The following is a 212,258-nucleotide window of genomic DNA, read 5'->3' on the forward strand; positions in this document are numbered from 1 at the left end:
ACTTGTCAGGGGAAGAACAGAAGAATCTTGGCAATAAAGGGACCCTCCCCTCTTAGGACTTTTTCTGAAAAGAACTCTGCCAGCTTGAAACTGGTTGAAGTCATGAAGAGCAGCCAGGATGGCTCACCCACATTGCAGGCCTGTGGTGTCCTCAGATTCCATCCTGCTGTGTCCTTTGTCAGGCCTCTAGTACACCCCAGCTCTGGGTAGAAAGAGAATTTGTGGCCCCTCTGAGACTGAAACCCAGGCACAGACCAACCCAAAATGTTTGCCATCGAGTAAGCCCAACCTAAATGGCAGTGGGGGGGCTGGGGGGAGTTGTGGAAACTGCCATGTGACCTTGAATGGTTCACCTCCCCACTCTGGACCTCAAGCAGTTGTGTTACATGATTATGACATTCCAACTTACAGTCTGCACTGATGGACCAGGGCTGGCAGATCTGGATGAGGAGGATGGACGGGCCGCTTAGGGAAAACAAAAAACAGAGTAGACTGGCAGCTGGGCAGTGATTCAGGGAGGGAGCCACAGGAGAGAAGGCACTGGCTCCACCAGCTGGTGCTATAACACAGAGTGAGGCTCATGAGTCCAACCCCCATCCTCCCTTACACAACTCTGGATAGTAGTGTTTGGCAATTTTCCTCTCTCTTCAAAACTGGCCTTAATATTTGCTTTAAAGTAAAGTCAAAATGTCTGAAGTGAATCTAGAGAAGGAAAGACAGCAAAAACACACAGTTATTTTGTCCCAACCTCTTGCACTGTTTAAAGGCAGACTTGCAAGATTAGAAAAAATTAAGGCTGGGCATGGTGGCTCACGCCTGTAATCCTAGCATTCTGGGAGGCTGAGGTGGGTAGATCACTTGAGCTGGAGCTCAGGAGTTTGAGACCAGCCTGGGCAACCAGGTGCCTCTACAAAAAATACAACAATTAGCTAGGTGTGGTGGTGCATGCCTGTAGTCCCAGCTATTTGGGAGGCTGAGGTGGGAGGATGCAGTGAGCTAAGATTGCGCCACTACACTCCAGCTGGGGTGACAGTGATACCCTGTCTCAAAAAAAAAAAAAAAAAAAGAACCAAAAAAGAAAAAAAAAGAACATAAATTAAATCCTAGGAAGAGGGATAGCATAAATACCCCCATTATTACAGTGGAAGAGACTTGGGGAAGGGTTGCCATAGGTCTTCTGAAGCCTAGGGGAAAGCTCTCTGAAGTCTAGTGAGAGCAGAGGCATAGAATTCAGACTTGGGCAAGAGCCTTAAGTATGCAAATCATCATCAATATAAGCTTTTAAAAAATTGGCCCATTTGCGACTTTGAAGTGAGGGAGAACTGAGGTCAAATTCTGGTTTCACCAAAGTTGTTGTAGAGGGGGCATTCCTGCTCTAAAGTAGGATTGGATGTCAGTGGCTCTCAACCCTGGCTGCCATTAGAGTTCCCTGGTCAACTTTTAAAAAATACTGAGTATAAGCCAGGTGCAGTGGCTCACACCTGTAATCCCAGCACTTTGGGAGGCCGAGGTAGGAGGATCACTTGAGGCCAGGAGTTTGAGACCACCCTGGGCAATATAGTGAGACCCTATCCCTACAAAAAATTTAAAAATTAGCCAGTTGTGGTGACATGCACCTGCGGTCCTAGCTACTCAGGAGGCTAAAGTGGGAGGAACACTTGAGACCGGGTATTTGGGCTTACAGTGAGCTATGAATGGGCCACTGCACTTCAGTCTGGGTGACAGAGACCTGTCTCAATAAATTAGTAAAGATAAAAATACTGATGCATAGGTCCCACCCACAATAAATAATGACTTGGAATGTGACCCAGGCATCAGTATTTTTCTAAGCTCCCCAGGTGATTCAATATGCAGTCAAGGTTGAGAAACGTGATCCCTTCCACCCTCAAGTTCTAAACTTCAGGGACTACTATTCCCTGAACATGTGGCCCAAGTTTCTCTCTTGCAGTGTTGTCTGTCCAGAGTGGAGAACCATGCTCTGTGCAAGTAGTGACACTCCACAATAACCTACACTGTGCATAGTTTTCCCTTAGCTGACAAACCTTTCCCTAAACTGTGCTGTTCTGTTCACCCTTCAGCCACCCCCACCTCCCTACCACTTTGCTGCCTGCCCTTCTAACCTGGAACTTCTCTGCTTCAGTTCCTTGGCAGCCTCCCAAGCTAAGCCAGCTTGGACACAGTGCTTGGGGCTTCCTCTTGTTCCAAGGAGGTCAGAACCTTTTGTGCTTCACCAGCCTCCTCCCTGAAGCTCTTCCCCCAATCCCCCTCCTGTGTCTCAACCTCCCCCAACCCCGCCGCCGCCCTCTCACCCCCATATTTTGCTGCTGCTGGTGTAGGTGGGACGGAAGACGTGGGCCACAAGAGATGAAGAAAGAGCTGTTGCTAGGAAAGGAGTGTGGGTGAAGAGAATTGGTGGGCGGGAGAAATAGGACTCCCCAGTTATATGCCTCCCTTTCTCATCATAAATGCCTCAAGAGCTAAAACCAGCTGTTTAAAATCTATTACGAAAAATAATGAGGTCTGACCGTGACAGCAGGGGTAAGAGAATCAGACTCAGAAAGAGCTGAAGTGCTGATACTTGGTATTTATAAGTCTCCTCCTAGAAAAGAAAAGCCTCTGAGTGAAGTTTAAAAGAGTGAATTCTTAAGGAACTATCAAACTGTGCCCGTGAGGGACGGTATCTAGAATGTCTTGGCATATGCTACACCTCTCAGAAACAATAAACTGCAAGATGTCTTAAGAACCAAAATATAGTTGAGGCAGAAGGATGATCTTTAAATGAGAAGTCTGCAACACTCTTTCCTCCTCACCTCACACTCAGGGGCATATTTCTGAAATAGATCTGCCTTAATCCACGGAGTCTCCCATTTATTGGAGTCTTCTCTGTATCAGGCACATTAGACTCACCATGTCTGCTTCTCACAAGTTCCCTGCAATACCAGTGGCATAATCGCTTCTGTTTACAGGTGAAGAAATGGAGACTATGAGCAGCTTAATGCCTTGCTGATGGTTACAGTTTAAGTGGCAGAGCTGGGATCTGAAAATTACTCCAGGCACAGTGGCTCAGACCTACAATCACAGCACTTTGGGAGGCCAAGGTGGAAAGATCACTTGAGGCCAGGAGTTTAAGACCATGGCAACATAGTGAGACTCTGTCTCTCTCTATATATTAATTTTTAAAACACAATAAAAGAAATACTACTCCAGAGCCTGTCTGTGCTTTTTCTACTAAAGCACACTCTTCCTCCTTCCTACTTTTCTTCCCACCTTCCCACCCCTATCCCAACTTCCATTCCCCTCTCCTAAGCAGTTTTGCAGTTTTAAAAATCAACCTTGACTGTGGTAATAGAACCTACTGGGGTGGAAGAGAGTTTCAGAAGTTCTGGAAAATTTTTGTGCTCACAAACTGCAGGCAGTTTCTAAGCTGGGCACCAGATCTTCCCCTAAACCAGAGGTGGCATTCTGCTCACTGTAAATAAATAGCAGACTACCTTTCCCTCTGTCATTTCCCAAAGTACAAACAAACCAGTGCATTATCTATGACTGAGATTTGGTTATTCTATAGAGAAACAGGAATAAAAGAAAATCAATAATAATGAAAAAAAATACCAGGTCACAGAGGATTTTTATTACCAGGTCGAAAAAAAAAGCTCTGCAGGGGGGCGTGCAATGAGCCAAGCATTCACTGGAATGAAGTCACTGGGGTGGGGGAGGAGGGAGCACGGAGGAGACTGGCTACCTCTTGCTGTTAAGGTCACTACCCTTTGACAGAGGTGGCCTCTGACCTCAACAGCCCTACAATTCTGTTTTGACTGACCCTGAAACCCATGAAATTCAGATGTAGGCACTGCCCAAAAGTTGAGATAAAGCTGACTAATATGGGAAAAGCTCCCGGTATGTGCCCCCAGCTGAAAGGAGCTGGCAGTTCTTTGGCGGTAGACGCAATTTATTCTGTCCTCCTCCTTTCAGGGAAATGCTAATCCTTCATAGGCAACTCAAGGGGAAGACTAAAATGTGTTGATGATGAATGACAATAATCCTTTGTCCACCGCCACCTCCTCCTAGGGTTGAACCTTAAGAGTTTAATCAAATGTTGGTAAGTAAATTAATGCCTTACTGCAAAAGGAGGTGGTGGGAAGAAAGGTTGTGAGAATATATTTCCTCTGACATGTGAATCTCAATAAACTTAATTGCAAAGGCATTGATATGGGAAGGGGGTACTGAAAGAGTGTTTTAGATTCCTATTTACACACACATACACATAACAGTCACTACCCGAAAACTGTCTTACAGCATGTCAGTGTTAAAATGTTAACTTTGAAGTCTAAAGACCAAAGCAGCGCAATGGAATCACTTTGCTGTTGTTAAAAACAACAGCAGCAACAACAAAACTCATGCATTTGTGCATCCATAGGAACAGCAAGATGTTTAGCCCTGAATCTTCACATCTTTCTAAGGAAGGTTGCATTTTTCATTCCAGTTCAGCTAACATTTTAGTGGCTACTCCATGCCAGGTCCGCCTTGCTGGCCACTTTGACAGCCATCTCTTTTAACCCTTCCAACTGACTGCAAAGTAGGTATAATTATGCTCATTACAGTTGAGAAAAATCGGTGCTCAAAGACGGCAAGTGATTTATCCCTGTACACCCAGAGTTAAAATTCAAACTAGAGTCTTTCAGCTTCGGGTTTTCCTGTTAGATGCAAAAAATTGGTTGCCAGAAGGGTTTCAAGGAATTTGACAAATGATCAGCTTCTGAGACTCACACAGTGAGTCAGGGCTAAAAACCAGGTTTTCCAATTCTCAGTCCGGGTTCTTTCACCACATTACAACATTGCCACCCAAAGCGCTGGGTTTTCCCAAGAGGTGTTTGGATGGGATTCCAAGTCAGCGAGATGCAAATAGGTCTGACCCACATTCCTGCTCTTGGGTAAATAAAAACTCCTAAAGGGCAGAGCCCATTTTGTGTGCTTAATCTAAGAGTCCCACTGTGGGTAGTCAATCAATATTAAACAACTAGAGGGACATCTGCCTAGGACTAACGGCATGGACTCAATTTAAGCAATCAGAATACAGTGAATATTACTGAGGAAACTCATAAAGGTGCTGAAAGGCTGAATCAAGTAAATTTTTAAGAGTTGGAAAAAAAACCCTTGAAGTCATCTAGTCCGACTCTGATTTTATGAGATAGAGATAAAATAATGTGCATAAAGATCTGAAGACAGTCAGCAACAGACTCTCCCTTCCTGTCTCCCAATTCTATTTAATTTTATGTCCTACAGCATTGTAAGGTAACGTTTTCAGGAATGCAACATGTTGTAAGTCGAAGTTGGACTGGCTGGTTACAGAGTCATCATTGATTATGAAACATCTCTCATACTTAACTTTTCCTTTCCCACTGACCAAACTGACCTCTAAGAAATCGCCATTGCTGGCTTTCAAGTTCAACCAAGTTGGTATCATTTCTCAACAAGAGTCTCATTAATTTTGGCCTCCTGACCTTTTCTCACAGCATTTCCCCGTTTTGGAGCCCTCTATGCTCTCTACACCATCCCTCCTTATAGATCACCTCCTTCAAGAAGGCTACTCTGACTACTGTCCTTCCCATTAATGTTTATCTTGCTTTGATTTACACAGTACTATGTTCAATTTGTTTTTTCCTATCAGTAAAAAAGATTATTGTTTGGTTGTTTCTTATATCCCCAAAGGATATAAGAAAAATTTAAAAAATTTTTATGGTATCTAAGACAATGCTGTGCTCCAGTGAGCACTACATATGTGTTAAAAGATCAAACTATGTTAAGTAACTTTGCTATCAAAGGGAGACTGCATTCTTTTTTTTTTCTTTTCCTTTTTTTTGAGACAGAGTCTCGTTCTGTCACCTTGGCTGAAGAGCAATGGCACAATCTTGGCTCACTGCGACTTCTGCCTTCCGGGTTCAAGAGATTCTCCTGCCTCAGCCTCCCAAGTAGCTGGGGTTACAGGCATGCACCACCACGCCCAGCTAATTTTTGTATTTTTAGTAGAGATGGGGATTCACCATGTTGGCCAGGCTGGTCTCAAACTCCTGACTTCAAGAGATCGGCCTGCCTTGGCCTCCTGAAGTGCTCGGATTACAGGCATGAGCCACCGCACCCGGCTGAGACTGCATTCTTGGTAAAAAATGAAATAAAAATAACTTCCTTTCTGTTTTTTTTTTGAGACAGAGTTTCACTCTTGTTGCCCAGGCTGGAGTGCAATGATACGATCTCGGCTCACTGCAACCTCCGCCTCCCAGGTTCAAGCGATTCTCCTGCCTCAGCCTCCCGAGTAGCTGGGATTATAGGCATGCACCACCAAACTCAGCTAATTTTGTATTTTTTTTTAGTAGAGATGGGGTTTCTCCATGTTGGTCAGGCTGGTCTTGAACTTCTGACCTCAGGTGATCCACCCGCCTTGGCCTTCCAAAGTGCTGGGATTACAGGCATGAGCCACCGCGCCCGGCCAAAAAAATAACTTTCATATTGTCAGGTTATTTCTCAAAGACTAATGAGTTACATGCACATGAGTTTGGGGGTCTATCAAAAAAACCAGTTCAGTGGTAGATACTCTATCAAAATATTGATCCAGTGGTTCTCAATACTAGCTGTTTATTCAAATCAACTGAGAAGCTTTTAAAACTACCAGTATCCAGATTTCACCACAGATCAACTGAATCAGAATCTTTGGAGGTATGCCCAAGGAATGATTTGCATATATCATATTGATATTTGATTTGCACATATTGATTTTCACATCCCCACTCTTCATAATAGATTTTTCTAAAGAATTAGCATATTTAAAGGTGGTTTTGTTTTTTCGAAAATCACAAAATTTTAGAACTGAAAAATTTAGAACTGGAATAATATCTGGATCAATCCCTTAGTTTAACAGCTAAGGACACTGTGGGACAATCCAGCTATTATTTCAGTTCTAAATTTCTAAACCTCAAGAAAGGCTGAGTGGCCTCACATAGTGAGGTGGTGGTTGCTGAGTGACAAGTCATATCTTGAATTAGTGGAATTCTCTGAACTCCAGTTCTGGAGCTGTAGCCAATAGACCAAACTGCCAAGGCTTTAAATTCTGCTTTCTCCTAAAGAAAATGTATTCAAAATATTACAACAGTTGAATTTTAAAAGCTGTTAGCACCAGGTACTCACTAAAGACCTTCGGTTTGGCACATTCCAACTAGCCCATTGTCATGGCAAGAGGAAATGCCACAGCAGGATATATCAAAGTCCAAAATAAATGACTAGTATCTATTTGCAGGCTTTTTCATTGGCCCTAACCTGAAAGTCCATAATATTTTATGTTATCAGAGCCCAGGGTGCTTCTAGCCCTTAACTATACCACTTATTAGCAAACTTCCTTGCTTATGAGCCAGCTAATCAATACTCTGAACTTCCCTTTTCTCTGTAAAAAAGAAAATAGTGCCTCTTATTGACCTTGCAATTTCAGCTATAGTAAGGATTAAATCAAATAATCTACGTGGAGATATTTTAAGAATTTAAAATCTCTATCCATAGATATATCTAGGATTACTATATTACTGTTTCTATGAGCAACGACTTGTGAAAAAATATTTGTTGCTTTGATTACCAAGGCTCTAAATATTAATTCCTTGCTATCATGCCACTCAAGCATCACCAGGAAGTGAAGTCAGAACAGGACTAGAGTCTCTAGTCCCTGAAAGTATCCCGTAACTAATATTCAAGGAGGTAAAGTGATGTAGTGACCTAGGACTCAGCTAGTCTAGGCTCCATTCCCAGAGTCTGCTATTGACCTTGGACAAGCCACTTAATTTTTCTGGAACCAGAGTCTCGTCAGTGGTCAAAAGATGACTTGAATTAGAGTCAAAGATCCCTTTGAGTTATAAAATCAGAATACGAACATTTAATTAAAATTACTAAAGTACAACTTCCCAAGTCATTAATTCATCTGGTTTTACATTTTTAAAATCTCTTTTTAGAAGTACAGAGTTGGAGACTAAAAACATAGCCTATTTCTGGCAAACAGACACTTCAAAGACATGTGTCTGAAATGTCAGAGACCTTCTAAAAGAATTCTAAAGAGAAACATCTCTACGGAAATAAGATACTTTGTGCTCGTTTAATATCGTCTCTGGGAGACCCTTGCTCCAAAAATAAATATATGGATACCCCCAAAGCACTTAATTCTGTACTGGACACAGAGCAGGCACACAAATACTTTGTTAACAGCTCTCAGTTTTTGTCCCAGTTCTTGCTACTTAACTCATCTGACCCTGTTTTCTTATCTATAAAGTGGGAACAATACCTTCCCCAATGATCCATTGAGATTAGAAGTATTAAAAAGTTCTGTAAACTGTTAAAAACAATCGCAAGATGTTACTATTAGCTTAGAAAATTAGCTAACTATTCCATGACCTTACTAAAATGTGCTTTTTGGAGAGATGGATTAAAATCTTTCTGACTTAATTTATTACAGAGCACCTACCCCAATGCCTGACTCAAATATGCTCAATAAATGTTTGCTGCATGGAAAGTATAATATACAGAAAGACCAAAAGCTCCATAAACTCAGGTCCCATGTTCGTTCTTATTTCCGAATTCCCAGTATCTAGCAGAATATCTACCACAGCATAGAAGAAATTCAATCATTAGATAAATAAACTTTTGCCCCCTCTAGTTCCTCTTCAGCACAGCTCAAGAGGGAGAGACTGGTAGGGGAGACATCAAGGATGATTATGGGTAAAGGCTGCTTGGAATGGAAAACTTGAAATTACTTGGAGAATTCATCCACTTTCCATCAAAAAAAAAGCTTGGGAGAGCAGAAAGAGCACAGGCTCTGAGTTCAAATTCAGTTTCCAAAAATCTGCAATTTTGATAAATTAACCAACTAACCTCTCCAAGACTCAGTTTCCTCATCTTAAAATGAGAATAACTCATATGGGTGCTCACTAGAATGGAAGCTCCATGAAGGCAGGGACTTTACTTTGGGCCCACTGTATCCACACTGCATTTAACAGCACCTGGGCACAGCACAGGCTCTCAAATATTTGTTGAATGAATGTGTATGAAATTGATTGAGCTAACACAGGTGAAGTATTAACAGAGTGCCTGACACGTAATTACCACCGGGGCAATGGGAACCTTTGTCATCACCACCACCGCTACTGTATCGGTATTATTACAGTTCCCGGAGGTCGCAGAGCGGCCGCTTCGGGGGGAAAGGCCTGGTTTCAAACCTCGACTTTCCCATTCTCTGGCCGTGTGACTTAGGATAAATTACTGAAACTATTCGGGTTCCTTTTTATTTCCACAAAAATTTGTGTTGGGATAATTAGAGGATATAGGGAAATTACCTAAGAGAGTCTGGAGCCCCGGGGGCACGAGATGCATGCTAGAGATTAGTATTAAGGCAGAAAATCGCCGAGTCCTCTTTTATCCAGATAACTGCCTTCGATTATTTCCCACATTACTGTAGCTGAGTACATAACAAGAACGCAAATAAGGGTGGAAGGAATTCCCGAGACCGAAACCGCTAAATGAGAAAAGGGAATTAAACCGTGCTTGACAGTTCCCACCAAGGGATGGCAGTTTCCGCGACCGTCGGCCAGTCCAGCCAGCCCAGCCAGCCGAGACTGGAGCAGGACAGTCAGCGACATAAGGAACAAAACCGAAGCAGACGCTTAGACCCTCCCTCTAACGGTCTCCCCGCCGCCGGCCTCAGGCGGCCGCCAGACTCCCGTTTCCGGCCCTCGCGGTACCACAGTTCCCAGTATGCCCTTGGCGGGAAGTCTTTCCGGCTGGATGACTACTAATCCCAGCATGCCATTCGGCACGCCAGTAAATTAGATGGAAGAACGGGATAGCCCCATTGCATGCAGGGAATTGCAGTCCATTTAGCGGCTGGTTCATAGATGGGCGGGGAAGAGCCGGGTTGCTCTAGTCCTTTGAGAATGATTCATAGAGGAGGGTCAGGAAAGAAGAACGGTTCAGTCTGTGAAAGCCCCCTTAAAAGACTGGACAGTTCTCCGAGGGAGGGAGAGGCAGGAGAGCAAGCAGGGCCTTGGGCCTGACTCCGCCTCGGTCCGCTAGCCAGGCCTCGACCGAGTCCTGGGCCTTGTCGGGGGCGGCCGTGAGGCGCCGGTTGCTGGGGGAGCGGTGACGTCGCGGGGTGAAAGTTGAGGGGCGGTGACGTCGGGCCGGCCCGGGCGGAGGCTGGCGGGTTGGAGGCAGGACGGAGGGAGGGAAAGAGGGAAGGAAGGAAGCTGGGAAGGAGCGAGCGGGGGCGCGAGGCGTTTACCTGGAGGCAGCGGCTTGGGCGCGCAGAGCGGCCGCGGCTCCCCCGCACCTGCGGCCATGGATGAGGAGCGCGCCCTCTACATCGTCCGGGCCGGCGAAGCAGGGGCTATCGAGCGGGTCCTGAGGGATTACAGCGACAAGGTAAAGAGTCCTGGCCCCGGGCGTGCGGTATCGCACCCCCGGGCCGCCCTCCGTGCTTGCACATCGCATCCTTCCCCACCCCCCTCATTCCGGGGATGCGCATTGCTCTCCCCCGAAAACGTTTCCGGCTTGGGCATGCGTGTTTGTGCCCCCAGCCTTTTCCATCCATGCATCCTGCATCCCACTACCCCCACTGTAGCGCCCACTCCTCTGATTCCTGGCCCAGCAGCTTGACCTCCGGTCCTCCTCTCAAGCGTGCAAGTCACACCCCCGGAATCCGTAGATGTGCATCTGTGCCCCGTGCCCCACTCCTGGATGCATAAATGCATGAGAGGCTTCCTCACCTGTATAGCATAAAAATACGTGCTTCCCTGCATAAACACGGCCCGTGACATGCATCAGATGTATCAGCAACGATGGCAGTTTCTATACCTTTAGCACTGTACGGTTTTCAAGGCATTGATGTCTCATCTATGGTCTCCTTTGATCCTCAGAGTGTTTATAGGGTAGATGGTATCATCCTCCCCATTTTATAGATGAGGAAACCGAGGTGCAAAGAGCTGAAATCACGCCCAAGGTCATGGACATATAATGTTGTAAGTGGGTGGAGAATGTAACTCCTAATGATACCTGTTATTTGTATCGCATTAACAGCTTTCCTATCCATTATCTCATTTAATCTTACAGCAATCCTGTGAGGTATTATCTGCATTTTGCAATTGAGACTCTAGATTGGTTAAGTAACTTGCCCAAGGTCATACTTGGAGCTGGTATTCCAGTTTAGTTATTTCCACTTTACAACTCTGCGTAAAAGAGTATCTTGTTATAAATCCCAGTCACTTCTCAGAACCTCTTTCCAAGAACCGTTAGCTCTTCATTACTTTTCCTTCCAGGAATTTTACATGCTCACTTCAAAAGATAGCCTACCACACCTTTATCCGTTGGTTTAGAAGACTGCTTTATAGGAATGACTGGCGACTCCCTTCTGTGAAAACACACCCAACACCAAGTCACAACCTAGCTGTTAATGTTTTTCTTTCTTTTGCCCCCGTACATCGTCTCCCCTTCAGTGTTTGCTTTGTGTCCACCACTGCATCCATCCACTTTGTATTACTGACAATTTGTGTCTTATTTTTGAATCTTTTCCACCCGGGGCAGAAATGGCATACTGGTGGCTGAATTCCCGTTTAATCTTCCCAACAACCCTGGGAGGAGAGTGATGGTATTCCCCAATTCACAAATGATAAAATTTAGAATGATAATGTGGTCCCAAGTCCACACAGCCACTGAGAGATAGAGCTGAGATTTGAATTTAGGTTGTCCAACTCCAAGTCCAGCGCTCTTTCTGCCGTACTGTGTTGCTTTCCTTGGGAAGATTCATAGGTTCTATCTATTCATATCTTAGCTCCTTCACTTTCTGATACGCTTTATTGTTGAACATGTCTGCCTAATTTAGGAATAACTCATTCAATGCATAGTTGTACATATTGTGGAGATTATGATTTAACCCGATTTATTACTGCTTTCCAGAAAAGATATAAGGCAGCTTCAAACTGATTTTCAGAAGCAAGAAATGCAAAGAGAACTTGGCCATTTGTTGAATCAACTAATGTTTATTTAGCACTTACTATATGCCAGATACCCAGCAATAAATAGGAATTTGTTTCTGTAGGGGAGGAAGGAGGAAAAACCTTCAACTGGATATAATCACGTTCTTTAATATTTCTCCTTCCCTTTATGGCTAAACTAATTAGACTCCAGATTTGCTTCCTCCAATTTATCTCTTCTCATTGGTCTCCCTCCAGATTGGTATCTACTTACCACTCCTGGCCAGGTGCTGTCAGAGCTTAAATCCTGAACATCTCCAGCTCCCCTTTTGTATTGGGAATGTTTTTAAGGTTGTTTTGCATGGTGTGTCTTGCTTAAGGTGGTATCTGAAGTGTTTCAAAAGATTCCCAAACACTTGTAATTTTGGGATCAAGCCTGAGAGTGCTCTGACTAGATGTGAACTGGGTCAGTTAGCTCTTTCAGAAGAAAGCGCTCCCTTCTTCTTTTTTGGAGACAGGGTCTGTATCTGTCACCCAGGCTGGAGTGCACTGGTGCAATCACGGCTCACTGCAGCCTCCATCTCCTCCCCCCGCCGACCCTCCCAAGTAGCTGAGACTACAGGTGCGTGCAACAGCACTGGGCTAACTTTTTAAATTCATTTTTTGTAGAGATGGGGTCTCACTGTGTTGCCCAGGCTGCTCTCAAACTGCTGGGCTCAAGCAGTCCTCTCACCTTGGCCTCCCAAAGTACTGCGATTATAGGTGTAAGGTACTGTGCCTGGCGAGAAAGCTCTCATATTTAATACTGACTGTAGTAGGGCCAGTATAGTAGGGCTGATTATAATACAAAGAAAATGGCTGAACATCATATTGCAGTGAGGTTTTGCCCCTCAAAGGGAGAGATTTTGAGAGCAGATGAATAGGAAGTGAATGTATGATCATAGTGGTTCAGGCAGTAAGAATGGGGAGGTGGAATTAAATTGCCCAGCTCTATGGTATATGGAATTTGGAACCCTGAAAAAAATAGTTGGGTACCATATACTTCAGTTTCCTTATCTGGAAAAGTGGATTTGAGAAATGTTTGGATTATGAGGTGATTATAGGGCATTGAGGAGTCCAACAGAGAGACATGAATGCTGTAGAGAGAGAGAGACCGGTTCGTTATTTGGGAGAGTAGTGGAGAGGTTCTTTATGCTACCTTATACCTCTAATAAAGCTAGTCCTTGAAAGGAGGCAGTCAAGGGTAGTAGAAAGGTGGTGGGATTTGACATCAGATAAACTTGGTTCAAATCCCAACTCTGCCATTTATTAGCTTTATGACTATGGATAAATTATATTAAGCCTGTGAGTCTCAGTTGCCTTACCTGTAAAATAGGGATAATATCACCATTCTCTTAAATTATTGTGAGGATTACATTAAATGAAATATAATGCCAACACTGGGCACAATGCACCTAGGAAGCACTCAGTAAGTTACAGTTATAATGACCAGGGTACCTAAGAGGTGTGGCCGGAGCACAGGTTCTGTAGCCAGCCTGGCTATGATCCTCAACTTAATGGCTTGTGTGACCCTAAACGAGTTACTTAACTTTGCTGTGGCTTAGTTTCCTCATCTGCCAAATGGAGATAATAATAGTAACTATATCATAGGTTTGTTGTCAGGATTAAATGAGTTACATGTGTAAAGCACACAGAACAGTGCCTGCCACTGAGGAGGCACCCCATAACTGTTAGCTTTGAACAAAAAAATTAAACGTGGCATGAGTTGGGATAGCACGATATTAAAATTTGGGAATATGCTCCATTCTTCCCCTTCTTTTTCTAATGGGTAGCAAAATTGTACCTTGTACCGCTTTTAGAGATACCTGTCGGGCTCTGGGAAACATCTAATTTCTACTGTGTTATATAGATTCTCATTTCCAAGCCTTCTTGCTTCATTCACTGACCTTTGTTATCTTGGAGAGAGGAAATATGTATCTATCCCAGAAAGAATGAAACTTGTCTGTTTGTCAAGGGCATGACACAGCATAGGTCTCAGCATAGGCAAGTTTTTTTGTTTGTTTGTTTGTTTAATGGGAGGAGCAGTTGTTTTTCTCTCCTCTCAATTCACCTGTTAACATTTATTGAGTGCCTGCTATGTACTATGTATTATCCCAAGCATTTTCACATTTCGTATGTCATCTTATATTAATTCCTCTTATATTAATCCTCTTATATTAAAACTTATGAGGGAGATGGAAGTATTCTATATACAGGCTCAAGGTCACATAGCTAAGAAATGGCAGACCTGGTCTTCAGATTCCATATCCAGGGATCTTTTTGCAGGGCTATGTTGCCTTTACCCTGTCTCTTCTGTGTTTTTGAGCACAGAAAAAGTTTCTTTTTCAGGAGTGGTATACTACGGTTATTCCTCAATATCCAAAGGGGATTGCTTCCAGGATCTCCTGTGGATACCAGAATCTGTGGATACCAAAATCTTCTAATGCTTTAGTCCCTGATAGAAAACACCGTAGTATTTGCATATAATCTGGGCACACCCTCCATTTTTTTGAGATGGAGTTTTGCTCTTGTTGCCCAGGCTGGAGTGCAATGGCGCGATCTCGGCTTATCATAACCTCTGCCTCCTGGGTTCGAATGATTCTCCTGCTTCAGCCTCCTGAGAAGCTGGGATTACAGGCATGCATCACCATGCGCGGCTAATTTTGTATCTTTAGTAGAGACGGGGTTTCACCATGTTGGTCAGGCTGGTCTCGAATTCCCGACCTCAGGTGATCTGCCCGCCTTGGCCTCCCAAAGTACTGGGATTATAGGCGTGAGCCACTGAGCCTGGCTGGGCATATCCTCCTATATACATTTTTTTTTTTTTTTGAGACAGAGTCTCATTCTGCCGCCCAGGCTGGAGTGCAGTGGCTTGATGTCGGCTAACTGCAGCCTCCGCCTCCCAGGTTCAAGCGATTCTCCTGCCTCAGCTTCCTGAGTAGCTGGGACTACAGATGTGTGCCACCATGCCTGGCTAATTTTTGTATTTTTAGTGGAGACAGGATTTCACCATGTTGGCCGGGCTGGTCATGAACTCCTGACCTCAAGTGATCCACTCACCTGGGCCTCCCAAAGTGCTGGGATTACAGGCATGAGCCACTATGCCTGGCCTCTCCTATATACTTTAAATAATCTCTAGATTACTTATAATACGTAATACAATGTGAATGGTATACAAATAGTTGTACTGTATTATTTAGGGAATAATGCCAAGAAAAAAAAAAAAGCCTGCACTTGTTCAACACAGACACACACAAAAAAATTTTTTTTTTTTTTTTTTTTCCAGATATTTTCAAGCCATTGTTGGTTGAATCCACAGATACAGAATCCTTTGGCTACTGTTGGGTCCTAATCGCCTCAACTTTAGTTATAGAATGAACTGTTAATTTGGGGAATTATGTGTCATTCCAGTCTAGACTGTTCAAGCTCTTGCTCCCCCACGGGCCTGTTCTTTTTTTTTTTTTTTTTTTTGTGTGTGTGTGTGTAGAGTTGGGGGTCTCACCATGTTGCCTAGGCTGGTCTTGAACTTCTGGGCCTCAGCCTCCCAAAGTGCTGAGATTACAGGCATGAGGCACAGTGCCCAGCCCTCAGGACTTCTCTAATAACACATTTAGTAGAGAGATTAGTTGCCATCATTATCATGATTATCAACAGCAAACTGTGACTAAGGGCCCTGAGGTATGGAGTAGTATCATGATTCTTTACATCGCAGGCTATTTATGTTAGAGGAGCCTCAAAGATAATAGGGCCCAACCCCCTCGTTTAATAGATGACTCATCAACTATGATGATAACCAGAGAGGTGGCTTGGTGGCCCTGCAGGCCACCTGGACATATGACTACCCCATACATAGCAAATTCCAGCAGCATTCCAGTTTTGAAGTATGGCAAGTTTTTGGCCAAATGAAAGGTATTTAAGATACAGACAGATAGGTAGGTCTCTAGTAGTAGTCCTCTTAGGAGAAGAAAACAAGACTGCTGGCAGTGAGGTCTTCATTCATGTGCTAGAAGAACCTGATTCATAGAAACCTGATATTGGGACAGTTCTATAAATATAGCCTCTACATTTGAATAGAGTATGTAAATATCCAGGACCATGTTAGAGGACTTTTTGTTTTCTACTTTGGAAGTTGGGCTCTGACTCTTTGAGTTCACTCTGTGGGTTCTTGCAGAGAAGCATGTTTAGTGGGCTGTTCCTTTGTTATACTTTGTTCTTATGTCCAGATTATGTTATATAATTTGTTTCTGATTTTAAGTTGTAGAAGCAATCTGTGTTCATGAAACAGCACAACATACACCACCCAATTAGGTTTATTCCCTTGTAGTAGTGCTGTTTGAGTGTATCTTTAGAAATCTATGAAATTATTCCTAGCTCTCTAATAGGTCAGTATTTGGCCAGATGCCACACCATAGGTTATTCAACAATAACAGTAGTGGCCATTGAACACTACTGTGTGCAAGGTGCCATGCTTATAAAAAATAAGGAAAATTTGATAGGTAGTAAAGTTGAATAACTTGACCAAGTTTACACTTTTAGTAAGCAGTAAGACTGGACTCAAACTCAAGGTTGTCTGACTCCTGATCCTGAGCTTTTTAGAGCTTATTCATGGAGTATGAAACCTGCAGTGAGAGTCCTCATAATAGTCTGGTGTGTCACTGAGCTGTTAGCTTGCTTGATCTCTAAATTGAACAATGGTTTAACTCTTTTTTTTTTAAATGGGGTTTTATCGTGTTGCCCTGGCTGGTCTCAAACTCCTGGTCTCAAGACATCTGTCCACCTCAGCCCCCCAAAGTGTTAGGATTACAGGTGTGAGCCACCATGCCCGGCCAATTTAACTCTTTATATTTGATTTTTTGCTCCTGTTTCTCTGGAAATTAAACATGTAAAGAAGGTGAGATGGCTGACTGTTGGCTAACAGTTCTAGAAATACATGTACAGCTGGAAATGCTTGTTCTCTCTTTCCCCATTTCAGCCTTAGAAAGGGGAGAGAATAAAGATAGGGGTACTGAGTAAGTTAAGTATGATCTAAGTTGGATAAAAGAACCCAGGTTTATAGAAGCCAACATCTATTGGATCCAAACACTCTTAGAGGTTTGAGCTTCTGAATAGATTGGCGCGTTCCAGATTCAATTTGTAGTGCCTCACAGACCATTATATTTTCTAATTAAGAGCAACAGAATAATTAGACCTTGGTACTATTCTGAATTCCCACCTTAAAAGATTAATTCTACAGAGGAACTGTTTAAAAGACACTTATAACTTACTGAGTGTCTTTCCAAAAGACAATTTATTTTTCTTTCCCCTTACCATTAATGCCAAAAAAAAGTTTAGAAGAAACGTTATATTAACAAGTAGGTACATTTATTCCAGATAATTTATGGAATTAGCATTTTACATATAATGGCAAAAAAATAGGCTTTCTTGGTTTCTTAGTGCGATTATTTTCATTTGTATTGAACCTTTATGGAGGTTTAGTTTACAACTTTAACCTGATATCTGGCACTTTTAAGTCTAATGTTAATTTTCACTAAACCTCAGGTCTATACATTTCTAAGTATAGCCCTCAGATTTACAATCTTTCTTTCCTCTCCTCCTTCTTTCTTTTTCTTGTTCTTTATTCATTATCTATTTAAAAAAATTTTTATTATGAAAACAATATACCAACAATGAGTCTTCTTTTTAAAAAATTGCTACATAATATTTTGTCAGGTGAATATACTATCTATAATAGAATACTGTCACATGCATAACATTCCATCAGTCTCCTGTTGGTTATTCCAGTTCTCGCTTTTTTTCTTCCACTATGTTGGATGACACTGCAGTGATACACATATAATTATTCTCTCCTTCTAGATCAGTAGGATAAATTCCTAGGAGTAGGAGTTCTGGGTCAAAGAATATGAATATTTTTATGTCTTCTAATATGTGTTGTTGCCAAATCACTTTCTCTTTTAAGGTTTATGTCAGTTTATACTGCCACCAGGAGTATCATGCCTGGATTATTGATGTCCATTCCTCACAGGGCATTATGTCCTTAGTCTTGCTTTCCTTTAATCTGGCCTGTGAGCTACCGCCCAAAATGTTCTACCAGAATGCTGGTCACACCTCCGTCGTAGTCTTCCCCTGGTTGCCTGTCACCTATTTGCCAATTCAGGTGTAAATTTTAAAATCCATGCCCTTACCACCTGAGTTCATTCCTTTTAATTGTTTTGCATCTATATTCGAGGCAGCCTCCCTCCCTCAAATGGCCACTCTCTCCTACCTCTGAGTCTTCTCTCTGATCATTTCTTACATTCAGAACTTCTTTTCTGCCAACATTTCTCTATCTTCTTTAATTTAAAAAATTGCTGCTTCTACAAAGATGTCAACACAGAACCACCTGTGATGATGATATCTTTAGTACTCAGTGTACTTCACTCCTGGTGGGTTGCCAGTAAATATTTGTCAGTGTGGCTAATGAGAGAAAGAAAAAAGAAAAAGTGGAGAGATTTTTGGTGGAGATTTTTGTTTTTTAATAGAAAGGCTTAGAATTCTTAAGAGTACTTGCTTCTCCTGAATAAAACTTCAGAGGAGAATGAGGAATTCTGTGCTCTATTTTTGGGGTACCATTGTTCTTTCTGTGATCATGGGCAAGCCAACTTACTCTGTCTTCTATTCCCCTCTACTTCAGCTACAGAGTAGAAAATATAGTATTGCCAATCATTGCAGAAGAGTCATGACACTCTCTGCCTTTCCAGTTATTTTTTCCTCATAATCATTGGCATCATCATCATTATATCCCTAATATTTACTGAGTATTGCTACTTGCCAGCACTGAGATTGTGCTTTATATACATGCCTTAGCTTTTTTTTAACTGTCACAGTCTCTCTATGAACTAGGTACACCCTGTTTTCAGATGAGAAACTCAGTTCCAGAGAGTTTACTTGCTCAAGGTCACAGCTAGTAAGTGGTGGAGCCACCATGATTTAAACTCTTATTCTTATTGAATTACTTTTCTGAAATATCAAACCATCAAGTCTTCCCTATCCACAGTTCTCTGATGATTTCTTATTGCATATGAAAAAGAAAGTATAAACTCAGCAGCATCGGAAGGCCCTTCCAAATCACTGTCCAGTCTACTTTTCCATTCTCATCTTCCTCCATGCCCCACCCCAAACGTATGTCCTGTGTTCCAGTCTCACAAAGTTGCTTATTTCACAAATATATCATATAGTTTCACACATTCGAGCCTTTGTTTTTGTTCCTGGAATGCATTCCATTTGCCTCTGGCAAACTCCTGTTTATCCCTCACGATCCAACACAAATGCTCTGTATTCTGTGAAAGCCATTCCGGATTTTCCTGGGCAGTTAGTGGCTTGGTTTGCTGTGCTCCTTTGTATATATATATCTGCTGTAGTCTTTTCACACTGCTTTATAACTATTTGTTTACATGCCTGTCTCCCTTACTTTAATAAGAATATTGAGATACGGGAAGGCAACATTTTTTACAGGGACATTATTTTAGATGCTATTAAACGTAGCCAAAATTAAAAAATACATGTATTTAAAATGACATTGTTTCCCTTTTTTCCCCCTCAGCATAGGGCTACTTTCAAATTTGAATCAACAGATGAAGATAAAAGAAAGGTAAGCCTTGGTGTTGCTCTGTGAATGTTTATGTGTGTGTGTATTGCATTCATGGACTTTCTAAGCAGTGGTCATGTTTTCATCTGATGGTTATTGATTGGTTTCTTGTTTCCCTTCATTTTGTTTTTTAGGAACCCTGAGAAGAAAGGTTAGGTTAGGTTTAGTTTGGGTTACACGTAACTCTTTCCTCCTTTGTCCTCGCAGGACTATTAACACTTGTATAAATCAGGGGAGTGGGAGGGATTCAGAGGAGTCTCTCCCCAGATCTACTCACTCCCAAAGACTGACTGTTTAGTGGCAAGACTCCAGGTTGCCCAAAATCCATTGCTAATATTACAAAACTTAGCTTGAGGCAAGGTCTCGCTCTATCACCCAGGTTGGAGTGCAGTGGCTTACTGTAACCCCAGACTCCTGGGCTCAGGCAGTCCTCCTGCCTCAGCCTCCCAGTAGCTAGAGCTACAGGCACACACCAGCATGCCCATTTTAAAATTTTTTTGTAGAGACAGGGTCTCATCATGTTGCCCATGCTGGTCTGTTGAACTTCTGGCCTTAAGTGATCCCTCCTGCCTTAACCTCCCAAAGTGCTGGGATTACAGGTGTGAACTACCATGCCTGGCCCTGCCTTTGTGTCTTGCTGTACTCCGTACATCTATCCCTGGCTATACAAATGCCAGAACCAAACAAGAGAGTATGACTGAATCAGTGTAAATCTATCACTGCTGCTAGAAAAATAGCTTAAATCCAGTATTTTGCTAGTAGTGGGTTGACAGTGCCTTGAAATCATTCCTCCATTCACCTGTATCCCCATACCTAATATCAGTGTCCTGCTCATTTTACCTTTTCAGATTTCTTCCATCCATTTTCTCCTTAACCTCTGCTCTAATTCAGGCCTACATCTGATTACTGCATCAGTTTCCTGACTGTTCTTTCATTTTCCAGTTACATGCTTTTCTAGTAGATTGGCATCCATAAATCCAAAATAGCAATCTGACCATGTCATCCTTAGCCTTAAAACCCTTCATCTATCCCTTCATTGACTTTCTTTACCTACAGAATAAACTTCAAGCTTCTTAACATGACATGCTGGGTGCTCAGTGATCTGATATATGCCTACTTTCGCAGCTTATTTCTTTTCTCTCCCTTGTATTTTGTGTTTTAGAAATAGAAAATGTTTCCAGTTATGCACACATCCACATCCCTTCTGTTTCTTGCTTACTACTTTTGCAATATATTGTTTTCTACCTAGAGTGCTCTCTCCCTCTTGTACACCTCTTCTTTTTCTCACCTGGTGAATCCCTACTCACCTCAGGGGCACCTCCTTCAGCAAGCCTCCTCTGACATTCCAGTTAAGGTGAAGTACCTCTTCAATATTCTCATAATACTCTATATAAATCTCTAAATTAATATTTATGCCTTGTTTCTTAATTATATATCTGTTGATGTTAGACACTGTTATCTCTATACACTTGACATTTGGAGTGCCCAGCACATAATAGGCACTCAAAAAGTATTTATTGGATGAGTGACCATGGAATATAAATTTTGTAGATTAAAGGTTTAACTCTGACTTTCTTTTGGATTTGAACAATGTAACCAAGACTAGAATACCTTTTTAGAACAAGGATTCTCAACTAGGGATATGCTCTTTGGAGAGCTTTTTCAAAATAGCCCTGCTCAGGCCCAACCTCTTATCTACTGAGTGAGAATTTGGGAGGTGAGCTCCAGGCATGTGTATTCTATGTCTCTCTCTCTCTCTCTCTCTGTGTGTGTGTGTGTGTGTGTGTGTGTATAAAGTATATAAATTATTTAGAAACAGAATCTTGTTTCGTTGCCCATGCTGGAGTGCAGTGGCATGATTATAGTCCCCTGTAACACTCCTGGGCTTAAGTGATCCTCCCGCCCTAGGCTCCTGAGTAGCTAGGAATACAGGTATGTGCCACCATGCCCAGCCAATTTTTAAATTTTTTGTAGAGACGGGCTCTCACTCTGTTGCTCAGGGTGGCCTCAAGGGATCTTCCCACTTTGACCTCCTACAGCCCTAGGATCACAGGTGTGAGCCACCACATTTGGCCCAATGTGTATTTTTTTTTTTTTTTTTTTTTGAGACGGAGTCTTGCTGTTTCGCCCAGGCTGGAGTGCAGTGGCGCCATCTCAGCTCACTGCCAGATCTGCCTCCCAGGTTCATGCCATTCTCCTGCCTCAGCCTCCCAAGTAGCTGGGACTACAGGCGCCCGCAACCACGCCCAGCTAATTTTTAGTATTTTTAGTAGAGATGGGGTTTCACCGTGTTAGCCAGGATGGTCTCAATCTCCTGAGCTCGTGATCTGCCCGTCTCGGCCTCCCAAAGTGTTGTGATTACAGGCGTGAGCCACCGCACCTGGCCCCAATGTGTATTTTTATAGATGGTCTTCAGGAAATAAATACTCATATATCTGATGGGAGTGCAAAATGGCACAATCCCTATGGGGAAGAAACTGGCAGTGTCTACCAAAATTACAGATACGTTTTACTCTTTCACCAAGAAGTGTCTCTTTTAGAAATCTATTCTGCAGATAGATTGAACCCCAAGTAAGCAAAGTTATTCACTGAAACATTGTACATAATAGCAAAAGATTGGAAACAAGTGTCCAGCATTTAAGGAGTGTTTGAAGAAACTATGGCTCATTTACATTATGGAATATTATGATGTAGTAGAAAGAGATTCGCTGTATGTGCTAATGAGAGAGTGAAAAAAAAAAAGCAAGGTGTTAAAAAGAACATGTTGTTTGACAAACTCATGATAAGTATTCAGGCTAGGAAGCCAGCTGCTATTTATTTAATTTCATTGGAAGATCCATACTATATCCATAGATTCATGGTGCCTTAGAAATCTGACATTAGAGTCTTTGGTAGTGCTTTTACTGGTAAAAACAAGCATATTAAGACAGAGTCTCCTACCCCATATAAATTTCAGGTGAAAGGGAGAAATTTCTTTCACAGTTATTAATAAAATGTGTTTATTTCCAATAGGGTAGTAGAAAAAAACTAACATTTTCAACGTACTGTCTTTTTCTGAGTTTTAGATTTCTGAAGAGAGTAACTACTCTATAGTGCTTATTACCAGTTACAGTGTGTAGGTTTCTGCTTCTTGGGAGGTCTGTTATAAACAAATGTCATTAGGGACCTAGCCAGGTAATCTTCATTAATGGGAAAACATCAACAAACAAATTCATTTCTGTGAAGTCTCCAGGGGTTAAAACCATCTGTGACTCTTTCATGCCTAAGGCTCTTTTTAGACTTAGACATCAGAACTATTGGACAGCTCAGAAGGATCTATACCTTAATAAGCTTTTCAAGTTCTTAATGGAGAGACATATAGAATATAGGCATTTCTGTACCTTAAGCCTACTCAGAAAATAAAAGGAAGTCACATTACTGCCCAATTCGTTTGCTCCCTATATTCGTTTTCACACTGCTGATAAAGACATACCTGAGACTGGGAAGAAAAAGAGGTTTAATTGGACTTAGAATTGCACGTGGCTGGGGAGGCCTCAGAATCATGGTGGGAGGTGAAAGGCACTGCTTGCATGGCGGTGGCAAGAGAGAAAAATGAGGAAGATGCAAAAGTGGAAACCCCCGATAAGCCCATCAGATCTTGTGAGACTTATTCACTACCACGAGAACAGTATGGGGGAAACTGCCCCATGATTCAAATTATCTCCCACCATGCTCCTCCCACAGTGCATGGGAATTACAGGAGTACAAGATGAGGTTTGGGTGAGGACACAGAGCCAAACCATATCGTTCTGCCTCTGGCCCCTCCAAATCTCATGTTCTCACATTTCAAAACCAATTATGCCTTTCCAACAGTCCCCCAAAGTCTTAACTCATTTCAGCGTTAACCCAAAAGTCCACAGTCCAAAGTCTCATCTGAGACAAGGCAAGTCCCTTCCGCCTATGAGCCTGTAAAATCAAAAGCAAGCTAGTTACTTCCTAGATACAGTGGGGGTACAGGCATTGGGTAAATACAGCCATTCCAAATGGGAGAAATTGACCAAAACAAAGGGGTTACAGGGCCCATGCAAGTCTGAAATCCAGCAGGGCAGTAAAATTTTAAAGCTCCAGAATGATCTCCTTTGACTTCATGTCTCATATCTAGGTCACGGTGATTCAAGAGGTAGGTTCCCATAGTCTTGGGCAGCTCCATGCCTGTGGCTTTGCAGGGTATAGCTCCACACCTGGCTGTTTTCACAGGCTGGTGTTCAGTGTCTGCGGCTCTTCCAGGTGCAGGGTGCAAGCTGTCAGTGATCTACCATTCTGGGGTTTGGAGGATGGTGGCCCTCTTCTCACAGCTCTACTAGGCGGTGCCCCAGTAGGGACTCTGTGTGGGGGCTCTGAAGCCACATTTCCCTTCTGCACTGCCCTAGCAGAGGTTCTCCATGAGGGCCCCGTCCCTGCAGCAAACTTTTGCCTGGGCATCCAGGCCTTTCTGTACATCTTCTGAAATATAGGTGGAGGTTCCCAAACCTCAATTCTTGACTTCTGTGCACCCACAGGCTCAACACCACATGGAAGCTGCCAAGGTTTAGGGCTTGTACCCCCTGAAACCGTGGGCTGAGCTGTCCCTTGGGCCCTTTTAGCAATGGCTGGAGCATCTGGGACTCAGGGCACCAAGTCCCTAGGCTGCACACAGCCAGGGACACTGGGCCCGCCATTTTTCCCTCCTAGGTTTCCGGGTCTGTAATGGGAGGGGCTGCATTAAGACCTATGACATGCCCTGGAGACGTTTTCCCCATTTTCTTGGGGATTAACATTTGGCTCCTCGTTACTTTCACAATTTCTGCAACCAGCTTGAATTTCTCCTCAGAAAATGGGTTTTTCTTTTCTACTGCATTGTCAAGCTGCAAAGTTTCTGAATTTTTATGCTGTGTTTCCCTTTTAAAGTGGAATGCTTTTAACAGCACCCAAGTCACCTCTTGAATGTGTTGCTGCTTAGAAATTTCTTCTGCCAGATATCCTAAATCATCTCCCTCAAGTTCAAAGTTCCACAGATCTCTAGGGCAGGGGCAAAATGCCACCAATCCCTTTGCTAAAACATGACAAGAGTCACCTTTGCTCCACTTCCAACAAGTTTCCTCATCTCCATCTGAGACCACCTCATCCTGGACCTTATTGTTCTTATCACTATCAGCATTTTTGTCAAAGCCATTCAACAAGTCTCTAGGAGGTTCCAAACTTTCCCACATTGTCCTGTCTTCTGAGCCCTCCAAACTGTTCCAACCTCTGCCTGATACCTAGTTCCAAAGTTGCTTCCACATTTTCGGGTATCTTTTCAGCAACACCCCACTCCACTGGTACCAACTTAACATACTAGTCCATTTTCACACTGCTAATAAAGACATACCCGAGACTGGGAAGAAAAAGCAGTTTAATTGGACTTAAAATTCCACATGGCTGGGGAGGCCTCAAAATTATGGTGGGAGGCGAAAGGTACTTCTTACATGGTGGTGGCAAGAGAGAATGAGATAAACCCATCAGCTTTCATGAGACTAATTCATTACCACAAGAACAGTATGGGGGAAACCGCCCCCATGATTCAAATTATCTCTCAGCAGGTGCCTCCCACAACATGTGGGAATTATAGGAGTACAATTCAAGATGAGATTTGGGTGGGGACACAGCCAAACCATATCGCTCCCCTCGTTCTCTTTCCTAAATGTGTCTTTGGAGCTCTATGCCAGCAACTACTTAGTAACAGCGGGACATTTTTTGGTAAACTACATTGCTATCTCTTTGAAAAACACTAACCCCTCTTATATGAAAAATCTTTGTGACAACTTAGAAGTAAGTGTAAGGGAACAGTGCCCTTCAAAAAAAAAAAACTTGATTATACTGTGCTTTTTAGGAGATAATTATAAATTAATGATCTTTAGACCTAATTCCTGACACTTATATAGTGTTTTGCAGTTTTACAAAGATTTGCTTCTTACCGGTAGTGCTGTAAGTATGGTAAGAATATCACCATTCCTATCTTATGAATAAGGAAACTGAGGCTCATATGAATGACAGCTTGCTAACACTCACACCACTAGTTAGTGGTTCAGCCTCACATAGACAGCAGATTATCTATTATGTGCAGCTCCTTCACTGCTCACTGCTCAATAGCTCCCTCTTATTACCATTGAGGTGTATTTCAGAAGGCTTGAAATTATGATCCAGTACCTTGTTTTCTCTCATACCTTGAGAAACCATTTAGGTAACTAGATTTAAGTTGGAAGATAGCAAAGGAAATTAGCAACTAGAAGTGCTTACATTTTTCTAGAGAAGTAAAGTCAGATACAACGGCTAATGTTTGTGCATATAATGCAAATAGTTCCAGGTGCATGTGGATCATTGTATACTTAGATATAAGCACCTGTGTTTATTGAAGCATTTGCTTTATATTCTGTACCTAAATTGGTAGGCTGTGATTATCTACCAGCACATAAACAAATATGTCATGCAAATATGTAGGATTGGGGGGGAGGATATAATGAATAATCTGAAAATTCACATGTTGAGGAAATGAAAGCTCTTAAACAAAAAGCTTTAAAACAAAACTGACCTCAAAACCAATAAAGAGTACTAATTGCAATAAGTTTTGGAAGAGACATATAAAATGATTAAAAGATTTCCAGCTCTTTCACTTATAAGAATCAGCCTTATCAAATGTGGAAAATTTCAGTTGTCTGAGATAAATCTTTGTGTATATAGTAATTTTCCTCAAAAGAGTAAAGTTAAAAGTAGCCAAATATCAAGCATATTTTATTACCTTCAAATTCACACAGCCCATATTTCTGTGAAGCCGTAAGGTAATTGTCAAGTTGAGATTGCAAGCTCTTTGAGGACAAGAACTCTAGCTTACTTTATATTTTCAGCAAAATAGGCACCTATAATAAATGCTTGTTAACTGAATGAAAAGAACTTGGTGAGTGAGTGGAGGCCAGAATTCCTGTGACTTGTACATATTGTTTGGTTTTGTGTTCTGTATTATTTTAGCTATAAAGTAGAATCCCAAGCACAGCTCATGTTGTTCACTGAAAAAGCAGGATACAGTGCAAAAGTATGCATACAGTATGATCACAGCCATGTAAAACTGATAAAAACCATACAAAGAAAAAATGGTGACAAGGAGATAAATGGCAGCCACCTGAATAGTTATTACTGTGGATATTTTTCTTTTCTGTTTTTTAAACTGTTCTTTTATATTACAATAGATTATAATGATAAAAGCATAGGTTCATTATATAATTATAACGTTACAATATACTGTTACAATAGTGTGATTGGAGTTATAAGCGAAGGACTAATATTTCTTTTTTCAAATCATGTATTTTCTCTAAAATTGGCCTTCTTGATTACGTATTCCTTTTGGGAGAGCATAAAAAACTCTTACTCAGTTTGGGGCAGTATTATCAGCAGAGCCAGTTTATGGAGTGAAATATATATAAACACAAAAGTTCATTCTGCCATTTCAAATACTTTTTTCTTTTTTTCCCCCAGACACAAATGTATTTAGCATATTAGAGATCTCTGTAATCCACAAATGTTTTTTCAGTAAATCCTGTATTCCTGGCCTTGTGTTAGGCCTTGGCTCCTAAGTTGGCTTTTTGTCTATGGTGTTTGGTTTGGCACTTTCTCAATTATAGATGCATGCTGAGGCTTGCCATTGTGGACTATAGAAAATGAATGGGTAAATTTCTATATTAGATTCCCCCAAGGAATATGTGCCAAAATAGAATCATTAATCCTAGACTGTGAATCCATGCTTTGGAATAGCTTGAGGAATGGATGCTTGTTCTAAAAGCCCTTTGTCCTTATTTTGGTCATTTGAAATTGTCACACTCCAGTTTTTACTAAAATAAAATAAGCTTTGTATGCTTTGCAAATTTGACTCAAAATTTATTTGGTGTCTTTGCTTGAGGGAATGTTTTGATACATAGTGCAAGTACAGTTCTCACTTAGAAACCAGTAATTTTCAACATCTTCATCTCTTTAAAATAATTGCACACAATACCAAAAGTACATCTAAACCTTTTACTTTTTAAAGTTCCTGTCCAGCTGGAATCTGACACAAGACTTGACTTAGGTCTGAGTTGTATCATAGGGCAGGATGAATGCTTCACGGTAGGTCAAAAAAACAATTTAAACTTCATTCCAAATTCCACTTTTAGTTTTAGATGTTTTCCATGGCACTGGAGGAGTAAATCTAGAAAGCAAGGACAGGACAGCCCTGACTTAGTAAGCCACAGGTATGGCAGTCTATACATGATCGTTGGATCACTTTTTAAGATTTCTGTCTGGGATAATAAGAATACTATCTCTGATTTGTACTTTAGAGTTTCAGGTGCATTTTCTCATATAGAGATTTCATCAAGAAGTTCCGCTTCCAGCCATGACAGTGTGAAGATCTCTACAGATCTGCTCCCTAATGGAACTGGTAAAAATTATTTTTAAGAACAACCATTTAAAGTCTGGAAATAGTCCCAAAGGCATACAGTCAATGAAGAAACACCTATTCAAAAAAATCTAAAAGTAAGAAAAGTGGGGCGGATGCTGTGTCTCACTCTTGTAATCCCAGCTACTTGGGTGGCTTGAGGAGAGAGGATTGCTTGAGTCTAGGAATCTGACGTTGTGGTGAGCTATGATCACGCCACTGCACTCCAGCATGGGTGACAGAGTGAGACCCTATCTCTAAGGAAAAAAAGCAAGGAAAGTGAAAGTCTGTGTTATTTGAACCAAGACCTGTTCTCCCTCTCTTCTCTTGGCTAAGTGAGATAGAACTCTTCTCCAAACTGGTGCAGGGAAGAATATACGGTTCCCTTTCCCTCTAGTCCCAGTTGGAGTGCTGTCTTCACAGGAGTGATGGAATGTCAGCATTTCTCATCCTGCCCCCAGCTACCTGTTGCTGAAACTAAATTCTGGATAAGTGTAGCTGAGAGGTGGGTCTTACCTCCTTCCATTCTGCCCTTCCTTATGGGATAGCAGCTGTACCTTGGATGTGACACTGCTGAGAATACCGGGGCCACAGTCATCCTGGTGGCGGAACATGGTTCCACCCCAGGAAAAGCAAACCAAGGAGATCAAGGGTTGCTGTACCTTTACTTCAGTTGAGCTGTCAGCCCTAAAGTGAGGGTGTCACACAGAAGCATACCATTGTCTCTGCCCCCAGCATCAGCACCAGGGCTCAGAAATTTTGTCCAGGGGAAGAAGCAAGCCTTATAAAAGAGAGTGCTGAATGTCTCCTCAAAGGAACTGACTTCATTTGCACAGAATATGGAGAAGTTCATGCCTAAGGGTGCAGGTTGTGATGAAAGGCACTTGGGGTGACATTAACACAGTCATTGGAGATATAGGTTAACCCAAAGGCCAGCTACTTTGCTAGGAGGAATGGGATAACTGAGCTAGATTGCTAGAGTGAAAGGAGGAAAGTGGTAGCTGGGAGGAACTATCCCTTCAAAAGATTGGATCTGTTTGTGGAGCAATTTTTGCCCCAGGACATTTTTGAAGACAGTAGATCAGTCAACCAGCAATTAGTGTCACATAAGAGCTGTGTGTGATCAGGAAAAGAGAAAGTCAGAGGGGTCTGCCAAAGCCACTGTCATCCCAGTGCAACTGTGGGCATACCCAATGGTGTGCCCTATAAGGTGCAACATTAGGGCTTCACACTTTAAGGAAGCAGAGAGAGAATAGACTGCTAAGATAATTTAGCCAGTCACTAAACAAATAAGCAAATACAATAGCAACTCCTGGAGAAGGTGAGTGGAAGGGAGTGCAAATACCTAGAGTTGTTACAAGATGTCCAGTTTCCATGGGCGGGGTGGGGGTGGGGGAGGGAAGCAGGCACCAAAAACTGCCTGTACGACCAGATGTTGGATTTAACAAAGACTTCAAAGTAGCCATTTTAAATACATTCAGAGAACTAAAGGAAACCATGATTAAAGAAGTAACAGATGTAATGAAGTCACATAAAATGGAGAAATCAATACAGAGATAGAAGTTATTTTTAAAAAGAGCCCAATAGACATTCTGGAGTTGAACAAGTACAATAACTGAAATAAAAATTCACTAAAGGGGCTCAACAGTAGATTTGAACTGGCAGAAGAAAGAATAAGCAAACCTGAAGACACAGCAATAGAGAATATTCAAGGCAAAGAACAGAAGAAAGAATGAAGAAAAACGAAGAGAGCCTTAGAGAATTGTGGAATAACATTTACATACCAGCCTACACATAATGGGAATACCAGAAGGAGAGGAGAGAGAAAGAAAGGAGAAGAAAAATATATTTGAAGAAATAATGGTTTAAACTTCCCAAATTTATTGGAAACCTACATATCCAGGAAGTTCAGTGAACCCAAAGAGATGCATAAATACATCATAGTAAAAATGCTAAAAGCCAAAGACAAGGAGAAAATCTTGAAAACAGCAAGAGAAAAATGACTCATCATTACAAGGGAAGGTCAATAAGATTCACAGCTGACTTATCAGAAATGTAAGTCAGTGGGATAACATATTGAAAGTGCTTAAAGAAGAAACCTCATCTAAGAATCCTGTATCTAGTAAAGCTATTTTTTAACACTGCAAGGGAGATAAAGACATTTTCAGATAAACAAAAAACTGAAAGAATTTGTTGCTAGCTGACTCACCTTACAAGACTTAATAAAACAACTTCTTTAGACTGAAAGCAAGTAACCCTAAACAGTACTTTGAATCCACGTGAAGATATAAAGAGTACCTGTAAAGCTAATTATGTAATTGTAGAAGTCAGTATGAATACATAATTCTCCCATTTTCTGTTAATTGATTTTAAGAGCATTTGTATAAAACAATATGTATATAATGTATTGTTCAGTCAATAATATAGAGAAATGTAATACACTTGCCAAAAACAGCACAATGGTGAATGGGAGCAAAGCTGTATTGAACTAAGGAAGCAAATCCAGATGGTAACTAGGATCCACAAGAACAAATCAAGAAAACCAGAAATGATAAATAAGGCTAATATATCAAAAGCTATAAATGTATACTTGTTCTCCCAGCTTCTTTAAAAGACAAAATTATAAAGTAATAATTATAATAATGTATTATTGGATTTGTAATGTTTATAGATGTATATAACAATAATACTATAGAAAAAGGGGGAAGGGAATAGTGAAGTAGCTACGTTGTCTGGGGTAAATACCCGTGGTTCGTCTTCTCACGCCAAGACAGTTTAGGACATGGACACACACCAGGAGTTTAGGAGCGGAGGTCTAATAGGCAAAAGAAAGAGAAAAGAAAACAGCGCTCTCTCTAGTGAGAGAGAGGGGACTTCTGAGAGGAAAAAGGAGCCAGCAACGGATGTGCCAGATTTTATAGTCAGATTTGAGGAGGTGATGTCTGATTTACATAGGGCTCACAGACTGGTTCGATCAGGTATGATGTTTACATAGTGTGGGGAGGGCTGGCCGCCCCAACCTCATCTTATTATGCAAATGAACTTTCCCATTGGCCAGCACTGTCTTGTCTGCTCCTTAATGTACATGTGGCTGACAAAGAGAAGGGAAGATGGAGCCACCATCTTGAATATGATTGGCACAACTGCCGGCATGTATGTCTGCAGCTCGATTTTACAGGCTGCTCTTTGTTAGAAAGGAAAATAATTTGGGGCTGCTTTTCATTAAAAGGAAAACCTTACCGAGGACTTCCGTACCCTCACTATCTGCCTAAGTAATTTCTTCTTAACTCCTGTATCGATAATGTTATACAGGAATGTTTCTGTATCTCACTGGAATTAGTATAAATCTGGAGCTGTTTCTAATAAGGTATATATGCTAAGCCCTAGAACAATGACTAAGGACATAACTCATACTTACACTTTGAAAACTGTAAAACATTGTTAAAGGAAATTAGAGAGGCTTAAAATAAATGAAAAAACATCCCATGGTCATGGATTAGAAGACTTACTATTGCTAAAATGTCAGTACTCCTCATATTGATCTACAGATTCAACGCAATACCTTTTAGAAACCCAGGTGGCTTCTTTGTAGACATTGACAAGCTAGTTCTAAAATTCATATGAATTTTTGACACAGAGTAGTCAAAACAACCTTGAAAGGAAGAACAAACTCAGAGGATTCACAATTCCTTATTTTAAAATTTACTACAGGGCCAAGAGCGGTGGCTCACGCCTATAATCCCAGCACGTTAGGAGGCCGAGGTAGGAGGGTCTGTTGAGCTCAGGAGTTCGAGACCAGCCTGGGCAATATAGTGAGACCCCCCCCCACTCCGTCTCTAAAAAGAAAAAAGAAATTGCTACAAAGCAGTAATAACCAAGGCAGCTGGTATTGGTGTGAGGATAAATGTAGATATTAACAAATGGTGCTGTGACACTTAGGTAGCCACATGTAAAAGAATGCAGCTGGATTCTTACCTCTTGCTGTATACAAAAATTAACTCCAACTGAATCAAAGACCCAAATGTAAGCATTAAAGTCATAAAATTCTTAGGAGAAAACATAAAGGTAAATCTTCGTGTCCCTGGATTTGCCGGTGGATTCTTAGAGATAACACCAAAAGCACAAGTAATAAAAGAAAAAAATAACATGAATTGGATTTCATCAAAGTTAAAATACTTTTGTGCTTTGAAGGGATACTATCATGAAAGTAAAAAGACAACCCACAGAATGGGAGAAAATATTTGCAGATCCTATGTCTGATAAAAGACGTGTATCTAGACTATGTAACTCTTACAACTCAAAGGCAACTCAATCTTAAAATGGGCAAATGATCTGACTAGACACTTTTCCAAAGAAGATATACAAATGGTCAGTAAAGATGCTTGATATCATTAGTCATCAGGGAAATGCAAATCAAAACCACCATAAAATATCAATTCATACCCACTAGGATGGCTAAAACAAAAAAGATAACAAGTGTTGACAAGAACTGGAAGAAATCAAAATCCCCATACACTGCTGGTGGGAATGTAGTATGGTGCAGCACTTTGGAAAACAGTCTGGTGGATCCTCAAAAGGTTGAATAATTACCATATGACCCAGCAGTTGCACTCCTGGGTGTCTACCCAAGAGAAGTGGAAATACATATCCACATGAAAACTTGTACACAAATATTCATGGCATTATTCATAATTGCCAAAAGATGTAAACATGCCCATCACCTGGTGAGTGGATAAATAAAATGTGTTATATCTATACAATGAAATATTTGACCATACAAAGGAATAAACTAACTGATGCTGCTACAACATGGATGAACCTTGAAAACATTATGCTACACGAAAGATACCAGACACTTAAAAGGCCACAGATTGTATGATTTTATTAACTTAAAATTTTAGAATAGGCAGATCTATGGTGACAAAGTAGATTCATAGTTGCCAGGGGCTGGAGGAAGAGGGGAATCAGGAGTTACTACTAATAGATATCTTGAGCTTCTTCTGGGGATGATGAGAATGTTCTAAAATTAGATAATAAGGGTGGTTGCACAAGTGTGAATATAGTAAAAACCAATGAATTGCATGCTTTAACAAGTTGAATCTTACAATATGTGAATTATATCTCAAGCTATTTTAAAATAAATACTAGTAGATAATGTATCCTCTACACCCATCATCGTTCCAAGTACTGTTGGGTATTAACATTTAATCCTCACAACAAAGCTATAAAGTAGGTAGAATTTTGCTTATTTTACAGATGAGGAAACAAAGGCACGCAGAGAAATTACTCGCTGAAAATAAAGAAGTTGGAGGCCATGATTCGAGCTTAGACAGCCTGGCTCCAAGACCCGTGTGCTACACCGTACTGCCGCTCATTAATAATTGGATTGACCTGTTGTGTAGTTTATGAATCGATTCTATTTATTTCCTGATTTTAGGCACCCGAAATGTAAGATTTGATGGAGAACATAAAGCTTTGACATTAAACTAGTTATAGCGTTGACAGAAAACAGAAGATCATGCTTGCCAGTGTAAGTGACTGAATAAAATAACTAGTGAAGAAGATAGCTGTGTAGTACTGGCCTTATAACACTTAGGCATATCGTAGATCTTTTTGATGCCTCGGATTCATTTTTTGTTGTCAAAAATGTAAGGTTTCCTTTTCTCGGTAGCTGGCTTTTTTCTTCCTTTCAAATTTTGATCAGATGCTGAGCAAAGTGCAGAAATTTGTACATCTTTGATGTATGGAAAACTCATAGGGACCTGAAAGTTCTTGGCTGACCAGATGTTTCCACGTTCTCAACTCCTCTATTTGTAGATAAAAAAACTAGAGGTTGACTTACCCAAGACCAGAGTTAATGAGCAGAAAAGCTGGAACTCAAACCAGTTCCTCTGCTTCTTTTCTGACTTCAGTGATGATCTTTGCAGGGCCTATCCTCAGATAGCTCACAGTGTAATAAGGGACCCACAGTGTCTTCCAGTGCAGTATGATTCCTTCTAAGGCATCCTACACTGAGGGTCATCACCCTGACTGAATACTTTCGGTAATGGAAAGCTTACAGCAGCCACTGTACTTTTTTTTTTTTAGATAGCTCTAATTGTTAGAAGGCTGTTACTTATATGAACTCTAAATCTGCTTTGCTTGTCCTAGTTTACCCATATTTCTCTCTGCTGCTGTTGTCCGTCATTTGACTTAGCTTTCCACCTCTTTTTTGCCACTTAGTCTTTATCATTTTTTTCCCCCACTTACTGCCCAACACATTTATCAAAAAGCTTTCTCTGGCAAAATTTCTTTTATAGTTCATTCCTTCAGTCTTTTAGCACATAGCTTAAATTGCTGTCTATTGAAATTTAGCATTTCTTATTCATTTTACATATTTCAACCTCCCTAATATTATAAACTACTTGAGTCATGTTCTTTTATATCTCACTAACTCAAAATAGACATCTTGTCACTAAGTTAGAATATATTTCTCTTGAATAATTTGCATGCACTTAAATTTTAAATTGGGAACATTTTCAGATACGTTCCTGTATCAGGGTGGTGTACATAGGTGCTCAGTAATGGACACTGTAGAATCTATAGAATTAATAGAAAAACTGCAGTGTTATTTTTTATAACATCACTACTTCCCTTTCTCAAGTGGCTTTGCCATTTCATTAAAATGCAAACCCTTGTAAACAAAACAAAAATATTCCTAGCAATATTTTTCTTGTATAGAATGTGCTTGTTAGCGTTTCTTGATCTGTTTGTCCATCTGGCCATCTTTATGATGTAATGTGCATCAACCTCCTACTCTATGCCAAGCACTATGCTAAAGGTTTCTAATATATCATCTCATTTCATATTTATAAGCCCTAGTTGTTATCCCTATCTATTTAGAGTTAAGGAAATGTAGCTCAAGTGATTTCAAGAAATTTGCCCAAGATTACCTAGCCACAGGGGCAGAGCACAGCTAGTGTCTGAATCCAGGTGCTTTTTTTACTTCAACTATACTGTTTCAATTAAGTCACGTAAAAGATGCCTTATACTTCATAATAGGGTCTTTCATATGCTGTCTATGTAAATAATTACCATAAGCATGTGAAATAGATACATTTCTATCTTACAAATAAGGAAATTTAGTTTCAGAAAGATCAATTTACTCCAGATCCAAGTTCAGAAAATAGAACTAGGGATTAGGAAGAACCCACATATTTTGTTTCCGTACTTTTTCTGCTATATTATTAATGTGTTCTTATGCCTTTGAAGACCTCTAAAATCACACAGCTGTCTCATTGAGACAACTTAACTTCCCTCTTTCCCCTGTTCTCGGCTATCTTAGTCTGCTTGAGCTGTCAAAATACCGTAGACTGTATGGCTTAAAGGACAGAAATTTATTTCTCCCAGTTCTGAAGGCTGGGAAGTCAAGATCAAGATGCTGTCAAGGTAGATTTCCTTTTGAAGCCTTTTCTCCTAGCTTGTGAGCAGCTGCCATGTCACTGTGTGCTCACATAACCACTTCTTTGTATGCATTTACACAGCAAGAACACAAGCTCTTGGTGTCTCTTATAAGGGAAGTAATCCCAAGAGACCGGGGCCTCACCCTCATGACTTCACCTAACCCCACTTACCTCTGTATTAGTTTGTTCTTACTGTGCTATAAAGAAATATCTGAGACTGGGTAATTTATAAAGAAAAGAGGTTTAATTGGCTCACAGTTCTACAGGCTGTACAGGAAGCAAGGCAGCATCTTTCCGGGGAAGCCTCAGGAAGCTTTTACTCATGGCAGAAGGCAAAGCTGGAGGGAGACACCTTATGTGGCTGAGCAGGAGGAAGAGAGAGAGAAGGGGGAGATGCTACACACTTTTAAACAGCCAGATCTCACGAGAACTCAGGACAGTACCAAGGGGAAAATCCACCCCCATGACCCAGTCACCTCCCACCATGTAATTCTCACCTCCGGCACCAGGTATTGCATTTCAACATGAGATTGAGGGGGGACACAGATCCAAACCATATCACTGCTCGAAAGCCCCATCTCCATATATTAATATTATCACATTGTGGGTTAGAGCTTTAACATATGAATCTGGGGGCATGGGACACAAACATACAGTCCATATGTTAGCTTACCATCAGAGTCCCTGACTATCTTTCATACATGCTTGGGCTATTAGAGCTGAAAACCAGGGATTCAAAGATAGAGGAACTAGTTCAGAGTGGCTAATTGAGTGTTGTGGAGTAGATGGCATTGGAGACAAAGTAAGGAAATTCCAAAGAGATTGTATATAGGAAAGAACTTGATTCACTAAAAAGGCAAAGAAGCAAAGGGGCTGCTATAGGACCAGGATTTATATCAGCCACCAAGATATGAGGTACATGTTATTGTGACAGTGTTCATCTTGCAGCCTTGCCTAGTGTACTGTATAATCAAACTATAGCTTGTGCTAAGAACTCCCTAAAGATTAAATGAGTAATGTTCTCTCATTTGGTAAATTCTAATTTGAAACAAATGAAGATACTTCTGTATTTGCCAACATACTAACTTTAAATACTAAAATACATTTCACATGGGCAGTGGAGAACAGGGCTTTCTGAAAAATAGGCTTAAGTAGTAAAAGAAGCAGAGTTGGCTGGTACTGTGTTTGAAGAGAAATAGAAAGTTTTGACATACCCATTTTTGCCCTCAAAATGGAGGCTTGTAAGTGGAAGCTTATAAAACTTTTCTTGTCAAGAAAGAAAGGGCAGCTGATTGGTTTTATAAGCTTCCATTTACACCTGAGCTCTTTCCTATTAATGAACTCTTGATGATGTAATGTGTCTTTCTCAGGATTGCTAATTAGCAAAAAAGTTTGAGCCAAACTTGTTTAATAATTGTTTCTCAGAAGTTTATTTTCAGTTTCTTTTGACAGATCACCATGATATATAACATAACATTGATTGTGTTACTGAAACATGTACATGTGCAGGAAAGGAAGTTAGAGATGAAATTTAGGAAGTGAGATACAGCCTCGTTCATAGAGACAGTATCCATTAAATAAAAAGTGAGAATTGCCATTGCCTCCCATATTACAAGTAGGAAAAACCCTCAAGTGTATATAATATTAATCTTTTACATGAACTCAGCTGCGTGAGTATTCATTTTAGAAGTTCTCCATGTTAGCTTTTTATAAAGAATTCCAAATTTGACCTCTAGAATCCTCCCAGAACCTTTATTAAAAACATATTTTAAAATTCTGGCAATAAGTCATTAACTAGTATTTTTGTGAAATACAGTTTTTGAATAGGTCCGTCTTGTGGAACTGACAACATTGTCCCAACTACAATTATAGTAAGCTTATTTTAGAATTTAATACCACCCTCATCTTCTGCATGTACACATGTACCTCTTGTTCCCCCTACATACACGTGCTGTATACAGAGGGCAGAAATTAAGGACTATCAGATTTAGGTGGCTGACCTTCAGCTCCAGTTAAGAACTAAAATTAGATCCTTGTGGAATATATATCCAGTGACGTTCATCACAGAAGAGTGTAGACATAACCTTGAGAGGCCAGGGAAACATCATCCATCCAAGGGAGCCTGCCTTAACTACGAAAATTCCTTTGGCATCTCATTTTTTATCTTAAAATTCATGTAAGTTATGTATTGTGATTTGTAATGCATTCATTTATTTTCATGTAGAAATCGCCTACCCCAAATAAATCTTTTAGTAAAATAGTGGTTAAAGAATATGTACCAAAATTACCCTATGACTTTAAGTATCCCTGGCACTGGGCCACATCTCCCAGATGAATGTGCATAACCTATTTTAAGATTAGGGTCTATCCCGTCACTATAGGAGTATACTGGTAGATTCAAGTGAGTATAATTCAAGCATGTGGCTAAAACTGTAGCCATAATGGACAAAAAAGCAGGGAAGGAGGAGTCTATTCTATTATCTATTCTATTTTTTTAAAGAGAAAGTGGCAGACTGTAGGGATAGGTATTTCACTGCCACTACAATATGAGAATTTTTTTTTTCTTTTTTTTTTTAAGTAGAACCATGTTTAAGGATTTAGGTCTGTTTATTTAAGGAAAACAAAAATCTGTTCTTAGAAATTCCCTTCACTGGCCTGGTTTAGCCCAGAATTTCTTTTAATGTTAAGAACACTCATTTTTGTTTTAGTTCTTGTATATCACTAGATACCAGTAAAAGAGAGTAGGACTGAGTCAAATAAGAATTTGAGTCCCCTTTTCCACTGTAGCTTTCTCTGCTACCTTAAGCAAATCATTTAGCCTATCTGGGAGTCAGTTTTCATATCTATAAATCCTCTTGTCCTGAGTATGTTAATAGGTGTTATTTTTTGAAAGGGTTCTATGGTCAAAGTAAGGAAATATCAGTTTGAAAAAAATGAACAGGGCTGGGCACAGTGGCTCAAGCCTGCAATTCCAGCACTTTGGGAGGCAAAGGTGAGGGGATTGCTTAATTAAGGCTTGGAGTTTGAAACCAGCCTGGGCAGCATAGCAAGACCCTGTCTCTAAAAGTAAAAATAATAGCTGAACACAGTTAATTGGACGTCTATTCCTAGCTACTTGGGAGGGTGAGGCAGGAGGATCCTTTGAGCCCCGGAGTTCGAAGTTACAGTGAGCTGTGATCGTGCCATTGCTCTCCAGCCTGGGTGACAAGAGTGATGATACCCTGTCTCAAAAAAAAAAAAAAAAAAAAAAAGCAAGTTTCTTTTCCATAATACATGGGAGAATCTTTGGTAGTTTGATATGCCTTATAAGTTTCCCAAGCTTATTTGCCTACAAAACCCATTTTTATAGAATCTTTTGTACTGCTAGTGTTTGTTAATGGTAAGTGATCATTATAGTGCCTTCTAACTCTTAACATTCTGAAATTGGACACAGTTTGTTTGACTGTGCAGCTCGTTTCTAGACTGTAGTTATCCTAGGTTACTAACAAGTTGAACTCAATGCTTGTAATGTGTGTGTATCCTGCCATTTTTTCCAGCTGGTACTGGAAAGTTATTGCATTTTCCTGTTTCTTGTAAATAAAACAAACATTACTCCCTGTCTTTTGCAGTTTTTCACTTTCTCTGTGCCCCTTTGTTTCAGTGTATTCAATTATTGGCCCGTTTTTATTCTAAATTAATCTATTCATCTTTATCTGAGTTTCACCAACTAATAGTAAAGATTTCTGAAACCCTCAGCCCATTAAATCCTTTTGAGAAACACTAATGTTGGAGAGAAAACTATGTCACTTCTACATGTGGACTTATTTCAATCAGAAAAACAAGCCACCTTTAAAATGTTGCTATTGGTTAAGATCTTTAATTATAGGTCTTGTTCTTAGAAATGCAAAATTTTAGCTCTTACTGTGTACCATCATTTCATTTAATAAAACAACCTTGTCATAGAAGGAGTATTATCCCCGTTTTATAGGTAATGAAACTAAAGCTCAGAGAAACCTAATAACTTGTCCAGATCTCACAAATAATAAATAGCAGTCATATCCAACTTATATTCTCTATTATACCTTGTAGCTTCTTACTAAAACATATGATAATACTGTATGTGGCATGTGTAGTGTAGTTACAATGATAAGTAACATTTATTGACTAATTCTAGGGTAGCACATGCACATCATCTCGTTTAATTCCCTCAACAACCCTATGAAGTAGGTACTTTATTTTCCTTCCTTTCTTTCTTTTTTTTTTTTTTTTTGAGACAGAGTCTCGCTCTGTCGCCCAGGCTGGAGTGCAATGGCGTGATCTCTGCTCACTGCAGTCTCCACCTCCTGGGCCCAAGTGATTCTCCTGCCCCAGCCTCATGAGTGGCTAGGATTACAGGCGCCCACTACCACGCCCATCTAATTTTTGTATTTTTAGTAGAGACGGGGTTTCACCATGTTGGCCAGGCTGGTCTCGGAACTTCTGACCTCAAGTGATCCGCCCGCCTTGGCCTCCCAAAGTGCTGGGCGTGAGCCACCATGCCTAGGCTGAAGTAGGTACTATTATACCAGTTTTACAGGTAAGGAAATAAAGAAATTGGTCAAGTGGCAGCTGGGAATCAAATCCAGAGCTTTAATAACCTATTAAATGTTTGGAAATAATATTCTATAGCACACAGTGCTTTGAAGATGTCATACCTAATATGTATGTTTGTAAATATTCAACATATTTGACAGCATCTTTGTGCATGTGGAAGAAGAGAAATATGTTAAACAGACCCTGCCCCCGCCAAAGCTGATAAAAGAGAGAACTCTCCATAAATATAATTCAAGGTCAGAGGTGTTAAGTGCTATAAAAGTGCTAGAGATTAAGTATTCTGGATTTAGAGGTGGAAGGGATTACTTCCTGCTGGGGGATGGTGAAAAAGATAGCGTTTGATTTGAAGGGAGGAGTGATTTAAGAAGGTCAGGGGTTGGGAAGACGTTTTGAATCCAGGAAGTAACATGAGAAAAGGCACAGAAGTTTGGACAGGCATTAGAGAGTAGATTATTGTGCCTAGATCAAGGATATTGTGACAATAAGTAGTTGAATGTGAGTTTTAGAAAGGTGAGTTATGGGGGATCGGGCCCCTTCCTGGTTAATGTGTTTGGATGTGTTTTATTTCAGGTATCTACTATGGGACAGTTAAAGAGAAATGTCTACCAGGCAGCAACATTTTCTTTTTGCTGCCAGCTTTAGGAAGCAAGTCACCTATCTCAGAAGTAAAAGATACCACCAACAACCAAGTTATACAAGTTAGAAATCTGTGAGGTTCCTTGCCTCCTCTTTCTTCTTCATTCTTGACCAATCATTCCACCAATCATTCAGTCAATTCTGCACCCTTAAAATCTTTCCTCTGCTGGGCGCCATGGCTCACTGCTGTAATCCCAACACTTTGGGAGGTGAGAAGATCACTTGAGTTCGGGAGATCAAGGCTGCAGTAAGTCATAATGGCACCACTGCACTCCAGCCTAGGTGACAGAGTGAGACCCTGTCTCAAACAACAACAACAAAAAAAAAAACCTGTAATTTTCCCAGTTTCATTACCACTGCCTTAGTTCAGACCTCCATCATCTCTCACTAGGATTACTGCAACAACCACTTAACTGCCCTGCTTCTGGTCCTGCTTCCCTTTTCTTATTCATTTTCCACATTAACATCAGAGTAATATTTCCAAAATACAAATCTAATGTCATTATCCTGCTTAATACTCTGCAGTAAGTTCCCCATTTCCCTCTGGATTAATTCCAGACTCTTCATTCTTCTCATATAAACATGGACTAGTATATTTTCTCTTTAAAAAAGAAAGAACAGCCTTTCTTGATCTTACATTCCCTCTTATTGCCAGCCCATTTCTCTGTTTGTCTTACAGCAACATCTTGAAAGGTATCTACTTCTCTCTCTTTTTCACCTCCCAGTTACTCTTCAGAAACTGTTGTTTTGTGTTTGGTTTTTTTCTTTTCTTTTTGAGATGGAGTTTTGCTCTTGTTGCCCAGGCTGGAGTGCAATGGTGCGATCTCGGCTCACGGCAAACTCCACCTCCCGGGTTCAAGCGATTCTTCTGCCTCAGCCTCCCAAGTAACTGGGATTACAGGCATGTGCCTCCATGCCCGGCTAATTGTAATTTTAGTAGAGACGGGGTTTCTCCACGTTGGCCAGGCTGGCCTCGAACTCCCGACCTCAGGTGATCCGCCCACCTCGGCCTCCCAAAGTGCTGGGAGTACAGGCATGAGCCACTGTGTCTGTCCCCAGAAACTGTTTTTATCAAGGCCATTTGTGATCTAGCATTGCCAGGTCTTAATGCTATTTGATCTTTCATCTGCATTTCAAACAGCTGACCATTCCCTACATAAAATATTTTCTGCCATCTTGTGTTCCAGAACACCACACTCCTAAATTTCCTCTTGCTAATACCTCTTTACCTCCTTTATCAGTTTTTCTTCCCCACAGCCACTGAGTGGTGGCATCTTTCATGGCTTTTAGTCCCCCTTTTCTCTATATATTTTTCTCTAGGCAATCTCATCTACTTTTGTAACTTAAGAATGCCCTTACTGCTGGCACGATGGCTCACGCCTGTAATCCCAGCACTTTGGGAGGCTGAGGTGGGTGGATCACGAGGTCAGGAGTTGGAGACCAGCCTGACCAACCTGGTGAAACCCCGTCTCTACTAAAAATACAAAAATTAGCTGGGCCTGGTGGTGCATGCGTGTAATCCCAGCTACTTGAGAGGCTGAGACAGGGGAATTGCTTGAACCCGGGAGGCGGAGATTGCACGAGCCAAGATCATGGCATTGCACTCCATCCTAGGCAAGAGTGAGCCTCCATCTCAAAAATAAATAAATAAATAAAAGAATGCCCTTATTCATATAGAAAGCATAGATAACCCTGATGGCTGCTTAGGGCTCCAGCCGCATACATTCAGCTTCCTATTTGACATCTCTAGTTATCACAAACTTAATGTGACCTTACAGAATTTTCCCCCAAACCTGTTCTTTCCTCAGTCATCCCCTTCTCAATAAATGGTACTATGTTGGCTTAAGCCAGAAACTTCCCTCTCCCCCACAAATAGTAAGTCCTGTCAATTTTCCCTCTAAAATACATACCAAATCCGTTCGCTTGTCTCCCTCTCCACTGCTACCACTCTAGTTGAAACTATGTTTGTTCCAGTCCAACCCATTTTGATTCTGTATGGTACAGATTCTGTATGGTACATCAATGGGATACCATATTTCAAAGCTGTATTATATTTAGGTTAAAGCTAAGTTGTTTTAACAAGGGGACCTCAAGATAGAAGTGGTTTACAAAATATGAGTGTTTATTACCTTTTCAAGTAATAGTTCTGAGATAATCATTCAGGCAGTGAACGGCTCTGCTTTATGAATTTATTCAGGGGCCTGTTTCCTTTCAAGTCGTCAAGTCATGCTTCACCTTCTGAGCATTCTCTTAACCTAGGCTGGACTGCCACTTTCAGGTTTTAGGCTAGGAAAAGACAGTGGAGAAGTCATACCCACTGTCTTGAAGAGCCAGACCTGGAAATGGCATAGATCGTGTCTATACACTTTCATTCTACTGGCAAGAGCTCCATCATATAGCAGTGAAGAACAACTGGGGAATATGGTGTAGCTAGGTAGCCATGGGCCTTGCCACAGTTGTTACTGCATGAGAAAAGGACAGTGAGTTTTGGTGGACAACTATCAGTTTCCATCACAGTGTCTAACAATTAAACTGTTAGATGAGCCTACAGTCAGCCCTCTGTATCCATAGATTCAACCAACAGAATTCAAAAATATTTAGGGGAGGCTGGGCACTGTAGCTCATGCCTGTAATCCCAGCACTTTGGGAGGCCAAGGCTGGCAGATCACCTGAGGTCAGGAGTTCGAGACCAGCCTGGCCAACATGGTTAAACCCCATCTCTACTAAAATACAAAAATTAGTGGGGTGTGGTGGCACGTGTCTGTAATCCCAGCTACTCAGGAGGCTGGGGCAGGAGAATCGCTTGAACCTGGGAGGCGGAGGTTGCAGTGAGCTGAGATCGCACCACTGTACTCCAGCCTGGGCAACAGAGCGAGACTCTGTCTCAAAAAAAAAAAAAAAAATTAGGGGAAAAAACCCCCCAAAACAATGATATAACAGTAAAAAATACAAATAAAAAATACAGTATAACAATTTACGTAGCATTTATGTTGTATTGGGTATTATAAGTAGTCTAGAGGTGATTTAAAGTATATGGGAGGTTGTGCAAAGGTTATATGCAAGTACTATACCACTTTATATTAGGGACTTGAGCATCTGTAGATTTCAGTATCTATGGAGGTCCTGGAACTAGCCTTCTGAGGACACTGAGGGACAACTGTATTTATGAAACTTTATATTATTTATTTATTACTCTGGTATCTCAGTTTTGCTACCTTGTATAGTTGAAGAAAACTTATAATAAAGGATAAGAAATGTGGTCTAGAACAGTGCTTCTCAAATTATTTGAGATGAAGGATCAAGGTCTTTTCTTGTTTGTTTTTCCCTAATTTGCAGTAGGCCAATACTTTTCTAAAATATAATAAAAATTAATCACTAAAAGAAATAATCATCAAATTACTATGAAAGTTTCTAAATGCATACTCTTTTTTTATGCCTGTCTCACCTTATGTACCTATCTCAACATGATCTAGCAACAAGGAGCTGGTGAATTGGCACTAATCAATAGACAATTCTTCTAAGTAGCACTTGCCTCAAAAGTGTTTTCTAATAACCTATTTTGGATTCCCAGAGTCTAGTAGATGAACTGTGGTGTCAATCTTTTAAACAAAGACATTTTCTTTATGTATAAAATATAAAACTTTTAATTTTTTAATAGTTTTAGAAATCACCTCTTAAGATAGTATATAAATCTTGATAGATCGTTTGAATGCCCACATATGCTTCATAGCCTATTTTGTTTCATAGCTAAAGCCAAAGATGATCCTTGTTTTATGGATTCAGAGTGAAAAAAAAGCCTACTATTCTGGAGCTCAAAGAAGGTTGTCTTAGAGGGCATTTAGTTTTAACGCACGGTGTGGAGGGAAAAAAAGGCCTAATGAAGTGACATGCTCAAAATCACAATAAATCGGAGACAGCTATGGTATGATCATAATTTACAGTGGAAATTACATTGGAGTCAGATGATCCGGATTGAGTCCTGATCTTTTATTTCTTAGCCAAGTGGCTCCAGGCAATCATTTAACATTTTAAGAATTGTGTGGTGGGGCCGGGCATGGTGGCTCAGGCCTGTAATCCCAGCACTTTGGGAGGCCAAGGTGGGAGGATCACCTGAGGTCAGGAGTTTGAGACCAGCCTGGCCAACATGGCGAAACCCCATCTCTACTGAAAATACAAAAATTAGCAGGCGTGGTGGTGTGTGTCTGTAATCCCAGCTATTCAGGAGGCTGAGACAGGAGAATCACTTGAACTCCGAAGGTGGAGGTTGCAGTGAGCCGAGATTGTGCCACTGCACTTCAGCCTGGGAGACAGAGAAGACTCTGTCTCAAAAAAAAAAAAAACAAAAAGAATGTGCAGTAAGTGTTCAGTAAGCATTTCTTAGATTGAGAAACATAAAAGTTTTTTGTAAACTGTAAAGCACATAAGCAAAAAATATTACAGGTTACACATCCCAAATCCCCAAACCTGAAATCTTCAAAATTCGAAACAAAAAAAAAATTTATGGATACGTAGTAATTCTACATATTTATGGGGTACATGTGATACTTTGACACAAGTGTACACAATGTATAATGATCAAATCAGGGTAATTGGGGTATCCATCCTCTCAAACTTTTAAAATTTCTTTGTGTTAGGAACATTCCAATTCTGTTCTTCTAGTTCTTTTGAAATATACAATAAATTATTGGTAACTGTAATTGACCTATTGGGCTACTGAACACTAGATCTTATTCCTTCTAATGGTATTTTTGTACCCATTAACCAACCCCTCCATATCCACCTCAAAGCCACTTCTACTACCACTTCTTAGGAAGAAATAAAACATATTTATTATTTATTATTTATTTCTTAGGAAAAAACAAAACATAATAATAGTCACCATTAAAGAGTGCTTATTATGTCCCAGCGTCTATTTTATAACATCCCTCTGAGATATGGATGTTATTTCCTTTTTTTTTTTTTTTTTTTGATCCTCCCACCTCAGCCTCCCAAAGTGCTAGGATTATAGGCATGAGTGACCATGCCCAGCCTCCCATTTTTTAAAAATGGGAAACTGAGGTTAAGAAGTGTCTAAATCATACAGCTGGTAAAAAAAAAAAAAAAAAAAGAAAAAAGAAAAGAAAAGAAAGTCACACAGTGGCAAACCCAGGTATTAAACTCCGGTCTTTGATTTAAAAGCCACTACAATACGTTTTCTTCGTAAAAAAGATGTCCCTTCCGCCTTCAGAGAGCTTTCAGTAGTTGAGGCAAACTCATAAAAAGAAAACTGACAGGACGGATGTGCTAAGCACCAAATGATTGCTACAGATTTGTGGTTTAGGTATCCCTTAGAAAAGAAGAATGTTGAGGGCTGAAGTGGTTAGGGAAAATTTTATGTTGAAAGTGGGTTTTAAGCTTAGCCTTTGAGAATTGCTAAAACTTAAATAGAAAAGGAAAAGGACTGATGTGTAGAGGGAGGCTGTAAAAAAGCAAAGAAGCTCAATATGAGATAATTTGGAAAGAAATATAGCTAAAGAGGAAAATTTGATAAGAATAGTATGAAAGAAGACTCAGAGCAGGTTAGCAGATCTTAAGTGCCAAACTGAGGACTTTGACATTTTACCTTATAATAATGTATAACAGATAACCTGTACTGAACATTTATCACTTGCCAGGCACTGCCCTATGTGTTTGTACATGCACAATCTCATTTAATTCTTGCAGTAAATGAGGTCCAGAGACAAGTAACTTGCCAAGGCCACAGTTGTTCAGAAGAAGAGCCAAGATTTGCATACAAACAATTTAAATTCAGAACTTCTACTCTTAATTACCACACTGATTTGGTTTTAGAGTCTATGGTGGGTCGAACAAATTTCAAGCCCAGGATCACTGACCTTAAACAAGTAATATGCCTCACACCTTTGGCAGTTTTTAACATTTTAGTTAAGAAACGTAATGTGACAATAGAAACTGACATCTCATTCCTGTCCCTGCCACCCTTACACATCTTTAGCACATGGCAGTGAAGGAAAAGTCAAGGTAATGTGCTAATGGTTTTCAAGTCTGCCTGCTTTTCTGTGTTCGTCTGGTCAGGTACTCTCAGTTAACCCTCGACCCTAACGTCCAAATTATGTCACTCTGTTGTTAATCATAGTTCAGTGATTCTCACATTGTGGATTCTGGACCAGCAGTAGCATCAACTAGGAATTTGTTAAAAGTCCCATTTCTGGACCCTCATCCCAGACCTAGTGAGTCAGAAACTCTAGGGATGAGGTGCAACAGTCTGTTTTTTAAAAGTCCTTTAGGTGATTATGATGCATGATGAAGTTTGAGAACCACCTTTAGAGTCCACTCTAGGATTTCAGTTCGGGAGCAAACTACTAAAAAGTTTTTGGCAATCCTTGATGGGTAGATGTAGTGGCGGGGCATACCATGCTGAAGGAACAGTGGAGGAAAGACTCAGGACGTATCATGGTCAGGGTCTGGGGGTCAATTTGGAACACCTGAAGAAGAAACTGTGTGTGTTTGCATTGTGTGTATCAGACAACAGTAGGAAAGGGGAAATTGGGCCCATTTCAGCAGCATTCTGTGGGCAGCAGGAAGGTATGAAAGGTGTTTGAGGAGAGCAGAGCATGTTTTAGGAAGAGTAAAATCAACTTAAATAGTTATAGCACAGAAAAGTACTGACAGGGCAAAATAAAGGGGAAATACAAGAGCACCTTTGAAACATGGAAGCAGTACACAAACTCAACAGATAGAAGAGCTACAAAGAACGCTGCCTTTTCAACCACTTTTATTTGTTTCTGATAATATTCTTTAAATAGAAATTATTGTATTGAGTAAAAAGCATTAAATATGTCGATTAAACATCACTTTTATTTTTACGTGTTTTTGGTTCTAAAAATTGTAATTTAAAAAGAGTTGTTGTCCAAAAAGTGGTATTAATTTTCAAGAGATATGGCAAAAAGCTGTGCAACAGTCATCGTGTGAGGTAGGTCTGTAGTGATAAATGGTATGTTCAAGAACAACTATGATTAAAAACTGTGCAAAAAAATCTTGTCTTTGCTTGCTGGATGATCTTCTACAAGCTTTTAGATGAAGCAGTTTTTAACTATAAATTTTGTAGGCACCTTTAATCTCTTTCATGTCCCAGAGTTTCTCAGTCCATTTGGTTTATGTATAGCCCTGGCTATTCCAATTTGTCTTCAGGCTCTGCTCTTTTTCTTTCTTGAGTCTGAAGTTATTAGGAAGAAAGGTACCATATTGCCTATAGTTTTTTGTTTTTTTTTAAATTTTATTGTCGCTGTTGTTTTTGGTTTAGAATGGAAGAAAGATATTTGTGTGCTTTTAGATATGCAGAACTCTAAGTTCACATATATAATATTTTATAATACCTTATTACATGTTTCTCAACTTAAGGAGGATGGTAGATATTTCCTTCTTGAATAAAATTGTGTGGAAACAAAGGTGATCTGACTCCACCCCCAGGAATATACCACATGTGAAGCAGTATGTAGAATGTATTTTTTTGTCTTGAATATGAAAGATCTAAATATGGAGAAAATTTTCCCTGTTCTGTATACTTTTAATTAATGGGCACATTATACTTTCCACTATCCCCAAACTACATTCAAAAAACGTGCTTTAACAATGATAGTAAAATATTAAGAGAAAGTCCTTTCTAAATATCAGGTATGGCAGGGATAGAATTGACAATGTTATGAAATTTTTTTTTGGCTTATCAGATAAAGTTCTTTTCCACATCTATTTAGAGAACGCAATACAGTCATCCCTCTGTATCGTGCAGTCTGCATCTATGAATTTAATCAATTGTAGGTTGAAAATACTCAAGGAAAAAAAGGATAGTTGTGTAGAACATGTACAAACTTTTCTGTCATTATTCCTTAAATAATACAACGATTTACATAGCATTTACATTGTATTAGATATTATAAATAATCTAGTGATGACTTCAAGTATACAGTAAGAAGTGCATAGGTTATATGCAAATACTATGCCTTTTTTTTTTTTTTTTTTTTTTGAGACAGAGTCTCGCTCTGTTGCCAGCCTGGAGTGCAGTGGCACGATCTTGGCTCACTGCAACCTCCGACTCCCTGGTTCAAGTGATTCTCCTGCCTCAGCCTCCCGAGTAGCTGAGATTACAGGCACGTGCCACCATGCCCAGCTAATTTTTTGTATTTTTAGTAGAGACGGGGTTCCACCACGTTAGCCAGGATGGTCTTGATCTCCTGACCTCATGATCCGCCTTCCTCAGCCTCTTGAAGTGCTGGGATTACAGGCGTGAGCCACTGCGTCCAGCCTTCTATACCATTTTATATAAGAGACTTGAGTATCTGTGGATTTTGTTATCTGCAGAGGGTTCTGGAATCAATCCCACACAGATACCAAGGGATGACTACATTTAAAATAGGCATTTTTGTAGCTGATGACTATGTGCACATAGCCTAGGTTTCCTGACAAGATCACAATGGGACCCACAGGCAGCCTCTTTTTATTGAAGAATTAAGTCTGATGATAGATTAATAGAAATTTTGTAAAATCTTATATTGGTAATAGTAGTTGTTGTTTTTATAAGATGTAAGGGAGTACAGAAATGTTCGGTGATAGAGTAGTTATACCTGCTTGCCTCACATATAAGGGTAAGCTTGAGAGACCCAGACCTGCAGTTTGTAGAGAAGAAAGCTGACATTGAATTTTGAGGGAGTGGTCAGTGATCCTTAAATTTGGCAATGGTATAAAAAAATCCTTTTTAGGAAATATAAGATATTTGGGTTCATTCTAGAATTGTTTTTGAGATATTGATAGCAAGGTTTGGAACCAGAACTACTACATATATTTGTAGTCTGTGCCCTACAGCAAGATAACAAAAGAAAGCTAAAATTCTGTCCACAGTCTGAGCTTTCCAAGCTATGTGTGCTTTTTAATAATTTGCCCACCCAGTGGGAACTTTTTTCTGTAGTTTGTATACCAGGAGGGGTCACCTTTTTGCAATTGGCTCAAGGCATAATAGATGCTAATTCAACTCTATTTGGAACCTAACACTTGAATAATTTTTTATCAGTTTGTCAGCAAAAGTTCTTCTCTGGGGTTGTTTGATGATTAAATATTATTAGATCTTAGCTAAAGGGGGTTCAAGGGTTTCTGAAACATGGGACTGCTGCAAAAGAACTATAAATTCAGAAGCAATAGCACGACTAAAACTCAGCAGAAATGCATACTTCTTTAAGTCTTTTTGCAAGAGCCTGTACTCTGGACAAATATGAACCAATTCTTGAGACGTTAATCTTTATTTCTGGGAAGGGAACAGCTATGATTCAAACTGATTGTCTTCCATCCTGATGGTGACCATATATTTCAGTTTCTAACATTCCGTGATTTAAAAAATAATAAAAACCTTTTCTCTCTGGATTTTTAACTGTTGTTAAATACATTGGCAGAGAAACATTCTGTGTTAAGTCATTTGAGCCAAATAATGATTTTTGCATACTCGTTCTTGTTTTTCAGAAACTCTGTGAAGGCATATTTAAAGTCCTTATAAAGGACATCCCAACAACATGTCAAGTGTCCTGCCTGGAAGTACTCCGCATTCTCTCCAGAGACAAAAAGGTTTTAGTTCCTGTAACAACTAAGGAAAATATGCAGATACTGCTGCGACTAGCCAAGCTAAATGAGTTAGATGATTCTTTGGAGAAAGTATCAGAGTTCCCAGTTATTGTGGAGTCATTAAAATGTCTGTGTAATATAGTGTTCAACAGTCAGATGGCACAGCAGCTCAGCCTGGAACTTAATCTTGCTGCAAAGCTCTGTAACCTCCTGAGAAAGTGCAAGGACCGGAAATTTATCAATGACATTAAGTGCTTTGACTTGCGCTTGCTCTTCCTTCTGTCACTTTTGCACACCGACATCAGGTCACAATTGCGCTATGAGCTCCAGGGACTACCGCTGCTAACGCAGATCTTGGAAAGTGCCTTTAGCATCAAGTGGACCGATGAGTATGAATCGGCCGTAGACCATAATGGACCTCCTCTCTCACCTCAGGAGACAGACTGTGCCATTGAGGCCCTCAAAGCTCTCTTCAATGTGACGGTAGACAGTTGGAAGGTGCATAAAGAGGTAAGGTAGAGAAGGCTATTTTTGTCTACCTGGAATTTAATTGGTCTGGGACATCCCTAGAGTTTCCTGCAAGAGAAGAATACAAGTTGGGAAATGGAAAAAGTTCCCACTTCTCCCATTAAGCAATTGTATTACCCAGGATATACTTCTTAACCATTGTAAGTCTTATTCTTTCCATTTGTGTGATAACACCTATCAGAATAGGTGTAAAAATGGACTACTATTTTGTAAGATGCCAAATATAGTTTTCTGAGTTGCATTATTCTCTCTTTTTAAGAGTGCCTCTTTCAGGAATAAGGTTTAAATTATAAGATTTGAGGGGAAACAAAACAATGTGGTTGATAAAGCTATAGGCATTTTCAGTGGCTGCCATCTTAAAAGTTAAGACAGATCAAGCCAATTGAAGTTGATCGATCAGAATTGGTGTCTGCTCAGGAGAGTAGAAGATGCTCTGTGTATGCCTATCGTCCCAGTCTCTGGGAGGTTTCTCTGTAGTGTTAGATAACTATCAGAGGCATAGGACCACAACTAGATATCTGTGCTCATATGTAAGTTCTAGAAAACAAGCTGATTATACCAGAGTGTGGGAAAGGTTATTTTAAACCACTTGACTTATTTCTAAACAAAGATCTTTCTTCACTGTGGCTTGGACCCTTCAGCAACCCAAAGTGAGGCAGATTTGATAGTTTACATTTGAGTACCCACAAGAACAATATGCTAAATAGGAAACTTAGTTTAAGGAAGTCAACAAATTAAGTGAAGTAGACATAAGCTTTTTTCCCTCCTTCTAGAAGCATAACATGTCACATTTATTCTCTTTTTAGCTTTAAATAACTGTTGAAATTCACCCCCTTCTGTAAAAAGAAAGAGATTTTGGTTCCAGAGCAAATTGTCTTTTTTGACAATTGACTTTAAGATTTAGGCTAACATTTGAAACACTTCTCACCCATGAGTAAAGATCTGTTTTTGCCAGCAGCCTACTTTAAAGGGATTATCTCAGTGCATTGTTATAGGGGGAATATGCAGACATCTGAGTTTTAAAGCGCAAATAGATCTGTATTTTGAAACTAAATATTTGAATATCAGCTCTAACAGCTGTTCTAGATGACTGTGGTATGGTCAGTTTTTCCTGGGACTTGGCAAGAAAAGATGTGGAAAGCCCACATGCTCCATTTATGCATTGAAACCAAATATTTGGAAGTATTTAAAATGTTATGTTTCTATGCTTATTTGGTACCTTCTATGGTTATTTTTCTTACGCTGTTTGTTTTGGGGTTTTTAAGTTCTCCATTTGAGACCTTAAATTCCAGAGACTGTTGGTTTGCCATTGTTAGAGCCCCCTGTTATTTAAATTATACCCAAAATAGTAGCTCACACTGTTCAGATTCCTGACAAAAAAGGGTTTAAAATTCAGTGGCTACACATCAGTATATGTATGAGATGGATGATAGGTAATAAATATCAGTATATTGAGATTATCCCTTATTAGTATACTTCAGTTATAAGTAATATCGGAGCTAGAAGAAGCTTTAGAAAATGTTGAAGTAGCAAATACTCATTCTGTGTTATAGAATATTTATTCTTCAAAAGATACATGAAAAGGATCAGTAATCCTGGAGCAGATATCTCTGACCTAGTACCTGTTGTGAGTCAGTTGATATAGCCATTATAAAATATGCACATTTAATGTGACTCTGGGCTATTATTGAAGTGCTCAGAAATTTAAACACTATTGAAAATAAGATTCTTGCCAACCCAGTTAGATAAGAATGTCTTCATGAGTTTCCAAAGTCAACTTTTAGCAAACATTTAGTCATTCATTCATCCAATCAGTCTGTCAGTCAGTGAATATTTATGGTCAATTGCTAGACATAATGCCCTGCATTATGTAATATTTTGGCAAATAATAGGCATTGTCTTTGCCTTCATGAAACTTCAGTTTTTTTAGGTGAGATAGGTAATAAATCAGTAAACAAATATATAATTCAAATTCCGTTAAGTGCTAGGAGAGAAAGAGTGCACTGATTGAGAATACTTAGTAAGAGAAATTTTCTGAAGGTCTCTCCTGAGATCTGAAAACAGAACGATTCAGCCATTTGAAAAACCGGGGGATAAAAAATTGGGGGATGAACATTTTGTGGAAGTTAAACAGTGTATGAAAGACAGAGACCAAAACATAGAGTACTTTCTAGTGAGGGACCCACAGCATAGCATAAAGAAAATCTCTCGGCCAGGCGCGGTGGCTCACGCCTGTAATCCCAGCACTTTGGGAGGCCGAGGCGGGGAGATCACGAGGTCAGGAGATCAAGACCATCCTGGCTAACACGGTGAAACCCCGTCTCTACTAAAAAAAAAAAAAAATACAAAAAATTAGCTGGGCGTGGTCGCGGGCGCCCGTAGTCCCAGCTATTTGGGAGGCTGAGGCAGGAGAATGGCATGAACCCGGGAGGCGGAGCTTGCAGTAAGCGGAGATCGCGCCACTGCACTCCAGCCTGGGAGACAGAGCGAAACACTGTCTCAAAAAAAAAAAAAAAAAATCTCTCACCAGAGTGCAAAGAAACTTGCTACTAAGAGCCCATTTACCTGGATTTTAATATCTGCTTGATTGTCCGACAAAAGACACAAAAGACAGTTTACTTCAATTGGGCAAGCCCATAAAGAATTGCCAGAATTTTAAAACAGTGACTGAAATAAAAGGATATGGAAAACTTATTGTACAGAAGAATCCAACTTTTAAAATAAACATTTTTTTCCTTTTTATGAAAATAATATATGCTCATTGTATAATATCAAGGAAAAAGGCATATAAGCAATAAGAAAATACAAATTACCTGTAAACTCACCACTCAAAAGATAAACACTTTTTTTTCTTTTTTCTTTTTTTTTTTGAGAGAGTCTTGCTCTGTCGCCCAGGCTGGAATGCAGTGGCGCAATCTTAGCTCACTGCAACCTCTGGCTCCCGAGTTCAAGCAATTCTCCTGCCTCAGCCTCTGGAGTAGCTGGGATGACAGGCGTGCGCCACCATGCCTGGCTAATTTTGTATTTTTGGTAGAGATGGGGTTTTACCATGTTGGCCAGGCTGGTCTTGAACTCCTGACCTCATGATCCACCCGCCTCGGCCTCCCAAAGTGCTAGGATTACAGGCATGAGCCACCGCGCCCGGCCTCTCTTTTTTAACTAAAGAACAGGGTCTTGTCTGTTGCCTAGGCTGGAATGCAGTGGTGTGATCATAGCTCACTGCAGCTTCGAACTCCTGGGCTCAAGCTGTCCTCCTGAGTAGCTGGGACTACGAGTGCAGGCCACCACACTCGGCTAATTGTTTTTTATTCTTTTAAGACGTGGGTCTTGCTATGTTGTTCAGGCTGGTCTTGAACTTGTAGCCTCAAGCAGTCTTCCTACCTCAGCCTCCCAAGTAGTTGAGATTACAGATGTAAGCTACTGCACCAAGCACTATTTGCCTTTTGGTGTGTATCTTTCTTTTTTTTGAGATGGAGTTTCCCTCTTGTTGCCCAGGCTGGAGTGCAATGGCGCAATCTTGGCTCACGGCAACCTCTGCCTCCCGGGTTCAAGTGATTTTCCTGCCTCAGCCTCCAGAGTAGCTGAGATTACAGGCATGTGCCACCACCCATGGCTTATTTTATATTTTTAGTAGAGATGGGGTGTCTCCATGTTGGTCAGGCTGGTCTCGAACTCCTGACCTCAGTGATCCGCCCGCCTTGGCCTCCCAAAGTGCTGGGATTACAAGTGTCAGCCACTGCGCCCAGCTGGAGTATATCTTTTTAACTATTCTTCATTGTATAATATATAAACGAATATATATATACATTTTTACAAAAATGCAGTCATTTAATAATCTTAGTCTTTTTTCTTCACAATAAAAATTCATAAAGAGTAGGTTTTCAGCATGTGTTTCTTTAAGCCACAAGGTTCCTAGCAGTGGCCTCTGGGAGTAATTGGACAGTGCTCCAAGTTCCTCCCTGTCACTTTAAATAAAGAGCACCAATTGTTCTTGCTATTGCTATTGCTTTTCTTTAAATATAGGTTGTAATTAAGATTTAACTTGGGGGATAAAAAGGGTTCTTCAACCCAAAAGAAATTTTTGATGACCACCTTCTAACTTCTTGTGAAATAATACATACTTATAAGTATAAAGAGACCTATGAAAATAAAGAATATGGCTGGGTGCAGTGGTGGCTCACGCCTGTAATGCTAGCACTTTGGGAGGCTGAGGCAGGAGCATGGCTTGAGCCCAGGAGTTTGAGACCAGCCTGGGCAACATAGTGAGACCTGATCTCTACAAAAAATAAAAAAAGATAAAAATTATCCAGGTATTGTGGCATGTGCCTGTAGTCCTAGCTACTTGGGAGGCTGAGGTGGGAGGATCACTTGAGCCCAGAAGGTTAAGGCTGCATTACCGCATTCCCGCCTGGGTAACAGCGTCTCAGGAAAAAAAAAAAAAAAAGAGGAGGAGGAATACTCATAAGTATATAATATATAAGTATATATAAAATATATAAAATACTTATATATTTTATACTTAGAATATTCCTTCATAAGGAAAGATGTATCAACCTTTAACAAATCTCCCTTTTGAAGACACTTAGATTGTTTGCAGTTGCTTGCTGTTTTAAATTCTAATGATTTTTCTTATAAAGTCTTTCTAGGTACATTCCTGAAATTGGTGGGCCAGCGGGTTTCAAAGTTTCAGGTGTTTTTATATATGTTGCCAAATTTACCTTCAGAAAAATATTGTTGGTTTATACCTTTTCAAACCCTGGGCATTTCACTTTTTAAAATCTTTGCCTGTTTCACAGCTTTACAGTTACAGAAAATGCAAACATTTGGTTTTAAACTGTTTTAGTTATTTTTATGACCACTTTCATTTACAGTTCACCAAAAATAGAAAATTAATGACTAGGTTTTTCTTGAGGTTTAGCAAATTAGTGCAATTTGTTCATTTTAGATTCATGCCTCAGTGTTAAATTCGTGCCTGCCTGCTGATGCCATCAGCAGATTAATTTGGAGTTTGCTTTCCATTCAGTGGGAAATGTAGCTAGCCTTATTTCCACATGTGGAATCAGCCTCTGTCTCCCTTTCCTAAAGCTAGTGTGTTTTAAAAAGCCAATTGATTTATTTAGCAGGATATAAAGTCAGTTTTAGAAAAGTTAATTGAAATGGTCTTGTCTTCCTCCTGTTTTAACACTTTTCTAAATATCTCTGTTGATGGAAGAGAGCATGTTATTCTAGGGACTGTAAGGGGTCCCTAGAATGAAGACCACATTCCCTTCTCCCGTGCTTCCAAGGTATCAGTGAAACGTAATAAGAAAGTACAGACCAGCAGACATGTTAGAAACAGACAACCCAGTGCACACAGAGAAGTACAAGTATCTGAGTAGTCAAAGGATACCATTTAAATGAGATAAAACAGTGAGTGTCCATAGAAGTTAATTAGGAATGTCACAAAAGAGATTAGTTCCATGATTATTTTAAAGACTTTGAAGGAAATATGCAGTAGTGGAATCTGTCATTAAGATGTGAAAGCTATATAAAGAGATCCCAAAGAATTTCCTGAGTTTTTTTCTCCATTTTAATGTTACCTCATTTCGATTTTCACTATCACAACCAAGCCTGCTTGCTGTCTTTCTCTTCCTTTGCCCGTCATCCTTAGGGACTTCTTTTCTCTCTCAGCCTTTGAAGGTGGTATCATTTCAGGAGGAGAGAATATTGATGCCCTGAAAATATCAAAACTAAATCAGGAAACAATTAGTAAACAGTTGTGTAAGCTGTGTTTGTATAATGCTATGGAAAAAGCAATTGCATTTCTTTGCTGGCATCTTTGTGAGACAGGAGCATTAACCCAATTTGACAAATGAGGACAGTGAAGATCAGAGAGTTTAAATTACTTAAGGAAAGTCACACAGTAGAATAACCAACAGTAGAAAATAGTGTCTACTTTAAGCTTTGTTAAGACTTCTTAAATGATAGCACTCATCCAACGGATATTTATGGAGACATAGACTAATGGAATACAATAAATAGAGTTGATACAGTCAACTGACTTACAGGTAACATTGAAGTGCAGTAGTGAAAGAATGGGCTTTTTAATAAATGGGGTTTTATCAATTGTATGGCCATATGGAAAAAAAGTGAATTTGAATCCCCATCTTATACCATACACAAAAAATTAATTTGAGATGGATAAGAGACCTAAATATACAAGGTAAATAATAAAGCTCACTGAAGAGTATCTTCATGACTTTATCTCATGCAAGTCAAACATTTTTTATATGAGCAAAGATTTCTAAAACAGGGCAAAATAAGGATAAAATCATTAATTAAAGAAATGACATCGATTTTCATTAAAGTGAATTCATCAAAAGAAGCAAAAAGACAAGACACCAGGAGGAGAAGATATGTGCAATGACTCTCTTCAGAATACACTAAAAAGTCCTACAAACCCATAAAAATAAAAATCAGACACCCCAATAGAAAAATAAGCAAAGGGCGTTCAGGTGCGGTGGCTCACGCCTGTAATCCCAGCACTTTGGGAGCCTGAGGCAGGCAGATCACGAGGTCAGGAGATCGAGACCATCCTGGCTAACACAGTGAAACCCCATCTCTACTAAAAATACAAAAAATTAGCCGGCTGTGGTGGCGGGTGCCTGTAGTCCCAGCTACTCAGGAGGCTGAGGCAGGAGAATGGCGTGAATCCGGGAGGCGGAGCTTGCAGCGAGCCAAGATCGTGCCACTGCACTCCAGCCTGGGCGACAGACCGAGACTCCATCTCAAAAAAAAAAAAAGAGAAAAAAAGAAAAAAAAAGAAAAGAAAAGGGCTTGAACAGGAACTTCACAAAAGAGATATCCAAATGAGTAATAAACATATGAAAAGGTGTTCAACTTCATTAGTCACCATAAACGTGCATACTACAACCAAGAAATCACTACACATCCATGAGAATGACTAAAATGAAAAAGGCTGACTCTAACAAGTATTGGTGTCCCTGTAGAGCAACTGCTGGGGTATAAATTGGTATAAGTACTTTGAAACACTGTTCAGCAGTACCTGGTAAAGATTGACATATGGATATAACCTGTGAGTCAGCATCTCCTCTCTAGGGTGTATACCTGTAGATATCAAATGACATGTAAAAATTGTGTTCACATCAGCACTTTTCAAGATAGCCCCAAGCTGGAAACAATCCAAGTGTCATCAGGACTACAGCAGATAAGTAAATTGTGGCATATTCATACATTGGAATACGATATAGCAGTGCTTTCTTAACCTATCTGTAGGTGAGGAACCAGATTTTTTTCCCTAAAAATCTGTCAGGATGAAACTCTTGTGTAATACAATATTACATACAACGCCAAACTGCTCAAAAGTTTCTAAATGTTCACACATACCTTCTGTACTCATGGTGTTGCAGGCCAGTGATGAACAGGGTGGGGACCAGCAGTGGTACACAAACATACTTCAAATAGCACTGCTCTCAAACGATGACAAAGAACAGACTGCAACTACACAGAGTAGTGTGAATGAATCTCACAAGCCAACACAAGAGTCTGTATTTTATGATTCCATACGTGTAAAGTTCAGTAGCAACCAAAATACTAACCTGTGACATTAACAAGTTAGAATTACCCTTGAGGAGCAGAAGATGGTCATTTGTAGGGGGTATGGAAAGAATTCTGGGATTCTTAATCTTGGCATTGCATGATTTTTATGTTGGCTATATGGGTGTGCTCATTTTGTCAAAATTTAGCTGTGCGCTTATGATTTGTGCACTTTTCTGTATGTACATTATACTTTACATTAAAATTTATTGATGACCTATTAAACACACACCCTCTTTCCTCATTAAGGTAGTAGATTAGTGGAGGAAACAAAGTGTATGCAAGTAAACAAATGTGAAATTACAAATTATGATTTCATGAGAGAAAAAAGAGTCTTCTTGGAGAAGATACTTTAGCTGAAACCTGGAGTATGCAAAGGAACCAGCGATGCAAAGAGCAGAGGCAAACAATCCAGGGATTTTGGTAGTTGTTTTGAGTAGAGAAATAGAGCTAATTTAGTGGATTTAGAGTAAAAGAGGACATTGTAGACATCGGGTACAACTTGGGAGTTGATGTTATCAAAACTGGAAAAGGTAAAAAGTAGAATTTTGGTTTGCAGCTGCAAATAATGGAAAGACCAAATGGATAGATTTCCAAAAGTCTGTCAACATCAGCATGAAAAGAGAAAGATTATTATATCTAAAATAAAGGAAAATATAATTTAAAGGGAAGTGTATTCCCTAGTTAATTTTTAAAACTAAGGGAAATATGATCTTATCAAGAGTTAAGTAATGAATGCATTTCACATGGGTATTTAACATATGAGAGAATTTTTTTTTTTTTTTTTTTTGAGACGGAGTTTAGCTCTTGTAGCCCAGGCTGGAATGCAATGGCATGATCTCGGCTCACTGCAACCTCCGCCTCCTGGGTTCAAGCAATTCTCCTGCCTCAGCCTCCCGAGTAGCTGGGATTAACAGGCTTGCACCACCATGCCCAGCTAATTTTTGTATTTTTAGTAGAGACGGGGTTTCACCATGTTGGCCAGGCTAGCCTCTAACTCCTGACCTCAGGTGATCCACCCGCCTCGGCCTCCCGAAGTGCTGGGATTACAGGCATGAACCACCGCACCCGACTCGTATGAGAGAATTTTTATTCAGGCATTTGAGATGGATAGTGAATGGGACAACATTCATTCCAACCCTTCCAGTCTCAGTGTCTCTGTCATTCCAGTAGTCCTCTTTGTTTTTCCCCTTTCCCCCTACAATGATTTATCATTTGTTTCACCTCTATCAGTCTTGCCTTTTGTTCCCTTCCTCTGTTACCCTTCCCCCAACCTTCAGATGTTATATTGAAAGTATTAAAGCACTTTTATGCATATCATCTTCTTTAATCCTTTGTAACCCTGACAGAACCCTCCAGTATTTGGAGATTCATGTGGGGAAACTGAGGCTCGGAGAAACTATATGACTTGTCTAAAGTGCCGATCTGGAGTCCTGACCCCAAGTGCAGTGCCTTTATTTCAGTTAGGCCACTGAGGCCCTCTTCTCATCCAGCTCTATACATGATGATGTTATATTTAAAATGTTATGGTCCACATTATGAGTTGTGAAAGTGTGCCCTAATTGCTTGCTAGATTTTAGGAGAGACATCTTCCTAGAAGGGTTATGTGAGTTCTATATATGAATATAGGATATATGTGTATAATTTATGAAAATATATCACTTTACATGGACTTGAAATCGATGATATATTAAGAAGTTTTGGCCGGGTGCAGTGGCTGGCACCTGTAATCCCAGCACATTGGGAGGTCAAGGCGGGTGGATCACCTGTGGTCAGGAGTTCAAGACCAGCCTGGCCAACATGGTGAAACCCTGTCTCTACTAAAAATACAAAAAGAAAAAAAAAATTAGCTGGGTGTGGTGGCGGGCACCTGTAATCCCATCTACTCGGGAGGCTGAGGCAGGAGAGTCGCCTGAACCTGGAAGGCGGAGGTTGTGGTGAGCCGAGATCACACCATTGTACTCCAGCCTAGGCGACAAGAGCAAAACTCCATCTCAAAAAAAAAAAAAAAAAAAAAAAGTTTTATAATTTTTTAGTAGTTTTTGAGGTAGTTGGAGTCTTCCTGAAATATGGCATATCCAGGCTCTCTTATCACAATTGTCTCTAATTTCATGTGTCTTCTTAATTATTTAAAATCTGGAAGAAGAAAGATATGACTTTGATGCAGATAATTAAAGCAGGTGTAATGGCCCAAGATCTCACTAAAAATGAAGAAGTAAACCAAATGAGTATTCAGGGCTTAGTTTATTTCCTACTGTTTGCCTTCTTGCCTCTAACTCCCTGTGTCTCTTTAATACCACTGCCAGTGAGTAAACATTGGAGATCACTTGTTTTTCATTACTTGCTGGTAGTTCTGGGGGAATTAGGATATTAAGATTGATTAAAATGAAGTTCGTGGATTTATTGCTTTGAAAGTTAAGAGATGAGACATTTTTATTAAGGGTGTACAACCAGTCTCTGAAATAACCTGGTAACATCACATCTGTTGAAACTTTTATAATGGTTAGTAAACTGCAACAGTGCACCATAGAAAAAACGAATTTAGGCTTTTTGGAAATGAAAAAAAGTCTCTAGCGGAATTGAATCTTAAGAAGGTAAACGAGAGTGGCTAGGTCAGCATTTCTGGAAGTGGTTATGGTTGTTCATAAGAGATAGTGACTATTTACTTAGTATTGCCTCAGGAATTCTTCCTAGGATATTCTGCCATCTAAAATGTATGGTATAAGAATGCTTGTTTGGGGTGGGCAAGAGATGTAGTAAAGTAGCAGACCCCACTGTTCAGGCATTCAACCCCCAATGTTTCCTCTCTTTTTTATTTGCCATAGAGTGATTCTCATCAGTTCCGTGTAATGGCAGCTGTCCTTCGTCATTGTTTACTAATCGTAGGTCCAACTGAAGACAAAACAGAAGAGCTACACAGGTGGGTAAGCTCTGTATTGATATCCCAATGAAGGACATCATCAGTTGTTCTTGGTTTTATGCATCTAATTTCAATTATTATAAGCACAAGAAAGTGAAACTACTACAGTAAATCAGGTAACTGGTAGGTCAGAAATCATTATCATGGAAATCATTACTATGCCCTGATGAGAAATTTTTATTCTGCCCCCTTTCACTTTGTTATATTGAGGCTCAACAGGAGAAGAGAATTTGGCATTTGTTGCAAATGCCACAAATAGTTACTGTTCTTGGTTTTATCCAGAACAACAATAATAGTACACAGTTATTGAACACTTACTCTGTGGCATTGTGCTAAGTGCTTTATAACGATTAACTTCTTTAATCACCATGCCAACATTATAAGGTAGATTCTGCAATTTTTCCCGTTTACTAGTTGAGGAAACTGATGCATAGAAAGATCAAGCAATTTCTCTGAGATTATACAGCCCTAACAAGTGAAAGAGCTGGGATTTAAACCCTGCTTTTAATTACTACACTTAACTAGTACTCTCACTAATTTCATTTGAAGAGTACTTACCAAAAAGTATATATTTTGGCAATGATAGTTTTATTTTTTAAAAAAACTTGTAAGAATTAGGGCATAGTGTCTAGCATTAAAATATATAAAATAGGCCAGGTGTGGTGGCTCATGCCTGTAAACCCAACACTTTGGGAGGCCAAGGCCGGTGGATCACTTGAGGACAGGAGTTTGAGACCAGCCTGGCCAACATGGTGAAACCCCGTCTCCATTAAAAATACAAAAAAAGTAGCTGGGCATGGTGGCATATGCCTGTAATCCTAGCTACTCGGGAAGCCGAGGCAGGAGAAACACTGAACCTGGGAGGTGGAGGTTGCAGTGAGCCAAGGTCGCACCATTGCACTCCTGCCTAGGCAACAGAGTGAGACTCCATCTCAAAAAATTAATTAATTAATTTTAAAAGTAAATAAAATATATAAAATAGTTCAGCTGGGTGCTGTGGCTCATGCCTGTAATACTAGCACTTTGGGAGGCTGAGGCAGGCAGATCACTTGAGTTCAGCCTGGGCAACATGGCAAAACCCTATCTCTACTAAAAATACAAAAATTAGCTGGGTGTGGTGGCGCACGCCTGTAGACCCAGCTACTTGGGAGGCTGAGGTGGGAGAATCTCTTGAACCTCAGGAGGCGAAGGTTGCCATGAGCCGAAATTCCACCACTGCACTCCAGCCTGGGTGACAAAGCGAGACCCTGTCTCAAATAAATAAATAAAATAGTTCAAATTTTGCGACTTGTCCGTTACAACTATTAACGGACTGCTGTAAAAATTTATTGTACTCTGAGAACAACTGAATAAGAATTAATGCATTTTTCCAGTTCTCTTTCCATTCTGGATCAGATTTACAATAACAAGAGTTCTGACTTCATCATGATGCTACTCATGATGCTTTATTCTATATGAATACAAATGGCATTTTAAACAATTCAAATAAACTCATATCTGCAAACAAATTACTTTGGCATTAACTCTACAAAGGATTTAACATAGGGTTGTTCTTAATAGTAGAAATTCCTTTTTGAACACTTAAAATATTCAGTTTTCCAAAATACGGCTTAAATAAAACTATAGAAACACAGCCACAGTATAAAATGAAACATATGCTTAATTGTTATTTTTCAATTAAATCCATATTATTTTAGTTATGATCAGCAACTTATTATTTGATATTGTACTGAATTTGCTGGTAGGTTATCTCAGTGTACTCCCTGCCCTGCAGCCGGTCAAAAGACTGTTTTTCTTGATTAAAAAATGTCATTTTTTTTCTGTAGCTACAAATCAAACATTCCTTTAGTTTTCTTAAGACAGTACCTTTAAAAAAAGTCAGATTAACTGCAATAAATCATATCCTAACAAGATTTTATTAAACATTTTGACCCACTGTAATTTTTTTCGTAATTAAGAGACACTAGAAATTTAGACCCTAAAACTAAAAGAAAATGCTCTTATAAGCCCAAGAGTAAATTGATTTTTTTTAAGAAGTCAGATATCACAAGTTAAATAATCATACAAGGATGTGAAAGGAAGGCACTTTGACCAAAATTGCTATACTAGTCACAAATACATTGCCAAAGATTTCTCCAAATAATGAATTTAATATCTTGACGCAGCACCCAGTATTTGTTGAAAGAGAGCAAAACTATGTAATAGAGGTTTTTAAAATAAAATTTTTTTAAAGAAGTCGTATTTATTTTCCTTAGTGATTCTAGCTTTTTTCCTTAAATTTGCTTTTGTCTTAAAAGTTATTTTGATAAAAACCTATCGGCTTCACTGTAAATAAGGAGCATGCCTAGAGCCACAGACAGGATTTATGAGTATTTCTCAGAGGCTTTCCTGGGAGATTGAGGTTGCTGCTGACTTAACAGTTTATCTGGAATGGCCTTGCATGTTCCTTTAATCAGAATTAGAGTGATTAGTATCATTTTGAGCAGTAATGATTCTAGGCTAATCCATTTAAATACAACGAAAATGGCACTAACCTCAAAGTGCTATTTTAGGAAGCTTCTGTTAGTGATCCTGAAAACAATTTTTCTGTGTGTGTGTGTTTTAAGCATAAAAATTTTTTTAAAGGATTTCAAAGTAACATCTCAAATTCCATTTTTGAAAGTTATTTTCTAAGTTTGTTTTTGCTTTTTTTTGGACACTTTGATTTGCTTTAAAGAAAAGTTTAATGAAATAGGTAACCCTGGGTAGCACAGTGTATGGTTGTGCGTTATCATCAAACCCAAAGAGTTGTGATGGTGATTAAATGAGAGGTTCATAAAGCACCTCTTCCCTGGCAATGAGAAAATACTCAGTAAATGGCACTTGCTGCCGCTGCTGCCACCACTGCCACTGTGCCACTGATGTGCTACTTCTATTAGGATTATGATAAACATACTGGATTTTAGAATATTTAGTTATTTTAAATCTTTTTTTAAAAGTTGTTTGTTGATTTTGATACGCTGTTTAGGAACTTATGCCTATGTTTATCCTGTGATCGTGTGAAGACATCTTTTTTCTTTTAATCCAAGTGTTTCTGAAGCCAGATAAGTTCTATGATATATGCATGTTAGGAGCCTATAAAGGTGCTTTAGGAGAAAAGTAAGTTAAAAAAAATAGCCTGGCAGCTTTTTCTGATACGTTGTCTTTGTAAGACAGTGCAATTTTTTCAGAGAAGTCAAGAGGACATGGACATAGAGATGAAATGAGTTAGCTCGTAAAGACAGCAGACCTTGACCTTCATTTCCACTAATCAACATTTTATATGGCTTTTAAAATCTATTCTTTCATTTCCTTTTGTCTGTACTTAATGGTAACAGGTAGGTTGCTGGTATGATCCACCTTTTTTGCTCCATTGAAGGACATCCTAATTCTGTTCATTTCTATGTGCCTGAAAGTATTTTCAGCACTCCAGTCCATAATCAACAAGCTTATGCATAAATACTTAGCCCAAAAAAGTTGGCATGTGGTTGTGGTTTTATTTTATTTTGGAGAGAAGGGAAGAAATCAGGATGGCCTATATGCTGATGAGAGGAGGGGAGGACCGGATTTGATTTAATTTATTTTAGGCTCTCAATCTCGTTTTCTTTTACTCACTGAGTGCATTGGTATTTATAAAGCTTTTTGTTACTGTTTCTTTGTTTAGACTAATTCATTTTGTCTCACATATTGAAGGGGACAATATAGTACATAATACAGTACCTAGTAACACCTTATTACAGTGCTAAATACAATGCCTTAAACATGGCAGTCTTTTTTTCTTTCAGTTTTTTTTATAGTGGTAAAATACAGTTATAAAATTTGCCATCTTTTAAGTGTACAATTTGGTGGTTCTGTTTATAATGTGCAACCATCACCACCATCCTTCTCCATAACTCTTTTCATTTATTCATTAAGATGGCTCCATCTTCTCCACTGCACACAGAGGTGTTTTTCAAAAAGCAAATGCCTGCTTTAAATCTTGTCATGGCTCCTCTTTGTCTTAAGGAATAAGAGAAAACTTTTTGGCAGCAGGATTGGTGGGGGATCATTGTGCAAGTATTTATGATCTGTAGTCTCATGTGGAAAATCTGTTTCTCCTGATTAGTTCTCTCTTTCATCCTGTATATATGATTCTACCAAACCTTTGAATATATATATGTGAGAGTTTATTTCTGAGCTCTCTATTCTATTTCATTTGTCTGTATGGCTTCAGGCCAGTAACACACTGTTTTGGTTACTGTAGCTTTATAGTAAGTTTTGAAATGAGTAAGTGTGAGTTCTCCAGCTTTGTTCTTTTTCAAGATTATTTTGACTATTCAGAGTCCCTTGAGATTCCATATGAATTTTAAAGTGGGTTTTTCTATTTCTAAAAAAGAGTGTCATGGGGATTTTCATAAGGATTGCATTGAACCTATAGAATGCTTTGGGTTGTATTAACATTTTAACAATACTGTCTTCTAATTACACAAGGCAGACTTTTAATAAATGTTTGAAAATTGATTTCATGTGTTTATTAATTAAGCACTACTATGTGTTAGGCACTATGTTGAGTAACAAAGGTGAATACAGCACAGTCTCTGTTCTCCATGACTCGCTAATCAATAGATAAGACAGATTTGTAAGTAAATAGGTAGAGTTGTTTTGATGAGTGCGGTATTAGACATGAATAAGCTTATATAGTTGTACAGAAAAGGATAATTTACTTTGGAGAGATTGAGAAGGGGTTTGGATTGGTTTTGTTGTAATCATAAAGCTCTTAGCTCTTTAAGCTGACTCTCTGTAAATGACAGTCATCTAGGTGAACAGATGTTTTCTGAACTATAGCTGAACACTGGTCTTAGAGGACTTCACAATGCATACCTGGAGGAACATGGAGACTAAATTCCCAGACTGCCCGATTTAAATTAAGACCCTCCCTCCCCCTCATGCACATATCTTGTCACTGTCTTATCATCTGCTTTATTTTTTTTATAAGGAGAAAAGACATAAATGTTAGGAAAGCTAAATAACAATTTGAGACAGGGATAGAGAGATATCACAGATTTTTTTTAGTAGTTTCCCAGTAAATTAATTATTCAAATAATAATTGCTAATAGAATTCAAAGGGCAACGTCACTATGGTCTGTCATGATGAAGAAAGTCTTCCTTGCTCGAATGATACCTGTCCTGGCCTTTTCCAGACTTCTAGTCCTCTGATGATTCCTTTTTCTCCTATCTCTAAGTCCTCTTATAGATTTCCTTTCTTCCATCTCTATTCTAAAACATTTGTTCATCATTTCAACCTGCTCCACTCCATTACCATGTCCTGCCAGTCTTAAAGCACTCAACCCTAGATCTGTCAGCTCACCTTCTTTCTCCACAGGCTGCTGAGCCCTAAGGGAAAGTTTTACCTAACCTGACAGATGGCTCCATCTTCTCCACTGCACACAGAGGTGTTTTTCAAAAAGCGGATTTCTACTTTAAGTCCTTTCGTGGCTCTTCTCTGTCTTAAGGATTAAGAGAAAAAAAATTTTTTTAATCACTGTGCATGTGTTTATGATATGCAGTCTTATGTAGAAAATCTGTTTCCCCTGGTCAGTTCCCACTTTCATCCCATGTATATGATTCTACCAAACCTTTGCAACTCTCTAAAGGCCTTCTGCACCCCCTTGTCCTCAGAAGATAACATGTTTTTACTTAGTTTTTATTATGGATATTTGGGGTGGCCTGGCAACATGGTGTAGGGGTTGTGAGATTATGAGAGAGCTTAAAGCCTTCAAATACATCTTAGCATGGCCATTGAAGCCTGACATCTGGATTAAATCTAAACCCTTTCAACAAGACTTCAGGGCAGAATATCATGCTAAAGTGTCAGAGTCTCTGCCTAATAAATTGGGCAAAATGCTGTTATCATGGCAATATGCCAGTAACTTCTGAATGAGGGAAACCGTCTCTGGTTGCATTGTATTGGATGAATCCATGGAATTGGATCTGAGGCATTGGCCTTCACCTTGGGAACTCTCTGCCCCGACAGCATTCGTCTTTCTGTTATCAAGCAACACATTTGCATGGCATGGAGCCACTTCCTCCCTTTGCCTCCAGGAGCCTACCATTCCACAATCTGCATGACTTTGTATTCAAGCTACTCTGCTCTTCTTTCTCTTCCTTAGACATAGATGCCTTATTAGGGCCTTTACACTTGCTCTGTCTACTGCGTGGAATCCTTTTCCCAGATCTTTAAGAGGCTGAGTCCTTCTTGACACTGAGAACTCAGCTCAAATGTCACTTCCTCAGTTAGGCCTTCCCTGACTGCCTAATTTAGATTAAGAACTCCCTCCCAGCCCCCTGCCACCACACACACACATATCTTGTCACTATCTTATCATCTGCTTTATTTTTTTCATGGTACTTATCACTAACTGAAATAATCTTCATCTTTTATTTTTCCACTTGTTTATTGTTTCTCTCCTTCATTAAGTTGTATGTAATCCCAGCATTTTGGGAGGCCAAGGCGGGTGGATCGCCTGAGGTCATGAGTTCGAGGCCAGCCTGGCCAACATGGTGAAACCACGTCTCTACCAAAAACACAAAAATTAGATGGGCGGGTGGCAGGCACCTGTAGTCCCAGTTACTCAGGAGGCTGAGGCCAGAGAATCGCTTGAACCTGGGGGGCTGAGATTGCAGTGAGCTGAGATGGGGCCACTGCACTCCAGCCTGGGAGACAGAGCAAGACTCTGTCTGAAAAAAAAAAAAAATTTTATGCTTAAAAAGAGTGAAGATTGTGTCTGTCTTCTCTGCCATTATATACCCAACACCTAGAACAGGTATACTTAGTAAATGCTCAATAAATATTAGTTGGATGAAGGGAAGATAGATGATCTTGCTGACCTCTTAAGAGGCTAATTGGAAACTGTCAAGCAGGATCGTTCTTAAACCCTTAATTCCCCATCCCTACCTATAAGCGTACTGTAAAATGTACCTATTCTTTCCTGTTTTCTGCCAATCTCAGGAAATTAAGTGGCTCTCTCGCTGCCCAAGGTTAATGCCCACACCTTTTTCTTCTGCCTCTCGAGGCCTTATTTCAGCATTGAACTCCTCCTCTAGTTCTTCAGTCTCTTCTTTGGGCTTTATCCCTTCAATATGTGACATGCTGAGATCTATCCCTTTTGTGAGGAAAAGAAAATCTTTTATCGGATCTTTGTCACCTCAGAGATATGACCCTGTTTCTTACCTTCCCTTCACAGCTAAGTTTTTTGACAGTGTTTTGTGTGCCATTAGCCTCTAAATATTTTGATCATATTCCTAATCAATAAAAATTTTTGAATACACCCTCAAGTATATTTATTTACATATACCTTATATATATATGCTGCTAAACTGACATATGAAATAATGAAATTATATACAAATAATAAAAAGGATAACATAGAGATTAATATTTTAAAATAGATTTTTAAAATTAACCTGCCACAAACTTTCAAAATTATCAGCTGGTCGTGGTGGCTCACGCCTGTAATCCCAGCACTTTGGGAGGCTGAGGTGGGCAGATCACTTGAGGTCAGAAGTTCGAGACCAGCCTGACCAACATGGAGAAACCCTGTCTCTATTAAAAATACAAAATTAGCAAGGCATGATGACGCATGCCTGTAATCCCAGCTACTTGGGAGGCTGAGGCAGGAGAATCGTTTGAACCTGGGAGGCAAAAGTTGCGGTGAGCTGAGATCGCGCCACTGCACTCCAGCCTGGGTGACAGAGTGAGACTCTGTCTCAAAAAAAGAAAAAAAAAATTATCAAATAGCAGAAGTTTTTCTTTATGTTCTGCACACTTACTATTTAAGTACCTTGTTAATTGTGGTGGCTTTGAACTATCATTAGCTAATAGCTGTGGGCACATTATATACTTGATATGTTTGGATGTTTTGTCCCCACCAAATCTCATGTTGAAAGGTGACCTCCAATGTTGGAGGTGGGCCTAGTGGGAGGTGTTTGAGTCATGGGGGTGGATCCTCATGAATGCTTGGTGCTGTCCTCCCCATAACAAGTAAGTTCTCACTCTGTGATCACTCGAGATCTAGCTGTTAAAAGAACCTAGCACCTTCTCCCCCTCTTTCTTGCTGCCGCTCTTGCTGTGTGATACTCCTGCTCTCCCTTCGTCTTTCACCATAATTGTAAGCTTCCTGAGACCCTCACCAGAAGCCAGTAAGATACAAGTGCTATGCTTGTACTTCCTGCAGAACTGTGAGCCAAATAAACCTTTCTTTATAAATTACCCAGTCTCAGCTATTCCTTTATGGGACTAATACAGTACTTAAGGCAAGACTCCTTAGTATTGTAGTAGTTGTGAATTTATGTTACAGATAATTTCCAGTTTTTCTAAAACTAGTTTCTTGTCAGATCTGTTTGGATTGTCCTTGTTTTGACTCATGATAATGGCATACAAAAGGCTCTGCCATTTTCTTATCCTTTGCTTATACTAATTATCTTCAATGTTGGTGTCTTTGTATTATAGGAATTATTTAAAACAGTTTGTTCATTTTACAAGAATTGGTTTAGTTAAAACTGGATATAATATATAAACCCAGTTAACTGGGCATATGTAAATTGTAATATGACCAATGAAGAAAGCAAATGAGTGACCAGGAAGGAAGGACATCACTGCTACCCTTCTGTAACATGGAATTTTAACTCTTCTCTCAATTTTAATACTTCTTTCAAAGTATCTCAAGATACTTTGCATTTGTTTGTGACATGGGGAGCATTTGATTTATGGTTCAGGTCTGGGTACCAATGTCAATTCGTTTATAAAATATTAGTAAAGCTTAATTTCTTTTCAACTTTTTAGATAAAAATAATAAAAATAAAACTATTTTGGCCGGGCGTAGTGGCTCACGCCTGTAATCCCAGCACTTTGGGAGGCCGAGGCAGGCAGATCACGAGGTCAGGAGATCAAGACCATCCTGGCTAACACGGTGAAACCCCATCTCTATTAAAAATACAAAAAAAATCAGCCAGGTATGGTGGCGGGTGCCTGTAGTCCCACGTACTTGGGAGGCTGAGGCAGGAGAATGGCGTGAACCTGGGAGGCAGAGCTCGCAGTGAGCTGAGATTGCGCCACTGCACTCCAGCCTGGGCGACAGAGCGAGACTCTGTCTCAAAAAAAAAAAAAGTAGAACTCTTTTCTTCCCACACCCAGTAGATCATCTTATGTACCTCCAGGGTTGTATCTACCTCATTTTGCAGACTACTGGTTTGTACTTACCGTTTCCATGGCTTTACCCTCTATTCATTCTTCAGCCCACTGTAATCAGGCTTCTGCATCTATTCCTCTGCCAGCACAACTCTGGTTTAAGGTCATTAGTAAGTTACCTTATCATAACATACAAGACTTTTTATAATGTCCCCACCCCATTTCATACATACATAAATAGACCTTTCTGGTCTTATTACCTACTAAGACCCCTCCTTTAGAGGCCTTATCATTTGCTTTAGGTTTAGGAACCTGTTTTCAGTTCCCCACAAGTACCATAATCTCTCATTCCTCCAAATTTTTGCTATTCCCTCTTATAGTGGAATATGTCTGCTGTTCAGAAGCTCCTTAATTGTTGACATTTACTATGTGCCAGGCAGAATGCTTTGCATGCCTTTCTTCATTTAATACCCACATCAACCTGGTAAGTTTAAGCTCCTTTATTTTAGAGGTAGGACAAGGCCTAGAAGAGGTTGTATAATTTGCCTAAGGCATACTAGAATTCAAACCCAGTGCTTTACTAATTATGTTATGCTGCCTTCCCTTACGAAAAGGAGTTTATTTTCTTTTTTATACCTGGCACCTAGCACAAGGCATAGCAAATATTATATTTGTTGAATGAATAAAGTGAGGTTTGAGCTAGTCTTAAAGAATGAAAATGTTCTAGGCAGGAGAAAACATGGACAAATACAGAAAAGAGAGTATGTCTACAGCACATTTAGAGAACAATGACCTGGTCACCATGGGTTAAAAGGTATTTCACTGAGGGTAGCATTCAGGGGTCTTTCCATTCAAAGTTTTCTTGAAGCTTCCCCACTTGTTGCTGCTGTAGTCATCTCTTGTTCTTTGTAGCAAAACTCCTTTAAGTGGTGACTATCTGATTCCTCTACTGTTCTTTTGAATCCAGTTCACCGAGGCTTTTAGCCTCACTACTCCACTTAGAATGGCTATTGTTAGGGTCACTAGTGACTTCTGTGTTGCTAAATCCAGTGGACATTTTTCAGTCATCTTACTTGATCTGTCAGCATCATTTGACACAGATCATCACTCCATTCTTAGATACCATGCTGTCTTGGTTTTCCTCTTACCTAACTAATTGTAAATTCTTTGTCTACTCCTCAGCCTCTGAATGATTGATCGAGTGCTCCAGTCTCAGCTTTCATAGTCTTTTAATCCACACTCACTCCTTTACTGATCTAATACAGTCTTCTCTTTAAATACCATCTACATGCTGATGACTTTTCAGTTTATATCCCTCTGTAACCCTGATCTCCCTCCCTGAACTCCAGACTCACCTAGCTAATTTCCTATTAACATCTCCACTTGGATGTCAACTAGACACCCCAAACTTAACATCCAAAATTAAACTCTCTATCATCCCCCTAAAAAGCTTCTTCTCTTGCAGTGTTTCCCATTTTCAGTTTATGGCACCTCCAGCTTTTCACTTGCTAAGGCTAGAACTTTAGATTCTCTCACACTCCACACTAGCCTGTCAGGAAATCCTTCATTATGTATCGAATGAACCACTTCACTGTTAATACCTTGTGCACTCACCTGAATTATTGCAGTAACATTCTAACTATTCTCCCTTACCTTTGATGGCCTACTGACTGTCCTCAATGCAGTAGCCAGAGTGACCTTTTTAACCTAAGTTAAGAGGATCTCATCATGCAAAACCCTGCAATGAATGATTTTCCACTTCCATCAGAATAAGATCTAAAGTTATAATATCCTACAAGACCAATCTGGTCTTCTCTGTTATCTACCTGAAGTCATATCCTACTCCTCTTATGTATGGTGGGTCAGCCACACCACCTTCTTTACTGTTCTTCAGACATGCCACTGCTCCTGCCCCAGAGCCTTTGCTTTTACTCTTCTTCCTCTGATGCTCCTTCCTCAGTCACATTACTCTCTCTCTAATCCCTTCAAGTCATTTAAATAACTCATCTCAGTGAAGCCTTCCCTAACCATCCTATTTAAAAGTATAACCCGGCCGGGCGCAGTGGCGCACGCCTGTAATCCCAGCACTTTGGGAGGCTGAGGCAGGCGGATCACGAGGTCAGGAGTTCGAGACCAGCCTGACCAACATGGCGAAACCCCGTCTCTACTAAAAATACAAAAATTAGCCAGGCATGGTGGCATACATCTGTAATTCCAGCTACTCAGGAGGCTGAGGCAGGAGAATCGCTTGAACCCAGGAGGCGGAGGTTGCAGCGAGCCAAGATGGCACCATTGTACTCCAGCCTGGGCGACAGAGCAAGACTGTTTCTCAAAAAAAAAAAAAAAGTATAACCCATACATACTAGTTTACCCTCATGGGTTCTTCCCCCAGAGCACTTATCACCTTCTAGCATATTATTTAATTAACTTTAAAAAAATTTTATTGACTTTTCTGTCCATGCCAGAGAATAAGTTCTGTGAGGACAGGAATTTTTTCTTTATTTTCTTTGTGATACCTGCCTGAAATAGTGCCTGGCACAAGTAAATAATAAATAATTACTGGATTGAGTTAGATTAAATAAAATTATTTATTTACATCTGAAAATCTTTTGTTTTTTGTTTTTTGTTTTTGTTTTGACAGAGAGTCTCACTGTGTTGCGCAGGCTGGAGTGCAGTAGTGCAGTCTTGGCTCACTGCATCCTCTGCCTCCTGGGTGCAACCAGTTCTCCTGCTTCATCCTCCCAAGTAGCTGGGATTACAGGCACGCGCCAGCATGCCTGGCTAATTTTTGTATTTTTAGTGGAGATGGGGTTTTAGCACGTTGGCCAGGCTGATCTCGAACTCCTGACCTCAGGTGATCCACCCACCTCAGCCTCCTGAAGTGCTGAGATTACAGGCGTGAGCCACCACACCTGGTCGGGGATCGTTCTTTTCATTGCCTGAATCATTTCAGATGGTTTTATTGTGGTTTGGTTGATACACAAAAAGCTGTACATAGTTAATGTATACAACTTGATGAGTTTGGAATTCTAAGTAAACACCTGAGAGGTATTACCATAATCAAGGCCATAAACTTTGTCATCAAAACAGTTTTTGTACTGGCATAAAACAGACATATTGACCAACAGAACAAAAGAAAGAGTCCAGAAATAAACTCATGCATATATAGTTATCTTCAACAAGGGTGCCAAGAATACACAACGGGGAAAAAAATAGTCTCTTCAATAAATGGTTTTGGGAAGACTGGATTTCACTAAAAGAATGAAATTGAATCCTTATCTCACATCATACACAAAAATCAACTCAAAATAGATTAAAGACTTAAATGTAAAACCTAAAACAATAAAACTCTTAGAAGAACACTTAAATTAGCCAGGCATGGTGGCACACCTGTAGTCCCAGCTACTCCGGAGGCTCAGGTGGGAGGATCACTTGAACTTGAGAGGTTGAGGCTGTAATGAGCTGTGATCACACTACTGCATTCTAACCTAAAACCTAAGCAACAGAACAATACCCTGTCAAAAAAAAAAAAAAAAAAAAAAAAAAAGAGGGAGGAGGAGCAGGAGGAGCAGGAAACGTAAGAGAAAAAGCTTACGGACATTGGTCTTGGCAATGATTTCTTGGGTATGACACCAAAAGCACAGGCAACAAAAGCAAATATAGACAAGTAGAATTACATGAAACTAGAAAACTTCTGCACAGCAAAGGAAACAGTCAACAAAATGAAAAGGCAGCTTAAGAAATGGGAGAAAGTATTTTCAATCCATATACCTCAAGAGGTTAATATCTAAAAACCTATTAAAAAACTCTTAATAGCCAAAAAAAAACACCTGATTTTAAAATGGGCAGAGAATCTGAATAGACATTTAACCAACGAAGACATGCAAACAGACAACAGGTACATGAAAAGGTACTTAACATCACTAATGCAAATCAAAACCTCAATATCATCTCATACCTTGTTAGAAGGGTTATTCCAAAAAAAAAAAACCTCAAAAAACAAAAGATAATCATTGGTAAGGTTGTGAAGAAAAGGAAATCTTTTTACACTGTTGGTGGGAATGTAAATTAGTATAGCCATTATGGAAAACAGTGTGGAGTTTTCTCAAAAGATGAAAAATAGAATTATTTGATTCAGCAATCCCGCTTCTGGGAGTATATCCAAAGGAAATAAAATCACTGTTTCAAAGAGATATCTGCATTTTCATCACATGGTCCTTACAGCACTGTTCACAATAGCCAAGATACTGAAACAACCTAAATGTCTATCAGTCAGATGAATGGATAAAATGTGCGTATATATGTATACACACACAGAGCAGAATCAGTAGAGTATTATTCAGCCTTTAAAAAAAGAAGGAAATCCCATCACTTGGAACAACATGGGTGGATCTGGAGGGCATTATGATAAGTGAAATAAACCAGGCACAGGACAAATACTCCATGATCCCACTTTTATGAGGAGTTTAAAATAGTGAAGCTTGTAGAACTAGATAGTAGAATAGTGGTTATCTGGGGCTGGGGAGAGGAGTAAATGGGGAGGTGTCAGTCAAAAGATACAAAGTTTTAGTTATGCAAGATAAGGTCTGGAGATCTCCCGTGTAGCAGAGCCTATAGTTAGCAATACTGTATTGTATACTTAGAATGTTGCTAAGGGAATAGGTCTTACGTTAAGTGCTCTTACCACAAAAGAAAAAAATACTTTTCAAAGATTTTGAGGGGTTTGGGTGCAGTGGCTCACGCCTGTAATTCCAGCACTTTGGGAAGCCATGGCAGGAAGATTGCTTGAGCCCAGGAGTTTGAGACCAGCTTGGGGAGCATAGTGAGACCTTGTCTCTACTAAAAATTAAAAAATTAGCAAGGGGCATGGTGGCGTGTGCGTGTGGTCCCAGCTACTCAGGAGGCTGAGGTGGGAGGATCATTTGAGCCCGGGAAGTCAAGGCTGCAGTGAGCCGTGATCATGCCCACTGTACTCTGGCCTGGGCAAGAGACTCTATCTCAAAAACAATTTTTTTTAATGAATAAAGAGGGCAAAAGGAAAATCTTTTGGAGATTTTAAGATTCGTTTACATAGACTTTACAGCCTTGAAAAAAGATGTGTAAGCCCCAAATATAAAGAAGATACATTTGACCAGCAAGATTTATTAACAACTATGGATCTACGTGTGCCATATCATGTTCTTCAGTGTAATTTCATGTTTTTGTCCAGCGATTCACAGAGGACTAGATTTTAGATTGCCTTTCCTCTCCCACAACTGACAAGGCTTTAATCAGGGCATTAAGGAGTTCTAAATAGGTCTTGCTTTTGAATCTGCATATCAGGAGGGGGCTGGGAGCATGAGCGGGAGGATGTCATGTCTCAGTGATTAATGATCTCTAGGAAGCTGAAAAGGGGAGTGTAATATACACAGTATTTCTACCCCCTGGAGTAGGAATGCAAACACTATTGTGCAGATCTGTGCATAGTCACTGACTTCCTGGTAGCTGGAGAATTTCATACGCTCTTCTACCACAAATAAAACTGTCAGAGAAGTGACAGAGCTCAAAAAGCTGGCCTTCCTTACTTAAAAAGAACAGCTCAAACACAGTGAGCCAGAAAATTAATTTTGTAGTTGTTTGGAAACCAAGTTGTTAAATAAGAAATAAGAAAATGGGAACTTTTCTTGAAAAGCCTAAAACCTCCAAATATTTGTTGAATCAAACTCTACATTTGGTTTCTTAAATTTACTGAATTCCTGGAAACTGCTTACTTTAAACGAATTTAAAGGGGAAACATTCCTTTGTAATGAAATGACCCATCTTAAACTTTTCAATCTGGTCTCTGGTAGGTTCAGAGCATCATACGGTCAGTGTATTTAAGAGCCTATTGCCTGATGTTTAGGGAAAAAAATCATAACATTTCAGAATGGCTTGTATACAGTTTTTGAAAATAATTCTAAGGTAGAGTTATTTCCCCCCTTTTATTCTCAATGAATCTATGGTATTATTTAGTAACAATTTCTAAGTGCTTAAGATAGAAGCAAAACGTTCTGAACTATAGATAAGATAAACTACAGATATTTGCAAAAAAAAGTTTTAAGAGAAAGTTTTGCGGAAAGCTTATATTTCAGCCACCTTTGATTATTTACCAATAACCAAATATAGAGATTTTGTGCATAACACCAGTAGCAGCAGCAGTATTTGGTTTTAGTGAGGGCAACCAAATAACTTGTATTTTACTAGGAACCATTTATTCATATGACTTGTTAAATTATTTTTTGCTCTTGATTCATTTTTTTGATGCCCTATACATTACCACTTTCTGTTCTGCATTGTCTAACTTTTCAACTGACTTGTTACTGGTTTTTATTTTTCCATAATATAAAAAGAAAAGAAATATTCATTCTTGGGGAGGTGGAGCACAATTCAGGGTAGAGGAAAGAAAAATTTTTGTATTTCTATTTCTTTGTTTTTCTGTTAGTTTTGCTTTATTTTTTAGGGTGTCACTATAATCTAAAGTAGAAGGAGCTGCTGGTCTAAATTAAGATAGTATCAGATAGATGAAGCTCTAAATTTGGTTTCCAAGTGGTTGGACTTTTAAATTGCATTTGCAGGAGTTTATTTTTAGTCAGGATGTGGTTATTTTTAGATCTGCTTCTCTGTCACTAGGAAATAAAATGCCTGTCTTTCCATTGTTGATCAGGAAGTTCTAAGGCACAGGCATATAAGAGCCAGTTAGCCAGAACACCACCACTCCTTTTAGATGAAAGAATATGAAATAACTCATGGAAGAAAATATGTTTGTTGAGAACATATCTAATTTTGAAATTCTTAGTGTCATTTTAATCTTTTGTACACTGAACAACAGAACAAGGTTTTTAGGGAATGCCAAAAATATAAGGTTTGGGTTCCCCCTACTGGTGTGCATCCCAGTCTCGTGTATTCATTAATACACAGCTGAAAGGCCTAGGGGCTAGAGATTAGAAATAGCTATATTAACTTCATTTAGAGACCTGATGATAAGAAAGAGAGAAAAAACTCCATTTCCCTTTTTCTGCATATGTCTTACAAAAATTGGGATGATTTTAAAATTGTATTTTCTACATTTAGAAAGAATAAAACTTAATTCTACCATATTTGGTTTACTGTTGTTGCTACTGATAAGCTGCTTATTTTCAGTGCTTCTCAAATGCTTTATGTTGTAATCTAAGGAATAATAAAACACCAGTGGATCCACAAAAGGATTTAAAATCCCAGGGAAGAAATGCAAAGCTAGCATTGTTGCCATAATAAAATTAAGGAGCTGGCATTAAAGCTCACTAATTCCTATTTTAGCATTTCAGAAAGTGACATGACATCATGTGATTGTGTCTGTCTATTCAACATTTGTTTTTTTTCTAATTTGTACAACATATATTTGAAACAGTTTTTTATTTCCTATCTCGTAGTGTCAAGTGTCCATAATGGCTCATTTTTGGAAAAGAAATATTTTAATTGACTCTTAAAAGTCACTTTTGAACTTCTTATTATGTTTGCATTTTAAAGGACTATTCAATCAAGTTAAAATATTGTATTTTTTTAATTGCTTTTCAGCAATGCAGTCAACCTTTTAAGCAATGTTCCGGTCTCTTGTTTGGATGTTCTCATTTGTCCGTTAACCCATGAAGAAACAGCCCAAGAGGCAACGACTCTAGATGAACTGCCCAGTAATAAAACAGCTGAGAAAGAAACAGTTTTGAAAAACAATACCATGGTATACAATGGTATGAATATGGAGGCCATTCATGTTTTACTTAATTTTATGGAGAAGAGAATAGACAAGGTAAGGCTGATAAAATGGAAGCCCTGGGAAGATGCTTCCAAAGAATGTAAATGTGCCATACATACAGACACACATCACAGAGCATGATTTTTAAATCTAAGCTTTTTTTCTGACTGATATGTTGCATAATTGTTTTTACTTTGGAAAGCAGTTTATTACAATATATGATAAATTGCTGAAGCCATGTTAATTTATTTGTTTAATGCTGAAAATTATGTTCATGCAACACCAAAATTATGACTAGTGCTTGAAAACAAAGGAAAAAGTAATTACTGTTCCATTTTGTTACTTTGTGAGTCCTAGAAATAAAAAATATCCCCCCAAAAACTTGCTAAATACTCTTCATAATACCTAAAAGACATCTTCCCAAAAAAAAGAAAAAAGAAGACCTTGTCAATTTCCCATTTGTTGTGAGCTGTTTACATTCTCTGGTCTATCACTCACTTTGTCAGGTATCTGTATTAAAAGGCAGCAAGGTAGCATAGTCCAGTCACCAAAATTTTGCTTCATTCAAGCCCTTTGGCTAAGCCCATGGGAATCCTAGAAAATGTAGGAACATCCAGGAAGGACCAAAAAAGGCAATAGTAAACATGAATATGATAAAATGGAAATGTTTTTAGGAAAAGAATTTTTAAAATAGTTTGTAAGCTTAGGTAACATAAGATGTCCCCACCTCGCGGATCACGAGGTCAGGAGATCGAGACCATCCTGGCTAACACGGTGAAACCCCATCTCTACTAAAAGTACAAAAAATTAGCCAGGTGTGGTGGTGGGCACCTGTAGTCCCAGCTACTCAGGAGGCTGAGGCAGGAGAATGGCGTGAACCCAGGAGGTGGAGCTTGCAGTGAGCCGAGATTGCGCCGCTGCACTCCAGCCTGGGCAACAGAGGGAGACTCCCTCTCCCAAAAAAAAAAAAAAAAAAAAGTCCCCACCTCAAAAACAAATTGGTATCCTCAGTTACATGAAGGAAAGTAATACTGTTAGAAACAAAACTAATGTATTTCAAAAACATATGGTTTTTTTTTTATAGGGAAGCAGCTATAGAGAGGGTCTAACTCCAGTTCTCAGCTTATTAACCGAATGTTCCCGAGCCCATCGAAACATCCGAAAATTTCTCAAAGATCAGGTAACTGCTTAATGCATATTATATTGCAAAGTTAGTCTTTTTATGTGCATTTTAAACATAGAATTAATTGAATTTTCTCACAATGATTTTGTTTCAGATAATCAGAAACTCAGTCTTAATCTTTGAAATCTTCTTAATCAAGAAGTGTGTATTTTTTGAGTCATTCATTCAGCAAATGCTACCGAGATCTGCTGTGTGTGCTGTGTTTTGGGCATTGAACAACAGATGAAGTCTTTCCCCTTGGGAAGTTTATTTTGTAGAGGGGGGTCAAAAAGTAAACAAATTTAAAATATAATGGCAGGTGGTGATAAGCATTCTGAAGAAAGATAAAGCATTTTAAGAGAGAGGAGACACTTTAAGGGAACAAGGGAGGACCTCTCTGAGATGACATTTGAACAGAAAGGTGGAAAAGTAAGAGTATCTCTGAGAATGTTTGGAAAGGAATGTCCCTGAGAGAACAAGTTCACAATCCCTGAGACAAGAGGATGCTTTGGTACACTTAAGGAAAAGCAAGAAGGCCAGTGTGACTAGGCCACAATATGCAAGGGGGAGATTGGTAGATAAAGAGAGGTAACAAGAGCCAGATACAGCAGGCGGTGTAGGACTTTCCATTCTCTTCTAAGTGAGATGAGAAGATATTGGAGTGTTTTAAGAGGGGAAGTGATGTGACCTTATTTATGCTTAAAGATATCCTGGCTACTATTTGTAAGATTGACATAGTGGAGCACAAATGGATGCAAGGAGACAAGTCCAAAAGATAACTGATGTTGCATGTTTGGAGTAGGATGGTAGTGGTTAGAGTTCATACTTGGGGATATGTTTTAAATATTTTAATATGTCTTAAAAGTAGCTCACAGAACTTGCTGATAGATTGGAATATGGGTTGAAAAAGAAAAAATAAGGGTGATTTTTAAACTTTCAGATTATATCTTAGACTACAAGTTTAAGACTTTGATTGTAACAATACCTGAAACTAGCCTCCTCTAAAATCCCAATTTCAAGCACCTTCTCTTATTTAGTACCCTCAATTCAACATTCTTTCTTCCTCGGAGGATTGTCAGTCTGTCATTTTTTCCCACTGTTCTTCACTCACTTGTGCCTTCTCTCCTTACCCAGGCTAGATTCCACCTGAGGTTCATTACTATAATCACTCCTTTCCATACATCTCTAACTAGCACCTTGTGCGCTCCCTCAGTCGTACTCACCTGGCAAAACCTAACAAACTGGCTAACACCAGCTTTCTTCCTACTCTGGGTCTCCACCAAGCACTTGAACATGATAAGAGAAAATGACACAACCATTTTGACGAGTCTACTTTAAATTTAAGACCACCAGCCCCAACCGGTTCCTTAGCAAACTCCAAGATGACTATTTCACAGCTTCTTTTTCTTCACACCTCCAATGCTTACTGCCCTCTCCTCACTCTCATTTCTTGACTTTGTTTCCTGTTTCATCACGAAATTAAGAAAAAACTTTATCTTTCCACCATTGCATCTGCTATCTGTCTGCATCTATACTGCCATATCCCTTGTATTCCCATCTGTCACAATGGATGAATCATTGCTACTTCTGTGGCCAGCATTTGTCCTGGATCTCTTTCTCTCTCATTAAATGCAACTTTGCACCTGCATTTATTTCCCCTCTCTCTCTTCTTATATTAATCATTTAAAAAAATGTATTGGATCATTTATCAGCACCCAAACACATCTTTCATCTTAAAAACAAAAACACCTTCCCTTATCCCACTTCTCAAGCTGCCTTTCTATTTCTATGCTCCTCTTTATGCAGTGTCCTCAGAAGAGTTCTCTGTACTCACTCTCTCTATTCTTTTTACTCGTTTTTGACTCCTAAACCCTCTGTAGGCTACATGCCTTCCGCCCCACTGCAAAGGTGTTTATCACAGTCACCAACTCAACTTTGCCAAAGCTAATAGTTCTCAAGTCTCTTTTTTTAAATTCTCCAATAGAATTTGATGTAAGTATTCCCTCCTCCTTGAAATACTTTCTTCACTTGGTTTCTAGGACACAATAGAGAACCTCTTTGTTGATCTTCCTCGTTTTCCTAACCCTAAATGTTTGAGTGCCCCGAGGCAATACTGTCTTGTCTCTATCTCTGCTGCCATGGTGATCTCATTCAAGAGTCATGGTTTTGAAAATCATCCATATATGCTGATGACTCTCAAATTTATATCTCCAGCCCTGACCTGTCACCTAAGCTCTAGACTTATACAATGAACTGCCGACTCATCTCCTCCTCTTGGATGTATAGTAGGTATCTCAAGTTTAACATACCTCAAACTAATATCTTGATTTTCATCCCTCCAACCTATTTCTTCCCCTTCTTTCCACATTTCAATACGTGGTACCACCATTCACCCAATTGTTCATTTATCACTGCATAGAATCTCCCCTAATAAATGAACCAGATTCATTTTTTCCCTCTGTATTTATGGTCAAGATTTAGTAAGCACCTTACTGTATCTAGAAACACTAATAGGTAGTGCTGATAAGGAGAGATTAGAAAATAGAGACCATCTTTGAGGAATTTACAGTCTGTTGAAAGAAGAGAAATACCCAGAAAGCATGAATAATGATTTAAGCAAGATTAATTAATTAATTAAGGTCATTTCCACATTTGATTATTTTAAGACATTCTCCCTTGACTAGGAGGAGTTGGTGAAGCACAGTAAATGAAAATACTTTTTTTCTGCATTTTCGCTTTTTTCCACAAGGGATCCAGGTACACCTAAACTGTTTAGATTTTGCTATCTCTAAACAGAACAGCCAAAAAAAAAAAAAAAACCTATTAGTTAAATACTTCTTAATATGAAGGCCTTGGGCCACATATTGTGTCATTATAAAAGATTATGTGACCCACTGTCTGTCTTCAAGAAACATTACAGTAGAGGTATGGAGATGAAACATGACAGGTAAAAAGATAACTAAAGATACAAGGCATAATACAGAAATCAACTTTCCTTCTGAAGAGGATGCACTGTAGACTGTTATGATCAAGAAAGGCAGAACTTAAAGTACAGATGATTAACTCTGATAATAATGTAAGTGGAACCTTGATTTATTATTATGCCCTGTAGTAAATACCTGGTTAAATCCAACTCATGCCTATCCAAAGGAAATTGGTCTATATTCTGTGTTTGGGAGGTAGAAAAGAAAGCAAGTGGTAGAAATTACTGACCCAGGTTGTATTATTCTGGAGAGGCTTATAGAAGCAATGAGTATTTGGGGGATTTGAAAAAGAAACTGGACAAGATTTGTCAAAGAAAAAATTTGTTGGAGGTAGTATTCTAGGGGGAAATACATAGGCAGTTTGGGAGTGGTACATAACAATAACAACAAAATTTTGTTAAAAATTTGTTTTAAGGAACCAAAAATGTAGCTAACAAAATTTTTACATGATAACCTTTGTTCATAGATTCTGTACTCGAGGTACTATAGACATATACTACATGAAATCATTTGTTACATGTTTCATTCTTCTAGAAATGGGAGATGTACTAAGTATGGTTCAATAATGGTTCACAGTAGTAAGGATTTATTGTGCAATTACTTTGTGCCTAGCATTTTGTTCTACCCAGCCAGAGACTGAAATATGGATTCCGTAAACACTTTAGATAGGTCACTCAATTTTGTGAGATTTAGTTTCCATTTTTGTTTATAGCTGTGTCTCCCCTGCCTCTGATATCTCCTGATACATGGTGGATACTTGACATAGAAAGAGAGAGAGAGAAGAAAGTCATTTGAGTGGATCAAGTAAAATTATATATACATAAAGGATCTGGGATATAATAGGTGCACAGTAAGTTCTTATTTGACTTCGTGTCTGCCCTCATTTCTTAGCACAGTGCCTAGCTTATATAATAGAAGGCACTTAATAAAAGCTTCTTGAATTAATTCATTTTTCCTTCAACCAGCAAATATTCATTAAACACCTGTAATATGCTAGACACTGGGAAGAAAGCAGTAAACAAAACAAAGAAATCGCTGCCCCAGTGGAACTTGGTCTTGTGGAAGGAGGCAGACAAGTAAACAGATAATTATATACTACGTCCGGTGGTGATAAGTGCTATGAGGAAGGTTCTGGCAGAGTAAGGAGGTGGAGGTGTTGCAAAAAGAGAGGGCTAAAGGTTAGTGATATGGAGTGGTCAGGGAATGTCTCCTGTAAGTGACATTTTGGCAAACACCTGAAGAAAGTAAGGAGAGAGCCATGCAAGTTTCTAGAAAAAGAGTTTCTGGGCAGAAGGAGAAGCAAATTCAAAAGACCTGAGGCAGGAAAGTACTTGGCATGTTTAAGAAGGTCCATGGAGGTCTGTGTGTCTGTAACAGCATAGGCAGGGAGAATAGTAGAAATGAAGTCAGAGAAGTAGCAGGAAGCCAGATTATGTGGAATCCTGTACGGAAGTTGTAAGGACCTTGCCTTTTACTGTGAGATGAGAAGCCATGGGAACTGGAGAACTTTGAGGAGTGACATGATCTGACTTTCAAAGGATCATCCTAGCCACTATGTAGAAAATGAATTAGAGAGTGACCAGCATGGAAGCAGAGACCACTTACAAGGCTTTGGTATTAGTCCAGAGAAATATTGGTACCTTGGACTTGGTAATACTGGAGGAGGTGGGGAGAAGTGGTTGGATTGTGGGTATATTTCAGAGGTGGAGCTGACATAATATGCTGATGGATAGATATTAAAGAGAGGAGTCAAGGATATTTCCAAGGTTTTTGTACTAAGCAATTGGGAGAATGGACCTACCATTTAATGAGATGGAAAACTGATGAGGAACAGGTTTGGTGGGAACTTCAAGAGTCCTGCTTAGGACCCGCTAAATTTAAGAAGTCTATAAAAGCCTGGAGGTCAGAAACACGGAGTAGAATAGTGGTTACCAGGGGCTGTGGAGAAGATGGGGAGTTATTATTCAATAGATATAAAATTTCAATAATGTAAAATTATTAAGTTCAAGAGATCTGCTGTACAACATTGTACCTATAGAATGATGGTTACCAGAGGCTGGGAAGGATAATGGGGGAGTGGCGGGAGAATGAGGAGTGGGGATGGCTAATGGGTACAAAAATGTACTTCAATAGAATGAATAAGATGTAGTATTTGATAGCACAACAGGGTGATGTCAACAATAATTTGTTGTACAGTTTAAAAACAGCTAAAAGAGTGTAATTGGATTGTTTGTAACAGAAAGCATAAATGGTGGATACCCCATTTACCCTGATGTGATTATTATGTATGGTATACCTGTATCAAAATATCTCATATACCCCATAAATATATAACCTACTATGTACCCACAACAATTAAAAATTTTTTTTTCTTTTTAAATAGTTTGTTTATTTATTTATTTATTTATCTATCTATTTTTTGTAGAGACAGGGTCTCGCTATGTTGCCCAGGCTGGTCTCGAGCTCCTGGTTTCAAGCGATCCTCCTGCCTTGGTCTTCCAAAGCGCTGGGATTACAGGTGTGAGCTACCATGCCCGGCCAAAAATTAAAAATTAAAAAAAAAAAACTACAAAACAAAAATACCGTATGGTACACATACAAATTTAAGAAGGTTAGAAAAAACAAACAAGGAATCAGTTATGGGTCCCACCAAGACTTAACTGAATCAGAATCTGCATTTTAACAAGATCCCCAGGTGTTTGGAATGCACATTCCAGTCTAAAATCACTAGCCTGAAAAGCCCTAGTTAACAGGATGACTTCAGGACACTTTAATATGCTCTGTAATCAGTCTGTAAGTGTAAGTAAGGTGGTGGCAGTGTATTTAATATTGTGTTAGATTGAATATCCTCTATATAGATCTATCATAGATATAATTATCTTAAAAAAATGAAAGTGAGTCCATTTTAATATATTTTCTGCCCTTATTTAAATCTATTAGTTTCTGTAGCTCTTTGTAAAATCCTATAATTTCTGTGATTAAAAAAAGAAGTTTGGAGGTCAGGGAAGAAATCAACAATGGAGATATAATTTAGGGCAGGGGTCCCCAACCCCAGGGCCTGGTCCATGGCCTTTTAGGAACTGGGCTGCACAGCAGGAGGGGAGCAGCAGGCGAGCATTACTGCCTGAGCGCCGCCTACTGTCGTATCAGCTGGTGCATTAGATTCTCGTAGGAGCACAAACACTATTGTGAACTGCACATGCAAGGGATCTAGGTTGTGTGCTCCTTATGAGAATCTAATGCCTGATGATCTGAGGTGGAACAGTTTCATCTTGAAACCACCCACCAAGCCCCAGTCTGTGGCAAAATTATCTTCCATGAAACTGGCCAAGTCCCTGGTGCCAAAAGGTTGGGGACTGCTGATTTAGGGAGTCATCAGGATGCAGAGACTATAAAAAGCCATAAAACTGGATGAGATCACAAATTGAGTAAAAATAATGAAGTTGCCTACAAACTCAACCCTTGAATATTCCAACATTAACAAAACAGGAATAGAAAAGACAATTGGCAAAAGAGGCTGAGACAAAGCAACCAATGAGATAGGAGGAGGACCAGGAGAAAGGTATGTGGGTGGATGAATGGGTGAGTGAGTGAGCAAACTAACAGACAAACTAAGCAAGTTTCATAGGCCCTCTGGGGATCAGTCTATTTGCCATTACTTTTAAAAGCAAAAACCACAATTACTTTTGCACCAACCTAATACAAAACAGGGATGAGAGTGATGTTACTATCTCCTTTGCGGGGTTACTGTGAGGATTATAAATAATGTATATATACCATCTAGTGCAGCAACTAATGCATAGAAAGTACTAAAAATTAATAGCCATTTTTATTATAAAATTAAATAGCTAGAAAACATAAGTACAGTTTTTTTAATTAAATAAAGGTTGAGTGTCCCTAATGTAGAAGTCCAGAATGCTCCCAAATCTGCAACTTTTTGAGCACCAACATGATGCTCAAAGGAAATGGTCATTTTGGAGCATTTCTGATTTCAGATTCTAGGATTAAGGATGCTTAATCCAGATGTATGTATAACACGAGATATTTCAAAATCCCCCCAAAATAGAAGTCCAAAGCACTTCTGGTCCCAAGCATTTTGGATAAGGTATACTCAACCTATACTGAAAATGTTGGAGGACTCAAGAGAAGGTAAAAATCAGTATGACTCAGGGTATTAGGGAAGTCTTCATGGAAGAAAGAGAAACTTGACCTAAACTTCAAAATGGATTTTCATAGAGGCAAGTTGAGGCGTTCCAGGTGTTGAGATAAACAAAAACTCGGAAATTCTCTTGAGGATAGTGTGATGATACAGTGAAGAGATGTTTCTGTTCAAATGAAACCTCATCAGAGGCATGAAATCACTTGAGGTCTGGTTTTTGTTGTTTAGTTTTACTTGGAAGCTAACCTTTTTTTTTTTTTTTTTTTTTTTGCTCCTACAATACAAACCCCAGTAGACATTACAAGACTGGCCAGTTGCATTGTACCATCCTCACTCACTCTAGTAGCCTCGATTGATGATGGTTTTTGCATTTGTGCCATCAGGTTTTACCACCGTTGAGGGATGTGACAAATCGACCTGAAGTTGGCTCAACTGTGAGAAATAAGCTGGTGCGCCTCATGACACATGTTGACCTTGGAGTCAAGCAAATTGCTGCTGAATTCCTTTTTGTCCTTTGCAAAGAGAGAGGTAGGTTAAACTCTCTTTGCCTCTGCCTTTTATCTTTCAGAGGGACTTTGAGAAATTTAATTGATAGTGTTAGTACTGGTCGTCTCATTCCATTCTTTCCAAAGCTTACTGTCTGTTCTATTAGAGAGGCTGAGGAGTTAATAAAAATTAATAGCCAAAAACATTTGTATACGCTTCTGAATTCATTGAGACATGCAAAGACAGATACATTACCAAACACACTCACATTTAAACTTTGCCTTCTGTATCCTTAACCCAGCCTTCATCTTAATGGGGCAGGACATAGAGCCATTATGAAAAATTGGTTCAGTAATTCAGCAGCTACTATTTTAATAAGAGGCACAGGTCTGGGTTAATTCCTCTTTTTAATTCCTCTTGGAATTAAAGCTATAGGAGTTTTGGTTTCTTTACTACATTTTCCAATCAGTACTTACTGAATGTGAGCTATATAATATACTGAATAGAAATTTTTAAAATGCATAATACCCTTGAGACAAAGTTAAGATAGTGGTAGAGAGAAATTTTAAAATAACTGTACTACAGTGTAATAAATACTACTCTATAAGTGTATATAAAGTGATTGTCTACTGAGATAGATCCAACAATTAAAGATATTTTCTAAAATTATATGGATTACTCTGCAAAAGGCAAGTTTTCCAAACAAGGAACTTTGATTATTCAGTTATTCCTACTTATTTTTTCTTCTTCTACTTTGTAAGTCTGCTAGTATAAAATCCCATCTAAGCAGATCTATATTCTACTTTTTTAAAGTACCCCAGTTTTATAAGATAGATAATTTGGAGATGGAAAAGTTCACTCCTCCTAAAATCTTAAGTCAATTGTTATTCTTAAACTTCATTTCTGATGTATTGATCCAACCACTTAAGTTGACATTAAGATGGTATGTTAGTAACCTAATTTGATCATTATTATAATGGTGATTATGAATTGAGAGGTATCATGTGCCTGACATTCTATGTATAATCTCATTTAATTCTCATAATGACTCTCTAAGGTAAATATTATATTTTGATTTCATAAATGAAGCAACCTGCCACCTGAGAGCCTTTCAATAACATGTCACACAGTTGCTGAGGGCAGGAGCCCAAATTTGGGTCCTGTCTTTTCTTTCTGCCATATTTCCTCTCATAATAATTATATTAACTATTATCATAGACTGTTTAGCATCTGTTCTTTTAGACAATTTACTTCTTCTTTAATGACTTTGAAAAAAGATTGATTTAGCATCTTGGAATTAAGTGGTTAGCATAGTGCCTTGCACATAGTTATCTGTAAATATTGGCTGAATTGAATTGATTCGAGATCAGAAATGATCTGTTTTTTAAAGTGTAATTATACATGTATATGCATAAATCCAAAATCACACATATGTGTATCTATTCATTTTAAAAAGTTTGTCAAAATATATACCAAAATATTATTTATTGTTACCTCTGAGTAATAAGAGAACTGGTGATGTTTTTAGTTGTCTGTATAATTTTTCTATAATGAACATGTATTTTTTTGTATACCTTTAAAAAGTTTTAAAATGGGGAAAATAAAGTTTATTTCTCCTGTAATTACACATCTAAGTGTATATCTAAATATATAAATCTAAATAAATAATTACATATCTAAATAATTTCTAAATGTAATCACATTACCGATGAGTGAGTATCATAGCAAATATGGTAAATTGCATTTATAAGTGAATTTTGTTAACTTTTTAAATTTAAAATGGTTGGTTTTGCTCCCTCTTGGACCCAGTATTTAGTTTCATAGTCCTGTCTTTGAGCCCAAAGCTAACCTCCATTAGCAGATAATATATTTTTAATTTGACCTCAACAATTCTGCTTTATAGTCTTTTTTTTTTGAGACAGAGTCTCACTCTGTCGCCCAGGCTGGAGTGCAGTGGTGCAATCTTGGCTCACTGCAACCTCCGCCTCCCAGGTTGAAGCGATTCTCCTGCCTCAGCCTTCTGAGTAGCTGGGACTACAGGCACATGCCAACATGCCTGGCTAATTTTTGTATTTTTAGTAGAGATGGGGTTTCACCATATTGGCCAGGATGGTCTCGAACTCCTGTCCTTGTGATCTGCCCACCTCGGCCTCCCAAAGTGCTGGTATTACAGGCATGAGCCACCGCACCTGACCTATAATCATTTTTTTCCTTCCAATTTGATTATAAGTTTAGTAAATGTATTCTTCCGGAATAAACAGACATTTGTTCAACAAATGTTTTTGAACTAGACCCTGGAATTACAGAGGTATATAAGATAAACAGTGTTTCTGCCCATGTATTACTTACTTTTTTATTTAAGGGTCACCGACTCAAATGCCTACAGCAGCCAGGCTGGTAATAAAAGTAAGTCAAGTGGACTAGATGTAAGATGAACAAATGAAAGCTGACACTTGGCTCACTGTTGGGGAGACAATTGGCTGGTGTAGGGAGACGAAGGGACTATAGGAGATTATAAACAGTATGTTGCTACTATTTAGCAGTGACTGATGGTTACCATCAAGGAACATGTGGCCAGGGTTAGCAGATGTTCCATGTTTTCAAGAGAAGCTCTCTGTTTTTAAATGTTGTCAGCTAGTTCAAATTTAAAACCTTCTGGCCAGAAAAAAAGAAAATGTCTGCTGTTTACCTTCAACTTAACAGTAATCAGATTTTGGAATTTGGGTTTGGAGGTAGACTATTAAAATAAAATAAAATAAAATAATTTCAAATAATTTTTCAGAATGTCTGAACTGTCTCTTAAGGATATGCCAAGTAAATTTGAAAGTGAAGGCACCTTGATCAAGGCTCAAAGGTCAGACCACTAAGTAGAGACAGACAGCAAGCAGCAGTTATAATGGGTTAGGAACACAGAGACTGCATTAAGAAAGAGGGGCCAGGCGCGGTGGCTCATGCCTGTAATCCCAGCACTTTGGGAGGCCGAGGCGGGCAGATCATGAGGTCAGGAGATCGAGACCATCCTGGCCAACATGGTGAAACCCCGTCTCTACTAAAAATATAAAAATTAGCTGGACGTGGTGGTGCATGCCCGTAATCCCAGCTGCTCAGGAGGCTGAGGGGAGAATCGCTTGAACCCGGGAGGTGGAGGTTGCAGTGAGCTGAGATCACGCCACTGCATTCCAGCCTGGTGACAGAGCAAGACTCCGTCTCAAAAAAGAAAAAAGAAAGAGGTAAGAGAGAAAGGACAAAATTTTATGGAAGACTAGGCACAGAAAGAACCATCCAAAGGTCTTAAATACCCATCTGTGCCAGGCCCAACGGTATCCCCAGCACATAATGGCCCACAGGTTAACTTGTACTCATGCCATTAACTTGTTCAATTGAGCCTGAACATGACTATTTTTATCTCCCTGCAAATTGTGTACCTTCTACTAGGGGCCTAAAAATAGGCCTTACATTGTTTAATTAAAAGAAGATGATTTGTAAAATAATCTGCCTTGGTAGGGGTTCCCCCCCACCTTTTATCGTATTCATTAAATCTCAGTATGTGGTAGGCATTATGATGTAGGGGCTGAATTGCAAAGAAAAATTAGGCTTGAACTCCCTTAGCACATAGCCCCACACCAATAAATTTACTGTAATACCCACTTCAGTCTCAGAGGAATAGGTTGTCTCTTTAGCTTGAGGTTCACTAGTCTCCCTTTCCTGTTGATCATTTCTCTTCCTGTGTTTGCAGAAGTGTTGCTCCATCACTCATTACCCTTTATTCTTTTGTTCTTTGAACTCGCCCTATGTGCTTTCCCCAATCTCTATGCATACTTATATCACTGTCCTTCACTGCTTAACATCTTGAAAAACTTAGTCCTCAACTTGCTGCAAGTCAGGCTTTCCATAACCATTCACTACCCCCCAAATACCACTGAAAATGCTCTCAATAAGGTCACAAATTACCTGATTTTCAAAAGCAATGGGTATTTTTTAGTCTTTGTCTTATTACGTCTCTCATAACAGTTAATGCTGTTGTCCACTTTCTTTGTTTCTGTACTACCACACACTCCTAGATGTCCTTTGACCTCTCTTCTTTCTTTGCAGTCTGATTTGCTAGCTCCTGTCCTTGTCCACATTTAATTGCTGGTGTTCCCAAAAGTAATCTTTTGGTCCCAATCCTCACTTCACATTGCTCCCTGAGTAATCTTATCCTCTCCCTTGGCTTCTGTTTGCGTAGATTCCCAAATCTATGTATCTTTAGCCCCAACCTTTCTTCTGAACCCAGTCATATTTATCCACTTGCTTACTGGACCTCTCTGCCTGAGTTTCTCACTGGTACCTCAAACTCATAGCTAAAGTTGAATTTATCATCTTCATTCCCATGCCCTTCAACCTTTTCATTATCCTTCTATCACTTTCTCTGCAAACAGCACCACTGTCTGTTTAGTTCCTAAAGCCAGAAACTTAGGAGTTACGCTAGATTCCTTCTTTACCTGTAGAAGTCATAATCACCACATCTGTAGATTTTACCTCCTGTTAAATATCTTTTATTTATTTCCCCCATTCTGTTCCCACACCACCATCTTAGTGCAGACCCTTAAAATTATTTTAACTATTAATAAGCTATTAAAATATCTCATCTGTTTCTAGTCAGATTTTCTTCAGTTTCTCTTCCACATGGTTAACAGAGGGATTGGTGTAAAACACAAATATAATCTTGTCATTCCCCTCATATAAAACTTTCAGTGATTCTCTGTTGCCTGCATGGTAAAAACCAAATTTTACCTCCACAGAGTCTCTGTGTAGTGTATTTTAAATCTATTCCCCTGTTACACTGCATGCTTAATCATACTAAATTCTTTATTCTTGCCTGATTATACTGCACCATTTCTTGGCATATCTCCATGGCTTGGCAGATGCTGTTCCTTTTGTGAGGAATGCTCTTCCTCATCTTTGTTACCATGGCGAGCTTTACTTATCCTTGAAGACCAGCTTAAGCATCATCTCTGTGAAGACCTTCCAGGCAGAGTTCATCATTTTCTCCTTTGTGCCATTTTTCCTTCTCTGTTGTTAATACTTTTGACATTTGCTATGTTGTAACTCTTTATTTGTTGAACTTACATTCTAGACACTGAGTTTCCTTTAGGTCGGAGATCATGTCCTACTCATCTTTGGATCCCCAGTGCTTAACAGATAGCAGGTGCCCCATAAATGTTTAATAAAAGAGCAAATGCTTGTGCTCTCTATAAATTCAGGCTGGTGAATACAGGGTCCCATTTAAAGGAGTAATTTCAGTACACTATGATAAGTGCCCTAAGAAGAAATGTGCCGGTGCTATGGCAACCTGGAAGAGGGAATGCTTGGGCGGTGTGGAGGAGATCAGAGAAAGTCTTCACAGAAGAGGACAGAGAAATAGGAAGTAGCCTTGAATGTATAGAAAAGAGACTAGTTTAATGTGTGAGGAATCTTTAGGAGACAAGTTTGGAAAAGACAGCAGAGGCCAGAAAACGAGCCCTTTAGGCCCTGTTTTGGAATTTGAGCTTAGTTTTTAGGGGAAGACGTTAGAGATTTTATCCAGGAAGGTTGTAAAATCCTATTTTTGCTTTACAAAGATATTTTGGGCAGTTGTGTGGAATAAGAAATGGAGGAGTGTGAGACTGGAAATAAGGACACCAAGACGAAGCCACTAGTTGAGTCTTCTAAAAGTTACAGCATTTGACTAGAAGGAAAAGGATTTTCACAGAGAAGGGGGAATGGTCTCTGGGTAGAATCTGGTTCTTGACATTCTTTGTTCTTGGTAAAAGAGCAAAAACGTATTGCTTTTATTTTAGAGTGTGGTAGAACCCACGTTTGTGTAACTGTCTATGTTATTACCAGTGCAGTTCTGACTTTGCACAGTGCTGCTGTGGTTGGTTTCCTCTGTTCATAGTGCCCTCTAGCATCCTGATAAAATAGTGGTGAAATATTTCTCGCAACTTTTTGACTGAATGCTGAATTGTTTCATTTAGGCAGCATTTTCATATAACTGCATGGATAATTACTATGCAAGGAACAAATATATTTGTGTGTTTCCTTTTTATTTTAGAACCACCCAGAAAATCTTTTGTTTGCACTAGCAGCTCACCTTAACATCCAAGTGCAGTCAGTTTTCTGTTTACTACTTTCCCAGTATCAAATAGGATATTTTATGGTGTATTTGAAAACAGACTTAAAAGTAGCTAGAAACACGCTTCAATGCTTCTCACTGTGAGGATTTCGTATTTCATTTGTCTCACCTTCTCTACCCCTAATTTTTGGGTATTTTATCCTGTTAACAGAAGTTCATGTGATTTTAAAACTCTTGGCTATACCCTTTATCTACTTTGAAGGCAAACTTTGTCTTAAGTCACCTTTGTAACCCACATTGCCTGTCATAGAGTTAGCACATAAGGTTTGTTCCAGTGAAAGAGGAGTTGACATGATTTTCATAAAATTGCCGGGGGCTTTTACTGTTAACTGGCTTCCAGAGAGATTTTCTACATAACAGTTATTTAGTATTCTGTTTACTTCTGTTTGACCTATTTTGGCTTTTCATAACCTTTGCATTTTTAAACTCTTTTAATTTTTCGCCATTTTATGTCTTTTTAAATTATTGTTATTTTGTCTTTAAGTATATTCATTTAAACATTTATTCATATCTCAATTTAGAGTTTCCTAATTGTAATGAGTATTTCTTTTCTGGATCCACTAAACCTCCTTGTTTGTTAAAAATAAGCTTTATCAGTAATGCTTACAATGATAGCATCACCTACTATCTGTAAGTTACTTTGTGTGGGTTTAGATCTGTGATCCTTTGCCTTCAGTGGCTTTGTGTCTGACCATGTCATTAAGAAAATGTTTGACCTTCATGAATATTAAGAATACCTATATACACTGAACACTCATTTCTTCTGCTCGTACTTTTTAAGGATTCCTTCATTTATCTAAAGCACTACATCTTGGGGAGGCACTGATGCCAAGAGAGAGCATATCAGACTTATTCAGAGGGCTTACCCCACCCTCATTCAATAATTCTAATAGGATTCTATCCAGCACCCACTGAGAATTATTACAGAGAGACCACAGTTACCAATAGGTTTTAAGATTGAAAATGACTAGTTTCAACATCATTTAATATACTCATTAGCCCATGTTTCCTTTTGCACAAATTTCACCAGTTTGCTATATTATTTGAAAGCAGGGCTTCCTTTTATTTATCCCCATACCACTTATTTTCGGTGTCATGAGAAGGACCCTCTAGTTCAGGTATTTGAAAATGTAACAGTAAACTCTATCCTAGAATATATTTATCCTGTCCGTATCCTCCATGATTTTATACTCTGATCATATATACCCACTTTTCTTACCTATTTTCCTTTCCACCAACCCTTTCAGTTCCCCAGTCATTTTAATTACCTTTTTCTGAATCTTCTCCAGCTCTATTTTGTCTTTTTTGAGGTAAGTGATCTGAATTACAGATGTAGATTTTACTATGGCTTTATACGTGGATAAGATTGTATGTTATGTTGTGTTTCCTACAGTTGCCTTTCAGATGACATTTTAACAACATTCTGTTAAAGACCTTAAGTAAATTTTCTCAATTCTTATCTTTCGATTAAATATTCTGTTTACCTTGAAATTGTACCTGAAGAAAATGAAATACTGCTAAACAAAGCTGCCAGTTATTGCTTAGTATCTTCCTTAAAGGTGTTTAGAAATCACTAAAAACATTACTGCAGTGCAAGTGTCCCTTGCAAAAGTTGTGTGTGTCTGCTCATCTTAAGAGAGACATCACCTGACCCTGTTGGCAGGATAATACTTTCAGAGAGCCTGAACCAAGCTTTTCATTAGGCTTCCTTTTTTTTTTTAAACTAAGATAATTCTAAAATGATCATTTTACCCACTCTTCTCAAAGAAAAAGAATGATTGTTTACTTCTTGGTAGATACTTTTCATACTTTGCATATATTAACTTGTGAGGTAGATAGTTACTATTCTGTTTCTACAGATTAGAAAACTAGGATAAAGCTGCAAAATACCTTACCCAAGGTCAACCAGTTAGTAATTGGTAGAGCCAGTATTGAAATCCAGCCAGTCTAACTCCTGGGTCTACCTTCTTAATGGGCTTCATGTGCTTATATATGGTTGCCGACTTTTTATTTTAAAAAAGCAGTAAGCTATCACCTATGCTATTTGCTAATATTCTTCCTTAAGTTTTCTTTATTTCTTACTTCCTTTTCCTCCAATTCCAACAAAGAATGAGAGAGAGATTTTACATTATGTGCCATATTGCTAAAGTCCCAATCTGACTTTCACTCTCTCTAGTTTCTTATCATTTCTCCAAAACTGGATTTTTAAATAGTAAGATCTGAGATCAGAAACTTAAAGCGTGACCCTTACCAAAGGCCTGGCAGTCACAGAGGCCCCACTTTTGCCATAAAGTATGTTCAGAACAGCTCTGCTTTAGTTTCTGGTACCTCAAAAAAGGCTCTTAGTCCCCAGAACCTATGGGAAAATTTGTAAGTAGTTCAGTATAACCACTACCACATTTTGAAATTCCCTCAGTTTAAAGGTTTACTGCCATAGTGTGTGTCTTCAATCTTCTTGTGTTGGTGAGTGGTTGATGATGATGGTGAAGACCCAAGGATTCCTATCTAAAACCCTATTCTGTTTTTGCAGTGGATAGTCTGCTGAAATACACTGGCTATGGGAATGCTGCAGGACTGTTGGCGGCCAGGGGCCTCTTGGCTGGAGGAAGAGGAGATAATTGGTACTCAGAGGATGAGGACACAGACACTGAAGAATACAAAAATGCAAAACCAAAGTATAGTATCAAATTTCTTTTCACCTAACTATGGCTGTGCCTTTGAGTTGGTTATTTCCTTTGTCTTTCATTTTCCAAGTGTTTCTTTTCTCTTGTGGATTTGGAAACTTTCCATTTAATGGTGTTTTTAGAGGCAGTTTCATAGCTAGTGCCTTAGAGAGTGACTTCAAGTGATGGAGGAAGGCTAATAATGCAAGAAATGATATTTTCAACATACTTATTATCTTCTCCCAAGTACTAAGAGAGCTGGTGTGTTTAGGTTGTACTGAGAAAGTGTTATTGCTTACTATTTGCTTTCCTTTCCATAGGTTAAGATTTTATAAGGTATAACCAAGACCACATATTTAAGTTGATTATTTGATGCTTCAGTCTTTCTCAGAAATCTAAATGTAGGTTCTGATCCTCCCCCTTGCATAAAAGCCCTTATAATTCAGTAAAATAGGCAACAAGACACATTAATATCAAAAGAAAAGAAGTCTGGCTTCACAGTGAATTTTAATCAAACAAACATATAGAGACTCATCTTTTAACAGATACATTAGTGCAATGAGTAGGCAAACCAGAGACTCTGTGAAGTCTTCTCTGAGTCAGTGCTTAACAAATTAAAGACACTATAATTATTCTCTTTTATCCCAAGATAAACCACCTCTCCTTTCTCCTATTCCCTCTCCATCCTTTCCATCCCACTCGTAACCCTCAACCCATGTAAATTCTTAGTTTCCGCTTATTAGGAGTTATTTGAGCTATGTTTTTTCTGGGTTCCATTTGAAGATTTCCATCTGAAAATTGGAAAAGCATGCCCTTTCCTTGTGACATGGTGACATTGACATGCTGTGTTTTCTGCTGGGCATCTTCTGGAGTGTGATGTGGATCATGCAATAGGTGATCGAGGATAGACTATCTTTATCTGCAAAATTAGATACTTTTAAAAAACATACATTGTGCCTTGTTGACATGCAAGTAATGGGTTGTCAGAAGGTGAAAGAAATGATCAGTTCCCAATTAGACAGGACATATATGGCCTGTTTCTTGGCAAATCAGGTCTGAGTAGGTAGTGTTACTTTTAGCATCCCCAATGCCATCAGCCTTAGTAGGATCTTATAGAGTGTGTCCTAGAAATAAAGACTTTTGGGGGGAAAGCTGGCAATGACTCTAAGCACTATTTTCTTAAGACTGCCACCATTTAGATATTATCAATTGGCTATCTCTGACAAGTATTTGAAGCTAAGATAGAGGAATCCTGCTTCTTTCTTTCCCGAATTATAGAAGTCATCATTCTAAATTAGTCTTACTAGCTTTTTTCATTCTATAAACTATATTTCCTTATCAGTTTAATATTGATATCTCTTGATTTGAGCCATTAAAATACACCACTTGAGAAATTTCATATTTCTAAATTAAAGTAGCAATTACATTAGGCATTTCTTACATCCCAGGGTGTGTGGACACATTCAACTATGATAGAAAACTCATGAGTACTCATACATGGTTGATATCTTTGTATCTCAATATGTATTGTTAATTTTGTTTAGTAGATAACTTCTATAATGGTAATGGTCATATATGTAGCAAGCGCCAGAATGCTACTATAACAATAGGAAAATAGAATTATGTTACATTGTGGAAGTGATGTTAGATTTCAGGAAGTACCTTCTGTTGAAATCAACAGCCATGATTAGTATTGTTACTGTCTTGGCTCTCTGTCATGGAAAGTTTCTGTACTTAAGCCTTACATCCCTAATTATAATATTCAGCCTTTGGACTTTGCTTATAATATTCATAGGAATGGTATGTTTGTGTAGTCAGAATAGTCATCATTGTGAAATTTTGTTGTATTTCTTAAACACTGCTCATTATAAGTATAAATGTGTGTTTTTCAAGTAGCATCACATCTTCCCCCTTCGGATAGATTTGCATCTGTTTTTCTCTTAAATTTTCCTTTTTTAAAGTGAAAAAGTGTGGTGAGATATTTAATGTTACTTTAAAATATTTGTGCAAATGATCTCTATGGAAGTGGTGGTAAATAAAGTACTCTGCAAGCAGGAGTACCCTTTGTACTCTGTGGAGCGATCCATAGAGCTCAAAGAACTTGTTTCCTAAAAACAGTTGTAAAAAATTTTTTACCAATCAAGCTTATAAAGTCAGCATCTGAAAGGATTGCTTACTCCCCTACCCCTGAATACCATTCACCAGTCAGAGTTCCCAAGATCTCAGTCTGCTTTTCTTGTGATGCATTTATTCACAACAGTTGCTACTATTGGCAGAAGCAGAGAACTTACTCTTCATCCAGTTGGCTCTAGTCCCATTGTCAAAACTTTAAGTGGATTCTGATTAATGCACCAAGGTAACCTGTAATCCTTTACTGGAATCTGAAACCAAGAATTGTATGGAGCTTACATTCAGGCTATGGGAGACAGTTAATATCACAACAAAGCTTTTTGTGTCAAAATAAATGTATTTAATGGACTGGAAATGGCTTTCTGCAATTAGCACACTTAGAGAAAATATACTCATAGAATTGAGTTACATGCCACATAAATTTTTGGTGTATGTCTAGCCAGGTTTGTTGAAAGTTTTCAGATAAACTTTAGTCCTGTGTCAAAGGGAAACCAAATTTCTAAATTCTAACCTTTATACCTGTTTCTTTAATGCCTCTGAGAATGGAGGTCCCGTGACTGTAAAGGTGATATAACTGGCTGGTATGGTTTATACATTATTCTAGACATCAACTGAAAGATGTGTGTCTAATGACATTTGGCTCCTTTTAGACGAGTGGCTTTCACAGGGTGCATAGGCATCTAGAGGCCCAAAGAGGTATCTTTAAAAGGCTGCTTTGTGGAGGGATAGGAGGAACAGATGGTCAAAAGTGAGCAGAACCCTAGGGAGCCTCCTTGCACACTTAACACACCACACCAGTTCATAATCAGATCGAAAAGCTTAAAACCATTGTACTAATAAACTCAGGGGTGTTTCCTTCTTGACCATATTTTTCTCAGCTGTAGCTATGCCACCAGCTGTATAAACAGTTTCTTCAGCACAAGGCAAGATACTTTTTCTTTTATTTGTCAAGATTTTGCTATGCTGCTTCAGTCAAGTCTTTTTATAGTTGTCTCATTATATTGGGCTTTATAAATTTATTTATTTTTAATATTAAATATTTATTGAAGTAAGTGACCCAGAAACCAGGACATGAAGATTTTTCTCTTTGCCCAATTTGGGCTGTGATGACGTATTTATGTAAAATAGCATTTCTAGGAACTAGAACCTGTTACTGTAAGCAGTCATAAAACGTATCTAAATTCAGAGTTCTAAAAGACCAGAGGTAAAAGAGGCCAGTATATTAGCTTAACTACAGTACTGAGTTTTGCTCCAGTGTTTATTTGCTATGGATTCACAATCGTCAGTTTTCTATATCCTTTATGTCAAGGTTATTACTCTTAATCAAATGGCCTGACATGGGAAACATTTAAAAAGCACTATAATTTAAAAAGGCATTTTGAGGCCTTTTTTGTTTTATTGCCTAGATGCAATTTGGTATTCCTGTATGTATATATATTCAGTATGTATAAATTTATGTGGCTAATACATGGTAGATACATAGTAAATATCAGATAAGTAAATGAAAGAATGACACCATATTACACTGGTTCTTTCTATTGCAAATGTAATGCGAAAACCTGAATTAGGTTGTGCTTTCATAATTTACCCTATTTCTTTTATGGAGAATCAGTGTATCATTTATATGGTAATTCTTAAATTACTTGAGACATTTTCAGAAACTGGTATCTCTTCAAAATATATCTGAATTTAAAGCACACGCCACAAAACCACCTATTTGTTGCATGGTTTTTTTAGTTAATGAAGATTACACATGCATCTCCATAGTAAGGATTTGACTGAATAGAGTAACTTACCTCCTGGATCATCCGAGGCCTTCTGTGTTGCCTATTTCTCCACAAGTGGCTCCCTAACGCTAGTAACAATAGCTGGTATTTATTGAGTGCTTAATATGTGCCAGGCACTTTTCTAAGAACTAGACAAATATTATATAATCTTCACAACAATCCTTTGAGGTAGAATTAATCTCATTTTATAGATGAGAAAACTAAAGGCAATGAATCGAGTAATTTGTCCAGGGCAAACAGTTCGTTAAGTGGTCAGGCAGCCTGACTCTAGAGCTTGCGGTTTTTGGGAATTTTATTGTTGTTTTTTGAGGTAGGCAAAGCAAGTTTTATTGTGCTCTTCATTCTGCCTTTTTACTTTGGGGATAAAATATGTAACATCAAATTTACCATTTTAATCAGCTTTAAGTGAACAAATTTGTAGCATTAAGTACATTTACACTGTTATGCAACCATCACCACTATCTCTCTTCAGAACTTTTTCCTTGTCCCCAATGAAACTCTGTACACATTCCCCTCCTTCTAGCTCCTGGTAAGCACCATTTTACTTTCTGTCTCTATGGAATCTAAGAATCTCTATAAATGGAATCATACAATATTTCTCCTTTTGTTACTGGCTAGTGTCACTTAGAATAATGTCTTTAAGATTCGTTCATGTTGTGGCACATGTCAAAGTTTCAGCTGAATAATATTCCATGTGTGTATATACATTATATATACACCTTTTGGTTGTTGTGAATAATGCTGGTGAACATGTGTCTACCAATATCTGTCAAGTCCCTGCTTTCTGCTCTCTTGCGTATATACCCAGAAGTGTTGTATCACATGGTAGGTAGTTCTTGTGTTTAATTATGTTGCCAGCCTGCCATATTTTACATAGCAGCTGCACCATTTTATATTCCCACCAGCAGTGTACAAGGGTTCCCTTTTCTCCACATCCTCACAACACTTATTATTTTCTGGGGTTGCTTGTCTTTGGGATTTTTAGTAATAGCCATCCTAATGGGTGTGAAGTCAGAGCTTATTTTAACTTCTACTATATTCTGTTTCAAAGCCAATCAAAGAGAGAAATAAGTTTGCCCTTCAGATAGCTTCCCTGTTCTCAGAGCATCTATTATTTTTCTTTGATATAACCAAAACAGAAAAAAAAGAAAGAAAATGTATCTGTGTATACCCCGATATTCCTGAAAACAGAAAAATCCATTTGATTCATTCTAAATTGGTAAATATTCACATACATCTGTCAGGTAGTTCTGGTCCTATCTTCATAATACATTCTGAATCTAATTACACTTTTTATTTGTCATCACTGCTACCACTCTGGTCCAAGCTAAAATCTCTCTCTCCAGGATCATTCTCAAAGCCTTCTCACTGGCCTTGTTGCTTCTACCTTTGTTCCTCTTCATTTTGTTCTCAAAACAGCTGTTAGTTGGGATCCTTTTAATATGTAAATCAGACTAGTCAACTGTTCAGACGTCCTCGCAGTGGTATACTTGCACCCTTTCTTGCTATACTATTGCCACGCTGACCTCTTTACTATGTGTCAGGCATTGCAGACACACTCCTGCCTGAGGCCTTTCTGTTGACTGCTGTTCCTTCTGCCTGGAATGCCTGTCCTCCAGATAGCTGTCATATCTCTGTCATTCCCTCACCACCTTCAAGTCTTTACTCAGGTATCACCTGTTCTGTGCCCTTGTTAACAGTTGCTGCACTCCTGCCTTTACCACTCCATATCATACTTCTTACATTGCTCTTTTTTTCTCACAGTGCTATTCACCTTCTGACATTCCATATAACTTACTTATTAAGTCTGTTTTCTCCTCCAAAAAGTAAGCTCCAAGAGGGAAGAGGAGTTTTTGTTTTTTTTGTTTTTTGGTCTGTTTTTGTTCATGTAGATGTCCCCAGAATAGTGCCCAGCACACAGTAGGCAGTCAGTAAATTTTTGTTGAATGAATTTTTTGAGTTAGTCAGCCCCTCCTCAGCATTAGGATACCAAGAAAATTGAGTTCCCTTTCCTCGTCAAGCTTCTACATCTAGTTGAGGAATGGGAGCCAGGGAATAGAATTCAAGAAAATTCAGATATGGTAAATTTCCATTTTGTTCTTTATATTGTTTTTTGGGGGAGCAGTGTATTCTGGGTTTTTCCCCCTGGAAAGTTGTTTTAGTTTCATTCACATATAACATCTCCTTTCCCACCCGCCTGTCCCCTTCTTTCCTGGTCTTGGCTTACAAAATGCCCTTTCCTAAAAACCCTGATCCCTTTCGTAGAGGTTGCAAATTGTCTAGATTTAGCCCACAAGTATGTTTTGTTTGGCTTGCTCCATGTCCTATTGGTTATTTGGTTTGTGGTTTTGCTTGTTTTACACAGTGCTTCTTAAAATAATTTAATTACTTAGCAACATTTAGAATTCAGATATTTTAGATGAAAATCTTGATTTCTAACTTCTTTTGAAAAAATGGAAGTTCTGTTAACATATCCCATAGATGAAAATCTTGATTTCTAACTTCTTTTGAAAAACTGGAAGTTCTGGTAACATAGGGCCTGCATTCTACGTGACAACCAGTTGATGGAATTGAGTAGCTGTGGTTTCCTTCCTACGAGGAATAAGCTCCTTTGGTTTGACAGCTTATCCTATTCACTTATCTTACCTGTCCAACTCCTGTAGGTTGACTTTAGAGTTCCTTTTTTAACCAGAATGCTTTGAATGAATTTAAGCCACACATTGTAGATTGAAGTTAATTTTCATATAGCCGAATTAAGTTTTAATGGATCTTTTTTGTTAAATGACCTAGTACTGTTGATGTTGGCCAAAGGTAGCAAAAATTTGAAGAAAGAGCAAAAGACTTGAAATACAGTTCAGGTTTTATACCTGTGTTCATTTGTCCACACCTTTTTAGTGTGTCTTAATCCTTTTGTCTCCAGGCCCATAGCTGTTGTCAGTTCATATAATAGTCTTATACAAAATTTATGATGAAATACCACAGATAAGAATTTAGACACTTCTTGTCACCTAATTGGAAGTCACAGGATTGGAGTGCTACAAAATGGGACAGAGGAGCAGAGACAAGGTGGAGGAGATCATGATAAATATAATTACCCAATAAAATGTCCACCACAATTAGTGTTCTTAAAGCATCTTAAGACTCCAAGTTTTGGAATGAAATAAAACTCCAGAATTTCATAGCGTTAAGATTGAAACCTGGACTGTGGCGTCTCAGACTGTACTGTTTGAGGTTGAAAGGTGTCAGGTATTTGTTCCACCAAAAGTAATCTATTTTATGAAATCTCACGTCGTTGTTGTCACGGTAGCTATTATTTGTTTTCTCTTCCTTTCTGGGTAGGGAAACTACATGAGACTCTGGTTTGAAGTGGGGAGCGGGAGAAGAGACAGTGTTCATCTGCCTTCTGCCACAGCACACTGGCATTTTTCCCATAAGAGAGTGCTACGCTATACTTCAGTGCCCTAACTTGTGTTTTCTGTGGCTTTTGTTTACACTCTTCCGAATATCCAGGGGAAAAATGTCTTTTTAAAGGAAAAAATGAAACCCAAATCCCTAGAGTGACTTTGGAGGGTTGGAATGTTTTACTCTATGGCAAAAAATGAGTTCTTACTCTGTAAGAATGAATTTCTGGCTTCTGCTTTTATACTCAGATAGCAAAGAATTGTGTTACTTTAGTAGCTAATTTCAGAGCAAACCATTATATCATTTTAGCAGCCAGGGGACTTGAGGTTACCTTAGGTAAAACAGACTTAATTTCCACCAAGCTCTTAAGAGAACCAAGAAAACCATCAAACTATGTCCTAATCTGGGAATTCATATAGTGACTTTGTATGCTGTGGTGCCCACAATAAGCCCACAGCTTACCAGTGTGTCCTCCTGATTTCATTTTTTTCCCTGAAGCATGTGATCATGTGTGCAAATGTCATTATATCCTAAAAGTGCCTACAGGCCTGATTTTTCAAATTACAGCTCCATTGAATTTGAGGAGAGAAGCCATCTCTCAAGAGGCAAATAAGCATGATCTACATAGTTAATACATCTACCTTCCCTTATACTTTCTTCTAAGGCCTGATTTTCTTTGCTTGGGAAGTGGTATGTATCTATAATAAGCACCTTTATTCATTTATAAGACTAGTTGTTTTTCTAATTTAACAGGTGGCAGAAGAGAAACCAGTGAAAAGAGATGTCTTGTTATATGCCTGAGCAAATAATGGATGGGTGGTGGAATTGTATTTTCAGTGTGGCATCTGGATACGTCTCCATAGTTCTCAGAAGCCTTGTCTGGGTCTTCTTTGTTCTTGACTTTTAGGAAATACGATGACCCATTCAGCATTTTTGTTGATGGCCTCTAACTGGAGGCCTTTTTCTCTTCTTTTAGGAGCACCTGATAAAGAGGAAATAGCACACAATGAGTGTCTAAAGCAGGTACTCTAGACACACACACGCACACACAGATTTATTAGTTGGTCTAAGGTGAGGCCCAAGCTTTTTTTTTTTTTTTTGAGACGGAGTCTCACTCTGTCACCCAAGCCTTTTTTAAAGTTTCTCAAGTGATTCTAATGTACAGCCAAGACTAGAAATAAATGACAAGGCTATGGGTTTTCAGGTTGCCCCAGAACCTTTGAAAGTACCTTAAGAGAAAACAAGTGGGTAGGGGACAAATAAAGGGACTCTACGCCCCTATCTACTTGGCTATTCCCATCCCCTTCTTGCCTGAGCAGTTCACTTTTGTCTATTTTATATATTGGGTTTCTAATGGGGGAAAAGTTTTAAACATGACTCTAGATGTAGGTCTTATGCAAGAATGGCAAGATAGGTTTTGAATCAGGTTTTCGAGGATGGTGAGCACTGAGTCCTTCCATAAGAATTGGTATGTCATGCAGCCTCTGAGGAAGGTAGAAAAGAAAAGTAAATCTAATAGTAATAGATAACAGTACGTAGTAAGCAAGCCTTTACCCCAAATGAGAAAAGCCCTGGTCAGTAAAGAACTTGCCCAACTGAAAGTCTCAAAGAGGGGTTGCAAGCTGGCTACCAGAAGATTTAATTAATCACTGTGTCTTTGTCTTGGCCAGTATCTTTTTTTTTTTTTTTTAATTTAAACTGGGCACCGTTTTCCAGTTGATCTCAATCTCCCAACACTCGACATTGTGTATATTTGACCCTCTCACTCACTTGCTTATCTTAAAGGCGTGGCTTCTGAAAGCGTTTATGTTCATAGACCCTAGAAAGCAATTTATTAGCAATTGCTATTTGCAGGGATATTTAATTTGATCATTAAAAACAAACTATCTGCTAGGCGCCATGGCTTATGGCTCTAATCCCAGCACTTCAGGAGCTGAGGCAGGAGGAACACTTGAGCTCAGGAGTTTGAGACCAGCCAGGCCAACATGGTGAAACCCCGTCTCTACTAAAAATACAAAAATTAGCCAGGCGTGGTGACACGTGCCTGTAATCCCAGCCACCCTGGAGGTTGAGGCAGGAGAATCACTTGAACCCAGGAAGCAGAGGTTGCAGTGAGCCGAGATTGTGCGACTGCACTCCAACGTGGGTGACAGAGCGAGACTCTGTCAAAACAAACAAACAAAAACAAAAAAACAGTATGTACTTGGCTGGTACAAGATACTGTGATCTCTTGTCTGCTTCTCCAGAAAAATGTTTGTTGTAGATATTTAGGAGCCATTGAAAGAGTTATCTTTTATTTCCTGTCCTCAAAAAAAAAAAAAAAGTATGGCTTTTCTCTAAGAGAATAGTTTGTTTGGTATTATAACCTCATACAAAGTTTTTGCAAAGTATTCATTTTAAGTACTGTATTAAATCTATTTCCAGAAAGCCAGGATGATATACCTGTCTCTTGGTAGGCTAGATTTCATCCCTTTTTTTGTCTAGGCCAGATCAAACCTAATTAAAATTGTTCTTCTGCTTTATCTTTTATTATTTAAACACTCATTGCCCTCTGTGGTCTCACTAATGGACTAATTTCCTGAGATTATAAATTGGCATGCTTTCATTTCCAGATTGTAGCCTCTCTGTCATCATTTTTCCAATTTTTTTTGATGTTTGTTTTATGCTGTATCACAAAATGGATTTCCTCATTTCTTCTTCCCTGAAATCATGTGTCCCCTTAGAATTAATGGATAAGCTGTGCATCCACGGATATCCTAACGGCACTAATCAAATTTTGTATTTTTAAAAAGCAATCATGCCTCTAAAAAAAAAAAAAGTTGGCAAGACAGTTTTCGTTTTTTAAAAAAAGTATAGCCCATTTCCCAAAGCAAATTAGTGGAAAAGTCCAGTTTTAAAAATTCCTATATCAGTTCTATACCATAAAATTGAAATTATTGCCAATTTTTTGGCTATTATACTCTTTCTTATTATCACTTAAAAGTTGGACCAGAAAAGTATAGAAAGAGCATAATTTTAAAACATACAGCATAACTTTTTTTTCTTTTTGTAGCATTAATCTTATCACTGGTCATTTAGAGGAACCAATGCCAAACCCCATAGATGAAATGACAGAAGAACAAAAAGAATATGAAGCCATGAAACTTGTCAACATGCTTGATAAACTTTCCAGGTATTGTATTCCCATCCATTTTTTGCTTGGTTTCTAAAAATGGTCTATTTCTTTGTCTCTCTCACTGAGAGTTACCATAGAACAGCAACTCTGGAAATCCATGTTGATTGGAATAGGGTGGCCCAGGCAGCAGTAGTTCAGATAGCTCTTGGCTACCATGGTTTTTCTACATGTGCCGCTTCTGGATGTGCATTCCTAAACATTTAAACTCTCAAAGCTAAGATAGTAACTACCAGAGCACTGTAATAATTAACCAACTAACCTCCCTGTCTTCAAAAAGATGCTGTGAGTTAGATTCAGTGATTTTGCTGCTGCTTGTATTTTTGTTTTAGCCTGTTTTAGTTTTTGTTTCAAATCATGATGCTTTTATTTTTTCATTTTTGATGTGTAAGTTTGCAATTACGCCTTTTTGGGTTGCTGCTGAAACCAAGAATTCTAAAATGTCATGCACCCAATAAGAAAAAGTGAAAAGAAATAGCTCACATGAAGGATTTTCTGAAAACAGGGACTTGTATTAATTAGGAGTTCTAAAAAAAAAAAAAAAAAAACAACAACAAAAAAACAAAAAACTCCCCTTCCCCTCTTGCTTCTCACCTCCTTCCCCTTCAAAAATAACCAGTTTTGAAATAATTAAATCAAGTATATACTAATCAGCAACTAGTCTTCTTGGAGGAGTTACTAGAAAATAATTCCTTTCATACTTGGCTGAGTCACTCTATTTTCTAGTCATACATTGAGTCACTATCTTCTTTAAGCCATCTTGAATGAATGCTTCTGTGTGTTGGTGGCAGCTGCCACTTAAAGATGAATTTCTTCTGGCCATCTCCTTTTTCACAGTAACTGTGTAAAGGCTAGTATCCCTCAGTCAAAAGAAGGAGCCATTGGAATGGAAAAGCCAGAGAGCCAACCATGAAAGGGAAAGGTGGAACACAGAAACAAGCAGAGATTAAGGGCACAGCAGAGGCTTAGGGGTAGAAATGGACAAGAACAAGAGACTGACATGGGGAGTGTGACAAGTATGGATATTTATCCACACTGCAGAGTATGATGCTGGTAGTGTGGTAGAAGTTGTTTAGGAGTAAATAGCTTAATTATCTACAAAGCTAATAAGACTAGAACTCAGTAACTTCCAGCTAGCCCTTTTAAATTTTCATCCTTTCTCAAGAAGGTTAGAAGTTACAGCTAACTGACTATATTCACAATCTTCAAAAGACATTGTTGCCTCTTTGCAAATTACATTCTCCATACCTTTGTATAGAACAGAAATGTTCCCTCCCAGAAGGGATTAATAGTCACAGAGAAGATACCGATAGGGCAAACCTATAGGAGGCAGAATAAGATCAAAATGAATATATAAAGATAAGATGTGTGCTTGGCCACTTCCAGGAGGAGCTGATGTAGCTAATGAAACACAGGGGTATAAGAACAACAGGATAAGAACCAACAGAGTCAGGCCGGGCACAGTGGCTTATGCCTGTAATCCCAGCACATTGGGAGGCTGAGGCAGGCGGATCACCTGAGGTCGGGAGTTTGAGACCAGCCTGACCAACATGGAGAAACCCTGTCTCTACTGAAAATACAAATTTAGCCGGGTGTGGTGGCACATGCCTGTAATCCCAGCTACTCAGGAGGCTGAGGCAGGAGAATTGCTTGAACCTGGGAGGCGGAGGTTGCGGTGAACCAAGGTCGCACCATTGCACTCCAGCCTGGTCAAGCAAGAGCAAAACTCTGTCTCAAAAAAAAAAAAAAAAAAAAAAAAAAACCGACAGAGTCCATCTGGTAGAAACTGGAGAGGAATGGTTAGCAAGGACCTGAGTAGAACACATTAGTGTGTTAGGACAGTAAACCAGTTGCATAAATTTCATATTCTGACCAACAACATGAGTTTTTAAAGTTTAACACAAATGCCATTTAACTGGGCCATCTACCCTGGATGAATAAACTCCAGGTAGGGAAATGGAAGACAGGGGAAATAACTGCCTAAGACTACACGGTATAATCCAGATACTTGGCTTACTAATAGAGGAACTACCATTTCATAAGGCATCTCTATCACAGGCACAGAAAACAAAGGTGCTAGGTCCTTCTCCTTTTAATCTCAGGGGAATCCACATATTCTAGAAGCTGCCAACAAATAAATATACAAACGTCAAGTCTGAAATACCCCAGCTTCCACCTGATTTAAACTATGCCTCAAAGAAGATGCCTACTTATCCGGAAGTACCCAGCAGATGCCCAACTGAAGGTGACACTGATTTTTGCATGTTTAAAGCAGAGCAAATATGTCTTATGTTGGCTTTGATGGTATCGATTTTGCCATTAAAGTTGAAGCAAAAGGCAACCTTGAGAATAGTTCAAATCATACAGAATTTTTGCATGACGTGTGTTGGGCGTTTTACATTGTCTGCCTTTGTGTGCTTTCTAACATTTGCTCTCACTAAATACAATCAATGACAAAACTGTATAAAGATCAGCAGTGGGCATTCCAAAGCAGTAATGCAAAGAATGAAGTCATTCTTTATGCGTCTTACATGTCTTTTGTGCTGTGTTCCTCATTAGTCTTAAGTTTCTTCTCTCTTTCCACTTTTTTTTGAGGTAAAAAAAAGATGCCATAAAGCCAAAATAGACTAAACTCAGTACAATTCAGGGAACATTTACTAAGCAGCTACTCTGTGCAAGGCATCGTGCTAGGAACCTGAGGAAGATTCAGAGGAGAGTGTGACAGTCTCTGCCTTTGGAAAACTCACATTCTAGTGGAAGAAATGACTGTAATCTAGTCTAGAATACAAGGTAGAAGGAAATAATGACAAAATGAGTTCTATGTTGAAATGTAAGCATGCAGGAAAAGGAGTAGTTCATTCTGTCTGGATGATTCAGGGACTGTTTCACAGGAAAGCTAGCATTTGTGCTGATCCTAGAATTTTGATGTATTTAATAGAAAAATGGAAAAATGACCATTCATTCCAGGTGGAGAGAAATTTAATCTTGTTAATAAGTCTTGGATAGTCACATACTACTTATTTCTTCTAAAGAGCTCAGGTTGTTTTATCATTATTTGATTAGTACGTTATCAGATTTATCACTGGGGGAAGCAAGTACCAAAGAATTGCCCAAAGCATTTCCAAGCTAATGACTGATGATAATTCATTTCCTTTTAACAGTTTATAAAACACTTTCACATACATCCTCTTTCTAGTTTCATTTTAAAAAGTGAGACTAGACCTTCATTTTCCAGAACTCAAGACGTTTGCTCTGTCCACTGTGCTACGGTGTCTGTCTGTTATAGTAAGTGTTTGCCAGAACACTTCCTCATCACCCTGTCAGCATTGTACTATTGGTTAGTTCCCTCCCTTTCACTCTAGGACATTCTGCATTCAACCAAGTCGTTATTGTGCTAAGAGTGTACCATAGCTTTGTCTGATTAACTTTCCTTCTCAAAAATGAAATGGTTTTCTCCTGCACCTGAATTGAAAGGCATGTGAGTAAAGGATAGGGTTGGAGGTGATGTGGCCAATGAATGGACACTAGACACTTCCTTTTTTCCATCCATAGGAGAGCAGATGTGAAGGACCTGCACCAGGATGGTGGTTAGCAACAGTGGCCCGTGCCAAAGCACTTACCAAAGTGATGATGACTAAGGTTGGTCATGCCAAGTACTGTTACTGAGCCTGGTGTAGGGTATAGATGTTATTCACTACCAAAATTGTAAAACCACCAATGTAAAAGTTAAAATTACATTTCTATTTTGCCTCCATGCTGGACATAGCCGCTGCCTCAAGGAGCTCATCACCTTAGCAGCTTTCTCTCAACTAGATTTCCAAAGATATTGGAGAGATTAGTGCTCAGATATTTTCTTCCCATTGAATACCAGCTGACTTAAGAGTATTCCAAGTGATTTTTTTTTTTTTTTTAGTATAAGGATTATATTTGTGATAGATGTAGATAAGGTGATTGGCAGTGCACCTGGAGGTCTAAAGAGTTGGAAAAGAATCTGAACCCTATAAATCCCATCATGTCTAGCTAGTACAGTGCCTTGTACCCTGTGGTTTCCACAGTATGTGATGATGAAATAATGAAAATAGCTGATCCCCAAATTTGAAGGGCAGTTTTTTGCTTTAAAATACCTACATGGCTTAAGACTTTAAAGTATACTCTGTCAGTTCCATTTTTTGGCCAGATGTCATAAAATTCAGGGCCAGAAAGGAATTCCATAAAGTACTTTGAGTCATGACTGGCTTATTTAAATATTGGGGTCCATAATTCCTTTAATATAGAATGATAACTGTAATATTTATCAAATATAAACATTTAAGGCCTGAGGCATGAAATTATAGAAAGCCTCATTTGACATTTTTTAATGTGAGGGCAGAGATGGAAAAGCGGATGAAATTTGCCTGCCTCTTCACCTCCTCTTTCCTTCCCTGAGACTTCGGAAAAAATAAGCCCCTGCAACTCAAGCAGGAGATCTGAATGGGAATTGTGTAGTAAAAGCAAGCCCACTGTGCCTAATACAATTTCATTTGCCTTAGCTATTGCACACAACTTGTATATAATAGTGGTGCCTCCTCTAGAAAAGGGGAGAGAGCATTGACTGGCTTAAGCTTAAACTAACCAAGGGAAATAATATTTCAAGTTACAGTTTTGTTTTGACTTCTCTAATCCCCTTTAGTTTCTAAATTGGAACCAGAGCTAATTAATCCTCTACTCACCCTTACCCCGTCACTGTCTAACAAGATACATTGCCTTTTTACTTATATATTCTGCCATCAAAATCTATGTTTTAAAATTTATATTTATATAAATTAAAGATAATTGTTCTACCATTTCTTCCTTTTCTTACTCCTTAGCCAATAAGTGTTTTGTTTTCTTTTTTGTTGTTGTTGCCAGTCATTGTGTACTATTTGGAACATGACTTTTATAATAAATGCAGGCATCAGATATAGGATTAGTTCCCTTTAATCAAAAGATTAATTTTAAACTGACTAAGGCTGAGATAGGTAGTTTATAACTGAAAAATAACAAATACATAGTTTTTTCTTATAAATAAGTTATTTTACTCTCCTTACAAAAATATCAACGACTGTGATTATACCTACCTTTGTGATAAGTTAGTTAAGGAAATGCTTTTCAGGTACATTTCATAAACATGATCTAATTTTTAGAGCATTGTAAGATCTATTATAGATATGAAAATATAAAGATCTTGTTTTCATCAGAATATTCTTTAGACTACCCTGTCCAGAGTATGGTAACCACAGCTATATATGACTGTTGAGCACTTGAAATGTGGTTAGTCCAAATTGGGATGTCCTATCAGTGTAAAATACTCACTAGATTTCAGAGACTTGGCACAAAAAAAGTAAAATATCTCATTATTTGTTTAATATAGATTACATATGGAAATGATAATATTTTTGATACACTGGGTTAAAATATTAAAATTAATTTTACCTATTCTTTTTCAATGTAGCTACTAGAACATTTAAGAGTACATACATTTGGCTTACATTGTGGCTTACATTATATTTTTATTAGACAGTGCTGTTCTACCTCATTAAAATATACTGTAAGGTTGCTTGGAAATTGAATTAAGAGGACTTGGATCCAGCTAAATTAAACACCTTAAGGTGTCAGGGGAGGATTAACTTGAGAAGCTTGATATTATCTATCCTTAGGTTATATAGGACCTTTCCAGTAGCTAGACACCTTTAAGTAGGACGTCATGCTACCTTTGTATTGCCTATCTGTAGTCATTGTTCTTTAGATCTGTAGTGGGAATAACTACTTTGAGCTCTGGTTAAAGTACTCTCTGAAATGGTTTTTGACTAGTAGAGGAACATCAAATAAGAATCATCTCCACTGGCTGTTTGTTCTCGTAGTTCTCCTCATTCTTTAACTTTTAATCCTTCCTTATTGGGAAGAGCGTTAAGAACTTCTGTTTCTACTACTTTATTCTACAGTGTCAGTTGGCATGCTGACCTATTAATATTTATTTTGTTAATTTGGACAACAGATAAGAAAAATTCTGTAAATAAATTACCAAGAAATAATTTTTAAAACCACTTAAAGATAAAACTGCACTTTATTCTTCTAGTACTATACCTGATCTCTTTTTCTCTATATTTTCTTAACCATGCTGTTTACTGTGGGTAAATTAGGTGGGTAGCAGATTTTTAGAAGCTTTGCATGTGATCTAACAGAAATGTGAACAGTGATTAAAAAAAAACTAATATTTATATAGTGCTTTAAGGTTTAAAAAATGCTTCCATATACGTTATCTCCATTGATTATTAAAACAGCCCTGTGAATTAAATAGCGTCAGGTATTTTTTTAAGGATTAAATGCACCAAAGATTAAGTAACTAACCCAAGTCCAGTTTTCAGTCTTGAGACTCCAGATTGTGTGCTATTGTGAGAAATTACCAACAGCTCTCAAAAGTTGTCTGATTATTTTTAAATAAGACATTCTAAATTTTAAATAAATGAAAAGCACGAAAGACAGATAATAAGCATATTTACTTTAGAAGAGAACTAAGATTTAGAGGACATGCATTACTGCTTTTTCATTCCACAGTTGAGCTCTTCGTAGGTATCAGGTCAAATACTAAATAAATAGCTTATATTTTAAAACACAAAACAAAGCAAAGCTTTTTGAAGGGAACAAGTAAAATTTCTATGATTCTATGTTAATACAAGGTTTTTAAATTGTTTTAAAAAGAGAATGATTATGGCTCTTCTGACAAATTTTCATACATGTGATCACATTAATAAAACCTAACTTAAAAAAGGCTTCCCTATGGGACTATTTACCAAAGTTGCTCAACCCGCAGCCCAGGACGCTTTTGAATGCGGCCCAACACAAGTTGATAAACTTTCTTAAAACATTATGAGATGTTTTTGCAATTTTTTAAAAGCTCACCAGCCATCATTAGTGTTAAGTGTATTTTATGTGACGCAAGACAATTCTTCTTCCAGTGTGGCCCAGGAAAGCCAAACAATTGGACATCCCTGGTTTAGACAATTCCCAATTACCTTTATAAAGTGGAAAGACATGGTGATGTGGGGACTGTACACCATATCAATTTGTCTTGGGTAACAATATTTTTATGTTGCATATTTTACTTTCCCAATTGTACCCAATCCCAAAGCACAATGATGAGGGCTGAGGGAAGGATCTCAGAATCCTTTCAAAGATGTAGCCTAGACCTCAAATTTGCTATGGAAAAGCTACCATACCACTCATTCCTACCAAATTAGTGGCTTAATGAAAGATTGGTGTAACCAGTCAACTCTAGGAAGTCATTAGATGAAAGATGAAGGATCAGGGTTCAAGCCTAAAGGATACTTTCACAGTATCTAACTGAACATGTTTACCAGTCCAAAGGTTATAATATTATTGCTGTGAGAAAAAAAGAGGTGAAAACATTTATAAGAATATCACAAGTTATTGGGAAACCCGTTATACTTCAGTGGATTATGAACTATCCAGTGATACTGAAATCTTGATATAAGATGCACGCCCAGACTTTAAAAGAACTACAGAGCTTCCTTCTCAGGGCTATCACAGGCTCCATCCATTTTAACAGGCATTTTTTGAAAAGCTCTATGTTAATTAAAATGCTTTATTTATATACTAATTTCTCATCCCATCTTTCAAATGTGAAAAGGAATTAAATATGAAATGGCTAATTTAAACTGTCAGGATTCTTTTTTCCAAGTCAACCTTACATTAAGAGCAGGAATCCTGTGCTTAAGAAATGGTTCCCAATTATCCTGTCTTGGGTTTTGTTATACATTGTACAGAAGTCAACAAAACAAGTATGTAACAGAACCTGCCTAAATAGCAGCCGCCCTCATTAAAAACAGAGAATTAATCAGGGGGTGATTGAAGGAAGCAATGCCTCATATGTTTCCCCCCCTTTTCTTCTTTTCTAATCATAGAACAAAATATGTTACATAAAAGGATCGGAACTATTATGCAGTACTCAATTAGAGGGAGGTGAATAGGTCTCTAACATGCTGTTTTATCAAAAGAGCAGACTGGTGTTTGCATGACTGTTGTTTCATTACAGACCCTGTCATTAATTCCATGTGTCAATACTGCCCTGTAGTACACAGAGCAGACAAGAAAGAAGAGCCCTTGAAAACAAGGGAATGATTTTTGAGTCGTTATCAAGCTAAGTGGCAAGCGGGAAGCTGAAACTCGTATAGGTAAATTCGAAGGGACTCTTGGGAGATCTGCAAGTGGGAAACAAGAATGCATTTTACCAACTGCTTAATTATGTCCTGTTTTTCAACAAGTACACTTGAACTGAATGTTTTGTTTGTATTGCACAAAAACATGTGCTGTGGGCAAGAGTATTCTCTTGCTTTCAGGTCAAGTAAAGTGTTTTATACACATACACGTCTGACCTATTCTATATTGTGCGATTGGGTATGTTAGTATCTGAACCCCAATTTTGCACTGTCATTTTTGGGGGAAAGAGTCATATAGGAACCAGAAGCCCTAAAAAGCAGAACCTTCTCTAAGGTTCTGAGAAGTCATATAAGCCCAGGCATCCTAGAGTATACCATACTTACAGGCAAACGGTGGCTCAGGAAAATGTTACAATATATCTGGAAAAAAAAAAACAGACCAGAATATTTTAAATATGGTGTAAATTCCGTATCTCCCATCCCTAGCTCTTTAAGAAATTATTTTTTTGGTTTCCATTAGCAGTCCCAAGGGTTAGGCTGGGGCAAAATAGGGTTTCCTTTCTTGGACGTGCTTTATCTGTGTCCTCTTGCCTGGCCAAGCCCTTGTAGATTATGGTTCCTTATCGTTTAGTAAGATCAAATTTCTAAATGATGTTTCGTTCCAGTTGAACATTCTTGGAGGCTTATCTCTTCCCTGGCCAGATGCCTGATCAGATGAGAAGCCCGCCATGATACTGTCACAGTGCCTAGAATGGGCTCTTTATCCAGTAGACACCACTGTACTTTTTGATACGAGGGCAGTCTTAACTTGTGTTAAGGCCTGTGTGTAGCATTGAAGGTAAGTATGAAGGAGTTGTTGCTATGTGAATATCTTAATCCTGATACACATTTCAATATACAGTATCTCCGTTTTACCATGATATACATGTATCTGACACATAGCCATCCTTTTTAGATAGGACCTTCATAATTTAGGATCAGTAACTCTTTATGAAATGGCCTGTTTATTGAGGGCCATGATTGAATTTGGATCCTTTTTTGTAGCACTTGCCATTGCTTTGGTTTCCCTTTGTAATCATTTTAATCATATGCTGGTAGTCTTGCAGAAAGGGCTTGTGGTCTTGGTGTATGTCTGTGACAATTTGGTAGTATGCTGTGTTTGACTCTTAGGTTTAGAATATCTGCATTAGAAACAAAGGCTTAGTAATAATGAGTTTGAGTATCTTTAAAAACCTAGCAGCTTTTTAAATAGATCAAAATTATTTCATAGCCCAACACTTAGCCTCTTGAAATTAGTATAGAATATTGGGGATCATCTTGTCCAACCACTCACTTTATAGATGAGGAGACTCAAGCCCAGAGAGGCAAGTGACCTGCCCAAGGACACCTAGCAAGTTAGTGGAACATCTGAGACTAGAATCTAGGTCTTCTGATGCCCCATATGGAAGAAGCTCAGTCTATACCAGTTACTTAATGGTTGGGAATTCCAGGCTGTCTGGTGAAAAGGGGGCTTGACTTCTGCTGAACTGTCAGAATGTCTGATGATATTAATTCATCAGGAAAATAATTACAGTTAAAATAACATGAGAATGATTCCTGACAAATGGTCTCCCATTTATGCCACGTTTACTGAGCACCTGCTGTGTGCTGTGTTCTATACTAGATACTGGCAAATCACAGCCTGAGAAGACATGGACTCTGCCCTCAAGTTGCTCACAGTCTAGTACAGAACAAGAAATCTCTGGAAAGCATTATACAGAATTTCCTGTGGAATGTTAATCCTGTTTCTAACCCTGTAAATCTTCGTGATGAAAGTGAATGTGTACCCAGAGATTTAGCTTTTCTCTTCATGGTTTAGTCATTAGGAGTCCCATTAGACACCATACCTTTTCTCTTCAGGAAAATGAAAGATAATATCAAGTACAACTAAATTTAATTCACAAACACTTATTGAGGATCTGCTATCTGCAAGGCACTGTGCTAGACACATAGGGATATGAAAATTGAGTAAAGCATAGACATTCTCTTTTTAAAATATCAGAGCAGTAGTATTTCATAGCTTTCAAACTTTGTAATGACAGTTATTTTTAATATCCTTAGAAGTTGGGGGTGGGAGGATGCTCTTGAAATAGAAAACAAGAATACCTTTGTACTCAAGTCCAGACTTGTCAGCCTAGGATTCAAGGTCTCCATTCAAATCCTCTTTTATACCGCATCTCTTTTGAGTTGTTTTTTTTTTTTTTCCTTTATCTCAGCCGAGCCAGCCTGCTTGCCAGTCCCTGCACACAACTAACTCTTGCTTCTGTGTCTCTGCTTGACTAATTCTTCTGCTTCTGGGATGCCTTTCTCCCTGTGAATCCATGTCCATCACTGCCATTACAGTCTGGCCCCTGAGTCCACCTACTGCAAGGAGCCTGTGGTCAGCATCCCTGTCTCCTCCTGTGTCCCTCTCACATGTGCATAGCCATACGACTGGTGAAGGAATATTTCTGTGGTGTTCATTAAAGCTTCCCATTCTCTGTCCACATCTTGCTGATCTAGATACAACAGATTGCAAATGAAATAGTCCCAGATTATAAATGAGACAGTCCAATATAACCAGGTCATTTACCAAGCCTTTTAGGAGTGAGTCTCTGTACCAAATATTTCATTTTGATATTTGTGGGCCACTAGTTGAAGGATAGAGGAAGAAGATGAGAAAAGTTAGGGTGGGGGTATGAGAAATAAGCCTGGGGTCAATTAGAACAAACAGTCACACATCTGTAAATGATCCTCTCCTTCTACTCCCAGACAGGACAAGAAATCTCCTTTAAACCAACTTCAAATACAGTAAGGGTGTACTGACAAATTTTAAAGCTTAAAGAAAGCAGGGCTCTGCCTGTTAATCATCTCAAGCTTGTTGATCTGCTGTTCTGTAACTCTTTCAATATTGTTTAATGTGTGTGTGTTTTCTGAACTGACTAAAAGCTTCTTGAGGACAGGGACCATGTCTTTTATTTGCCTCTGCATATTCTTCCCCCACTTAATCCCTAACTAGCATGGGAAAACCTTCTGTAAGCACTTAAGGGACAGGAACGACAATTTGTGGGTTCTAACTACATTCCAGCCTAATGTTATACTATACACTTTGTATGTATAGTAGCCTTTTGCCCTCATCACAACTTAGTGTGAGGTATGTGTTCCTGTCCTAATTCTACAGAGAACGAAATTGGAATTCAGTGAGTTCATGTTCTTACAGCTAGTGACTGGTTGATCCAGAATTAGAGCACAGGTCCGTCTGACTCCAAAACCTATATGTGCTTTTCACTATACCACAATAATAACAACGAATATTTGTTCTGTACAATTCACAACTCTTTGGTCTACCTTATTATTATTATTATTATTATTATTACTACCACTACTTACATCTTCACTAGTCAGTAGGTACAGCCAAGATTATCACGACCCCCATTTCACTGGTAGGGAAACTGAGACTCGGAAGCTTGCCCAAGATCACACAGCTGGTAAGTGGAGGAGAACCAGGACTTCAGACAGACCTCCTGACTCCAGATCTTTTTTTTTCTTTCCATGACATCACATTGCTGCCTTAATTCATTTGCACAATGCATGATTGTATGGCCAGTGTTCACTGACGCCTTTCCTACAGAAGTATCAATGAGCCCAGGCATTACGTAGAGCCATGTGGAGAAGAAAATAATTCATACCTTCAGAGGAGCTTCCATTTTAGTGGGGATTGATACAAAGCACCCAGAAAGTAAATGCTTGAGAAGAATAGTTCACAAGTAAGAATGAAAATATAGGCCCGTTGTTCCATAATGAAATCCTATAATTTGGCCATAAAACTAATATTTTTAATTATTTCCATAATTGGATTAGGGAGCAAGGGTAAAGCTGATAGACTTATTTGAAAATATTACTTCTGGGTTTAGATGAGAAAGTGCTAGATACTTCACACAAGTTAGTAGCTAGCCCCAGAATCATCTTTTTATCAAAGAGATGCAGTAGTTTTAGTCTCAGGAGTGATGGTATATCCACCCAGCAGTTTATCACTCAGTCCCATCTGCCAATCCTACTTTTACCTATCCCTACCCTTCAGTCCCCACCCCACACCTGAGTTTACCAACCCCTTCAGACCCTCAGTGTTTCATTCCCAGCAGGTTCTCCCTCTTCTCCTTTTGCTTCAGTTGTTAATATGTAGTGTCCAACATCACAAAGTCCTTTAGCACAATCAGTTAGAACTAGGAATTTATTTAAAATATAGGTATGTAATTTACGTCAGTGCTAGAGAGAAGTTTTAATGGAAACGTTGTTTCTAGCTCTCCACTGAACATTTCTACATGGTTGTCATGTAGGCACCTCAAGCCCTTCAGGTCCTAAAATATATCAGAATCTCCCCACCAAATCTCCATCTCCTATGTCCTGGCCCCATTGAATAGAGTCACCATCCACTTGGTCATCTGAGCTGAAACAACAGGAACTCTCTACTTACTACTCTCATTCTCCAACCCCTTTTCCTCCCAGTGAGTCATGAGATTTACCTCAGAAATGTTGCCTTTTCTTCCCACAACCTCAGACTTAATCCAGCTGTCTGTCTCCTCCCCCACACACTATTATGATGACCCCCCCTAATGACTTGTCTATCTGCCACCAATTCCAATGTGTCTATCATGCTGCTGCCAGAGGTACTTTCTTATAAAACAAACGTAATCAAACACTCTTTACAGGGTAAAATCTAAACTCCTTATTTTGGCATTTAAGACATTTTTGACTATTGCATCCCAAACTACCCTTGCAGCCTTACCTCCTGCCCCTCCTTCATTGAACCTCACCATTCCCCAAACACTGGGCCCTTTCCCGGCTTCATGAGAGCACAGAGATAGAAAAGATGAGCTGACACAATCCAAAAAGGTTTAAAAAGATACAGAATCACACACGTCAGTGGGACCATTCAGAGCTCTTTACAGTCTCTTTTATCTGAAATGCTCTGTGCCCATCTGCCTAGTGCAGGGCCACTCACTGACACCTGACAGTGCCCTCCCCAGGCAGCCTGGTCAGTGCTTCATCTCAGGAGCTGCCTCACTTCTTTGTTCATAATTCTCTTACAGCATTTACCTCATTCTGCTCAAAATGACTTTTGCATATATTTGTTTTCTATGCTCCTCAAAGGCAGCAGCTGTACCCAGTCTTCCTTACCTCCCAGTATATGACATAGTTCCTGTCACATAGTCATTGAACAGATGTTGAAGACATGAACTCAGTGTGCTCCTCCAATGCAGTTAGGGCAATTAATCCAGATGTGGTGGGCTGCAAAGATCACTGGACTAGGATTCAGGAGACCCATGTCCCAGGTCCAGCTCTGCCACTAGATAAGTGACCTTGGATGAGTCATTCAGTCTCCTTTATTAAAGAAGGGGGTTGGACTAAATGATCTCTCAGACCCCTTTCAACTTTAAGTTCTATGATTCTGACCCCATTTCTTGGATTGGGAAACACATTTCCTCCCTCATAGTATTCAGGAGCCTCAATTTAGCCTGTCAGACGTTCACATTTCCCAAGCAAAGCTTTCAAACACTTCGAAGTTGTCTACTGAGCTAGCCAGAGCTCTTCATTAGGCTCCTGTTGGCTTATCCATTGACCACTGAGCTGTTCTCACTCCTCCCCAGGAGGTTTCACTGTGTCTGTAACACCATTACACTACTGTGTGGCTGCCCCTTCCCAGGAGGGAGCCCTTCTTTCTGTTGGCCTAAGGGACAACTGTGAGGAGGGAGTCATTTCCCCTCCATCCAAATCCCACCAACATTATAGCTGCTGCCATGTGGGTTTTTGCTTATGGACATGTTTTTGGGGGGTGATGCCCATTTCTGTGATAAATAAGTTTTAAGCAGTTCATGGGGCTCTTCAAGGCCACTCTTAAGTACACTGCTGACCTTTCTAGGGATGGGAGGACTGGAGTTAGCAACTCAACAGGTACATTCACCATAATCTCCATGTAATAAATAAGAGCCTATGAAAAGATTAAATAAATCTTTCCTAATGCTTTTTGATTGGCTTAATCAATAATTAATCATCTTTAGATGAGGCTGTAACTTGTGGAGTAGATATAATTGGATTAGCTGAAAAGCGGCAGTTGCGGAGCTTTGAAGAGATTAAAATGGCTGTCAATCCCATAATTAATCTGCCACAAACAAAAGCAATGGTGTTTTTTAGAAAGGAGGAGGAGGAGGAAAGAAAGAGTGAAAGAGAGAGAGAGAAGGAAAGAAAAGTCGGGGAGAGAGTTGGGGAAGGCCAACTAATTTGAAATGAATCAACATGTACTTACATATCACTAGAGACTGAGGCAAAATCAAAACCGACAGATTTATTCCATTGAATGAAGTGTATGCATATCAAATCAGCCATTTAATTGTATGCTCCAACCACTGGGGCAGGTGAAATTTTGGCAGCTTCAACTTGTCTAAAACAAAACCAATCCACAAAAAAAAAAAAAGGTTAATTATTCAAAACAGAAGAGACCTGCTCCTTGTCCTGAGCCCATTTAGACCTTGACTTTTCATACTTTTAATTGGCTTAGTAGGTTTGGCCTGTGTGAATGAAGTCTTTTATCTCCCTCTTTTTCTTTCCATGCCCCTTTCATCTTTCCTATTACAAACACACAGAGAAAGCTCAAGGGAAAATACTTTGGTTTTTAAAGACTTTTCTTTTTAAAAGGTTGTGGATTTGGGTGGGGGGGAGGGGTGTGTGTGTGATGCTGGTGAATACTTTTTTTTCTCTCTCTTTTATCTCTTTTTCTAGAGAGGAGTTGCTTAAACCAATGGGACTAAAACCTGATGGGACAATAACGCCTTTGGAGGAAGCACTCAACCAGTACTCTGTCATCGAAGAGACCAGCTCTGACACAGACTAAAAGCATCACCTGCTCAACTCTCAATATTGCTTTATCAGCATCTTTTCTCTGTAGCTCCAGGGGAATCTTTTCTCTAAAACATTTATGCCCTTGCTTTGGCTAGAAACACATTAACTGGTTTACTCATTGAGAATCCAGCATATTTAAGAGGTGACCCTGTGTTTTTTGTGATATTGAGGCATTCATACAGAGCTGCAGTTAGACGGGGTTACGGGGGCTAAAAGCAGAAAAAAATTCCATTTCATCGGGATGGAACTGAAGGATTTTATTCTATAAAGCGGCCCTGGTTGAATCTGGCAATTCTTTTTGCCAAGATTCCTAGCAGACGATTTAGCCATGTCCTTCCCCTCACTTGTGTGAGCGGCCCCTTCTAAATCTCTCCAGCAGCCAGAGGCACGTGAGAAGCAGAAAGAGCTGGTAAATAAAGCCTTGGGCAAGCGACTTCTTAGATCAGAACTCACCAAATGGAAGCCTAGCAGCTGCTCCATAAACCTAGCCCCATTCTTCATATCAATTTTGTATAAATATATAGAAACACACACACAGCCTCAGACTTACAAACTGATTATACTCTAAAAGTTTGTACGTCAGTTAGCTAAAACTTCAGAATACATTTCTCCCTATAAAGAGTTATAAATGATGGTTTAGTTCTCAGGCAGCTACAAATGCCTATTTATTCCCTAATGTACCTGAACACTAGTACCATAGAACTGAACCACCATCTGTATCAGCGCATGGGGAGTGTGCATTCTGAGGTCTAACCCGGGGTGCCAGGAACACACACATCCTCCATCCCAGCATAGAGAATGGGGACTCCCTGAGTAATGGGAGTTCTTTCGTGGCCTCTGCTTGGGGTGGGGGAGTCAGCAGCACCCATTTGTACATATAGGTCATTCATACATCACATTTTAAATTGGGGACTGTGTGTGCTGGTGTGTGTGTGAGTTCTACGTTTCTACCATATGTGATCAGTTTAATAGTAACTTTATTTATTTAAAAAAAAGAAACACAATTAGTTACTGTTAAACTGATAAAGGGTGTTTATTTTTACTTTTAGAATTGGTCCTATGAAGAAGTAGAAAGTGAGTCATGCACTAGACAGTGGGCCTAGCTCATCAGTGGCTAAAGTTGAAAAGGGGTTGGTTTCCTGTATATATATGTATGTATATACACACGTACATACATTCATATATATACATATATACATAATGTGCTTAACCACTGCCTTTTAAAACTTTAAATTAAATAAAACATTGGGGTTGATTCAATTTGGCCATCTGTGTGTGTTTCTTTATAGATACATGGGCTAAACAATACTATTTCACAGTTTATGCTTTTTTAAAGTGCTTTTACATCCATGGTCCCACTTCTAATAGCCTTTTTAAGGACAGGTAGAGTACATGGAGTGTTAGTGAAAAGGTCATTTATCCAGAAGTTACCTCTCTGGCAAAGCAAAAAAATCAGGAATTGCGTCTTAAAGGCCTTTCAGCTGCCAGAGGAGATGTCACAAAGTTTCTTGCAACTTACTTATGGGAGAGATCTTCAAGAATATCACTCTTAGACTCTGAACTGAAATTTGCATACGCTTCCAACATGTTTTATTAGCTGGCTTTGAAGCTCACAAAAGAATGGCAAAGAAAGAGGCTGCTAGATTGAAGGCAGGCATACTGAAAGAAGAAAAAGGCCAACTGAAAACTAGATAGTGAGATGAGAAGAATAAAACTTCAAGACATAGCAAATCTGGGACTGTCTACTTACCAAAGGATACTCTAGTTGACCCAGAAAATGTGTGTACAACAGTATGGCCCATAGACTACTTCCCATAATGGTGACCCTGAGTTTTTTTAAAAGAAGAAATTAAATCCAGAATGCTTTATAAAAGGGTAGGAAGAAGACAATAGATGTTAGAATTTCATCCAAAATATTTGAGGGAGAGGTGAGTGACCCAGGTTTTAACCAACAGCAAAAGAAATGGGCAATTCATAATTTTAGATTAAGTGAAAAGTTTAGAAAAAATTTTAAGTATTTTTGTTATTTCATTCTACAAATGCATTTTTAAAGTATTTTTATAATTTCTATAATCAAATAGCTTTGGCATGCATGTCAGCTTACCTAAATGAAGATGTGTTTAATGAAATGCCATCTTACCAGCTTTCTTTATGCAGAGTAAGTGTTTGAACAGTCCTGTTTCAGTAGCTGTGCTCTTCTGCTTTCAGTAAGTTCTGTTTCATTTTGCATTTCTCTGCACTGGGCACTAAGCTTTGTTTTTGAAAAGAGAGTTTGCGGGGAAGAAGATGAGAGTGTCTTCATCTGGCACACAGAAAGAGAACTAATATCTGTTAAGTGCTTACTACATGCTGGGCTTTTGATGTATGTTATCTCATGTAACCTCACCTTATCGCATATGAAAGATCCTCTCCAGAAAGCTTGTGAAAGTTACCCCACGTCACAGCAAGGAAGAGTCCAACTCTGGTGGCCTGACTCCCAGCACCACTCCTTCCTTTTCCCCACAGCACACCTGGGCCCACACTGTGCCTCCTTAGGGCTCTGAAATGCTGGGAACAGAGTGGTGTGAGGAGGGTGGTCATTCTCAGGCCATTTTAAGCAATAACTATTTCAACAGAACTAGTTTAAAGAGGTTTTTAAGCAGGGAAGTGACCTGAAGTGGAAGTATGAGTGGGAAACTTGCATGGTCAGCACTGGATTTCCAATGAAGACCTGGAATCCGTTAGGATAGGCCAGGGACCAAGGCTGCAGGCTGGCCTCTCTGCCCACAACTCTCCTGACCTTGGAAGCAGGGTACGGAGGCGTGTGTCCTAAAATAAAGCATTTGAGCTGCTGCTACAGAGGAACAATCACCAGATATTGTGACCCTTTCAGATGCCCAGTAGTCCTGGGAGGCAGGCAGGGCAGGTGTTATTATCCCTTCTTTATAAATGAGGACACAGACTGAGGCAGTGCAAGTGACTCTAAACACCCCCTTAGTGCCACATCAGTCTCGCCACCTCCCAGGACTAGGTGTCACCTGTATTGACCTCTTCCCCTCTGATTATAAAAGTAATATATGTTCGTTGTGGAAAGTTTGGAAAATGCAGAAAATAAAATTAATAATTTACCCCAAATCCCACCATCCTGAGATCATCACTGTTAATGTTTTAGTGTATTTCCTTCCTGTATTTTTTCTATGCATATATAATTTATTTTACTACAAGATTGGGATCATGCTGTATTTACAGATTTGTATCCTGCTTTCTTTAACATATTGTGAGCATTTTCCCATGTCAATAAATATTCTTCAAAAAGTAATGGCTATATGATATTCCATTATGTGAATTGTGGCAGACACTGCTAGTTTCCTTCCCAATATTCTTTCTAACAGAAGACATCATGACCACCATGCCCATAAAAAAAAAAAAAATTTAAAAAGGTGGTGCCTGCTGCCTTTCTAGAAGGCAGCATGAGTTGTTAGTGCTGAAGAGCAGCAGGAACTAGGGGTGGCACCAGAAGGAGCAGGCTTGCTCTGCCACACAGCAACAGTCTCACAGAAGCCTCGGCAGCACAAGTCAGAACAGCTAGAGTAAGTGCCCAGATAACTGTAGTTTTTGTCAAGAAGAGTTATTTGAAGGGAGCGAGGGAGCCAGGTGATTTAGAAAAGTGCATTAAAAAAAGAAAAAGACGTCAACCATGTTTAGTGTTTAGTCCAGTTATTCGCATTAATTTTCTTGGAGATATTCACTGCAGTTCCAGAAGTGGAGAACACACAGGGTTGGGGAGTGATGTGTGACTCTCAGTTTTGAAAAGCAAGGTAACACGTGTCAGAATAGGTGTGTGATAAGCACGATATGGAGAACAAACTGTTCAAGGAACAAATTATGGGTGAGGAAGGGAGATATTTGTAGCAACTATGAGAAGGTTTAAGGAAAGGGAGAGGTATTTAGAGAGGACTTTAAGTGGTTTGACTCTGATGCACTGTGTTGAGTCCCTGCACCAGGTCTCCAGGTCTAAGAAACATCAAAGAATATCAGAGCAGCCTTTCTTAAAGCGGAGGGGACTGGAGATCATGAAACCTACATGCCCTGAATTGTAGACAATGAACATACTCTCCCGTGCATCTAGAACAGTGTAAGTTATGTAACATTCTGAGAACTGAGAAAATAGTCACTCCAGTCACTTTCTGTGTTCTGTGGTCCAGATGAAACCTGGTTGAAAAAGGCTGTTCTAAGAGAAGAGATCAAAATATTCTCCAAGGCTTCTGGAGTCAGATTTGCGTTTTCTTTTAGTGCAGCACCATGAAGATCCTAAGCCCTACCCTGCAGCTATATCCAGATCTCAGAGACCTTTACCTTTTCGGCACTGAACTTCACAATAAGAGCTGCAAGTATTTGTTGAGCAATCACTGTGCCAAGCACTTGAAGTTAGACTGTGCACTAACATGCATGGTGTAAGAAGTCCATAACCAAAGTCTGTACTGTGCACTGACATGCACAGTCTAACTTGAAAACAGTCTTGAGAAGTAAGCACTATTATAATAGCTTCCATCCACTTTTCAGATGAGAAAACTAAGACATAAAGGTGTTAAGCACTGTGTGCAAGCACACAGCCCTCTCTATTTGCTTATTAATTGATACACATAGCAAAATTTGAACTCAAGCCTGATGCCAGAGTCCATATAAATACTATGCTTCGAATGTATTGCTTCTGCAATCAGAAAAATGCAATAAAATCTTGCTTATTTGGAAGAAAAGAATGTCAGAAGAGACAAATGGGAAAAACAGAATTGGGAAAACAACACATTTTTCTTACTTCATTTCCATATCACACATTTCTTATCTAGCTCCCATTCAGGAACTAGTCTCAAAGATAAACCTATAGTCCCAAGCACACCAATCCATATCAATTTGTTCAATTAACATTGATTGAGCATTGACTATGTCCCAGGTACTCGTCAATGTGCTTGGGTATACAAACATAACTGAAAGGTCCTATCCCCTAAATACCCACAGTGTAAGAAGTCCATAACCAAAGTCTGTACTGTTACAGGCTGCCAGGATGAGGTATGGCTAATGCTGGCCAGGAGGATTGCGGGGGGTGAATAACAAAGTTTTGTAGGTAACATATGCGTTTTCCATCCACTGGAAAAAGGCTGTTGCTACCAAAAGAACTGGGTCAAACACAAGCTCATGGGCAAAAGGTTTACAGAACACAAGTTGTTGAGTATGATGGAAACAGCTATCCCATGTCTCGTGATTGGACACATGAGCAGCAGCCTTTCAGGCATGAAAAGGACCCCACCAGGAAGAGCACTCTGGCTGCCGTATAGAGAATGGATTGATGCAGGGACAGACAGAAGAGACCAGACAGAAAGCTGTTGCCTCTACCTGGGAGGGGCAAGTAGGGCCTGGATTAGAACACTGGCAGTAGACGTAGAAAAGGGGATGGATCCAAGAAATATTTCAAAGATAAAAGAAACACCCTTTGATCTTGGAGAAAGGCAAGAAAGAGCTCATTTAACTCATGAGAATGAGAATGTTCAGAGAAAAGATCATCTGAACCATTGGCTCCTAACCTGTGAACTAAAGAACTCTGGGTTTGGGAGTAGGAGAGTAGAGTTAAGAGTTAATTCAAGGAGTCTGCAAATGTGTATGGTCACCAAACATTATTTATATACCAAATAATGCCTTGGACATGCAAGTACTCCTATTGTACAAATACTTATATATATACATGTTGACATGATAAAAGCTTATTTATATAAGTTATTACTGCATTCTTAGTATCCTTTTGCCCATCTATTTTCTCAGTTAAAGCATGATAAGCCACTATTACGCGAAAGGAGATCCTGGAAAGTTCAGACTTTAGAAAAAGAAATTCTCATAATTGAAAAAACTTATAACTCTTAGTAAAAAGTATCAGAAACTCAAATTGAACTAGCTTGGTAATGGAAGAACATGTGTCTTTTGTAAAGAAAGGAGGAGATGAACAACCAAGCTGTGGAAAGAATGGAGTGGGGTCTCGGTCACAGCTGAGACCTGAGTCTTATTTACAGGAGGAGATAAAGGGATTTATAAAATCCATGTTCAGTGATGTCATGATGGTAACTTGAAGTCAACTGTGGTGGGAATGTTGACACCACGTGAATCAGCAAACACCACAAATTAGAGCTTTTATTCCCCTGGAGAGCCAATTAAACATTTACCAGCAGTCACTGTAGTATACCCTGCAGAACCCCAGAATGGCTTGGGAATCAGAAATACCAGTAACATCTGCAAATAAGGGTGTGGGTAGGCTTTAAAACAGGCAAATTCCACTCTGCCACCAGCCCCTCCCACACACACACACTTGCAAGCCTGTGCATGCAACCAGGTGACTCCCAATCCACCTCCCCAGCATAAGCCAGGAGTTTCACTGAGGAAGTTAATTCAAAAGGCTCTAGACCCTCGGACTCAGGCATAGAAGAAGAAAGGGAGATTCTTACTGAAAACGAGAATCAGGTAAGAGACCGCACATTGAATCACCGGATCTTCAGCCTCCTTCCCTAGTCAGCTCTAAGAACACTGGCAGCCAGGACTCTTCTAGCTGAGAAAACGGACCCAAAAGAAGAGATATAGAGAATGAATATTAGGAATCCTCCAATGAAATGCCCAGATCCTAGCCTTTTCACAGCCACTCAAGCCACCATTCATTCATTCATTCAACAAATATACACTGAGTGCTAATATCCCAAGCACTGCAGAAGGTGCAAAAGACACAACCGTGAACAAAACAAAGACCCTGACTTCATGGAGCTTTCATTCTTCTGGAGAAAGACAACAAATAAATCTAAACAGCATACTGTGCTGTCACATCAAGTGACGATAAGTCCATTGGAAACAAAAGCAGAGTAAGGCCCAGGTGGAAGTTTTATAAAGGGTCATCAGGGAAAGCCTCTCTGATAAATTGTTTTTTGAGCAGAGACCTGAAAGAAGTGGGAGGAAAAAAGCCGAGTGAACACTTAAGGGATGTTCTCTTCTGGCAGAGGACCCAGCAAGTGCAAAGGCCCTGAGGCAGCAACAATCCGGATATTGCGGGAATGGCAGGGTGGCCAGTGCAGCTGGGACAAAGGAAGAAAGGGGGAGGGAGACAGGAGATGGTCAGAGAGAATGAGACCACATCACGCAGGCCTTAGAGAAGACACCATTGGCTCACACCGAGCTCTCAATCAGGTTTTCTGTGTCTCACTCATCCATATGGAGGGACAGTCCACAGGGTCTAGACCTTTCAGGAAATCCTCTCGCATGAAAAACAGAGGCCAAAACAAACCAAAAAACAGGGAGCCAAAGAAAATGTCTACGAAACCACGATTAATTATCATAGACTTCAGCTCTATTACAAGAAAAGAGCAGAACAATAAGCAAGAACTAAAAATAAATAAACCTAGAGCTGAACAAGGCAATTAAATAAAATAGAATTAACTGATAAGCAGTACGCTGGGTAGTGGTTCACTTCATTATAAAGTGCAGTCATGAACCACATAATGACATTTCAGTCAACAACGGGCAGCGCATATGCCCACGGCCCTATGAGATTATAATGGAGCTGAAAAATTCCTGCAGCCTAGGGACATTATCGCCATCGTATCATCGTGGCTCAACGCATTACTCATGAGCTTGTGATGCTGCTGGTGTAAACAAACCTACTGTGCTGCCAGGCCTATACAAGTATCACGTTTAATTATGTACAGAAGGCTGGGTGCAGTGTCTCATGCCTGTAATCCCAACACTTTGAGAGGCCAAGGCAGGAGGACTGCTTGAGGCCAGGAGTTCAAGACCAACCCTGGCAACATAGCGAGCCCCTGTCTCCACAAAATATTTTTTAAAAATTAGCCAGGCATGGTGGCACACACCTGTGGTCCCAGCTACCCAGGAGGCTGAGGTGGGAGGATTGCTTGAGCCTGGGAGGTTGAAGCTGCCTTGAGCCATGGTCATGCCACTGCACTCCAGCCTGAGTGACACAGTGAGACCTTGTCTCACACACACACCAAAAAAATTATATACCGTACATAATACTCCATCATAATAAATAACTATATTACTGGCTTATTTACTGTATTATGCTTTCTATCATTAGAGTGTACTCCTTCTACTTATTTTTTAAAAGTTAATGATAATGCAGCCTCAGGCAGGTCCTTCAGGGGGTATTCCAGAAGGCATTGCTATCACAGCAGATGACAGCTCCATGCATGCCATTGCCCCGAAGACCTTCCAGTGGGACAGGATGTGGAGGCGGAAGACAGTGATACTGGGGATCTTGACCCTGCGTAGGCCTAAGTGTGTTTGTGTCTTAGTTTTTAACAACAAAGTTTTGTTTTGTTTTGTTTTGTTTGAGACGGAGTCTCACTCTGTTGCCAGTCTGGAGTGCAATGGTGCAATCTCAGCTCACTGCAACCTCCGCCTCCCGGGTTCAAGTGATTCTCCTGCCTCAGCCTCCTGAGTAGCTGGGACTACAGGTGCACACCACCATGCCTGGCTAATTTTTGTATTTTTAGTAGAGACGGGGGTTTCACCGTATTGGCCAGGCTCTTCTTGAACTCCTGACCTCGTGATCCATCTGCCTTGGCCTCTCAAAGTGCTAGGATTACAGGCGTGAGCCACTGCACCCTGCCACAAAAAAGTTTTTAAAAGTAAAAAAAAAAAAAAAAGAAAAAATTTTAAAAATGGGAAAAAGCTTATAGAATAAGAACATAAAGGAAAATATTTTTGTACAGCTGTACAATGCATTTATGTTTTAAGCTAAGTGTTATTACAAGAGTCACAAAGTTAGAAATTTAAGTTTATAAAGTAACTAAGTTACAGTAAGCTAAGGTTAATTTTTCTTGAAGAAAGAAAACATTTTTTAATGAATTTAGTGTAGCCTAAGGGTACAGTGTTTACAAAGCTTACAGGAGTGTGCAGTGATGTCCAAGGCCTTCCCATTCACTTGCCACTCACTCACTGACTCACCCACAGCAACTTCCAGTCTGAAAGCTCAACTCGTAGTAAGTGCCCTATACAGGTGGACCATCTTTTATCTTTTATACTGTACTTTAACTGTACCTTTTCTATGCTGAGACATGTTTAGATATACAAATCCCTCCCATTGTGTTACAGTTGCTTACAGTATTCAGTACAGTCACATGCTGTACAGGTTTGTGTCCTAGGAGGAACAGGCTATGCCATCTAGCCTAGGTGTGTAGTAGGCAAGACCATCCAGGTTTGTGTGAGTACACTCTGTGATGTTCACACAATGACAAAATCACCTAATCACAAGATTCTTAGAACGCTTCCCTCTTGTTAAGGGCTGCCTGACTGTATACTTGAGTCTCTCAGAAAAACCAATAACATACTGAGCTAGACACCGAGCATAAATATCACAAATATTGTGTGAAATTGGACAGTACCTGGGAGCAATCCAGCTCCAGGAGGGTCAGAAAACTGAAGCCAGAGTTTCAGGCTTCTTACACTTCCTGTGTTTCCACTTTGCTTTCCTTTGTTTTTTACTTTTTTTAATTTTGTTTGTAGAGACAAGGCCTCCCTATGTTGCCAGGTTGGTCTCGAACTCCTGGGCTCAAGCAATCCTCCTGCCTCGGCCTCCCAATCCCTTATTTTTTAGTAAGTTTTTGTTTTTTTAAGTTCTCACCAGTTTTGACTGTGTTTAGGAGAGGTGTGGAAGGGGAGTTTTTTTCTAACTGGTACAAAACGGCCTGGAGTTTTTTCTAAGCTCGCACAAAAAGGCTTGCTATCATAACCATCATCGTTATCATCATCATCATCATCAAACAAAGCCATAACAGCAGGAACTGAACTGTGAGAACATGCTGAAGGTAGAACTCAGGAGAACAGAGGGTCTCAGTACTATATTAGCAACTCTATCCTCTGGAGAATCTTCTTTCAGAGTTAAATCTTAGAGATCCTCATTTATATTTTATTTGTAAAGTCCAGCCTTCCTTTTCATTACCCCTGCTACATCTGCAGCCTGTTACAAACCTTACACTTTTTTTAAACTGTAAAAAGTGTTGCTTTCTCCAGTGCAAAGCAGGAGATAGACAGACTCTCAGGAAAGAAGATGTATGTAATTATTACATGCATTATCTCACTTAAGGCTTCCAAGGATAGGTAAGGACCTTGTAACTGATGAGAAATTGAGGTTCAGAGAGATAAAATCACTTGTTCAAAGTAAGTGAGCTAGCGTTTCATTGAACAAGGATTTCATAGTCATCTGTATGACCCTCAAATTATGTTTTTAGTTACTAGATCACACTGTCTTATGAGATGATTTAGAGTCAATTCTTAAGAAACCTGTGCTAAATAATTACTCTCTTTGATTTGGCAGGCTGGCAAGAAGGGAAGGAAGGGAGGGGAGGGAAGGTAGGGGAGGGAGGGGAGGGGAAGGGAGAAAGAAGAGGGGAGGGGAGGTAGGGGAGGGAAGGGGAGGAAGAGGAGGGGAGGGGAGGAAGAGGGGAGGAAGAGGAGGGGAGGGGAGGAAGAGGAGGGGAGGGGAGGGGATGGGAGGAAGGGGAGGGAAGGAAGAGGAGGGGAGGAAGAGGAGGGGAGGAAGAGGAGGGGAGGAAGAGGAGGGGAGGAAGAGGAGGGGAGGAAGAGGAGGGGAGGAAGAGGAGGGGAGGAAGAGGAGGGGAGGGGAGGGGATGGGAGGAAGAGGAGGGAAGAGGAGGGAAGGGGAGGGAAGGAAGAGGAGGGAAGGGGAGGGAAGGAAGAGGAGGGAAGGGGAGGGAAGGAAGAGGAGGGGAGGAGAGGAAGAGGGAGGGGAGGAGAGGAAGGGGGAGGGGAGGAGAGGAAGGGGGAGGGGAGGAGAGGAAGGGGGAGGGGAGGAGAGGAGAGGAGCGGAAGGGAGGAAGAGGAGGGGAGGGGAGGAAGGGGAGGGGAGGGGAGGGGGGAGGGGAGGGGGGGAAGGGAGAGGAGAGGAGGGGAGGGAGGGGAGGGGGGAGGGGAGGGAGGGAGGGAGGGGAGGGGGGGGAGGGGAGGGAGGGAGGGAGGGGAGGGGAGGGAGGGGAGGGAGGGGAGGGGGGAGGGGGGAGGGAGGGGAGGGGGGAGGGGAGGGGGAGAGAAGCCATCATCAACCAGTCTCCATTTCTCACCTGCAAGTTCTCAGAAATAAGAATAACAAAATGTAATAAGTTACTCTGACAGTTGATGCACTAAGGGCTTTGTATGATTAATCTCATTTTAGTTCTCACAACAACCTTGTATCATCCCACTGCTTTTATTCCTAATGTACTGATGGGAAGTGGTGGCTGAGCTTAGGTCACTTAACTACTTAGCAGTAGATTTGGAATCAAAAGCAGATTGGCAGATTCTAAGCCATGCCCTCTACCCACCAAAGGACTCAGCACCCTCATCCAATATGCCTCTTCTTCATGCATCTCTATCTAGGGACACTTTCTAAGCATCCCTTGATACCATTTCTAGTTTCGAATGTGAATGTCTTGGAAAACTGTCCAGCTGTCCATGTAGCCCAAATAGCATATCCTGGGGCTCCACCTCCTGGTTCGGAATCAGTTTCATCAAATATTTTCCTTGACCATTGAACACCTGCCAGATTCACATCCCGCACATGAGCTCATTGACTGCCCATAGTGGAGTTGGGTGGTGCAAGTTTCTCCACTGTCATCCTTATTTCAGACTGGGGTCCTGTGGCTCGGAGAGGTTGTGTTAATGGAGCTAGTGCACTGGAAAGCCAGGACTTGAGTCCAGCTCTTTGGATTCCACGTCTCAATTCTTTGTATCATGTAGACAGCTGGTTCTCAGGAGTGGATAATCCAGCCCACTTCATTCCAGTTGCATTAGAAACTTGGTCCTATTTCCTATGGCTCAAATCCTCTTCTCAAGCCCTACTTCCTTTCCCAGAGGTGGAGCCTGGTTCACACTATAAGAGGCAGTAACCCGGGGGTGGGGGCTGCACAGGAGTGGGTGGCAAGGGGACACCTTTTGACCATCAATCTGAATATGGTATGTTTCTTTCTGCTACCTCTAATCTCTCACCATAGTCCCAACAACCATCATATCCATTTATCTTCAAAATCACTCAGAAAGTGTCCCCTTTGGAAGAGCAACCACTTCTGTTGCCTGCCCTACCAGCATATCTGTTCCAACCAGACCCTCTGCTCCTGGCCAGACCCAGCCATCCCAGACACACACCAGGTAGCTGTCAGGCAGCCTTCCGCATTTGGAAGTTTTTCAGCAAACATAATAAGAGTTTCCTTTCAACCAGGGTTGGGAAAAGCATCCCATCCTGAAAGACCAGAACACAAGCCTCTTAGTCTTAATACTTACTGAAACAGAAGTAAAAAGGGCTTCTTAGTCTGGGGGCACCATTCTTGGCCTGGCAAACTTATTTCCCATGCTCTTCACTGTAGAGAGAGGAGGGAGTTGGAGACGGAGTGTGTGGGTTGGTAGGAGCTACCCTCTCCCTGTTTTTCTTGGTGTCAATTAGCATAATTTAAAAGGCAAGGGGAAAAACCTGATATCTATGTGACTGCTTTCGCTTTAAACTTGTCCGACTTTGGAGGCTGATTATGGCCAAGTGACCCATATTTTAAAAACATTGACAATAAAATGATGCATTTTCTTTTTGTGCCATCAGCTTCCCTGATGAAAAGCAGAAATGCTTTAAAATTGTCCCTTTTTGTTAGCAGTAATGGCTGTGCTATATTTCAGCTCATCCCCCTCGTGGGCATAGAAAGGGAAGGGTAATAAAGGGCACAGCTGTAGACACTTTATGGCCTGCGTGGGGGGTGGGGTGGGGGGAAGGGGAGTGGAGGCAAGAAACAGATTGACTGTGTGTCAACAAATGCAGCTGGGAAAGAGAAAGCTCTTGAAGACCTCTGCAACTTAAAAGTCCTGGATAAATGATGTTCCTATTTGGAAAGGAAAAAAATGGAGGTGAAATTCAATAAAGGATGGCTGAAAAGAGAAGGGTTCCAAAGGCCTTTCTCTGCAGCTAGGCAGCTCCCAAGAGAAATGAGCAAAAGTGGCCGTAGGCGACAGTGAGTGGGAGGGGGGCTGCAGCCCAAAGAGGCAACAAAGGCCCTTCCCGGCCAATGCATTACAACGCCAGGGTTGGCCAAGCCGGGCCCTGATGAGCCCGGCCAAGTTGGGGGTGGAAATGGTCGAGTTGAAAGAAATGCCCCAGGAAACCCTGACACAGTTATATTTCAGGGCGTGCTCATGCCTTGCATTTGAGAAAGAAAAAGGCAGAAAATAGATGACCCCTTAGGGCAGAGGCTGAGTCAGGTTATGATAGAAAAAACATTGCTCTGGGGGTCAGGAGACTTAGATCGAGCCCCACCTCTGGCACTGACCAGCTTTGTGAGGTAAGCATGTCCACGAGCAGTGTCAGTCCTGGATCTGCAGGCCCTTGATTGGTGATGAAAACTTGCCCTTCCAGCGTCTCACTGGAATCTCACCAACACCCTGGAAAGCAAGTTGGGATCCTTGGCCCCGCCATCTGCACATAAGAAAACGAAGTCTCAAGGAGGGAAAGTGCTTGCCGAGGGTCACACAAATAACAAATAGAAGAGACAGTCTTCATCTCCAGGAGAATCCCTTCCTTCCTTTTCCATTCCATTGGCCTCGGTGAATGGGGAGAGAAGCTTTCCTTCATGAAAACCCCATAAGGAAAGCCTCTAGGAGGATGTAGCCGCGTCTTCTGGGGACCAGCACTTCCCACAGAGGTTGCTGGGCACCAACTCTAAACCAAATTATATCTGTTAGAAAGCAAGAAGCGGCCAGGTGCGGTGGCTCATGTCTGTAATCCCAGCACTTTGGGAGGCCGAGGCAGGTGGATCACGAGGTCAGGAGATTGAGACCATCCTGGCCAACATGGTGAAACCCCGTCTCTACTAAAAACACAAAAATTAGCCAGGCATGGTGGCGGGCACCTGTAGTCCCAGCTACTGAGGAGGCTGAGGCAGGAGAATCCCTTTGAACCCGGGAGGTGGAGGTTGCAGTGAGCGGAGATCACACCACTACACTCCAGCCTGGGTGACAGAGCGAGACTCTGTCTCCAGAAAAAAAAAAAAAGCAAGGAGCAGAAACCTCACTCAGTCTGGCTTATATAAGAAGCGAATCTCACAACACCTGGAAGCCCAGAGGGTGGATCTAGCGGCTCCACGCTGGTAAGGAAGCATCGCTCTGCTCCATCACTGCAGAGAGAGCTTCATCCCGAAACCCGTAGCCAAATGGCAGAAGTTCCAAGCATAACATCCAGACATGACAATAGCCAAGAAGATCGCCTTTCCCTGCAACTCCCTCTTAAGAGTAAGAAACCTTCCCAACAGACCTCCTGAAGACTCTTTGGACAGAATTGGGTCATCTGCCCATTCCTGAACCAATTATCAAGGGAAATGGGATCATCCTTAGTTAATAAAAGCCTTTACATGGAACTAGGGCTCAGGTCAGCTCTCCCTGAAGCCCATGGTGAGGAGTGGAGATGTGAGAAAATAGGATTCTGCTGGAAAGAAAGTTGTAGAAACAAATTTTGGATGTACAACCAATAGTGACCACTGAACCAATAGCATCCACTAAAGAGGTTTGAGAACTACATGGCTCTGACTATGTACCTGCTGGAATGGCTAAAATAAAGATGAAATGTGCCCCCAAAATGAGACAATGCATATTAAGTGCTTAGCATAACACCAGGCACATGGTAAGCAATCAATAAATACTATCTGTTATTATTATTACCGAGATGGAGTTTCACTCTTTGTTGCCCAGGCTGGAGTGCAATGGCGTGATCTTGGCTCACCGCAACCTCCACCTCCCAGGTTCAAGTGATTCTTCTGCCTCAGTCTTCCTGAGTAGCTGGGATTACAGGCATGTTCCACCATGTCCGGCTAATTTTATATTTTTAGTAGAGATGGGGGTTTCTCCATGTTGGTCAGGCTAGTCTCAAACCCCCAGCCTCAGGTGATCCGCCTGCCTTAAGCTCCCAAAGTGCTCGGATTACAGGCGTGAGCCACCACGCCCGGCCAAGAGTCTGCATTTCTAACCAATCACAGCTGAAAGCAGTGATACTGGTCTGCAGACCACACCTTGAGAAGCAAGGCTCTAGGTCTCAGGGAAAGCATGAATCAGAGGAATTGGAGAGAAATGGAGGGGAGGGGTTCTCCCACAGGTGGTGGGAACAAATCTAGAGTGTAATGTTCCAAAACTGTTATCAGGTCTGCATTTAAAGTTGGTGTCACTTAAGAAACATAGGTTACAAAATGACTGGTTACCACATATTAACAAGAATTAGACAAGCCTGGACTATACTATTGTGATTAAAACAACAAACAAACAGGTAGGGTGTTTTTAAAACACTCAATTGCTCTGCCGTCTTATTAAACACATGGCCTTATGAGGTAGATTTTAGCATTATCCCCATTTTACAGAGACTTCGATGAATTTGCCCAAAGTCACCCAATCAGCATAAGTGACTAAAACTAGATTAAATTTCTAGCTTGTCTAACTACATTTTTTTTAATCTTACAAGCTTTTATTTAAGTGCAATGATCCAGGATGGAATTTAGATCTTGTTGAAAGCAGCCACATCCATGGGCTATACATAATCCTGAAAAGCAGCGATCTGCTCCTCCAGCATATCTGTTCCAAATTTATCATCTTCAACCACACACTGTATTTGAAGTTTCTTAAATCTGTATCCCACTGGAACTAGTTTAGATGAGCCCCAGACTAAGCCATCTGCTTGAATGCTTCTGACTCACTCCTTTCATTTCGCCATATCTGTCTCATCATCCCAAGGTTTCATGTCTAAGATGGAAGACTTGGCAACAAGTGCAGGTTTTTTTTCTTTTAGGTTTGATGATCCTCTCTAATTTTTGCCCTTATCATGTATTTTTTCTTCTATTGATCTTATTTTACTTTTTTTTTTTATGGAGTCTCTGTCACTCAGGCTGGAGTGCAGTGGCACGATCTTGGTTCACTGCAACCTCTGCCTCCCGGGTTCAAGCGATTCTCCTGCCTCACCCTCCCGAGTAGCTGGGATTACAGGCACCCACCACCATGCCCAGCTAATTTTTGTATTTTTAGTAGGGGGGGGGGTTTCACTAAGTTGGTCAGGCTGGTCTCGAACTCCTGACCTCAAATGACCCACCCACCTTGGCCTCCCAAAGTGCTGGGATTACAGGCATGAGCCACCGTGCCTAGCCTTAAGTGCAAGTTTTTTGGCTTTGATTCATATTGTGCAAGGTGTTTGTTCTTCCCTTAACCTCTTTGCTTCTTCACTTTCCTCCTCATCAGATCCAAGGAGATCAATTTCATCATCATCTTTACTATTTGTAGCTCCACTTCCTGTAGTGTCTTCCACCTTAGCAGGACCATACCTGCCCACAGCTTTCTTCACTCCTGGAAGGCTGGCCTTTTCCTTTTCATAAGACTTGATCTGATTATACCAACATAGGGCATGACACAAGTCAGCAGGCGGTGGGCCGGACACTGCTTCATAGACTGCCACACGTGCTTGTGATGGCACATACCCTTGATGTAGCTCTTGTCCACCAGGTAATCGTTGAGCACCTGGAGGCTAGCTGGGCTTTTCAGATCTCTGAAACCCATGGCGTCATCGGCTGTATCCAAGAGCTGGGAGCAGCAGAAAGAGCGCAAGTTATGGGCACCCTGCGCTGAGAGAGGAAGAAGCTACATTCTTTTTTTTATTCCTCTAACATTTTATCACCCAAGCTTCCACTCTCCAGCAGAAAAATAAGTAACCTTGTTTCATCTGTAGACCTAGAACCCGTCTTTGACTGACTCTTGCTCCCACTTGCTACAGCAGGACCCTAGTTACAACAATCCCCAAAGTGTTTCTGGAAATCCCCATAAAGTATGTTGCATGGATTCACAAAATTAAGATAACCATCTGTAAAGCTTCAGCTATATATATCCAGGTCGGTGTTGTTTCAATATTTCTTCCTCCACATCCTCACGCCCGTACCTAATATCCAGCCATACTTTTCTAATCACCATTCCTAGAACATCTGACGCACCTGTTATACCTGCCCAAGCTCCTCTTCAGTGATGAATCCCAACGTCTCTGCTTGGTGAACTCCGCTTTCAAAATCCATCTCAAAATCCCCTCCTCTGTGAAGTTAAGAGTGCCTAGAAAAAATAAATCAGTGATTTTTTTCCTTCCATTGTGTCTTATTAATGAACACGTTTTATAAAGTGCCTGCCAGGAGCCAGAGTATGAGGATTAAAATGAATTAATAACGTAGAGCTTAGCTCAATGCCCAGCACCCTAAAAGCACTGCATAGGAGTTAGTTATGATGCCGATGATGACGGTGATGATGCTGCCAGTGCGTCTCAGAGAGAGAAAGGACGAACGCACAACCCGGGATCCAAGGGGCCTGGAAGCTGCTGAGAAAGGCCCACAGGAAATCCCAATACCGTGCAAATTGAGCTTTGTAATAAGGCACAGGGCACTTTTGGATAACACGGACGGGATTCTTATCCAGCCTAGGTTCTGCAAGAGATCAAAAAAGTTCCTCCAAGGAGTGGGCATAGAAGGGAGCAGTATAAATAAAAATAAATGCACATTCCAAGAAGCTGCTAAAGCTCTAACCTTTCTGGACTACGCTTTGGAAGTGCCAGTTTACACCAGGCTCGACAGTCGAGCCACTTGGATCCGAGAGCCCATGGTCCAGCTGGACCACCCAGCCTGCTCAGGACACCCGCCTCGCGAGTGGCAGCGCTAGGATTCAGGTCCAGATCTGACTGGGAAGCTTCCGCAGGGAATTCCGCCCCGGACCCCTGGAGACCCACATCGTCCGGTGTGTTTTCCTTTCACAACACTTCCCACAGCCTGTAATTACATGATTATATATTTGGGGGCATGTGTTTACTGTCTGTCTCCCTGACTGGGCTGTCAGCGTTTTGCTCACCACTGGATTCTCAGGGCTCCGCGCTCAGGAAAGGTTCAGCGAGGTTTGTGTTCAGGGAACTGGGGAGGGCGGGGCCGTAGCGAGGAGCAGCTGGGCCCGGCGCGGGGGTGGGCGGGGCCCAGGGAGTAGGCGGGGCCCAGGGAGTAGGCGGGGTCTGAATGAGTGGCTGCTGGGCAAGGAGTCTCGGCAGGTAGCACTCTGCCGAGAGCAACCCTGAGAGTCTAAGACCCTCGGGGGTGAACAGCCCCTGTCGGATGGGTAGCCTGCTCCAGCCAGACCATCCTCCACCATGTCCACATTGAGCTTTCAGAAAATGTACATTCTAACCATTGTAGTGGCCCTTTCCCGCCTTCAGAATAAAATCCAAATCTTAAATGCAAGATTATAAGCATCTTTATTCAGTTACATTTCAAACGCTTATTATTCTGAAGGGGTTTTTTTAAATTAAGCATTAAAAGTTACTTTAATAAAGCAACTCATGGATATGTGATAAAATTGTACAAAACTAAATACACTCACAAGTGTATGTAAAACTGTGACATCTGCATAAATTTGGCGGGTTGTATCAACGTTAATTTCCTGATGGTGATAATGTAATATAACCTTGCACGGTGTTTCATTTGCTTTATTTCTTACAACTGCATATGACTCTAAAATTACCTCCAAGTAGTTTTTTATAAATATACATATATAACAGAAAATAGTTGCCAATAAGCTATTTTTTAATACTTTCTATGTATACCTCGTGTTCCCTGAAAGGTACTTGAAGGGAAAAACCAGGTCTGATTAATTTTCATAACAGCAATAGAAGTTAGTAGCTTCGTACAGAGTACAAATGAATTTCTAAGAATTCTCAGGCCACAGTTCAGTGCCTAACTCAATGATTAAGCTTGTGGGACCTTTTAAGGCCCTGGGAGAGACCCTGGCAAAAGGTTCACATGATCATATATTTTTGCAAAGTTTGAAAAATTAAGACATTTTAGTGGCCATCTATTAAGATCACTGTTTCTTTTCATTCTAACTTTCCTTTATCAAATTTCTCTTCCATCAGGTGACAGTGTCCTGGCTCAGGGCATTTTGGGGTCTTGCTAAGGGGAGATTGAGTTGGAAATGCTCCATTTTAATCACACTTTGGAAAGATGCTTTGGGGACTTTTCAGTAAAACAGGTGAGAAATTTGCAGTCTCCTGATGTGGATATATATGAAGGGCATCTTTTATTTTTTGCGTCTTTAAATATATTTTTGAAATCCTCTAGAAAAATTCATATAGTAAAAAAATGGTACATGAAACAAAAAGAAATAAAGATGAGCAATAAAACCAAAGAAAATTATTCTGACACTGAGGAGCATAACAAAATCAATTTCAGGTAATACTAAAACATAATTAATTGAGAATAAGAGACACATTTTAAATAACAACAATAGTCAGGCTTTTGGATTGCTTGATAATCTTATGATAAGAGTGAATTACAGGGACCCACTAGGAATAGATTTAAACTTGCTCAATGATTTGCTAAGGAATACTAACAACTATGAAGATAATATCAAACACCTGACCCACATTATGGAGAAGACACTGAGGACTTACTGGTTATGGGTGTTATCAATTTAATGAGTCACTGTGCATTAAGCATTCACTGTGCGAGAAAACTTCAACTGCCCTGAAAACTTATAGTTCATTCACGATAGGAATTTGATACTTCCTCAAATTTGACAACAATCTTAAAAAAACTTATATCCCTTACATGTGACATTTGTTACGGAGCTGAAACAAAGAATTCCAAACTCTCCATATAAAAACAAATTATGTTTTTATTTTTATTTATTATTATTATTTGAGACAGAGTCTCTGTTGCTCAGGCTGGAGTGCAGTGGTGTCATCTTGGCTCACTGCAGCCTCTGCCTCCCAGGTTCAAGCGATTCTCCTGCCTCAGCCTCCCAAGTAGCTGAGATTACAGGCATACGCCACCTCACCCAGCTAATTTTTGTATTTTTAGTAGAGATGGGGTTTCGCCATGTTGACAAGGCTCGATTAGAACTCCTGACCTCAGGTGATCCACCCGCCTTGGCCTCCCAAAGTGCTGGGATTACAGGCATGGGCCACTGCACCCGGCCTCCATATAAAAACAAATTATGATCAACCACACTAGGAGAGAGAGGCTGATTATCTTTCTATTTTCTCTATGGAAAATGTAACAAAATCCTTGTTTATACAAAGATGTGTCTTGGTCCATTCGGGTTACTATAACAGAATACCTTAGGCTGGGTATTTTATAAACAATAGAAATGTATTGCACACAGTTTTGGAGGCTGGGAAGTTCAAGATTAAGGTGCCAACCAACTCAGTGTCTGGTGAGGGCTTGCTCTCTGAGTCAAAGATGGCACCCTCTTGCTGAGTTCTTACGTGGCGGCAGGGACAAATGAGCTCCCTCGAGCCACTTTTATAAGGGCGTGAGTCCCATTCCTGTGGGTGGGGTATCGTGATTGAATCACTTCCCAAAAACCCCATCTCTTAATACTATTACATTAGAAATTAGGTTCCAACATAGAAATGTTGTGAGGACACCAACATTTAGACCATAGCAAGGTGATTAAAGATTATGCAGCCAAATATAGTAGGAAAATGATCATAATAGAATATTTCAAATTGTTAATAAAAAATATTAGGTGTTTTTCTGAATCTTGTGATGTTCGTGGTACTGGACAACTTCATAAAATTTGTATGTAAGCATTCACTTTCACGTCTAACTTGGCATTCATAGTTTTGTATTCTTTTCTTAGAGAACCAAGAACTACAGAAGCATCAGGCCTCCCAAACCTGGATCTGCCTCCATCTCTGTAATCCAAGGCTATACCTGCCTCTGCTTACCTTGTCAGCCCCAGCTTCCACCACCACCCACCATCCCCAACCACACAGACACCCAGGAATTCCAAGCACCAGCACTTCACATATGTTACCTCATTTAATCTTCACACAATAGCTAGATTCTATTTTTATTCCTACACTGACGGATTAATGGCAGAGCAGGGGTTCGAACCTAGGTAGCCAGGTTCCAGCGTCCATGCTATTAATGAGAACATTTGACTTCCTCCCATGTTGGTCATATCATCTTTAAAATTTATGAAAAACTACTAACAGTGCTAGAGTTAGAGGCATTATCATTTCATTCTCATAACAACCTCAGGAGATAGACTGAGACTCTTCACTTCCATGCAAGAAATGCTAAGGATGAATCAGTCAGGATAGGCTAGGACATGCTGCAGAAACAACCTCCACAATCTCTGCGCAACAATGAGGTTATTTCTCAACTCCTGTTCTATTTGTTCTATTTCCTTCCAGTCATGTGGCAGAAACACACCAGCGATCCTGCTGTCACAGCCCAGCCTGATTGGGGCTGCTCAGATTAGAGATAAGCATGAGATGCTATGGGGAAAAAGGGACAGATGGCACCTAACCTAGCTTTGGAAGGTGAGAAAAGAGTGACAAGGATGCTTTCCTAGAGGAGCTGATACTTGAATGAGCTTTAGAATAGAGCAAAAACTAGCAAGGTGGGTGATGGGAGGAAGACTTCTTTTTTTTTTTTTGAGATGGAGTTTAGTTCTTATTGCCCAGGTGGAGTACAATGGCGCGATCTTGGCTCACTGCAATCTCCGCTTCCTGGTTCAAGCAATTCTCCAGCCTCAGCCTCCTGAGTAGCTGGGATTACAGGCATGCACCACCACACCCAGCTAATTTTTTTGTATTTTTAGTACAGATGGGGTTTCACCATGTTGGTTAGGCTAGTCTCAAACTCCTGACCTCAGGTGATCCACTGCCTCAACCTCCCAAAGTGCTGGGATTACAGGAGTAAGCCACCGTGCCCAGCCAGGAGGGAGGGTTCGCTAAGAAAAAATTACTGCCACTAATTTACAGAAGAGAAAACTGAGGCTTCTCCAAGATCACATATCTCACCAGCAGAGGGCCAGAGATAGACTCAGTGAATTGTCTGCTCTCCCTACAATGTTGTACGTCTGTCTTGCATGCAAATGTTTCAACATGCCTCTTCTCCTACCTGAATCAGAACCCAGCCCTCCAGCCCCAGTGAGGGGGCACAAAGAGGAAAAGGAGCTGCCGCGGAAGGAAGGCATACGCCAATGAGTTGCTGGAGGTGGGGGTCTGGGGGACGAGCACGTGGGAACCAGCCTGAGCATTTGTGAGCTCTGGAACAGTCACCCTGGGCTTCCAGACCTTCATTTGAATCTTTAACGAGCTGGAATGACGTGAGAAAGAGGACTAGGAATCTACTGGGAAAACCCCAGCTCAGAGGGCCTCTGGGGAAGGAAACCTCCTCAAATCCCAGGCTTTCTGGACTCTTCTTCTAGTGCTCCTCCTTTTCCTAGGTGCGGCAGACACTGTGTTGAGTACCTGCCCAGCCTACACCTGCCTCCCTGAGAGCTGTCCCCTCACACCCACTCTCAGAACCTTCTTGGTAATGTCTGTGCCCATCCACCCCAGCCTCAGCTGATGTGGCCCAGACAGGGATGTAGCACAGACAGAGTGGGACAGGGAGCAAAGACCGTGTGGCTCTGAAGCGAGTAATTGCAGCACTGAACTTTCCAGGACACCCAGCGGTAGTACCATTCTTTTTTTTTTTTTTTTTTTTTTGTCTCCCTTAAGGCAGTTGAATGGGTTCTAGTGATGGTTCTGTTAAATTAAGTTTAGCCTAAAACTGCCTCCTTACATATTTTAAGTTCGGCCTAAAGGTTTCTCCTACCTAGTGAACTGTAACCTAACTGGATGTGTGAACAGACTGTAACCTCCTCTTGTGCCAGTCATTGAGTTTCTGCCAATCACAGGTGGCCAACTGTTCAAATCATGTTTAAATCAGGCGAATGCATGTCGTAACCACGTGGGCTGTTTCTGCACCTCCATTCCACCTTCTGTAGGTCATTTTCCTTTTTCTGTCCATAAATCTTCTTATACCACATGACTAGCTGGACCCTCTCATTGAGGGGCTGCCCAATTCACAAATCCTTCTTTGCTCAGTTAAACTATGTCAATTTTTAAATTTGTCCTTTCTTCCTTTTTCTTTCCCTTTCTTTCTTTCCCCTTCTTTCCCCCCTTTCCTTCTTTCCTTCCGTCCTTCCCCCCCCTCTCTCTCTCTCTGTCTCTCTCTCTCTCTTTCTTTCACCCAGGCTATAGTGCAGTGGCATGATCACAGCTCACTGCAACCTTCCACCTCAGTCTCCCAAGTAGCTGAGACTACAGGCACGTGTCACCACGCCTGACTATTTTTTGTATTTTTTTGTAGGGACAGGGTTTCACTACGTTGTCCAGGCCGGTCTCAAAATCCTGGGCTCCAGCAATCCTCCTGCCTCAGACTCCCAAAGTGCTGGGATTATAGGGATCATCCTGATGCTGCCTGTCAGATTGTGTGCATGTGTGCCTTTTCCTGGGGCATGTTTCCTAGGAATCCTCTTAAGATCCTGGAGTGATCTATGGCCCAGAAAAGGTTAAGAACTATTAAAAGAAAAAAACTGGCCGGGAACCATGGCTCAAGCCTGTAATCCCAACACTGGGAGGCTGAGGTGGGAGGCTTGTTTGAGCCTGGGAGGTCAAAGCTGCAGTGAGCCATGATTCTGTCACTGCACTACACGGGTGCATGCAGGTTCTTATTCCTGTCCCCTCTCCCTCCCTCATCTGTTTTCCAGAGGTCTCCAGTTTTGGTCATTGAGGTATCCAGACCCAATCTCAGGTGGAACAGAAACCAGAGTCTTTGGTGGCAGCTCTTGGGCCAGACCCTAATGCTCCTGATGGCTGCTGTAGTACGCACGGGCAGCAGAGAGCTGTGGAGTTTGACTTCCTGCCTGGAATCAGGTCCTTTCTAAGGCCTGAGAGTGAAAAGGCAGCTGCTTGGAGAGCCCAGGCTGACCCACTCATGGAGGGAACCAGGGAAGGGGGGCAGAATTGGCATGCCGTCTCATTCGTTTTGAAAGAATATTGTCTCTCTGTCTCCCAAGAGATGGGCTCAGCGCAGACTCTGGAAACTGAGCCAGGATTTTAGGACATCTGGATTCCTCTCTCTGCATGGCAATAAATAAGCCCTATTCTTGGGGACACTTTGGGCATCACAAAATGATAGATAAGAAAGTCATCAGAGCCGGGCGCGGTGGCTCATGCCTGTAATCCCAGGACTTTGGGAGGCCGAGGTGGGCGGATCACGAGGTCAGGAGATCGAGACCATCCTGGCTAACACGGTGAAACCCCGTCTCTACTAAAAATACAAACAATTAGCTGGGTGTGGTGGTGGGTGCCTGTAGTCCCAGCTACTCGGGAGGCTGAGGCAGGAGAATTGCTTGAACCCAGAAGGCAGAGGTTGTAGTAAACTGAGATTACGCCACTGCACTCCAGCCTCGGTGACAGAGCGAGACTTCATCTAAAAAAAAAAAAAAAAGAAAAAGCCATCAGAAGATAATAATTTTTTTATTTTTTAGAGACAGAGTCTCACTGTCACCCATGCTGGAGTACTGTGGCATGATCATAGCTCACTGCAGCCTCGAACTCCTAGGCTCAAGCAATCCTCCTGCCTCAGCCTCCCGAAGTAGCTAGGACTACAGATATGCATCAACATACCTGATTAATTTTTTGTGTGTGTGGAGACTGGGGTCTCACTATGTTGCCCAGGCTGGTCTCAAACCCCTGGTCTCAAGCAATCCTCCCACCTTGGCCTCCCAAAGGGCTAAGATTACAGATGTGAGTCACAGTGCCCAACTGAGAAAATGATTTTTAAATGCAGGTCACATTTGTGGTTTGTGTTACTTCCTGATTTTGCTAATTAGAGCAATACACAAATCCACCACTTCCCTTTTTTCCTCCTATAGCTCTATCTATGAAAATTCTATGGTGGGCATTTTCTTCTTAGTTTTCCCCAAAGCCTAGCCAGTGTCTCTGGGACTTCAAGCAGGGGAAGAAAACCATTCTTATGAAGACAAGATTGTACAGATTTCTATTCCGGTCAAGTGTTAATACCCAAAGAGTAGTTAATGCTTCCTTCCTCACTCCCCAGAAATCTTGGCAGCTGATCCTGGTTGGAGGCCATCCCAGACCTAAGGGCAGGAATATGGTGGCCATGAAGAGGATGGACAAAGTTGCTAGACTGAATCAACTGTAGACTCCAGCTCCTTATGAAAAGTGGAAAGTACATGCTGGGTTACAAGCTGACCCTGAAGATGATCAGACAAGGCAAAGCGAAATTCATCATCCTCGCTAACAACTGCCCAGCTTTGAGGAAATCCAAAATAGAGTACTAGGCCCTGTTGGCCAAAACTGGTGTCCGATATTATTGCCACTACAATGGCAAGAATATTGAATTAGGCACAGCATGCAGAAAACACTAGAGTCTGTACATTGTCTATCATTGATCTCGGTGATTCTGAGTTCATTAGAAGCATGGCAGAGAAGACTGGTGAAAAGTAAACCATACAAAATTTTGTTTAATAAAACTTGCCCAGAACTTGTTTTTTGTTTTTTTTTTTGTTTTTTTTTGTTTTTAAAGAGTTCATGTCACCATTGCAAGAGACAGTTGGAATCTTCCCGTTTCCTCTGTTCTCAGTGTCACACACTGAGAACTCCTGGGTGATGATAACCTCAGAGGGGTTCTCTATCAGATGCCACCTCCATCTCAGGAAGTGATGGGGGGGAAGTTACACTGGACACTTACTGAGTACCAGGCTCTATGCTGCTTTGACACATCCAATGCAGGATTTATGATCCTCATTTTTCAATCAGGGAAACTAAGTCTCAGAGCAACAAAGCTTTCCCAGGATAACTTAGCTAGGGGTCTCAGAGTCTGCCTGCAAACCTAAGTCTGATCTGGCTCCAGAAGCTGTGTGCTATCCACTCTGTAGCTCTGTTTCAGAAACATCACTTTCCTTATTGTCGGTTAAGATTCCATACTGCCAGACCAGGGAATCCCATTCTCTCCCAGTAGGAAATTTCACAAACCTCCTAGTCAACAGCGAATTGGAGAGTCACCCCATAAAAGCCTGGGCATCCATCTAGTAAATGCAGGCTGGGGGAGGGGCTCAGGCAGTTGCTGGTTCTGGTTCCTTCTTGAGTTTGACTTCATTTCCTGTCCTTGGAGGCCATGGGACACCCCCATATTCTTCCCATATGTTGACCTTTTTTGATTAAATAGGGTGAATAGGTTTTTGCTTCTTTTTTCCTTTCTTTTTCTTCGAGACAGTGCCTTACTCTGTTGCCAGGCTGGAGTGCAATGGTGTGATCACGGCTCACTGCAGCCTTGTACTCCTGGGCTCAAGTGATCGTCCTGCTCAGCCTCCCGAGTAGCTGGGACTACAGGTGCACACCACCATACCTGGTGAAGTTTTAAATTTTTTGTAGAGACGGGGTCTTGCTATGTTGCCCAGGCTGGTCTTGAACTCCTGGCCTCAAGTGATCCTCCTGCCTCAGCCTCCCAAAGCACTGGGATTACAGGAGCAAGCCACCATGCCTGGCTGGTTTTTGCTTCTTAAAATCACATGAACCCTGATTAACACAGAAATAAATCAATCCAGTTCTTTTTGTTTTGTTTTGAGGTGGAGTCTTGCTGTGTCGCCCAGGCTGGAGGGCAGTGGCGCAATCTTGGCTCACTGCAACCTCTGCCTCTTGGGTTCAAGTGATTCTCCTGCTTCAGTTTTGGAGTAGCTGGGATTACAGGCGTGCGCCACCACATCTGGCTAATTTTTGTATTTTTAGTAAAGATGGGATTTCGCCACGTTGCCCAGGCTGGTTTCAAACTCCTGGCCTCAAGTGATTTGCCTGCCTCGGCCTCCCAAAGTGCTGGGATTACAGGTGTGAGCCACCGTGCCCAGCTTAAATCCAGTTCTTTTATTGCTCACTTTTCAAAACATTCCTGAAAACTTCAATAATGACATTTATGAAGTCTCAGACACCAGGAATGTCTGCATGGCTGGTCATGTGGCAGTGCATCTGGGGTCTTCCCCATTGTCTTCCTTTAATAACAACCTCTGCCATGTGCATGCCACACTTTCTCCCAGCTGCCTCCTGGATTTACAGGAAGCACAGCCTAGTGGGAGACGCTTAGGTTTGGGAATCAGAGCAGAGTTTGAATCCCGGCTCTACCAACTTGAGTAAGCAGCTTCACTTCCCAGAGCTTCAGCATCTTCTCAACTGCCAAATAGGAATAACAGCATCTCCGTCACCTGGTTGTTTTAAAGATCTCAGAAAATGAAGTCTGTAAAACACTGAGCACAGAGAAGACATCAATAAATGACAAATGTTACTTTGATTTTAACCCCAGATTTTCAGGGACTGTCTTTATGACAGTGTTCTCTCCTGTTGTTCACGTAAACCTGGAATGGAATTATCCTGGACTTTCTGATATTTTAGTATCCAAAAGGCATCTCCCAAACCAACACCTTATGCTCTAGAGTCTGGTTTGGAATCTGTGGTCTTTGCACTTAAGACCTGGGCCTCAGAAGGGGTGGGCGGTGGCAAAGCCTGCTCGATTGTCCCTGACAGGGGAATTTCATCACTCCCAGGCTCCTAGTCCTGGTTGACAATGACACCTAAGCAGGCGGCACTGTCCCTGCTGCCCCCACAGAGCCGCAATCAGGCCCCACGCTTGGCCCTGCCAGGCTCCTGGAGAGCTCTGGATCCTGGTCATCAGCCTCCAGTGCCAGCTGTGCAAAAAGAGGCCACTTTACATTTGATACAAAGCATCAGCCAATCTCATTCACAGTGTCTGGAATATGCTAAGCTCCGGACGTAAGGCTGGTAAGTAGTGCTTCCACACGAGCTCCCTTTCTGCCTCCCCACCACCAAGACGCTTATGGACCCAGATGAACATGCAATGCCTTGTCTTTTCCGCTGCTCATCTCCCCAGATGTCAAGAGATGTTGTTCCAGGGAACAGTCTGAGAAAAGCCCCATTCTCCTCGCTGCTTCTCACCTGCCAAGAAGCCCCGGTCCGCAGGTGCCTGGTGGAGGTGGAGGAGCTGCCAGAAGGCATCAGCCCATTCATGCTGGTTGAGAAGTGGTCTTCTCTGTGCCAAGTCCAGCCTTGGCAGCTCCATCGCAGGGCCTGGTTCTCATTCACAGCACCTGTCTGCCCAGGCCTCAAACCCCATCTCCCACCCCTGCTGCTTCGCACAAATGCAGGTGACCCCATGACCAGGGCCTCCCTCGGAGCCCACGGTTCTTCTGACAAAGCCCCGCTTGTTGGAAACGCTGAGTCTCAGAGAGTCGCCAGTCCTAGAAATAAGAGAAGCCAAGAGATGGATGATCCCGCCCTATGTGCTCCTTTCATAGGGAGGAACTCCAGTGGAGGCGGGAGAAGGATCTTGGAAAGCATCACTGGGTCCGGCAGATCTCAGCCCTGGCTGCGCTTAGAATCATCTGGGGGAACTTTAAAAAATGAGATTCTGATTTAAATGGGGGGTGGGGAGTGGGCAGTGGGGTGGGAGGGAGAACCCTCAGGGGAGTCCAAATTGAGAATCCCTAATCATGTACAACCCAGAACCTGTCTTACACATGGAAGAATGGAGGTCCCTAGAAGAGGGCCTTTGAGGTTGTTAATCTCGTCTAACCCACCTGCTTACAGTTGCAGACACTGAGGCCCAGAGAGGTTAAGTAGACTCAAGGCTCATGGCTAGTAAGTGCTACCTTTTAGTATTTTGGGCAGTTTGACTTCTAATTATCTCAAAATGGTTCTGTTTCTATCATCTCTGGTTTTATTGCCTTAAAGATCTGCTTTAAACCTATCGTGATTCCCTAATGGGCCAGGCTGGAGTGCAGAGGTGCGATCTCAGCTCACTGCAAGCTCCACCTCCTGGGTTCACACCATTCTCCTGCCTCAGCCTCCCGAGTAGCTGGGACTACAGGAGCCCACCACCACACCTGGCTAATTTTTTGTATTTTTAGTAGAGACAGGGTTTCACCGTGTTAGCCAGGATGGTCTTGATCTCCTGACCTCGTGATCTGCCTGCCTCGGCCTCCCAAAGTGCTGGGATTACAGGCGTGAGCCACCACACCCGGCCAATTTTAAATATTTAGATATGGGATGTGGGCGTCCATTTGGACACTTGCCTTGGCCCTGAATGTTTTGGGGACATCTGCTTTTCAGCTTTGGCCGCTGTAGGTGGAGGCTTCATGGTCCCTGACTTGTGAAAAGGCCCCTCAGGTCTCCCAGAAAGGAATGGAGGGAACTGGCCTCAGTGTTGACCCCTGTGGATCTCAGAGAAGGCAAGGTGGTAGTCAGCCTTGCTGTGGGAAGGCAAGTGGCCCAGCCCTCCAGTCTGTATAAGAGCAGCACTGGCAGTTGCTAGTGGGAGTCACAGACTATACCTATGGTCAAAAAGAATTCACAAGGTGCTGATGTATTATGGAAACAGGATGTGGCGTCCCCAAGCCCTGGTTGGTAAGTACCTCCTTTCTTTCTTCCTGCAGTACACTTCTTACAAAGTCCTGTTTTTAAATTCCAAGGCTATGGTCTTTTTCATTTTCACAACAGAATTTCCATGGAATACATGAATACTAGGAACAGGACTGCTGGGTCATAGGGTATCTCAGATACTAATTTGCCTAAGTAATTCTAGATTGTTCTTTAGAATGGCTGCACCTGTCTACCGTCACACCAACTGTGCATGAGGGCGCCACCACCCCCACACTTCTGCAAACACCTGTCATGATTTAGTTTTCTAATTTGTGCCAAATCAGCAATAGAAAAGTTATAAATAATTGTTGCTCTAATTTGCAATTTTTAAATTACTAATGACTTTGAGCATCTTATCGTATGCCTGTTAGCTTCAATTATCTCCACATCCTCCTATGTAGTATCAGCCTGCCCATCTTTCTCTAGGGTTCTCTGCAAGGATAGCTGGGAGAGACTAGAACCAGTTTGCTGATATCTAGAGTTGCTATGACAGAATAGTGGAGAGACCATGCTGGTACAGCATTAGTCACTCCTCTTTCTTCTCATCTCTTTAGGACTGCCTCTCCTACCTTCTGGCCCCCCAGCTCCCTGCTCTCCAGTTGTGCTGGCCAGGAACATACAAGGCCATTCCCGCCTCTGGGACTGTTGCTCCCACTCCTCTGTCTGCTGGGACCACTGACATGACAAGGCTCTGCCCACTCTCTCTGGAGTTTCTGCTCAATGACATCTCAGCAGTGACATCTTCTGTGACCTCTGTATCTAGAGTAGCACTTTGACTACTTCTTCCCTTAGTTTTTTTTCTTAGCACTTCCCATGACCTGGCATTCCCATTGCCTGTTATGTGTTTACTGGTTTGTTTACGTATCGTGTCTCTCCTAGGTGCCACAAAAGCAAAGACTGTGACTGTTTGTTCACTTCTATATCTTAAGTGCCTGCAAGGGTGCCTGGCACGTAGTAGGCACTCAATAACTCAATAATCACTTGTTGAATAAATTCCTTTTTAATATGTGATATTTATACATACTAATGGGGTACATGTAGAAGTTTGTGACATGCATAGGGTGTGTAATGATCAACTCAGGGCATTTATCATTTCCATATGTATTTATCATTTCTATATGTTCTACATTTCAAGTCCTTTTTTTTTTTTTTTTGAGACAGGGTCTTGCTCTGTCACACAGGCTAAAATACAGTGGCTCACTGTAACCTCAAGCTCCTGGGCTCAAGCAGTCCTTCTGCCTCAGTCTCCTGAGTAGCTGGGACTACAGGGACCCACGACCATGTCCGGCTAATTTTTAAATTTTTTGTAGATGGGGTCTCACTGTGTTGCCCAGGCTGGTCTTGAACTCCTGGCCTCATGCAATTCTCCCACTTTGGCCTCCTAAAGTGTTGGGATTACAGGCATGAGCCACCGTGCCCAGCCTCTTACAGTTATTTTGAAAAATACAACACGCTGTTGTTAACTATAGTCACCCGACTATACTAGCAAACATAACTTATTCCTTCTATCTAACTGTATGTTTGTACCCATCAATGTACCCAACCTTGCTTCATCTCCCTTCCTCCAACCCATTTAATTGAATACATTTTAATTAGTTCCTCCTACCTAGACATATAGGCATAACGCTTACATGTAAACATTTGGACATTTATCAGTTTTCTCAGGATGGTTTTTAGATCCTTAGAAAAATGGGCTGGGTGTGGTCACTCATACCTGTAATCCCAGCACTTTGGGAGACCGAGACAGAAGGATTGCTTGAGGCCAGGAGTTTGAGAACAGCCAGGTCAACAAAAAATTAAGAAATTATCCAGGCATTGTGGGATGTGCCTGTAGTCCTAGCTACTCAGGAGGCTGAGGTGGGAGGATCGCTCAATCCCAGGAGTTCAAGGCTGCAATGAGCCATGATTGTGCCACCGCACTCCAGCCTGGACAATTTCCTATAGCGATTCAGTTAAATTAGCTCCCCAGGCTTTCTAGTGCTTTCTCTAAACTGTCAGGATCAATGTATTTCCAGATCTGGCTTTGAAAATAAATAGAAATTTCTCCTAAATAGGAGATTATTTCCTAGAGTTCATATAGCACAAATTACTTTGGTTTTCTCGTATTGCTTCTGCTATCTTTGGTCCTAAATGTTAATTATGTTCTTACTTAGAAAAATAGATCTTTCCATAAAAAGTAATGAGTTTTTAGGCTTAAAGTTTTAGTCCAACATAATGACAGTTAGACAAGCATCTTGTCACTGTTGCACAAACACTTTCTAAAAAATTTAACTCCACTTGCTTTCTCTGAAACTTGCAAAAAAAAAAAAAAAAGTTGTTAGGAAACACCAGGACTAGAATTCAGCCGTGTCTTTCTTAAAAAAAAAAAAAAATCAGTTGGAGTGCCAGTTGTATAGGCACTGCCTTTTGTTACCAAAAAAAAAAAAAGTTTTAACTCCACAGTGGAAAAACTAACATTGTCACTAGGATATGAAGAAACCATGGTGAAGAACTAGCAACAGTGGGGCCCCGCAGAATGGCTGGCGGCATCTGTGCTGAGGGCCTTTATCAGTAGCCTTGTATGTTCTATTCAGGACTCTCAGGACGATTGTTGGCATGATGTAGACAAATTGACGCAAATTAGTTTAGCATGGGCTATGCAAAGTTTAAGCTTGTTGAGTAACACACGTGGACCACATAGCAAGAGCTCCCAACACTATGCAAAAGTGTTAGATGCAAAGTACTAACTACCCTAGACTGTGCTATTCCAGATTGGAAGCAGAATTTGCAAATTACTGGGCAGTGCGGAGGAGGAGGGCAGGAAGCTGGCAGTGGAGACCGGATCCCCCATGCTGACCCTAAAGGCCAGTGATGGTTGAGAAAAATAACTCCTGAAAGTGCCGCTTGCTCTGCCTAAAACCTACTGCCTGTTATTTCATGGCCACAAATCCTCAAAGAACTGGCCCCAAAGATTAAGGGGATTCCACCACTTTGCTCTTTACTTTTGGTTCAAATATCTCAAGACAATTCCTTTGGGGTTGGTGTCACACAGACCACCTAGAGGGACCTTCTAATTGTATTTACAGTAATTTAATTATGGCAGGGAGAGCTTCAGAAGGCAGGATTTACCAAGATTGATACTATGGGTGCCACTGGCAGAGTTTTGATCTGTTAAATCAACAGAGAAATGGTAAAAAAAAAAAAAATAATAATAATAATAAAATAAAATAAAGCCACTCCAGAGTTTGGAAACTATTTTATAGACTTTTTCTTCTTCTTTTTTTTTAGTGGAGGCTGGGAAGGTGAAGGAGATATTTTCCTGGGGCCACGGCTTTCATGCTTTTGTTCATATTATTTTGTATTTCATATATGCATTATATCCATCTGATCTCACACACACACACACACACACACACACACAGAGTTTAGATATTATGAATGCACCATAGCCAAGTGTGTGTATGCATATGCAGTTCTGTGTGTGTACTTAATTAAATATATCTCTGAATAGTTATTCAAAAACTTGGTAGCAAGTTCCTCCTCCAGGGAGGAGATCTAAGGTGGGGTGGGAGAGAGATTTACTTTTAACCTCATTTTCCATTCTTTTGTTTGCTTTTTTTCTTTTTGTTTTTTTTGTTTTCCAAAACAATTTTACACAAAAACATTTAAAATAGTTTTTGAGTGTATCCATAAAGAAACTTTTCATGCAAATATTAAATCATAAAAGTCAGCAACCTGTATATAATTCAGCCAATTGTAGGTTGTTTGGCTAACTAGTTACCTTGCCTTAGTTGGTGCCCTTCCCTTTGGGGTCCTCAGCCTTCCCGTCTATGAAAGGGTATAGACCAGCTCCTCCTGAAGGTCCCTTCCTCTCTATGAGATTGACTGACTAGAGTCTAAAAACAGCATGTGCTGCTACTGCCATCTAGCAGTCCAACTAGGGCTGCATGGATTTAGCTTTCCTCAAGTATTTTGAAAGACATCAGGGGGCTATTATTCAAAACACAAAAACTTCATTGAATATGCAAACATCCTACAGCCCCTAAGTGCTTTCTGAGTGGGAGAGAGTATACATATATAAACAAATCTTAGACATTTAAAAAGTTGTTCTGAGCCTGTAATGTTTGACTATTGTAATATTTGACTACTGCAGTCAAACATTATACACCATCATTGCAATTCAGTGGTCTCAAGGGCCTTTGATGATGTGCCCAGACTGCCCAGTACAGCAGATATTTGTTGGGTACCCACTATGCATGCAGAGGACTGTGCAGGTGTGTGTGTGGTAGAAAGAGACAGGAATTTGGTATCATGCAGTTCAGACACCCTAACTCTTTAAGGACAGAGACTGTGACCTTTTGGAGGTGTATTCCCAATAAGCCATGCATCTCCAACAGCTAGCAGAGCACTGGCACACAACAGGAAGTTAATAAATGCATGTTTTCAATGAATGCAGGAAGGAAGGAAGGAAGGAATAATCTGGATTTGAATTCATGTCCCCTGTTTATGAAGGCATTTTCTTCTTCATTTCCTCATCGGCACAATAGCAATGATATCCCTTGCCCCTGATTGTGAGGATCCAGTGCTATGACAAGGGGCAATGCCTCTGTCAGCTGGAAAAAGCTTTAAAAAAGAGGTGGGGTGGGGGAATCTCCGTATTTTGAGGCTCATCAACCACCTACTGTGCATGACAATGAGATATATTCTTTACTCCCCAAACTGATATTTCCATTTGAGAACTAGAAAATGTTTTCTGCCATGTATTCTAAGTTTTCTTGATTAGTTAAAGTGGATATTGCAGAAATACTGCAAATTCAGGCCTGAAGTACACTCAGGGATTTTTCTCCCCACCTCTTCCCGCAACCCTGCCCTTTCCTAGCAGAAGAACAGGACGTGTTCTTTGTTTTTACTGCATCTCCAGGTTTCCATATATGTACGCTGAAGGAGTTGAATTAAATTAACCCTAAGGTCTTTTCCCTTTTAAACTCTAAAGCTTCTTCCCTTTAAAAACAGGTTCTTATAGGGAAAATTGTACAATGACACCGTGGGCTCAACTGTTGTAAAGAAGCTGTGATATGCTGCCACCTGTTGGTGATGCATTGAATTATTTTAAATTCTAAGCAAAACTGAGGTTTAGCATTTATTAATAAATAGTATTCACTATGACTAAATGAATTTACATACATATTTGCAGTAGAAATGTATCACAGTGCCAAGGGCAAGAAATGTTTTCCCCAAAGGCAAAAATAATAGTTGACATTTAAAGACCAGAGTCTTTCAGTACCAAGCCCTATGTGAATTCTCTCACTTAATCCTCACAGCCACCCAGTTCTTTGATTATCCCCACTTTACAGATGAGGAAACTGATAGTCAGTGAGGCAATGACTTGCCCCAGGTCACATGGATGGTAAGTAGCAGAGACATAACCTGGTTCCTTAACAATGATGCGCTTAGCATAGTGTATTCTGTAGTGTTTTCTTGCTTCTGATTTGAAAAGAAATTAACATCATTGTAGAAATTTCTTAAATTACAAAGAAAAAAAAATAAACTGAAATCCCAGCACTAAAATAAAATCAATGTTAACATTCTGTGCATAACTATCCAGTATTTTAGTGCTTATGTCATGTATACATTTGTACTTTTAAATATGATTATAATTGTTGGTTAAAACCCAAGAGTTCCCTTTTTTTTGATTCATTCATTTCTCCACTCATTCATTTCTCCGATTAAATTTAACAAATGCTTAATTTGTACCAGGTAGAGATACAATGGATGGGATTTTTTTTTTTAAGACATTATATAAGCTTGTCCAACCTGCCTTATTTTGTTGTTGTTGCTGTTCTGTTTTGTTTTGCTTTAGGCTTTTAGCAGCCTGAAACCATGGTTTTTTGTTTCTGTCTCTAGTGATAAGCAGAAAAGAGGCAAGAGGAAGGGGCTTTACTGGCCCAACCAGAAGCAAAAACTAAGAACCCATGACTGTATTCTGTCCCTTGGCACTCCTGGATGAGATAAATAAATGTTCTAAAGGAAAAATAGTTCCGGGAGAACAGGTAAGAAGGGAAGTTAGTTTGCACAGGGCGAACACAAGGCTTCCCTGAGGAGGTGATGCTTGGAAAGATTTGGATGGTTCAGGTACCCCTTTCCCTCACCTCACAACTAACTTTCCAAGCAATTCTTTGCTTCAAGGAGGGAAAGGCCTGCCCTCTTCATTCTCTTTCCAGTGCTCAGGTAGGCACAGAGACAGATCAGTTAGCCCTTGCCTAAGCAGACGAAAGAGTGGGAGTAAGACGTTATTCTTCTCGTATTGTGGGCACTCCAATACTTACCAGTGATTCTTTGGGGACCTTCTCTCTCTTGGCCTAAGGGAGAGGAAAACTTCTCACCCCAAACACTGCACCTTCACCTTCAACAGTAGAGGATCTAGGTGTCTAGCCTCAGGTGTTGGTGCTTGCCTCCTGTGGGGGAGAACTAGCTCCTACAGGTTTCAACTGAGATCCCAGTGTCAATTCCTGAGCAACCAAAAAAGGCCCCTCAGCAACTGCACCACAAGTTCTCAGTCCGAACTAATTGATGATAGCCTAATCAGCCTCTCTTCTTCCAGTTTCTCCTCACTTAATCTATCCTATAGTGGGCTACAAAGTCGGTCTTCCCAAGAATAGTTAAAATAATGCTATTAACTCAAAACTTTCAGCATATCCCTAAATAAACTCGTTTCAGTAATATTTTTATCAATAACTTGGATTTGCTGATACTTTTCCTTTGCTTTCTTTCCCAATTCCACCCCCTTCCCCCATGTACACATCACTCAGCTTTTATTTTTCATTCTTGCTTTTTAAATTTTTTGTTGTTGTTGTTGTTCTGAGACGGAGTCTTGCTCTGTCACCCAGGCTGGAGGGCAGTGGCGCAACCTCCACCTCCTGGTTTCAAGCGATTCTCCTGCCTCAGCCTCCCAAATAGCTGGGATTACAGGCGCCTGCCATCACACCTGGCTAATTTCTTTGTATTTTTAGTACAGACAGGGTTTCACCATGTTGGCCAGGCTGGTCTCAAACTCCTGACCTCAAGTGATCCACCTGCCTTGGCCTCCCAAAGTGCTAGGATTACAGTCATGAGTCACCACAACCAGCTAAAATTTTTAAATTTTTGTGGATACATAGTGGTGTATATATTTATAGGGTACATGTGATGTTTTGATAAAGGCATGCAATGTGAAATAATCACATCATAGAGAATGGGGTATCCATCCCTTCCAGCATTTATCCTTTGTGTTACAAACAATCCAATTACACTCTTTTAGCTATTTTTAATGTCCAATTATTATTGACTATAGTCTCCCCATTGTGCTATCAAATAATAGGTATTATTCATTCTATTTGCTTTCTGTACCCATTAACCAACCCCACCTCCCTCACTCCAGCCCCCCACTGCCCTTCCCACCCTCTGATAACATCCTTCTACTCTCTATGTCCATGAGTTCAATTGTTTGATTTTTACATCCCACAAATAAGTGAGAACATGCAATGTTTGTCTTTCTGTGCCTGGCTTATTTCACTTAACATAACGACCTCCAGTTCCACCCATGTTGTTGCAAATGATAAGGTCTCATTCTTTTTTTATGGCAGAATAGTACTCCATTGTGTATATGTACCATATCTTCTTTATCCATTCATCTATTGATGGACACTTGGGTTGCTTCCAAACGCAGCTTTATGATTATCAATTAACAGCCAGTCTTGTATAATTTATGCCCCTACTTTCTCTCTCCCCCACCCATAGATTATTTTTAGGCAAATCCCAGATATAATATTATTTAATTCATCAACATTACAGTAGGTACTAAATTATAGGGACTCTTTAAATCATAGCCACAATATCACTGTCACACTAAAAAAAAATAATTCCTTAGTATCATTAAATATCCAGTGAGTGTTCAAATTTCCCTTAGTGTCTTAAAAAAATTTTTTTAACAGTGATTTGTTCAAAATGGGATGCAAACAGGGTCCATAAATTCATTTGGTTGACGCTTAAATCTCTTTTTTCTAAGTTCCAGAGTACATGTGCAGGATGTACAGATTTGTTAAACAGGTAAATGGAGAAAATTTTTGAAATTTTTGAAATCTCTTTTAATCTATAGATTCCCATTCCATTTCCTTGTTTTCCTTGAAGTTTATTTGTTGGCTAAATGGGTCATTTTCCCCATAGAACTTCCACAGTTTGGACTTGTTGATTGCTTCCTTGTGCTGTTGTTTAACATGTTTCTCTGTCTCTGTAGTCTTACAAGATCCGGAGGTTTGATCAGACCAGTTTGAAATTCTCTTTCATAGGGAGAGGTATGTACTTCCATCGGGAGGCATTTATTAATAATACTTGCTTGTCTTTTTCTGTGATGTTAGTGGCCACTGACGATCATCCATGGTTGGTACACCTATCATTTCATTAATGGTTTGCAGAATGGTGATATTCTAATTTTATCAATCCGTCTTATATTAGCCAGGATACTTCTATAAGGAGAAGCTTTTCTTTCATCAACTATTTGATTGTCCTCAGCTATAGTTCATATAAGAAAAGCAGGTCAAGTGCTTGATTCTTTCTCTTTATTTACTGTATTAGTCTGTTCTCATGCTGCCACTAATGACATACCCAAGACTGGGCAATTTATAAAGAAAAAGAGGTTTAATGGACTCACAGTTCCACATGACTGCGGAGGCCTCAAGGCAGAAGGTGAAGGAGGAGCAAAGGCACATCTTACATGGCGGCAGGCAAGACAGTGTGTGTAGGGGAACTGCCCTTCATAAAACCATCAGATTTCGTGAGACTTCTTCTCTATCATAAGAACAGCATGGGAAAAACCCATCCCCATGATTCAATTACCTCCCACCAGGTCCCTCCCATGACACGTGGGGATTATGGGAGCTACAATTCAAGATGAGATTTGGGTGGGGACACAGCCAAACTACATCATTTACTAATTTCCAGAAAGATTAGTTGGTTCTCTAGAGACCTCCAGAAATGACTATAAGTTTTTGGGTTTGAATAACATTGCAAACTCATTGATTTAATGATATTTGATGTGTTTTACTTCACTGTAGTGGTCATTTTTAATGATGCTCAAATTGTTTTGTTTTTGTTTTTTTTTTTTTTTTGGCCAGTGGAAGACTCTTTGATCTGCCTCCTGAGTCCTTTCACAGGATTCTTACCAACTTTGAAAATTTTTTCACCTCCTTCCTCCCGCAAACAGTAATATATTAAAGTGTACACTTTCGTCTACCTTGCTTTTCCACTTAATGGTATATTCTAGAAATCACTCCATGGTAGTATACAGAGATGTTCCTCATTCCTTTGCATGGGTACCTATGATTCTCTTGTGAGGAAATACCATAGTTTATTCAACTAGTCTCCTACTGAATATCTGGACTGTTTCCAGTCTCTTGCTATTACAAATAGTGCTGCAGTGACCAACCTTGTGTGTATATTTTCTTCATATTTTTGCCAGTGAATCCTTGGGATATCTTCCTGGAAGTTAGGTTTCTGGGTCAAAGAGCATTTGCATATGTCATTTTGCTATGTAGTGCTAAGTTATTCTCCATGAGGCTTGTACTATTTTTGTATTACCATCAGCAATGTGTAAAAGTGCCTGTTAACCGAAGCCTGGTAATGAAGTATATTTGTGAACTTTGGAGTTTTGCCAATCTGATAGGTGGAAAGTGAGAATTTATGATGAGCCAAGTTAAGTATATTTTCCAACGTCTTTGCATTTTTTGTGTGTAAAATATCTTCTCATTTAAAAATATAATTCTTGGTCTTTCTCTTTTCCATTTTTAGAAAAGAAATTTTTTTGAGATAGAGTCTCGCTCTGTTGCCCAAGCTGGAGTGCAGTGGTATGATCTCAGCTCACAGCAATCTCCATCTTCTGGGTTCAAGTGATTCTCCTGCCTCAGCCTCCTGAGTAGCTGGGCCTGGCCCTTACGTCCTCTTATAAGAGAGTAGCATGTGCCACCACACCTGGCTAATTTTTTTATTTTTTATTTTTAGTAGAGATGGGGGTTCACCATGTTGGCCAGGCTGGTCTCCAACTCCTGACCTCAACTGATCCACTCACCTCAGCCTCCCAAAGTATTGGGATTACAGGTGTGAGCCACCACATCCGGCCTAGAAATTATTTATATGTTAAGAACATTAACCTTTTGTGATGTAAGTTGCATGTAAAATGAGGTCTTATTGGTAGGCTCGAACTTTTTTTTTTTTTTTTTTTTTTTTTTTGTGAGGTGGAGTCTCTCTTTCTCCCAGGCTGGAGTGCAGTGGAGAGAACTTGGCTCACTGCAACCTCTGCCTCCTGGTTTCAAACGATTCTCCTGCCTCGGCCTCCCAAGTAGCTGGGATTACAGGTGCCTGCCACCATGCCTGGCTAATTTTTGTATTTTTAGTAGAGACGAGGTTTCACCATGTTGGCCAGGCTGGTCTTGAACTCCTGATCTCAGGTGATCCACCCACCTAGGCTTCCCAAAGTGTTAGGACTGCAGGCGTGAGCCACCGCGCCCGGCCTTATGTCCTCTTATAAGAGATTAGGACACAGACACAGGGGAAAGACCATGAGAAGACAAAGAGAAGGCAGCCATCCACAAACCAAGGAGAAAGGCATCAGAAGAAACCAACCCTGATGATGCCTTGATTTCAAACTTGTAGCCTCCAAAATCACGAGAAAGTGAATTTCTGTTGTTTAACTCAGCAGTCCCCAACCTTTTTGGCACCAAGGACAAGTTTGGAGGACAATTTTTCCATGGACTTGGGCGGGGGATGATTTCAGGATGAAACTCTTCAGTTCAATAGTCATTAGATTCTCTCATAAGGAGCGTGCAACCTACATGCTTCGGATGTGCAGTTCACAATAGGTTTCACACTCCTATGGGAAACTAATGCTGCTGTTGATCTGACAGGAGGCAGAACTTAGGCAGTAATGCTCACTTGCCGCTCACCTCCCACTGTGTGTCCCCATTCCTAACAGGCCATGGACGGGTACCAGTCCATGGCCTGGGGGTTGGGAACCCCTGGTTTAAGCCACCCAGTCTGTGATTGTTATGGTAAACCTAGCAAACTAATACACAACTTTTTGTCCTATCAGATTTATTAATCTTTTTCCCTTATTGCTTCTAGGTTTTTGGTTTACTTGGGTGTTTTGTTTGTTTTCGAGACATGATCTCACTCTGTTGCCCAGGCTGGAGTGCAGTGGCACAATCTCAGCTCACTGTAGCCTCAACCTCCTGGCCTCAAGGGACCCTCCCACCTCAGCCTCCTGGTAGCTGGCACTACAGGCCCACATCACCATACCTGGATAATTTTTGTATTTTTTGTAGAGACAGGGTTTTACCATGTTGTCCAGGCTGGTCTCAAACTCCTGAGCTCAAGCAATCCTCCTGCCTCGGCCTCCCAAAGTGCTGGAATTACAGGTGTGAGCCACTACACCTGGCCACTTTTAGGTTTTGAGGAATAGCGAAGAAATGTCCTCCAATCCCAATAGAGAAATTCACCTTTGCTTTCTTGTAGTATTTGCACCATTTCATTTTTCCCCAAGAAATTTTTAACTTTATAAAAGTTTTAAATTTACAGAAAAGTTGTAAAGATGGTACAGAGCATTTTTGTATACCCCTCACTCAGTTTACCCTATTGTTAACATTTTATATTGCTGTGGTACATTTGTGAAAACCAAGGAACCAACATTGATACCTGGCTACTAACTAAGCTCTGCACTTTATTTGGATTTCACTAGGTTTTCCCTTTTCTCCTTCCTTCCCTTCTTCCTTCCTTCCTCTCTTTCTCTTTCTTTCTTTTTCTTTCTCTTTCTTTTCTTTCCTTTCTTCTTTCCTTCCTTCCTTCCTTTCTTTCTCTCTTTCTCTCTCTCTCTCTTTCTCTCTTTCTTTCTGGGTTTCACTCTGTCCCCCAGGCTGGAGTGCAATGATGCGATCACTGCTCACTGCTGCAGCCTTGATCTCCTGGGCTCAAGTGATCCTCTCACCTTAGCCTCCCTAAGTAGCTAGGACTACAGGCATGCACCACCAAGCCCAGTTAATTAAAAAAAAAATTTCTTGGCTGGGCATGGTGGCTCATGCCTATAATCCTAGCATTTTGGAAGGCCGAGGCAGGTGGATCACCTGAAGTCAGGAGTTTGAGACCAGCGTGGCCAACATGGTGAAACCCCATCTCTACTAAAAATACAAAAATTAGCCGGGCGTGGTGGCGCGTGCCTGTAGTCCCAGGTACCCAGGAGACTGAGGCAGGAGAATGGCTTGAATCCAGGAGGCAGAGGCTGCAGTGAGCCAAGATCACACCACTGCACTCCAGCCTGGATAACAGAGTGAGACTCTGTCTCAAAAAATAAATAAATAAAATAAAATTTTTTTGCAGAGACGGGATTTCACCATGTTCCCCAGGCTGGTTTCAAATTGCTGAGCTCAAGCAATCCCCTCCACCTCAGCATCCCAAAGTGTTGGGATTACAGGCATGAGCCACCATGCCCAGCCTCACTAGGTTTTTTCTGATATCTCATCCAAGATGCCACATCACATTTATTTGTCATGTCTCCTCAGTTGCCTCCAGGTTGTGACAGTTTCTCAGACTTTCCTCATTTTTGATGGCCCTGACAAGTTATAGGAATACTGGCCATGAATTTTGTAGAATACCCCTCCATTGGCATTTGGTGTTTTTCTCACATACAGACTGGGGTTACAGACTACTGAAGGACCACAGAGACAAAGTTTTATTCTCATCACAATCATATCAAGGGCACATGATATCAACATGACTTATCATTGATGATGTTAACTTTGATGATCTGGCTGAGGTAGAGTTTACCAGGTTTCTCCACCATAAAGTTACATTTTTCCTCCCCTTTTCATGCCCTGTGTTTGGAAGCCCAGAACATATTCAAGTGTGGGAAGGGAATTAAGCTCTATCTCCCTGAGGGAGAAGTATCTATTTAAATTATTTGGCATTCTTCTGTATGGCACATTTGTTTCTTCTTCCCTATTTATTTATTTATTCCTTTACTAATTGTAGATAGATGCATGGATATGTATTTTATACTTTGAGGTCTATTGTAATACTATGTTATTTATTTTGTTGCTCAAATTCTTCCAGGTTTGGCTATTGGAAGCTCTTTTGTGTTGGCTCCTATGTCTTTTTGACATGGCTCCATCCTTTTGCTCTGAGCACATCTCAATTTCCTGGGACTAACAGTTGTTTCAGGCTCATTTTGTATGTTCCCTGCCCTAACCCTAAAATCAGCCACTTCTCCAAGCCCTAGATCCTTTTCTTGAAGAATTGACTTAGAAATAAGCACTGGATGCCATTTTTCACATTTTAATATTTGGTCCATTTGGAACTTATCCTGGTATATAGTGCGAAGAATGGGTCTAATTTTATCTTTATTCATATGGCTAACCAATTATTCCAACAGCATTTATTAAGAAGTCCAGGCTGGACACAGTGGCTCATGTCTATAATCCTAGCACTTTGGTAGACTAAGGCAGGAGGCTCACTTGAGCCCAGGAGTTCTATACTAAACTGGGCAACATAGACCCCATCTCTACAAAAAATGTTTTGAAAATTGGGTGTAGTGGTGCACATCTGTAGTCTCAGCTACTCAGGAGGTTGAGGCAGGGAAATCACTTGAGCCCAGGAGTTCAAGGCTGCAGTGAGCTATAATAGCATGACTGCACCCCTGGATGACAGAGCCAGTCACTATCTACCCCAAAAATTAAAAATTAAAAAACCATAAAGTCTATTTTTCTCCCACTGCTTTGAGATGCCATCTTTATCACACACTAGATTTTCATATGCAATTGCCTCTTTTTCTGGCTTTTCCATTCTGTTCCATTGGTTGATCTGTCTGTTAATGCACCATTACCCTACTAGTTTACTTATACATGATTTATAATATTTGTTTTAATATCTGATAAGAATGAACTTGTTACTGCTCTTCTTTTCTGGATTTTCCTATTTGTTCTTATTTGGTCTTTCATATGAACTTTATTATCAACCTGTCTAGTTCCAGCAAAAAGAATCTGATGGTAGTTTTATTGAGATTGTGATTATTTTATGTATTAATTTAAGGAGAAATGATATCTTTATAACATTGAGTCTTCCTATACAAATTCATTGTATGTCTCTCTATTTGTCTTATGTCTTTCAAAAGTGTTTAGTATAGTTTTCTTCATATAGGAACATTCCCTGTTATTTATTCCCTATTAATTCATTTGTTCATCCATTCATTTACACTATGATAAATGGGATATTTGCCATCATACCTTCTATTAATACTAGCTGTTGCTTGTGTATGTGAAGGCTGTTGCTATCTGAAGTCTTACTGAATTCTCTTGTTTATGGTATCTCTTCAGCTGACTCTCTTTGGTTTCCTGGAGTTATAAGTATTCATATTTGCAAATGGTATGAGTCGTACTTCCTCCTTTCCAAGTTTTACATCGCTCATTTTGTCCTCTTGTTTTCTTGCATTCACAAATACCTTTTTTCAGTATGGTGGCATTCTTTGACTTATTTGTGATGATAGGTCATTTTGATGATATCTATTGAGGAAATGCCCTCAATAGATAAAAGGTTTGAGGGTTTTTTTTTTTTTGCAACGTGTGTGTGTGTGCACATGCAAGTGTATTTTGACCAGGTCAAGCATGTATCTCTACTTTAATGGCTTTTAAAATCAACAATAAGTGTCAAATTTTCTCAGATTTCTTTTCAGCATCTTGAAGATGATTATATGATTTTTTTCTCCCTAACCTCTTTATTTTATTATTGATTCTTCAAATGTAAATCCTACTTGCATTCCTAAAATAAGTGCTACTTGGTCATGATGTATTATTTTTTAATAGGCTACCAGATGCTCTTTGATTCTATTTTATTTGAGATTTTTTTCATTGATATTTATAATTAATATTAATCTGTACTTCTCACTTTGCCAGGTTTTGGTATTGTTATATGCACTTCATAAAAGCAGTTTGGTACTACGCAAAGCAAAATACAGATTCAATGCAATCTCTATCAAAATACCAATGATATTGTTTACAGAAACGGAAAAAGAAGTGTAAAATTTATATAGAACAAAAGACCCCAGATAGCCAAAGCAATCCTGAGCAAAAAGAACAAACCCGGAGGCATCACACACTACCAGACTCCAAAATACACTACAAAGCCATGGTTACCAAAACAGCAAAGTACTCACATAAAAACAGACACATAGACCAATAGAAAAGAATAGAGGACAGGTAAATTAATTAAAGTATCTATAGCCAACTTATTTTTGACAAAGGCACTGAGAACACTCATTGGGGAAAGGCCAATGTCTTCAACTAATGGTGCTGGAAAAACTGAATATCCATATACAGAATGAAACTAGACTCCTATCTCTCACCATATACAAAAATCAACTCAAAATGGATCAGACCTAAATATAAGACCTAAAACTATAAAACTACAGGAAGAAAACATAGGGGAGGAACTTCAGGACATTGGTCTAGAAACAGATTTTACTAATAAGACCCCAAAAGCATAGGCAACAAAAGCAAAAACAAACAAATGGGATTATATCAAACTAACAATCTTCTGTACAGCAAAGGAAACAATCAGCAGAGTGAAAAAACAACCTACAGAATGGGAGAAAATATTTGCAAATTATTCATATGACAGGGGTTAATAGCCAGAATAGACAAGGAGTTCAAACATTTCAACAGCAAAAAATAAACAATCTGATTTTAAAATAGGCAAATGATCTGAACAAACATTTCTCAAAAGAAGATACACAAATGGTCAACAAATATATGAAAACATACTCAACATCACTAATCATCAGAGAAATGCAAATCAAAACCACAATGAGGTATCATCTCACCCCAGTTAGGACGGGTATTATCAAAAACACAAAAAATAACAAATACAGGTGAGGATGCAGGGTGACTGTTCAGGGGCATAGATTTCTTTTTGTTGAGAAGAAATGTTCTAAAATTAGATAGTGGTGATGTTTGCACAACTCTGTGAATACAGTATACTAAAAAGCACTGAACTGTACACTTTCAATGGATAGATCTTTTGGTATGTCAATTATATCTCCATAAAGCTGTTATTAAAAAACAAAAGTTGGCTGGGCATGGTGGCTCACACCTGTAATTCTAGCACTTTGGGAGGCTGAGGTGGGAGGACTGCTTGATCCTAGAAGTTCAAGACCAACATGGGCAACATAGCAAGACCCTTATCTCTTAAAAAAAAAAAAATTAGCCAGGCATGGTGATGCAGAGTTGTAGTCCTAGCTACTTGGGAGGCTGAGGCAGGAGGATCGCCTGAGCCCAGGAGTTCAAGGCTGCAGTAAGCTATGACTACACCACTGCACTCCAGCCTGGGCAATAGAGTGAGACTCTGTCTCAGAAAAAAGTTGGATGGAGGAGGCGCCATGTGCTGTTGGTATTAGGGCTGTCAGGCTGCTTTTGATTCTTCAGCACCCAGTTGTCTCAAACCCTTTGCCACTTCTACTGCAGACTAGGATCTTGCCAGGAAAATGTCTGATGAATTTTCTATGGCAAATGCTCTACCTGAACACTTCCCTGACCAGGTCCTGCTGTGATTAATAGAAATCTAGTCAACCTCCTTAAGGCCGGCCAGATTCCAAACCTTGGAAGAACCCATGTGCTGTGCCTTCTATGCCATCTGGACTCCCGCCAAGTGCAACACTCTTCATTGTACCTTTCGGACCTTTGCTAACAGGATTGCATCCCTCTGTGCCTCCCACTGGACTGCCTCTGGGAACCCGAGAACTCTTCCTCTTTCTGGACCATCCTGCTCCCCATCTACTGGTCCTTACCCAACTTCAACTGTGATGCACCTGGACCCCACAGGCCATATCCTATGCCAAAAATGCCCTTTCTAGAGCTTCCCAGACCATATGCTGCTTTCACAGGTCTCACAAGTCGTGCTGCAACTGGTATTTTAGGTCCATGAAAATCCATGTTTCCAAACCATGGGCACCAGAAATGAGAAGGCAGCATCCTACTCTAAACATGCCACATGTACATCTAGAGCCATATCTTACTCATCCTCCTCCCCGGCACCAGGGCAGTGTCATCTTTCCCAGTGGGGCTCTGTCCTATGTAGACCACCAGTACCACAGACTATATCCCACACAAGTCTCTGTCCTATTCATCATAATTCTTTTCAAGTTCCTTTGGGACCTTCTGCCTGGTAGCCTCATTCTTACTCATTCTTACCATTAAGTTAAAAATGGATAAAGGGATAGCATTTTGCTTTTGAAAGCACACATACTGTATATATATATATATATATATATATAGTGTATATACTATAGGCTGTCTTTTCATTTCACAGGCAAACCTTTCATTTGTTAAAAAAAAAAAAGGCAGTATCTGTGAATTGCAATAAAGTGCAATAAAATGAGGTATGCCTGTATATATACTGGATGTATATATACACAGTATATGTAGTATATATATGTAACATATGTATATACTTATATACTACATTTGTATATAGTAGGCCAATTAATAGGCCAAATAAACCAATTAATAACCTTATGATGGCCTCTACATGTTCAAGAGAAAGGAATAGTTGCAAGTCTCTCACTTTTAATCAAAAGCTAGAAATGATGAAGCATAATGAGAAAGGCATGGCAAAAGCTGAGACAGGGCAAAAGCTAGGCCTCTTGTGCCAAACAATTAGCAAAGGTGTGAATGCAAAAGAAAACTCTTGAAGGAAATTAAAAGTGATACTCCAGTGAATACATAAATGATAAGAAAGTGAAATAGCCTTATTGTTGATATGGAGAGAGTTTAAGTGGTCTGGATAGAAGAAAGCCAGATACAGCATTTCCTTAAGCTAAAGCCTAATCCACAGCAAGGCCCTAACTCCCTTCCAATTCTATGAAGGCTGAGAGAAGTGAGGAAGCTGCAGAAGAAAAGCTGGAAGCTAGCAGAAGTTGGTTCATGAGGTTTAAGCAAAGAAGCCGTCTTCATAACATAAAAATACAAGGTGAAGCATCAAGTGCTGGGTGGAGAAGCTGCAGCAAGTTGTCCAGCTAAGATCATGAATGAAGGTGGCTACACTAAACAAAAGATTGTAGACCAAACAGCACTCTATTGGAAGAATACACCATCTAGGCCTTTCATAGCTAGAGAGGAGAAGTCAATGCCTGGCTTCAAAGCTTCAAAGGACAGGCTGACTCTCTTGTAAGGGGCTAAGGTAGCTGATGACTTTAAGTTGAAGCCAATACTCATTGACCATTCTGAAAATCCCAGGGCTCCTAAGAATTATGCTATATCTACTCTGCTTGTGTTCTATACACGAAACAACAAAGCCTGAATGACTGCACATGTGTTTACAATATGGTTAACTAAATATTTTAAGCCCTCCCTTGGGACCTACTGCTCAGAAGAAAAGATTCCTTTCAAAATATTATTGCTCATTGATAATGTACCTGGTCACCCAAGAGCTCTAATGGAAAGGCACAAGGAGATTAATATTTTCATGCCTGCTAACATAAAATCCATTTTGTAGTTCATGGATCAAGGAGTAATTCTGACTTTCAAGTCTTACTATTTAAGAATTATGTTTTGTAAGGCTATTGCTACCATAGACAGTGATTTCTCCAATGGATCTGATCAAAGTAAATGGAAAACCTCTGGCAAGGATCTATCCATTTAGATGCCATTAAAAATATTTGTGAGTCAAGGGAGGAGGTGAAAATATCAACAATAAGTGGTGTTAGGAAGGAGTTGATTCCATCTCTCATGGATGACTTCGAGTTCAAAACTTCAGTGGGGGAAGTAACTGCAGATGTGGTAGAAATGGCAAGATAACTAGAATAACAAGTGGATACTGAAAATATGACCAAATTGCTGCAATCTCATTATAAAACTTGAACAGATGAGGAGACACTTTTTATCGATGAGCAAAGAAAGTGGTTTCTTGAGATGGAGTCTGTCTCTGGTGAAGATGCTATGAACATTACTGAAATGACAACAAAAAATTTAGAATATTACATAAACTTAGTTGATAAAGTAACAGCAGGGTTTGATAGGATTGACTCCCATTTGGAAAGTTATACTGTGGGTAAGCCGCTATTAAACAGCATTGCATACTACAGAGAAATCTTCTGTGAAAGAGTCAACTGATGTGGCAAACTTCATTATTGTCTCATTTTGAGAAATTGCAAAAAAAAAAAAAATTACTGGGCACGGTAGCACACACCTCTATTCCCAGCTACTCAGGAACACTGAAGTGGGAGGATCGCTTGAGCCCGAGAGGTTGAGGCTTCAGTGAGCCATGATTGTGCCACTGCACTCAAGCCTGGGCAACAGAGAGAGACCCTGAAAAAAAAAAGAAAGAAAAAGAAAGGAAGGAAGGAAGGAAAGAAGGAAAAAAAAGAAAAAAAGAAAGAGAAAAAGAAAAGAAATAGCCATAGCCACCCAACCTTCACCAACCACCACCCTGGTCAGTCAGTAGCCATCAACATGGAGGCCTGACACTCCACCAGCAAAAATATTGTGACTTGCTGAAGCCTCAGATGATTGTTAGCATTTTTTGGCAGTATTTTAAAATTGAGGTATGTACATTGTGTTTTTTAGACATAATGCTATTGCACATAACAGACTATATAGTACAGTATATAAACATAACTTTTATATGGACAGGAAAACAAAAAAATGTGTGATTTGCTTTATTATGATACTTGCTTTATCGTGGTGATCTGGAACTGAACCTGCGATATCTTAAAAGGTATGCCTGTGTATAGTGTGTGCGCGTTTGTGTATAGTGTGTGCGCGTGTGTGTGTGTGTGTACCCATGAATGCATATATTAAAATGCTGGTTTTAGTATTCTTAGAAAGCATTTATGAAAACAATTCTTGCACCTCTCAGAGTAGCTATGTGCCTCTTGAACTTGGATATATATTTAGAACATTCAGATAAAAATGCAAATATGATTTTTGTTTGCTTTTTATGGAAAGTTATGGTGAATATTTTAATTATATTGAATAGTTCTTTGATATAATTTATGAAACCACATACTTAAAAATCTAAAATGATGTAGATTATTAGAATCTACAACTTTATTGGCAAATTATTTTTCTATAATAACCATTTCCCTAAATAAACATACTTTTGAAAACAATCATGTGCCATACTTTAAACAAATGATTTCTCTGTTTATAGGATAAACAAACATGGTCCTCTTGAGGTTATATTTTGGAGTATACATTTAAAAACTGTCAGTAAAAACTGTCTGGTGTTCAGCTCATTAGCCAGTGTTCATTTTAATTATTTAAAAATTTATTTTTAAATCTCAATAGCTTTAGGGGTACTGGTAGTTTTTGGTTACATGGATGAACTCTATAGTGGTGAAATCTGGACTTTTTAGTATACCAGTCACCCAAACAGTGTACATTGTACCCAGTAGGTAAATTTTCATTCCTTGCCCCCCTTCCATCCTCCCCCTCATTTTAATTCTTGAGCATTGATTAGTAAAGCTTTTCCTTTTTTTAAGATCTACCTAATTTGTCTTATTTTTAGCTAAGTGGGTCACACAGCTCTAAAACCTATTATTTATGGAAGCTAACATTAAAATAAAAATCCAGGTCAATACACATGTAAATCATGGTTGTCCTACATTGGAATAAGTTGCCAACTCTGCCTTTAGATACATTATCTAATGTAACAGTCAAGTTTACTTAATGGCAACAAATCAGTATGTGCTCTTCAGTGACAAGCAGTGATAGTGCCTTCATCTATCAAAAAAGTGAGAGGAAAACATATCATTACTTTGTACACGTAAATTGTTTCAGTGAGGCCAGGCATGGTGGCTCACACCTGTAATCCCCGCACTTTGGAAGGCCAAGGCAGGTGGATCACCTGAGGTCAGGAGTTCGAGACCAGCCTGGCAAACATGGTGAAACCCCATCTCTACTAAAAATATAAAAATTAGCCAGGCATGGTGGCATACACCTCTAGTCCCAGCTACTCAGAAGGCTGAGGCGTGAGAATCACTTGAACCTGGGAGGCGGAGGTTGCAGTGGGCTGAGATTGCACCACTGCAGTCAGCCTGGGTGACAGAGCAGCACTCTGTCTCAAAAAAAAAAAATTATTTCAGTGAAAAATAATTGAAATTGTGATTTTAATTAACATTTTAATGACAAATTTAATGTATGTAATTATTCATTTTAAGTTAATCTGCTAAAAATCTGACTTGAGACATATATTTTGTTTGCATTGTGAACAGTAAGCAATCTGAGATGTTAGGTTTTCTCACCTGATATTGTATTTGTAAACAAAGATAAATGTTGCTTTAATAATTATAATTGTGAATAGAATATGTATTTGATACTTGATTTTTTTGAGACAGGGTCTCACTCTGTTGCCCAGGCTGGAGTACAGTGGCACAATCATAGCGCACCACATCCCTTTAACTCCTGGGCTCAAGTGATTCTCCAGTCTCAGTCCCCTGAGTGGCTGGGACTACAGGTATGCGCTACCATGCCTGGCTAATTTTTAGAATTTTTTTTTAAGAGATGGTCTCTACAAAAAGTGACCATCAAGGCTGGTCTCAAACTCCTGGCCTTAAGCGATCCTCCCACCTTGGCCTCCCAAAGTGCTGGCATTACAGGCACAAGCTACTGTGCCAAGCCAATACTTGATTTTTTTTTTTTTTTTTTTTTTTTGAGACAGTCTCACTTTCCCGCCCAGGCTGGAGTGCAGTGGTGTGATCTCGGCTCACTGCAACCTCTACCTCCTGGGTTCAAGCGATTCTCGTGCCTCAGCAGGGCGCCACCATGCCCAGCAAATTTTTGTATTTTTAGTAGAGACGGGGTTTCACCATGTCGGCCAGGATGGTCTCGATCTCTTGACCTTGTGATCCACCTGCCTTGGCCTCCCAAAGTGCTGGGATTACAGGTGCGAACCACCGCGCCTGGCCTAAAAAAATTTTTTTATTATTTTCATAGCTTAAAAAAATATGTTCCCTCTTCTTCCTCTTCCCCTTCTCTCTACTGTTTCCCCTTTTCTTCTCTTTGTGGGCAATTCAATCCAAGGCCATTAAAAAGAACTGGCCAGGTGGGCTTCCACGGCAGGGTAGAAAGACAGTTGGAGGAGGATATCCATGTGGGGCGAGGGTGGTATGGAATTTCAGAGCCCAAATGGAATGAAGAGGAAGTCAGTGCAGGAGAGTGGCCTCCTCCTGCAGTACCAAAGCCCAAGGAGGGTACCCATGTGGAAGAAGGAGCTGCAGTAGTGATGAGATTGATTACACAGAGTGGGATTAATCAAATAAGTTAACACTTTACATTAAAGATAATGGGAACCAGGTGTCTGTCAGAGAAGGGGCAGACAAATATGGAAAGGGAGAAAGCAAAAATGAACCCTGTGTTATTAATTTGAAATTAGAGATTCTGGTGTGAATTCATGGTTGTCAACATACAGACATGTAGAAATATGGGGTGTGTGTGTGTGTATAATTTATAGCAATGAGCCTATGCAGCATCAAACCTTGGTTTCTAGATACCATTCTCCACTAAAAGGACTTTTCCTCAGAACTTTCCTTGATGAAATGGATGATTCAAGGCTGGGGCAGGGAAAACGCAAAACAAAACCTCAACGCCTGGTGTTAGAAAGTTAGAAACTGCTCAGAATTATGGGGATATGTCAAAAGGACACAGAAGTCAACTTGAATAAGGCTCTCACTAGCCAAATCTGGGGCAACTTGAGCATCAAAATAATGACAGTAATGAATTATAACCCATTGAATGAAACAGAAATCTGTGGGTCCATATTGACTTAAATAAGTCAATGAATTCATTGAAAGTTTGATGAGTAATGGGAATATTTATGAAGAGGCTAAGTTGACCCTAAAAAGGCTCCTTATGGCCAGGTGGGGTGGCTCACACCTGTAATCCCAGCACTTTGGGAGGCTGAGGTGGGCAGATTGCCTGAGGTCAGGAGTTTGAGACCAGCCTGACCAACATGGTGAAACCCTGTCTCTACTAAAAACACAAAAATTAGCTGGGCGTGGTGGTGGGTACCTGTAATCCAAGCTACTTGGGGGGCTGAGGCAGAAGAATTACTTGAGCCCAGGAGGCGGAGGTTGCAGTGAGCCGAGATCACACCACTGCACTCCAGCCTGGGTGACAGAGTGAGACTGTCTCAAAACAAAAAACAAACAAAAAAATCCAACTCCTTATAGTGGAAGGTTATTGAGTTATGCTTAATAATTGGCAAATTTACGACTTTTCCCTGCCATCAGCAGGAATGGGAGCATCAAGACAAGTTACAGAAAATAAAGAGTGCTGTATGTTTTATACATTTGGGTATAGTGTGCAAAATTTAGATTCTGCTACATGGAGCAACAATTTGATCAAAGACTTTCATGTTCCTGCACCTCCATGAGGCTCTAACAACCCCAGCCAATCCAATCAATTTCCAGGCTAAAAAGCCTAAAGGCAGATGTACCTTCAATTGTCTATCACAATACAAACAGCTATCGGCTACCATGTATTGAGTACTTACTCTGCGAATGAACAGGATAATACATTATGTTACTCAATAAACACAATTTTAGCAGATGGGGACTATTAGTCTACATTTTTGGGGGGGAAAAAGGCCCAGTCAAGTTAAGGTACTTGATCAAAGTAGCAGAGTCCTCATTAAAATCTATTTAGTTATAGCACCTGGACTATGAGTCACCACACCATATTGTCCAGTCATGTCACACTGAAACTCAGGTTTCATCTACTCAAGCTTTCATAAATCTTGAGAGGAGGAGAAGGGGCATGGTTAAGACAATCCACCAGAGACCAACTAAGCCAAGGGAGTTGGAGGTGACATCTTTCATAAGCATAAAGGCACGGACAGATACATTCTTGTTCAAATTTTGTCACTCCTATAATCTGCCCTTCTCAGAAGCAACCAGCAATGGGACTAGTGGTATATTTTGGGACTACTGTCAACAAAAGGAGTCATACTCTGTAAAATATTTGAAGAGATTTATTCTGAGCCGAATGTGAGTGACCAATGGCCCATGATACTGCCCTCAGGTCTTGAAAACATGTGCCCAAGGTGGCTGAGCTACAACTTGGTTTTATACATTTCAGGGAGAGATAAGATGTCAATCAACACATGTAAAATGTACATTGGTTCGTCTGCAAAGGTGGGACAACTAGAAGTGGGGGGATTAGGGGGTGAGAGGACTTCCAGGTCATAGGCAGATTCAAAGATTTTCTGACTGGCAACTGATTATTATCTAAAGACCTGCAATCAATAGAAAGGAATGTCTGGATTATGATAAGGGTTGTGGAGACTAAGGTTTTATCATGTAGATGAAGCTTCCAGGTAGCAGGCTTCACAGAGAATAGATTGTAAATGTTTCTTTTTTTTCCTTTTCTTTCTTTTTTTTTTTTTGAGACAGTCTCGCACTGTCACCCAGGCTGGAGTGCAGTGGCACGATCTGGGCTCACTGCAACCTCCACCTTCTGGATTCAAGCGATTCTCCTGCCTCAGCCTCCTAAGTAGCTAGGACTATAGGTGCCCGCCACCATGCCCTGCTGATTTTTCTATTTTTAGTAGAGAGGGGTTTCACCATGTTGGCCAGGCTGATCTCAAACTCCTGATCTCATGATCCGCCTACCTCGGCCTTCTAAAATGCTGGGATTACAGGTATGAGCCACTGCTACTGGCCTGTAAATGTTTCTTATCAGACTTAGAGAGTCTGTTCTGTCAGTCTTAAGGTCTCTGTGTTGATGTTAATGCTGGTCAGCTGTGAGGCACGTCTGGCCATCCACTTCCCATCATGGCCTGAACTAGTTTTTCAGGTTAACTTTGGAATGGCCTTGGCCAAGAGGAGGGGTCTGTTCATATGGTTAGGGGGCTTAGAATTTTATTTTTGGTTTACATTCTCCCTCTTCTAGCTAAGATTTTCCAGAGGCAACATCAATGGCCACCAAACTTTTATTTTGTCCCACAACAATTGCTGAGGTGGCATGGCTGGCTGCCCTGGGTCCATCCTGTCCCTTGGTGGGACCCCTATGGTCAAGGGACTTAAGAGTCAAAAGACTTACAGCCAATTTAAATGTTCTAGGCCAGATGGGAATGAATGTGAACAGGCATTCACTAACCCTTAGAATTTTTAAGGTAATATAAAAGCCAACAAATGAAAAGCCAGAGGCGAGGTTACAAAATTGACTTCTCTACCTTTAACCTCTATGTATTGAGCTACTGTGATCTTGGTTTTAGTTACAGATGAATTGCAATGAACTATACAAAACAATCATTATTAAAACCTTTTAAGCTAAGAAATTTAGAGACTTTTGTTGTGCTGCCATGCTTTTTGTGGTCTTTTAGTGATTTGTCCTAAGGTGGCCGATAAATTTTTTTAAAAAAATATATCTATCGACATAAGTCTCATAACTGGGAGTATTATACTGAAGAGGCTTTGTCATGAAGTATTTTTATATTCTCTCAGTAATTTTATTTTAATTCTATGGGAAGCAGGAAATTCTTTATGGCTGGGATGGATAAAAAAGGTGCCACACATGTAATAACCCAGGAGGCAAAGTCTCTTATTTTACCAACTATTTAGGTGTCTGTGTACTCTTCCTTAATTGGGAGGATCTGAAATAATGCTTTCCCTCAAAACTGGGCCTTACAATCTGATGTGCCCACCTCTTCCACGATAGTCCCTGGGCCTAGAGGGAGGGTGCTTATATAGTTTTAGCAGCAGGGTATTTACAGTGAAAAACAGATTGGGCCCAGGGGGATTCCAAATGAGGGAGATTCGTAGGATTTGTCAAATCATCTCAGTTTTCAGAGTATCATGATTCCAGTTTTCCCAGAAGAAGTAAAACTATAAGAGATAACATTAATAATTTGACAATAAAAAAATAATGTGTGTGTCAGAATAGAAAAAGGAACATATTCCATCAGGGCACCAACTAAAAACATGAAGCAAATTATAACCTGGTACTCTTTAGAGGATTTTTGCAGCCCAGAAATAATTCATGAGTCAATCTGCACTCAAAAACAAAAATCAGGGCTAGAATCTAGTAACAGATGTTATAGTTTTCCCTTGAAACAATTTCTTTCTCTCTCTAGCCCTCCTTTTCTGCTAAAGAGAAACTATAGTAAGACCAATTTGTGTGCAAAATAAGTTTCAGGCTTATTATATTTGGCCTGATTATTCACATAAAGTCAAGCAAGAATTGACTGGTCATAGAGGCTCTTTTCAAATTGGCTTTCTGGAACTTTACCTAAAAATGTGTTATTCTAGTAAAAGCCTTGGTAAAATAACCAGTGTCTCCAATTGTCCTGTTTTAAAAGATAAGGCTTTTTACTGAATTTTTGCAAATAACTATATTGTCATAAAGTCAGAATACTCATGAACAGTTTCTGAATTTTGGAGAACTCAGAAAGGAAAATATGCTCTCAAAAACATACTTTACCCGATTGCTCTAAACTATAAATAACTCAAAAGATATCCTTGACTCTTATCTAATCAGAGCAGCAGTCTTCCAAACAAGATGTCATTTGTTCATTTTGGAAGTGCCATTGACAACCCAAGCAGCTCTTGTCAGATGAGAGACGTTCATCAGGCACGGCACAATCTAGTAGCTCCTCACCTAGTGAGTCAGTCCTAAGGAAAAAAGAGGCTCCCTGTTCCTAAGTATCTCCTCCGTGTATCCCCAGGTAGCAAGAACCTATATAAATAATTTTTATTTTATCATGGAACTCTTTTGGGCACCATTATTTCAATTAGCATAGGGATAGTTTCAGTTAACATCCCATAGCAAGGCAGCACATGTCTCTCAAGTGGGAACTCTCTAGTCCTAAGTCCCAGTAGTTGTCATTGGGAAATGCTTACCGGCTTTTGCCATAAGCCTCAATAAACATGCCACAAAGAGCTATCAAGTGGAAGATTTGCCCTGACCAGCACTTCAACTTCTACCCTGTATTCTGGGAATCTTACTAGTTCTCATTTAGCATGTCCAGTTAACATTTCTCAAAGGACAGATTTACATGCCTTCAGTTTTGCAGTACTAGATAGGGGAAACATCCCCTAGTCAGACACAATATCCATTTTCATAAGACACTTAGGTAAAGGACTCAGAACTACCTTACATAAGGTAGTTGTTTAAACATCTCAAATTTCATAATCCTGTCAACCTTTACATTTTTATGTTCTGATCCCAGGAACTTCTCTACCCTCCAGACCATTTTGCCTTTTCTGGTGAAAAAGGATTTGGGTTCCCAACAGGGAGCTGGGCCAAGGGACTCAGCCTCTTTTATCAATCTTTATCTTAATTTGCCTCGACATTGCCCTAGGCAATGTCGCTTTCTTATTATAACCTTTGCCTTTTAATTTTCCTTAGATTTCTCCTAAGGAAATGTATGAAATGTAGGACACTAGTATGGGGCCTTTTAATGTTGCGGGGCCAGCAGGGGCTCCCTTTGGTCCACCCAACCAACTTTTGACAGTGTTGTAAAGACCTTTGTTTTAACCTCATCGATTTTCATTTTATTTCATTTCTTAATAACCATCTAAAGATTTCCACCCTTCTGGGATGAGTCCTTTGACTTCCTTTTGCCTTCCCCATTTATTTTTGGTTACATGTCCTAATGTTTTATAAGCATCTGTAAGACCCATGAAGGATAGCAAATTTGATAAGGCTCCTCAAACAGTTGTTCGGTTCTGCAAGAGTAATGTCACCCAGAGTGCCCATGTAGAAGGGATCCTCTTAACCACAGCATTTACCACGATGTGGTTAATAGGCATATTAAGTGGGAGAATATCCTGTTCATCATAAAGCCAGTCTCACATGGCTCACATAAGAAGCATTATCAGCTGTTTTGTCTGGGGCGTCCCACTTAGCATTTAATAGGGAGAGTTGGGCAGTCCCCTTATCAGGGTAATCAGCCTTACAGTGGCTTTTATCTGGTTCACCAGGCTGGATATACCCTCAGGAATAACCTCCTGTGCAACTGGATAACATATACTCATCAGTGAGTGTTTAATAGTGGGCTGTGAGTCCTGTATCAACCCAAACTTGCTCTTTCATTATGTGGCATTTAAAATTAAAGATGCTGTCCTTAAATTAGTTGCTCTTACAAGGTTTTCAGGAAGCTGATGACACCAATTAATAATGGAACAATTCCTTTATGTTATATGCTCTGGTTTTAATAGTTACTTGGTTTTGCCTTACCCCACATTGACTATCTTCTTGGTAACCACAAGTCATAGAGGCACTTTCTGTTGTCCCTGCATAAGTTTGCCCTTTGGGGGGCAGCTTTGAGGCTGGTGGCATAAGTTCAGACTGACTTAAATCAGACCTTGGTCTAGCAGCAAGGTTCAACCCAGACTTCTCCTTTAATTTTTTTCTTTTCTTTTCTTTTTTTTTTTTTTTTGAGACAGAGCTTTGCTCTTGTCTTCCAGGCTGGAGGGCAATGGTACGATCTTGGCTCACTGTAACCTCCGCCTCCCTGGTTCAAGCAATTCTTCTGCCTCAGCCTCCCGAGTAGCTGGGATTACAGGCACCTGCCACCATGCCTGGCTAATTTTTGTATTTTTAGTAGAGACAGGCTTTCGCCATCTTGGCCAGGCTGGTCTCAAACTCCTGACCTCAGGTGATCCACCCGCTTTGGCCTCCCAAATGCTGGGATTACAGGTGTGAGCCACCATGCCTGGCCTTTTAAGTTCATTTTAACCATTACAGATAGCAATAACCAAGGGATTGGATATTTTGTTTTTATTCTTATTAGTTTGCATTTCCTTATGCACTCAGTGAAGTAACTTCCTGGGAGTATGAGTATCATCCATCTCTAAATTCCACTGGTAACTTCTACCTTTAGTAACTAAATGCAGCCCAGCTGCAGCTCCATACCATGGGTGACCACGCGACCACCAAGGAGTCAAAGGTTTTTCCTTACCAGCCTTTTATTTTTCTCTCTATCCATTTAGTTTTATTTATATACTTCTTCTTTATTTTAAAGTGTCCCCTAAATAGCCTCAAAATTAGGAAAAAAATTACATTTCCTTTTTTTTTTTTTTTTTTTTTGAGATGGAGTCTCACTCTGTTACATGATCTCGGCTCACTGCAACCTCTGCCTCCTGGGTTCAGGCAATTCTCCTGCCTCAGCCTCCCGAGTAGCTGGGGTTACAGGCACCTGCCACCACACCCAGTTAAAAATTACATTTTCTTTAGCCAACACCACATCCTTGTGTTTTTATAAACTTCCCCAAAAAAGGTTTTGGTGAAGAGTAACACATTTTACTCTCCTATAATTTTAACTCTTAGTAACCCAAATTCCCAGTGAAAAAATAAGGATTGCTTACTTTAACATAACATGGTTTAAAATTTTTAAATTACTGAAGAGAATTTTATGAGTAAATTTACGAAATTAATCTTACCAAATGTTACTAAAGTCATGTGAATTAAAAGGCATCTGAGCTAGTTTCTATTAGTCTGATAAACACTTGGTTTTCTTTAAGTCAATTGATTAGAGCTCTTTCATATAATTTGGTAGTGAAATTTCACTTCCACATTACACATTCAAACATATAGACATAACAGACATATAAACAAAAGCAAATCCTCTACTTTCTTATCTGCCTGTTTTCAAAAATTCTCTCCCTTTACTAAAAAAATTGCAGGAGCCAACAAAAATTGAAGAAGAGATTTACCATACCAGGCTTCTCAAAAGGAAGAAAGACCTGAAGCAGCAGGGTACAGCAGAAGTTGCACTTCTGAGATATCTGAAGAATTTCAAAAAGAAACAGATTATAGAATTTAAAAATTAAAAACTTCTTGCTTTAAAAGTCAATAGTTTTTATAAAAGCTTGTTTAACCAATTATTTCATTTGTATTAGTGTATTTTTAATATCAAAGTTCAATTCCTAGAAAGATTATTATAATTTCCTTTCAATTACAGCCAACTTAATTATATAACTTTTAAAAAAATAAATTCCTTTTTTACTAACCTCATTACAACTTATACAGACCATTCATGACACGCTTGGACTTTCTGGCTTGTCCTAAATATCCCTATTTCTTAAACAACCAGTCATTTTATTTTAAGATAAAAATTTACCATACAAGATCCTCTCTCATACAAAGTCATTTTTCTTTTAACCTTTCTTACCAAAAATACCTCTTTATATCTGTAACTTTCTTTATGTCTCTTATTTCCTGGTTCCTTTTACCTTGTTTTACATATATCCTTTAACATATAAACTAGACAAAAATTATTTACCTTTTAATAAGAACACATTTTTAGAAGAAATGTTTTCCTAGAATCTTAAATTGAAAATTACCCAGATGTTTAGTGGATATCTATTATTTCATACAACTTTAGATTGGAAATTATATGACATTTGTTTACAAGCATTTATTCCATTACATTTACTTGTTTAATTTATTTTTAATAGTTTACCTAGATTATTTATGAAAACCAATATTCATCATTTAAAGTTATTTCCCTGTTAACCATGTTTATAACCTATGAATTTCAGGTGTTTACCTGAGTAAGAAACTTAAGGCTAACTATATTGGTATTTTACCAATAACTCAGGATTTAGCTGTTTTCATTAAACCAACAATATAAGTATCTTTATAAAAAATTACTGTAATCCCAGCACTTTGGGAGGCCGAGGCAGGCGGATCACGAGGTCAGGAGATTGAGACCATCCTGACTAACATGGTGAAACCCCGTCTCTACCAAAAATACAAAAAATTAGCCGGGCGTGGTGGTGGGCGCCTGTAGTCCCAGCTACTCGGGAGGCTGAGGCAGGAGAATGGCATGAACCTGGGAGGCAGAGCTTGCAGTGAGCCGAGATCATGCCACTGCACTCCAGCCTGGGTGACTGAGTGAGACTCCGTCTCAAAAAAAAATATATTACATGGCTGGGTGTGGTGGCTCATGCCTGTAATCCCAGCACTTCGGGCGGCTTAGGCGAGTGGATCACAAGGTCAGGCATTCGAGACCAGCATGGCCCACATAGTGAAACCCCGTCTCTACCAAAAATACAAAAAATTAGCTGGGCATGGTGACAGGAGCCTGTAATCCCAGCTTCTTGGGAGGCTGAGGCAGGTGAATCGCTTGAACCTGGGAGGTGGAGGTTGCAGTGAGCCGAGATCACACCACTGCACTCCAGCCTGGGTGACAGTGCAAGACTCCATCTCAAAAAATAAAAAAAATTACACAAGCAAAGATCATTCCGTTTTGGGTTGGGTTTATAGTTTTATAAACCTCATGCCATATGTTGACATCTTATAGTATTTGGCAGGGATAAGTATGGAACTGCTTGATCAATAAATACAAAAAATGCTGAAAATTCTTAAGACATTTCTAATATTACTTTACCAATAATTTGAAAGCCAGCTTATTTATTAAATATTTTACTTGTATCACATAAACTTGAAAGACATTTGGGTTTCTTTTTCTGTGTGTGTGGTGGCTCAATGTGTGTTGACTGTGGGCAGGACTCTACAGTGTTTCACCACTGAATTGTTTCTGCCCTCTTAGATGTCCGTTTCTCTCTCTGGAATTCTATTACCTCCAAGAGGGCTCAAAATGCCAAGTGATCAGCTCTTATATGTGTTTCCTGGAAGAGCCTTTCTAAACTAATTTTCTTGGGGGTTCCCTGTAGGGCCATTGCACGTCTCGGGAAGTCAACCCCCAGACACTTTTACTTCGTCCCCAGTCACCCAGGAGCACCTTTCAGCTGGGAGGAACAAAATGCCCTTTTTCTTCAGAGCTGAGGACCTCAGTCTCATTTATCTATGAAAAGAACAGTTCAGTTCCTCACACAAATGCACAGACAAACCAATTGAGCTTAATTTTGGAAGAAAAAGCAAGGGAGAAGACTTCTTAGCATGCACCTCCAAACCGGAAACCAAATGAGGTGCCCAAAAAGGGATTCTTCTCCTTGTCTTTAGAAAAAGGCAATGGAGAACACCTTTAGAATGCACCTCTGAACTAGACAGGGATCCCAAATAACTTTCTAGGAGGAAAAAAAAAAAAAAACTCAGAATAAATCAAGGACCATCAGCCAAATGGGAGGTCCAGTGCTCAGAAGGACTTAACAATTTCACTGGAGGAAATGCTCAAAGTTGGGGAGAACTATCACTGGGCCCCTGCTGGTACCTTAGCTCCAAGTTCAGCCAACTCCTTCAGGGCTCTGAGTCTTCTCTGAGGCCTGATGTTAGGTGCCAAATTATTGTAAGTGAAAAAGCCAAACTCTGTAAATTATTTGAAGAGATTTATTCTGAGCCAAATGAGTGACCAATGGCCCATGACACAGCCCTCAGGAGATCCTGAGAACATGTGCCCAAAGTGGTTGGGCTACAACTTGGTTTTATACATTTCAGGGAGACATAAGACATCAATCAATACATGTAAGATGTACATTGTTTCAGCCACAAAGGCAGGACAACTGAAAGCAGGGATGGGGGGTGAGAGGACTTCCAGGTCATAGGCAGATTCAAAGATTTTCTGATTGGCAATTGATTATTGTCTAAAGACCTGGTATTGATAGAAAGGAATGTCTGGGTTATGATAAGGAGTTGTGGAGACCCAGGTTGTAGTATGTAGATAAAGCCTCTAGGTAGCAGGCTTCAGAGGGAATAGATTGTAAATGTTTCTTATTAAAGAGTCTCTTCTGTCAGTCTGAAAATCTCTGTGTTGATATTAATGCTGGTCAGGTGTGAGGCATGTCCGACATCCACTTCCCATCCTGGCCTGAACTAGTTTTTCAGGTTAACTTTGGAATGCCCTTGGCTGAGGAGGGGTTTGTTCAGATGGTTAGGGGGCTAAGAATTTTATTTTTGTCTTACACTATTAACTAGCACAGCGACTCTAAAATGTTAATTATTCTCTTGGCAAATAAGTGATTAGGCTCATGTAAGGATGTGCCCTGAAAGCAAGAAAGGAAAGTGGGTCAAGTAGTCACTGATACAAATTTTAATTTGGCAGTTTTAGATCTAGGAAGAGATTAATGTTGGCTCCTTCACACTCTGAGGATTGGTGGCTATTTCCCTTACATTCAGTGTGAATATGAAGGACAGATTTCAAATGGTCCCCTAAAACAGTTTCTCCCTCTCTTAGAACTCATTTGCATTTGCAAACTGAAATTAGTGTTTCAAGTTAGAATTCCATCTACCCTGGTTGCAGAAGACTTAAGATGTTTTTATACCCTCAGCCTTTTCTTCATCTGTAAATGATGGACCACGTCTCTCAGAATGCATACAGCATTACCTAAACCATGGGGTGGGCCATTGTTTCCAAAAGCAGGCCAAGTTGAGAGGCTCTCTTACTGTAATTCACATAAATCCTAGTCAAACCATATTGCATTCTCGGGTCACGCTGAAAATGTCAACTTGGTAAATCTCCCTTCTCATGGTAAATGTACATGTTCTTTCAATCTGGCTATTGCAGATGACAATAAAGACCCTATTGTTCAGCTTTGGGCTGCTCTATTCTATCTTTTTAAAGCTCCACCTTGTCCATCTTCACCAATCCGCATTTAACTTTTTACCATTGATAAGGCATAAATTATGCTGTGTGGGCTCTGCCACCACTTTGGGTGCCTTGCTTCAAGGTGAAATGGAAGCTTATCATTAGTCCTCTCCCTAGTCCTAACATCTATACTGGGTGCAGGTAGAAAATAGTAATGATTCCTCTCTCATAATTTATAAGTATCATGCTGACATCCTTATAAAAGTAGGTATTCAATTCTTATTAAAATATAACTTCCCTCCTCTCCCTGCTGCAGAAGCTTTCTTCAGCCCACATCCATATCTATCTTTTCTGCACTCATTCAGTCCTCTTTTTTTACTCAATTTGGCCTTTATTTGTATTACCCTTTAACGATCTTTAAATGCTTAATGTGCACATGTCCTTCTTCACACGGCGGCAGGAAGGCGAAGAAGTGCCAAGCAAAGGAGGAAAAGCCCCTTTATAAAACCACCAGATCTCATGAGAACTCACTCACTATCATAAGAACAGTATGGGGGTAACAGCCCCCATGATTCAATTACCTCCCACCAGGTCCCTCCCACAACACATAGAGATTATGGGAACTACAATTCAAGATGAGATTTGGGTGGGGATACAGCCAAACTGTATCAAGGATAGAACCAAGGGTAGAAACCAGACTCAAACTGGGTACTGAAGTTGCTCTACTGGTTACTGTAGAGGTAAGGGCACTTGAGAGAAGAAACTAGCCAACAGTGGTCAAGTATGGTAAGCAATTAGGCAAAAACATAAGAGCAAATTGAACATCTTTAAACTCAGGTTGTATTAGTGAAACTACTGTGAAGTGCTGCCCATTAGGAGCATAAGAGGCTGCTCACCTTTAGGCCAGTCTTCATATTCATGGTGTCAGGTAGCTCTACCTCATCACAACTCTTTTTTTCCATTCCAACATCTTTCTTTTTCAAGTCAAAATTATTAAGGTATAATTTACACACAGCAAAACTGCTCTATTTAGTGTACAAATCTATGAGTTTTGGCAGATGCATACATTCTGTAACCCACACACATCACAGTCAAGATATCCAACAGTTCCATTACCCCTCCCCAATTCTCTTAAGCTCCACTTTATAGTCAACTCCTCTCACCTCACAGGCAACCACTGATCTCTTTTCTCTTTTTATGGTTTTGCCTTTTCCAGAATGTCATATAAATGGAATACAGTATGAAGACTTTTTAATCTTGCATCTCTCACTTAGAATAATGCACTTGAGATTTATTTGTGTGTAGGAGCAGTTTGTTCCTTTTATATGCTGAGTAGATTCTATTGTATATATGTACCACCGTTTGCTTATCCATTCACAAATTAAAGGGCATTTAGGGTGTTTCTAGTTTTAGATGATTATAAAATATGTTCAGGTTTTTGTGTGAACATGTTTTCATTTCTCTTGGGTAAATATCTAGGAGTAGGATTTCTAGGTCATATCACAAGTGTATGCATAACTTTATAGGAAACTCCCAAACCATTTCCCAAGTGTATGTACCCCTCTGCATTCCCACCAACAACATCTGAGAGTTTTAGTTTTTGTCCATCATCAATAGCTTTTGAAATTATTTTTATTTCAACCAAGTAGTGATCACTGTGGCTTTGATTTGCATTTCCCTAATGACTACTATAGTAAATAGACTACAGCAACAAAAGGAACAAACTACTCCTACACACAACATAAATACATCTCAAATCCATTATTCTAAGTGAAAGATGCAAGACTAAAAATGCTTCATACTGTATTCCATTTATATGACATTCTGGAAAAGGCAAAACCATAAGGAGAGAAAACAGATGAGAGGTTGCCTCGGGGTGGGAGGGGTTGCGCATCTTTTCATATGCTTATTTGCCATCCATGTATCTCCTTTGGTAAAGTGATTGTTCAATTATTCACACATTTTAAAACTGGATTGTCTTCTGAGTTGTAAGATTGTTTCATATATTCAGAATACAGTCACTTAATAGGTATATTTTGGCTGGGAGCGGTGGCTCACGCCTGTAATCCCAGCACTTTAGGAGGCTGAGGCGGGCGGATCATGAGATCAGGAGATGGAGACCATCCTGGCTAACATAGTGAAACCCCGTCTCTACTAAAAAACAAACAAATAAACAAACAAAAATTAGCTGGGCATGGTGGCAGGCGCCTGCAGTCCCAGCTATTCGGGAGGCTAAGGTAGGAGAATGGCGTGAACCCAGGAGGCAGAGCTTGCAGTGAGCCGAGATTGTGCTAATGCACTTCAGCCTGGGTGACAGTGCGAGACTCCGTCTCAAAGGAAAAAAAAAAGGTATGTTTTGCAAATATTTTCTCCCAGTCTGTTGCTTGTTCTTTTGTTTTCTTAAGTGACATCCAAAGAGCAAGTGTTATCCAAAGAGCAAGTTTTTATAAATTTCTTTCATGGATTGCATTTTTTGTTGTACCTAAGAAAACTCTGCCTAATTCAAGATCATAAAAATGTTCTCCTATGTTTTCTTCTAAAAGTTTTATATTTTCACATTTAGATCTATGATCCATTTTGAATTATTTTGCATATGGTGAAAGGCATGAGTTTATAGGTGTTAAGCTTTTGTTTTAAAAATGATGTCCAATTATTCCAACATGTGCTTCTTTTCACTATCGTTTAATAAGGCTCAATTTAGCAGACACTCTATATATGATCCACAAAAAGAAAGGGAACCTTCTAGCTTTGGTGTGACAATCCTATGGCTGGAGATGAAAGGGCAGTTTCCAGTTCCTTTGACTGGCAGAAATACCTAATAAGTATGCTTTCTACTCCATAGAAATGCATGATATAGAATAGTCCAGAAAGAACTGTCAATGCTTTCTAGTCAAAGATCACCAGGAACACACCTGTGGTTGAACAAGCTGAATTTACTACTCACGGCAGCAAGGAAGAACACATCACGGGGAACCATGTGGCATACTGGTAAGGTGTTCAAAAAAATCTTTTAGTAAGATTGGGTTTGTGTTAGGTGATCTGATAGAGGGTTTAAGGTGGTGGAACTTTGCCTGGTGGAACTTTGCTCTATGCTCTAAACAGGATATTGTCAGGAAGTGGGGGTAATTCTATGATTGGGTATCTTAATAAATCTTATCTAGAAAGAGGGAAGACTGGAATGAGGCTTAAGCTGTCATTGGCAAAGAGGCAACAGCTACGTAGACTAGTTTGGTATTTTCATTTTGTGTATTCCATTTGGTGGGTTGGACAGCATTTGTGTTTTTGTCTACATTCACACATGATTATGAAGTAGTCTTATTTTTGTCCTGATCCACCATGATCATGGAGTGGCCTTGTCTGATGTTGATGTTCTCTAAAATTATTTGTGTTCAACAAGAATACCAAAGCCTAGTGTGCCAGCATCTACTGCATGTCAGAAACTGCTTTTCTCTTTCTCAGAATATAGTGATTAAGAACTTGGGCTCTAGAGTCAGACAAAATTGGGTTTGATTCTAGAGCCTGCTCTTCACTAGCCTGTGGGACCCAGGGTAAATTATCCAACTTCTCTATGCATCGGTTTCCTCATATGAATATAGGATTTCCTACATTAGAATATAATGTACTTGCTTCATTGGATTGAGAGAAATCAGATGATAGGGGTTAGGAGCTGTGTCAAATAAATCTGCCGTATCATAGGAAAAATTAAGGATATTGGTGCAGGCAAAGGAAAACCAATAGCACAGGTGATTGTGCCAGGAATGGCAAAGAGCAGTTAAGAAAGTGAGGATAGAAAGCATAATGATTTACACTGGGGGGTAACTAACCTTTATAAAGCTGTTAATTTAATGCAAGGATAACGCATTACACTCATGAAAACATGGTGAAACAGGAAAAACGTGCGCACTTTGCAACAAGTAGGCTTCTTACTTAAATGAGTCCATACTGAAACCCTGGGAAGAGTGTTTGATAATGATGAAAACTATGATTGTGCACATAACAGGAGACAGACTCACATGTTGGGTAGAAGGTTGGGCTGGAGCTTTTTAAACTTCAGTGTACTATCAGCCTAGAAATAATTTCTTGCTTTAACATTACTAGTTTCTGCCTTCTTTCTGGTCCTCTTTGAACCACCCCACCATGTTAAGCAATGTCACATCTAATTTCTAAGTTTTTCAATAAGGCAAAAAGACTGTGTGTGTACCCAACTAGAAGAAAACTCAGTCACTTAAGAGGCTGGGTAATTGATATGTGTATTAAGAATTTTGTTAAAAGAATTTTATTGCCTGAAGGCACTAAGAATTCATCATTATTGTTATTTTAAGAGAGAGGGTCTCACTTTGTCACCCAGGCTGGAGAGCAGAGGCACAATCATAGCTCACTGCAGCCTTGAAATCCTGGCTCAAGTGACCTTCCTGCCTCAGCTTCCCAAGTAGCTAGGACTACAGGTGCGTGCCACCATACCTGGCTATTTATTTATTTATTTATTGTAGAAACAGGGTCTCACTATATTGACCCGGCTAGTCTCAAACTCCTGGCTTTAAGCAATCCTCCCACCTTGGCCTCCCAAAGTGCTGTGATTACCTGGCCAGGGCTCATTAAGACATGACAAAATCTTTCAAAATAACATCCAGAAATAAATGTTTTCATTTTATTTTTCTTGAAACAGGGTCTCACTCTGTTGTCCAGGCTGGAATGCAGTGGTGTGATCACGGCTCAGTGCAGCTTTGACCTCCCAGGCTCTAGCAATCCTCCTGCTTCAGTATCCCAAATAGCTGGGACTACAGGAGTGTGCCACCATGCTCAATTATTATTATTTTTTTTTTAAGAGATGGGATCTCCCCATGTTACCCTTGCTGGTCTTAAACTCCTAGGCTCAAGTGATCTTCCCCTGACTCAGCCTCCCGAGGTGCTGGGATTACAGGCGTGAGTCATCTGTATTTTATTTTAACAATCTAAGAAAGGGAGGTCACAGGATGGGAATCAAGAACTTAGAGGAGTTCAGACTATAAAACGAAGAAATACTACAAGTCATGTATTTGTTTGTTTTATAGGCTGAATTCCTACACCAGAAGTTTCCGATGAACTCATGACCTCCCAAAGGAGCTCTTTTAAATCTTAGTTAGTTTATGAAACAGATTCAACTGCTGCTTTGAGTTATGGCTTTTAATAACCGTAAAAATGCACAATCTCCCAGGAGTGGCTACAATCTTGTCAGTCATTTGTACTTTAATAATAATTAGATTCTCTTGTAAAACGACGTGCAAAGGGAAGAAGAAACAAGACGTAATTGTGCACTTCATAATTTTACCTAGAGTTCAACCTTGAAAGGTCACATATTAAGGATAGAAGTTTGTGTAATAACGAGAAAACAGAGGATATCCGTTTCTTCACATACTGGATAAACAACAATCCACGGATCCTGCTAATCATCCAACCCATATGTTGAATTGACAAGAGTATTTAATTTCCTCTTTCTGCTTTGAGAAACTAAATATCTTGACAGTCTGAGCACAGTGGCTTAAGTGGCCTTAATTCTCTGATTTCATAAGTTAATGATTAGGTTGAAGCTATAAACTATAGTCCATTCCATTTAAGACCTGGATCAAAGTTAGCTTCATCCAACAAGTTTTAGCACGTCCTTTCTGAGCTATGTTGTCAATAGTTACCATTCAGTTCCACCATCCTGAATATTCTGCAGTTGATAAACCATTTTGTGAATTTTTTTTTTTTTTTTTTTTGCTTTCTGTGTATGTTTTTGACTCGCGTGTTTCGCTTCGCTAATCAGATTGCGAAAGGAAACATCTCACGTTTGCATAGGACTTCACAGTTCATAAAGACCTTTCCCACCCACCACAAAAAAAGTATGACAAGTTTCCCGTCATCTTCATTTTATAGGTGTGGAAAGGGAGTCAAAGAAAAGTTAATCGATACCATTTATCTAGTTAAGCAGGCTTTGAGCAGTTCATCTCCTCCCGTCCTCAAAACGACCTTCTGAGGTGTCTCCTGCAACCCTGCTCTGAAGCTCAGAGCGAGACGGCCTCACATCCCAGGGGGCTCAGCTCTGGCGGGGCCGCCACGCGCCTCCCCGTGCCTTTGGACGGGCGAGGAGAGCTGCTGCCCCGGCGGGGACCACGTGGAGGGGCCTGGTCAGCAAGTGGCAAGGACGCGGCGCAAAGCCAGGCTTTCTAATGTACAATCCGCGGCTCTTTCGATACTGAACACCCACCTCTTCAACAAATTTCGAGCGCCTGGCAGGCCCTGCACCAAGCCTAGGGTGATGGCGACCCAGGCGGGTTTTTACTCTCAAGGAGCTCAATTCTAGGGCAGGGAGAAGTAAAATTAAAAAAAAAAATCATAACAAACTGAAAAACACATAAATAAGCCACGTCTCTCCTCACCCCTAGCACTTAATCACAAAGGCCTGTAGAGAGTCCCGACGAGAACTTCTGAGCAGGCCCCGCTGTCAGTCCCTGAGGACAGCAGGCAAGGGAGGCTGACGTCCCTGGACGAAGAAAGTGCTGGAGAAACTGGCGACCGTCCCACCTTCCCTAAGGCGAAGGCTCTGAATTCCGAAGACCGTTACTCGGCGCGGAACGCGGGCAGCCGCCGACGTCAAAACACCGGGCCTGGGGGCCGCGGCCTACGCGTCTCCCGGGCTTCGCGCCCCTCGCCCGATCTGATTGGATGGTGGCGGGAAGAAGGCGGGAAGAAGGCGGGGAGACCCCCGGAGGAGGGGCGCGCAGGCCGGCCGGGGGTTCCCACGGAGGCGCCCAGGGGGCGAAGGGGCGGGAGCGGGCCTTGGAGCGTCGCGCGTGCGCAATTGGGACACAGCAGGCTGGGGACTGCTAGGAGGGCCGGACCCTGCGAGAAACGGGTGGGCGTGTGCCCGGTGGGCGCGGGAGGGGCCCGGGCTGCACGAGCGCGCGTGCGCCTCGGAACTGGAGCCGCGGGAGGAGGCGGGAGCTGCGGAGGCGGCGGAGGGGGCGGGTCGCGTCGGGCGCCACGTCCGCAGCCAGAGGCCTCCGCCTCCACCACCGCCGCCACAGTCTTCCAGCTCCACATCCTGAGAGGACGCCTCTGGAGTCGCGACTGCCCGGGGTTGTGCCGGCCGCCGCTGCCGCCCAGGCCGCCTCAGCTCTCCTCGGCGCCGGCCCGCTCACTCCGCCCGGCCCCAGCCCTAGCGCTGGCCGCGACCCCGGCGGTGAGTGAGTCGGGATGCGAGGGCAGGGGCGCAGTCCCGGCTTCCTGCCCTCCTCCGTCGCCCTCTGCCGTCGGCGCCCCTGCCCCTCACCTCCCAGTGCCCGGCCTGGCTGCCCAGCGGGGCCTTGGCGAGGCCCCAGCGGGAAAGGGGGAGGGGCGGGACGAAGTTGGGGGCGGATGGAGGTTCGCTTCTGGGGCTACTCCTCCTTATAGGTCGCTGACTGCCCCGCCGCTATTGGAGCTTGGGCACCCCTGGAAAGCCTCCGCCTGACTTCTTAGCATCTGGGGGTTCGGGGTTGGGGGCGGAGGAGGAAGGTGAGGGGCGTCAGCAGCCTGGGAGAGGGATGCAGCGGAGGGGCTTGGGTACTGGGCTTCCTCGCCCTGCCAACTCCTGACCTGTTGCTAAACCTCCCTTTTGGGTTCAGGCACACAAGACTTTTTCCCAGTGGACACCCCCATAGCTCTTCCTGGGTAGGAAGGCTGTATCTCCACGCCTAACCTAAAGTAAAAGTGGGAATGGAGAGGGTGCTGGCGGCGCCCAGGGGTGACAGGGAGTGCTGGAGCACCCATCCGTGCCGTCACTGCCTCCCAGTCTAAATAAAAACTGCCTGCTCTGCACACGCAGCTTCAAGACCGACCCCCCAGCTCCCACTTCCAATCAGATCGCCTGTCCTAAACCCTTCTTACATAGAAATTCTGGAGCCCTTCGGGAGTGGGGGGTGTGCTGGGTGTACAACGTGGAGCGGAGGGAGGAGGTGCCAAGCTCAGTGCTAGCCACGGCGCCTCCAGGGTCATTTTCTGCCTCCTGCCACGTCACTCACTCTGCTAAAGAAAAAAAAAAAAGATTTGCTAGTGCCTAAAGGGATCAGTAGGGAGAGAAAGGGCCACCCGGAAGGGTTTAGAAACACCTAGAGAAAAGGGAAGGGTTCTTAATTTGATTTTTGCGTCCTTGTGAACACTGTGCTAATTCCAAATGAAAATATTTGCTATATGTGATTATTTGCTGTATGCTATTGTTTAGCCTTTGAAACTTCTGCTGGTGTGAGTGCCCTCAGGGGTTCCCCAGGAATATCGATACAACACCAACAGGTAAACGCGCGCGCCCGTGTGTGTGTGTGTGTGTGTGTGTGTGTGTGTGTGTATGTATGTGTATATGTGTGTGCGCGCTCGCGCCCATGCTTAACTTTTTAAAAAGAAAGGGAGAAGTAGCCTTTGATAAACCCATATGCATCCTGTTTTGCTTTTTCCACTTTCATTTCTTTAGTCTTTGTTAGAACAGATGTACCAGAAACCAAGTTCAGTAAAAATTTGTCCATTTATAGAAAGCATCGTTAGAAATTATAACGGTTGCTACATTAGACAAATATACAGATTTCTTTGTGTGTGCATGGGTTTGATTTTTTTTTTTTAACTACAGGAAAATCTTTACCTTTCTTTGTTTCAGTTATTCGGTATTTGCTCTTTTTCTACTTCCGGAAGATATCTCACTGGATTATATATAAACATCTTGAGAATAAGACCTTTGTATGCTTGTTCACAAGGATGCCTCAGTGCCTAATAGAATGTTTGACACATAGTAGGAATGCAAATATCTGTTGAAATAACGTGAAGATAGTTTACTGGTTCTCTGGTTTAATAGAGTATTGTAATTCTGCTTAATGTTTCATTTAAAGATAACCCTTAAAAATTGCCATTTTGACACTGTCAGTTATTACTCGTCTAAGTGGGCACTTACAAGTTTTACTGGCAGATGACCTTTTCTTCCTTGCTAGATTGAGAGCATTTCTTGTAGCCTATTTGCTGTTGATTTAATGGGCAGGGGCCATCTTTAAAAGCAGACTCTTCTTGATAGTTGGTTTAACTAGAAAAACATAAAAACAGTAAGCTGGAGTTTTAATGTACTCTGCTTGTTGGTGTATATGTTGTAAAGCTCTGTATACATATATTTTTGAATCTCTTTGCAGTTATTTGGCAAAAAAGCTAAAACATGGGAGTGAGGATGTGGTAAAGTTCTTTTAGGTAGAATATGTAGAAGAATTTAGCTAATTCATTTATAGTCGTCTTTTTCTATTATAGGGAAATTGGCACCTACTGTTGAATACCAGGTGGTTTTAAGTGGCTTTGACAATAAACTTGTGCACTGTATTTTGTAGTTAAGCTTTATATAACGTGTTAGTGTTATTTAACTTCCTTTGGTGTATAGAGGGGTGGTACCCAGAGGAAAATTTATGTACTGTTTTTGGAATTTTTTATTATGAATAAAAACTTTAAATTTATATATGAAATATTACTGAAACCCACAAACAAGATTGATTCATCAAAGAAAACACGTTTCCCAAGAGGTGTTTGTTTACTTATTTCTATTATTGGAATAAATTACCCTTTAGGGAATTGTGTTGTTAATCCTTGCTCAGTGTATTTGCCAGCTGCTAAGTCTATGTGATACTATTGTACTGGGCAAGAATTATTTCTCCCCATCTCTACAATGCTTAATGTAACTGCTGATGAATTTGTAGTCGTGATATACAGTCTACAACAAAGAAGCCTTTCATATGTCACAATTTCTTAAAAACCCACTTATAACCAGTTTAGTTGGTATTGTAATAGTTTATTCACACTTCAGGACCAAAAGGTAGAACTGATTTATGTCTGTAGAATAAGTTAAATCATTTGTACTTATCTAAAGCTATTGTCAGTCATTACTGCTTTCCTTAGAAAAGTATGTGTTGTTTTGTTTTTTTGGTAGAGACGAGGTCTTGCTGTGTTGCCCAGGCTGCTCTCAAACCCCAGGGCTCAAGCGATCCTCCTGCCTCGACCTTTCAAATTGCTGGGATTACAGGCATGAGCCAACATGCCCAGCCAGAAAGTATGTTTTTAATAGAAACTTGTGCATTATGAGCTCCTAGAGAGCAGATATATTTGTTTCTTGAATATATAATTTGTTTCTTGAATGATTCACTAAATGGCAAGTGCCGGAAAAGTCTATTCCCACTGGATTGTAAACTCTGGTTTAGAGTAGTGCCTGTGTGTGCTTAATCACACTGAACTCCTAATTGCGTAACAGGGTGCCTGTCACATAGTAGGGCTCAAGTATATGTTGAATTAATGATTCAGTGAGTTCAGGGCAGATAGTTTGTATAGAATTTAATAATTTTAATGTATTACTTAAGGGTAATATTTAAAAATGGTCATTTTGAATTTTTTCTTTTTTGATATGGAGTCTTGCTCTGTCGCCCAGGCTGGAGTGCAGTGGCTCGATCTCCACTCACTGCAACATCCGCCTCCCAGGTTCAAGAGATTTTCCTGCCTCAGCCTCCCTGGTAGCTGGGATTACAGGTACCCGCCACCACACCCGGCTGATTTTTCTATTTTTAGTAGAGTTGGGGTTTCAGCATGTTGGCCAGGCTGGTCTCGAACTCCTGACCTCAGGTCATCTGCCTGCCTCAGCCTTTCAAAGTGCTGGAATTACAGGCCCATTTTGAAATTTTTACTGTCAGTTGACACTTGTCTCTACATATATACTCTAAAATTTTATTAGTAGATTATTTACCTTTCAGAGTTTTAGATTGGGGTCTATTTATCTTCACAGTCCCACTATAAGAGAAACAGGTCTCCTGCAATGGTGATAATAAGCAGGATAGTAATATAAGAAGTATTTCTCTTTAGTAACGAAGTGGCAATATCCATAAAGAGGTAATATCACTAAAAGTTAGGCACATATTTGTGTGCAGGACTTTGGAATGGTTTATGTGAATGAAAAGTACAGATGACACAGTTAAGGATTTTAGCAAATACCTTTATAAGGTAACTCAATGTCTTATGATCAAATTAGGAATTCAGGAAAAAAAATCTCAAATACTTGTGGCTTTTTAATTAATTAAAAATTAGTAATAATTTTTATTACTCTAAGAGTTCTAGAGGAATTTTGATACAACATACTGGCTATTAAGGTGTGATGTACAAGATGCCCAAACATCAAAACAAAACTAATCTTTTTTTTTTGAGATGGAGTTCTGCCCTGTCACCCAGGCTGGAGTGCAGTGGTGAGATCTTGGTTCACTGCAACCTCTGCCTCCTGGGTTCAAGCAATTCTCCTGCCTCAGCCTCCTGAGTAGCTAGGATTACAGGCATGCGCCACCATGCCCGGCTAATTTTTGTATTTTTAGTAGAGATGGGGTTTCACCATGTCGGCCAGACTGGTCTCGAACCCCTGACCTCAGGTGATCCACCCGCCTTGGCCTCCCAAAGTGGTGGGATTACGGGTGTGAGCCACCATGTCCGGCCCTTGTTTTTTTTTTTTTTTTTTCAGTCCCAATGAAACTAATCTTTGTGGCACTTAGGACTTTCAAGTCTTTCTAAATAGTGAATTCCTCTAGTCTAGGTAGACATATGCCTGGCATGGCAGGACTCCAGAGTTGCTGCTTTCTTGTTTATTGATAATCCTATTGGTAACTACTGCTAATAAATTTTAAATGCAATTGAATATTTCTATATAATAATATCTAGCTTTTTACATTTCACACTCCTGTACAGAAATACTCCTAATTTAAGGCCAGAATGAACTCATGGTGGGCGTGGGAGTGGGAGTGTGGTTGGACTGGCAGGGAGAGCTGGTAAGTCTGAGAATATACCCGGAAGCAGCCCCAGGCGAGAGTGAAATCTCTTGAAAGTCTAGTTATCTTTTAAAAAAACACAATGCTCAAAGCACTTTTCATTTCACTTTTTACTGTGTGTGAATTTAAAAATAAAACAGTATTTTAAATTACTCTAGATTAAATGCAGGCATTATGTCTCTCCTGTGTATTCTTAAGTCCTTGGCACACCACTGCCTATGTTTAAAAAGGTACATTTGGAAAGCATGACTCTAGCTTAGAGTTTTCTTTTTTTTAAACCCCAAATTTGGGCCATATATTGGTAGGTATTTCTTCTTGTGATGCTTAAAGTATATGCGGATACTTCGCTTCGCTTCTTTTCTCCTCTCTTCTCTTCGTCCTGTCCTGTCCTGTCCTGTCCTGTCCTGTCCTATCGTTTGAGACAGGGTCTCGCTCTGTGGCTGAGGCTGGAGTGCAATGGCATGATCATGGCTCACTGCAGCTGCTTTAAACTCCTGGGCTTAAGCAGTTCTTCCTCTTCATCCTTCCAAATATGTGGGACTACAGGCGTGCACCACCGTGCCCAGTTTTTTTTTTTTTTTTTTTTTTTTTTTTGTGGAGACGGAGTCTTATTATGTTTTCCTGGTCTTGACTTCCTTAGCTCAAGCAGTCCTCTAACCTCAACCTCCCAAAGTGCTGGGATTACAATATTTTCTTTTTATTCTACTTATCCCACAAATACTATCTGGCAGCTTACAACAAAAACATGTACCAACAAATTGGTAAAAATATGTAAATAAGATACTCAAGTTGCAAACCAGGGAGAAATAGCAATCCAAGTAGCAATCTTGAGGAGATGTGGAAGTGTGGAGGAAGATAGGACACAACTGTGCAGGCCACAGGAGCCTACCTAGTTGAGCTGGGATTTTAGCTTTAAGCTTCCAGGAAGCCAAAGAGAAGGAAGACATCATACCTTTGTATCTTTTAAATATAAAAATGCCTATATCTTTAAGAAAACACGCTAAATATTTGGGGGAAACAAGACATTTTCTAAATAGTTACCTCTGAAGAAATTTCTTATGTGCAGTTCCATATCAGAGCTATTAAGTGTTGTAGTGGGTAATGTCTTTAACAGTATTGTACAGTTAATATAGTAATAACCTGCATAAGGCTGTTTGTCAGGATTTCCTTACCCAAGACATAACTGTGAACAAAACTCAGTGATACCATTTTCTTAAAGCATCATGTGAGTCAAGTACATTGTTTTTTAGATTATTAACTTCATCTATGGCTAAAACTTAGAATAATTAGGATTAGATGAACTACATAATCTTTAAAAATATTTATGAATATTACTGATTTCCAAGACTTGAAAATATGTATTTTTCTTTAATTATAAAAGCAATACATTTTTATGGTAGAAAATTTATAGATGTTAATTAACTATGCATATTTCTATGTATATGTATTTATGCATATTTCTATGTGTAGGTATAAAAATACTATATACAAATACTATATATACTGTGAATATATAAATGCTATGTATACTACTTCATGCATGTGTATGTAAAATGTAAAACTTATGTATTTCTAACCCCCCCCCCGCCCCCTGGCAATCTTTATTAATACTTCGGCATACTTTCTTCCAGTCTTTTTGTATGCATTTTTTAAAAAATTGGGCATGATGATATATGCCTTTTACAGTTTCTAAATATAGCATTAGCATATTTCTGTAGTATTTGATCATAAATTATTTTCACATCTGCATAATGTATGTCTTTTGGAAGCCTATAAATTCCTCTCTTGCGTTCCATGAGGCTGTACTCATTTGTTCATTTTCAGATATGTTTTGTTTGTTTTTGCTGGCTTCTCTTTTGCTCACCTCTTAAATATAAGCTGGCCAATTAAGGCTGTCAGTCGGCTTCTCATCACTCTTTTCCTTGATCATATCACCCACTGCTCAGAGCTTCAGCTATCACTTCAAACTGCTCTTTAGAACCTCAACTCTAACTCCAACTTTATGCTGAATTTCTGGCCCCTTAAATCCAATTGCCTGCTGAACAGGTGTGGATGCCCTGAAGGCATTTCAAATACAGCTTGTTCAGAAACAAGTCCTTCATCTTCTCTCAAAAGGTTTCTCTTCTGATATTCTCTGTGTTCATCATCTCTGTCTTATACTAGAAATATGACATTAGATTCTCCCTTTCATCTCAAAGTTACATTCTACTTCTGACAAAAAATTCAAGTATATGAGTGTCAACCATGCGTCATTGATTAAGTCTCTGGTGATAGAGTAGTGAACAAACCAAGCGTTTGTTCTCATGGAGCTTACATTTTAATTGGGAGAGACCCAAAGTAAACAGATTAGGTGAAAATGATAAGAAGAGTGGAGGGTGCTCATCTATTATATGGTGGTCAGGGGACATCTTCTGATAAGGGGACATTTGCAGAAGGACCTGAGCCATGTACATATACTGGGGAAAAGGCTTCGAGGAAAGGATAAACAAGGAACTCTGTGTTACTAGACTGGAATGAACAAGAGGTAGAATAGTGGAGATGGCGGTTAAGTATCTGGCCTCAAAGGCAAAGGTATAAGGACTCTGAATTTTATTCTAAGCAAAATAGGAAGCAGTTGGAGGATATTAAACAGAGTATGACATGACTGGACTGAAAGAAGAACAAAGGTGGAAGCTCGGAGACCCATTCAGAGATTTTGCAGTAGTACAAGTAAGAGATTATGATGGCTTAAAGTGGTAACAGTAGAGGTAATGAGAAGTGGTTATATTCTGGATTTATTTAGGCAACAGAATTTACCGATAATTAGATGGGAATGTAAAAAAAAGCAGAATTCAAAGGTGACCCTGGTATTTTGGTCCAAAGCATTTATTTAGACATGAAAATCTGGCAGAGTTTAGACTGTCAGAAAATTCTATCTTACTGGACTACTAAAGTAGCCACTTACTGTATTAATCTCTCTGTCCTTCCATCTCTTCTTGCTTCAGTTAGCATCTTAAGGCACAGATATGACAGTATAACTCTGCTCATGGGTTCTTAATGCCTATCCACAGAAGGATGAAGTCAATTCATATTATTTAGATTAAACTGCATATATCTTATGCTCTCATAAAGCAGAACTAATTTTTAAAAATTGTCTTTTTCTTAATTACAAGATAGGATATAGAAAAATAATTGTTTTTAAGGGATACTGTATTAGAAATAAAAGGTAAGACTGTTGGTAGGGATTTATGGGGTAGGCACCAGAAAGTCAGTTTTGTAATATATGCGGTTACAGTCATAATCACACCTATTTTTAAACTCCAGTTAAAATATGTAAGATGTATGGGTATATGTAATTTCCCATATTTCTCTATAGGGTATGGTACCTTCTGTTGATTGCCCAGCCAAGTGATCTCCTGGATTTGTGTCTATGTGTATGGTATTAATATATAGTACTGAGATTACCATGATGAACAAATTGGACAAAGGTGTCTGTCCTCTTGAAATTAATAGTCCAGCAGGGAAGTAAGTGGCTTCAAAATCATCATTTCTCAGAAGGGACACACATATTCTACCAGGAATTTCTGCATGTTTTATTTTGGAATTTGTTAAATAGTATTCTCATCTTAGGGTTAAGGCTAGAATTGTCTTTGATTTTTATTTTAACTATCCTAAACAGCAAGTATTTAATGAAGTTATTTGTCCTCTTCTATACAGTTTATGGTCAAGCTGAGATTCAAACTCAGGCACTCTGACCCCAAAGCCTTAACCACCATCCTGTATAATTTGTTATGATCTTACCATGATGATAAATCAAAGAAAACATAAATGTGAATGGTAATAAATGAACCTTTGTGGTTGGGGAGTTTTAAAATTAGGGCACATCCATCAAGAACCTCCTTTCCCAGTAATGCATCAGCTGAAATTCTTACTAGTTTTTCTGTGAGAGATTACTTAGCTTTACTATTACTTTTTAAATCTTATGTTTGGGATGATGTGCTAAATTCTCAAACCAAACCAGGATAAGATTAGGTGCCATTGATAAATGACCTGAGTCAGGATTTTCACTAGAGCAATTGAAAGCTATTTATTAAACACAACATGTGCTGCTGGACTCAGTAGGGGTGCAGAGAAGTGTCATCTTAAGTAGGATTTACGTTTTAAAGTCATAAGAAGATGAATTCCATAAAGTTAAAATCACCTTTGAAAATTCCCATTTCTCGCAACCTCTGCCTCTACCACCCTCATCCAAGCCACCAACATTTTTTGGCCTAGATTATTGAAGTTGTTTCCTAATGGGACTTTCTGCCTCTGCTGTTGTTCACCTATTGCTTGTATTCCCTACAGCAGCCAGAATGATCTTTTAAAAGATCACCTTACTCTTTTGTTCAGTGCCTTTTACTAGTTTCCCATCTCACTCAGTTAAAAGCCACTCTCCATCATCACTTTCAAGGGCCTATGTTGATCCAGACCTCACTCTTTGTCTTCCTCTCCTACTGCCCTTGATGCGACCCTGCCACACTTTACTGGCTGTTCCTTCTTGCTGATCCAGGTAAGCTCCCACATCAGGGCCTTTGCTCTTGCCATTTCTTCTTCCGCAAAGACTCTTCACCTAAATATCTTGTATCCTTACCTTCTTTGAATATCATCGCAGTAAAGCCTTCACAGACTATCCTATCTAAAATATCATATCCTCTCCCCATCCATCCTTGGCCGGGCGCAGTGGCTTATGCCTGTAATCCCAGCACTTTGGGAGGCCGAGGTGGGCGGATCATCTGAGGTCAGGAGTTCGAGACCAGCCTGGCCAACATGGTGAAACCCCATCTCTACTAAAAATACAAAAATTAGCCAGGCATGGTGATGCACGACTGTAGTCCCAGCTACTCGGGAGGCTGAAGCAGAAGAATTACTTGAACCTGGGAGGCAGAGTTGCAGTGAGCTGAGATCGCACCACTGCACTCCAGCCTGGGCGACAGAGTGAGACTCTGTCTCAAAAAAAAAAAAAAATCACACAAAAAGTATCACACCCTCTCATCCGTCCCTTTTTCTCCATAGCATATAAATACCACTGACATATAGTCCTCTCTTTGTATTTATTTTGTATTTATTTATTGCCTTTCCCCATTGGAGTATCCATTTCATGATGGCAGAGATTTTTTCCATCTGTATTGATATATACATATATATATATTTTACAGTAAATTTTGAATTCTGTTAACTGCCTTTGTTCATAAGAGCTTTAAGAACAGCAAAAAGTCATCAAAATTGATCTGTTACTGATTCAGATTGGTGGTGTCATCATTACAAGAGAGGAATGTCTTTTTTTTAAGGACTTTCTCAGATAGAACACCTTAGTATTTATTTACTAACTTTTTCAAATTTTAGGGTCAGGAGTACATGTGCAGATTCATTACGTGGGTAAAATCGTGTGTTGTGGGGGTTGGGTGTACAGATGATTTCATCACCCAGGTAATAAGCATAGTACTCAATAGATAGTTTTTTGACCCTTACTGTCTTTCCACTCACCACCTACAAGCAGGCCCTGGTGTCTCTTGTTACCTTCTTTGTGTCCATGTATACTCAGTGTTTAGCTCTCATTCATAAGTGAGAAAATGCGGTATTTGGTTTTCTGTTCCAGTGTTAGCTCACTTAGGATCATGGCCCCCAGCTCCACCTGTGTTGCTGCAAAGGACATGATCTCATTCTTTTTTATGGTTACATAGTGTTCCATGATGTATATGCACCACATTTTCTTTATCCAGTCCACTGCTGATGGGCATCTAGGTTGATTCCATGTCTTTGTTATTGTGAATAGTACTGTGATGAACATAACACGTGTGTGGTAGAACGATTTATATTCCTTTGAGTTATATCTAGAAATGGGATTGCTGGGTTGAATGGTAGTTCTGAGTTCTTTTGAGAAATCTCCAAACTGTTTTCCACGGTGGCTGAACTAATTAACATTCCCATTAGCAGTGTATAAGCATTCTTTTTTCTGCAGCTTTGCCAGCATCTGCTATATTTTGACTTTTTAATAATAACCATTCTGTCTAGGGAACACCTTTTTTAGTTCTGGTATACTTTTTTCTTTAAGTCTATTGTGAAATAAATCACAATTAAATTAACCAGTATTCTGTAGGAGGAAACAACATTTTTGTTGGCTAACCCCCACCTTCCAGCTCTCTTTCAGTGAGTAATTTTCAGTTGTAGTTGAAGCACCACAGTAACAACATAGGAAAACTTATACTATGACTGCCACTCTTTGGTGAGTGTTTCACATAAGATTTATATTGTCTACTGGTATAATTTAAAGTATTTATTAAATGCCACAGTTTGAAGTAGGAGAGAAACAAGATGAAGACTAGTTGTATAGTGGGTACAAAATGTTGTTTATCTGAATAATGTTGATGAAATCGCAATTTAGCATGTGATAAGAGGTAGTCTCACATGTTGAGGTTAAAATGAAATGTGTTTGTATGTTTTTTTTTTAGGAGATCATGAATCAGACAGATAAAAATCAACAAGAAATCCCATCATACCTTAATGATGAACCACCAGAAGGTAAGTATGCATCTGTAACACTAAGAATGGAAAAATATACTGAATTAAAGTTCTGATAGTTTTTATTTTTTACTTATTTTATTTTATTTTTTTTTGAGACAGAGTCTTACTCTGTCAACCCAGGCAGGAGTGCAATGGCACGATCTTGGCCCACTGCAACCTCCGCTTCCTGGGTTCAAGCAGTTCTCCTGCCTCAGCCTCCCAAGTAGCTGGGATTACAGGTACCTGCCACCACACCGGGCTAATTTTTTGTATTTTTAGTAGAGACAGGGGTTTCATCGTGCTGGCCAGGGTGGTCTTGAACTCCTGACCTTAGTTGATCCACCTGCCTCGGCCTCCCAAAGTGCTGGGATTACAGGCGTGAGCCACCACTCCCAGCCCTGATTGTTTTTATTAAAGAAATATAACCTGTTTACCTTGTCAGTAAATATGTCCCCAAAATAATTGAAGATAACATTTTTAGCTTCTAATAAGAAAGCATAGATAGTGGTGAATAGGGACACAATTTTACCATATAAGGCATAATATTTTGCTGTCATTCTTCTTTTAAGACCATTTTAGAAGTATAAGTATCCTTTCATTTGTAAAGGGTGAGGATGGATACAGAGGAAGGATGGACTGTGTTTAGTTTTGATATCCTGCATACAAAATCAGCCTAATGCAAGAGGCATTAGAGATCTGTTGTTAAACTCCTATTATTCATTATATTGTAATTGGTACCTCTCCTCTATTAACACATGATCTTGGGATCTGCTTCATTTGTCTTTTTAAGTCATAATTCTCTTTGAGTTTGAAAATTGTGTTATCATGAATCATTTTAATTCTTCAGAAACCCTTGGAAACACACCTGAATGTCCTGAGTACATACAGAAAATGACTAGAGGCATGTTTTTGGTATAGACTGTTACTAAACTTAATCCAAATAGTGATCTCCTTGGAGAATTGCATGTTGATTACTAGGGCTGGAGGTTGTGACTCTAGGTATTATATTTTTTTTCCTAGTTCTGTTACCCATTGTCTAAAATTTTCTTCCTATATTTCTTTTATTGGTAGGCAAAAATGAAATTGCTAGGAAAATAGCAAAAAAGAGTTTACACTTAAGCCATAAAGAATTCAAAAGAACTATCGGAGATTGCAGTGAGCTAAGATCGTGCCACTGAACTTCAGCCTGGGCGACAGAGTGAGACTCCGTCTCAAAAAAAAAAAAAAAAAAAAGAACTAGCTGATTAGGTTTAGTTTAGTTTGGTGGAGGAATAGCCTGGAAAATTACTAACTCAGGTCTTTTCCATGCCTTACATTTTTAGGTCTGGAACCATGGAGTTTTGAAAAGTTAGGGCTCAGTGAGAAGGTTAACAAGGACTTTGTGAGAAAGAAATCAGAAAAGGGATAAATAAAGGCCATCCAGGGGCATGATTGTCAAGGAAGAGAACAAAGCAGAATGTCTTTCTATGCCAACCACTAAACAAGAGGAATCTGCAAAGCAGATAATTTATATGGTGATAATTAAGAGTATACTGTAATAAAAGAGATCAACTGCATTAATTATTTATCTGATTTGATTAAGAACAATTATTTGTCTTCTTTAAATGCATGTGTACCAAATTTGGCATGGCAAGATAGTTTTACTAATGAGATATTTGGCATGAGGCAGTTATCTGTTGTAGCCTCAAATCAGGATTTTGCCTTTTTTCTTAGGGCTAGTGACCTCGATTACAGAAGAATTACCAATTATGTAATTCTTTCCATCATAATTTTATAACTAATATATTCAAATGACCATCTATATATTAAGTCTTTTACTTCAGTCATTAAAAATTTGTATTAACTATACTTATTAAGTAGTTTTAATAAAAATATTTGGTTTTTAAAGTTTATAGCTATTGCTGTATCTGTATTTATGCACTATTTTGCAAAGATACTTTGACTAGTCAGATTTTCCCTTAAAGTTTATAGCTATTGCTGTATCTGTATTTATGCACTATTTTGCAAAGATATTTTGACTAGTCAGTGAGATTTTCCCACTTGTGATAAAATGTAAAATCTTCAGACAATGAAAAGAAAAATTATCTCAAGGTAAATTTGTGCCTTGTGCATTGGAAAGCTCAGTTTTCAGAATTTTTTATTTTCTCCATCAAATATTGTCAGTTTCCCCATGATACCTTCTCTGAGAACTTGATTCTGCTAGAATCTAATAGTTTTGGTGCTCTTAGTTGGACTTATGTACCCAGTAATTTACCCCTCTTTTTCAGAAGTAAAGCTTGAATTGTGTAAGTACCAAATATTTTTCCATGAAGTTTAGAAAAACACCAATGCTTATGTGTTGTTGCTGCTTAAATTATTAGGTTACTAGGCCGGGCGCAGTGGCTCACGCCTGTAATACCAGCACTTTGGGAGGCCGAGGTGGGTTGATCACGAGGTCAGGAGATTGAGACCATCCTGACTAACACGGTGAAACCCTGTCTCTACTAAAAATACAAAAAATTAGCCGGGTGTGGTGGTGGGCGCCTGTAATCCCAGCTACTCAGGAGGCTGAGGCAGGAAAATGGCGTGAACCAAGGAGGCGGAGCTTGCAGTGAGCCAAGATCACGCCACTGCACTCCAGCCTGGGTGACAGAGCAAGACTCTGTCTCAAAAAAAAAAAAAAAAAAAAAATTATTAGATTACTAAAGAGAAAAGACCTATGTTCATTTTAAGCTGGTGCAAATTTTTATGAAATCTTTCTGCTAGTCATTTTATTCCTAAGTTTGAGCTTACATGCTAATATATGTGGCTCTATTTAAAAAAAAAAACAAAGAAAATAAACTCATGACTTAGAGCTTAATTTTTCATATTGCTATTACCTTTTATGGGGGATATCTCTAGTTTTTAAAAACTAGATACTTAAAGCACACACTCTCTTTCATAAGAATTACTGAGGCAGTAATTTTAAGTGTTAACCATATCTATAGTTTCTCTATCCTACTTATGTCTGAATAAAAATGATTTTTTAGGTAGATAACACGATTTTAAATGATGAATAGTTTTTTACTTTTACATAGTATTAGCTCTTTAAATACATCAGTAAGGGAGACATACAGCAGAGACCCAAATGTATTTACTTAATAGGGGTTCTTAAACTTTTTGGTTTCAGGATGCCTTTACAATGTCAAAAATTGAGGCCCCAAAGAGCTGTGTCTTTGTCAGTATTTACCATATTAGCAATAAAAACTGAGAAATTTGAATATTTTATGCATTAAAAGAACCCATATTAACATAATTAAAATATTTTTATGAATAGTAATTCTTTCAAAACAAAAAAAATTGTGGAAATTGTGAGCAAGGTGATACTGGTTTATACATTTTAGCAAATCTCTTTAATGTTTGGATTAATGCAAGACAGCTACATTCTTGCAGCTGCTTCTGCATTCAGTCTGTTGTATTATACATCATTCTGCTTCTGGAAAACTCTGCTATAGACTCATGACAGAAAGTGAAAAGACAAATGATATTTTAATAATATTATGAAAATAGTTTTTACCTTGTAGACCCCCTGAAATGGTCTTCGGCATCTGCAGTGGTCCCAGACCATACCTTGAAAACTACTGCATTTTACGAAGAAGATTGTTTCGGTAATGACTGATTAAATCCTATCAAGGAAATGAAGGCCAAATGTAGTTATCTTTTTATTTTTTCATGTTCCTTTTAGGATGTAAAATAAAGGTTATTTGTTAACAAAACTGTAAACCAAGGAAACATTTAAAATAGGATTCTGTTTTACAAAAGTTGTCTAGTTTATAAAGCATTTCTTCTCATAGATACTAAGACTTAGCATTGGACCAAGATATTGTAAAAACATGTACAACTATACCCCGAAGGAAGAGCTCTTCAGTGTCTTTGAATCGGTGTGGTTGGCCTTATCAAATCAACCTCCTGTTGTGAGGAAGTCTTAGGTTACTTAATGATGTGTACTGCTCTTTTAAAGACTTGTGACTTATATTTGATTGTCTCATGATATTTTCTCTCATTAGGTTCAATGAAAGATCACCCACAGCAGCAGCCAGGCATGTTGTCCCGTGTGACTGGGGGTATCTTCAGTGTTACAAAGGGAGCTGTTGGTGCCACCATTGGTGGTGTGGCTTGGATTGGTGGAAAGAGTCTGGAAGTGACCAAAACAGCTGTTACAACTGTGCCTTCCATGGGAATAGGGCTGGTGAAAGGGGGTGTCTCTGCTGTGGCTGGAGGTGTTACAGCTGTTGGGTCTGCTGTTGTAAACAAAGTGCCCTTAACAGGAAAGAAGAAAGACAAATCTGACTGAAATATAGAGATACCCTTGCGCTCCACAGCACTGTAATGCCAGTGGCATTGAATTGCTAAATTATGGACTACAACCAAGTCAACTGTTTTGGACATTTATCTTCTAAACTGCTGTGTTGAAAGTATTGATGACTGGCTTTCATCTAAAAAGAAGAGACCAATACGAGCACAGTATATGAAGGTTTCTCATACTTAAGTTCCAGCTTTTTATCTGGTAAAATGTTACACTTACTCGGTTGTAACTGAAGATATGGTATGTTTGAATATTTACTATAAGTCTTTCAGTTTGACTAAAAATGTGAAAGTTGAATTTAGTAGATGATCTTCACAGTTCCATATGTATAATGTGCCAGGTAACTCACCTGCCCCTTAAGAAGGGAACCTTGAATTACATAAGCCGTACCTTTGATGTGCCTAATAGTTTCAGATGTCTTAGTTTTTTATAATCATAGTTGATTAGGCCAAGAGGCATTCATTTCTTATTTAAGCTGGCAAAATTAGCAGGAATTAGAGAAGTTTAAAAAGATAAATGGTTTTATGATAATGTTAACCATCTTTTGTTAGTAAATATGCGTTCTATTATTTTAATCATTGATGCCTTACAAAAGAAAACATCTTTTCTAATACCCTGAATATGTGCTGTTCTTAGAATCATCTATGGATTCTTTTAAAGGTTGTTTGTGAAATTAGTTTTCCCTCTTTAGAATCTCAGGAGTAGTGGGGTAAAGACATTTCCTGCTGTCAGTGGATAAGACAGTGCTTGTTAACTGTTTTGGCAGTAGTTAAAATCAAATTGTACACTTCTCAGCCTGGGTTCATGCTTCATCATTAATACACCTCACAGTGCCTAAGGAACATTTACTTACTGGTCAGAAGGTATTTTGGAAGAGTTTCATATTAAGGAGGAACAAATAATAATTTTAAGTTCTTAAAAATTACCTAAAACACCCCAAATATAAAAAGAAGCCTTCACACCTATTCTGTCTTTAGGATGTCTTAAATTATTAGCAGTACTCCTTTTTTAAAAACACTGTAAAAGTAACCACAAATATGTGAGGACTTACTATTTTAAATGGAATGGAATGCGCTCCATAGATTAGTTTTGAATATAAAGTATATAAAAGTGCATCAGTGGTTTATATAGGCTTTAAAAACATGTTATCTTACAGTCCTTTAAAGCAGCCATGGAGTTTGTATCATTTTTCAAGCCAGTTTCAGTCAGGGATTTGAATTGTTTGATTATGGATGATAAATGTGTCATATCTTATTAATATGTCTCATGTCTCGTTCCTTCTTAATATGATTTAGCTGGAATTCATTTTCTTTTCGTTTCATATTTAATTTCATAAAACGTTTAACAATTGGCATATATACTTGGCATTCCTGTCCACCAAGGATTGTAATCCAAGCCTGGGAAAATCTTAAATTTCTTTTTACTTAAATCTGGAAATTTGTCTCCATTCTGCCACCTTTTTTTTTTTTTTTTTTTTTATAGTGGAGGGGAGGAAAGGGGGGTGATACCTTGCAGTAAGTAAGTCGAAATAGCATGCCTGAAAATTTGAAACAGACCATTCTAACACCCAAGGCTTGTTTATAAAATACTTGAGAATTACATTAATGTGGAATCAACAGATGCAGAAGAATATAACATAACTTTTAAAAGCTTTCATAAATACCAGCAGCAATTGTAAGCAAATCTACAAAGGTTCTTGAACCTTTCTATTATATACAAAACTGAAAAGTCATTAAGGAGCTCAACTAATCAGGAATTAAATGGTCATTTATTTCATGCAGTATGATTTAAGGTATTTCTTGGGATTCTGGTCAAATGTCATAATCAGCAAACGGGATTTAAAAAAAAACTCCAAAATCAATAGGTGAACACTAAATAATTATCTAAATAATGGTATTGGAGAACTTGTTTCCTGCTATTTGGAAGAGATTGTTGCTTCATTGCTAGTTTGTATTTCTAACTTCTACAGTTATAGACTCCACTGTGCTTTGTGTCTGAATTTCTTAGTATAGACATTTTGTTTACTGTATGCTTGCATATTTATTTTCAACTTTGCCTGTCTTTAAAATTGCTTGAGGAAAAATGGTTGTAATTAATTTCTGCTACAGAAAAGCCACCTGGTACGTTTTGTCTCATCAGGATTGTTTTAAATTCTAAACTATAACTTTGTTCAGAGGGGCTTTTGCAATGATAGCAGAAAACTGTACAAATGTACAGTTAGTTATAGAGGTTCTTGTTGAAATGAACTTACCATCTGATATGTATGTACAGCTGTGTACTTGAGTCTTTTTTAGTTTACTTAGAAAGACTAGCAATTTGACCTGTTAAACAGGACTAGTTCAAGTCAAGAAACTAAGGTTGTTGTATAAACCTGGAGGCATCTGTTATTCAGCTTATCCTTTGAGTGGGTATTTGGCACAATGAGGATAAACTTATGTGACCCACTTGAATGGCTGATCTAATAATGTTGACATTATGCATTCTGTACTTAGTGAAATGTCAGATGAAAATAACTGATGAATAATTTTTTTGTATTAAAGGGATGGGAAAAGAACACATGAATTTGTTAATAAAGCACTATGATCTGCAAACGATGGAATGTTTCATAAAGATCTAAAGAAATAAAGGAAACTTTAAAACAGGGTGATCTTACCATTTTTAGTTACTTTGCAGTTCAGAAAGTGCTGTAGCCAGTTTAAAATTTTTTTGATAGTAATGTACAAACATCTTTGGATATGTATTTTGATGCTGACACAACCATGAAATACAAATATATTTTAAGCAGCTCTAATAATAAAGATTAAGAGTGTAGATTTCTAGGTTTTACCCCAACTTGCCAAATCTCTGCAAGGTGGGGCCCAGGACTGCATTTTAACAACCTCTCTGGGTAATTCTTGAGTACAACAAAGTTTGAAAACTGATGGATTATAAAGCAGGGAGCACTTCTGTCTGTTCCAAGTAGCTGTGGAACCAACTGAGACATCTCACTGGAAAGAAATGACTGACTAAAAGGGGTGGGGAGGAGTGTAGAAAATTGATATTTACTGGGCATCTGCTTACCTGCCAGGTACTGGCCATACTTCTCATTTAATCAGCATGAGGGCCTTATGAAGGAAGTATCATTATTCCCTTACAAATACAGAACAGGCTAACTTTCAATGTTAGTTGAATTTTCCATATCACTTTTGAATTAGTGTAGGTCACAACTTCTCCAGTTTATGTCCAGGAACAGAAATGGGGCTACTCAGTAACTAGGCCTTTATTCTAGTGTTGACATTCAGTGCAGCCTGTATGCTTGATTGACCAGGCTGTCTGACTTGCAGCTTACCGGAAGTCTTTCACGTGACCATATTTACTTTGGTGACCACATTTTGCTACAGCAATGAATTTAGTGTGATTTTACACAAATTGAAGAAAATCTAATTTTGTTAGCCTTTTTTCACAGAGGAAACCGAATTTGACTCTAGTGTTTTATGAAAGGGTATCTCCCCCTGCTATGTTACTGATTTAGAATTTTTAAAATTCTGTTTCATAGGAAGATCTGAGTTAGAATGTATGAATGGAAAAAAAAGGCAAAGCAGAACAATTTCAGAGGTTCAAGAGCCAAAAGCAATGGAATGGACCCTAAGGGAAAATAAAGTCAGTATACTGCATAATTGATTAAGAATGTAATCTTTTCAAGTTAGAGTAAGCTACAATTGTATTTCTATAACTGTAACTACTTCGGGTTCTCTGTGGCTAGATCTGAGCACTTAAATTTTGCTGCATATTGACTAGTCTCCTTTTAAATTAATGGCCACAAAGTACACATGGTCAGACTTTCTAATATGCCCTTTTATTGTATGTTCGCTTTCACCCTCCTCAAAATGACTCACCGCCACCCCCGCCCCCAAGACATGGTCTTGCTGTCGCCCAGGCTGCAGCACAGTCGTATGAACATAGCTCACTGCAGCCTTGATCTTCTGGGCCCAAGCCATCCTCCCCGTTCACCCTCCCAAGTAGCTAGGACTAGAGGTGTGTGCCACCACACCAGGCTGATTTAAAAAAAATTTTTAAACATTTTTATAGAGACAGGATCTCACTATGTTGCTCAGGCTGGTCTCAAACTCCTGGCCTGAAGTGATTCTCCTGCTTGGCTTCCCAAAGTGTTGGGATTTCAGGCGTGAGCCACAGTGCCTGGCCCAGAATCACTCTATAGTGTGAGCCAATTATTTCCTTTTTGCTAAACCCATTAGTCACTTCTCTGTGTCTTAGTTGACCCCCTCAGTGGCTTCATTATTATTGACCATGTCCTTGTTTCTTCCTGGGACCAACTTCTTGCTTTGACCAGTCTTTTTCCAGGCTTGGCCAACCACCCTACTCCAAATCTGCACTTTTTTTTTCCCCAGGCAGTCTAATCTAGAGCCATGGCTTTAAATATCATAGATATGCAGATGATCCCCAAATATGTATTTTCAGTTCTGACTGAAACTCAACTCCAGACTTAGCCATTTGCCTGTTTGACATCCCTGCTAGGATGTCTAGTAGGCATCTCAAAATTGACATCTAACTACCAAGGTAACCATATCACATATAATGTCTTCCCAACTGAGACACTTCAGAGTGAAAGAGCAAGAGCGCCCCTGATACTTTGTCAGGACAAGAAGCGTAAACTGAAAACTCCAAGCGTTTCCTTTCACACTTCAAATGAGATTCTGCTCCTTAGATGGACCTGTGCTGCCTCTTTCCTCTTGTGCCACTCTCCCAATCACTCGACCCTGCTCCAACTGTACTGGCTGCTATTCTTCTTTAACAAACCTTCCTGCATGACCTTGGGTAAGTGACTTACCCTGAGTCTCCTCATCCATAGAAGAGTGAACAATGGTACTTTTAGAATCGTAAAGCACTTATATACAGAGCTCCCTATAGGAAGTGAACAGATTTGGATAGTAAGGGTTACTTGCATTTGCTGAAGGAGTGAAGAGTGAGGATACTGCCTGCATTTTCCATAATTTTTTCATTATACTTAAGCCATGTACAAATAGTGCACAGATGTTGTCAGTCAATTGTTTGGCTGTGCATTTGTTACAAAGTTCAGACTTCACAGCTGAAAGTGAGTCAGTTCTTTATCTGGGTATGTTTATCTTGGAACAAGGTTCAGAAATGGAAACTTGAAACACCACCCCTAAAATTAGTACTAACCATCACCCACTTTCCCTTACAGGCAGACCTGGATCTTCAGAAAGTTTTCTAAAAAGCT

General features: G+C 40.0%; 2 protein-coding genes, 2 long non-coding RNA genes and 1 pseudogene across 17 annotated transcripts; 2 read left to right on the forward strand and 3 right to left on the reverse strand.

Moving 5' to 3' along the window:
- Positions 1–9,830: 9,830 nt before the first annotated feature.
- Positions 9,831–122,808, forward strand: RIC8B (RIC8 guanine nucleotide exchange factor B). Of its 12 annotated transcripts, XR_010148444.1 has the most exons (14): positions 9,831–10,443; positions 19,609–19,656; positions 50,266–50,874; positions 61,314–61,408; positions 78,165–78,393; positions 79,424–79,519; positions 87,028–87,172; positions 95,815–95,959; positions 106,319–106,438; positions 108,541–108,683; positions 109,991–110,077; positions 114,510–114,648; positions 115,299–115,471; positions 121,429–122,808. XR_010148444.1 is itself a non-coding variant. In XM_009426150.5 (11 exons), the coding sequence occupies exons 1-10, from the start codon at positions 10,360–10,362 to the stop codon at positions 110,028–110,030; spliced, it is 1,611 nt and encodes a 536-aa protein (XP_009424425.2). In that variant the 5' UTR covers positions 9,831–10,359; the 3' UTR covers positions 110,031–110,077; positions 121,429–122,808. The 12 variants fall into 12 exon arrangements, 9 of the variants coding, with proteins under 9 accessions (XP_009424425.2, XP_003952332.2, XP_054519470.1 ...); XR_673594.5 differs by lacking the exon at positions 108,541–108,683; XR_010148445.1 differs by lacking the exons at positions 108,541–108,683; positions 109,991–110,077.
- LOC134807596 (uncharacterized) lies at positions 102,606–133,935 on the reverse strand. 2 transcript variants are annotated; one of them, XR_010148450.1, is made up of 5 exons: positions 133,846–133,935; positions 120,956–121,090; positions 116,779–117,170; positions 115,018–115,053; positions 102,606–104,248 (listed from the first exon to the last, which is right to left on the reverse strand). It is a non-coding gene; the product is annotated as an uncharacterized LOC134807596 (long non-coding RNA). The 2 variants fall into 2 exon arrangements; XR_010148449.1 differs by lacking the exon at positions 133,846–133,935 and having other exon boundaries at positions 120,956–121,429.
- A 938-nt stretch (positions 133,936–134,873) lies between these two features.
- Positions 134,874–191,011, reverse strand: LOC129136551 (uncharacterized). Its single transcript, XR_008538358.2, has 4 exons — positions 190,759–191,011; positions 180,593–180,659; positions 138,558–138,669; positions 134,874–135,019 (listed from the first exon to the last, which is right to left on the reverse strand). It is a non-coding gene; the product is annotated as an uncharacterized LOC129136551 (long non-coding RNA).
- Positions 136,977–138,129, reverse strand: LOC100608833 (elongation factor 1-beta-like; annotated as a pseudogene).
- A 204-nt stretch (positions 191,012–191,215) lies between the features above and the next one.
- TMEM263 (transmembrane protein 263) lies at positions 191,216–209,661 on the forward strand. 2 transcript variants are annotated; one of them, XM_509338.9, is made up of 4 exons: positions 191,263–191,561; positions 192,582–192,649; positions 202,644–202,713; positions 206,721–209,661. In XM_509338.9, exons 3-4 carry the CDS (start codon positions 202,650–202,652, stop codon positions 207,005–207,007), a joined length of 351 nt encoding a protein of 116 aa, XP_509338.2. In that variant the 5' UTR covers positions 191,263–191,561; positions 192,582–192,649; positions 202,644–202,649; the 3' UTR covers positions 207,008–209,661. The 2 variants fall into 2 exon arrangements, with proteins under 2 accessions (XP_009424431.1, XP_509338.2); XM_009426156.5 differs by lacking the exon at positions 192,582–192,649 and having other exon boundaries at positions 191,216–191,561.
- Positions 209,662–212,258: the final 2,597 nt, after the last annotated feature.

The sequence above is a fragment of the Pan troglodytes genome, chromosome 10 (assembly GCF_028858775.2).
Source record: "Pan troglodytes isolate AG18354 chromosome 10, NHGRI_mPanTro3-v2.0_pri, whole genome shotgun sequence".
Classification (NCBI taxonomy): Eukaryota; Metazoa; Chordata; class Mammalia; order Primates; family Hominidae; genus Pan; species Pan troglodytes.

Excerpts from the sequence above, each read along its gene's own strand:
- RIC8B (XM_003952283.6), top strand. The coding sequence starts at position 10,360 with ATGGATGAGGAGCGCGCCCTCTACATCGTCCGGGCCGGCGAAGCAGGG. Across the intron at positions 50,875-61,313 it reads GTTGGAAGGTGCATAAAGAG|AGTGATTCTCATCAGTTCCG; the intron begins GTAAGGTAGAGA and ends TATTTGCCATAG. Across the intron at positions 79,520-87,027 it reads GAAAATTTCTCAAAGATCAG|GTTTTACCACCGTTGAGGGA; the intron begins GTAACTGCTTAA and ends TTGTGCCATCAG.
- TMEM263 (XM_009426156.5), top strand. The coding sequence starts at position 202,650 with ATGAATCAGACAGATAAAAATCAACAAGAAATCCCATCATACCTTAAT. Across the intron at positions 202,714-206,720 it reads TAATGATGAACCACCAGAAG|GTTCAATGAAAGATCACCCA; the intron begins GTAAGTATGCAT and ends TTCTCTCATTAG.